Source organism: Lissotriton vulgaris, chromosome 3_1 (assembly GCF_964263255.1).
Source record: "Lissotriton vulgaris chromosome 3_1, aLisVul1.2, whole genome shotgun sequence".
NCBI lineage: Eukaryota > Metazoa > Chordata > Amphibia > Caudata > Salamandridae > Lissotriton > Lissotriton vulgaris.
The window spans coordinates 273603409-273891766 of NC_141689.1; the positions used below are offsets into that span (position 1 = coordinate 273603409).

At 44.4% G+C, this 288358-nt stretch overlaps 1 protein-coding gene and 1 long non-coding RNA gene across 2 annotated transcripts; both read right to left on the reverse strand.

Moving 5' to 3' along the window:
* Positions 1 to 4080: 4080 nt before the first annotated feature.
* On the reverse strand, positions 4081 to 228884 carry CCDC68 (coiled-coil domain containing 68). Its single transcript, XM_086960408.1, has 11 exons — positions 228499 to 228884; positions 179878 to 180017; positions 158808 to 158894; positions 132232 to 132378; positions 114146 to 114271; positions 109159 to 109287; positions 107166 to 107248; positions 99579 to 99684; positions 89647 to 89730; positions 47782 to 47858; positions 4081 to 7326 (listed from the first exon to the last, which is right to left on the reverse strand). Exons 2-11 carry the CDS (start codon positions 180001 to 180003, stop codon positions 7260 to 7262), a joined length of 1032 nt encoding a protein of 343 aa, XP_086816534.1. The 5' UTR covers positions 180004 to 180017; positions 228499 to 228884; the 3' UTR covers positions 4081 to 7259.
* On the reverse strand, positions 194496 to 194876 carry LOC147726316 (uncharacterized). Its single transcript, XR_015309430.1, has 3 exons — positions 194793 to 194876; positions 194658 to 194739; positions 194496 to 194560 (listed from the first exon to the last, which is right to left on the reverse strand). It is a non-coding gene; the product is annotated as an uncharacterized LOC147726316 (long non-coding RNA).
* Positions 228885 to 288358: the final 59474 nt, after the last annotated feature.

The following is a 288358-nucleotide window of genomic DNA, read 5'->3' on the forward strand; positions in this document are numbered from 1 at the left end:
GGATTTAGGCCCAGATCCTTGTACTGGGGTGAATGTAAGACATTGATCTACATTCTGTCCATCAAATTGTTTTTTGTAATTTTCAGACTAGACTACGGCAACGCACGCTACGCAGTAATCTCAGCCAAACTCCTATGACAACTACATCGCATTCAAAACGCCTCCACCCGTCTGATCTTCAACATCCCTCACATCACCCCCACCTGAGAGACCTACACTGGCTCCCAGTTGATAAAAGGATCACTTTCAGACTCCTCAACGCACACAAAGCACTACACAACACCGGACCAGCCTACCTTTACAGCAGACTCAGCTTCTACACCCCCACCCGCCAACTCCGCTCTGCCAGCCTCACCGCTGTTCCTCGCATCCAACGAGTGACCTCCGGGGGCAGATACTTCTCCTTCCTCGCTGCCAAGACCTGGAACACCCTGCCCACCCTCTTGCGGCAGACCCAAGACCTACTCACCCTCAGAAGACTCCTCAAGACCTGACTCTTCGAGAAGTAGCAGCACCCCCTCCCCCACCCACTCACAGCACCTTGAGACCCTCGCGGGTGAGTAGCGCACTCTACAAATAGACTGATTGATTGATATAGATTGAAGGAGAACTGCTGTGGACAGGCTGATAAGTTGTGGATTTAGAAAGAACAAACAAGGGAGGAGATTTCCATTTTTCAATTTGTAAAATAGAAATTTCCCACTCTAACATCTCTCTGAATCCAGCTTTTTTATGCTATCTGTTCTGAGACCAAAGTTGTTCAAGTTTGTTCTGTGCCAAGATTTTGATCAGGACAAAACCGCAATGTTAAAAAGATCTGAAGACGCTATGTAGTTAAGATCAAGAAAGAATCTTATCTGTAAGAGCTTCTGCTAGTTGACAATATCCTGTAGCCCACTCGATTGGTTGCCGGTCCTAAAGTCTAGGCAGTGATTTTATGAGGATGGAATGTGGTTCTTAACAGGTTCAAGATGACCTTGGCCTTTGTTACTACCAGTGTTTGCAGGGGATGAGCTATTTGGTTCAAAGTTCATTGGAGCTCATGGAGGTGCAGTGGAGGGTATGCCATTAATTGGTCTCATATCCGGGGCTCCAGACTTGTTGGAACGGGTAACGGCAAAATTGTTCAATCGCTGGCCAACCTTGGCATCATAGATGCACAATTTATTGACTAAGAGTGAAAACCTATCTTAACTAGATGTAATAAATATATTTTAGTAGTTGTGAGTCGTCTGGGTGTGGATTTTGTTTTTTCTGAGTTATGATGGGACAAGATTCAGAGTTAATAGTTTGAGGTGTGGCTGTTAAATGAGGCCGCCTTTGAGGGTTCGACTACCCTGCAGTCCTGGACTTGTGATGTTATACCCCAGGATGTTTTTAGGCCCCTGTAAAATATTCCTTGCTACATTTCGACTGTAAGTTAAAGTGTCAGGAGAGTCAGTGAGAAAGCTACCCGAGCTCTCATCCATGGTTAACTGGGTAGTTTGTTTGATATGCACTGTCACAGAAACTATACAGAATATTGCAAAGTGGTTTGTTGTCTTGCTTCTGAAAATGAGATCAGTTTTTTGCTCCATGTGAAGGGCGGCGGAACCCGGAGAGAAAGCCACATTTGCTTCAGCTAAGCTTTTGAGCGTTTTTATTTCTTCTTTGCTAATATGAGTTTCAAAAGTTGTGAGATCAGGTAATGATCCTAATGCGTTCCTGGAGTGTTCACCCATTTATAATGAATTGGGTGAGGAGGTATCTTTGGTGTCACTTGACTGGTACTTGGCATATCAAAAAGAAGTAAAAGTGTTGGAAATTTATGAGGATGAACAACCTACAGATTGAGGAGCTGGAGGTGCTGCTTTCCTTTTGCAAGGGAGGCACTATGCCTGCAGGAGGCTGGAATAAAGTTGGGGAGTTTGCTTTTCACTTCATTCATATTTTTAGTGGAAGTAGCTGCAGCAGATTGATTAGGTTATTGATTCTTGACAAGCTAGCTGTGATTTTCCTTAAATTCATTGAGTTGGTGATTGATGCTTACTAAAACTGTACTGCAGTTCAACATAATTAATTCGGAATAAACAGTTTTGTAATGTACTCTAAATCAATGGGGGAAGGAAGAGCAAAACATTGTATTGAGGTCCTGCCCCCCTAGCTCCTCCCGAGAAACAGTATATTTATTATCAAAATCAGGGTAGTTCCTCTTCTGTCAAGTGGACGCTGGAATATCTGAAAATCAGATCTTGGTGTCCTCACACACCTGTTAGGGTGTCATGCTTCATCATTGTGCGCTCCTCGTCTGGCCGGCGCTGCAATGTCTGATGAACCTGGGGGCTTTTTTATTGGAGATCTTTTTATCTAGAGATGAAGTAAAGATGAATGCAGGTGAGGGAGTTATGGGAGTTTAGTGAGTGAGTAGTGACTAAAATAGGCTATACAGTTTTTAATGTAGGCCCCTGTTATCCAATGAGAACAGATTGAGCCTCCGGTGTATCAGCCATTTTTGTGAGGGTTGAACTTACTCCACTCAATGCCATCAGCGCCGGGGTACACAGGAGGGGCGGGTTCCTCTTTGATGCTGGATGGGCTAAAGGGTGAATTGGTTATGGTGTTGCTCTTTCATGCTCATCAATCAATCAATCAAAGACATTTATAGAGCGCACTACCTACCCCGCAGGGTCTCGAGGCGCTTGGGGGGGGGGGGGGAAGGGGTGCCGCTCATCTGTCCTTGAAGAATTTAGAATATCACCCAGGTTGATCAGAATTATCCAATGAACTTGCAACTACGGCTGATTCTGTAGGCTACATCCGGTGTCTCATTCATCTCCTCTCTACCATAGATTGAACCACATTCGGAGCCAGAAAGGTTAAATGTAGGTTGCTGTGATGTTTTGTTAAGCTTTTCTGTAACAGTATGAAGTGAACGCATGCCAGGTGGTTGGTTCGGGGTATCCCCTGTGGCTGTCACTGCATTGATAAGGAGTAATCCATTGCCGTCACTGAGAGAACAAAATGTCAGGGATTGTTTTAAGCAAGAGTGAGCTCTTGTGTTAATAGAGGTTTAAGGCAGGGTTCAATGGTTTTTGTTTGAACAGACCGCAGTTTGATTTTAACAACTTTGACCATTCGGTAAAATTCTTGGGGCTTGCTCTCTTGCAAACTTTAGGTAGAGTCTGAGGAGTATTACGTAGAGGCAAGGAAGGGGGGGGGGAGGAGTGTGCTCATTAGGATGTGATGTTTCCAGTAGCAGATGCTGGATCGAAGGCAAGACTCCCTAGCCCTCTGATCAGAGGGTGTGTGAGGTTTGATAAAACTGCTATGTCCAGTACTGTGTCTAGTGCCTCCACAGGGCCTTCTGTAGAGAGTGGGACAGAGTTGGCAGTGGGGGAGATCATTCTATGACAGGCATTGGTGGTTTGCCATTGAGGTCTGGCTCTCTGCCCAGTGTTCTTGAGCAGCGTATGTGGGTGTGTTTACATCTGTGGATTTGCTGAATACTCTGTAAAGACTTTAAGACTTGGGCAGTGCCCTGCTTCAACAAGTTCTAAAATCAGTAGAAAGGCAGCCTCTGCATCTCAAGATATAGTATTGGTGGCAAAGTAGGGTTCTGTTGCAGTTTGTTACTGTTCGGGTTGCTGTGTTATGGCGTGGGTCCCTCACAGACCCCGGTCAAATCGACACTAAGACCCAAGCAGTGTACCAAGAGAGCAGGTAATGCAATGGGTCAACCCGCTGGAGTGGTTTAAAGCAGGGTAGGCAGAAACCACTGGGGACTAACCGGGATACAGCTGAGACACCAAGATCAGGCGGGCAGCCGAGATGCAGGAACACTCTGAACAATTTGTTGAAGCAAACTGTTTTTCTAGCAGAACTAGATCAATAGCTTGGTAAAAGAAATCTCGATGGACAACACTACTCCTATGCCCGGCCTACAGGAGTATACGGTAGAAAGGGTTCAACTGGGTTATAATTAAAAAAAATATATGCAAATTTAGACTTCAACTAAAGAAACTGTAATTTAAGCAACTTTAACGTTTACTGGAAAAATGAAAACGTTTGTAGGACAAAAATTGGACATTACTTTCATTTAATTTATTTAATGCACTTTTATTGAACAGAACATGTGTCTGCATAATTAGGACTTCTAGAAATGAAACATAAATCACAAATAGCAACAGTGAAGCCATAATTCTAAATATTGTAATGTATATACATGGTCAGAATAATTAAACAATGAAAAAATTGTGTAAATTTGTTAAACGGCTGCATAACTGCTCTTTAGCAACACAGTATTAACAATGCCAACTTACTATGAAATGGTCATACCATACATTAATTGAATAAATGTGAACACAGCTCTTCACAAATAATTTAATCACAAACTGGAAATATTAACATTTAATCGTGCTCCGTTCCCTGTGGTTCGTTTTACATACTTGTGCAAAGATCTGCGAATCACTGAATTTATGGCAAAACATGCTTCCTACTTTCTCTGCTAGGAAGTCAGTCAACTTCACGAAAAGAACCTTGTAATTTTGCATAGTTTTAATGAAAATGGGAGCTCCAGCTACAATGATGGATAATGATTCTAGTCAGAGAGCTTAAATTAGACAAAACTCCTCTTCTTTAAAGGACCACCTCACAACTTGCTCATACCATGAATCAATAACATGCTAAAGAATCACCCCTTCCATGTGTGTTTTTTAAATACCTATCAAGGTGACTTCATACTAGAAACCATTGACATTCTGGACCATACGCCCCATCAGCCTTCTATGATGGCTATGACCACGCCGCCAACCCAATGACCACTTAACCCACGAACCTTATGCAGGATTCAGGAAGTGCTCCATGCCTCATTGAGTATGGAGGTTGACAATTTGCCATTAGACTATTTTAGTGTCCATTCTAAATGTTGTTTTGTGCTCAATCTGTACAAGCACCAGCCCCACAATGTGACAGTGCACCATCTGTCATAATAGGTTTGTGACAAAGGCTGTTGCCTAATATTTTTACTGATAAATTCCCTTTTACTGACTATATGTGGAGATAAGACCTTACTAACAGAGGAAAATGACCTGGAAGACAGTGAGTCTTTTATATATTACAATTTGCTCTTCAAACAAGAGAGGTGAGTTCATTTGGCCAGATGCACAAACATGTGGAAGTTCAAGCAGGCATAAGCTATATATCCTCATATTTGGGGATTCCTTCCACCAGTTTTACTCCTAGGAAAACTGTTTCTTTTGGTTTCCCTGGCGTTTGCCCGTCACACCCAATCTGTTTTTTGAAATCTGTTGAGTCCCATTGGAATAAATATTAGCGTTACAACACTCCCCAACTTGCTTCACAAGACAAAGTGTGCTTCAAACGATGAACTTCCTTCTCCTAAAACACATGAAAAAACATTAGGATATTTGGGGCACTTCCGCAAACTTATTGCATCAGGTCTCCTTTGAATACAACAAAGTTCAGGCTTTTTGGTGTTCATCACATTTGCCCTAGACACGGCCATAGAAGTGCTCAATTGCCCAATCGCACGCACCCACCGTTTACCATGTAGAAAACCTGCCCATGCAGAAAGGGTTGCAAAGTGAAGGGTAATTCATGGTCTGGCAAGATAAATCCTCATAATAATTCTATAAATCAGTTAATTTTTCTCTCAAAAGCCTTTCCCATACCAAAATTCTAACTAATGCATGAAGAAACATTTGTAAATAAGCATTATAAGTCTTGATGACTACAAATGGAAGAACTAGGGCAGAAGGAAAAAAGGACACAAATGGCTTCTTTCTTCATCCATATCTCAACACAGCCACGTCTGCTGTAACCATAAGACGGAGTTGAGGTGTGAAGGAAGGCGAGCTAAACTTTAAGTTGTTTACAAGTGTTTAATATACTCCCAGGTCAAGAGGATTGTGCAGAGTATCCTAAAATAAAAACTTCCATCCTTTTGTCCACAAGTTGGAACCACTTGGTGGACAATAATGCAGCATGGTTGTTCCCATCATAAACTGATAGCTATAAATACATTGGTTGATCTAAAACAAGAATCACTAACCAGCTATTTACAGAAATAAAAAATGGATTAGTTTTGCAACTGGGCATTCAAGGGCAGCACATTTTTATTTCTAATAATGCATACAGGTAAAACCACACCATCTGGGCGAGCTAATGGCAACGCAGCGTCAATTAATGAAGATGCTTTGTAGCTCGGCCATTTTACATCCATGTGGTTCTGCAGAATGGTGTTATTTCACTCTAGCTAGTCCTTCTATTGTCTTTTGCTCATTTTACCACAACAAACGTAAATAACTGTGGAAGACTTGATGGTAATGAGATACCCCACTATTGAACAGCTATCTTAGATACTGCTTTAATTGCTCCTGGTGGCTGGTTGACTAGTTCCTTTGGCTAGGGAAAAGTTTTCTAAACTCTTCCAAGTGATCTTGGCAAATGAGTTTTACAGCTTAGCATGTGTGGGATTGCAGTCAGCTTGGTGCGTGATGCGGCATTAAAAAAAGAACAGTATGTGATTCCCAATTTGGATAGGTCTCTGAACATTTTATATTATCAAAATGCCTGCCTACTTTATTATGTCAACATTAGGCACTGCACTTGCATGTGGTTTATCGTTCAAGGGTACTTGATGGCTTACCACAGTAGTGTTTGTCAATCATCACGGTACGACAAAGCGCTTAACACCTACACGAAGGAGAATGTTAGCCACTGCCCCACAGTTCAAAGGCATGCACACAGTATCAATTTATAAAAAAATAGGGATATAAAACCTAAACTGGCTCATTTCACAATCTTCAAAACCTTAGACTGACAGTACTCGGTCACGTCAAATGAGTGTAATACTCACCATGTGACTGACTACCCTTGACTTTGATTTATTCAAAGATCATTCATTCTAGTTGGACTCATGTCATGTTGTGTATGTAAGCCTGTAGAATAAAAGCCCAGTCATCTCCACAGCAGCTCAACATATGCCACTTTTCAACCTTTGAGTATCACGGGTTCCAGAAGCTTCCAGAGCACTCCATGATGAGGTCCATCTGCACTGTAAAACCTTTGGCAAATTATGGTCCATTGCTTTACACAGCCACATCTTTCTTGCATAATAAAAATCAAGAAATAACAGAAAGGCGAACTATAAATTCAACGATTCTTATCAGTTTCGAACAACAAGTCCTGCTTGTTCACGCACACTTAGTCCTTTCTTTTTGGTTTCTCCTTTTGCGTCACTCCAGGGGTTGTACGTCAACCTAGCTTTTCTTCTTTCGTAGACTGAGCAACATCATATAGGGAGACATGATCTCAAAGGCCGACTCGCTGCAAAACAGAGGCACACACAACAATTATTCACTAGCATGGATTTCTAAATGTTTTACATAAGTAGATGAAACAGCATGTTCCGCAGTAGATGCATCCCCCGTAGAGGAGAATGCATCTCCAGCCTCTTAGTAAAGCTTGGTTTAGCATTCTTACAACAGATTTGCATAGCACCTGAACAGCCATGTGGTCACTAAACTGCAGGCCAGTAGGACACCTGAATACCGTTCATTTAGGACAATGGCATGTTGAAATGGAGTTTAATGGAGACGAATATGAATAGTGTCATTTTATACTGTACTTGATGCCATAATTCCATTGTTTCTGAGTAGTGCAAAACAATTATCGCCCAATTTATTTTACCCACCTTGCAAGAATGGAAGGGTATCACATTTGTCAGAGGTGAGTGTTCCTCTCCTGAACCATCCTCTGATAGGCTGCTGAAGTTTGCGTGACATCTATTCTTAAAGTGAAGCTGTAGTTATTAGCCATATAACCAGCCTATTCTTGCTGTAGCTCAAGGTTCTGTGTCTGGCCCATTACATTTTACTCTCAATACCTATTTAATTATCTTCTTGGAGCGAATTTGATTTTTCTGCATGGTCACCCCAGATTTTTAAATCTTTTTCTGGACTTCATTTTTGCTGGTCTTAGAACGGTCAGAGTGATACTGCTATTCAGTGCGACGGTGCACGTGTTTTGGTCCTAACATGACATTGGTAAAACTGGTTTCATCCACTTGGCCTATTTAACTTTCCTGTACAATCATTGTAGATGGCACAAAAAAGCACCCATGGTAAAGGAGCTAAAAGTCGTAAGTGGGCTGCATAGTATATATTTACACCACACACACATGCCGAAAACATACGGGCGCATTGGCTGCTGATTAAATGCAAGGAAAAGTGTCTTCACACTGTAAGAAAGCCCAATGTTCTACATTATGTCATGCCTAAACAACACCATGTAAGCCGACAAGGTACGGTGCCTAAGATATAAAAAAGTGGAAAACTATTTCAAAAGTATGTCTTCTGTTTATAGGAATGATTTGGCTTTTTTTTACTCTTATGCTGTATTATTGTATTGCTGTGAACATACAAAAAAAACAAAAACATCAAAAGTATGTCTTCACAGTGACTGAAGGTCTGAAAGCTATTTCACTGTGTTGGTCCAACTGCATTTGCAATACGACAGGTCTATATGTGATTAAAATATTTATTTTTCTATATTCACCTTGGAAAATGCTACTAAAGCCCTTCAAAGTTACTTCTAACTTAGTTTTCCAAATCGGATTTAATGGTGAAATAAAACTTTGCTAACATAAGTAGAAAGACATCTTTATGAAAGTGTAATTTAGGCAACAGGAGTTAGAAGTAGTTGAAAACTAGTAATGCTGCTCATTACACCTTGAGAGCTGGAATACAATTTCAGGAAAGACAGGTGGCCTTAACTCCAACCCACTCTGCAAGGATGAGCAGAACAAGGATAGACTTAGCACTGTCTCTTGACCAGCGGATCCCAGGAAGGGCTTCTCCTATTTATTCCCAGGACCTTCCAAGACTGTCAGTCATTCATAGTTGGGCAAGAGCATCATTTTGGATACCAAGGTAGCTGAGGCTCATTTAAAAAGGGGAGTGGCAATGGACCTCAGGGAAGAAGTGCCTCGAGGCAGAATAATTCTGCCACCATAAAATGTGAAAACATGAAGTGCTGCAAAAGAAGGTGGGGTGCCATGAGAAAATAGAGTTGGATGTTTGAATTCTCCAATCAATGGCAAGTGCACAGGAGAAAGCAGATACATCAACCCACACCTACATCCTTTGAACATCCCTGGAAAATTCCATATGAAGGAGTCAGCTTTGCGGGAAAAAAGAAGACTCATGAATCCTGTTAAAAAATTGTGACTCGCTCAAGGACTCCTGAGTCCTGCTGACACTGAGGGACAGAAACTGCTTTCCAAGAGTTGAGTGGTTGGTCTCATGTTTGCCTGATTCAGGCACACAGGAAGCAGAATTACTCATGGTTACAATGGGACCCTGTTGACCACAGAGAACAGGACCTTTAGGAAACCTGGCTGGAGAGAGACTTGGTATCTAGAAAACTTTCCCAACAGCTGAAGAAAAGTGCTGAGGCTCGCAGAGGGAGGTCACATCCAAACCAGGCAAGAAAGCCAGGTTTATCCTGCTTGGAGCTTTTTGTAGCACTGAAAATTATTTCAGTTAAACCTCACAGTAAAAGTATCTAGCCTGGTGGATCCATGCCCAGCCACTGCTTCTAGCCTTGCCCTATTGGAGAATTTTGAATTCCCAGAAATTGAGCCAGAAGGTAAAACCTTGGAATGGTACAAGGAGGCAGATCTACCCAAGTGGCAAAGCACTCTTGGCGGCCATGAAATAGTATCTGTCCCACTTGCAGCTTTTGGCACCAAACCGAATGTCTTCAGCAGGTCCTTGACAATGACATATCCTACTTTAAGCTCACTGGCCACAACCTTGGACCTTGCTCTGCTGGAAGATTTTGGCTTCCATTTCAAGGTTAGGTTAAAGGAAAAAATTTGACTGAGATGACTCGCTTATTGCAATTGATCTCCGTTCCATCATGGTGGGCCTGAAATCACACCTAATCCCTGCTCAACAAAAAACTGTTGCTTTCCATGGTCCTTTACTTTTTTCTAGGGGCTTTTTGCCTTAAAATCTAGGCAAAGCAAATCTGTTGTTCCCTTTTGCCGATTTTGATGAGCTCGGTGTCAAATTTGCTCATCATTTTTTCTAAAGTTTACTAAATTGATTTGAGAATTTTGTGTTGTGTTCTTTATTTTACGCTTGGTGGGACTGCTTGAACTTAACACTCATTTCTGAGAGAGATAGCATGCTGCTTGTGTCATAGTAGCAGAGATAATCTCAGAACTGTGCTTATCAAATTAATAACCCAGTTTCTTGCATTGGTATTCAGCAACTGGGATAGGATGTTGTCCAGCACTCAATATTCAGTTTTAAAGGATGAGAATTACAAATCTCATTTCAGATTTGGAAACAACATTTTGCTTTTTATTTTTACGTGTAAGGAAGGATTTTGGCTTGATGTAAAAGGGGGCTGAATCCAAGTCATATAGCCAAAACGTTGGAAAGCCCCCAGTACCAGTGAAGAGACCAGCAAGCACAGATCACCTTAGAGAAGAAGGAGGATGATGTTGAGAAAGCACCGGTGCAGGAGTAGATGGCCTTTGGCTAGGTTTATGCCAAAGAAATAGCATACGCATATATACAAGATGAGGATTTACCCCAGGGGCATCTTTGTTTGTTCTTGCAAGGCAGTGAAAAGTATGCTATCTTGCACACTGTCATCATGAGAGCTTAATACTTGCATTTTGCCTATAGGGACAGGTCGAATGATAGGCACTCTAAAGTAAAATTGATTACACTTGCCTTGGGAGGAGAAAAGGCTGCCTTGGTGGCAGAAGAAATAACTGTAAAGTCGGTCTAGCTGCTTTGGAGGAACAGGCAAGCACATGCTCTTGAGGAGAAAAAGGTAGCAACTGGCTTGGCACTGGAATATAGCAAGTTGGCCTCCAAGGAGCGGAAAGTCATGTTCGCCCATGAGAGGAGCCAGCTGTAGATGAACTTGAGGTCCAGAAAAGCACCAATGTCCATTGAGGATGGTAGCAGCGATACTGAAGTATCCAAGAGGGATCATGTAAGAAACTGGGCTGCTGGTTACTGGTTGGGGGCGGGGTCCACCCTACTCGAGCATCAATCCCAATTCTTGTCAGGATGGAGTCACAAGCAAAGCCCAAAATAACCTGGAGCTAACCCCTTAGTTTTTTCGCACAAAAGCAGTCAGGCTTTATTTAGAGGCAATGTGTAAAGTATTTATGTTTCACTTCAAACAGTAATAAAGTGAAAACACAAGAAAAATCCCACACCAAGTTAGAAAATAAAGTAAAATGTAATCAATTGACACCAAAACAACAAAAATCCAATTAGTAGAACCGAAGATGTGCAATTTTAAAGATTTAGATAATAGTGCTTGAAAGCTCAAAGCGCCAACTGTGATTATCTTGTCACGCAGACCGGGACAAAATCACAAGTTTAGGACGACCAAGTTGGAGTGCAGACCAGATACAGGGACAAAGTTCGGCCCGCTGAACAAAGTACCTAATGTCATTGGTGCACGGACTGCACAGCATTGCTTTGAAAACTTTCAAGTCGTTCAGCGTTGGTTCTGAGGAAGCGGTGCAGCGAGCCCTTGTGGGGCTCTGTGTCATTCTGTGTCAGTGCCGGTGAGCTGTGCGGTGAAGCTTGGCTGGACTTTGCATCAATCTATCAGTTCTGATTATTCTGGCAGCTGTGCGGAAAGGCTTTAGACCGCTCGCAATTAATTCCAATAAGTCTGGCAGCTATGCCACTGGGCTTTAAGGGGCTTCAAGCCACTTTGCATCAGTTCCGATGGGGACCACAGTTCGGCTGGCGGAGCACTTTCAGGACCACGTCCAAGGGTCCAAGACTGGGTCAGGCCATTTGGAGGATGGGGTGGCAGGACTCATCAGAGCCAAGGAGCTGGGTTCAAGGTGGTTGGAGCATTTTATGTTCCTGAAGCTCTGATCAGGAGGCTAGCTCACTAGTCACTTTGGTGGTCCTGGGTTCAAGATACAGGTCCAGTCCTTTTCACTCAGGCTGCAAAGTAGCAGTCCCTGCAGCAGAGCAACACAACAGTCCTTCTTCTGAGTGTTCCATAGGCCCAGAGGTGTACTGAAGAGTTGAGTGTCTACTATTTATACCTTGTACCCAGTGTAGTCGAGGGCTCTAGAAGCTTCTCCCACTTTATAGGTGTCTGGAATGTCCTTCCTCCCTGGCCCTAGCTTGTCTGGTGGCACAAAAGACAAGTGTAAAACCCTTTGTAAGTGTGCTGAGGCAGAGTCATTGTGATGGCAAGTGTAGCAGGTGTCAGCTCTGCCCCCCTTATCAAGTCAGAGATGTCCCATCCATCTTTGTTTCAGCATCTAGGAGCAACAGACAAAGACCAACTGCCAGCTACACTTAGTTATGAGACCCAGAATACAGCCTGCCGGCACCAAATGGTTGGGGTTGGGAAAAGAAAATGCAAACTTTCTAAAAGTGGCATTTTCCTAATTTTGACTTACAATCCAACTTTACCAATACAGAGGGTTTTAAATTACAATTCATCAGGAGACCAAACCTGACTTTACTATATCGATCCTTTTAGTGTTTCTGCGGCAGAATCTGGTCCTACTCTGAATATTGGAATATGTCGTTTTTGAAACATGAGGTCATGATCGGACCCTACAAAACTCCCACATTGCTACTCTAAAATAAGGTTTTTCTGCCTGAACTTTTCCTTTCGTTTGGGCAGCTTCCTCAGTAGGAACCCTACTAACAATGCTATATCGATCCTTTCAGTGCTTCATGTGTGCTACTTCCCAGTAGGAATTCTACCAACCACACTATATCGATCCTTTCAGTGCTTCTGCTGAATCTGGTCCTATACAGAGTAGGGGAATATACTGTTTTTGAATAACAAGGTCATAATCTGAATAACTGCATAATAACAAAGAAATGCTCTGTGATAAAAAGATGTTTTGATTGGGCTAAATCTTTAGTAGTTCTTACCCAACTCAACCAACACTTTGGCAACAACAACCTATTTGACTTCCGCCAATCAGGTTTCAGGGAGGGATGCAGCGCAGAAACGGCTATTCTGAATATAGCAGACAATATACATAATCCTCTGGATGGTGATAGGTCTAGGAGGATGAGCAGGCAGCATCTATCAGCAACCTTCGACACGGTCAACCACGGTCAACCACAAGTTTCTTCGGAATTTCCTGTACCAACGGATCGGAGCAGGTGGCATGGTTTTGCAGTGGTTTATATCATTCCTGGACAAATTCTTGCAACACATTAAACCAACGCCACTTCAGAATCTTCTGCCATCACCAGAGGAGTCCCCCAAGACTCAGTCCTCTCACCTACACTTTTCAATATATACATGGAACCCCTCACCTTCATACTTAAATAAGCAAACATCATACACCACCTTTATGAGACAACTCACTTTACCTGAAAGTACCCTCTCTGACTAACCTATGCCAGCTAAACACTACTTTCATAATGACCAAAACTGGTTCACTCTTAACCAACTCAAACCCAACCAAGAAAAGATGGACATTCTCCTTCTATCCAACCAAAGCCAGCCCCCAAATCCAAGAATGACTAAACAACCTAGATGGCCTAAACTGCAAACTGACTGATGCAGACTACAGCAAATCCCTGGGATCACCATGGAGTCGTCTACAAAAGAGCTCTCACAAAGGCAACAGCAAAGGGTGCCTTCTTCCACCTAAAACTTCAACAGTAATAATTCCTTTCTTCCACCAACCGACTTCAAAAACCCACTAACAAGCTCTAGTTCTGTCCAGACTGGACTATGAGATTGCCACCTTCCTAGACACCCTGAACTCTCACTTAGCCCCAGTGAGAGCCACCCTAAATGCAGAAGCAAGGATAGTAAGAGGAGCAAAGAGATGTGAACACATCTCCCCCCTTACTGAAAAGTCTAAAGAGGTTACCAATCGAAGCATTTGTATAGCGCGCTACTCACCCGAAGCATGTTGCTGTTTCAACACTGCCCGTCTCACCCACAAAGCACTCACACTGGCAATCCAGCCTACCTTACATTTAAACTCACAAAGGCAGGCCAAACAAAAAACCCTAAGAAGCTCCAACACATTTCTTCTCATCCCACCTAAAAAACAAACAAAAAGCCCTCTCTCGCTCCTTCTCTGGCAAAGTCCCCAAAATCTGGAACTCTCTCCCGGTACATATCAGATCTAACCCCCTCCTTCACGATCTTCAAGTGACAACTAAAAAGAGATCCTCCTCAACCAACACCTTAACCATCGGGGAAATAACACCTGACTTTCCCTGGAATTACAACCTTTCCCCACTCTTGTATCTCTCAAGGACTCTACACAAGCTCAATTTTCGACACTTTAATCTGAACTATATTTTGATTGACAATGCCTCTTAAAATGTTAAAAAGTTTGACTATTGATTTTTATTCCGTAACAATTGTTGTTAAGCATTCTGACAATCTCTGGTCTACCTAGCGCTGTACAAAACTATTAAAATGAATAAAAATGTATTAAATGTACTATGGTAACCCAATGTATTCCTATGGGAGAGGTAGGCCTCAGTAGTGAAAAATAAATTTAAGTTTTTCACTACCAGAACATGTAAATATTAAAAGAATATTTAAATACTTTTGAATTTTTAATGAAACATTTTTCAAGTACTTTTTAAGTTTAAAAACAGTGCATGCGCTGTTTAGGGCATACCCTAGGGGTGACAAATGTATTATAAAGAAAGGTTTATGCCTTACAAAAGGTTTATTTTGGCAGGCAAACTTGGCAATTTAAAACTGCATATACAGGATGCAATGGCAGTCCTGAGACATGTTTAAAAATGCTACCTAAGTGGGTGGTTCAAGAAGTGCAGCAGGTCCCAAGTAGCATTTGCCAGTCCTGGGTACATGTAGTACCACTGTATTAGCACTTACAAGTAAATTAAAATGTACCAATTAGGCATATGCTAATAGCACCATGTTTTAGGGAGATGGCATACACACTTTATCACTGGTTAGCAGGGAAAAAGTGTATATAGTTTTACACTACAACAAAAACGGGTTCTGAAAACAGGACAGTGAAAAAAAAAATGTTTGGGATAACCCTGCAAAGTGAAGTAACCATGCTACCAAGGGGCGAGGTGGAGTCCTAGGAGGCGGCCGGCGTACCGAGATGCAAAGTATCTGCTGTAGGGCAAAAAGTGGGACCATCACTATTTGGCCACAGTGTCTGAGCCAGACATCCAGGTAGGCCTCCATGTTGTTGCCCGCCAGTCTCTCCAAGAGGCCCACCACTCGTATATAGTTCCTGCAGGCCCTTTACTCCACATCCTCCACCATTTGGTCCAGCACCCTGGCCCTATCCATCATGTCGGTCATCTGAGTCTTCAAGACGCCTGTCATGGGGTAAATTCTGCCAGCAACTATTCATTTTTCGTTACTCAGTCCACAAACTTGAACTGGTCATTGCGAAGGATACCTATATCTGCCACCATTGTATCCATTTTGAGTTAAAGAGCTTCTCTGGTGTTTTTGATGGCCAGTAAACTAGAGTCTAGTTTGTTTGCTGGTATGGGGTGTGTTAGAAATTGGTCCTCTCTACAGAGTCACCCCAAACATTTTGCCTTCCTCTTCCTATTTTTCTGAACTTGTTTTTGATGGCCGTACTATTCTGAGCACTTTTCAATACTAATTATTGTTAAAGTATATGTGCTTCTTCCCTAAACATGCATGCAATTGGTGTACACCTGATTAACATATTTAATTTACTTGTAAGTCCTGGTAGTGACAACCTGCTGATTTTGTTTTTCACTACTTTGAGGCCTACTCCTCTGAAAGGTTAGCATTGGGAATTCCTTAATATAATTTTAATCTCTAATTCCGGATAGGAGAGTAGTAGCTCTTTCTTGTTTCATATGTTTAGAATGATTTTAATAAATTCTACTTACTAGTGGAGTTGGATTTAACATTACGGTTTAGAACTTGCACTTTTAGAAAGTGGATATTTCATGGCACCTACTGGTGTGTGTGCCAGACAGCCAGCCTCCAAAACCCATTTAGGTGGGCGACAACTAGACTGTGGGCTTTCCCTCTATACAGGTAGGCATGTCTGAGAACTAATCTGCATACATCTGCATTCTGATGGCCATGCCTGGGCAGGATGGAAGTGAGGGGCAACACTTCACTTGAATAGGTACAGTTCTGTCTCCACACAAAGGGCTGATTTATACCTTAATAGATAGCCTAGCAAACAGGACTTGGCTGAAAGGGGAACCTGTGCACTTCAGAGAGCTGATTTGATGTCAACCCCACATCAAAGACACTCCATCAAATCAGACACTACTGGATCTTGAACTGAACCTCTGTCAGAAGGACTGCTGTGCTGTTTAAAGGACACATCTTCGTAATGCAGACTTGGAAGGCCTGCTTTTCTCTAGTGTTGGTTGCCCTGCTACTCTCTGACTCTGCTGAAGGAGAGCTGGACTCTGCCTTCCCTACAAGTGATCTCCAAGGGCTTGCTGGCTTGATTACTGTTGCTTGAGACTCGGGGAAATCAAAGTCTCTACCCGGGCTCCTGTTGTCAGTAGTAGTCGGTCAGGCCTACCAGGTATAGGCCTCGCATTTTCAGGGGTCTGAACCGGCATCCCGAAGCCATCCCACGGTCATCAAAAGGCACATCCACTTTCCCCAAATAGGCACTTGGATAACGGGCACCAAAGCCAACCGCTGTGGCCAGGCTGCCTCTCCACAGCCTACACCTCCACTACTTTTAGCCCAGCAAATGTACGTCCAATAAGGCTCCTTTGAGAGGCGACAGTAATCCAAGCAGCAAGGCAAGCCCTCTGTTCGCGACCAAACAGGGCCTCAGGGTGAAGGCGCAATAAGCCTGTTTAAATTGTTGAGTTTGCAGTTATATGTCAAAGATTAAAGACGTGTAATACTAAACTCTGTGTGTGGTGTAGTCATTGGCGGGTACCCAGGCTGGGGAGACACTACAACTACCGAAGCACATCCTGAAAAGACTGTATCAATGTTATTTTTTTCATGAAAAACAGAGTTTCTAAATGGAAGGTCTCAAAGCTCTCTATTGTACTGGCACTGTCAGAGGTGTGGAGTTTTTAAGGCAAGCCTGTGAGAATTATGTTATGCACCTGGCATCTATGATAGCCATTAAAGCACAGCGAGTACATGAGTGATGTTATTCTCGTTATAAAATGTGCAGTGGGTATCGTGTGGAGCTGCAGCTTGAAGTGTTGCCTTTAAAGGGGTCTGGTTTATTTTTTAAATCCCATGAGTAGTTAGCTATGGTTATCAAGTGTGGACAGGACTAGTGCCTGACCTACAAACTGAATTCCTTGTTCCTGCATGCACAATTTTATTCCTCGCAGTAATTACAACTGAAATTGAAAATTTTTGGCCACGATGTTAATAGATGTGACTAAATTAAATATTGTATTTATAACAACGCCTAAAGATGTAGTGCAGTTAATGATGTCAGAAAAAATTAAAACCAGGACTGCATGGGTAAATTTGCAGGAGGCAGAGAGAGGAGCAGGAATGTGTTTAAGAGTTCACTTTGAGTGTTGATAAGTCAGCCGAGATATTGAGTCAACACATCTTAACCACTGAAAAGTCCTCCACGTTACAGTCAAGACTATGAGCAAAAGAGATATTATTTTTGGGTTGTCCCAAAAGGAGCAGTCCAGCCTAAGCTCCCAGGCCAATTCACATCTGTAAGGGAACCCAAGTTACCTTAGGGTCTCAAGCCAAATCTCACCATGGAGGCCAAAACATCCTCGCACTGGGGTTCATGCGGGCCCTTGTGGAGAAGAAACAACCCTGCAAACAGGGCTGGACTGCTCCTTTAACACAACTAAAACAATCATTTACATCCAGATTTAGTTCAGTGCAGATTAGAAGCAGAGACACCTATTTGCTAAAGTAATGTCACGTAATGTTACATTGAGGAATGTTTAGTAGTTCATAAATGCTGGATTTAGCACTTCGACCCATCATTTTTTGGCTCTCTTAGGAGGAAGAAGCAACAGCTTTTACCTATTACCTTGGTGTTAAAAAAAACATTTCAAAAATGGGTATTGTTTTGCATGCCCTTTATGAAGACGTTTTTCAAATAAATGTAACGTAGTATCTCGAGACCACTTGGCAGAATGGCTGCCGACAACACAAAATGCATAAGAACTGACATTATTGTTGTAGTCCTAAGCATTTTCTCAGAATTTAAACATTTGCATTAAAATACTGTCATAAAAAAACACAACATAGCTGAAGTGATGATGCCATTAATATGTATGTATGCCAAGTATTTAAAGAAGACTGAAAAACAGAAGCGAGCCTTATCACACTAAAATTGAACAGCGATTCTTATTGTCAGACGTTAATGCATAGCTAACAGTATATGGTACCCTGAGGGGTCTAGAAACTAAGATGAGGATGACAGTGTAGCACCGATAAAAGCCCCTTTATGTCAGTTACAGAGCAATCTCATTAAACTCCATTTGTGTACACAATTGTTGGTGGCCGGGGGATGGGGGGTTGAAGTAAAATAGCCCTATCTGCATAAAATAGTTATCTAGAACAAGAATTCGAATTATTAGCAACCTTTTAAAAACGTGTGTAGTTGTAAAATTGGAAGTACTGAGAATTCACACACTTGTATTTTTTGCTATAGTAGAACAAACTATTGAGGTGTGGTTACAGGCCAAGTACAACTGCTAGGAATTAGCAAAGGCCAGCACACCATCCCTTTCTGGTTTATAACCTTGCATACCCAGACAACATAATTATGGCGCGTGTATATGCTATAGGGGTTGTGGGACGGTGTACGTGAAGTGTGTGATGTTTTCTCAAGCAAGGATGATGCACACTGCCACTTCAGGAGACAGAATATTGCTACCGTCTTGGCTACCCCATTGTTTGGCGCCGGATGACGCAGTGATGTTCGATGGCATTCAGGACCTCAGTGAGGCTTTTTCATCAACTCCCTGGTCATCTACTGAGGATCAGCAGGTGGGAGTGATCTGGCAAGAGTTTGGGAAATTTGAAAACTTCCACTGACCATGCCCATTTGCTGATACTCCAGACTGGTGTTCACGGTGAAGTGTACGTAGAAAGGGCTGCAAAGGTAGGTGGGAAACATTCACAGTCCAGTCCTTCCTATAATCCATTCTGACCCCAAACATTTGTGCTGGCAGACAAACTCGGGTAGTTTATGGACTGAGACTGATCCGGTCCTATTGCTCTCATCCATACCTCCCTGCTGCCTCCACCTCCCAGACAACGTTCTGGGTAGGGGGTTATACATTTAAAAATAACTCCTCACATATTTTAGCTTAACTGTTTAAACCAAACCTCAGCTCAGTAAGAAATCCAAGCAAAAGGCAGAGGAGAGCAAATGGAAGGGAAGGGAAACACACATTTGTACAGACCAAGACTTACAGAGGTACCACTTATTGGTGCAGTGCAAATAATTTGGTTCAAAGGTTTCGCATATACACCTGAGGAAAACCACAATTTATGTCACATATGAAAAAGAAAGTGCTAGCACAGAAAAATATATTCTACCTGTTGCTTCGCACCAATAGACAACATGGCAGTCATGGAGCTTAGTGGGACCTAGCAGTGAAATGGCTTTTGGATGTACTACTAACTTTGGTTGAACTAACTGGGAACTGCTATGCAGAAAGTTTTGGGACCCCCTCTACACAAATTACTTTTCAAAGGCCATGGAGAAGAGGGGCAATGACAGCAAACAATACAAAAACACTCCCTCACGACCTATATGTTGTTATTTACCTGGCTTTTAACCTTTTCTAAGATTCACCACTTAATATCTTTTTCAGTGCGGTGTTTTACAAGAAAGTGTTGGACAAGTGGAGCAGTGATCTTGCTAGATCACTATGGAGATCATTCGGAAAAGAAGAGAAACCTTCTGGATTTTCACTCTGGATAGTGTAAAACGAGGATTAAACGAAAAGATCCACTGGAACATCCCAAAACCACGGTGAACTTTCGGTGGTGCAATCATATTAGTGCAATGCACATGCAGGACAGTAGTGGCCAAGTGGCTCTGCGATAATTGGTTTGTTGAGTGGAGTTTCGTCATTTAGACAACCAACTGTGTTGCCTCCTAGTTGTTTGTGAGTGGTATTCCCCAGAGCGTTAGTATTGTGGTATTGTGAAACTATGATGTTGGAAGTTGACGGCTGTCTGTTTCCGTGACTATGTTTTCTGATCTGTGAATTGAGAATTCTGCTTCTTAGGCCTACTCAGTTTTATTCGAATTAAGATGTATGTGAATTTTGGATAAATTGATTTATGCCTGGAATGAAGTATCGCAAATGTTTCTCTGATTATCAATTGAATATAGGTTATGGATACTATACTTAAACAAAGTCTGAATGTGGGTACTAATGAGTTTGTATTTCCCATATGTTTGATGTAGAGATTAGGTTTTGCAATGTGGCTATTGAGGCGGCTGCTGCTTGTCACGGTTGTATAAAACCGCATTAGGATTGGACATAATTCCAAACAAACTGAGTTTGTGGCCGTTCTATGATGAATGGTTTATAGTAATGAGACTCAGAATAGTAAATTACGTTTTTTGGATCGTCTAAAACGAGCATAGTAAATGAAGGTCTCCTTTGTGATCATTTAACACGATCATAGCAATGGTAATATTGACACTCTTAATTACAGTGTTGTTTCCTCTATTTTGAATATTGTACAAATGTCTGATTGCAGAGAATAGACATAGATTGAGTACACTATTTTAGATTATGTCTTTTAACCTTATCTAAGATGGCGCTACTGGATTTAGCACATAGTCTCCGTTGTTACTGTGACCTATGTTTGACACATGTACCTGTACTGAAGTCGAGAGCTGTTTTGTTTAACATAGGTGGCGTCCGCGGGAATAGAGGAGGCTGAGTCAGCCTTTGGCTTTTAGGAACTCACCAGGTGATGAGTGTTTGACAATTTCGCGCGCGTTTTATTCAAGTCAACATCGGGTATATATGTGGGTTTGTTGGACTATGTATTTTGCAATCTTCCGCAGGATAGACCAGATCACTGAGGCACGTTATTTGGGGACGGACACGCCGACCAAAGCAGGCGAGTGCTCGATCGGTGGTAATATAAACAAAACGGAGGGTATTTGCGGGTACCTGTGTAGAAGTGGGCATTTTTGGGCGACTGGAAATAGCAGTTAGGTAATATTACTCTGAGGGTCTGCCCTGGGGGTTGGCTATGTCATTGTCCTCAGCTTTGGCCCTTTAGACGGCTGAACCGCATTACCGGCTACAGGTAGGATAGAGACTGCGGGATGTCTGAGATCAATACCAGTAATGTCCAAATGGAAATGATTTACTCGACTTCGTACTAGAAACCGCAGTCAAGGGATGGTATTCTGGGGGTTTGCTCTGGTGGTTGGCTACGTGATTGTATTCGGCTTTGGCCACTATAACGGCAGAATTACATACCCGGTTGCCGGTATGACAGACTGTGGGATGTCTGAGGTTAATGTGAGTACTGTCTAAATGGAGCTGACTTACTCGATCTTCCATACAGGGTCATAACCTATGTATGTTGATGTCGATACTAATGCAAATATGTCGCAAGTTAGCAAATCATGTTCCTATTCTTGGTAGTCAAGTCAAAGACATTGTTTATTTAGACCATAGTCTTTAAACAAATAGCAAAACTTATTACACTTATTACTACTGCACAAATTGTACATTCTCGGAGCACCAAGGAGCTTAATACACTCTCAATAATGAAATAAATACCAATTATCCAATAAAAACAGGGCACACTTCTACAATTTATACCCGGCTTGATACAACTCTAAAACCCAATCAATTCATGTTTAGGGTAGGGAAAGCAATGTTTTCAAGCACTTCCCTTCCTCTAGATCCCAGTCACGTTTCCCGCTTAAAAAGAGAATTTCTGCTCCGTACAGGACTTGTGGCGGGATCATCGTGTTAAATGCTTTTAGTACCGGTGTATGAGACATGTCTCCATAGTCATGGTTACATTTTTTTAACCCGCAGATTGATCCAAATGCTTTTGCATTCTGTGCTTCTAGGTGAGTGCCCCACTTAAGAGACCTATCAAACCATGACTGTTTCCAATTGCAGGTCTCCTAAGAAGCAAGTAAAACTAGTTGCCTTTTTCCCAAAGCACAGGATTTTGGTTTTGTCCATATTTATAGTTAAAAATCTCCCTTCGCAATACTCTCTAAAAGCATCTAGCTTCCTCTGGAGGCCAATTTCAGGCTAATCCATGATCACCAGGTCGTCTGCGTACAGGAGACAGGACACTTTCTTACCGTCCATTCTCGGACTGGCACTTCTCTCAACTTCTAGAGTTGCCGGTAAGTCCGCCAAAAAGATTGCAAAGAGCAGGGGGCCAGTACACAGCCCTGACTGAGCCCATTCCCAATTGCTATTTTTGGCGTCAGTGAACATCCTGTGTCTCTGATTACCTGCGCCCAGTTCCCACTATGTAGTTCTTTTATGATGGCCAGCAAGTTCTCTGGGATGTTTTTCTTTATTAATGTCTGCCAGAGGCAGTTCCTGTCAACTTGAGTCAAATGAGGCTCTGAAATCTACAAAACAGCAGCAAAATTTACAGTTTTGTTCAACTGACTTACGAGCCACTGCCCAGAGGGAGAAGCAGTGATCGATCGTAGAGTGGCCTTCTTTAAAACCCCCTGTTCCACCGGTACAATTGAATACTGTTCCACCCAGTCCTTCAGTCTTTGCAGCACTATTTTTGAAAACATCTTTTCACCTATATCCAATAGGTTAATTAATCTATAGTTTTGTGGTGCATTCATATTGCCCTTTTTGTGCACGGGTCTTATTATTGCCCCTTTCCAATTATTAGGTATGTTGCCTGACTCAAGGATCACAAGAAACATGTGGGAAAAGAAACTCACCCACCAATGTAGCTCAGTTTTTATCATTATTGCAGGAAGATTATCTGGGCCTGCTGCTCTGGTTAACTTTAGGTTCACTATTGTATTTCGTACGTTATTTTCTGTGAAGTCTGCCTTTAATTCTTCCATTAGCCCTTGCCAGGGCTGAGGCCTTCCTTCGTCAGGTTCTCTACGAGGGCTATAAAGTTCCTTCAAATATTTCTCCCATGCTGCCTCCTCTACCACACAGTTCATTGCCCCCACCATGTGGTCGGAGCCAGGTCGTACTAGCTTCCAAAACTCACGTAAATTCTTAGTTTCAATGGCTTCCAGAAGATTTTCCCAGCATTTATCCTTATACACTCTTTTAGCCGAGGTAATTAGCCTTTTATATTCTCTTTTCAGTTTATTAAGATAGAGTTGTCTTATCCCATAATTTTTTACTTTAATACTTCTGGTTATTTTCCTTATCTCTCTTTTTTCTTTAGGCATACCACAGAAAAACATTTATGTTGTCTTACTATGGGAGTGTGCTTATTTGTTTTATCTTTTGGTAATTCAATTCTAAGGCAATGCAACACTTGGGCTATTTTTTCCTCATACCATTCTACTGTTCTCCCCCCTATTGTTCCCAAATCTACCTTCGGCTGTAACTTCTCTAATTTTTCTGTATATTCGGCCGTTAATCTAGTGGTCACTCTTCTAGGGTACTCAACTTGCTGTGGGATCACTTTATCTCGGGGGTACAGCATGCCCCCTTGCAGCACCAGCTGCAGGGGGTTATGATCGCTTTCTTCCCTTTGAAGTACCTCAAATCCTATTATGAGGGAAAAATTCCATGCAGACATAAACATATAATCTATTGGACACTTTTGATTGCCTTTTTTAAATGTTTTCTGTGCTGGACTATCGTTTTCAAGTCTTCAATTCAGACTGAATAGACCCAAGATTTCACTATGCCAAATATCAACCTTCTTTGGGTACAATTTGTGGTTAAAATCCCCCATAATAAAACTTGTATCCGACCCATACTTTTCCCATAATGAGTCAAGATCTTCTTTAAAATGTTCCATTTCTGTTCCATATTCCTTGGTGTCTCCCCATTGCATGTACACATTTATAACAATAACATTCTCATAAGTTTTGTTTGAGAACAGCAGGGAAGCCCCACATGCAAGTAGCCATTCACATTTTACATTTATTACTACCACATTCTTTGTAACTTTCGTAGACAGGAGGGTCATAATTCCTCCTGCTGGGCGCCCAAACCTTTTTTTATTAGCTGAACGATTAAGCTGGATGAACCCATCAAAAATTGGGGTTTCGTTGCATAGCCAAGTTTCTTGCAGACACAGGATTCCCACATTTTTGCTACCTTATTTATAGCTTCTTGTTTTGTCAACTCCCCAAGAGCATTTATATTCCATGATATAAACTTAAGGCTATGCGACACCCCATCATCCTATTCAACCTCACTTAGTCCACCCTCTTCTTCCATGCCTCCCTGAAGCCACTGAGATGGACCAGAGTTATTTCTGTGGCTCAAATTACCCCAGGGTTTGTCAAGGGCTGAATTATTTACTACTATATTCAGATTATCTACCCCCCCTTCATTCTCCTCCCATATCCTCACCTGTGTCTTGCCCTGCATGGCACCTTAGGAAGCCTCTACCTTGGTTGTTATTTACCTCTAGTTCCTTCTCAGGTACTAGCCTTATACCCTCCTGTAGTATCTCCCTCTCTGCTATCTCATTTGCCAGTCTTACTAGAGCTGAATAGACAGACACTCTTGAGAATTCCTTTCCTTGGATATTTTCTATAAATCCCACCTGTCTCAGATCTTTTGTTCCAATACCCCTCAGGCTTGGACACTTTGCGAATGAGTAAAGGAGTTGGGATCTATTTAATGGTACCAGCTTTCTTGTTTTTTTCCCTTTTTTTGCTAAATGAGCCGGTTCAAAATATAGCCACCTATTATCTCCTAGTTCTGTTTCTTTCTTTGGGGATTCTAAATCTGTTCTAAGGTTCTTCCATCCAGTTCCCCCTTGTTTACTGTTTACTTCCATTTTCGCTTGCCCCTGTCCTACTTTCTCATAATTTTGATGCTTCTGTTTTTGTATATTGTTGCCCATATTCATTGATTTTAAAGCTGGTTTTAATAGCTCCTTCGTGGGTCTCTTGGTAACACTTTCCCTTTTGTTAATAATTCGGCCCTTTCTCAAATTCACTACTCTCTCCTTTTTAAGAGGTGTCACCATGTGTGGTGTTGTTTTTAGATTAGATTCTTCCGCTCTTTCCTTTTTACTTTCCTTTTTGCCTACTTTTTCTTTTCTCTTTCTATACAACTCTTTTTAAGAGTCCGCTCAGCCTTAGTTGACTGCATCTCCAATTGCCTTCGCTTTTTTTATCAACATTGGGCATTTGGATACATATACACTGTGTGATGGTTCTATTATTCCTATACCCCCGTTTTTTTCCGTCACCTGTGGGTCTAGAACAGGACTCAACATGGAAGGCATTTGCCCCCTAATTCCTTGCAATTCCTCCTCTATCTTTTGCAAGTGGACCTTTTGTGATTTCAACACCCCATTATTTAACATTGTGACCTCTAGTATCCCCTGATGGGGTTTTTTGAAGCATCAAAAGTATGTCCCTCATTGAGGAAGAGGGAGTTGCAGAGATGTCAAAGTCATGTAAACTGTTCCTCTCACAATTATCTCTTCTCTCTGTTCTCGAGGTCTGCTGATGCGTTTGGATTATATTTGTGTGTGGCCAAAGCGCCTTTGGGACCAATACTTCTTCCCGGTCACATCTCAGGCCTTCGCTGTCAATTTTCGCTAGGCCAGATACTTCCTGGTCCTCCATTTCCTGCCCATGTAGTGAGAGTAACTTCGGTGACAAAGAGCCGCGGTCCTGTTTATTTCGTTTTGGCTAAATAGAGAATGGTTCCTCGATTGCGATACCTCTACTACTTCTTCACTAGATTCTAGCAAACCATTTTCATTCTGCTGCTCTTCTTCCCCTTCCATGGGCTTGGTAGAAGAAACTATTTTTTGTAGTGCTTCCCTACAAAGTCCTTTATTAATTTGGAGGGTGATGAGCTTCCTTTATTATTTTGCATAGCTCCTTTTGTAGTTTTAGAGCCTTTTTTATTTTTCCTCTTTTGGGCCACTTCTTATACCCCTTCTTTGGGACTCTCCAAGCTCTCCAGGCTTTTTTCTAGGGTTCTACTCTCCATAGAGGGTTCTCCTCCCACTGGGCTTTGCTCTACGGCCTCCTTGCGATTTTTCGGCTTCCTTTTTGGAGCCATTAGTCTTTTATTTGGGTTTTATAAGTTTTAGGTTAATCCACTTGCTCCCCACCTGCTCTCTGGTCAGCTCTTAATTTTAGTCAAAACTGAGTAAGGGGCCATAATTTACTTTCTTTTTTCCTTCTTTTTTTACTAAAAAAATATGGAGGCTCTACAGCCATCCACACACTTACCTCTGCTGTGCCCTTATCCTGCCTCGCCCGCTACGCCAGCCAGTGTGTGCTTCTTCCAAAATCCCTTTCTTTTTTTTTCCGGGATCTCCTCCTTTTCCAAGTGCCCGGGGCTCCCTGGCGGGCTGCCCCTCCTATTCCTGCTCCTTCTCCTGTTCCTACCCCCTGCGTTTTCTCTTTAAGCAGGGGGTTGCCAGCGGGAAACAGAGAGCAGCGTGTGCCAGGTACCACCGGGGGTTTACCGGCAGGCTCTCTGTTGCACTTCAGGGGTCCCAGGCGCCTGCCAAGCACCTGCCAGCAACCTCCTAGAAGGCGCACGCTCTGGGGTTAGACTACGGCGCAGTGTGAGCCCGAAATTCCGCAGTTGTCGGCCGTATTTTCGCGGCTGGTATCCGCGCTTCTCCCGAGGGCTCCTGGAGGCGGCGCTTCGATGGACGTCGTGGCGTGGTGCGCCGTTCTCGTCAGCGGGGGGTGGCAACAGCAAGTCAGCAAATCATGTTCCTTTTCTTGGTAGTGATACGACGAAGAGAAGGAAGGACAAGGTTTTGATCCGTGTTCTTTTGTGAAAAGAGGATGGCCACCCGAGAAGAAGAATACTGTGAATCTATCAAAAATATACAGCTAAGGCACTTTGGTCTCTCTTCTTGAGAAATTACGACAGGGACCTCCCCAGGAAGGGCACCATGGGCTAATATAAAATTTGAATTCCCCTATGTAGGTTTTGGTGCTTTGCAGCGGGTTTTTAGTGATTAACCATTTGGTTAAGGGAGCAGAAAGAAGACCTGGACCTCTGGTAGGAACATTTCTTTTATAGATGGAGGTTGGGATAAGGACTAATGGAGGAGGGTCTAGTCATTAAGAGTCAACAATAACTGATAGCCTCCCTCCGCTTACTTTGGTAAGATTTGGGCAAACTCTTGTACATGGTATCGCTGTGGGGGTTGTCCCACACAATATTGGGAAGTATCATACCCTAGTGGTATACCCATATACAGTAAGTACCCTTTTGTGAACCTTTGTAGGGTGAGACTAAATGGTTTAAGAATGTGTTGTATCCCCTCAGAAAGGATATCTTCAGGTGTCCATTGATGTACAGTGTACTTGAATAGGGTGATGGTAGTTGAAGAGGTTGTGTTGTTATTCACTATATGTTCCTGTCTTATTCGTGCCCTGAGACAGTATGGGCTGGATAATTACAGAAATATCACAATCACATAAGTCTATATTTCTCAATGGGATAAGGTGGCACTTTGGCATTAAAACACACTTTTTAATATGTTTAAAAATGTTGGGAAAATTGGTCCAATCAGTGCATTTTACATTGATAGGTCATGGGCTAGTAACCGATTGATTGTTTTACATATTTTTCCAGGAAATCCCAGGGAGTTGAGAGCCATTGGTGTGATACCTGGCAGGTCCTGATGACGGTGGCTCTCACGTTTTTTTATGCCACCAAAATTCATTGACCAAGTCAAGTTCAAAATCCTACTATTTAGCAGCAGCCCTGTATAGGGTCATAGAGACTGAAACCAACTGGACGTTTAAATTGGGATAGCTATACAAAGTTGCGAATGGGATGTGGAAGTAATGGATATGTATGAATGAGTGGTATGAGTGAGTTTGTTCTCTACCTTGGTGTGAATAGATTATAATTGTGGAAAATAATTTTGTATTAGAGATTGTTGCAATTAATAGAAATATGTACTTTTGATAAATGCTGAAAATGAACAAAGATAAAAGAATAATACTATAGTAAAATAAAAAAAAGTCAAAATAAACAAGTTAAATATGTTATTGAATTCTTGGTTTAATAGCCCATGTGCAAATGTATATTGAAATTGTAAGTAACAACATATAGGTCGTGAGGGAGTGTTTTTGTATTGTTTACTAACTGGGAACTGCAAGTAATGTGTATTAGTGATAGCTGGAAAAGATTTGTGGCTCGCATACACTGGTAATTCTGAGTGTTCTTGCTGACAACGTAGGGTTGGAAGCAACAAAAGGGGGATGCAGTGGGGAATAGGAACAAGCAAATGAGGAGGAGAGTCAATGTGCAGAAGGGAGGCAGCGATCAATTACAGCAGGCAAAGGAATGAGTGGTACAAGGGGAATTAGGTGAGGGGAGAGCCATCAAAACTTAAGTGGTGGCCAAGTTGGGGAGGGATGTAATGACTTAAGCAAAGCCCACAGTGCCAAGATGACCCGGATATAGCACCATGTACATTCTCTGGCCATATATGGCCAGGGGCTATATAATAAATGGGCCAAGACCGCACATGGATTTTGAGTCTGTAACCTATAGTGTGTCTGTGGCCCCAAGTATTTAGTGCATTCCCCGGGTCCGAGCATACCCGCAAGAGGGCCCGTTACATTTGCCTCGAAGCAGACAGTTACTCATAATTGTTGCAAAACACAATGTACACAGTATCTCTGTGCCCTTCTTGACTGCTCTTCTCAGCAGAGGAAAAACGCTTAACATTCTTATTTCGATGTTAACGAAGGCAGAGGAACATAACATGGAAAGATACCTTTGTCTTTCATCTTGCATTTGGAAAAAACGCAGCTGGCCTTTGGTACTTTTAAGAGACTCTACATTTATACAGCTTAAGCTGACGGGGAAATGTCTAGTTCCTGATTTGCCATCATTTGTCACTGATGGAGGTTTCTTATTCAATTATATTTTGTTTACAAATGTTTGACTCTTACTCAATTGAAATGACCAACCTACCTACGACATTTGTTTCAGATGTCCTTGTAACAAACCCTCTCTTCCTTCTCTGTGCCATATAGTGTGACTGTGAAGTATTTCACAGCAGCAATCTCACTTTTCACCAGTACTCGGGTAAAGGCTACATCGAGTCCCACACCAAACATCACTATGGATGCTTCATCCACAGAAAACCTATACAGTATGGATATAGCATTGTACTACTCTGGAGATTCAGGGTAATCGATGTATTAAACCACACAGACGCTAGTGTGGCAATTAGAAGAGAAATACTATATTTTTATTACAAATTCTCCCCAAAAAATTCTATAAAATATTAACAGTCAATTTTCCAAGGTATCACAAGAGGGACACGCACTTCCGTAAGGAGTGGCCGATTCTTCGGGTTCACAAAATTAGTCTCTAAATTCTTAGTCTACTTACAGCCCAGGAGACGGGGTCTCTTGTCAGACAAGAAGTGCACCACAACCAGTAATTATCCCATAATCAACATGATTCCACACCAGGTATGAATCTCTAAAAAGCTGCCCGTCTGCTTGACCAAGCTACAAGACAGATAGTTAGAGGACACGCTTAAAGAAAAGAACTGGCTTACCAGAGGGGAGTCCCCTTGACTAAATTGTGTGTGTAATCCCACCCACAACTAAATGCAAGTCTTTGACCAGTCTCCTCTTTGGTTTGCCGGGTAGATTTCTTACTATTGCTCACTAGGATTGTTTATGCTTTCCTAATAGAATTTAAGGCTACACCCAAAGGTTACACTAAAATACATTCATGTCTATGTTACCATCACTTCCTCCTGCTTGTGGCAGAATGACTCAGGAAAGACCTTTCTGCATGCACTGTCCACGTGTAACTGAGGAAGGCGTGAGGCTGCCACCGGCAAATAGAAAGCAATGTGCTATACTTCCAGGGGTTGGTGCTTGCAGGTTTTCAGCATGCTCATTATCTTAGATATGCCATTTTTGACAAACTCTAAGAAGATCCAGTCAGATAGAGAGGAAACGTTAAATGAGCCGAATAGATCTATTTGACACCATGCACTATGGAAAACAGCTATCCGCACCTGCTTAATCAAGGCAAATAATCGTACATAAACATCAATGCAATTAAATTAAACATTCCTCCATGACTTTAATGATTAATGTGCTGCTCCCTCGCCATAAATAACAGATGTTCTATAATACCTGCAAATTAAGATGCTGATCAGGTACCTTCCAGCCTGATTTTTCTCTTTCCTTCAGCAAACGTGGCTGATAATTCATTCTGAAAATCATTCCCCGGCAAATGGATTGGTAAAAAATTCAAAGCCTAGAAGTAATAACATTCAGAATATTACACAGCTTAAGGCAGACCTAGAGTTTCTGCAGAGGTCGGCCCAATCATTTTTCTGTATAAATTCACAATAGTAGCCAGGCTGCCAAGATTTGTTACGCCCTATAGGTAGAGAAGCTGTCATTTGCAGCATGTGTAACGCAGCCTCCAAATCTTCCTGTAGAAAGTGGTTTGCAGTGATAAAATGGGGCGGAGCAAAGGATAGCTTCCGCCAGGCCACAGTAGAACTGCTAAAGTGAGCCTGGAAGAGCATGGTGGCTTCCAGTCATTCTACCAACCTTTAAACCTCTTCTACATTTTTTAAAAACTTTGTAGAAGCAGACAAGCATAAAATATATTAGAACCTAGATAGAACAAGTCGTAAAAAGTAATCATAGGATTTTTGAAATTCCACATCATTTGTGAGTTTTGAAAAGTTTAAGGAATGCACGGCTTATAAAAACTGATTTTTCAGGGTTTGTTTCCTATAAGCACTCTTAAGGAAGATTACACCTTCTGCAGAAGCTACCCCTTTGTTCTAAGAGGGGGAGTAAAACAGATTCACATGGGATAAAATGGCTGCAACAAAGTGGTTAGCAACGGGATTATTAGGATTGTAGCCATTTGGCAAGCACAGGATCTGTTGCAATCAATCAATCATGTCACTTATAAAGCGCACTACTCACCGTGAGGGTCTCAATGCGCTGGGGGTGTGGGGGGGAGGGGGTTAGGGGGCGGTGCGGCTACTGCTCGAATAGCCAGGTCTTGAGTCGCCTCCTGAAGGTTAGTAGGTCCTAGATCTTCCGTAGGAGGATGGGGAGGGTGTTCCAGGTCTTGGCGGTGAGGTGGGAGAACGATCTGCCTCCGGAGGTCGTTTTAAAGATGCGGGGGACGGTGGCGAGAGCGAGGTCGGTGGAGCAGAGCTGGCGGTTCGGGGTGTAGAAGGTGAGTAGACTGTTGAGGTGTGCTAGTCCTGTGTCGTGGAGCGCCTTGTGTGAGTGGGTGAGAATCTTGAAGGTGATCCTCTTATTGACGGGGAGCCAGTGCAAGTCTCTCAGGTGGAGGGTGATGTGGCTGTGTCGAGGGATGCCGAGGATCAGGTGGGCGGAGGCGTTCTTTATACGTTCTATATGCGTTGTAGTAGTTTAAGCAGTTTGGACGGTGCTCCAGCGTGGAGGGCATTTCCGAAATCCAGCCTGCTGCTGACTAGGGCCCGGGTGACCGTTCTTCTTGTGTAGGTGGGGATCCACCTGTAGATCTTGCAGAGGGTGTTGAAGCAGGAAGAGACGGCGTTTACTTGCTTGGTCATGGAGAGCGTTGGGTCAAGGATGAACCCCAGGTTGCGAGTGAGGTCAGTGGGTGTCAGTGCACCTCCCAGGGCGGTCGGCCACCAGGAGTCGTCCCAGAGTGAGGGGGGGGGGAGCAGAGGATGAGGACCTCTCTCTTGTCTGAGTTCAGCTTCAGATGGTTGTTCTTCATCCATTCTGCGACAGCTTTCATCCCTTCGTTGCTAGACATTTTAAATGACATCATGTTATGGGCGTGAAAAGCAAATCAGCTCCTGGAAGCATAGAGGAATTTCCTACTCAATAGGGGCTGGGAGTGTGGCCTCTGAAGACTGGGCTTGGTGAATTTATAAATGTTTCAACTAACTCTAAGGAAAGTTCAGAATAGATCAGTTAAAAAACAGAACTACATTAAAGACACTGCATATTTCTACACTGCCGATGAAAAAAATCAGCAGCACCCACATAATGCCTGTTCATCTCTATAAGAACCAACCATAAGCGACAAACTAATTGCCAACTTCTCTATTTCCAGCAACACCTGCACCCAGGAGGAGTATTTTCATCCCTAAAAATAGTATTTAAGGAGATATCTAACCAAACAGATTCATCACTGCGGAACAGTCTTTGCCCTGTGACCTGAACCTACATCACAGCCTTTCACATCAAAATATCATCACAAAGGGTGGACAATTAGTATGTGGATCCGGGGCCAGCACAAATTCTATTTTGGACTCTGGCTGCACCTTGGCACACCAGTAACTTCTTCATTTTGCCCTTGCTTCATCAATTACTAAGAAAGCTGAATGTTTTATACATCACCGACCACCACCCCCCCCCCCAGGTAAGTTAACAAAGCTCAATGGAATCTTCAAAGTCAGTCAATGAGCCTGGTACCACCAAAAAGACTAATAGAGAATGCAGTGGATTCTTTTTAAACCAATATCACCATTATGCACATCTGGATGAGTTTGCAGTCTTTATTTCAGATTGGAAATCACATTTTGTCCCTCCATAATGAGTTTGGTCCTTGCTCCACCCAATTCTTTACATCAACTGGAAGCTCCATTTCCATTTTGCAGTGCCTGAAAAAATATTTTGGTTTAAGACCAAAATACTGGTAATATTTGAACAAGAATCTTCAGATGGAGATCTATGGTCCTAAATAGGCAAAGCCCATATCAAAAGTACATCAAGCTGGCACTGCACCTCTACCGATAGGATAGTTTGGTAAAGCATTTGAGTGTCACAGTCATGGCAGTCTTTGAACACAATTTTCAACAGCACATTTTTAAAACCAATAGTTTAGCTGTATTCCGCCAACAGAATCAGGGACACATGAGATCAGTGTCCTCATCCAGTGATTCAATGAAACCATACATGGCACACCACCCACACACCATAAAACGGATCACACATCTTTTTCAACTACCATTCTCCTTAAGTACCTTTTTGCTTGCCTAATTGCTCATGTATGGAAGCCAAAAGGCCTCAGGTGGCATTATCCTGCCCTTCCATTTCACTACAAAACAACTCTGACAGTCCAAATGCCACAGATTTAAGTTGGAAGTGTGATTTTGTTTATTATCGATTGTCTCATCAGAAAAAGTCTGACTTGTCTAGACACCATCCCAAGAAACCAGCAGCCAAATGTCTCATTACTGTACCTTGTACCACCAAACATCCCTACCATGTGTCCATAATCGACCTTAACAAATAGAAACCTATCATAACTGGAATACGGTGGTCACATTAAACAATCTCAGGTGCCATATAAATTTGATCTTACGATTACCAAAGTCTAGGGTTTTCAACTGCCCTTGTCTATCAAGATCACATATTTGTTCCCACAGATCAGATTTCTCACCTTGTTAAGTTAGAATTTTGACCTGTGCACCAAACAGGACTCATTCACCTGACTTTGTGACATTGATACGAACTACATTATATAACAGTGTTTTATCTGGCCAGTCAGCTCCTCTGCTTATAAAACCCACTGCTGATGTGAACGACCTCAACAAATTCTGCCCCATCACTGACCTACCTTTTCTTCCGAAAATCACAGAAAGAGGAGTAGCGAAACCACTCTCTCGTCATATCATGGACAATGATCTTCTTGACAATTTCCAGTCCGGCTTCATTCAAAGCTGCAGCACTGAAACAGCCCTGCTGCAAGTGATTGATGACGCACTTCGGATACTCGATTCTGGCGAGTCTTGTCTTCTTATTCTCCTTGACCTTTCTGCAGCCTTTGACACTGTCAATCACAACACTCTCCTTAACACTCTTCAACAGAGAATGGGTAAGGAGGGCACTGTGCTTAAATGGTTTGCTTCCTTCCTCTCTGATAGATCCCAAATGATCAAAATAGCGAATAGTCTTTCATCTCCTTTGGCAGTTGGTCAAGGTGTTCCTGAAGGCTATATACTTGTACTCACATTGTTCAATCTCTATTTAGAACCATTTGGAAATCTCCTAAGCAAATCCGGGATCCATTATCTCTAAGCGGACGACACTCAAATCTACCTCAAGGTAGCCTCCACTCATGATCTCTCCATCCTAAGCTGTACTCTCGACTCCATTCAAAACTGGATGTTAACTCATCAACTGATTCTGAATCCCTCTAAAACTGAATTCCTCCTCCTCTCCTCCTCACTTTCTCCTCCCTCGGTTCAATCATGGATGGATCAGATGAATCTAATCAACAATAAACCCATCATTGTCGACAGTGCAAAATTTCTTGGTGTCCTACTCGACACAAAACTCAATCTACTCTCCCACATAAATTCCATTGCAAACTCTGCTCAATACCAACTGCGCCTTCTTTGGGGGATTCGTCGATTCTTCCCGGAGCATGACCACATAACCATGGTCCAATCGCTGGTTCTCTCCAGATTGGACTACTGCAACTCTCTTCTTACTGGCCTCCCCAAATCCCACCTGTACCCCCTTAAATCTGTTCTCCATTCAGCAGCTCGTTTCATATATGGGGCCAAAAGAAGCGACCACATCACACCCATTTTATCCACCCTCCGTTGGCTTCCCATTGAGGCAAGATCTAGCTACAAGACTGCCTGTACACCCACAAAACCTTGCACTGCTTCTCTCCTCACTACCTGGCAAATAAACTGAAACTCTCTGGAGGCTCTAGACCATCACGTAATGTGGAAAATCTATTGCTTGAACCTCCCACTTTCAAGAAGGGAAGGTCGATGGCCCAATCCTTTTCAGGCAACGCAGTGAGAATCTAGAACTCACTTCCGCTTCAGCTCCGGACCACCACCTCTTCCAAGGCCTTAAAAATTGACCTCAAATCTCTCCTCCTTCAAAGACATGTCCAAATGTAATTCACACCCTCTCTATTATCTGAAGGAAGTCCTTCCATTATAGGAAATTCTGTTCTACATGACTATTGAAGTGCCTTCCCAATGTGTTCTTTTGGTTTGAGAGTCTGCCATTTATTGCAGTATTATACTGTTACTTGTATTGTGTACTCCTTTGTAACATGCACACTTCACTTTCCCTCTTGTAATGTATCATTTACTACCTCTTCTTTTTGGTTTGCTTTTGTTACATGCACAATTGCCACCATTGCCTCATGTAACACCTTTTGTTCTTGTGTTTTGAGTATCTGCCATTTAGTGCAGTATTATATCTCTATTTGTACCTTGTACGCTTTTGTAACATACACACGTCACTTTTTCCTCTTGTAACGTATCATTTGCAGACTCTTGTATTTTGTTTGCTCTTGATACATGCACAATTGTCACCATTGCCTTATGTAACGTAACGTTTGCTTTGGTAACATGCTGACTTGTAAGGTTTCCTCATGTTTCACTACTGTTCCTATTGTGAAGCGCTCCGACACCTTCGGGTAAAGTCCGCACTATATAAAAACGCATAAAATAAAATAAATAAATAAATAAAAATCTTGGTTTAGACCAAACTTCTGGGATTGCGGGAAACCTGTGTGATGGGCTGAGGCCTTTCTCTTGTGCAGGAATGGGGACTTTGCTAGGGTTGCCGATTTCCAGCAGCAGCCAATAAATGTAGTGACACATTTTCTCTAGTAAAATAGATATCAGCTTTGTCTACTGACAAGGAGAAGTAGAGATCCCTGATTAAAATGCCAATAACCTACTCATCCCTCTCCTGGAATATTGCAGGTCTGAATTAAAAAATGAACGAGCTGGAATGGCGGGCAAATATTCATTGCCAATACATGCCTTTTTATGGGATGTGGTTGTTAATGGAGATTACATTAGATGAGTTTACAGAATTTCATATTCATAATAAAAAAAAGCAGCGGTCGACCAATGGACAGGCTAGAATTTTTTGTTTCAACTAAACTGCAATGCAAATGCAATATAAAGCAACTACCTGTTCGAAAAGCATTGTTATATGCTCTACATATACAGTTGACTAGAGCCACACCATCGAGGGAGATTGTGGACATTTTGAGCATTTATATTCACACTAGGTTCCTGCTCTGGGAAAAAGGTGATCACTGAGACATTGGAAATATCATGGGGCAGCTTAAAAGGAAATAGACTCTCAAAAACACCACAAACTGTTGTCGTGAGGAGGCTTTAATCCCCACACCCTACCAAGAGGACCACTGAAGATGCAGTCTTTGAAGAGGATGAGAGTTTGAGGGGGGCTGAGAGTAAATCAGGAGAAAAGAAAAACCTACAGAAGTAAAAGATTTAGGACTCTTCTAAACTGTAGTCCATTCTTTTTAAATGGCTGTACTATTTCCGATTTCCACATTTAGTCTTGGAAATAACAAAATCTTGAAAGATTATATCCTAATCAACATGGAGGGTTGAAAAAGACATGCCCCTTGCCCCGGCGACCGGCCGGGGCAAGGGGCATGTCACTCTGCTCGCGTTACCACCTACACTTCTGCTCTACTGCGCCGCCTTCGGGGCCCATGGCCGCTATCTGCTTCCACCTGCTCCCACATTTCGTCTCTTGGCTTAGCTCCTCCTGCCCCCTTGATTATACCTTGGCCTCAACCTGTGCCCCCGACTCCCTCCAGCGGTAGCACTTCTCCAGCGGTCCCTAGGCCTCTCACGGCTATTTATCTAAACACTAGGTCTGCAGTTGCCCACGCCCATGAACTGTCGGTCTTGCTGGATCTCCATGCCCCCGACCTTCTTTTTCTAACAGAAACTTGGTTCCGTGACGACTCCCTCCCCACCTTATTGGCTACTCTACCAGCTCCATATTACGCTATCCGTGCCGACCGGCCTAATGGTAAAGCTGGAGGTGGGGTGGCGGTCATCGCTCGAACCGACCTCCCCTTTCAGCCCCTGTCCCTTCCTGATATTGCTACTACTGAGTTTTTAGCCATCCGTACCACCTCCACCACGCCCCCTCTTACCTGTATTCTCATCTATCGTCCTCCCCAATCTCCCTTATTATTCCTCCCGGATTTTCTGGATGTTCTGGCTACTATCACAGTTAATAACTCTTCCATTTTACTTTTGGGTGATTTTAATTTTTGGCCTTCTGACCAAGCCGAATGCCCATCTTCCAAGGAGTTCTCAGATACCCTTTCCTCTCTTAACTTTACTTCCCACATCCACTCTCCCACCCACGTCAAAGGTCATACTCTTGACCAGATTTGGTCTTCCAATTGCCCCGTTGAATCCCTTTCAATCTCACCCTGCACCTGGTCCGATCATCACCTGATTTCCTTTTCTCTTCCCATTCACCCTCCGATCAAGCCCCCGCTCCCCAAAAACACCTGGGTCCGAGCATGGGGCCGAGTAGACCTTGACAGTCTATCTTCCATACTCACTTCCTCCGCTCCCCTCCTCCAAGATCTATCTACCTGCTCTCAGGTTACGGCCATTGATCAATGGCTCTCTGCAGGCTGTGATACCATTGCTCCTCTGAAGCGGGTCTCAACCAAACGAGAGAAAGACGCCAACCAGTGGTTTAATCCAGATCTCAAAGCCACTAAACTGGCGGTGCGGCGTGCTGAGCGGGCCTGGAGGAAAAACTACTGCCCCTCCTTACGCCTAGAGTTTACAAACATCCTGACCCTATATAAGAAAAACATCCTTGAGGCAAAAACCATCTACTTTTCCTCCAAAACCCTCGCAGCCGAAAGCAAATCGAAGGAAATCTTTTCGATTGTTCACAATCTAGCGTTCTCGGACCGAACCTCTCTCAAACCCACCCCTTCTCTGGAACTTTGTCACTCCCTGAATAAATTCTTCATTCAAAAAATCGAAACTATTAAAACCAATATTCCCTTGCCTTCCCCTACCTTTGTGGACCCTCAGTGTCCTCCCCCCAAGGACCATCTCACCACCCTCCCACCTCTAACCAAGGAATCAATAAATGCCATAATCCCACTTGTTAAATCAGGGTCTCCGCTAGATCCCTGCCCGGCCCATATCCTCCGTCATATCTTCTCCAATTGCCCAGATCCCCCCCTCCACCTTCTCAACAGTTCCTTATCCCAGGGTGTGGTACCTAACTCACTTAAATCTGCTGTAATAGTCCCTATCCTGAAAAAGCCTGGTGCCGATCCCTCTATCCCAGTCAATTTCCGCCCCATCTCTCTCCTACCTTTCCTGGCGAAAGTACTCGAGCGTCACGTCACCTACGCCCTGAGTTCTTTCGTGGAGAAGAACGGGGCCCTTGCCCCCCGCCAGGCCGGGTTTCGCCCCGCACACTCCACGGAGTCTGTAGTGCTTTCGGTCCTTGATAACCTCAGGGAGGGAATGGACACCAACCAACCTCAGGCCCTGGTTCTCCTCGACCTCTCAGCCGCCTTTGACACGGTGGACCACTCCATCTTACTTTCCCGTGTCAGGGCGGCGGGGATCGGGGGTACCGCGTTGGTTTGGTTATCCTCCTTCCTGAGGGACCGCACCCAGGCTGTTCGCCTGGGTGACTTCACTGCAGACTTCCGTGACGTTCAGTGCGGGGTTCCCCAAGGTTCCTCTCTTTCCCCCCTCTTATTCAATCTCTACATCTCCCCTCTTATCTTTTCATTGCAACAAATGGAGGTCACCGTATTTAATTATGCGGATGACCTCCAGCTTGTGTTCAACCTCTCCTCTTCCCCCGATTCTATCTCCAACTTTCAAACTATCATGATGCATATCCGGGACTGGATGAACCACAACCATCTTAAGCTCAACCCAGATAAGACCGAGCTGGTGTTGACGGGTGGTTCATCCAGCCCCTGGTCCCCCATTTTCTGGCCCCCTTCCCTTGGTGCCCCACCTGTTCCCTCCACCTCGGTTAAAACCCTTGGCATCAAGCTCAACTCACAACTTACCCTTCACTCCCAGGTGAGTTCTGTGGTTTCTTCCTCCTTCCTGGCCCTTCGCACCATTCGCAAGGTGTCCCGTTTTTTTTCTTTTGATGCACTAAAACTTATCACTCTTGCCATGGTCGTATCCCGCCTGGATTATGGCAACGCCCTATATGCAGGTATTCCTGCATATAGTCTTCGGCGTTTGCAGCAGATCCAGAACCAGGCGGCACGCCTGGTGTTCAAACTCCCTAAATCCTCCCATACCACTCCTCTCTTGAAAGCTTTGCATTGGCTTCCCGTCTGGGCCCGTGTTCAGTTTAAGCTTGCATCTATCACCTTCCAAGCACGACTGGGCACGGCGCCAGCTTTCATCTCTTCAGAGATCATCCCCTATGTTCCATCTAGGGAACTAAGGTCATCTTCCCAATCCCTTCTCACTGTCCCACGGTTTCGAAGAAAGAAATGGGGAGGCTCGAAGTTTGCGACCCTTGCCCCGACTTTCTGGAACTCTCTGCCTGCAGAACTCAGAGCTTCAACCTCATATCTGTTATTCCGAAAACAACTCAAGGCATACCTTTTTGCCAAATCCTTTAATTAATTCCTCAGTTTCTCTTTTTTCGCCTACCCCGGGATTTCTCCTCTGACCTCTTTCAGTTACAAGCGCCAAGAAACCGCTGGTGTACGTGCGCTGTACAAATAATTTTAAATAGAAATAGAAATAGAAAATGGTTGACAGACTAGAAAGTGATCACAATCCACTGCTGGTCAGCCCAGACGGGCTAGTGATTATTTTAACTAAAAAATGTAACCACTGATTGTCGGAAAGTGGGTTTCTGTTGCAGTAACTCCACACTTTTTGCCTGGCTTTTGATGCAACTTTGACTGAAGAGTACTGGGTTCCTGCTAACTAGGTGACATGACAAGCATCTTGTCTAACCTACTAATCCTAGGGGATCTTAATTGCACTTCGATAATAGGGAGGACAACACCGCATCAGAGTTGCTCCTAGACCTTGCTACCCATCATCTCCATCTTAAGAACGACCAACCCACGCACAGTCATGGGCACTTACTTGACCCCATTTTTTGTAACATCGATACCCTGAAAACCAATGCCCCGATCCCTCTGCCCTGGTCAGACCACATGCTCATCCCCTTCAATTGGGAGATCCCGACCAACGCGCCTCCCATTCAACCTCCCGGTAGACCGGCTCGTCCCTGGGCAAAATTAGACCCCAAAAAATGGGAACAGATCCTGGACCTCTCCAAGCCCAGTCATGCCACCGACCCCATAACAGCGGGCGCGGAGTTCTCATCTTGGATCGAAAAGTCCCTCAATACCATCCTCCCTAAAAAACCAAATCGGACATCCCGCAAAAAAACCTCCTTCCCATGGTTCACCCAGGAAACCCGCCTTTTGAAGAAGCTATGCAAAAGGGCTTAAAGAACCTGGTGGAAAGACTTCGACCCTAATAGCAAGAAGGAATACAGGCTGGCCATCCTCAATTATAAAAAAAGCCTTAAAAAATGCCCAAACAACCTTTTTTCAAGAGAAAATTAATGCTGCATCTTGCTCGTCGAGGGAGACCTTCCGTATTGTAAAACTACTCTTGAAAACCCCAGAGCCCACGTGCCCGTCTATCCTCCCAGACACCCACTGTGATAAGCTGGCCACGTACTTCGATCAAAAAATCCAAAATATCCTGCAGCAACTCCCGCCTATCCCTTTGGACCCATCACCTACCTCCCTAATACAGGCCCAGAACCTTAACACGAGACTTGAGACGTTCGCTCCCATAAGTAAGGAAACTTTGGCCCCCATTCTCCAATCTATTAAAAGTGGCTCACCTTCTGACCCTGCCCCAGTTAAAATCCTAAAGCAGGAAACACCCACCATCCTCGCACCTATGGTACACTTGATCAATGCCTCTCTGGCACATGGAGTGGTGCCCCCCAGTTGGAAAAAGGCTAAGGTTAGAGCCTTACTAAAAAAACCTATTCTAGACCCCCTCAACTTAGCCAACTTCAGGCCTATATCGCTCCTCCCCTGCATCAGTAAAATGACAGAAAAATGTATAAATGCCCAGCTATCACACTACCTCGAATCGAATGAACTACTCAAACCATCATAGACGGGGTTTCGCCCCGGCCAGGGCACGGAAACAGCAATGGTGACGGTGGTCGAGGAGGCCAGGGAGTTCATGGATGCAGGAGGATCAGTGGCAGTGATCCTCCTGGATCTGAGCGCTGCCTTCGACACGGTCAACCACCAAATCCTGGTCCAGCGACTTAGTGATCTTGGGATTACAGATGTTGCCCTGACCTGGATGAAATCCTTTCTCCATGACCGTTCATTCCAGATGATTGAGGGTAGTTACACATCCAAAGAGACCCCTATACGTTGCGGAGTGCCACAGGGCTCCTCCTTGAGCCCCACGCTCTTCAACGTATATATGTCCCCGCTGGAAAAAATAGTCACCTCACACGGGATCAAACTCCTAACGTATGCTGACGACACCCAGCTGGTTGTCTCCCTCTCTCAGCAGGAAAACCCTACCACCAACCTTTACTCCTGTCTGAGAGACATAGTCAGCTGGATGGACAGTTCTCACTTGAAGCTCAATAGCGACAAGACGGAGATACTGGTAAGGGGGAATCAGGCTCATTTTCGTCCAGAATCTCTATGGCCCCCATGCATGGGCAAGCCCCCAACCCCTAAATCCGAGATCAAAAGCCTCGGACTATGGCTGGGCCAAAATCTTACCATGCACACCCAAGCTAGGAAAACGGCCGGGGTCTGCTATGGGCTTCTGCGATCCGCCTGGAAAATTCTACCATTGCTCCCTTTTCCATCAAGGAAACTCCTCATCCAAGGCCTCATCCTGTCACGTCTGGATTATGTAAACGCACTGTTTCCGAGTGCCCCACGGAAAGTTACTACTAAACTTCAGGTGGTGCAGAACGCGGCCGCACGGATCCTCACCAACACCAAGAGCCGGTGCTCGGCCAAGCCAGCCATTAAAGCGCTTCACTGGCTGCCCGTGGTGGAAAGAGTGCAATTTAAGGCGCTCTGTTTAACGCACAAAATCCTCAACGGGAAAGCGCCTCCCATCTTCAGAGACCTGGTGACTCCTTACACCACCTCCAGACCTCTTCGATCTTCTAAAGCCCATCTAACTCTGCCACCCAAGATCAAGAGAGCGCGATCAGGAGGTCGGCGTTTCTCCTACAACGCTTCCAAACTATGGAACTCCCTACCTCCTGACATTCGTGCACAGCCTAATCTTCTGGCCTTCCGAAAATCTCTGAAAACCTGGCTGTTCCTGTGAGCCTCCCCTTACGACTCCGCCTGTATTCATTCAGCGCTGGGACGCTCACGGGCAGCCATGCGCTTTAGAAATCCTGTAACATTTAACATTTAGGTTCCCAGTGTCAGTGTTCTTTCCCTAAAACTATACCACGATTGGCACCACTTCCATTCCCCCTGGAAGTCCATAGTAGGTGGTACCCCCGGGTACTTAGGGCATGGGTACTGAAGATGGTCGTCTGGGGCTGCAGCACTGGTTGTGCAACCCCAGGGACCCCTCACTAAAGCTAGGTTCACTGCCATTGCAGGCTGCCTGTCTTGTTGCAGAGAAAACTTAGGAGTCGACATGACATACATCCCTGTGTGCAAGGCCCATTGACACTGCAGGAGATATAGACAAGACACCCCTGTAGCAGGCCTTCGCCCTAAGGCAGGGTGAACTATATCTGCAATATCTTTGTCGATTCCTGGATATTGTAAATGACAAAGGAAGCCAAAGTACATGGGCTGGGCACTTGTCATTATGAGTTCAACACTTCCATGATGTTTTCTCTCAAGTATGGGATGTCTGGTACCACATATCTCCGCATACTAAACCTGCACTGATTCAAGTGTCAGATTGTTTACAAAGTTCACACAGACACCCCTTAGAGGGGTTCCCTGAAACCTACCTATCCTTAGTGTGGTCACTGACTGGCCTAAGCCAGCCTGCTACCACCAGACCTGTTCTGATCTCATGGGGAGAGTGCCTGAGGCTGAGAACAATTCCTTTCCTGAGCGGAGGTGTTCACACCTCCCCCTGGTCACTAAGAGCCATGGATGGCGGGAGGCTTCAAAGGCCTTGCTGACTTTTTAATGCGACTCCAGCCTCTCCTGTTAGAAGGAGCAGGCCCCCTTCCTGACCTCACCCCCTTTTGGGCAGGTGAACAGATGGGAAAACGTAGATAGAATAGGAGGTGTGCCCTCCTCTGCCAACTCCACCCCTCAGGTGCTGGAGGAGAAGTGAATTGCGCTTTACGGTGCCCACCATCTTGAAGATGGTGTTAATTATCCAATAAGGGCTAGGACTATGCCCTACTTCCTCAAGAGATGGGAATAATAGAGGGTGTAGAAACCCCAAGTAAGGAGCCCATTGTTCAATACCTGTCACTCCCTTTTAACAGCCCTAAATCTAGTATTTAGGGTGCATCTCCAGGCCCTTAACTTCGCTTCCCGAAGATCTAGCAAGAGCTGGACACTACAGATCACACAAGCAAAGACTAATGCAGACACCAACTGGCTTGACCCCAGCCCTATCCCCAATGTCTGCAGCTCTCAATGATCCTGCATCAAAAGACAACCCCGTCCTGCAGCCCAGTAACCTCCAAAGCCTTGGGAAGACTGACCGCCTTCAACAAAGATCAAGATTCACGAGAACAGCGGACCGGTTTACCAGGCAACCAATTTCAAAATAAAGACTCCGCGACCTGAATAACTGCAACGCTGTGTTCGCACCCTGCACCCGGCCGCCCATGTGCCACTGGTGTAGTGTTGGTGCGGCCTTTGGCCCCATCTAGTTCTTGCTTCAACCCCTTAAGGCTGGCCCTAAAGCCACCACTACTTACCTGTAAGCAGCCTCAGACAGATTGCCCTCAATCCCCGTTGATTTGTATTGGGCGCCCAACATCGAATTTGCACCGTGCACCAGCCGACCCTGTGTTTCTGATGGTGCACTTCTGGTGCTGAACTGAACCTTGCCCAATACTGAACTTAACTTCTGAAGACTGGTCTTGTAAGTCAATGTTATCCCTATGTATGCTGAATGTTTTTTTCATGGCAAACACAGTGAGATGATGGACGGAGTGCTGAAACTTTTCAGTCACTCACCCCCAGTCACAGATCTGGGTTGAATCCATCATTGTTCTTTAGCTCACTTCACCACCCCAGTTCAGACCCAGCCATATGCAAATCAGTGTTGACCCTGTGCCTCATGGGAATTGTCGAGATCAAACTGCCAAGCCAGGTCTTCCCTGGACCGGAAACAAGCATCTGGGACCCACATATCGGCATACCCTGCCAACTTAGGGCAAACAAAGCAAACATAAGGAGATGATAGATGGAGAGCTGAAACTATTTTCATCATCCCATAGGTTAACATTGCACAGTTTGAAAATTGCAGTGTGTCAATGTTTGAAACTGAAAATTGTTTTTATTGATAAACGTATTTACCTATGAGGAAGTTATATGGTTCTGCAACATAAATATCACCAAGTATATTGGTAATTATTTATTTATTGAGTGTGTCTCATTTATTGCCACTGTGTGTACAACAAACACTTAACACTACCATCTGATAAGCATAACTGCTTGCTCACACTACTACAAAAGAGAGAGCATTAGTATTATCTACCTTAGCCCCTGGGGATCCACTGGACTTTCTGCACACTATGCCTCATTTTGGTATAGTATATAGAGAGCTAGCTTCCGACACCGATATGGCCAAATACCCTCTAAAGATTATAACAAGCACAGCAGGGCAGTTAGATGGACATAGGAGAAACACTGCAATGAGACCAAGCCACTAGTGGAAAAGCAAGGTGACATCATGTAAATGTAAATTTGTAAAGTGCACTAAACCATAGGAATCCAAGTGCTGAGATAACATTATAGGAGCAATCAAGGGGGAGGAAAGTATAGTCCTTGAATTGTTTGAGGTAGTATTTGGAAAGATTGCAGCTAACACGGACAACCACAAAAATCACCCAGGGTGAAAAACCATGACTAAAAACTAATCAACATGGAATATTGGGAAAAAAGAACTCTCAATCGTCATGCAAAACATCGACAACTGGCTAATATGGAGGGCTATTTTTGAGAACTAAGGGCTAGCTACAAGAAAATAATAAGTAAGATAAAAACTTAACGCCCAGACCAGATTATGGTGCAAGCTTAACGACACTGCAAAGACGAAAAAGTGTTAAAGATTCTGGGATCAGGTAACTTGTGCTTATTGCACGTGAGATGCAGGTTAGATAATCACACTGCAAGAAATGACTAGGTATCCCACTTTAAAGAATTATATTCTGGAAAGTGTGATGTAGAGTAACCCGCCACTTTATACGGCAAATCACATACAGAAGCAAAGACAGATCCCACAACAACATTATTCTATTATTCCCTGAGGTAGGGAAATGCCATTAAATCTCAGAAGGCAATAAAAGTACTTGGCTCATACCACGTCACTACAGACTGCTTTAAAGCAGATTACAACTTGTGGGCACATATCTTAGCTAAGGTCTGCAATGCGGCATTAGCACCCGATCCCATCCCTTCTTCCTGATCATCAGCTATCATAGTGCCACTGCAAAATAAATTTAGCTGTAGAGATCCAGCCAACTATAGGCCTATATCCCTTTTGGATGAAGCTGAAAAGATGATTGGGCGGGTGTGATTCAATCGCCTGCAAATCTGTATTGATGCAAATTGCATAACTACAGATACCCAAGCTGGTTTTACAAAATGGCTGTGGAGTGTGGATTAAGTGCTTCAATTATATGCTATCTGAGCAAAATATGTTCCTATAAAGAGAATGCCTTATTATATAACTATTGTTGATCCAAAAGCAGCCTTTGTTTTGGATCACAATTTAACACTCTGGAATCGACCAGCACCTACCTGTGGCTGTAAAATGCATCCACAACAAAGTTATATCTTTGAAATTCCTGCAGTAGTGCACCAAGCTTGTTTACTAGCACATCTTCTATTCAACATATTTGTAAACAACATTGTGGCATACTTGGAGGAATCCAAATTGGTTGTCCCAAAATTGCTTAGTACAAAAGTATCTTTTTCCTTACGCAGATGCAGTCTTGTCATCCTTCATTGAGAATTCGAAGCATAAGTTCATTGATACATTTGTTAGCTACTATTGGTGAAAGGAGCTAGCCCTTACCACTCCTAAAACAAAAGTTATACTGATAAAATCTGCCCTTCCCCCCTCAGAAGGCATCCATGGGTGAAGGGCAGATTGAGAGAATGATCCACATGATTATCGAGGTATTCATTTTCAGCATAACCTTGACTGGTGTTCACACAGAGGAGGCTGGAGCCATACTCAGTCTTCAAATGCACTTTTTGCTTTGCAAACAATGTAGGGTGCTGAGATTTGGGTTGTACTTAAGTAAACGTGCTGCAACTAATAGAGAAGAACTTCTTGCTCTCTTTGGTAAAGGTAGACCCTGGTACTCTCTCGACCTCCTAGAATTTGGAGCTTGAAAACAATTAGAAATTAAATTGACTTACATCCTGTATTATCGTGGATATGATTAAATAGGAACGATCTTGTTAGTTCATATTTAAGGTCTCTGCTAGAATGAATCTCCTCCTAAAAAATTGAATGGCATTTAATGGGCAATGCATTTGAAGGACCTGCTCCTAGAATCCTTACAAAATCCTTAGAAAGCCTTACGGAGAGAGCCATCGACCTCGAAGCTGGGGAATTGGGTTTGAGTCTCGACAGGGACGCTCAACATCCTGTGACTCTGGGCAAATCATGTAATCTCCCCGTGCCCAACAAAAATGAATGTGTCCCTGTGTAACGTAACTGGTGCTCATGTAAAGCGCTCCGATACCTTCGGGTCAAGTTCGCGCTATATAAAACTCTGGGGGAAAAATGGAGGCTTAGTTATCAGGGGCAACCTCACCTTAATAGGTCTCAATACCACTAGAACAGCTAAGGATGTATATACAAGCTTAGTAGCATACCCAAACGCAAAGTTGGTGTCTTGAGTTGAGAACAACCTGGCTTTGGAAAATGTTTCTGGGTGTGAGACCTACCTTGGCCAGTGGCAATCCCCGGCAATATACACTTTATAGATAAAAATAATTTAGGGCCTGATTTAGATCTTGGCGGATAAGTAACTTCATCACAATGGTGATGGACATCCCGTCCACAGAAATATCAATCCCATAGGATATAAGGGGATTTATATTTCGGCATATGGGATATCCGTCACAGTTGTGATGGAGTACCCCATCTAAATCAGGCCCTTATGCTAGGGATCTGCCCTACTGAAGTCTAATGTGCAAAGTAGGACAAATATAGTGTTAAGTGGTGTGCTTTGCAACTGTAGTTTGGAAGGTAAAGATACTTTGCTTTTTCGAACCAAAACTCAAAGGCCAAGGAAAAATTAGCTTCTCCCGCTATTCAAGAAATACGACATAAGACCATACCTTTATGCCCTAGCATTATGTTACAGAATTAATAAGGTACATTTTAATTAATGGAAAACTAATCATTTTCTCAAATTTGTACTTTGTAATCAATGAGGTTTGCACCCTGAAGGTGTGAAAATGTTCTTGCTTTATTGTTTAAAGATTTTTCATGTTATGGATTTTTATTGTTATAATAATTTGTTTATGTTTTTGTATCATATACAACAATAAACACAAACACTAAACAATACACTGGCCTTCTTCGAATATATATCATGAAAAAGGATCTTACTTTGCAGAGACACCCTTCGAGATTTTCAATTTTTGATTGCTTGACCAATTTGCCACATTTTGCTTCAGATCTTTATTCTGTAAAAATAAACAAGAAAAACGTATTTATGATTTAAGAATATTACAATGATATGTCTGTTAAAATACCATTGTTCCAGTTTTACTCAGAAGGGTGTTTGAATGTCATAAATGTGAACTTGCAGATTTGGAATTAAGCGTTACAAGAATAATAGGACAGTAGTGCAGGCTCCAATAGTCAAACGAGCAATATATACATTTGTACATGTCCTCTTAGTCTCTCCAAGGGAAAAACATTTCCTAATCTAACAGTACCATTAAAAGTATATGTATCCCCTCTCCAATTCGAAAAAACACCCTAGATTTCAGGCTAGCCTTTGTTCAGCTACCGCTCAGGGAGGAACCAAATTGGGCACCCTTTTAACTGTTGCTAAATAAAACGAGGCAACAGGTGGCCCTTTTGGGTCTGCAAGTCAGTTCCAGGCTGATTACAGAGAAGTGACTGGCCTCTGAGCACAAACATCTTTGTTCATTCCCTACCTTACCTGAATCACCCACAGGTTAGCCCTTTAACTGTGATACCAATGAGTTGTTGAGGGCTGGCAGTGGGTGGGGTTTATATGCCAGGTGCTGAGGGAAATGGGAGGGAAAAGACTTTGGCAGGTATTAAACATAGGTTGTGGCCCGTAGTAAAATATGATTAATGAAAGCGTAATCGCTAGACCCTGATCGGACGAAGCCTGCTGCATAACCTTATTGCAGACAGCTCTGTGAAAAGCTCTGGCATGGGCGAGCCTGTCATTCTAAGGCCAGCTTTGCTTATTGTTGCTCTGGAAAGGACCAACTAAAATGGTCAAATACATTCTCAAGACTTCATTTGTGAATGTGGAAATACCACCAATCTAGTACCTGTGACTCAGGATTAGGGATTCACGGGTACAAAACGCTCATTTTGGGTACATAAGTTCAACTTGATTTGCAAAATACTTGTGGAATTTTGATCCTAATGAGTAAAGACAAGACTTTAAATTCATCCTGATATTTATGGGCAACAACTATGCACTGATATTGCCTCAACAATTCCTGAATAATTCAACACAGCATTGTACCGAAAAGCTGCATCCACGTACACCATCACACAACACCTTGTTTTATAAATGCAAGTTGAACTCAGGAAACTTGATATTCACTTTCCATTTTAGAATATGTGGCAGAATGGAGAAGCGAAATCTAGTAAATATAGATAACGCATAAAATAACTAGTATAAGTTTTCTGATGAACAGTAAAATTGTTAATATTCAAAGAAAAGTGTTCCTTTATATTTTAATTCACAGACATTGTTCAGCTTTCTTTTTGTGTTTTAATACTCTGTATAATATATAACATATAGATTTTCTTTTGGAGACTGTTAGCTTTTTGTTAAAATAGTTGGCATGAAAGAAACCCTGCCAATGAAGTTTTCCTGGCAGAAAATCCACATTCATCAATTAAGAAAATTCAAGGTCAAAAGAAGATTCTGGCAATTACTGCTCCAACTTTTGTGTCGAGGAAAATTGTTTCTCCTCAAATTTTGCAACTTTACTACTTTGGAAACATTGCACAGTTTACTTGGCAGAAATCAAAATCTGTATATCCTTAATCCCAACTGGTGCTTCACAAGTAGCATTAACTCTGCTAAACGCCTTTCTGTCACTCAACTTACGTCTAGAACCTTGAAATGCAGCCATAAATATTCACTCCAAAATTTCCCTTTACCTGGAAACTTCGATACTGGTAGTTCTACTCCACATATCAGGAAGCTCAAACTAGCTTATAAATCAAGCTTCCCTAGGCTTCTTTAAGATGAGATAGCCACAAGGTCTGGACTAGATAGCCACTCAAATAATAGTTCTTATGACAGTTACTAATCGGAAGTCTTGCTGGAGCTGCAAAGTCAATGAAATTCAACTGAGATACCTCGAAGGATGAGTTGCTTCTCTGTAAGCCTCAGATAATTTGGTAACCCTTTTTAGGTCGAGCCTTCGAGACCTCTTGTATGTATATACTTTAGTATATACTTCTTTGTAGGCTTCAGCCCAGTCCACTGCTTATAATTAGATCCTTTCAGTGTCCTTTTAAAACTCTTGCTTCTAAATGGTTATTTTGCTATTTGTCGCTCCTTTTTCTGGGTCGTTCACTCCTTCGGGAGCAGTGCCTCATTACTTGCACCCTTCCCCTTGCCCCATTTAGCAAATGGAAAAGGGACTACGTTTTCCTTCATCTAAGAACACTCCACAGGAGTGCTAAGATGTTTCCAGTTGATCCGACTGCCAGTACAGGGCTGTAAATAGTGTCCCCTTTATTTTATTAGTTGTGGGGTGCCCGCTGTCATGCTTCAATATTGCGTGCCTCTTTTTTGTTATTAGCATGGCCTGAAATTAAGATCGGGGCATCCTAAAGAAGATCATGATTAGCAAACTATTTGCCTGATTTTAACATGGCTGCTTGTCAGGAGGACTTATCCTGCAGGACCGGGCGTATGCAGGTCGATTGTTTCATGTTATACATCAGCCTTTAACTTCTCTATATGTTCTCCCGCGGAAGACATCGGGACAAAAAACAAACAGCTGCGCTTGTCATTTCTGGTAGTGTGTTGTGGTGCCAAGATGTCCGTTCCGGGGAGGGCTCAGGTGTGGGAGGGGGTTCGGCGTGTGTTGTGGAGGACAACATCCTGTCAAAGGGTAGCTTCACGCTGCTGCTGTATGTGTGTGGGAGGCTTTTCAGACTTTGGACATAGAGCAATCCTTGCCCTGCAATCTGGCCATCCCAGAGCGGAGTCCCCTTGAAGGCATTAATTTACATCTAGTCTAAATGGCCCCCTCAGGACTATCACAGTTTGTTCTCACTATGCAGCCCTTATCATCACATATTTAGTCACAAGTACCCTGGTTGAGCGTCGCAGTGATCTTGCAGCCCAGTAAGAGTCTGACAGCCAATCCTCTAAACGAATGTTCTTGGGTGCATAAACCATCCTACCCGCTGATGTGTGCCTGTGACTGAGTCAGTGCTAGCTAGCTCCTCTCATACAGCCTCCCAAACCCATTCCGGCATCATGATGTCGCTCTAGACTCCCAATTTAAGCTGTATCCCCAGTTATAACACTCAGGCCCTGATCACGTTGCCAGAACACAGAGCTGATCATCACTGCCGACCCATACAAAACACACAGCCATGTGAAATCCCCTATCCAAAGAGCTCATCCAGCCATAGTCCTCTTAAAAAACAATCACCTTTTTGCGCACATTTGTGTATCATTGAAACTCCAGCCTCCATTATTTAGTCATGAATCAGCATGAGATAGGACTACGAAGTTAACCACCCCACAAAACAGGGCCTCCTATACACAGCCACTGAGACCCAAAACCTGGCAAATACCACAAGACCCTTCCAGCAGCAGGCTTGCCTTGACCGTACTGTGAGAAAATTATGCTACTTTCTACAGGTTTCTGCTCAGTTGTCGATATCACAGCAGATGTAGGCCGAGCTGCACTCCTTTAACCCGTCGCGTGCTCATGACGGCTCCACGCTGTCATGAGTCACGGGAGGCGTGTGCTCATGATGGCGTGGACCCGTCATGCCGCTGCGCCCACGCGGGACTAATTCCCCGCCGGTGCAGGCGAATTAGTGAGTGGGCGGGGTCATAAGAGCTCAACACCGTCATGAGCACACGCCGCCCGTGAATCATGACGGCGTGTACCAGTCATATGTACGGGAGCGGCCCGCCCACCCCCTGCGCCACTCTGGAATTCGCAGCGCAGGGAAGGGATTAAATCAGAGGGTAACATCTAGGTATAATTTTGAAGTTCTGTTATTGCTTTTGACTAGCTCAACATATAGGTGCTTTACTTACATAGCTAACCTTGTACACATGGCCTCTTGATGAGAGAATAAGTTAATTTAATATTCAAACACCGGCACACTCGCTCCTAACAGCGAAAATAGGAGACACATGCAGCTTCTTGATCGTCTAAATGTATGCAGGTGTGCTACCCCAGATAAAACTTTTTTTGAAATGAATGAAGTAAGTAGCCTTAGAACCTGTTGAGGTGCTAACTTGGAGCACATGCACTTAATTGTTTTGAATTGAGTTAATTTGGTTGTTTTACTTCTACCCAATTACTCTAGGCCCCTACATGCCACATCTTGTTGGGTTTGGGTGCTACTAGATGCCTTTCCACATCACTGTTCTACTGAACTATATGTCATTTAGCAAAAATAAACTATTAGCTCCTTTTGGGGAATAGCTTTGTAAACAGACACACATATACACACGTGATAAGCTTTTTTTCCACCAAAGTTACTTTAAACAGTAACATGATATATCTGAATACTTGTGGATCGAATAAACAGACTGGATTTTAACCTCTATTTTGAAGCCTAATGTTGGTGTATATGTTAGCCACAGTATCTTAGTTGCGTAACACTTTATCTGGCCACTCCGTACAACTCTGTGTACTCTGTGCTCAAAGGATTGCATTGCTGTCCATTGAGGGGAGGCACAGGTCACAACTTCATAATTCTGGTGAAAACGTGTGTACTTGAGAAGCTTATTTTATATGAGGTCCAGTACAACTGACATCATTTTTAACAGAATCAAGCTGCTTGGAATAAACAGTGCTTGATGGCGATCGATGGCATTTTCTTAAATAGGCATACACTGGCCACTGCATATGTGTATTTGTTTTCTATTCATTACCTGGGTCTGATACACATAACATATTTCTCAGTGGTTAGAATAAACCATGAGCATCAGATAATCCAAGTGTACACCACATAACAGATAACTAATAGTCAACCACAAACTACCTGTGCTTTTAAGCACTGTGAGAAATGTAATACGCTTTTTCCAGTTATGTCCAGCAGTCTTTATTTGTAAATTAATTCATTATGCATAATTATATATATATATATCTTACTTTTTTGCCGCATTTTCTAGAAATTATTTTTCCCAGACTAAATTCAGTTCATGGTGGCGCTTTAATGGTCACTTCGCTGGCCCCTCTCTTTGAAGTCACATAGGTTCACACACAGCGCTATGTAAGCACATTCGAGGTCCGCTTCCTTGATTTCGGTTCTCATGGCTCATCCCGCTGCCGTCACAGCAGCCGGGCACACTTGGAAGATGAACAGCTCTCCAAACCTCCCTCCGCCCTTACACCCTTAGAGGCGAAGGGGAGCGTTACTGCAGCTGGCTCGGTGTGCCTCTTTTAGAAGGAAAGGAGGTACAGGTGCCAGAAGTAATTGTGAGGTGAAATTTCAAACATTTGGATCGCCGAACATCACCCTTTTGGTGCACTGTGAAACTCACCCAATAGCATGAAGTATGCAGTTTACATTTTACCTCCAGAATTGCAGAGGACGGTTGGGAACAGCTTGCATCTGGATCGAAGCGTTTCTCCAAAACGTGGCAAGATAACAGCTCCAGGCCTGTACAATTATGATTCATTCCCCAGGCCCCAAGCACATTCTTCAAGTACAAGAGGCTTGCTTTCATTTTCCATTCCAGAGCACCTTTGTCCAGTACTGATCTACATCGCTGCCAAGGTTTCAGATTACAATGTGTGACATGTTCATAATTTCAGTGCAATTATGAGTGACATTTTAATGACCATGAGTGACACTTTCTCGTGCACTAACTCAAGCAATGAAAACCAGGGAAACATATCAATATCATACATTACATCCATTTGAGCATCTGGGCTTGAGTTCTGTTTTTTTTTTTCAAGTATCCTACATAGTTTACGTTTGCTGAGCTATGTTCAAATGCTAGTCTTTACATTACCCTGTTTGATACATGTATAATTTTTTGGTGTGCCATTAAGCTTGCCTTGATGGCATTTAGGCCAAGTTCATTGGTATTTTATACATATGCCATGCCTAATTTTCAAGCAAATAAAAAACAGAAGGAGCTCATACTTTTTCTAAAGAGGCTGTCACTCATGCTGCCAAATGTAGGGGTTAATGAATACCAAGGTTTATACATTTTGATTTCACGACCAAGCCACTCAAACACATATAGAGATACCTTGGCCGTAACTCACCAAGGAGTATCTCGCCAGCAATTTTTAACATTGTTCTGATTACTTTGTAATAAAGATTGATTTTAAGACTACCAGGACAATTTTTAACACCTTTTTTGCACAGACAGTCACAACCTGCTCCACTGTAACCCAGGTGTCGAAGCACATCCTGGTGACGCTAGGTCACCAGGGTGGACCCCGATGATGAAGCAAGTCACCACCAGGTGGTGAGTGAGGGGTTTCCTATCAAAAAGGTTGACTTTTTTCCTTTTTTTGCCAAACAACTCACCCTCCGAAAGTTTTTTCCTTCAAAAACCTGACGTTGGGGATACTCCTTCTTTTTGTTTGCATAAATATTCCTATCAGGGGAATAGGAAGTATCTCTTGTTACTTTCTAGTGACAATATCCCTTGCTCTCTCTTTTGATTTCTAATTTTTTGGTGTGCCATTAAGCTTGCCTTGATGGCATTTAGGCCAAGTTCATTGGTATTTTATACATATGCCATGCCTAATTTTCAAGCAAATAAAAAACAGAAGGAGCTCATACTTTTTCTAAAGAGGCTGTCACTCATGCTGCCAAATGTAGGGGTTAATGAATACCAAGGTTTATACATTTTGATTTCACGTCATGCTTCTTTTTTCAATCAACCTACACTTCCTGTGTTCTTATCTCACTCTTGTAGGTTATTTTTCATTCCTGCTATCTTCATCTGTCACTGTTCCATTATCTTCCTCTGCTTTCGTCTTGCTCCCTTTCTGTAATTCTCTCTAGTAGTAGCTCTGGACCAAAATATGGTGGAAGAAAAAGAACTCTCAGACCCCAAAAAGTAATTCCCTCCACTACCAAGCACCTGCATAAATTATGCACTGTATACGGGACAAAGATGAGTCCGAAGAGGAGGAAGGCCTCCTCCGCCTTCCCACCTTCACACACCCACACACACCTCTTTTATTCTGCACGGAAGCCCCCTCTCTCATTTCCACTAACTCAAACACTTTCAGCCGTGATGCGCTCGTGTGCTCACCTTACAATTCTCATACCCGATGTTACCCCTCCTTCAGGCAAGGAAACCCTTTCCAATACTCCTCGGGCCCCGACAAAGCCCTCCGGCTCCCCCTCACCCACCGTGCTGTCCCTCTCTCGTACACCACTCACACCTGAGCCCAGTAAAGAGACCTGCCCTGTGTATAAACTAAGAATCTTTATTTTGTGTAGAGTGCTGCCAGTGTTTTTCTCCCCTTGCTGCGATCTCTGTTATTGCAGTGAGCTATAGATGAGCTGCGCAGAGAAGAGCTGCGCAGAGATGAGCGGCCTTAGCCCGAGTGAAGGAGGGCTTCTGGCTGGCCGAGCCTGAATTACAACTAACGGCGGCAGACACCAGCACGCACCCCCGGGGCCACGAGCCATGCCCAGGGCAGACCTTCATGGCCGGCACTGGCTGTAGCTGATCACGCGCTGCCTCCAGGGCCCAGGAGTCTCCTTGTGCAAGGCACTATAGTGAAACCAAAGTGATGGGCAACGACGTGATGTCAGGACAGTCATCTTTCCTCTCTGCAACCAAATCATCAAAAAACCTCGGGGCTATATCCCTCATACATAACCTAAAACATCCTGACTTCCTTGAACCCAAGTGCGCTACATGCCGCCGCTGCCGGCCCGGGCTGAGCCTCCTGAGCAGAGCTGTGAGAATGAAAGCTGCAGCTGAGCCCTGAAGACGGCGCGGCCGCCACTCCCGTTTTCACCGGCTGCTACAAAATATAAATGAGTTTGCAATGCTTCAGTTGTGCGCAGCAGGCGCAGGTCAGATAGCTCACAGTTTGTCTACTGCATGCTGCCAGCAGCGCCCCATCCTCATGCTGCTTCACCTAATGGAGCACAGCTTCTACTACCATGGTAGCACTTCACAGTTAGACACCTGCTGAGACACTACGATTATGCGTGACAATGCATTTCAGTGCGGATTACCACACAGAAATGCGCTAGTGTCACGCCTGATGCGTGACACTTGGCAGTCCTGGCTATACTACGTTTTCCTCCTTGAATTGCACTGATCACTCAGAGTAAGCTGCTTCAGCTCCCATCCCATCTGAATTCATAATTCTCTATCAACGATCTGCTTCCTCATGTTCAAGCCAGTCCTTTCACTAGACTGACTACCACATTATTCACCACGTATCTCATTAAACACGTGGGAACTTCGGATTGTTGCCTACAGGCTCTGTACCCCTAACTTCGAAGTTGTGTTTATTTTCCTGTAGGTTTCCCCCACATACGCGTTTCGGACTATACAAGTCCCTGATCACGGTCTACACCGTGATCAGGGACTTGTATAGTCTGAAACGCGTAGGTGGGAGAAACCTACAGGAAAATAAACACAAATAACCAGCATTGAAGTGGTGTGCGGCGTCTTCTTTGATGAAAAAAACTTGGTGTAACAGGTTATAGCGAGGTTGTCCCGATCCTCGCCGCCAGCGCCAGCTAAAGGACGCTCCCCCCGCTTGGGAAGTTTGCTCGTGAATATATATATATATATATATATATATATATATACACACACACACACACACACACACACACACACACACATTTGATATTGTTTTAACAATACAAAGGATTCTGAGCAACCTTTCTCACTAACTACAAATTGGATTGGTGTCTATCCTACTTTCAAATAAAGCGCTTCAGAATCTGCACAAGCCATATCACGCTTTTTAAAAAAGACAGTATATATAGGCTGGGTTTCTACCTAATAAAGGCTATTACTACAATACGCCCTTATTAGTCACAGAGTTCGAAGTAAGGACACTTCACATAGATCAGTATTACACCCATTGAATGTTATAGAAGTCTTCCCACTCTTACTATGCAGATGGTTGTTCAGTTCTATAGTGAGGATTCATTTCCTTACTGGTCCTAAGCCATGACTAACACAGCACTGGAGTCACGGAGAATCAATGCAGTGATAGAAACCTATTCAAACATTGAGGCTTTTCTCCAAGCTCTTATCTGCATGCAGGCCGGAGTCCTGCAGCATCTAGAACACATCCATTTCTTACAGCAGCCACCGTAGCCAGATGTTTTTTGTCTAAAAGGATGATTTGCTTCGGTGGATTAAGTTAATGTTCGAACAGATCAACCTGGAACAGAATGCTGCCACTGCAAAACACTGTCAGAAAAGAGAGAGGCTGGGTGCCCTTCTCCCACACCCTGTGTCCAGATCAGTGTACAGGGGTGGCCTTAGGCATGTGCAAGCTGTGCACCTGCACAGGGCCACCACGCCAATTTATCTCCTTAATATAATAATCCTCTGAGGATGGATACATATTTGCGTGGTGGCCCCTGGCAGGGATTTGGCGGCCTCCGGCTCTGTTCCACTTCCAAACACCCTGACCCCCCCCCCCCCCACTTCTTCACTGGCTTCCGCGCTCCGCCCTACCCGGACCCCCTCTTCCAGGGCACCCTACCTACGCTCCCTGCCCAGGGCCGCCATGAGCCTAGAGACACTCCTGCAAAAACTCTGGATTGGCTGGAGGGTGTCTCTTGGCCCCATATACAAGTCAGTGGATGTTATGTGGTGCCTGCGACCGTCAAGGAAACCAGAGCAAGAGTGCATTTTAGAGGAGCTGGAGTCCATGTAGCTGAACCACACTGCAGGGAGATGCACTAGTTACTGATCAATTCAAATCATATACCTAGAGCCCCTTGATTATTCAGCAGAAAATACCTTAGGGTGTATGTTTCGAATAACATTTTTTAGGGTACTGTAACCAAATAATTCTAATATCATAATGTTTTTAATATCAAAGAGAATTGGTTCATCAAGGAGGAATTAACCCACAACCCTTGTTTCTTGTTTTCCTCCAGGGTGCAGATTTCTAGAACATTATAAATATGGGGCGGTGTGGAGTGAAAATTCATACCTTGCACACCTTCATTCAGGGAGGGGTCCTGCTCAGACTAGTCCTTGGAGTTTTGCCGGTGTCCTGTTGTCACACTGGAAAACACTTGCTTTCTTTCTCCGGTGTTTTAATCTTCAGAGATGATTAATTCCAGATCTTGATAATGTAGTTTATGTGGAGATATGGCCCCATTTTCATTTGCCAACTTTGCTATCATATCGTATCTTTAGCAGGCAAATGACTGAAGTCACAAGGAGAATCAACGTACTAGATTTGTGGCGATTTTCACATCTTCACAATATAGAAATGTGAACTCTAGAACACTCAACATCAATTCATGCCTCTGTAAACCAATAACATCCCGTCATTGTTCGCACAAGCCCTGAGACAGCAAGTTTCAGGCAAGAAGTCCACAAGTAAGATTTGTTACGGCCATGCACAGCGCCTGGAGGAGGAGCGAGCTAGGGCCCAGTAACAAGTGAGGAGGAGCTGCAGAGACTGATTTTGGGTGCTGGCAATTGGCGCATGAGTACGACCGTGAGAGAGGAGATAGGAGAGGCAGGAGCCGTACAGGAACCGTGTTTAAACAGCCTACAGAACTGATGCCCACACTGCTTCCCTGCCACGGCTCTGGGCTGAGGGCTTCTCTGCTCTTGACTCTTGTGGCGACAGAGCCTGCTCCTCCAGTAGCTTTTCCTTCCCGGAGATCGGTGCGCGTGTGTCCTGGGGGTGTGAGTTGAGAGGAGCAGGGGCCATAGGGTAGAGGAGCTGGGCTCTGTTTTAACTGTCCCTCTACCTTTGGCCAGTCCTACTAAGCATTTACTGTACGAATCGACCACCCATAGTAAGCGCACAACGTGACATTCCCTCCTCCCCAAATTCTGTCACCTTAGCCCCACTACGCCAAAGAACTCTCAGAATCAAGGTAGGTTGTCCACGGCATAGCCTTTTATTCACATCAAGCCAAAGAATTAACCACAGACCATTACCAAATAAAGTATCCTTCTTGGATATATAAGAATTATTCATAGCATCACACTTTAGCAGCATCAACATGTTAACGGCAGTAAGGAAATTAAGTACCACATTACATTTTAACTTAAACTCGGCCGTACAATAGAATAACATGGCCATTTATTTGAACTTTACACTTTAACTTTTTTACTGGGCCGTACATTTTAACTTGGCTGTCTGTGCCACCAATGTCCAATTCTGCTGTGCACATTGTGCCGGCAGGCCCCAACGCGCTACAGCCAACAGTTGCACTACTTGAGATCCAGGGCACCGCATAACGCACAGGCCCACCGGGGTACCTGCCCAAGATTGTTCTCAGTCCATGCGTCGTGGGTTAGGGCAGTAGAGTCCAGGACTACCGGTAGGTCAGTCCCTCCTCCCCGCCGACCCACTGCAAACGTGGAATCTACCCCCTCCTGGGGTCCATGGAACGGCTGTACCTCCATTGTTGTGCATCCGTCTTTGCTGTTAACTGTCATTGCTCCGCAACGCCTTACTCTTCTGCCAGGTGGGTGGGTGGTCGACGACGCTTCTTCCATCCAGGCTGTACACCAAGGGGACAAAGAACGAAACCCCTCGTGGCACAGCCGTAAATAGCCTGATAGGTTTCATTTCCTGCTAGTTTCATTTCTACATCAACCCCGCCAGCCAACCCCCTTCCTTTTCCAGGGGCCCCGGAGGAGGCTCAGCCCTGTGGCGCTACTAAGGACGCCCCTCCAATAGGCGCAGGGGCGCCTGTCAGGACTACCACCTGGGAACTTGGAATTGTCCCAATCTCTCCTCCTAACCCTTCTCATATCCCCAAGCACAAATCGCAGGTGCTAGGGAAGGTGCTGATAAGGGCGCCTCTGCTGAAATGACCAAGAAAAGCGCTTGCCTGCCAAGGCCAAAGCAGAAGTTAGAACTTACCGCAGGAGACATGCCTTCAAGCAAGGACGATTCTAGGAGGACACCCGCTCAGTCAAACATCGGCAAGATGTATGACCTGCGCTGCTGGGCACAGACCCGCAACCCCTTCCTTTTGGATAGAAGCCCGATGTCATAGGCCAGGATACCCAGGACCTCAAAGTCTCTTGGTTTGAAGCCTTGGCAGCCACAACTAACAACGAGGGACAACCTAAGACTGCCACTGGTGGAGATGAAACCGTTCCAGCCCCCACAATCACAGGTTCTGAGCCCCTTCACCTATCCAACACTTGTAAATTGTCCAGCCGCCCTACAGAGTTATCCCTGGCTTGTCACAAGCTGGGACCTCTCAAGTCTTAAACAGTGAACTCAGTCTAAGCCAGGAAGCACATTTTCAAGACAGTAACCCTGTCGCCACCGTCAGGGATTTACTGGACAACATTGCCAGCCCGATCAAAATCTCAAAAATCATTGCGGACAACTCAAGCTCATTCAGCCCAGACACACAGGCAGCACTGCTACAAGATGCAAACATTTCCCATGACAAAAGCAAAGAGGGCTCTTGCATCATCATTGACTCTTCTTCTGAGCCAGAGCTAAGGTATTCCCTCCACAGAACACCTTCGCTATTGCCTCTTGAATTATGTGCACAGGACAATCTGCTAAGGTAAGTCAGTACTTCCCACTCCATAGCCATAAATGCTTTAACATGGGGATCGGAGAAATTGGAAACACAAATGGAAACCCTCCAAGTCATGGCAATAACAATGGCTGACATGGCCAAGAAGGTAGAAAGGATGGCGGCAACCAACAGTTTTCCAACTCCCCCCTTCGAATGTCGTGCCAGAAATAGTCGACAAACTGGCATCCCTCCCACCGGTACTCACCTCACTGGTGGAGGAGTTAAAGTTTAATATCAAATCTTGCTCAGACCCTGAGAGCCGGTGGACTGGCGCAAAGAATTTTACAGCAGCCAGCGGGGACATAGCTCTCAAATCTTCTTAACGCCTCCAGCCGACAGTAAGGAAAGTAACTTTGCTGCTACAACCACACACAACAATAGGGGGTGGTAATCATTCAGCGGTTCCCGTCCCCAACAATTTAGGGGCAATATGCTTGCAGGAAACCATACAGAGAGCACCAAGGACGCGTAGAGAGAGGAAACGACTTAAAAAAACAACAAAAGCACTCAAAGTGATTACTAGCCACAATCCCCCAGCGCAATCCAACAATTTTGGGATCCAAAAAAGACCGATTGAGGCGGTCTACTGAAGCAGAAGATAATCAACCTCTCTTCTCCATATTTTGCAAGAACGCTCACACCCAGGATTTACAAAATGTGGCCCTCCCGCAGTACAAACAACCACTGCGCAGCCAAACTTGCAGGCCACCATGGGGGCCTCCTCCACACAGAAGATCATCCTGCATGAGGTTATTGCAACACAGGCTGAGATGACAAAACATGAGGCATTCATCACTCAATTTCCATCCATGGGCCACAAAAGCCCAAGATAATGAACAGAGTACGCAGCCCAGTGATCCAAGTATGGCCATCAAAAATCAGCATGCCGTGGGACCTAATCCAATGCTCACTCAACTCTGCCCCAGCATGGACACAAGCGCATCAATAATCAAAGCCAAGGAAGACCGCGTGGCCCATGCTAATTGGAATAGCGCTGCAACTTGGGCTTCAATCTTCAATAGAGCCTATAACGGCCCTGGGTGAGGCATAAATCAACTAAGAAGCCCTACAAACAACAATGCAAGCTTGACATCACAGCCACATTGGGCTAACGTCGCACCTAGGACAACAGAAGCCACAAGACTAGCCCAAGGGATGGAAGATGGCTGTTCAGGCTACCTGCAAGACCCACAAAGCACGCTTAAACAGGTTGACAGAACTTCATCCACACGAAGGCCTCCTTACAACGACTTCAGTTTCAAGCCACACACCCCAGTTTCAGGGGGAGGTCACTCAGCAAAGATGACTATGACTCCGCTATACACTTCAAAAGGGAACATCGACATACTTAACATATCAAACATCCTGAAACTTCTCTAACATACTCCGTACCTGTTTCATATCACCACCAGGAGGGTCATCGTCAGGGTGCAATTTGTCTTTTTCCTCTCGCAACCAGGGAAGGACCAACCCATTATAACCTGGGGCAACTCAAGTATAGCAGCAAGTGTGAATAATTAAAAAGAACAATTCGCAGAATGGGGAATTGACATCGGAATGCTCGAAAATGAAAATGACCCATATATCTTGCATGCCCCCTCAAAGAACATGCAGATGGCTTTTGTACAGAGAGGGACCTGCCAAGGGAATGTTCCGTTGATCAAGCAAACATGAATATTCAGTGCAGAGTCAATGGCCTGTACGGGGGCAGACCGGTCACCTCCACTGCCAAACCTGATATCCCCCCACCTGTGCTCCACCATCCCTAGGGCTCCGCTTATTGGGATTGGGTTGCTTCCAACTTGGCCGATGATACTCTGGCCCCCACCTAGCAAGAAGCCCGGTCAACACAGTAGTACAGCAGTAAATACCCAAACCCTAAACATCATGACTTGGAATGTCACAGGAATACTCAAGATTTTGCAAAGCTCATCAGCGATCTCATTCCTCAAAGGGGCAGATCTTATCTGCGTCCAAGAAACTTGAGCAACTGCACCCACCCCCCTTACAGGGTATGCAGAATATTTCAAACCAGCAATCAGATTCAATTTATTTGGGAGACCCGCTGGGGGTATGTCCATATACATTCAGCTCCCCATGAAGCTGCGCTTTACAGAGATAAAGAACTCCTCTGATATTATCTTAGCTGGCATTTTGAATGGCCTCAAGTCTGCGGACGGCCCATTACCTATACTTTTAAATCAATGTATAATACAATGCCCATGGTCACAGACTCAAAGATAAGCTTACTCGGTATTCAAACTGATTGAAACTCTTATAATACAACATGCATCCATGGAAATCATCGTCCTTGGGGATTTTAACATGCACAATATAGGGGAATGGGAGTCCAATGTTAGCTCCTTGGGAGCACAGGGAGATTCAATGCCCTGTTTCGGACATACAACCTGAAAACAGCACATTTTTCATCCACAGTGTCTGAGCCAGGAGTAACCCATGAACCTACTTATAACAACCGCACAATCATAGACTACATCTTACTGAGTGAGCATCTACGAAAATATATGCTAAGCTACTCCCACGGAGTGAAAGCGACCATGCTGCCTTGTTACTGTACTTAAAGACCACAACGGAACTCCTTCATATTCTCTTCCCACTCTGAGAATCTAATGGTGAAGAACAACATAGGTTTCTTAGGAGAATCAAATGGGGGCTGTTAGACCTGGCATCCTTGGCGTGGTTTCCCCCTATCTTTTTGCCACTACCGCATGTATTTTTGATGCTGTGCTGGATTTTGTTTTTGCTGGTTTAGATGCTTTGGGCACTTTGCCACTGCTGATCAGTGTCAAAGTGCAAGTGCTCCCTGTATACATTGTTACTGTAATTGGTTATCCAAGATTGGCATATTTGTATCACCAAGAAGTCCCTAGAAAAGTGCACTGGTTGAGCCAGGGCTGGTGATCCAAATGCTACTTGTGGGCCTGCAGCACTGATTGTGCCACCCACATGAGTAGCCATAAAATGGTGTCTCAGGCCTGCCACCGCAGTGCCTGTGTGCAGTCTGTGAACTGACATGTCCTCCTGGTCAGTCTCCCCACTGACCAGCCCTAACCCTTCCCTTTCTGTACACATTGGTCACCCCTATGGAAGGCCCAAGGTACCCCCTTGGGCAAGGTGCAGTGTATGTGACAGGTACAGCATGTACTAGTGCAGGTGACATGCTCTGGTAGTGAATTACAGCCATTTTCGTTGTTTTCACTATTGTAAGGCTATCTTGCCCATAGGCTATCATGCGGAATGCTGGCTACAGTGGCTACCAGCATATCTTCCAATAGGAGCAAAATAGGACATAAAAGTCTGGTATCCCTGAACTCAAAAGTTAATAACACATCTTTTAGGAAAGGTGGTTTTCAAATCCTGTGTTTGTGAACAGTCTTGTCTGACCTTTCTGTGTGCCTTGGCCTGTTTGTGAATTGACTGTCTGGTTTGTGAGTGACAGGGGCTGGGTGGCTCCCAAAGGCTTAGTGGGCCATCCCTGGGCTGAATAGCTCCATCTGCATCCATCCGTTGATTTTGCCAAAAACCACCACATCTGTCTTGTCAATATTGAGCTTTAGATAGCTGGCTTTCATCCAGTTAGCGACTTTGGTCATGCAGCAGTTGAACTTGTTTCTTGCATTGTGGGTCTTGTTCAAGAGGGAGAGTCCATCTACTCTTTCTTCTGGGCTTTGGCAAAACAAAACAAACACTGCTAATATCAATAGGTCTGGTTTTCTTGTAATGAGCACTTCTACAGTGACTGGAGAATTTGTGGTATGTGATTCTGTAGAGTTGAGAGTAAAGGGAGAATGAGCCAAATACTAAATTGTAAACGTAAATTGATACTTGTATAGCGCACTACTCACCCGCAAGGGTCTCAAGGCGCTTGTACGAATATCGCTGTTCAACCCATCCTGGCTTTCCCTGTGAGGCGTCCACTCCTGGGCACCCCCAAGGTGGAGGCCAGGCATCCTTAGAGTTGAGGAGGCCGTTGTGGAGATTAAGCAAGCTATTACCCAGAGTTGCAGAGTGGGACTCCATGATTGGAATAGGCACTGAGGCGAGAATGATCAGGTCCGTGGAATTTTTAAGCCCAAGACCCGCCGAGGTGGGGAATCGAACCCTGGTCCCGGGCTAGACCTCTGCATCAGGGTCTGCCCCTCTAATCATTGAGCCACACTTCTCCACACTTCTTCAAATACTGTACAAATGGATATATGAGCGAGTGCATTGCTGGAGAAAAGAGTGACTGAGTGCATGGGTAGATAAACAGGCAAATTAATGGACATTTGGCTGCATAAAAGTATGTGTATTGATGAATAGGAGTTGAGGAGTGGGTTGATGGAAAATGGGACTGACTAAAAATGTTCACACAGCTTTGGGCTATGGCGTGCTATCAACATAGCAAGACATAGAGAGGTCTGTTCTCCAACCCATCAAACATTGTTTATATTCATTATCCACCACTTTATTTGAATGCTACGCTGTTGCTGCTTATGCAATGGGGGGGGGGGGGCAACAAGCCTCAGTTATCTTTGCGGCAGGGGGCCGCAGGACGCAGCCGGCTGTTTCACACCAGGAGGCGCTTGTGAAAAACCCAGCAGGACTCTTGCAGTGCAGGAGACTCTGTTGCTGCTTGTGGAAGGGGCGGACCACAAGTCCCAATTCTCTTCATGGCAGGGAGCTGCAGGACGCAGGACACTTCCGGCTGTTTACGCGCCAGGAGGCACTTGTCAAAAAACCAACAGGGCTCCCGCAGTGCGGGAGCCGCAGGTGCTGCTTATGCAAGGGGCGGACCACGAGCCCCAGTTCTCTTCATGGCAGAGAGCGCAGGACACTACTGGCTGTTTTCACGCCAGAAGGCGCTAGTCAAAACCCCACCACGGGCTCCCGCACCGTGAGTCGTGCCCGGGCCAGGGGCGTAGGAGACACTAAAATTCTGGGGGGGGGGACAGGGACAACCTTGTGGATTTTCCATTGACCCTATACAAATCACCGCCCGTTAAACAAATAGTCGCATAGTTTTGAAGTGAAATATTGAGAAAAGCAGGCATGTAGTCACAGTTTGCATGTAAGCTTTATTGTTATTTACATTCACATAGTAATCAGACCTAATGTTTAAAAAATCATGTATATGAATCTTGCCTCTTCATGCACCAAGCGAAAAAGGTCGCTGACTTCGGGTGAGGGCGTCATGTTTTTAAGTGCTTTACCGTTTGAAAAGTACCTGCTGCTGCATTCCTGGTCTCCAGCAATTTTCAGGCAACAATAAAAATGTGAAGATAACTTCGGTGATTAATGATCTTTATTGAGAGAGATCAGAGGTCTGACTACTGGAAGTTTTGTCACATGGTAACGTAACCACGTGTTAATATGCCAGCTGCAAAGAACATGCACCATGCAGATCAAAAAAGGCATATAATGTAAATAGGTCAGTGAGTTACTGCTTTTGTCTGAGAGATTCTTTTGCTATTTGCAGTTTATAAGTTAAAATCCTAACATTGAACAGTGAGCTATTAACCGTCATCAAAGAGCTGCATGAAAACTGCAAGGTATAGATTAGAACGTTATGATTTTTACCCAGTCTTTCATTATCCTAATGTTGGAAATGGGTTCATTAGGATGGAAATCAATTCTGATTATTAACGAGAACCCCCAACCATGGTGTTATGTTTTAAATTCTGGGTTTGTGCTTCTCTAGTGTTGCAAAGCGATCTGTGCCCTGGTCAATCCCCAACTTTTTGCTGACTGGTACTGGTGGTACCTGACTCTGGCTGACCCTGGCCTCTGACTAACCAGGCCCAGGGCCAGTGCTATGTTGAAAGAGACACTTAGACATACAGTAAAAACACCTACATACACTAGGATGCACTACGGGTTAGAGTACCCCTATGATTGACATGACCTCTCCTACAAAGGCCCTAGTACATAATAGGGCATGGGGATTGAAACTACCTTTGAGTCCCTAGTATATATTAGGGCATAGTGGTTTAGAGGCCACAATCCCTTCCTGCACTTGCATGTGTGCACTGCTGTAGCCTGAGGTCAGTTTAACAGCAGATCTGTGTTGGAGGACTGCTTTTAAAATGGAAATTGTGCCCAATCTTGACGTTTGGGTTTGGGGCACTTACAAATTGATAAACTACAATGTTGGGGCATATTAGGTATCCCTAGGGGTTCCCCTAGGTGTCCCAGGGGTTAGAGGTAAGGTATCTACAAGGAGGACCCTTATAAAATGAGTGTTATATGCCCTGGGATAAGTGAAATTGCACATTTCACTGCCTTCATTGTAGTATAGTGCTGCCCAAAATCGGCTTTTGTGCTAGGAGCACTGTGAAGTGAGGATCTGCAATATTTTGATATAATCAGAAGCCCTAAAGTCTTTCCTATGTATTCTAGGGGTGGGGGTCCTGTAGGTATAAGGAGGATCCTCATATAGGCCCTGGTATTGGATCAATTGGCCAGGTAATTTTTCTATTGCAGATCCCCAGCCCATAGGTTACCGTTGCAAGAGGTTATTAATTAATAACTGGAGAAAGGAAAGCCATACAACTATGATTAAAAGACTCGGAAGAATGTTAATGGTAAATGTAACAATGTGGTATTGTTTAATTTATTCTAAAATGTAGACAAGAAGTTATAAGACTTTGTCGGCAAGCCACAATTCAGCCCTCTAGTGCCCTGCCTTGATTGGTCAGAGGTAAGTGGGTTGGACTGGCTGTTTTAAGAGGTGATAAATGACCCCTGGAGTTGGGAGGCCTTTCTGGGAGTAGAGGTTGCTGGTCATGGGAATGCCAGAGCCGGGGGGAGGGGGAGAGGTAGTAAACAATGCTCTTCAAGGGATAGAGGAGACAAGCTGGGGAAATCACTTTCATTTACATCTCTCTCCCCACAGTCGGATGAGGGGATTAAGGAGGAATTCCCAGGTATAAGGGGAGTGGACCTAGGTAGATGAAGCCATCCTGTAGGCTGGTTTAGTTATTAGTTCTGCTCCCTCTGCTGGAAAATCAGCCATGATGAATTTTGGAGAAATTGAGCTCTCTTTGGGAAAATAATGTCACACTTTAGAGGATGTGGTCATACCCTGGAGCATTCCCCTGCAACCTCGTTGGACAGCAGTGTCCTCCTTCTTGACCCAGAGAACTTTGAATAAGTATGCGAAAGGGACAAAGCCTCTCAGATGATGCTGCTTCAAACTTGGGAGAAGAAGGGTCCCTGCTGAGGAGTTTGATTTGCACTAACCAGGCCCTGGACTGAAGATTGTGCTATTGCACAATCTGGAATTACAGTCGTATGGACTATCTTGCTTCAAAAAGACTAAAGAGTGGACTCCTTGCAAGCTGAAGGTTAACAGAGCACACCTGGACCACCAAGAACCCCGAGCCTGGAGAACTACCAGTGAATTTGAAAGGGGTTTGTCCAAGTGGATTGTGGTAACTGAAGTCCATTTCAAGGACCATCTTGGAGATTCTGGACCCTTTGAGTAAGTTTTGGACACTTTCAGACCCTTTGGAAAACTTCAGGAAGAAGTTCAAGAGGTTTGGAGAAGTTTGGAGCAACTTTGGTAAAAAGCTCCATAAGTGGACCGACTCACTCTGGCCAGCCAAGCAGACAACCATCAACCATGAGTTGGCCTGCCGCCCAGGTTCCTCTGGCTGAAAAGCTCCAGGTGGGCGTAGGCGGAAACCCAAGCTGGTGAACCCTCACCGAATCCGGCCTAGTGAAAAGCATTGAGGGGCCATGCAAGAAAAAGCTTTGCAAACATTTCTAATTCCAAACTTAGAAAAGGTGACCGGGGCCAACCATGAGAGCCAAGCCACCCACCATCAACTGTGTGCCAGCCTGCATCCCTAGCTCGTACGGCTGGAAAGCTTCGGAGGTTGGACTTCCATAAGTTTGACCGGGACTTCGTTGCAAGGCAAGCCGGCGAACCCCCAGCGAATCAGGGCTGGCTGAGAGCTTCGACGGACCCCGTGAAGAAAAGCTCCAGAAAAGTTTCTAAGTCAGAAGGTGAAAACTTTGACCGAGACCTACCGCAAGGAGTAGCCCCTGCAGGGCTTCATCGTGGTCGGCCTGAAACTTTGACTTTGAGCAGGTCCAGCATGACCAGATGTACCAAAAGGGGATATACGTTTCTATGTGCTACATCATGCTAAATTTTATTAAAAGTCATATTCCCGGTTCCCTACATTGGATTTTTTTCATTTTAAAGAAAAAAATATTTTGTATTTTTATAAATTGGTGTTGGATTTTTATTGTGTGTTGTGTCTTAATTACTTACTGAATTGGTGTTTTTAAATGCTTTACATACCTGCTCACAGCCAAGTTACCAAGGGTTGAGCATGAGAATACTTTTCGAAGACTGGTACGGAGCTATATATTGAGGTAGTGTCCTTATTGACGGGGACAGATATACATTTGCGAAGTGATTAGTGTGTACTCCATAGAAAATTATACATCTAAATAATCCATTTCATCTTCTTCTACAGCCTTGAGAAAGCCCCGGCGCAACTCGCCAAGAGGGGGCGAAACACGTGTCGGCTGTCCATGTTCCACAAAAAATAATAAAGATGTCCTATTGCAACCAGAACTAGTTCTGTCCTCTGTATGACAACTTGAAAGAACGGATATTATTCCTGATAAGAACTCTTGTAATTTTCTATGGAGTACACACTCATCACTTCTCAAACCTGTATTTCTACATGAAGCCCAAGAGGTCCAGAGCTTCGAGTGTGTCTCCATTCACCTATAAAAATAGCTTATCTAAGCGTTGTTCAAGCCTTAGAATCCCTGGACCTTTGCTACCTTGCCCACAATCTACAGATATACATTTGCCCCTATCTCAGCTGCTCTAGGAGTCCGGACGCACACAAATGGTTTACACCTGAACTAAAAAAAATGAAACTAGAAGTGAGGCAAAAGGAAAGAACCTGGCGCTCCCAGTACTGCCCACTGGCCAAGGCCACATACTGCTCAGCCAGGAAGACTTACCAAAAAACTCTACAAAACCATAAAACAACCTACTATTCATCTAAAATCCTAAACTCCACCAACAAGTCAAAAGAAATTTTCAGGATAGTGAACGACCTCTGCAATGACGATAGAACTTCCCCCCCGGTAGTTCCCTCACAAGCGTTATGCAACTCCCTGAATGACTTTTTCCGAGACAAGATCTTAATGATTAAGCAGAACATTTCCACACTTCCAGCTTGCGCCCCAGTGGATGACATCTTTCTTAACCCCTTAACTTTACACTCTTTTCCCCTTATTGATTTGAAAACTTTCCTGGCATTACTGTCCAGAGTCAAATCAGGATCCCCTATGGATGTCTGCCCCCCCCAAATCATGAAAGAAATTGGTCGAGCTATGCCCAACAGCATGATACCCCTGCTCAACGATTCTCTCACTTCAGGAACAGTACCTAGCAGCTTCAAACAGGCCGTATTGATTCCCCTCACCAAGAAGCCTGGTATCGACCCGCTGGACCTCACGAATTACCGGCCCATATCCTTGCTGCCTTTCCTATCAAAAATGCTGGAGGCACATGTCACCAACTGCCTCTCCAATTTCGTGGAGGAAACGGGATATCTCCAACCCAACCAAGCAGGTTTCCGGCCTGGTCACTCCACTGAAGCTGTAATTCTGGCCGTCCAGAACACCTTGAGGTCCAACGCTGACAACAATCTACATCAAGCCCTAGTACTCCTTGACTTGTCCGCTGCATTCGACACGGTTGACTATTCCATTCTGGTCAACCGTGTCGAACAGGCGGGTCTCAGAGACTCTGCCCTAGCCTGGTTGAAATCGTTCATCTCTGAACGTACCCAGTCTGTCCGTTTAGGCTCCTTCTCTGCCGCCAAAGTCAAGTCCTTCTGTGGGGTGCCCCAGGGCTCTTCACTATCACCCTTGTTATTCAACCTGTACATGCGGCCCCTTCTTTTTGCCCTGAGAAAGCACAAAGTCACTGCATACAACTATGCAGATGACTTACAGCTCGTCTTTGTCCTCAACTCCCCTAATGCGGTGGAGGACTTTCAAGCCACTATGACTCTTATCCAGAGCTGGATGTCCTCAAATCACCTCAAACTAAACCCAGGGAAAACTGAGTTGATCCTGCCCGGCAAGAGCGAAATCAGCTGGAGCCCTAACTTCTGGCCGTCTGATATGGGCCTCCCCCCCAAAAAATCTCTCACTGTAAAAAGTCTGGGGATTACCATCAACGAGGACCTTTCGTTAAAATCTCAAATTGGAACCGTGGTCTCTTCTGGATTTTTCCAACTTAGGAAAATCAGGAAAATCGCCCATTTCCTCACTCCCTCCGCCTTAATCCAGGTTGTCATGGCCCTGGTCCTCTCCCACATTGACTTCTCAAACAGCCTATACCTAGGCCTACCCGTAGGCCAACTCAAAAGACTGCAGTACTTGCAGAATCAGGCCGCCAGGCTGATTTGCAAAGTTCCCAAATGGGAATCAATTAAACCAGGCCTAGAGAGCCTGCACTGGCTACCCGTGGCTCAAAGAGCCGAATTCAAAGCCGGGTGCATTATCTTCAAGGCTCTGCAAGGCAAGGGACCTCTATTCATCAGACAGCTGATTGGTAGACATGTTCCCTCACGGAACCTAAGATCTGCCTACAAAGACCTTCTTGAAGTCCCTCGCTTTAAGAAAAAACGACAAGGCGGCAGCAGTTTCCATTTCCTAGCAGCCACCTTATGGAATTCTCTGCCATTAGCCCTCAGACAGAGTAAAGATCTCCTCGCCTTCAGAAAGGCATTCAAGACCCACCTTTTCACAAAAGCTTACTTAAAATAACACTTCCGGCAGTTTCACCCCTTGTTATGTTTTTTATCTTTCCAGCGCCAAGAAGCCCTCGGGCGTACGTGCGCTTTATAAATTTTTAATAACATAACATAACATACTATTAACCCCCTTTCCAACATTCAGACCTAGCACTCTTAAACAATACGGTCTACAAGTATGGATGACATGTGACTCCTACACCCTATAGTTTTATTTAACAGTTCCTATACACAGATTTACACACCTATGATTAACTACCTCTGTGTAGTGTGAATGATGTATAGTGTTGACACCCTGCACTGGTATGAGTGGCGCTATATAACTAATTAAATGTATCTGAGAATTCATCTCCTGCCTCCTTAATCGACCAACATACCCTCCCTCCACATTATCTCACTCTTCCAGGTACTTTCTCATTTTTGCTTTCTCCTTTCTCTGTTTTCCATATTTCCCTTCCTCGTTCTGCCAACAACTCTTGATGCCTTTCTCTTGTTCGGTTTTAGTCTGATGGTTTAAATAATGTACCGGTCTCTAACAAAGAATACAGCTATGCCTCACCTGCAGACACCAACTTAAATTAAGCATCATTAGCTTGCAGCCCACAAAGGTAATGCCAGAGTGGCTATTCTGGCCCTTTCTGCATTGTATATCCTTCCTGAAGAGCAGATACACACTTGTCTCTCCTTTCTGCAAGACACAAGGATCCCAGCCTTCTCCCTTCCCTATTGAAGGGAGAAGTGTGCGTGGCGATTGGTCTCTCCGACTGCCAGCAACCGCCCGATATTGTAATATGGAGGGCAGTAATGCAGTCATCAATGACGGTGGGACTGTCAACAACGCAGTGATGTGGCAGTCCCACCACCATTATAATCACCCCCTAAGTTTAATGTGCATGCACATCCAACATTACCAACCCCTGGTAAGTTGCACTACTAGAGCTGAAAAAGTCCAATGTAGGTACCAATGGACGAGGTGGACTGGCCTCAAGGGTCTTGTGACCTCAGTGACAGAGTCACTGTCGCTCTAGTGTGTGCTTCTTCGTATGCCTGCTCACAAGACTGGAGGTGAACTGCATGGATTGTGGTGGACAGGCCTTCAAGGTTAACCCACACTTGCCACCATTAGGGTCCACCTGCTGGTGCTCAGACACCAGGGCTTCTAAGGTCTATTGGGCCTTCTAAGGTGTAGCATCGGAATGAGCTCTGTCAGGATGGACTGGTCATGAAGGTTGAAAAGGTGCTCCAGTTCCAAATTTGGCAGCTCTGGCCAGAGTGCCACATCCTCTGAACACCATACTGCCCAACTGGGAGAAACTGGCACTGCCTTCAGCTACAACCCAATTGTGCTGAGATTCAATTCAAATGATGCATTGGACAAGATTAAAATGCTGCCTGAAAAAAAGTAACACCACCCTGTAAAAAGCAAACACTGAATGCAAGGATGAGCAAAGCATGTGAAATGTAAGCAGCATGCAGCATGTAACAACGTGGTTACCTTAATGGTTTTAAACTCATTATTCAGAAATTAGTAAGTGATTTTGCCTGAAAAGTTCAGGATATGACTACAGGACCAGGAAGGGACCCGTTTCAATGCCCATTGCTTATATGGCCGGGATGCCCGTCACCCCCTCCCAAACACAATCCCCAAGGATGGGAAGTCGGACGCAGGCTTGAACTTTTGGAAGGCGGGAGGGAGTCACCTTCCCGGCCGTATTTATTAAAATATGAAACAAAATTTAAAACATTAAATAAAAGTTTCATAATCATGTACAATTTTACATTTATTACATTTCGATGAAGACATGTTCTTTGGCTAATCTTAACAGATCTCTAATACAAAGGTTTCCTAGCCGAGTCTAACATCCTGCAAATGCATACATTCTAAATTAAAATTGTACATCCTAGCATTAAGGGCCAACGGCAAGGTCTTAACCGGTGTCAGATTCCTACTACCAAAACTCTCGCCCTCACGGTGTGAGTGGCGCATGCGCAGAGGACTCTACCCTCATCGCAAACTGTAATTTCCCTTGTCGTGGTGGGGGCCCCCTTTCCACTCTACGCCATCTTAAAGGTCGTCCGAGTTCCCGTGTGAGGTATCTGTAGGAAGGACAGCGTGGACTCCCCCCCCCCCCCCCCACACTCTCTATCCGCCGTCGCGGATATCCGGGCCCCCGGGAAATTAGTAGGAGGGGCATATAGCCGCCTCCTCCCCTTTGAGGGGCCTATGGCCATCTCCCCTTAGGCGACCCATCCTTAGTGGGTGCTGCCTCCCCGTGGGAGGGGCCAATGGCCACCTCCCCCCGGGCGCTCCCATCGATTCTGGGTGGCACCCCCCCTCTAGGGACCTTGAAATTACTGCTCACCGATCATGACCTTACCGCCCGACCAAAAATAAATACGACAGTTGTTCACCTACTAAGGAAGGAAAAAATTCAGCACGCCTAATTGTATCAAGACTGTTTACTCCTAAAAGAAAGAAAAAACAGTATCCTACAGACAGCAGTCACATCCTCAACCTAAACATTCCTTTACTTTTCTACAAAGGGAAAAAGGGCCTAACTCAGCAAAACTTTATTACAAAACAAACATTGCCATAAGGGGCTGGTGGGTGGGTCAAAATTGCTGCTTGTTCCGTCGAGGGCTCACGAGCAACGAGTGGGTGCAGCCTTCAGAGCACAGGAACAAGAGGACGCTTCTTCGGATTCCCGCTCTATTTATTCTTCTGCGGGAGGGCGTGTACCCTCCTTCGGTACGCCTACTGGGCGTGGTCATCGGTGTAGGTGTCTAGGACAACCCCTCCTGGGCGGGAAAAGGCGCGCCCCGGCTACGCCGCTTCGGGCATACCAGCCGAGACACGCCCCCCGCCCAAAATGGTTTCCCGGGAGGATCGGGGCACCCAACCATACGTTCGGGGGGACCGAGTGGTCGCCCCTTTCCATATGGCCGGGATGCCCGTCACCCCCTCCCAACACAATCCCCAAGGATGGGAAGTCGGACGCAGGCTTGAACTTTTGGAAGGCGGGAGGGAGTCACCCTCCCGGCCGTATTTATTAAAATATAAAACAAAATTTAAAACATTAAATAAAAGTTTCATAATCACGTACAATTTTACATTTATTACATTTCGATGAAGACATGTTCTTTGGCTAACCTTAACAGATCTCTAATACAAAGGTTTCCTAGCCGAGTCTAACATCCTGCAAATGCATACATTCTAAATTAAAATTGTACATCCTAGCATTAAGGGCCAATGGCAAGGTCTTAACCGGTGTCAGATCCCTACTACCAAAACTCTCGCCCTCACGGTGTGAGTGGCGCATGCGCAGAGGACTCTACCCTCATCGGCAACTGTAATTTCCCTTGTCGTGGTGGGGGCCCCCTTTCCACTCGACGCCATCTTAAAGGTCGTCCGAGTTCCCGTGTGAGGTATCTGTAGGAAGGACAGCGTGGACTCCCCCCCCCCTCCCCATCCCCACACTCTCTATCCGCCGTCGCGGATATCCCTCCCCCGGGAAATTAGTAGGAGGGGCATATAGCCGCCTCCACCCCTGGGAGGGGCCTATGGCCGTCTCCCCTTAGGCGACCCATCCTTAGTGGGTGCCGCCTCCCTGTGGGAGGGGCCAATGGCCGCCTCCCCCCGGGCGCTCCCATCGATTTTGGGTGGCGCCCCCCCTCTAGGGACCTTGAAATTACTGCTCACCGATCATGACCTTACCGCCACAGGCCGGATAGTTGACCGACTATCCGGCCCCCCCAACTCCTCCTAAAGGTCATGCTTCCTCAAACCCCTTAGCCATGCTATGAAGTCTCCTATGAGTAAATCATTCCCCTCCCGGGACAGGGGAACCCCATCATTCAGATACATGTGATCACCCCGAATACACCCATGAGGAATGCTATGCAACTGCGCCGAGCGAAACAATCTACCAATTTTATTGTTTACCCTCTTCACCGAATGGTTCAGTGCTGACACCGAAAGGCCCCCACGCCATACCTTCCTGGGAATCATGTGGGACCAGGCAATCGTGCACCCCGGGATTCTTTTCGCCAACCAGCTAACAGCAGACAAGACTTGTTCAAATAACACACGTCTACCCAGTGTCACCAAGTCATTGCCCCCCAGGTGTACTATGACTACAGATGGCGGTGACCTTTGCCGCCCTAAGAGACCCTCAACAAATGACTCGAATTGGTTAAAACAGAGCCCACCCTTCACATGGAAGGCCACTCTGTACCTGTATTCCCCAGCTGCGTGAGTCGCGTCACCTGCTTTGAATACGTCCCCGGCGCGCCTCACGTATGAGTGGCCCACGACCCATACCACTCTCTCTCTAGACGGTGGTCCATGACCGCTGGTCTCCTGGTACTGGGTCGACTGCAAATTCCGCCCCGCGTGACAGGCTTGCGAAACTGTAATTAAAACAAAAGACAAGAAGCGTGAGTACATGTCAATTGAACTTTACAACATGTGCAATCGCACATACCTTTTGAAGCAATTCGAGGACCATCGCCCCAACTGTTTCACTTCGCCCGCACTCTGACCCCTGGCAGTAGCCTCAGTAGCAGCCCCTATCCTAAAGGAGTGGGTCCCAAAATCGCACGGGTCCATGCCCGCCGCAGCGATTGTCAGTGCTAGCACCCTCTGGAACTGAAACCTCGTCAGTGGGGTGCCATCCTTGTGCCTCAGCAAACTCCCCCCCCCATGTAGCCGCCCTTAGTGCCAAGTATTCCTCTATACACATTATCGGGCACGTGGGGGACCCTCGCGTGCGCTGCACAACAACACTATTTCCCATAGCCCCTTGGTCGGTCTTGGACCTGGCTATCGTGACCACCATCGAATCACCCCTAATTTGGACGTGATCCCTGCACAAGCCTCCCTCAACGTCTTTCTTATTCCTTGCGACCAGTTCGCTCACCCGCACAGCCCCATGGAATGCTAATGCGAAAGCTGCCCGGAACAGAACTGCTTCGAATTGGGAGGAGCATGTCTCGTCTAGTTTCGCTATGAGTAGGGACAACCTATCTAAGCCAATCGGGCGCCTTTCATCTTGCTTGCGACCCTCGAGGCGCTGCCAGCCGCGAAAGGCTTTTTTCACCAAAAAGGAACTCGTTGGGTCTTTTATGCCATGCACCTGCGCCATGAATGAAATGGCCGCCCTATGCCTATTGGCCGTTGCCGCTGATCGGCCTTCCCTGTGCAGTGCTACCAGGAACCCCAGGAAGGATTCCTCCTGACCCCAGCTCTGATTCCCTGTCGGACCCAAAAATGTGCAATAGGAACGAAACACTCCTTCGTATGCCTTCCTTGTCCTGGGGGCTAAGCTTGCTGCCACGAGGTCTTGTAATCCGGGGCACAGATTAGCCAAAGTGCTTCGGGGAATGGTGCCGCCACTAGGTCCGCTGTAGGTAGATAACCTCTGAACGCCTGCATATGTGAACGAGAGAGTGCATCAGCCGCATGTTTCAGTACACCCGGCACATGTTTCGCCCTGAACTGTACATTCAGTCTCATGCAAAGCAGCACAACTTCTTTCAACAATATCAAGATCCATTTGCAGCGTGCTGCCTGTTGGTTAATGCATTCAACAACAGTCATATTATCAGACCAAAACACCACTGAGCGGTCTCTGAAATCGTCTGGCCATGCCATCAGAGCAACCAAAATGGGGAATAGCTCCAAGAACCCAATGTTACTTGTGAGACCGCTGGAGTGCCACCACGCCGGCCATGTTTGCGCCGACCATCGATTACCAAAAATGGTGCCAAATCCCACGCTCCCCGCCGAGTCAGTCCACAGACCTAGCTCATCTGAAGACGCTGGCGGCTTGTTCCACACTACTCGACCGTTGAAGTCCGCCAGAAATGCCAACCAAATGCGCATATCCTGGCGAACCTCTGCAGACAGTCTCGTACGGTGGTGTCCTTCTTTGAGACCAACCATAGCTTGTGCAATAGGGCGTGAGAAGGGGCGGGCCATTGGTATCACTCTCAAGGCAAAGTTAAGCTGACCCACTGTTTGCTGCAACTGGTGCAGGGTCACTTTCTCTTTACCAAGACATAGCTTCAAGGAAGCCCTAAACTTGGCCACCTTTCCCATCGGCAAACGGAAACATCCCTCCACAGAATCAAGCTCAATTCCCAGAAACTCTAGTGAAGTAGATGGTCCAACCGTCTTACCTGGTGCCAATGGGACTCCAAACTCCCTCATGAGGATGCAGAAGTCGTGCAGCGCCTGCGCACATTTCGTATCGCCGGCTACTCCTAAAAACAGGAAGTCATCGAGATAATGCATAACATGCCTATGCCCTGTGGCCTCGGTGAATGCCCACTCTAAAAAACAACGGAACATTTCAAAATAGGCACAAGAAATGGAGCAACCCATAGGCATGCATTTATCCATGTAATAACTTCCTTGAAATGCAAAACCTAGCAAGTGCTGATCCTGTGGGTGTACCGGGAGCAACCGGAACGCCGACTCGATATCGGATTTCGCCATCAGCGCCCTGGGGCCCAGGCGATTCAGCATGGCCACGGCCTCATTGAACGATGCGTACCGCACCGAACAGACTTCTGGGTCAATGGCCTCGTTCATTGAGGAACCCCTTGGAGCAGACAGGTTGTGAATAAGCCTAAACTCCCCTGGGTCTTTCTTCGGGACAACCCCTAACGGGGAACAGATGAAATCCGCCACCGGTGGGCGATGAAAAGGCCCGGCCACTCGTCCTAAGCTGACTTCTTTTGCAATTTTTCTCTCTACCACACTTGGATTATGTTGCGCCGATAACTGGTTTTTACAAAAGGAGTCCCCTCGAAAATCCCCCGCCGGGATGTGGAAGCCGTGCAAGAATCCCTTCCTCAACACCCCAGCGGAGACATGATCAGGGTATTTGTTTAACCAAGGAGTCATAGCCATGAGATCAACGGGTGTAGGAAATTGGTCACAACGTTCTACCTTACTCCTGCTTGGACCCTCCCTTTCCCCCTGCCCCGTTATTTTTTGATCTACATGAACTCTCCGGGTGTGAGGAATTCCCACAGCCCGCACACACATGCTTGAATCTACATGTTCCTTGCGGTCTGTTACAGTTGCCTCGATTGAAGCCCCAACAGACCCCCCGCTTGCCGCCATTCCCGCCGGTTTTCGGCTGGTGATCGCCACCGGCGCCTGCTCGAAAGGGCACCGCAGGCTTTTGGCGGAAGACCCCTGACCCACTCCCGCCCGGCAAGGATGTACATGCCGCCCCCGGCAGGAGCTGCTTATGCCATGAGACCGAGTCGAGGCAGTCCCATGTCAGAGAGGCATCATATTCTTTCGCTTTTCGGAATTTCATGTCATAACCTTTCCATTCCTCTCCCTCATACATTGCATAAAAATCCATAATACGAGTTTGATAGCAAGACAGTTCAGTTAACACCTCGGGTTTACGTTCCCCCATAACTGCAGTAAATATTGCAAAGGTCTTCGCCCAATTCGTTATCGTTTCATCCACCCTGAATTCCGCCATCTTGGCGCGCCACACGCTCGGGTGCCACAAATCTTTCTGGGTTTTAGCATATTCCATCTCGCGATGGTCAGTTAATAATGAAAACATATTGACATTTGTCGCCCCATATTAACTCTTTTGTGGCCATAGGGATGTGCTGTGCCACCCTCTCCCGCCTTGAGGGTAATGAGCCCTCCCCCGCCATCGGCAAAGCGAGCTTACCCGGTTCGGTCGTTGTTCCCGCCGTTTTCTCGAGACCAACTGCAGGTCCTACCGGTGTCACCTGTGGGGAAACAAGAGGAAGATTCGCCTTTGCGGCATCTCGCGACTGCCGCAATTGCTGGATTAGTAGCTTGGCCTCTTCGGCCGTGTCTCCGGGCGCCTTGGCACCCCCAGCCTTTTTATTGAGCCATGCGGCCAACTGGGTGGCCAATTCAGGAGGCATATCTTCATCGTTAGCGGGGGTAATCACTACCGGGATCGGCTGACCCGCGTCTGGGATTGGTACTGGGTTGTCTGCCGGTGTGACAGGGGTGGCCGGGGGTAACTCTGGGACCGGAACCTCCCCTGAAACCGCCCTCTTCTTGACCCGCTTCCCTCTACCCTCGGGGACGATTCCCGACAAGGCCGGGCCTATTACCTTCTTAGGGTTACCAGGATTGTTCAGTGCAGCCAGTTGTTTTTTGACGTCCGCCAAACCTCGACCGATCGATGGGACTTGTCCGAGTTTCCGCTCCATGCAAGCCATTCGGTTCACCAACAGGCGTAGCACCTTATCCGTCTCGGAACCCTTTCCCGCTTTCTTGCCAGCCATGGTTTCGATTATCGGCTCCTAGACGATCAACGAGGTCCTGGACTCTTCGCCTTCGAGTAACTGAAAGAGAAACACAAGAATTAAAAGTTCTCAAAATTGCTGCTTGTTCCGTCGAGGGCTCACGAGCAACGAGTGGGTGCAGCCTTCAGAGCACAGGAACAAGAGGACGCTTCTTCCGATTCCCGCTTGACTTATTCTTCTGCGGGAGGGCGTGTACCCTCCTCCGGTACGCCTACTGGGCGTGGTCATCGGTGTAGGTGTCTAGGACAACCCCTCCTGGGTGGGAAAAGGCGCGCCCCGGCTACGCCGCTTGGGGCATACCAGCCGAGACACGCCCCCCGCCCAAAGTGGTTTCCCGGGAGGATCGGGGCACCCAACCATACGTTCGGGGGGACCGAGTGGTCGCCCCTTTCCATATCCTTTCAAGTAAGAGTTTTGGTTTGAAAAAGACCAAATCCTTCAACACAGAGCTGCGGTACACATTTTATAGGCTAAAATAATTATAACAGTTGAAAACGCTCATATTAAACGTTTTCCAGTCCACCCCTCAACCAGGTATTGCAGTCCCTTTATGAATGGTGCTCTTCCCCCACTCTGGGAAAACAATGTTGTTCAAAGGAAGAAGATAAAAAGAAAGTAGCGCTTCACTAGAAAACTCTGTAAAGCAGCGTTAAGGTGCATGGGTGTAAATAACAATTTGGCCTGTCTGCTGACCACTCTGTATTGCTTTATTTGGTTATTTAATTATTTTTCTTATTTTGATACTTTTTTCTCTCTGCCCAAGGTTGTACTTTGGAATAGAACCCTGTCAGAAAAGGAGGACATTTCCAGCCAAAGTGTTCTGTTCATTTTTGGACCCATTTCACGGGGAAACAAATAAAGAAAAAGAGAGGCAAGAGAGTGTATGTAACAGCTGTCTTTTGAAATCAGCACTTAAGGATAAGCGAGTAAGATACAGAAAGAGAGGGAGGAATAAAGAGAGAGAGAGGGAGGAGGGAAGCTACCAGAGGCAGAGCAGGAGAAGCAGACACTGTCCTTGCCTTCTCTGGGCATGACAGAAAAGAGACAGAGTTGTTTTCTTTCTCTGCCCTTCCCAGACTGGCCAAGCCTTGCATAGCTGCCAAGGTTTCAGATTGATATGTGTGACATTTTCATAATTTCAGTGTAATTATGAGTGAAATTTCAACAACTATGAGTGACACATTCTCATGAGCAAAATCAAGACGAGGGAAACATATAAATATCTGCAATTACACCCATTTGGGCAACGAGAAACTCTAATAAGATCTTAAAACTGTAGAAAGGTACCAGGAGAGGAAGGGCCCTAGTATGGTGCCCTTGTAACCTGTACTGTTGAAAACAAATGTTTACCATGATATTAATCAAGTCTTTCAGAGGCAGTTCTTTATTAAAGTTCTGTGCACATATGCAGACACAGGCAGTTAAATACAAGATATAATACATACTGGATACAACAGATTGTGATTTGCATTATAAAATATACACTATACTTTTAAAGTCCATATGTTTGGGGGAGAGGGTTGGGGACTGATGGTAGCCACACATGCCTAAAAATCTCCCCAGACGCCTAACATGTCCCCAGATGCTTCTCTGCAACTTTGAGAAATTACTAAACAGCTCACTGGCCTTTGTTTCCATAAGCGGCACGAAATCACACTTTCTTCCGTGATTTTAGAGAGAAACTCAAAGGTAAAGTCGACATTTTTAAATATATTTTTTCAATTTCCTTTTTCTTTACCCAGAGGAAAAGTCTCTGTCTCCTTCAATGTACAGATAGGGTGTCCGCAGCAAGAAAGCTCAGAGGGTTGAGCACTTGCTGGAGTAATGTGTTTATGCCATGAACTGGCCTTCTGGGCTACTTCCCACAGTTTTACCTGCTAACGTAGACAGGTGTTGGTGGCTGCACTTCAGTAGCGTGGCTTCAGCAGCAGAGTTATACTCTGGGGGTACGTGGCTTGTGCGTCATCAGTCACACAACAGGAAAATCAAAACAAACACAGGCATTTAAAATCGAAACTGAGTTAAGGCACACAAAAAGCAATGCTTGTTTATTCTACTAGAGCATCTTACTGATCCGCAGCTTATCAAAGAACGGGGTAAAAGGTAGCTGAGTTATAACCCAAAAATCAATAATTACTGCACACACGGGTCACACGCCGGGGGACTGTTTTATAGCTACGAGTGGGAGGGACGTAGGTTACATTTTCTGAAAATATAAATACACCAGCGGGGGTGGGGTTGAGGAGGCATGTCTCTTTTTGTGACCCTTTTACTCCACACATGGACCACCTGGTGGCGCAGGTTTGGTAAATACTGTTGTGCAGATTTACAAGCCCCTTGCGACACTTTTACGTCACGTTTAACATGGGAAAAGTGACGCAAAAAAAGTGGAGCATGGGGCTTGTAAATCTGCCCCTGTGTGTTTATGATCCCACACGGGTCACCCACAGGAGGAGCAGGGGTCTTGTCTGGTTTCTGACCTGGTTATCGCACAAGTGGGTTAGAGTGAGTCCGTAAGTGCCTTGTGTTCTGCATGTTTTACAATTACTGACTAGTATGCAAAATAATTAAATTTTTTACGTCTCACATAATTTAGTCAACTCTGCCACATCATTTGAGCCTCCATTACCTTAGGGTCCCTGGCACTAGATGCAGCATTTGCAAGGTAACCTTGATTTTCTGTTTCGAATGAGTCGATCAGAGGCACACTGCTTGCAATATTAATGTACTGAGCAAAAGCATCTGTGCTCTACCTTTTATCTTTAAAAGTGCGAACACCCACATTTGTTTGTCATGATTGCTTGTGGGGCGTCGCGCTATCTCCCCTCATTGGATAACTGGGAGAGGAGCCCAGTAGTGCGGATGGCTGGAGGAACCACCAGCTAATCAACGAAACTCGATTAAAACTCAAATTAGGGCTCAGCAAAGTGAAGCCTATTTTTAAACACGACGGTCACTTTTAAATGAGTGTTTTATGAGGCGCATTTGTAAACATCCACCGATTATGGGAATAAAACACATGAGGAGGGATATGATACAGGTTGACAATGCGTGTGACTGAAGATCTTCAGTAGTAACAGCCTTACTGCAGAATAACAAAGGGCAGAGGGCGGGTGGCCTCTTTGACTGCAGGGAGGTGAGGTCACGGGTCAAGTACAGGGCCATTAGGTAGCGCTTTCGCGCGCTAATGGCCCTGCGAACAACAGAAGGGAGAGGGGAAATTCTTTTGTCCCCTCGCCACCCCACCCTTGTCCCCCGTGTTCCCCCCACTCAAAAATCTGGGGGGGATATGTTCCCCGCGACCCCAACACTTCCTACGCCCATGGCCCGGGCTAAGACCGGGCCTAGAGTGGGTCTGTCTGCACCTGTCCGTGGCCGACCGAGGCTGGGCCGCGCCCCTTGGTTTTGCCGTAAGGACTAAGAAACTGTGTGCTGCTTTATTTTGTTATAATCCTGAATTCTGGCAGTGTCCTCTATTCTCCAGCGCTGGCAGTCTTGCTTCTTTTTGTGATCTGTGCTAGTGTTTTACGCCAGCAATAGACATATGGGAGTACATTCAAGCCATGAATGTATACATAATGTCACAACTAACCACTATTATGTCCAAACATTCTACCATCAGGTTAATGTCAGGACTGAGCTTGGTGTTTTTGTTGTGGGGTGCAGGGGTGGGTAGGGTGGCTTCTCAGTAGTCCAACTGTGAAACCTTTTCTTGAACCGGAATAAAGATCTGAATAGAGTATACTAAAAGGAAGATAGACTTAGGATAGACGATTGAGTGGTATACTGTCAGTCATTATATAATTGAGGTGCTGGACCTCAGAAAACACATGAATGAGGTTGACAGGGTAATGTATGGAGTTACACTACGTACATTGGGAGGGCACCTCCTAAATCAGGAAAATACAGTGGACTTAGGCTATCCGAAAAGAGCAGAGTACTGCGTTGAACCCGGGAGGAGGGTAGGAAGCAGTGCTAGGCCAAGAGATGCAGAGATGGGGAAAAAAGTAATTTGTACCTTGAGAAAGGTGTGGGGCACAGAATTTCATATGGAAGGAAAAGGGTTACGAGTCTGACAATAATATGGTAGCCCTTGCCCCCAACTCCCCTCTGCAGCTGGAGGATAGAGAAGTGCATATCTTCTGCCCCACTATTTCATCCTTGGACAGCTGCATGCCTCTTGATGCAAATGGTGCACGCCTTTAACTGCTATGGTTTCTTGGGACTCTTCCTCATATCTTGCGGTATTTGAAGTGGTTACATGCCACATCCAGGCATGTAAAACCTCTGCAACCTCCCGATCTTAATCCCACGGAAACCTGTGCATGCTCATCTCTCCCTCCGCTCTCAGAAATGGACACGCCCTCGTCCTAGTCGTCCACCATTACCTTCCCAGGCCACAGGGTAAACTGCCCTATAATACAACCTGGCAGTGCCAGGAGGGCTGGTCTGACAGGTTAGATGCGGGCAGGGTTTGTGGGTCTGTTTTATGGTCTGGTGTGTCAGGTTTTACTGGTGATTTCCCTGGTATTACTACAAACTTTGACTACAACAAGCACACATACATGCAGTCTGCAATACCGTGCAAAACACTATACAGAGTGTCTGTATAAGTTCCGAAATGCACGAATGAAGGTCTGCTGTCCAATGCTGGTTTCCGTCTTCACTGCTGTTCACAATGAACACAAAGCATCCCAGCCCTGGTGATATTAATGAGGTGGACACCCTGACTTTTTTGGATTTTCCCACAATGATTCTTAGTCCTTGGACTTCAAAGACTGATCTAAGCCTGCAACAGGTAGACATGGCTCTACCGGATCTCCTCCTCGCGATAGGCGAAAATGTTATTTTTGTCTCTCATTCCAGCCATCTAGCCTTTTGGAAACTACTAAATTCGTGTCTCTTCCCTTAAGTGTCGCTATGTTGTTTTATTGCAGCTACTGCCTTAGCGTTGGGATGCCCCTGCTGGAGCTACGCACTTAACAAATGCTGTTTTCATTTCATTTCATTCCATACATGGGGGCTCGGTCTCTTTCCTGAGGGGCGCATGGTCACAACCCAACCACCCGAAGCACCTCCAGTTGTCCCCTGCTATCTGGCAACCTCGAGCCAAATTCGACAATCTCGATCTACGCAAGCATTGGCCCTTTGTTTTCTTTAGCACATTCGGGACCTTCGACAAAACCCCTCATATGGACTGGACTTTCCGTTTATCCTTTCCCCTTCTCTCCTATGTTCTGTCCACTCCCCTCCCTAATGATCTTCATTGTACCTTGCGTGTCTTTTCTTATCGCTAATGTACCCAACACATAAGGCAAGCTGTCTCTCTATCTGTATTCTTAGGGTAACTTAGGGCCAGATGTATCAAGGCTTTTGCGACTCGCAAAGGCCGAAATTCGCAGATTTTCGGCCTTTGCGACTCGCAAACAGCCTTTTAGCATTTTTTGGTATGTATTAAAATATCGCAATTTAAGGAATCGCTAAAAATTGTGATTCCTTATTTTGCCATAGCATTTAAGGAATCACAATTTTTGCGATTCCTTAAATGATATGTATGTAACATTTTGGATTTGCGAATTTGTGTTGAGAAATCGCAAATTACCACCAAGTTGTAGTTGGTGGTAATTTGCTATTTCTTTTAAAAATGCCCTATTTGGCATTTGTGAGGGTGGCATGTGACACACATACATGCCCATAGGGCATGTATGTGTGCCACATGCACACACATGTAAATTTCAGGGGTGCAGCAGGGTGTCTTTGAGACACCCCTGCACCCTTGAAATAATTCTCAAATTGAGATTAGCAAATTGCGAATTCGCAATTTGAGAATTATTGCACTATCATTCCTATGGGCCTCCTGGCCCATAGGATTGCATTGGAAATTATTCTTTATTTGCGAATTCGCAAAATGCGAATTCGCAAATAAAGAATATTAAGGAATCGCTAAAAAATAGCGATTTTGTACATACATTCCATTTTGCAAATTGTAAATAGCGATTCGCAAAAAATCGCTATTTAGAATTCGCAAATCGGAATCTTGATAAATCTGCCCATCACTTCCTTAAGGATAAATATTCACTGATGTAATAGATATATTTTCGTTGCATTTAGATTTATATTGTAATACCCTAGGACGGTTTGCTCACTCGCATGATTGTAGTGAGCCACCCGGCCCCTTCCTAAATTTTGTAGCAAATTCACCCTCCTGGGCCGGGCGCTGACCAGGAGGTATAAATAAAGTGTGACGTCAGTGCTCGTGGATGACGGCACGGAGAGAGCCCCTGTATGGATGTCCCCTTATTTACTGTGCCTCTAATAATAGGCCAAAGTAGTTATTGCCCCCTCGACTCCCCCCCCCCCCCCTCATCCCTTTACAATGATGATAGTTACATGTTCTCTTTACATTACTTATGTATTGTGGTATTTTTCCTTCTATGCCTGGCAAAAACAATGTAACATCTGAATGTCTCTATATTTCTTTTAAATGCCAATAAACTATTTTGAACAAAATATATATATATATTTATTTATTTATTTATTTTAGCGATTTCTAAAGAGCCTGGTGACCCAAGGGCATCCCCGCGCTATGTAACTTGAAATCCTATTGAGAGGGAAGGCGGCCGAAGGGTGTTATTTGGGAAACAGATGGGTCTTTAGATTTTTGCGGAAAGCAAGGTAGTTGGATTCCAGTCTGAGGGCGCGAGGGAGTGCATTCCAGCCCTTAGCCGCCTGAACGGAGAATTGTCGACCTCCTGTGCGGGCTTTTTTGAATCTGGGGATGCAGACTAGATTCTCATTTTGAGATCGTAGTGATCTGGTTGCTGTATAAGGTGTGATCATTTTACTGAGGATCGCTGGACCAGATCCGTTGTAAAGCTTGTGTGTTGTACACATTGCTTTAAAGTGCACCCTTTGGCGCACGGGGAGCCAATGCAGGGTTTTGAGGGCTGGCTTGGCGGATATTCTGGAGGGGGTGTTGGTAATCAGGCGTGCTGCCGCGTTCTGAGTCCGCTGGAGTTTCGTGATGGTAGCCTCGGGGGCTCCCAGATAGACCAGATTGCTGTAGTCCAGACGGGACAACACTAGACCCTGGATAAGGAGCTTTCTGGACATAGGTGGGAGTAAGGGCAGGATTTTACGGGTCGTGCGCATGAGTCCAAAACATGTGCCCGAGGTTTTGGTTGCCTGGGTTTTCATCGTAAGCTGTGGCTCAAGCCACACCCAGAGTGTCTTGATTTCAGATTTAGGGGGGGGAATTTCTCCGAACACATCGGGCCATAGTGTAGGAGGGATAGTTGTCCATTGCTTGCCGAGTAGCATTACTTCTGTCTTAGTCCCATTCAATTTCAGTGATGAGTCATTCATCCAGTTGTGGATGTCTATGAGGCAGTTAGTTAGATTTTCAGGGTGGTCAATCAGCTGGGACAAGGAGACGACTAGTTGGGTGTCGTCAGCGTAACTCACCATTTTGATGTTAAATGGTTTTACCACATCCTCGAGGGGGGCCATATAGACTTTAAAAAGCGTCGAGCTTAGGGAGGAGCCCTGGGGGACGCCGCTGGTGAGTGGGAGGGTGGATGAATGATGGCTGTCGTCCCACACTTGAAAAGTGCGTCCTGTAAGAAAGGATTCGATCCATTTGATAGCTGTCCCGGTAAGTCCTGCATTTGCCAGTCTATGCAGAAGGACACGGTGGTTAACCGTGTCAAAGGCTGCACTTAGATCCAGGAGGATCACTGCCACTGATCCTCCTGAATCTAGTAAGCCCCTTGCCTCTTCAATAACTGCGAGGAGTGCGGTGTCTGTTCCATGGCCTGGGCGAAATCCGGTTTGGGATTGTCGGAGCAGTTTATTCGTTTCAAGGAACTGGGACAGTTGGATGTTTACCAGTTTCTCGGTGACTTTGCTAAGGCCCGGGAGTAGGGATATTGGTCTATAGTTGGACAGGTCCGATGGATCTAGCTGGGGGTTTTTTAAGAGTGCTTTGACCACAGCACTCTTCCAACTGTCGGGGACGGTTCCGTGGGTAAATGAGCAGTTGATAAGGTCCGTAATGGTAGGCACAATTACTGAGGCTACGGTCTTGAGGAACCTTATAGGGGCTGGGTCCAAAGGGGATCCACTTTTCATTTTTACTAGGGTTCGCTCAACCTCTACGGGGGTGACAGGTCGGAAGGTCTGAAGCGATGGACGACAGATGCTTTCAGTCTGTTCGAGGGAGGTACTACTTTCCGTGAGGCTAGGGGAGCTGGGGGGTGGGAGGGAGGCCAGGATGCGGGTGATTTTCTCGTTGAAGAAGTTAGCTAGCTCGTTACTTCTGTCAACTTTGGGGGTGTTGGAGGGAGAGGTGGTGGGGACCTTGGTCAGCTCTTTGACGATTGAAAAGGATTCTCGGGCTGAATTGGATGCTTCTTGTATTCGTGTGTTATAGTAAGAAGCTTTGGCTGATTTAATGGCCTCTTTGTAAAGTTTGACCGTGGCCTGGTAGGCTTCTTTGCTGGCATGTTGCCAAGTCTTTCTCCAGAGTCGTTCGGCCTTTTTGCAGTTTTTGCGAAGTGTCCTTAGTTCTGCGGAGTACCATGGTGCTGAGCCATGTTTGCCGTTTTTATTTTCCCTATTTCTGAGTGGGAGTACTAGGTCTAGGGAGACGGTGATCCAGTCCCTGAATCTTCTGTCTGCCGTATTTGGGTCTTCAGCGTGAGCAGGGATGTTTTTTTCAAGGGTCTGAGCCCAATCGTCCGTGGAGAGTCTGGGCCAGGTCCTATCCTTACTAAAGGTAGGGGGTGTACGGTTTTTCGTGAAGGTTCCAGGTAATTGGAAAGGGACCAAGAAGTGGTCTGTCCAAGGAAGGGGAAGGGCCTCCTTTGCTAGCATTGAGAGCGAGCTGGTAAATACGGGGTCTAATAGGTGGCCCTTGATGTGGGTGGCTCCGGAGTTTAATAGACGGATATCGAAGGCCGCTAGATCTTGAATCAGATCATTGGCTACCGAGTCGGCCGGGTCTTCTAGGTGGATGTTCAGATCCCCAACTATCATATAGTTTGATAAGGAGTGGGCCTGAGTTGTGACTAGGTCCAGAAGAGAGCAGGTGAAGGGGCCCGGGATGCCGGGGGGGCGGTAAATGAGGAGTCCTGTTAGAGAAGTGGTTGGGTTGAGTGTGACGGTAAAATGCAGACTTTCAGCGTCGGTAATCTGTGCGTCGTGGGTTTTGCAGTGGAGGTGTTCTCGATGGATGATAGCTACACCGCCTCCTCTGCCTAGAGGACGGGGTAGGGATTGAATACAGTAGCCCTGTGGTGTTGCTAGTGCCATGTCTGATTGTGAATGGGGACCGAGCCATGTTTCCGTGAGGAAGAATATATCGATTCCATGATCTTCTATGATGTCGGCAATCTGAGTCGCATGTTTTGGAAGTGAACGACAATTTAGAGAGGCAAGGTTGAGGGTGGCGGGTTTGCTGGGTTTAGTGGGTAGCGTGAGCTGGACTGGTTTGCATAAGGAGCAACGAATGAAGGGTCCCTTGAGATTATGGATGTAATCACAGGAGGGTGGGGGGGGTCTGAGGCTCAATAGATCTCTACGGGAGTACCTTATAGTTGGGTGAAGAGATTCGGGCAGGGGTTCTGGCCCTAGGCCCAGTCGTGCGCGGACGGGCGCAGACGGGCTTGCCTTAGGCGCTCCCGCTGCGCTCGTCCGCTGCGCTGGGGAGGTCGGCACATTTGTGCTGGTTGTAGAGGGCGTGGCCTCGCAGGGGGCGTGGCTACACCTTTGCCCCGCTGGCGGTGAGGGCGTTGCTCGTGTCTGAGGGTCTGGCTGGCGCTAGGAGTCAGCGCTTTAGCACAGGTGAGCCTGGATAAGTTTTGTGAAGTTAAAATCAACTAAAGTGATAGTTTTTTAAATATATATATAGTAATAATAATAAGGTGGGCAGTTTGCGCCTCGCCTGATTACAACTGTATTTAGAATCCCTCGCAGCGAAGAGCACGTGCCCCAGGTGTTGGGCACCCCTCAGCCATAGCTTTAATGTGCTTTACAATTCAAAATCACACCAATGTAAACTTACTAAAGGGTACAGCGGATTGTTAAAACGTTGAACATTCAAATCTTCAAAAAAGGTCACCGACACCGGACACAAAGAGCGGAGTCAAGCGCGCGGCCTCCTTACCTGCGCTTCAAGCGTCTGAATCTTCTCCTGTAAATGATCAATGGTTTCATCTTGTTTTTGAAGCTCGTTATTCAAGTCTTCAATCTGTGAACAAAAATACTCAGCTGTAGGTTTTTTTCCTCCAGTTTTTGTAATAGCACGAGCCTAGCCCAAGGGCATTAGAGTGTTTTATAGCAGAACCAAATCACCTTACACATTTATTTTCCATATTAGGCACTGGTAGATTATTTGTTCAGAATCACTGTCAAAATGTTACACCGTTCAAGCCTGGAATTTTTGCAGGTGTTGAAAAAAATATATATCTATTGAGCTATTCACATGTGAGAACACTGCCACCCTGTGGACACTACCTAAAACATCGCCGAATGTAATTGCTACTAATGCCAAAGACTACTACGCCGGTCAAGTTACATACACACTGACACCCGCTCCCGTAAAATGTAATTAAAATTAGACTGGTGTCCCAACTGGTGTTCAGCTGTAGTGAGGAGATATGGAGTTATTAGAGCAGGTTTGCCACAATATTCATATACAAATACCAGCTGTTAAAGGATTGTGATTCTGGCGGGGCTCAGATATGTATGGTATTTGAAAGCGAGTTTGTGTTAATTCGTCTCTGCAACTATTTGGCAAGGCAATTCTCTCAGAGTTGCGTTAACAAATATTTAGAAATAGTCCATACAGCACTGCCACTTATTGTATTCAAAGGTAGTAAGAGGTTGAATGACTTCACCGTAATCACAGCACAATATTATTTCTGATTTCGGGCCTGGCTCCACACTCAAGTAGAGGCTTACACCAAAGCCAACCAACATGCAGCTGCCAGTCCGGCCACCGCAGCCCTCGCCCTTCCAAAGATTAGCACCAGCCAATCAACACTGTGCCCACCTCCGCCTCGCCCCTACTGGAATGACGGTCGCTGCTGGAATCTCGAAGCTTCAGTTAGGTGACAAGGGTCTCCTCCCAGCAGTTATCAGCCGGGCAGTAGCTCAAATCCGCCCACGTTTGACCTCAGTCCAGATACACAGAGCCACTGTTCTCTGGTCGTGTACCAGGCTGTTTCAGGCCAGCCCTGGGTCAAGATCTTCTCTCACGAGGCTCACCATGGCATTGGTGACTGTGTAGACAGGTTCCTGCAGCCACTGTGGATTCAGAGTCTCACATTGATGGCAGGGTTCAGTGCAGGAACACTCCCCCAATAAGTTAAATCACAAAAGACCGTCAAAATGGCCCTTCGTGAAGCAGATATGTTAAGGAGCAATGCTAGAGCACTGCCATCTTCAAGCTTGGCAGACTCTGCCACCCTCTCTTACAGTTGTCAACCCCACTATAAATAAAAATCTCACACAACGTGCTGAAGGCCTCTCTCCATCTAGCAGATAAATGACTAAACTTTGTCTTGGACCTCAGTCATTATTAAGAAGGGCTTCTTTTTCGGAGAACTGCTTGCTATGTGCTTCAGAAGAGCATGGGTCTTGTATTTAAAAAAAAAAAAAATAGTTCTGTATAGTATGACTGGACCAGCAAGATATCAAGGGTTTAAGGAAAAGGAACCCCTCGTCTTTCCATCATCATAGGTGATATCCATTCAACTCTTTCAATACTAGAAAGCCCATGCCTTGCTTGGAGATAAGCAGGTGAGTTTCTATAGAGGCAGAGATTTAGCTCCTTTGAATGTGAACAGCTTCATATTTCTAATGATGACTCGGGTGCCTTACTGGCGTTATGAGATCTTTCCGCTGCTTTTGATACAGTGAATCACAGCATTCAGTAACCTCGACTGATCAAGGTGGCAAGACTCCCCACCTCACCTAGCAGCAGGCTCAAGCCATTTCCGGCCGATAGCATATCACAACTTACTCTGGCCCCAACTATATAAACTCCAGCGTTACAGACCAGTCTAGTGATATCAGGTTCACATTGACTAAAGATCATAGCTAAAAGCATAAGAATAATTTGGATCCAATGCTTAAGAAAATGTGTTAAAGTTGTGAAGAAATGGAAACTCTGACTGCAGATAGTGGGCTAATCTAGTAAAGATGGCAATTCTTTATAAAGTCTTGTACTTGAACAATACATTACCATTGTAGGTCTCTGCTGACGTCTTAGTTTGACTCGACACAGCAGTCTCCTCCATTATATGTAGGCGATGGGAGCCATGCAGTGCAATGCAACATAGGGGCAGGACTCAGTGAAGTTTCTTGTTATATATCACTTGGCTGCCGGGGTCAGATTTGGTGAAAATATTAGGGGGGAGGGGGGTGCACCAATTAATTCCTCTATGTATGCAGTATTTTTCAATACCGTCAAGCCATTTAATTCATTGCGATTTATTAACTGCAGATTACATCCCAGATGCTACCATTGTAAGGCTACAGAGTTGTTTGCCTGAGTATGATGGAATATTACAAAGTCCCGGAAAGTACCCAGAGAGCAAAGAATAGGTGTGCAGTCTCTTGCTTCCAGCCATTTTCAAAGTTAGCTCCCACAATGGTTGGAAATATGCCAATCTGTAGTTTGTACATCAACGATTTGAATAATCAAGACTGAAAAGATTTTCAGCAATGCAAGAGAAACAAAGCATAACAAGGAATGAGTAGATTTTTATATACTGGAGATTGTGCACTTCTTAAATTCAAACCTCAGTCCTGCATGAAGTTCATCCATGCAACTGTTTATACAACTGTTGCGTCATAGATTAGTACTAGACATCTCTATTCTATATGGAATTTGAGAAACGCAATGTCTGCCAAGAAAGAAACGTGGGTCACCAAATGGTCCGAAAGACTGTAAGAAGGTGGGTTATTAGTTGCGAACTACGTCTGTCCTTCTCATGGAACAAGTCCGCACCCTTCCATCTACTTAGAAAGTTGTAGTACTTGAGTACTTGACTTCCTCAGAGGCGCGAGGCAGAGCAGTCAAAGCCCTACTCGGGGGAGATTGTGAGAGCCAGTGCACAAGTGTGCAGGCACACAAAAAAACACCCAATCAGTCATTGTCCAGCCAGTGCTTTTACTTACAAAAGCACTTAATTACACACAACTCAATACTACACATTTATTACGAATATTTACATGATGACAGGCTGAAATACCTATTGGGACACCCTCCTAACAATTCACACACCTGGCCAGCCATGGACCGTAAAATCACACCCACCCCAAAAAAAATATATATATACTAGACACTATACAATGGAGTGTAGTTCTCAATAGGGCAGGCCTACTGGCTGTGTCGGAGTGTCATCATATTAATTAAAGCAAAATGTCAATAAGGGTGGTAACATTTATCGTGACATTCATTAAGACACATACCTAAGTGAGGCTTCGTTTGGTGCCACAGCATCCCCCCCCCAACCCCTCTCAGGAGATACATCCATGGGTACAGGATAGCAGCTGGTACAGTCCTCTGTGTTCTTCAGACCCAAGGAATATGAAAGTGATGGGGATCCAGGGGATGACTGGATAGGATAGCACGATATCGCTTATTGAAAAAAATTCTGGTCACAGCAGTTCTTGCATCGGTGCCCGGGGGCAAAGTAAAGAACCGGGGGGATGCCATATACACCTCCCTGGCCACCGAGGACATTGGAAAGCTTTGGGAGTGGGAAAGCACATGCACCCAGCGGTACTCACGAAGGGTACTACTCTTCTCCTGCTGTTTTCTCTAGACACATTTGGCCATTTTGGATGGTTCTGGCTTCTTTTCATTCATGGTGACCGGCTCCTCTGTCCAGCACCTGGTCTGGTCAGCTTGTGGTCACCTCCAGCAACACCCCACAGCCTTCAATGTGGAATACGCTCCTTGCTCAAACTCTTCTGTTGCCATGTCCTCCTTTGGCCTCTTAAAGGGTGCGTGTGTGTTAGCAAAAGTCGGGGCCTACCCTCTGATGAGAGTTAACCAACTACAGGCCCAGATCTCAGCAGTTCCAGGGGAACACTTTCTTTCCAAGGTCCCTCAGCAGGTCCATCCCTCAAAGGGTGTAAAGCAGGCCAGTGCCTCTTGCCCTGGAGTGGTGAATCCATACCTTCCCTCTTTTTTTTCTCCTTAGGGTGAGTCTTCCGAGGCCTGGGCAAAGTAAAAAGTAAATATAATATGTGGATTCCTTCTCAAAGCACAAGCAGAGACCAAAAGAGTTAGAGTGGTTGCCAACATATAGCACCATCACTCCCTGGACACGGGCAACAGATGGGTGACCCCGTCGAGGAACTCAGAGGAGATGCCCAAGGGGTCAGAGGAACCTCAGGACTGAATGGTAGACACAACCATGCCTATTGTCATCCCAGTAACAGCAGACATTTTTGTTTAAAGTTTGTCCGAGCCTGGGTAAAGCCTATGGGGGGGCGGGGGGTGGGATGTATCTGGCAACCTGGCGGGTCAGACTCGGTGAATCCTGCCAGGGTCGGCAGAAGTAACATTGCCAAAAGAACATTCCCCCTCAGTATCCTAGTACAAATTTCTCTGGTGGTGCAAATGACGTTTCAGGTTGATGTGTTGGGGAGACTGACAACTCAGGCATTGGGAGGCAGGTACTTCTAGATCTGTGGCACAAGTGGGTTGAGTGGACGGGGGGAGTTCTAGAGGCATGCCGAGTCACACTTTACTTACAGATCCCCTGCACATAGATCATTTCATATGGCGATGCATCACCACGTACCACCCACCCTGGTCTCATACTCAAGGTGTTATCCTGGAATGTGAACAGCCTAAAATGGGGAGTTATGTTTAAATACCTGTGACGACAAAATCCTCTCCACTGTCCTCCACTAGATAGCCTGTACTATGACATCTGTGACATCATAGAATGCCTGGGTGACTCTCTGGCTCACAGTGCCTCTCTCTACCTGACTGTGGCAGTTGGTCAACTCAGGCTGAGCTGCTAACAACTGACTCCTGGTGGGGTTGTTACATCTGTACTTCTTATCTTGTCCTATCCATCTAAGCTAGAAGGGATCTACAATAAAGGATTTACCTACTTACACAGTTGGACTGTGCATCATCATTTACCACATAATCCAACTACAGGAAATCCATTTGGCAGGCAACACCTGCAGGGTGTTGACCCAAAGCAGATATACCCTGCTGGCTCACGCAGGGGTCTCAACGAGCTCCCATGGAGTGGGCATTCCAGTGCATAAGTCTCCTGACCCAAATATTGGTGGACTCAACATGGATGAACCAAACATGGATGAACCAAACATGTGAACTCAACATGGATGAACCAAACATGTGAACCAAACATAGATGGACTCACTTGGGAGCCAGGCAGTGGTGTGTGGCTGATGGAATGGGGGAAACCTGTTACTAGCATCCGGGTACAGTCCCTCAAGGGTTGCAAACTAAGGAGATAAACAAAACGGTAAGATGGGTAGTGGAGATGCTAGAAGCTCTTCTCCTGATTGGTGGGGATCTTATTTTAAACCTAAGTGCAGACTTCGATAGGAAAACATTGTCAGGGACTGGACAACCTTTGGGTTCCCATTTTGCCTCCTTCCTTGAGTCCAGGGGGACGGCAGATGTGTGGTAGCAGGGACACCCTGGGACTAGACGATACACTTATACTTCCAACCAACTGAAGTCAATATCCAGACTGAACCACTTCCTGTCGCCATTCCACCACCTGCAGAGATTTAGTCACACTGATATCTTGCACCGAGGCATCTCAGACCACTCGCCCTTACTGACCCACTTGAAGACTGTCACTGGGGGAGCAGCAGGCGAGTGGAGGCTGGACCCCTGGGAGCTGTGAGAGAGGGTCACAATGAAACTGTTTGAGGAATCCACAGACCAATACTTCAAGGAAAAGAGCGGTTCAGTGGCATCTACGATCGAATTGTGGGAGGCTCATAAGGCCATAATACAAAAGCAAATGATCGGACATCTGGCGGGGAAACATATGGAAAGGGCCCAGGGAATTGGTATATAGGTTGCTAAAAAGAGGTGGAACATACTAATGCCCCCATTCAGAGATTGGACACCAAGATAGAAGGAATGAGGTAGGACCTGCGTAACATGGTTTACCAGGAGACAACACAGTTTCAGGTGAAACAAGGTAGACTATGAGGTGGGGAACAAGGCAGGTAAATTATTAGCGTCGCTGTCCAAAAGAGAGCAAGGACAAAGGTGGATATATGCCATAGACCTGGAGGTTTGAGGGGGACACAGACCCTGGCTACAATGGCCCAGTCCTTGGCCACACAACTGGTTGACCTGTACTGGACGCGGGAAGGGATGCAGCTGTCCGACCTGCAGAACTTCAACAATGACGTCCAGACGCCCAAACTCCAGAATGAAGCGAGTTGCTCCCTGGAAATGGATCTAATAGAAATGGAAATTTGACACCCTGGTACAGATAAATAGCAGCAAATCCCCAGGCCCTAAAGGCCTGCCACCTGTATTTTTCAAATGTAGCAAATCTAACATCGATCCAGGCAATGTTAAATAAAGCCAAGACGGAGGGTGTTCTGTCCCACGATTTGTGACGGGTAACTATAGTCATGATCTTAAAGAAGGGGAAGCAGAGGGAGGCGTGTGCCTCATATAGGCCAATCTCCCTCCTAAATATTGAAACCAAAGTATTGGGGAAGGTGTTGCCAAACGCTAAATGCAGCTGGTAGACACACTGATGGCACCTGACCAATCTGTCCCATATAGTCGCAAGGTATTAACTTGCGTGGACTGCCCTGCTGTCTGGCTCGGTGTGATCAAATGAATGAGCCAGCTATTCTGCTACTGTTTGATGCCAAAAGGCACTCAACTCGGTCGAGTTGCCCTATTTAACGTAACTACTCCAGAAAATGGGGCTAAGGCGCTCCTTCCTGGCCTGGATGAAGTGGTTATACACAGACCCCATTGCAAGAGTTAAAGCAAATAAGACTTTCTCCAAAGAATTCCAACTTGACAGAGGCACCCGGCAGCGATGCCCATTGCCCCCTCTCCTCTTTGCTTTGGTGATTGAGTCCATAGCCTACTGGCTAAAGTAGGATACCCTGATGAAGGGCATTCGATGAACGTGGAGTGGGGGGACTTGTCTCCCTCTGTCAATATCCTGCTATACTTGTCTGACCCTAAGCGCTCTATTCCTAGGGTGTTGGAGGTGTTGAAGGTATTTAGCTCCTATTTGGGGATCCACATTAACTGGCACAAATCTATTGCATGGTCTCCAACTGTGAGTGCAGTGGTGGGGACCTGGAATTACCCCCTGAAGTAGGAACCGATAGTTTTCCAATACCTGGGATTCTTCATAACTCGAGACCAGAAGTTGTTAGAGGGAAAATCTGAATAAAATCCTGGATTCCTAGAGAGCTGATGCAGATTGCTGGAGTATACTCCCACCTGTGATGGGCAAAGCAGCCCTTTATAAAATGATGTATGTGCCAAAGTGCCTGTATGTGCCTCAAAATACCCCATTTGAGGTCTCAAGCGCCTTCTTTCGGGCCGTGGCGGATGGATCACGGGGTCTGCTGTGGGATAGGGGACAGGGCCTCACTAGACAGGCCCTGGACGTTGGAATTGCTCTCCCAGATTTGAGGCTGTATACTGGGCATCAACTACAGGATATAAATTCCTGGGCACTTGTCTCCCAGGAGGATCAGTCAGTATTAGCTGATAAAAGAGATATGGACCTGGAAGGATATGTATGCCAACTCTAAAGCGATTGGGGGATGTCGCCCTTGCCGACCCCTACCGCTGTGGTGGTTGGGATATGGCACAAAGCATTCTGGGCACTGGGCTGGAAATGTAAGTTGGCCATTGACACCCCACTGTGGAATTAATCTTTCCTGAAGGGGCTGTGGGCTGAAGAGGGCCATAGGAAAAGGGACCACTTGGGGATATCAAAAGTAGGGGACATCTGGTAAGGTACGGATGCGATACCCTTCTCTTAACAGAAGGGAGTCAGCTTCACAGGTACCAGCAATTACATTTTTTTCTGCAAGATCATAGGGAGATGCTACGGGAGGCGCCGGAGGAAGCCCCTTTGGGATACAGAGTCTTGGGGGCCCCATGACAAGTCACGCAGAGCCCCATTTGTACTCCTCCCTCTTGCATAACTGCCTTCCTCCCCTGCAGGAACTCAGGGATAAAAGGGAGTGCAAGCTGGGCAGGTTGGAGGACTATGACTGGGGGGTGCGATGTGTCGCTATTTCCAAGGAGGTAGCCAAAAGAGCAGGCATCCACCTCATTCAGCTAAATATTCTGCATAGAGTATATTATACGAGGACCAGATTTTTCTGCACGGGACAAATTGACATGGATCTCTGAATAAGAAGCACCTTGATCACACATTATGGGGTGTCACTAAAATACAGGTGTTCTGGGATAAAATAGGCCACAGGATTTCGGCATTCTTGGAGTTCACACTAGAACTCACCCCAAAACTGATCACCCTAGGCATATGGGGGGACAGACAATGGACCGCTATACACTTCTGTTCTGCAACATTGCCCTTAGGGTGGCGACATCAGACTTGGTTAGAAATTGGGGGCAGGACAGAATGCCATCGGTACTTGCATGGCAGTTGAATGTAAACTAGTGGATGGGGGCTTAGAAACTACTGTACCAGGCGAGGGGATGCCCAAGAAAATTCAAAAAAAATATTCGGACCCTGGAGAGCCAGCAAAGATGCTGGGTCACCACTATAGAGTCAAAAGGGCAAAAGGAGTGGGGGGGGGGAGGCTCCAGAGGAAGGGATGGAAATGGAGAACTCACAACAAACAGAGGTAGGGCAGGCTTTACCCGCAAGATGGGGGGTTGTTTGCACTCCACTGCAAATGTCAACTGCTATTGAACAACATTGATACTGTATGATGAATAAAACGCCTCACATGTTTGTTTACTTGTTACATACCTCACATGGGAATCTTAATAAAAAAACAATTTAAAAATAAAATAGCATTGATCACCCCAGTCTCATCCACATCCTAGACTTTCAACAATGGTTTGTTGTCAACATCCTTGACTTTTTAATGGAATGCCTTATATTTGGGAGCCAATGTGAGGTGCCTTCAACGATTGCAGCGTATTCAAAACGCTGCAGCACGCCTAGTGTTGACATTGCCGAAAAGATCCTCCTCCATGAAGGCCTTGAAGACGCTACACTGGTTGCCAATCAAGGAGCGTATCCAGTTCAAAGCCCTTTGTATTGGTCACCAGATCGCCCATGGGACTGGCCGCAGGTTCCTGTGGAACCTGCTCACATTGTACAAACTCACACAGCTTTTGCGGTCTGAGGGTGATGGATTAATGTGTATCCCAAAGACCAGTACGGCCAGGATGGGTGGCAGATCCTTCCGCCTTTTGGCGGCTCGGAGTTGGAATGCTCTTCCTCTTAGACTCCGGACGTCCTCCGAAAAAGTTTTCCGCAGAGAACTTAAAACACATCTGTTCCCTAAAGATTAACTGCATTAGTTTGTGAGCTGTATTGGGGGGTTTCCTAGGCCACTGAATAGCGCGGGGACACACTGGCTAGTGTAACCAGGCGCTGTATAAACTCAGTAGTAATAATAATAATAATAATAATTGCCTTCTAGCTAGGTTAGAGCTTTTCTAATATCACATACATATATACATACATGCATACATGCATGCATGCATGCAGCAGCTATGGAGGCAGAACAGAAAGATTTCACACATGACCCTTTTGGAAAGGATTTCAACATGATACATTCAAACAAATTAAAGAGGAGCCTAAAAAAAGAACACAACGTGAAATTAGAGCCCCATTTACATGACAAATGACAATTACAATTTAAAGGACCTAAACACAAAACTACAATAAAGAAATCTTTTTAAAAATGTTTAAAAAAAAATTATTTTCAAGAACTACATCATGCCAAAATTACAATAATTAAAAGCAAATAGCTCCTTATTTCCATGATGCTAAACATACGCCAAAAGTAGAATAGTTTGTTTAACTCCGCTGTATTTCTTACCTCCTGGATCACAGTGCGCAGAAGTTGATGTTGGGCCATCATGACTTTCTGTAAATGATAGATTTGCTCCTGTAGAGTACAGTGCTCTAATCGAAGGGCATCCCAGCTAAGAAAGAAAATTAAACACGAGCTTAGAATAGCTATAATGGTACGTATTCTGTAACCATAGGTTCATAGCCTGTAGTACTCTAGATTCACATGCTTACATACTCGCGCCACCTAGTGTTGGGCCCAGACACATGCAATTTGTTTATCTTCAGTCTCTTGTTTTTAGACCTGTTGTGATTCCTCACTTTGTCCACAATCCACCAACACAGTGGCTCTACCTCAAATTGCTTTCCGCTCAGCCGGCAAGTTTTGTAAGTGGAATGCAAAGGTGAAGACAGTACGTGGTGTGCATAGAAAAGGTAGATAAATGACATGGAAATATCAGTATTAATCACTTGCCTCCGGGGATGATGTGGGCACATGAGAATCTACAGCACTGCAGGCTAGGAACAAATGTTTATAGATTAAGTTACATTCTTGTTTGCTCCACAAAGACTATAAAGTAGTCCCTCGCTAAAGCCGTGGCTAGGGAGCAGATATTTTGAAAAGTGTTCTTAAGACCACCTCGCCAACTAAAGCCTGATGATGTGCAAAAACATCAACAAAGTAGAGGTTGGTGAAGGTGTGTGGCACTGACGAAGTAGCAACCTTACAGATATCCGCTAGAGGGAGGTTACCCAAGTTACACCAGTGGGATTTAGTGGGTACTAGAAGCCTGTGCTTAGCCTTGGCAAGTTTGGATGCACTTAACTATTCACCTGAAAATGCCAGCTTTAGGGATGGCACAACCCATGCAGAGTTGGCTTTGGCTACAAAAAGCCAAGTAGAATTTCTAAAGGGCTTAGTTCTGTCTTTCAATGTAATACAAAAGTATTCTATTGGCATACAGAGTGTGAAAGGACCTTTCTTCTACAGACTCTGGTTGTTGGAAGAAGACGAGACACCTCAATGGCCTAGTTCATGTGGAAAATCAAAACAACCTAGGGCAGAAATATGGGGTTGATGCAGCTGTGTAGAACTCAGCAAATGCTCTTGGACTGTAAGAGCCTGAAGCTCAATAATTCATCAAGGAAGGTTACTACGATCTAATAAGCCACATTCTAAGGCAAGAACTGTAGTTGACATGAGTCTAAGAGTGTAAAGGGAGGACACATCAGTCATGTGAGAACGACATTGAGGTTCCTGCCAGGTGTTAGATGTGACTTTAGAGATATTACCTTCTTTATACACTACATGAAGGCCTTAATTACTGGTATTTTAAACAGGGAAGAATGTCTGTTCTGAGAGTACATTGCAACTGCTGTGAAGCGCAAGTGTACAGAAGTACACGACATCCTGATAGAAAGACTGAGGAACATCGGAGTCGGAGGGGTCGCGCTTGACTGGTTCCGCTCCTACCTGACAGACAGGTGGCAGGCAGTAGCTATCCCTCCCTACCAATCAGAGTTCATCAAAGTCCCGCACGGGGTCCCACAGGGGTCTGCTATCAGTCCCATACTCTTTAATATCTATATGCAACCCCTGATGCGGATCATTAAAAGCCATGGCATCAGCGTGACAAACTACGCAGATGATACCCAGCTGATAATCTCGCTTGACAGAACCCGAGCAAGCTCAATGGAAACCTTCCACACTTGTATGCTGGAAATGTCTCTTTGGCTCAGTCAGAACTCACTAAAATTTAACAGTGAGAAAACTGAAATATTGCACTGCACGGTAGGAAAAATCCCCAAAAGTCTACCACCAGACTTTTGGCCTCAGTCGATAGGGGACTCCCCCACCCCAGTGAGCTCAGTTAAAAATCTCGGAGTCACTATCAACAACATGCTAAGCCTAGAGACAAACGTCAACAAGCAGGTCAGCTGCTGTTTCGCCCTACTGAGAGGACTCCGGAGGCTGCTACCTCTCCTGCCCCCACAGACCAGAGCCGATATAGTCAGGAGCACTATCCTCAGCCGCCTGGATTACTGCAATGCCCTCCTGCTGGAATCCCCTGCCTATCTCATTTCTAGACTCCAAAGTGTCCAGGCAGCTGCAGCCAAACTGGCACTTTCCCGTGAGCGAAGATCCTCTACCACTCTTGCCCTGGCTGACCTACATTGGCTGCCCATACACCAAAGGATCTGCTTTAAATCCCTATGTATCGTCTTCAGGGCAGTTCACGGACTAGGTCCCCGACCACTCCAGAACAAATTCAAGTGGTACGAGCCCACCCGGTCTCTCCGATCCTCATCCTTAAACTTCATTAGCATTCCTAGGATCAAGAAAGCAACCTGCGGGGGACGAGCTTTCAGCATAGCTGCAGCCCATCTTTGGAACAACCTCCCCATCGACATCAGAAAAACCAACGACCTTCTGACCTTTCGGAAAAAGGTAAAAACCTGGCTTTTTCCCAAAAAATCCTCCCAAAACCCATCACTATAAATAATTTCACTCTGCTCCTCATCCTGTCCATGCTCCTGTCCCCACAAAGCTTCTAGCTATACAACTTAGCGCCAGGATGCCCGCAGGGTTACAGAGCGCTCTATAAATGCTATAAATAAATAAATAAATAAGTATAGGCAAGGCCTGCCTAGTATACGTCTAGGAGGTGAGGAAAAAAATCTCCTTCACAGGAATTTTTAAGGGATAAAACTGTTTGAGATGCAGAAATGATTGTACCTTTTTCCACTTTGCGGCATAACAGGTGCACGTAGTAGATTTTCACACTTCCCACAGGAAACCCACGGACTCCTCTGGAGGATTGAGGCATCAAACTCTAGGAAGTCAGGTGCTAAATTGAGAGATTCAGCTATTTTGAATCTGGGTGTCTAAGGAGCAGACAGTGATGCTGAACTCTGGTGTATGCAGGAGCTTATCTTGAGGTTTGACCGACATCATTAGGAGAATCAAATATCAGGGCAGTTTTGTCCAGGTTGGTGCCACGAGGATTACTGTCAGGGACACCTGCCTCATATTCCTCACCACTAACGAGATGACAGAGGGACGTGGACCATTGTGCATTGTTCATGGACCACGGGTGGTACCTGGAGGTGAAGAATTGACAATTTGCATTTTTAAGAGGGGAGAGCAGGTCTTTTGGTGGAGTCTCCCACAGCTGCAGGGGCCTGTGCAGGACTTATGGGTCGATTTGCCACTCGTGGACTTGTTCATGCATCCTGCTCAGCAGGTGTGCAAAGTCCAACTCTCAGGAAATGCTCTGCCAGCAGGTAAATGTTGTTGTGAATTGCCCAGTACCAAATAGGGTAGGCTAGAATAGAGAGTTGGGAGGAGTGAGTGCTGCCCTGCTTCTGAATGTATAACATGGCTGTCAAGTGGTCTGCCTTTAATAGTATGGTTTTCCTCTGTAGAAATTAAATGAATTTCAGGGCTAGTCTTTATGTGGTATCCTTGGTGCTGAGAAGTCCAGACATCTTGGACAGTCAATTTCTCATAGTGGTAGTGATTGTACAAGGAAAGGAAGCTGACCTAGTTGGCAATGCGCCAATGTGTGGCTGTTCCAAGTGCTACCTACTTTCTGACAGTGTTGATCATCTCTGATGAGTTGTCAAGAGGTGGACCCTCTTCTGTGCCCTGTGCACAGGCCCCTTTATGGGCATTATGCACCATTAAGGAATCGGGAATTATTCTCGAGAGTACCTCAGTAGACTGCGGAGAAGATGATGGCTCAAGGCCGTGATGCGTCGAGGTGTCCCGGGCATTGTCCATCAGTTCCAAAGTCCCATCACGCAAACAGAAGCTCCCTCAATGCAGAAGCTGTTTCAAACATAGGGCTGGAAGAGGGAGTTTCTGAACCAAGAAATGGACTAAAACAGATAAGAAACCCAGGGCATACAAATATGTCAACTCCAGAGTATCGTTCCTGAATTTCTGACCCTTATTGCTGAGTAACACATTTTGAGGTGAAGCTTTTATTTTATTTATTTTATGTTCTTGTATAGCGCAAGAATCGACCCCTTACGAGGTATCTCCGCGCTTTGCTCGCAGGATGGAATAGCTGCTATAGAACAGAGAATGACGATGTAGACTGATGTTTAAACATTTTTATTCTTCCTGGAATAAGATGGTTTTTAGTTTTTTCCTGAAAGAGAAGTGATTATGGGTTTGTCTGAGGTCAGTTGGAAGATTGTTCCAGAGCTTGGGCCCTACCAGAGAGAAGGCTCTGCCCCCTTGTCTGGATTTTTTGACAAGAGGGGTTTTGAGTAGCAGTTGATTGCTTGACCGTAAGGCCCTGTCAGGTTTATAGAAAGGTAGCTTTTGGGACAGATAGTCAGGGCCTTTCCCGAACAAGCACTTGTGGACAATGCAGCAGATCTTGAACTTGGTGCGTTGTCGTATGGGCAGCCAATGCAGTTCACGCAGCAGGGGTTTGGAAGGGGTTCTGGGGGGGGGGCGTTCAGCACCAGTCTTGCTGCTGTGTTTTGGACTACTTGGAGGCGATTAATAGCACTCTCATTGGCTTGAATAAGAAGTCCGTTGCAGTAGTCAATTTTGCTTATCACCATAGTCTGCACTAGGGTCTTTCTATAGTTGTCAGAAAGATAGGGGAAGACTCTTCTTAACAGACCGATGGTGTGAAAGCATGCCCCAGCGACTGCATTCACATGTTCCTTCAAGGTAAGGTCCCGATCCAGCTTCACCCCCAGATTTTTTACTGTTAGTTTCGGGGTGGGTACTGGTCCCAAATCAAGGGGCCACCAGTCAGGGGACCACAGTAAGGACGCTTTTCCAAAGAGCATTAGCTCCGTTTTTCCAACGTTGCACTGGAGGCGGTTGGCAGCCATCCAGTTGGAGATGGCCCTCATTCCTTCCGCAAAGTTGTCCCTAACGTTGGAGTTGAAGGAATGGAAAGGGTAAAGAAGCTGTGTGTCGTCAGCGTAGGACACTGGGGTGAATCCATATTTTCTCACAATCTCAGCAAGAGGGGCCACGTACACATTAAACAATGTGGGGCTTAGGCATGAGCCCTGTGGCACCCCCTTCGTGAGCATCCTGGAAGAGGAGCGGTATGGTCCCAAGCTGACAGATTGTGAGCGCCCGGACAGAAAACTCTCCAGCCAGGAGAGGGCTTGACCTCCTATGCCCACTCCCTGTAAACGGCTCATGAGGATTTTATGGGACACAGTATCAAATGCTGCCGACAGGTCTAACAGCACCAGAATCATTGAGCCTCCTCTGTCCTGTGACATCTTGATGTTATCGGTCACGGTGAGGAGAGCAGATTCGGTGCTGTAGTTGGGCCTGAACTCAGATTGAGAGTGGTCCAGGCCCCCTGTCGCCTCAATGAACCTGGACAAGTGGATGTTAACATGCTTTTCGGCCAGTTTACTCAGGAGGGGCAACAAAGAGATGGGACGGAGGTTAGAGAGCTCTGTCCATGGGGAGGTGGCATTTTTCCGAATAGGATTCACCACTGCCTCTTTCCATTGCTGAGGGAGTTTACCTTCTGTATAGGAAAGGTTCAAAACTCTTTGGATAGAGGGGCAGAGGTCAGTGCAAAGCATGTTCATCACTCTGGGAGGGAGAAGGTCAAGGGGGGACCCTGTTTTTGTAGTATTTAGTAAGGATTTTATCTCGTCCTTAGAAATTTCAGGAATCTTAGTGAAAGTTTCAGCATTGGTTTGTGAACAGAGAGCGTCAAGTGTCTCTGTATTGTTGGGGTGTTTGGCCAGTATTTTTTTGTAGATGGTATCAATTTTTTCCTCGAAGTATAGAGATATTTTGTTGCACAGGTCCTGCGAAAAAGTATCAGGACTTTCGCAGGCTGAGGGATTCGTGAAGCTTCTTAAGATTTTATAGAGTTCTCTGGTAGAATTGTCTGCTTCGTCTATTTGGGACTGCAAGCTAGTTTTCCTTGCTTTTTTTATGTTGTTGTAGTAGGAGGAGGCAGCTTGTTGATAGAGCTCTTTACTTTCGCTGGAGTGGTTCTTCCTCCATTTCAACATGGACAAAGGGTAGAGTCACAAAGGATCCAAGGATTCGACCTTCTTCGAAGTAAACAAAATATTGCATATGTTCTAGCCAAACACTAGACAACACAAGGCAGGAATATGCAAAAACGTTTTGTTTTTGATCCAATATTCCCTCCCACTTTAGAACAAACTAAATCCTCTGCTTTACGCAGACACTAATTATTTTGGACCAGCCCCACTGGGCTTCAAAGAGGCCTCAAACCCCTGCATTCTTATGTGGGCTTTGAAACTCAATAAGGAGAAAAAAGCAAGGTCTTGGTTCTCAGTACCTATTAAAAGGGGAAAGAACTTTCATTGGTATTTGGAAGGAGGAGGGCAGTGACTGGTGCCCCATTACAAATATTTAGGTGGTGTATTAGTGCAAATAAGAAATTCTCATTACATATTGAATACGTGTCCGCTAAAAGTCTTTTACAGGCTACTACTTTATCATCAGATTTTAAAGCAATGTGGAAAAACTGCTGAATTGTTTGATAAGTTTTCAGTACCAAGATTCTATCAATTGTTTGATAAAAGTTTTCAGTACCAAGATTCTATCAACTATTTGTACAATGTTGAACTACCTTAAACATCCTGAATGTGGTTGAGGTAAAAATTGGAATATCCTACAGAATGTAAGGAAAAATCTTTCCATCTAAGAAATTCATTTACAATTAGTAATATCTTAGAGGAGGACTGCAAAATTGAAAAGAAAGTTTAAAATATTCAAAAATTAATCCCATTTTTATGCATAACCTGATTTTTTCTTTTAAACAGAATATATTATTACACTGACCAATTATTTCGCTTTGTTATTAAACATGGTCACATTTGATGCCCTATTCATGGGAGATAAAAGATTAGTTATTATATGAACAATGATTATCAGGAGATTGTTTGAACACAAAACCAGAGGTGATGCAGTCTGTCTTGTTACTTCTTAAAAAGCATATGCTACATAGATTTAGTTTAAAACTCATTATATGGTCTTCCTTTGAAACGTAATTTGTCAAAATGGTTTGGAAACAGTTAAGATCATCTTTAGCCCTCTGTAAGCATGTGATCCAGGATCTTAACCATGTCTTGATTGGGGGGGGGGGGGGGTCAAGCCTTAGTACATGCAATCCACTATTTAGGAAATAGATTTATTACAAACCATGTTATCACATGCAGGTTTATTATTGTTCTATAAAATTCTATTAAATGTGACTGATGTATGTAGAATTGATGCATATTAAAAAAGATTTCTAGTTTCGTAAAGGTCTTTACATGATTGATGACTTATCTCTAACAAGGTAATCTTTTTGTTTGAACTAATTTGTCATTTATATTGACCTCAAATAAATTTCAGCTTACTACTTTGCAATATTTTCCACTCACAAGCATACTTGTTGACATGTAACCCCCAGTACATATGCAAATGTTTATTTCTACAATCTATTTAAAGTAATTATTTCATATTCTTAAAGAACTTAAGACAAGTACATATACTCAAAATGCAGTTCATAAATATATATTTATATTATTCATTCATCTACCCACATTCAGTTCATAAGTGGAAACGTATTTCTTCTATTGGTCACCATACCCATTTATATTTTCTGAGGTAGACATCTTTGTTCGAAGCTGGTTTTCAACAGATAATTTTCTTTCTTCCAATATTTTCTTCTCCTAGTGAAAGAGAAAAGCAATGTCATGGAACAGAGTAACCGATAAATAAATTAGTAAATAATGATATTTCTCAAGGACTATTTAAAATAATGTTATACACGTACTTGAAATCTGTGCTAAGTTTAAAAGGGGGAGCTCTTAAAAGAACCAGTGGGTTAGTGAGTATCTTTCACTGCCACGATGATGGTCTTTTAATTGAATACTTTTCAATTTTGCCAGGTTTTTAAATCTAGAATGAATAGCTTCTTTGTTAGTAAGTTCATTAAATCATTAGGATTATTATCCAACTTGGAGTTTTGCCTATTTTTGCTTCTGTGGACAAGAAATTGCTAACCATTATGCCCTCGCTTAGGCACAGTCTTTATTTAGTAACTGCCCTAGAGTTCTCAACTTGCTCGCTTGAAAGACACCTAATGCGGTTTACTCTAAGACCAAGAGAGAGCAGGAAAATTATATGAGTGGTTTGTAAAATTGCAGTCCCGGGGCAAATACTGATTTGTGCAGGGGTCATACATCTAAATTTTGCTAACTTCATCACCGCTGGTAGTTACTGAATGCAACGAAGATCGCCCCCGAGTTAAATTATGGCATGTCAAGTTTGCCAGAATTTAACATCACAAAACACCCAGAACATGAAGAGTGTAGTGATGTAAGCACCTAACTCTACATGTTATTTCCTGCTATCTGAGAAAAAAGTTTAACAGGAGATATTTATTGCAAGCGATAAATATCGATCCCCGGGGTATTGTTATTATTCCTGAGGGCAAGAGATTCTGGCGTATTATTTGTTATCCCAAGCACAGCCTTTTTTCATTAATTCCCCTAGAATGTCTCAACTAGCTTTCATAAAAGACAACTAATGTTGTTTACTCTTGGAACATGAGAGATGAAGGCATTTACAGGAGTGGCCTATAAACGGAGGTTCCTGATCAAACACCTAATTTCACAGCCAAATAACCTTTGGATATTTATTGGGCGCAATAAAAATCGCACTAAACACAAGGAAACTCATAATGAAGGCCTCAGTGCTGGTTTGTAGTCGGGACATTAAAAGTGAACTGGTATATTGTTGCCTGGGACACTGTACCAGTGATAGCATTGACTGAAGGTTGCTACAGGAATTGGTGTATTTCAACCAGATACTAATCAAAAAAAGTATCCAGCCCTAACAAGAGTAAATAAGAGAGGTAAAGGCACAATTCTCTATCAGGAAGTGACCTTAGTAAACTGCTACTACTACTATTGGGAGCAGTATGTCTTTGTTATAATAACCCTCACACACTCTAGTAGTGTCATGCTTCATCATAGGGTTCACCCTGGTTCCTAAAAGCCTGGGTGGGCTCAACCGTGTTTCAGGGAGCACTTAAGAGAAAAGGCGGGGGGGGGGGGGGGTTAAAGATCAAAAAACCACCAACAACTCCCAGTATCCCTTTAATCTGGAGCAGTGGTAGCTATTAAAAATAGACAACAGGGTGGCCCAAGGATATGATGGTCCTATTGCACATTTCAACCTAAAGCCCAGTTCAAGTATTTCATAGAGGGGCTGTACTACCCCTAATAGTATTCAGCTTGTCTCAATTAGCTATTGGTAGCTCTTTATAAGCTTTCGGTCTAATATTATGACCAGCACAATCAGTCACAATCCAGGTAAGTTCTTCATATTACTGCATTACACCAACCATCAGCAGTCACATTCACCCACTGTTGGGACTTCTGATTTCAAAAAATTATTTTATCATGATCTATCTGGATTTCAAACATTTCCATACAATAGACAGTGTGTATGGATATCGGATTTGAAAGATCTCTGTGCATATGATGGAATTCTATTTTGGTTACAATTATTCTTAAACTATTACAATGGCTTGGAAACTACATAAACGAACAGAGATTTGAAGGTACAAACCTACCTCTTCCATTCGTTTGATCAGGTTCTCCATGTCTGTGATTCTAATGTGCTTTTCTTGAACGCGATCAGCAACATCGTTTAGGCTGTCAATGCTTTCCTTAAACCTCTGCTCCTGTTCCTTTGCAGAAGACTTTGTAGAAAATAGTTATACAATTATTAATTCACAAGCATTCCTATGAAAAGAAATTCGGTCTATATGGAGAATTACTAAAACATATTTTCCGTATAGGAGGACTTTAAAACTCATTCTTATTTAATATTTGAAGATTATTCACAAAAAAGAAAATGTGAATATCATGTTAACTTCTTTTGAATACCTTAACCAACTGAATGAAGCCAATGAAGTTATCAAACAGATTTTCAAGGCATGCATGTAGACTTCAAAAAACAAGACCAGTTCCCTTATTTTAGGTTTCTTCCTTTTTAGGTCAGATTCAGAGTAAGTACACAAGAGCTGAAAAATACAGTACTGGGACTTTTCAACAGCATTTCCTAGGGAGACAAGTTCATGGCTGAGTGCAGTAAGTGAATTTTGGAAAAGGTGATGGACAGAGTTTCTGAATGATGCAGAATACTCCTACCCAGTCAAGAGATCAGGGCTTGATCCATCACCGTTTTTTAGCTCACTGCACCATCCCAGCTTCAGAACCTGGCCATATGCAAATTAGTCTGTTCCTGTCCCAGTGCATGATGGGAACAGGGCAAACCAAACTACCAAGCCAATTCTTATACTGGTAAGGAGACAAGCTACCGGGGACCGGTTTCTGGCATTTCAGCCTCGTCGGCCCGGCTTGCTTGAATCCTGATGGTGCAATGAGCTAGGGACTCACGTCTGAGTATACCCTCCCACACATAGTGTGGATAAAATCAATTTTCCCATCATGCACTGGGACAGGAACAGACTAATTTGCATATAGCCAGGTTCTGAAGCTGGGATGGTGCAGTGAGCTAAAAAACAGTGATGGATCAAGCCCTGATCTCTTGACTGGGTAGGAGTATTCTGCATCATTCAGAAACTCTGTCCATCACCTTTTCCAAAATTGAGTGCAGTAAGTGGTCAGACACTATAGGGTGTAAATTAGATGGGAGGGCTGCTGTTCAGAGTCTCTCTGAAATTAAGTTTGGCAACAATGTAGATCTATACAAGCAAAAATTTAATTAAAAAAAAGAAATACAAACATTGCTAATGAGCAGACAACTATCGTCTTAGCTTCTACATTCCGTCCAGATTGAAGACCAGGAAATATGCTGGTTGACTTCAATTCCTACACCATATTTATTTATAACGATTGTAGCGAATTACAACTAATAAAGGGGTCAGACATGGTGCATCAATTGCAGTTACCTATTTTTCAATCGAGGAGCATCACCTTGGCAGCTTTGAAAAAAAAATACACCTCAAACATTTATCACGATAAAAAATGTAAAATATTAAAGACCACCTACAAGAAAAAAGTATACTAGTCAAACGGAATATCTTTTCCGGGCACAATTCTCTACCATACGTGTAGATTCCTGGAAACGTAGGTGTATGTTTTAGTAGTAAATATGGAAAGAATCTGGGGGGTGGCTGGAAAATGAGGACTACTTACTACTAAATGAGAGGGGATTAGGAAGTGTTAACAAAGATTGTGGTTGCACCTGGAAAAACACGTACCACTTTTAACAAGAACACAGAAAATTGCAAGAAGAACCACACAGCTAATGAAGCTGAATGTAGCTTTGCTGTGGTTATATACATTGGTTTGGAAATTCAAATGCAAATGCAATGAGATGGTTGCTTACCCCATTCTAGGTCATGTGGTTTTGCGCTTTGCCAACAGCACTAACCACAAACATGATCACAAATTATGTTAGATAATGTCCTCTTTTTTATAGGTTATAATTAGAGGCACACTTTTGTTTTAGAGGATTCCAGTTTTTTTTACTGAAAAGAGAATACAATGCAATCACCCAAAAGTTTAGAATCCTGTAATTAAAACCAATTTAAACCAAAAATTATTCAGGGCCTTTGCTGGCACTAAATGCAGCCCTTCTATAGTTCCTGGGCAGTTTTTCCGATGCCCAGCAACAGCTTCAATAATTTTGCCTCTGGCCTCATGAGGATTCAATGATGGCTGTCTCTCTCTGATCCAATTCCTCAAAGACCTAGGGCCTCATTTTGAGTTTGGCAGAGTGGGACAACTTCAAAATGCAGTTATTTGGTCTTAACATATGATAGTGCCATTGACATCAATGTCCTCTTAATGCAGCAGATAAGACATCCACCACACTTTGCTCATCTATTCAACGATAACCAAGAGCCTTAGTCTGCAGACATACATAGATCTGTGTTTTGGTTTTCAGACATAAGGATGTTTTTAGTAAGCTGTAAGAATTATTTAAGAAAATCTCCCCAGGCCCCAAAATATTTTCTCTCATCACATTATATGTTCAATATCTCTACTTTTGATGCCTGGCCCACACAGACTACCCCATCTCTTTCTGTAGATTGTACCCTGAGCTCCTGCTGACACCAGCTGCTTTTCCCTTCCCTAAAAGTGCAGTTGGTTAAATATAACATTTGTGAGACTACACATGGTGCACAACTTAGTTTGGTTTTCACAATTCAACCTATGGGTGAGAGTAGGTAGCTTGCACACACCAAAATGATGGTAAGTTTTTATATGCATCTGGACAGGATGTCTGAAAATCTTGTCCGAGGCAGATTATTTTAAGTATGCAGAAGCTTGGATCTGCCCTTCCCAATTATCTAATACTCTGCAAGTGTTCACAGTAAAGACATATTGATGCGTTAGCCAGCGAGCTTTGAATTGATTCCCAAAAGCGCCAAACATTTTCTGGTTACATAATTTAGGGTGCATAAGAATGATTAAATCAATCAACTTTATTGTTTCAGTTTAAGGTGTAAGCCATACACTATATAACACAAACACACAACACTCATCACATGTCTGGAACCAAATCTCCTATGCAGCAAATATGTGGAGCTACATTAAAACACTTGCACTTTTGTATAGCTTTGATTCGCAAAATTGTTTAAGGGTGGTCCTGTGTTTAGTGCTGATGAAACTTTGTATGGTACACCTCAGATTTGTGGAATTTATCAAAGTCTGAGATGAGTTTTTAGCTGAGTAATACTTGCACGAGTTACACGTTGAACCACACTAAACCATCCATAAATTCAACTGCTTTTTCCACAAATTCATTACAAATAAGAACAACTTTTTTGTATGGGTTGCTGAGGATTTCTATGCTGCCCAGGGCAGTGGTGCCCTAAGATCATATCCCCCTTCTTAAGCATCTTTATTTATTTGGGGTACTTCCTGTACATTGTGAGGCCGCTGTAAGTAATTTAGGCTACAGTTTCATTTTGAGGCAGCATTATGTATTTCAGACTGTGACTGCAAATTGCTAAGTTACTTTAGGCAGTTGTGGCCAACCTTGAAAGCTCTCTGGGCATGGGAGGTATATTCTTTGCACTATGAGGCCTCACTATTAGAGACAATACTGGAGCCTTGGGAGGTTATACCATTGCATGTGCTGGTTGGTCTTTGCTATATTGAGTTATTCCTGAGCAACTGGGTGTGCCCACTTTTGGGCCTTTACTTCCGAGGATGTTCTTGAGCATATTTGGACTGTTCTTGTGAGTTGACGGCTCGTGTCCTTGCATAACACGGCTGCATGACAAGAATACCGTGGCAGCACCCTAGCTTCCTCCTGTTTTACCTTTGAGCTTTTTTTTTATAATGAAAAGTACATTTCCCTAGTACCACCATGATGTTTGTTCATCTCTTTTCTTAGAATATTATGATGTTATGCACATCACTATTAGGGATTCTGGTTGGTACACTATGAAACAGGGAAACCTGATGACTGGGCAACAATAGAACAAATAATCGGGCATAGTGGGACAACTCGAGCATGGGAGGAGACATTAATACAATTATATTCCTTATAGCAAGAGAAGGGCTCATCAGTGGTTATATAATGTCGTCACTATAGCAATATCGGCATAATTCACAAAGCTACAATAGTCATCCAACTCCCCCATATTTTGGTTAATTTGTGAGGACACTCCCTACTTTTATAAGTTACCCCTTTGTTCACCATAAATGAATCCATACCTCTCTTCCACTCAGCGAGCTTGGCCACTTCTTTAACTCCCCATTGCATTGTCAAGTATTGTTTGGCCACAATGAGTTACACATTATACATTTCATTTGTGACACGTCTAAATAATTAGGTATCCCCAAAAGGATATATTTGGGTCTTCTGATATCTGTACTTCCAAAATTGCTCCGAGTTCGGACAGCACTTGGTGCAAGAATATTTGAACGGCAGGGCAAGACCATAATGTATGGATGAAGTCTCCCAATTCCCCCCTCAGTGCAAGCAGTGCAGAGAGACTCTTCTGCCCATGTTATGCAAGTGGGAGCTGTCGTAATAGATCATAGCAGGATCTTAAATTGGAAAAGGTGCAACCGTTCACCAATAGCCACTTACCTCAGAAACATCAAGCCGCCCAGTCAAGATCTTCAAACATACCAACGTCGTTCTCCCAGGCCGCCCTCAATTTTAAGAGGGTAATCAGGCATTAATTGTATTATTAATTGTAATGCAAGTGTAGGATACTGCTTTGTCTCATAGCTCATCTAGTAAGAGCCGTCCTTCTAAGGACACGAATTCCGAAGAGATCTTGGGGGTGTTTGTTCATCTTTTAGCTACCTTTCATTGCACAAATATTTTGATTTTATTTAGCCATATGCCATCCAACTGACGCATGCTGGAAGTAAAAAAATTGAAACTCAAATTAACTAATACACACCGTATAGTACCGGACTACCTGCTGCTTAAATTTCTTTGGGGATATGCAGAGATGTGCAAGCATAAGGAACACTAATTACAATGAATCACAAGCGTTCACACAATCAGTATTCACATATGAACAAAAATGAGTATTGGGTATGATCTATTGTGTTTAGTACCTGGATAATAATATTCTGTTCATCGTGCTTTTTCCTCAGCTCCTCTGCTCTTCGGTGGTAATTCTCATAGAGTTTACGTGATGCATTCCGCAGAGCCTGTGCTCCCGCTTCACGGGTAGCTTCCAACTGGAGAAATCATTGAGATAATGTCAAATTATAAAAAATTCCACATAATCAATGTACCAATTTAAGGACTACAGAGAAAATCAATGCTGCCTTTTCTTATTATTTAACACTACAGGACATTTTCCAACATCTGTTTCTAAAACTATTGAATTCACAACAAATCTACCTGCACACTGAATACTTCCATTGCATTGCAACAAGAGAAGGAATGAAATGAAATGAAATGAAAATGGTATTTATAAAGCGCATGGCTACCCGGAGGCATCCCAGCGCTGTGATGGTAATGAGAGTTGGAGTGAGTCTTTTTACGGAAAGAGCCAGGTCTTTAGATGTTTTTGGAATTTGAGGTGGTTGAGTTCTTTACGGAGGTCCAGTGGGAGGGCGTTCCAGAGTATGGCGGCATTGAATGAAAAGAGCCTTCCTCCACTTCTGGCCTTCTTAATCTTGGGTATTACTGCAAAATGGAGCTCATCTGAGCGTAGTCTTCTGTTGGCCTGGTCAGGGCTGATCACATTTTTGAAAATAGGTGGCCCACTCCCTCCCAGAGACTTATGGGCAATGAACAGGCCCTTGAAATGAATTATTTCTTGCACCGGGAGCCAGTGGAGAGTGCGAACAGCAAGCTTTGCAGAGCAATGGTTGTGGGTCCTCATAAGAAGCATTGCAGCAGAATTCTGCACAATCTACGGTTCATGACAGCTGAACTTGGGGCGCCCAAGTAGAGGGCATTGCCATAATCTATCCAAGACAAAATTAGAGCTTGGACCAGCAGTTTTTTTGGCTTGACTGGGTAGGAGAGGAAGCACTTTTCGTATCACTCTTAAAAGCCCATGACAAGATGCTGCCGTCTTCCTGGCTTGGGTTTTGAATGAGAGGTCTTGGTCTAACCAGATAGCTAGACTTTTGATCTGTGTTTTTGGGGATGGTGCCGGCCCCATACAGGCTGGCCACATGGTGTTTGATTTGAAGCTTAGATGGTTGCAGAGAAGCAACAATTCGGTTTTATCACCATTAAATTTTAGAAGGGATAAGCTCATCCATTTGGCCACTTCTTCAAAGCAGGAAAGGAGATCAGTGGGCGTCTGGTCGATCTGGTTCAGTGCGACAACCAGCTGTTTGTCGACAGCATATGTTACTATATGAAACCCAAAGGGGGAGGTAATATCTGCCAATGGAGACATGTAGACATTAAAAAGAGTAAGGCTCAGAGATGAGCTCTGGGGGACTCAACACAGAAGGGGGTTGGGTTTTGAACAGGTGTCGCCTTCAAAAACCTGGACAAGTCTATCTTCTAAAAAAGATTGAAGCCATAGTCCGAAGGTGTCGGTTACACCAACGCTCCTGAGACGGTGAATCAAGATTTTGTGGTTCACCGTGTCAAAGGCTGCGCTCAGGTCGAAGAGGATTATGGCAGCAGATTCTCCTGCATCCACAAACTTTCTCAATTCTTCCACAACCGCCAATAAGGTGGTCTCTGTACCCAGACAGGGACGAAGCCAGTTTGTGAGGGGTGGAGCAGGTTCTGGGACTCGAGAAATGCGGAGTGTGCGCGATTGACATGTTTCTCAGCGATTTTGCTAATTCTTGGGAGCAGCGAGATTGGACGGTAATTGCCCAGATCCACAGGATCCACATGCCTTTTTTTTAGTAATGCTTTTATCAATGCATTTTTCCACTCGGATGGGACTATACCTGATGCGAGGGAGGCGTTAATCAGGCCAGTAATAGTGGGGGCAATTGTGGGTACTACCAACTTTAAAATATTGGGTGGTTCAGGGTCCAATGGCGAAACTGATTTGACTGAGGAAAGAATAGCTAAAAAAAAGTCTCATGGGTCAAAGAGGCATAGGTTTCCAAATGATGTTCATTTTGGCACTGACCCAGATCCATAGGATCGGTTATCATATCACTGTCTCTTTGGGGGGAGTCGCTTGAGAAGGTTTTGTACTTTAGTAGAGAAGTATTCCACAAGTTCATTGCAGCAGCATCCTGAAGGATCAGGTGCTGTCTGAGGATTGAGAAATGTTAGTAGCTTTTTAGCTATGAGGAAGGTGGTTTCTCTCGAGGAGTTCACCGTGGATTTGATCTTTTCCTCATAATTGGTAGCCTGGGCTCTTTTTATTCCTGCCTTATATATTCCAATGGCTGTCCTGTATTTTTGTTTCTTACGAGGTGAAAAATCTTTCCTCCATATCCTTTCTAGTTTGTTTTGCATTGTTGTTTTAGGCTACATAGTGTGGGGTAGAACTATGCAGCCTTGTTATGTTCCTGCTTTCTTATGGATAGCTTTCTTAGGGAGCACCATATTAAGTGATCCCTCGATCCAGTTCCTAACGCTTTTGTTTGCTACCACAGGATTAGGATCCAAGCTCGGTTTGGTTTTTATAAGTTCCTGTGTCCCCAACTCCAAGGAGAGTTCAGGCCAGGGGCGAATATGCATGCGTGCAGATTGGGTGTGTGAGACAGTAGAAAGAGGATGTCAGAGAAAAGGGATTAAAAAGTGGTCTGACCATGAAATGGGGAGGGGGCTTCCCCTTTTAGTTCCTCCAGGTTCGAGAAAATAGGGTCAAGGAGGTGACCGTTAATATGGGTGGATTCAGAGACTTTGAGCCCTAAGGTCCTGAGCTAGCTCGTTCCACTTTGATGCTGTAGGATCATCAAAGTGCAAATTAAAATCTCCAAGGAGAGTGAAGTGCCACAATGGTGTCACAAAACAAAATGAATCCTTAATAAGAAGCTTAGACTAAAAGGCCTTTATTTCTTGGTTTCAGGATTGTGCAGTGCCAACCGGCAGGGGACAGAGTAGATGCTTCAACGTGGGGGCACTTATGATGAATGTGTGACTACGAAGGCCAACAAGCCTCCTTCTGACCAAATCTTTGGTATCACCTAAAGTCTAGGTTACATGACGTCTTGCGCATGAGAGTATCCTAGGTAGGATTCACTTGGGCACACTTAAGTTGTGCCCTCAAACCCCCTTAGGTTACAGGATCATAGGGGACACCAGACTTTTACAACAGTAGGGATCTGACAGCCCTGATGAATGCCGCAGACCTCCTTGGCTCTTTGGGTGGGTAGAAACCTGTTGGTTTACTGAAAGATGGACTGGAGACATTATTTTTTCTAGGATCCATCAACACACTTGGTTTTAGCATACCTCAGATCCTCACAAATAAAGGCGATAACCAAGGAACCTGAAGGTATTTTTTATTAACTGGGCGCCGCTTTTGTCCTGCAAGTTTTATGTTATAACTGCCCCAGAAAGTCTTCGCAGAGGTTGAGTCTGTATGATGAAGCATGAAACAATATTGTGTTTGAGGCATCCTCTTCCACCAAGGATGGCCTCCTAGGCTACACATGAATTACAGCGATTAGATTTCTTTATTCAACCACGGTTTCCCTACCCTTTACATTTAGATTCATGCATTCAACATCTACATAAATGTTGCACATTTTTAATATTTTATAAATCATTTTAACATTCAATGCACAGATGTAACTGCTAAAATTAAAATTCTTCAAATACTCTAACATACCTAAATAGGATATAATTTTGACATTCAACTACAGAGATTCATAGATGTTTGTGTTTTTAAGATGCGATAGAAAGGAGATAATATGGAGATCTAACACCAAAAATTGTTTATTCCACACATTCAACATGGGAGCTGCCTTGGGATGGTAGTTCCATGCCGGCAGAAAATGTAAAAGGATACTATGATGACCGCACAACATCTGCAAGGTGTGCTGTATGAGAAGGAGAGTCGTAATTAGGGGACTATTAAAAAATTGCACTTGGTTGTATGTTTTGCAGTATTACAATAGTACTAGAATATGGTGTTATTCACAACCCTACAAGTGGAGACCTCCACCTCGCCTACTTTTTCCAGGCAGAGTGCTCCACCATGTTTGTGAGGAGATCTCCGTACACATTGTTATATGTTTTAGTAGTAAGTGTGGAAGAAATCTGGTGGGGTAGCTGGAAATTGGAGAATACTTACTACTAAATAAGAGGGAATCAGAGATGGGTCAGGAGGGGCTTAGGGAGTGGGAACGAGGGGTTTGGAGGGACATGAAAGGAGGTGACTTGGAGAGGTGATTCCGGGACTGCTGGGCCACTCTGGAAGTAGGTCTCAGGAGTCTAGACGTCCCTCGATTTGTGCCTGTTTCTGGTGTCATGGAAGTCAGGAGTGGACTCTTTTTCTTGCTGTTTTCAGAATCCCGGATATTGGTATGGTGTGGATCTGGTAGGTCTTAGTGCCTCCAAACTTGGTGGAAAGGCAGATCTGACCCCCCTAGCTGGTGTCCTGATTTTGATGTAGATACTACTTCGAGATCACGAGGGAGCAGCAGGTTGACAAATCAAACTTCTGGGGATAGGTGCCTGCAGTGTGCAGGGGAGTGACACCTTTGAAGCTTCCCGCTCTGGAAGACCATTATAGGTCAGAGAAGATGTGAAGCATGCTTTGTTTCTGGCCTCCGAGAGCACAGGATATCACCTCACAAGGTCAGAAAGATGTCCGGTGGTGGCAGGCTGGCAATAACTAGTCAGAGCCCACACCAGTGCTAGACAGGTTTCCCGGGCCCCTCTTAAGGATCTTCTGTGTGCATTTATAAATAAATCGAACACTGGCATCAGTGAGGATTTATTAAGACAAGATGTTTGGTACCAAGAATCCTAGTGTTGAAAAAGGTACAGGCAGAAGACCTTTTCCGAAGTTGCCCGGCGTTAGCCGCCTCTATACCCACTCAAGTTTACCAAACAAAGAGGCAGGCGCTGGAGACTGGAAGGCAGGAAACAGAGGTTTTATTCCGACGGAGCAGAACACATCAAATCAGACAACAGGGTATCTTCTCAAGGTGCTCTCTCCGCATCTCTGAGGCCTGGCCTCTTATACACAGGTTTACGAACTTTATTGCATGTAACACATTCTTGCAAGGCTTTGATGTATGAAAGGACATCCTCGGAATCTCCCCTTCAGGCCCGTTCCCACACACATTTACAGTTGAAGTCCCCACCCTGGTCACAACAGGTGATGATTTATCGCGCAGCTGGACATTCCGCCGATTCACGGAATGTGTGGGGTTGATCGGATCTCATAGGGTGGGGGCTTTGATCAATTCGAGGGTCCTTTAATTGGGGGAAGCTTCCTACTGTACGGGGGGGGGGGCAATAAACAGTATCCGCAGGGCCAGGTGGTGGCCTGGGAACGAGGAAGACAAACGGGCACACAGGAAAAGGGGGTTTGTATCAAAGGACCTGGGACCATGAAAGGGATGAAGGGAGGTGTAGCGCTGGGAACAGGATGGGATTCCGAGGCAGAGCTGTGCCGAAGAGGGGTTTATGACCCAAGGCATGTGAGAGCGGGGGTTGTCAGCGTGCGGGGGGATGCCTGCGAGGTTAGGAGAGAGAGAGAGAGAGAGAGACGCGCTGGCTATCAGCGAGGGGCAGGGAGGCCATGGTGCTCAAAATGGCTGCCGCTTACGCGCACGAATGGGCTCAAAAAGGGCAAGATGGCGCCGATAATGTTGACGTTTGCAGCCTAACTTTTAACACTAGGGTACTGTGAGGCCATCACGGAACAAAGAAGCTCGTAGTGACAAGAATCCAGACTGTGTATTCTTTATGGCTTCCCTGTGCAGTTACAATATCTCAGAATAGACTGGATATTGCAGGGCCATGTCTGCTCATGCATATATGTCCACACATGGGTTAAAGTGCACCCTGCCTTAGGGTTATAAGGCCTCCAGTTGGAGTGACTTATCTATAGCTCACACAGTGTCTGTGGACATCGCATACAGGACTGTGTGCCACATGCTGTCCTGCTAAAAAATGTATATAAGTTTGTTATTAATACCCTTCCCATTCCAGTTTGGAAAAGCTGCCAATATTCCATCACCCTCTCTCCAATTTACACTCTCTCAGGGCTACTAATCTACAGGCCCCCGGGTCCCTATGGGGAATATTTAGATTATCTGATAGACATCCTTGCCCGTCTTCTGGAGAAGAAAGCACATATTACTATTTTAGGAGATCTAAACTTTCACCTTGAGGACCAGAATCTCCAGAATGTTAAGAGGTTGCCGCATGATCTTGAAGGGTTACAATTAACCCAGCTGATATCAACCGCCACACATATTAAGGGTCACATACTTGATACATTTATTTCAAACCACCTCAAAATTGCAACATCCTCCCCAGTACCTATGCTGTGGTCAGGCCATTTTTTCATCCCTTTCGCACTTAGCGAGTTGGAAAGAAAAGTCTTCCATCCTCTGACTACCCAGATGAGGAATAGACCGAAGCTTAAGCTAGAAGCATGGGGGGAATGCTTAGTCTCTTTGGCTCCCAAGATACAGGGAAAGGTTGAATAAGCATACTCCTGCTGGGAAAGCTGGGTAACCCGACCATTGGATAGGATGGCCCCTAAAACTACTCCCAAACCATAATCCCTACCTAAAAAGGCCCCATGATTAACGCCAAACTTGTATCCTTACAAAAAAAACTGTTAAAAATTGGAAAGAGAATGGAGGAAGAGCTAAGATGCCCAACTCAGAGCTACATGTAAGGCAGCCATTAGGCTTTACCATAATAATCTTAAAGATGCCAAGGCAAACTTCTTTGAGCTAAAGATTAACCAAGCACAGAATTAATTTAAGGAACTTTTTAAAGTTCTTAAATCTCTAACCTCCCTAACATATGACTACCACTCTTTCCTGGCTTTGGAAGAGAAATGTAACTCCTACACCTACTTCACCAAAAAAAGTCATGGATATTTACAGCTCCATTCAGACGGGAATGGAACAACCATATGCCAGGAAAAGGATAAGAGTCAGAGTTCACCCCTGCAAGCCCTCACTTGCTTCCCATCTACCAACATACATGTTGTGAGATCTTTGATGGAGAAGACCGAATCAGGCTCACTTTTAGATCTAGCCCTTCCACATCTGCTTGGTAAGGTTACTGAGACCTTGCTCCAGTTATTGGTTGAAATCATTAATCTCTCGCTAGAGGCAGGCAAGGTCCTAAAAGCTTGGAAACATGCTATAATTAGACCCCTATTTAAAAAAAGATAATCTAGATCCAGCTCAACTAGGGAACTATGGTCCTATATCACTCTTACCATTAGTTTGTAAATTAACAGAGAAACATGTGACCGAAGCATTAACAGAGTTCCTGGAAACTTATTGCATTCACCTCACTCAGATGGGCTTCCATGCTCAGCAAAGCATGGAATCAGCGCTGTAGGCAGCGTCAGGAGAGATAAAAATTACCCCGGTCCAAAGTAGTTCAGCCTCTATATTACTCCTTGACCTTAGTGCGGTATTTGATACCATGGACCACTTTATCCTACGGAAGAGGTTGTTGGAATGTGGAAATTGTGTCATTGCGAGGTGCTGTCAGAGGCCGAGTCCCACTAACGAGAAATTCGCAGCAGTCTTTCCGACGTACATCAGGCGAGGCGTGGTGAGCGAGGGGGCGGTGTTGGAGCTGGACGGTGATCGCGTAGGTGAGGCAGGTTGGCTCCTTCCTCAGGCACTGTCGGCGTCTCATGACCGGGACCCGGGTGGTAAGTCAGCAAGAAGCGTGCGGGTAGAGTGAGTGTGTGGGGTGGTGTGTGGCCGTCTCTGCCGCTCCCGCTGCTGCCGTTGTCAGTTGTTGGTTGTGGGCGGGGTGCTTGGCGCTTGGCTGGTTTGGTCGATCGTATCTTCCAGCATAATTTAGCCCTCCCCCCGCCCTCCTGAACCGCATGCCGCCGCACGGGGTTGCACGTCCCTGTACTGCCTGGGCTACCCCTTGAGTCAGCCATGTCAGTTTTTAGCCCTCAGTGGCCTCATAGGAAGTCCCATCTTGCTTCGCCTCGCTCCGGTCGACGTCCGCTCCGGCACTGCTCCCCCAGCCAGCTCAGCCTGCCGGCCGTGTGGCGCACTCGGCTGCTTTTTCCAGCTTTAGGGCTGCTCCCCCCGCTGCCCATCCCCTGAGCTTGACAAGCAACGGCCGGTACCGCTGCCTGCTCGGACCGTCAACTGATTGACTGCCTGATTGGGGAGCTAACTTACCACCTCACTCCACTATCTGTGCTCCCGACCCCATTTGGGGTAGCACAAGAGGTGAGGTCCTGACTCCCAGTTCAGTCTAGTTAGCCCAGTCCAGGTTCGAGCGGCGCGGCGGGAGGGAGTGCTTGTGGACAAACGGAGGGGCTCGGGAAATAGTCAAAGAGCGGGGGGTACCTTGATCCAGCTAGCCACGATCCAGCCAACGATGAGGCACGTGCCCAAAATAGTGTTAAAAATTGTTAAAATTGCACCTCATTCAGCCAACTACTTACCGGCAGTCCCTTGACAACAGGACATTTTACAGTCCTTCGACAGTGCAGCAAGCTAACAACTCAACACCAGTTAGCTAGTCAGCGACGTCAGAACTGGTAGAACTCCCAGATCCCAGATACATCAGAGCCTGCTGAGCCATCAGAGATCCAAAGCACTACAACCTTTTTCAGACTTTCAATTTTCTTCGGCAGTGCCACCCCAGCCGCTTTAGTCACCACTCTCACTTCAGCACAGAATTGGTTTCTATCAATTAACCAAGCTATGAGATCTGGGAAAATAAGAAAGACCACAGCGGCACCAAAACGGCGGAAATCAAAACAGCCGGCATTAAAAGAGCCCCATTCGGGTAACCACAAGCCCTCCCGGGCCCGTCAGGAAACAGCGACAGTGGTAAAATCTTCGCCAGATGGTTACTGTAACCCCAGTCTTAAAGGCAAGAGTACGGATATGCCAAATGCCTTAAAACCCCCGAACCTGTTGGACTACTTTAAAAAAATTTCAACTACGACCAACGTTCTCGAAAAACCCCAGCCCCAGGAGTTAATCAACCTCGTAGCCTCGGACCAGCAGGCCGAGATAAGTACGTGCCCCCTACAGCTGCTTTCTCCTCTACAGTGGCCAATGAGAACTAAAGAGTCAGCTCAACCTCCGGGACTTTACATCTTTGGAGCAGCACTTAACGACCTAACCCCGGCCTGGCAGGGGGGACCAGGCTCTAAACAAAACTTACCTAGTCACCACTTAGAGCCGCAAACTGGTCAGCAATGTTCACCTACAGCAGAGGACTATGCCCGCTGCAACCCTCTCCGGGGAGCCTTCAACATCACCCAAGTTCCTCCACAGATCATATTCAGAAACCGGAAACAATAACAACTCCCCCCCACCCCCCAAACAAGATTTTGATGTGTTAAAGGAAACCACAATGGTTCCACATAGTCAATTAACTCTTGCACAAATACATGTGCAAAACTCGTATGCGCACAACAACATTCTTCAACTGTTCCACTCATCCCAAACCATAAGTACACCTAAGAAGCACTTGGATGCATCAAGTCCCCAGCACATAGCTTTCTCACCACCGGCACCCATAACGATATCCCCACAAAAATCGCCCCAAAAAATCTGATTCAAATGATCAGCTTTTAACTGATCTGTCATTTTTCTTTAAAAATAATCAAAATCCAATTAATCATACGCTAAACCCAAAGCTCAATCAAGAAGAGCTTACAGCAACTGGGGTTTGGCCGCAACTCCTTCAAACCCTTCAACAAACAGTCAAAGCACTCAACTACCATTCGGACAAACTGGATGTGCAGGTCGATCTTCTGAACACCCTAGCATTGTTCACGGCAGGGATCGATAATAAACTTGATAAAATGAACAACTTAATACTAGGAGCGCAAGCCTCAGCAAAGCTTATACAGACAGTCTGTTGCTGCTCCCCAATTATTGACTCACTCTCATCGCTCCCAGATTTCCAAACCAGTGTAATAAAAGAAGTCAAGCTGTTGAAGGGAGGCAACTCACACACAACTCCCTGTCCGCAATCACAAAGAATACAAGACACTACCCAAGATCTAGCTAACCCATGGACTACTGCAAACAAAGGCACTAAGTCAAGCTGTCCAAACCTGCTGAGTGAACAGTTAAAAACCGGCAAATCTTACGCAACACTGAGGGGGCTTGTCCTGACCAAAGTGACGACCGAAAATGCCGGGGCCCCAAGTGGGTGCACTACCTGTCCGGACCATCAAGTGACAGGGTCAACGGCCAGTTTAATGACCTCGCACACTTCCAAAGCAGAAGGACCACCAGCACCTCTTCCACCCTGTAGCAAGAGAGCGTAAACGTTTGCGTAAACAGAGAAACAAAATAAGAGCAAAAACAACAGCTGCCCACCCGAAATTCTTTCCCTTCTTTGAAACGGCGGCTAACAAAAAATCTCTATGTGAGACAGCTACACCATCACCCCCAGTAAATCCGAGTGTTAATGTAAAAGTGTTTCCACTAGCACCCACCATTCAACTATCTGTGGGGAGTTCTCACGACCCAATCGAACTAGCTGCGCGAACTGCAACAGACAAGCTCAGCACAGTCACAGAACAGCGAAGGATGATAACTGATTAACTAATCTTACCCGAGTCCACAGTGACCCAAGAAAAATCTAAATCAGTCTCAGTCTCGACTCTGCCTCGGGTTGACCCCACAATAACAGGAATGAACCTCACAAAAACAATTCATAACCAAAAAACAATTTTACCTAAAAATAATCAGCCTTTGTGGAAGGCCCCGCATTGTCCATCACAAACGGAGCAATATTTAGACGCAGGCCGGTTTTTTAATAAACTCAATAAGACGGCCCCAAGTGAAAAAAATAAGGAGAACAACAACGACCCATCTCATTTCCATATTTTACTGGCACCGAAATATAAATCATAGGGTCGGCAAGACATCCTTAACAGGTCGAACATAATAAAATTAGCGGATGGCATTCCGGGGCTCGCAGGCCTGGTATCGGATGACAACGAAGCTATTGAATTCCTCCCACCAAGAGGCGCCCAACCATCTGAGGTTACCTTGCTGTCTCTTAAGTCGGCCAGTTGGGTAGGAGCATTTTTGGATCATAAGGACATCCTGGGGGATTGGGGCATTCGAGAGTATCCATATTCCACTCCAGGCTACCCCACCACCCTATTAAATCAGCCAATCACTCCTCGGAAAGCTGGAACTACCAGACTGGATGAACTGCCCAGACCATATTCGATTTTAAAAAATGCATCAGGACCAGAAGAACAATATAAAATTCCTCCAATATTGGTCTCCCATGTCGACACAAGTCAAGGTTGGGAGTGGCTTCCAGCCATCCTGTCAACCAAAAGTATAGAATGACCGTCCGAAGTAGAGTGCAGGGGCCCCAAGCTCAAAACCCTGGCAAAGTCATTCCCCCTAGTAGCCTCACCAGCAACTGTGTTTAACTTCCAAGCAGATTCCACCTTCTCAATGTGTTCCTGGAACATAAGTGGCCTCCATCAGAATATTACGAATTCTGAAACATTTTCCTTTCTATGTGAGCATGCAGTATTAGTTATACAGGAAACTTGAGCCTTACAAGGACGCCCCGTTATTGGCTACACTGAAGTATGGAAACCAGCACTCAGGGATAGCCGCTACGGTCACACCAAAGGGGGCCTGTCAATATACATATCAAACAACCTAAAAGGCCAAATCTCACGACTATCCATTGACGAAGAATGGCTACTCGGGGTCAAAATCAACTCATGGCGGAATCAGCGCTCACTTTTCCTTCTAAACGTGTACATTAATCCCAGCACGCGTACAAAAAAAGATCTGGCTCGTCTAATGGAAATTATGAGCGACATAGCCGCGGAACACCCCAACTCAGATTGTATAGTCACAGGTGATTTTAACACCAACTTATTCCAAGGAAAACTAGCAGACACCGATGGGGCCCTTTTTATTTTCGATCAATGAGGCCGTTACACAAATAAAATCGCCCAATCAACCCTATTGCGGACTGGGCGAACTCTGTGTGATGCGATTTTATAGTGCAGGATATCTGGTAATCAACGGAAGATCGGTGGGAGACACCCCCCAAACTGGCCTTGGGCAAATGGCAGCAAGTGTTCTTATTTGGACTATACCATCTGTAATTCATCCTTGCTTCATTGTCTGGCAAGCTTCCGTATCCATCCACGAATTGAAAGTGATCATAGACCTCAGGTCATATCCTTCAATATAAAACCAGTAAATCACAAACCTGCTACTTCAACCTGCCGAGGAATATACACAGAGAACCTGAAGCGCCTCAAGTGGAGTGAAGACATCAGCCAGAATATTCTGCAAGAAAGCATGGACATCATAAGAGGCGGAACCTATCAAGAAGTCTCGCGGATTGCGACATGGTCGATGCTCTGCTCTCACCTGATCAACCTTTTTCCAGTGAAACAACAGGCCCAAAGGCCAATCCAGTACCGCAAGTTCACAATGTCAATACAGACAAAAATCACTTAAGAAAGCCAGAAACAACGCTTTGCGGTTACTCGCAAAATCTCCAGGGAATAGCGAATGCCTAAACCTTTATCAAGCTGCTCAGAAGTCTTTCAGGCTGGCGATGACCAAAGATAAACAGTCGTATGACACTCAATTCTGGTGCAAATTGGTGTGGGAGTGTAAGAGTAAAAACTAAAGAAAAAATGTTGGGCCCTAATTAACCACACTAACCCAAGCACATCGAGCTTCGGAACAGCAAACATCCAAGAATCGGACTGGGCAACATTCCTCACCGACCACTTCAGATCCTCAGAACACCCAGGACCAACAGGATACAACCCCCTAAGAGAGACTAATTGCTTATACTCCGTCAATGAGGACTTTGAGGTGACACAAGAAAGGGTTGCTACAGCAGTGACAAAAGCAAGATCAGACGGAGCACCGGGTCCAAATGGCCTGCCACAGAGCCTGTTTAAATCTGACTCAGCCTTATGGTCAGGAACATTAACAAATCTTTTTAATTTTGCTTTGAATACTGCAACAATCCCCGACTCATGGCGGGGAGCCATAATCCACCCAATTTACAAATCTGGATCCCGCTCCTCGCCGAACAAGTACAGACTCATTGCCCTATTGGACATCGAGACCAAGCATTACGCACGCCTCCTCTTGGAGGCCTGAGGTTATGGGCAAAGGAACGCAACCTGATCCCGTTGAACGAGACAGGGTTTGTTGCCAACTCAGGGACCATGAACAATCTATTAGCTGTATCAACCATTGCTTGTTTGAAGTGTGGAGTCAACATTTCAAAACATTCCTCTTTCCCTATTCTCCTTAACACTTCTGTTCCAGTGCAGCACTTTAAAGGAGCATTATGATGGCACACATGCTATGCAACCTTCAAAAATGTCTGAACGTCCCCTTTTTCTCTCACCTCCTCCTTCCCGATTTGATCTCTGTGTTTTGGAGAGGTCCTTGCATATACCCTCAGTGCTATCAGAACAAACATGACACAGTAGTATCTGTTTTCCACCTAACTTATTTCCTGTTTGCTTTTTAAGTCTTTCCATTTCCCTCCTTACCATCATGTTCTTATAGTGCTATGAAGCAGCCTCAAGTAGTCTTAAGAGCTACACAAGCAACTACCGGTACTGTGCTACATCACGCAGTGATGAAGTCATATGTATTATTGGCATTACATCAAATTTCTAGTTTTTACTCTGTGTCCAGTTATCATATTAGAGCTTTGCTTTTGTTAATCACCCAAAAGGCACATCACGAGTCCCGTGATTTCTGTATGTATAGGATACAGGTGCTACAGAAGGAAATTATTAATTTTGTCATTGGGTTAGTTGTGCAGTGACATTAGAGGAAGTGCTCTATTAAGACTATTAAATATAGCTATGTTTTCCTGAACATATACTATTTCTTCTCATTTTCAAACAACTCTAATTTGAGTAGGTAATGCACTGAATTCTTAAATAGAGAGTGGTCACATGGTGATGAATAACTAGGAACCAGCTTAATGTGGCTGGGTTCTACAGATTAAAGAAATTTGTTTTAAGAAGCGTTATAAAATTAATGAGGGAAGATTCTAATGACAGTAATCATTACAGTAAATTCAACATTTTTGCAGCAGCTACTGAAAAGGCACAATCTCCAAAGGATACAGGCTTTTGCTCTTGGCACGAAAAGTAGGTTTTGTGAATGGGATTGCTAGTCATGAGCAGGCCTATGCCACTAACATTCAGGGGCTTTAATTCAGGAAAGTCGAACAGACTCTGCATTTCTGTACATACAAGAAGAAAGAAAAGTGGGGACATTGCATGGTAGATGCACCTCTTCTAGGTACTTGTTACTGCAGCCCAGCCAACCACAATGGTGCTCCTGACAGCATTAGATTTTTGTCATATATATTGGTGAAGTAAATACACACTGTAGCTCACATTTGGCATTTAATCTCCAATCTCGATTTTTTGTGCTATTTAATATAGCCACACTTAATTCTAAAGAAATAAATTGAGTGAAACTAATTTCACGAAAACCATTTCAGTACCACAGCACACTAGCAGTGCCAATGACTTGAAGTCAAAGTGCAGGGAGTCCTAATTCTACCAAAAATAGAGTTCAGAAAAAGGTGAAACGTTTGGGGTGACCATGGACAAAAGGCACATTTACAACAAGCACTTAATACACAGATACTATACATGCTTTAGCCCTGGCATTGTGTATTATTGTAAGATTTTGTTAGTGTCTTGGTAGTGTATTGCAAATCCTTACTGGGAGAAGTATAATTTATTTGGCGCAAAATATATTGTAACTTAAGATGCCGGCATAGAGGTTCTTGACACTTAATTTAGAATATTTTGTCATCTATTTTGCTTAAGTCTAGTTTGTTTAAATTCTCATTCATCCTAAAGTCAATGCAACGTAGCTCAACTGCCTCACCAACACTACACGGTTTAATCTGAAAAGAACCCTTCAGCACATCTCAATATCTTGGTGATGTTCGACTACATCCCTGCAACACAGAAGGAGTCAAATCAAATAAATTAATTTAGCACATTAACTCTGTCATACTAGGCACTGACCAGAGGAAAAAAGCTATGGAAAATTTTACATTTAAAACAGCAACTTCTGGAGCTGCTCGTCTGTCCCAGGTCAGGAGGAAGATCATTTCACTAATCAGCCTAAGAGCAACTGAACACCTAGGTTTTATCATTTAATCTTAAAGGTTGATAGCCACATATTAGCTTGAGATTGTACGATCTTGTCAGTCACTCCCATCCTTCAAAGCATATAGTATCATAATGACCAGCTAGAATACTTCTACAAGGCCACCAGAGACTGAGTTATCTCCTGAGGCTTGAGCCAGGAGACTGTTACAGCGCGAATCTGCACTATTTGCTATTTTGCACAAATCATTGAAATTAGGATTGCCCTGATTTTAGGGGTATTTTAACTTGTATTTTAACTTGTTTTAGCTCTATTGGCTCACTAAAAAGTGCCGTTTTTATTTTGGGGAACTTTGATTTATGTTAGCTTAAAACGCACCTGGGTCTTGAGGGATTTCTGTTGCACTTCTTCAGTTGCGGTGTGCACTCACGCTTGATTACACACCCCCTGGGCACAGAAACCACTTCCATGCTTCCATTGGGAATCTGTTGGAAGTAGGTCCATGCTCTGACTCCTTCACGATCCTGGGTGATTTCAACTACCATCTAGAAGCACTCCTGGATCCAGATACATTAGTTCTTATTGACATGATGAAGAGTGGGGATCTCACTCAAAAGGGTGCAGGATCTAGGCATATGGCAGGATCTAGGCATATAGCAGGCCACACTTTGGATTGGATGGTATATTTTCTAACCACCCTCAGCTGACATGTACGGGTGGGTTACCCCCTACATGGACCGATCATTCAGATGTACTTTTTAAACTGCCCTGTCCTGGGCATGGCGCCAGCAAGGGGGGCACTAAGAGACAAATTGAGAGCAGGTCATGGAATAGAATTGAGGGCAAAGAACAAGAGGCGGCACTTGTAGCAACTGCGGGTCCGCTTCCCACAGGAATAGACGATGCAACACATTTCTACACAAACTGAGTGGGATAAGCATGTAATAAACTAGCCCCTATAAAACTCTGATTCCCAAAAAGATCTCACCCAACAGCTAACTGGTATACGGAGGAGCTGAGAAATCAGAAACTCATATTTAAACCCCTCGAGCGGAATTGGAGAATAAAATATGAGGAGTCCGTAGACGAATACTCACAGCCCCTCGTTGTTGGTATAAAGGGGGTCACAACAGGCCCTAAATAGAACAGATTTCCTAAAGTCCCAAAGAGACTCCTGCGATCTGGTTGCAGTAAGGCTTTCTGGTCACATTGCGGATCCGTACTGTGACATGATCCGCTGAGGACACACTGGCTTGTGCCCGTCCATCTGCGCTTCTATTAAGACCCTATCGGTCTCGTGATTACAGAGCTTTGCTTGTTCAGGGCCTGTGTTGGGCAGCTACCACCGCAGCAAAAACAGGCTCGCCCCTGGCTGTAGAATCTTCTTCGGAGAGGCAGTGAGCGACGACATCGTGCCCAGAGTGTGTGGAGGGGGTCGGAGTACTTGCAGTGTATTCGTCTCAGGATCTAAAGTTAAATAAATAATGTAATTCTTTTGACGGCTTGTGTTTGCCTCAGATGGATAAACAAAAGATTGCGCGTTTCTGTATCCCAAAACAAAGTATAATTATCAAGCCTCCTTCTATTAGGGCAAAGAATACACGTTCCAAAATAAACAAGGCAGGATTAGGTTTCGTTTGAAAGCTACGTGACTCTGCGGTACAGATGTGTGAACAATACAAGCTAGAACAAGTATTTGCAATGCACTAGGCCTCGCATTTACGCGAGTTTGAGCTATTGACATTGCAAATGACAATGCCTTTTATTTTTGTTTTCATTTTTAAAAACACAACTAAAAGGCATTGTCATTTACAATGCCAATAGCTAAAAGTTGTGTAAATGCGAGACCTATTGCATTGCAAGTGCTTGTTAAACTTGGTAACACTGTCTGAACATTGGTTACACCTCATAAGTACCAGCTTAATACACAAATAAAGCAACAACCATCAGACAGGTGATCAGTCGAGCTTTGAAAAGGGCCCTCTGCTGCATAGCAACACGTGCCGTTGCATTAACGTTTGAACCGTTTAAGCTGGAAGTAACTTTCTTTTGTGAAAATCTGCAGATTATTGGCAGCTGATGGATGTGGCAAATGCAGCAACTCTAGAATTATGCGAAAATCGCTGCAGCCTCACAGTCGCATAATTAGAGTGGCCCTGCGTACGAGAAAGAATATTACTACGATGAAATCTCAAACAGTTATGTTTATGCCCACTTCTGTGAAGGAGCTCAACCCTGGACTTGCTATTGGCCAAACCTGGCTGCATTGAAAGTCAAAATTCAATTTAACCAGCACGTGGAGTCACATCTCCACAAGCATGCGTTACACAGAAGAGCATCAGAAACAACACAGCTGGCGGCTCTGCAAACGTGTGCCCACCGGTTTCATGGTCAGAGTTAGGACTCATTGCTTTTGGTTACCATGGCAACAGGCTGCTATAAAAAAAACTTAACTATTCTCACGTGCTGGTGAAATATTGCTCAAAAGTGCTGGGAGGTGTTTGGAATCGGGTCACTAGTGGCGTTACGCACATGATGGGGCCCCTAAGGAATGCGACGAGGGGCCCCAGAGTCTCCTATATAAGATATTCATTGCCCGTGGGCTAAATTGCGGCGCCTTGAAGGCTTTGAGCCCCCTCAACGGCAGAGGCCCGAGTCACGCCCCTGGCATGCATTACTCATATCAGCTACAATGCACTGCTAGCTTCATGTTTTACCCCCAGAGCATATGGAGTGAGAAATGAAATGTGGTTCACTCACTAAAAAAACTTCAATATTACGTATTAAGTACCCAGATGCCTTTCTCTAAAACTGCTTTCAGATTAATGAGACAGACGAGGAAAAATGTAAACCAAACCCTAATCTCAAAAGACAAATGAGGCAGAAGGAACGCACCCACTTATCAGTTTTCATGAATTAAAAGTTCAGTACAGTGTAAATACCTTTATCTGAAGATCCTCGTTCTCTCTATTAATTTCCAGGAGCTGCAGCTCTTTGTCCTTCAGCTTTTCAATAATCCGGTAGTATCTGGAGCTGAAGCCGTTGTCAGTATCTGACTCGTAGCCATTCTGAAATGTTTGAGTAGGACTCTGAAAAACACAAAGAATAAAAAGAAAAAACACACATTTGTGTAAAAAGATGCCACATGGAAAATCTGTAAGGCATTTCATGCAATCATAAATCTTTCGATTTTCTGACATAGTAGATTTTATAATATGGAGATTTATGAATAACTCACCCGGGTAAGGAAAAAGGCCACGTGGCACAAATAAAAAGAGCAATATAAACCTTAGCAGTCCAAGAAACAAATGTTGAGAGGACATTACATGCACCAGGGCTCTCTCAGTCGGATTGCTGTTGATTTAATGAACATGGAAAAGCTAGCGCCGAGAGAACAGTCAACAATGCACAAAAATAGTACTTCCATTGACAGGACCACAATACAGTGGCATCATGGACAGTAGCGTTGAAATGTTGTTCGCCTGTCGCTCCTGTGCATGAGGCGCAACAGTTGAGGAAACCTATCTTTGCCCTCTAAGTTTCCTGGAACCTCCGACTTACATGTCCTCCGGTCTTTCCAAAAGAGGGCAGAGTCTAAAAACCCTCTTCCTACCTGACTGACAGTCAGGTGGGCTAAGATACCCATTCAGTGCTAAATTTGAGCCGGCGTTTTCTGGTGCTCAGCACCAGCACCTAATTGCCAGCATTGGGGCTTATGACAGTCTACCACATGGAGGCGCTGTCTGGCTAATTTAGGTATTAGTACAACAACAGCTGTGTGTGATGGTTAGTAGCTGTGTTTGCACTGTCATTTCTAACTGGCAGGGGCAATGTGTGGTGCAAACTGCAGTGACCTACCGACGAGGTTGTATGTCAAATCAAATCAAATCAAAAAAATCTTTATTTAGATATAAACATATATCTTTAAAAGGAGTTACAAAGTTCACAATGTACAGCGACTGTTAAAAACAAGAAGAAAACATGTAACAGTTAAAAGGCAGCAGTGTAAAAGAAGAGGTTATCCGCTCTTGGGCCTCCTTAATCCAGAACAGTTTAAAAGAAAATAAATACACGGGGCAAAAATGATGAAAAAAAGTAGATTAAGACGGGTTGTGCAAGATACTTTTCCCATCGACTCTTTTATAAAATACCTGTTGCCCATGATGCCATACATGTTCAGGACCCCCAACAGTCCTAATTCAATGATAGGATTTCGTTTTGTCCCCCCTCAAAGTTAAAAGCTATTATTGAGAACATCAAGATTAAAAAATATAGGGGGGAGAGCATTAGCAGGACCCAGTTTGGTTAAGGTTGCGGTATGCCAGCTGAATGAATTTTGTGAGTTTTATGTTTAAAATGGTGTTTGAGGTTGTATGTCGTTACAACGAATTCCGATGCAACGCATGCCCTTACCACGCATGTGTTACAACGGAATTTGTTTTCTACGTATAACCTTTACCACTAATATTCCTTTACCACGCATAGATTAACAACGTTTTTCATTGTTAATTAATGCATGGTGAGGACATATTCTTGTTAAAAGTTATACCTCTCCCCTTACACACCCACAGCCTCTACTCCTTATAATTACCCCTGCCCTTAACCCTTAAATTTTTTTAAATTACATTTCCCCTTACCTTTTTAACTGTCTCCTCTCCATCTTCGTTGGTTACGTCGGTCGTATGTCGTAAAGAGGAAGCGGAAGTTTAATTCTGTTAACTCTCCAACGACGCTGATTGCATGATCTTCGGCACTGCAGGTTACTTTTTTTTTTGGTGGGGGGTGGGGGGGGAAGAGACCCCCCCCCCAACGCCCCTTTTTAATCCCACGTTTTTTTACTTTTTGGGGGGAGACCCCCCCAAACCCCTTTTTTTAAAATTTACCACACATATCTTTACTACGTATTTTGTAGTAAAAGGTATGCGTGGTAAAGCCTCTCGTTGTTACCACGCATGCGTTGTAATGCATGCGTGGTAAAGGTTTTCGTGGAAACGGCCGCGTTGTAGTGCCCGTTTCCGCCCGACCAGAGCCCCGGCACTTATTGGTTTGCAAATTAAGCATAGTACCCATCACACTTGGCACCTCCACAGGTAAAAGAGCTCTATCGGGAAAGGATAGAGATTAAGAGAGACAGACTCAAACCTGTTGTAAGGAAGATTCCAATCAAACCAGCACTGTACTTTCGACTGCAGTTTCTAGTAAAATGCCACAAAAGACCCTACAGCTATCAGTCGGTCTCTCACAATTCTTTCATATCATGATTAAGGCACCTCGCCTGTGGAGTTACCAAGTGTTGTACACTCCCCTCTGCTTATCTGATCCTATAGCCCCCCTTTTATTAGTATGTGAATTACATCCATATCTTCATAAAAATTGCCACATGGGTGTCATAGATGCACAGAGCCAACCATGATTTGGCTGCTATATTAAATTAAAAGGCTTGAACGTACTTCGGACAAGACTAAGATGGGCTGTTGTGACACATAGCGTGGAGACCTCCAAAATGGCACTGATGGGTCTGATAACAAAACAATGGAACTCCTTTGCTAAAGGTTTGACCTTTTTCTTTTCATCTACATCAAATACCAACAGAGAATATGCATTCGAGATACTTTACATACCTTTTCGAGCCTTACATTGTACTCATCTCATTTTTGGCAAGGACAGTCTTACTGCCTTCTGTTGGATTTTTATGCTACCAATATTTATCCACGCAAGTCTCTTCACTTTGATTCCCAAATTGTTCAGTTTGGTTACCTTTAGTTTGTCAGTTTAATGTTAATAAGTCTTTTAGTGAATGTTTGGATGGAAAAGTCTCCTTCATGTTAACATGTTAATGGACGTGAACGCCTGCCCTGAGGGCCACAACTGCACAGATATTTGGGTCCTTTGTACAGATTTTAAGTCGGGGACGAACATGGATCGTGTGTGTGTACGCCATGACCTTAGACTGCCTCACAGATTGTAATTTTGTTAGACAGGGATGGATGCACAAAGTGCCACCTGCATAGTGGTAAAGGGATACTGCCCTGACCAAGAGTAATGTAGCATGAGAATGGTGGTGGCAGCACACCGTATTTAGGTCGAGCCTCGACAGCGCAATGCAAGACCTGTTGCAACCTCTTCTACGGTCTCTGGCACACCCACCAATTGGCATTGGTGGTTTCATGTGGTATTTAGAAAGGCTGGCTGTTTATCAGTGCATTTCTTTAAATGTCTCTCCTTTGTGTGCTTAGTGCTCTTTCCAACGATTTCACTGAAAGAACATTTTGGTTGGTCATCACACTGTACAGCGTGTGATGGCTCCTCCTCCCTTATGGGCATTATAGATTTGTTTTCTGGCAAGGTTAGTGAAATAACTTTCTGTTGGCCATCACACTCCAGTACAGGCTAGGGAAAAAAGTGGAGCATGCTAAACACATTTGAGCTTCTAAGAATAATGCACACCAGTATCCAAAACGGACGTGCCTCCATAGACTGGGGAAGTACATGGAAATGGAAAAAGCACTACACTAAACGCGTGTCACAACACACGAGCTGCGAGCATCTGAACGGGAGGGTCCAAACACTCGTTAATAATGTGTTTTGGTTCAATTATGGTGTTTTAAGGCAACAGGTAGTTTGCTGCTTTTTGCAGTGTGCTTTTGGGCTCGCCCATCAGAATGTGCTCCTTGCATTCCTCAGAGCAGCGGTTTCAGGTTTTTTCATATCTGGGGCAGCATATAAGGAATCGTTGTCCTCTAAGCCTGGGACCTACAAGATGTTGTCCCATTAAACCCAGAGTGCAGCACAATGTGTGACAAGTAACCACCACCAGCCAGTGCACGTGCCACATCAGAGTCGGCGACCAGGAGTGCTGTCATGAGCACTGAAGGCTCAGTAACCTGCTAGGGTAGGAAGGAGTTAGGCACACGTACCTAGGGGAGTGTTCCCCGCGACCTTGAAACCTGCACCAGGGACTAGACCACCAGCAGCCGTAGGCTGCCCCACTTCCACAGGCCCACAGTAAGATGCATCCACCAAACTTTGACTAGTTGACACATCTGTCTGTAGTGAGTTTTGGTGGGGGGTTATCTCCCCGTGGGATTCCTGGCATAGTTTCAAGCGGCTTACTGTGATGCTTCACTCAGTCCTGTCTTGATTCCCCAAAATGTTGTCTCTTGCACCTTCATCTGCCTGGCCTGATAGGGTCCTCTAAAGTCTCCTCATGCCATGCCCTCTTAATCTTCCCTCTTCCTTTTCTGCTCCCTCCCTTCATGCATGAACCCTTAAACTGCTCCCGTACAGTGCTATCATTCAGTCAATTCTTAGACTGAGTGTTCTTTGAGTAAGACTCTTTCGAGTACGACACTTTCTTTGGTCTGGACAGTGTGTATTTAGAGGTGACACTGGTAATGGGTTATGGTATAATTTGGTGTCCAACTTCTCAGAAAATTCTATAGTAAACTGTTGAATAGTCAATTAAAACTTCGTCAGTCACACCCTTCCGGTCACAGGGTTATAGGTGGTTTTTTTGGTTATGTAAAAATAGGCACCTGCCAGTACAAACCACAGAGATGCAGATTATAATAATTCATTATATACAGACTATATGCTGCAATTCATTATGTGAAATCCAAGGAATTAAAAATGATTTAGAAAAAATACTTTGCATTTTTGTCATACATGCCTAAAAGATTATAGTTACTTGACCCTTCCCTCTTCAATCTCTCCACTATTCTTTTTCAATCGAAATAAGACTAAAAATTCCACCGCTCAAATTAATTTCATATTTCACTATACTAATCCCCCACTAATACTGTTTGGTTTTCGGAGTACCATGCTACCCGCCAAAAAGCGCTTCACTACCTCCTCAGGGCTAGTAAGCACTATATAAATGCTATTAAAATAATGGACTCATCCTTGACTGACTCCGGCGGAGAGGTGGGTCAAAAGCCAATGATGAATAACATTGCAAGGGAATATACCATGACACAGAGGGATCTGGGCCAGGGCTAGTGCATTTATATCAGCAAAGTACAGGGGAGGAGAAAGAGTCAAGAGAAATGATAAAACATGGTAAAAAAAAGAAAGGAGAGATGTGCCATAGCATGTCAACACAGGTATTCACAGATGCTGTTTTTTTTTAAAAACATATTTTATTGTTGAAACACACATAGTATGCAAAGCTCCGTAATCCGGAGTCCACTGCCATCATCAATTAATCTACATCATTTCCTACAACGTGTATTAGGAACAGGTAACTCCCCCATTCAGAGCAACAGTAGATTTAAACACCCCCACCCTCCCCACAACTGACCCCCCCCTTTGCGTAGCTGCTTGCTCCTCCAACCATAATACAATAATAGATCCCTCCCCATGTGTATCACACACCAACAGTGTCTTTTCACAGTCCAGTCTGTCCAAGAGTTGGGAGGGCGGTCTCCTTGCGTGGCGGGTCCAGATCCAGCCGCCTGTAGTCTGCCCACCTCTTCCAAATTTTGAAGTGTTTTCTGGGGCACTCCCTGGCCACAACCACGGGCTGCTCCAACCCCATTGCAGTCCATTCCATTTCTCCAGGTGGCCAGTGACGGAGCCCGAGGCGCCTTCCACTCCCTAGCTATATCGCGCTTTGCCAGTGTGAGGCCCAGTAGCAATAAGTGGCGCTTTTAGCGGTTGCCCCCCACCCTCTGCCATGACATGCAATAGAGCTAACTTTGAGTCCTCCTGCAAATCCCAGGCCAGAACCTCCGCCAGGCAACGATGTACCTCATCCCAGAACCCTCGCAGCGCTGTGCATTCCCAGACCGTGTGCAGCAGGATGTCTACCTCCGCCCCACAGCGAAGACACTCGGGAGATGCTATCATGCCCGCCCTCCACAAGCGCTGCCTGGTATAATACGTGCGATGTATGTAGCGGAACTGAATCAAGCGCAGGCACGTGGATATGGCTGCCCACCCTTGGACTTTCCAGGACCTCCACCCAGTCCTTCTCATCCAACTCTCCAACATCCTGTTCCCGTGTAGTCCTAAGGCCACGTAGATCCGACGAGCAGTGGCGCACCAGTGTTTGGTATATGCGCGACAGTTTCTTATCCGGCAGTTCCCCCATGAAAATCTTGGCTTCCAGAGGGCTAAACTAAGGGAGCTGCTCCAAGCCTACCAGATGGGGCGCCAAGGCGTGGCGAAACTGGAGTTAGCGGAAGAACTGCGTACGAGGCATCCCAAATTCTTCCTGCAGGTTTGTGAATGATTTAAGGGCGCACCCCGACATAACATCTCCGAGGGTAGAGATACCTATGGCATCCCACCCCTGAAAGCCCTTCAACGCATTCAACTGGGGCAGTCTACCGTTCCGCCAGAGAGGGGTTTCCTGGGTAAGTACATTCCACCACCCCATCCTATGCAGAGCCTGCCTCCAAACGCGAAAAATCACTTGCATGGCTGCGGGAAGAGACCTCCGGAGCGGCGCCAAATACAGCAGTGAATGTAGAGAAGCAGATCCCATCAGCATCCTCCCTACCACATATGCCGGGTCGCCCCTGTCCCCAGACCACCAGTCGTTCAACACCAGGAGATGCGCCGCCTGGTAGTATGAGAGTACGTCGGACGTAGCCAATCCCCCAGTGTATGTGGACAGGAAGCACGTCCTCCAGGCCACACGCACCGCTCCTCCCTCCCACAGAAAAGTGCTGAATTTAACTGTCTGAACCACGTCTGTGATATAGGGTTTAAGCCTAGTGGCCAGGGCCTTCGCAAGGATCTTCGCCTCAGTGTTCAGTAGGGAGATAGGGCGATAGGAGGCATGATTTTCGGGGGGGTCGCCCGGGCTTCAAGAAGACTACGACCTCAGCATGCCGCCAGTCTGGTGGGAGCGTGTCACTCTCGCAATCTTCTTCCAGTACCGGCCGAAAGTGCGGGCCTAGCTGGACAAAGAACCAGCGGAAAAATTTGCTCTGAAATCCATTGCGACCTGGCGCCTTACCCGGATTCAATTCGCCCAAGGCCCCACCCAGCTCCTCATCTGTCAGGGGCTGGTCTAGGAGTTCCCGTACCTCATCTGAGACGGCTGTCGGGGGAAGATAGTCTATAAAGCGCTGGACCGTTTTGGCCTCCAGACACTCCCTGGGCATGTACAGCCCCTGGTAGTATCCGGCAAAGCTCTCCGCTATCGCTACGGGTTCAAGTAGGGTCTCCCCCTCCGGGGGTCTTGATTCGGGGCAGCGGCTGAGCATACATGATGCCCTGACATAGGCAGTGCAGCATCTTGCACGATTTGTCCCCCCATTGATAAATCCGACTGTTGGTGGCCAGCCAGGCCTGCCTCGCCTCATCCATCAGGACCGTGGCATATTGCTGTTGCGCCAGTACCAGTTGCCGTCTGGCGGGCCCGCAATCCTCCTCCCGACCCCTACATTCCAACGCCACAAGCACAGCCTCGTGCCTCACTAATTCCTGACGCTTCTCTCTCCGGGGATATGTCCACGCCGCGTATTGTCGGCTTCATAGCTTCCCAAAGGACAGTCGGAGCCCAGGTTCGTAGCCAAGTAGCGATCTATCTCAACCATCATGTGCGCCCTATAGTCGTTCTTCGTCAAGTGCCAGGCCGACATGCGCCACCGAAACGGCTGCCTGGCCGGGCCCACGCTGATCGTGATGGCCACCGGTGAATGGTCTTTAAGTACCCGCGGCAGAATCTCCGCCGACAGCACCTTGTGGGACAGTGCTCTGGGGATAAAAATATAATCTAGTCTGGAGAAGGAATTGTGTGATGCACAGAGGTATGTGTAGTCCCTACGTGCCCCATGTTTATACCTCCATGCGTCTGTCCAGTCAAGACCTACCGTCAATGCATGCAGCTTAGTGGTGGGCCCCTCCCCCTCCTGCGCCGGAGCCACCACCCCACTCCGCCATCTATCACAGCTCCTATCTAGGACATCGTTCAAGTCTCCCCCCGCAATGGATAAGGCATCCGGCATGGTACCCCAGAGGGACAATAGCCGCTTCACCAATGACCACTGTAGTAGCGGCGGAGCGTACACGCTGCCAAGAATCACGCTACCCCTCCGATTTCGCCCTGTAGAAAGAGGTACCTGCCCTGTGCATCCGTCCATAGGCGTTTGTGTATGTACGGTACTCTCCGATGGATAAGGACTGCCACTCCACTTGAGTCCCTCGAGAAGCCCGCGAGGTATGCATGCATGAACCCTGAGCGCTGGAGGCATAGGGCCTTCGTGCCCAGCAGATGGGTCTCCTGCAGGAACAGAATGTCTGCTCCCATTCTCTTGACACACTGAAAGACTGCCCCCGCTTAACTTTGTCTAGCATTACACGCACATTCCAACTCAAGATTCGCAGCGAACCAGGGCCTACCCGCCCTCCCCCCCAGACAGCAGACATTTGATCAGTTTATCACATGTGGGACAGCTGTCCCCAAGGCACATCCGGTGCAGCACATGGCTAATAACGAGCAGCAAGGCATACGCACACACCCCCTCCCAACCCCAGCCCCCAACTCCCAACCCCCCCATCCTCCCCCCACCCTGTACCTCCCGAACATGGAAGCACCTGTCGCGGTCGGATCGCGGCCTGGTCCCCAACGGGAGACTCAGCCCCACGTCCTCCAATGGATCCCCTTACAGCAGCCCATAGGAACTAGGCCGTCACTCCCACCCACCCATTCAGATAGGGAAGGGCTCCCAACCCTAAGCAACAGTGCACCTGAACATCTACCTCCCCAGTAAGCATTGAATCACGTTCATAGTCCCGGATCATCCAGCTCCATCAGTCTGCTGTTCCTGTGGAGGTCTGTATCTGCGGGCGACCGAGCCCGATCGCGAGCCCCTACTTGAGCGCTGTCTTCCACGGCGCCGACTCCTGCTTCTGAGGCCCCCCCGGACAGTTCCATTGGAGGAGGAGTCCGACTCGCCATCTCTAGCCATGTTGACCCTAATTTTCACAGTTTCATCTGTCCAGTGGAAAACCTCCTCCTGAGTATCAAAGAATAGTGTTCGGGACTTGTAAATCACCCGCAACCGCGCAGGGTAAAGCAATGCATACTGGAGTTTAAGGCCACGAAGGTGAGCCTTGGCCGCAAGAAACGACTGGCGCTGCTGCGGTACCAATCTCGTATAGTCCAGAAAGATGAAGATATTCGCGTTGTCGTGCAGTAGTTCGCCCTTGAGCCTTGCCTGCCGCAGGATGGTGTCCCTATCCGAGTAGTTCAGAAATCTGGCTATGATCAGCCGTGGGTGCGCTCCCACAGGGGGTTTCTTCACGAGCGCCCTTTCCACCACGAAGCAGCGGGATAGCGTGTCCACCGGGATCCAGTTCTCCAACCATTGCGCCAGGAAGTCTTCGACCTTGTCTCCCTCGCAACCCTCCGGAAAACCAACGAAGCAGAGGTTATTCCGCCGAGCGCGCCCTTCAGCATCCTCGACCCTCATGGCCAGGCCCTTCTGTATATGTTCCATGGACGCTACTTTCTTCTTTAGGATGGAGACGTCATCTTCAACCCCAGTGATACGGGTCTCTGCGCTAGTGATTCGCTCCACTGCATTCCGCAAGTCCTGGCGGAGAAGGGTAACATCGGCACCGACCGCGCCAATTTTAGCATCCAGCATATCCCTAGATTGCGTGATGGCTGCCAGCTGCGCCGCATTGTCAGGTGCCGGCGCCTGGGATCCCCCAGGTCCCGCAGCCCCAGTATACTTGTCCATCGGCCCCTGCTTGCCCTGGCCACCTCTGGCCCCACCCCGCGTCATCTCTCTGTGCCCTCAGCGGTAGTAGCTCCCTAAGTAGGTGCGTTCACAGTCCTGGGCAGGCCGTGTAGGTCAGATGCACGCAGTCCTCCGCCCAACACAGAATGGCGGCCCCGGCGCGGCATCCAACACCCCAAGTCTCTCGTTAGTCCGACAGGGTCCGAGCACCACAGAGCCTCAAGCTAATGCGTTCTGCAGGCGAAGCCAGCCAACAATGTCCAGGAAGCTCAAACGTACACCCCGCACTCCCAAGCAAGTGTGATACTCCTGGGCGTCTCGCACAGTGGATCCCCGAGCACCGGGGCGCACCTCAAGGGCCAGGCGCAGCAGTCTGTGGTATGACTTATGGCTGTCCACGACGAGGCACCATCCCAGGTGCCACACTCAAACCACCGGCCCCCCTCCTCCTCCACTCATGGGTCCCAGCGCGCCGGACCACAGTTCAGGGCTCGCGCACACCAAGAGCCACCAATGACTGCCTTAGGACCACCCCGGGGGCCTCGTCACCTGTGGTCCCCGTCTGAGCCAAGCGCCGCCAGTCCTCCCCACCGGGGCCCGATCTGACCCCCGAGGCAATAATTCCCTGGGCTAGCTCCACTCACCGCCACCACCACGACTCCGCAGGACTACGCTGTGCCTCCCTTCTGATATCGGGCAGGCCGGGTCCGTCTGCTCCACGCCGGGGCACTCTGCCGTGCGGGGCCCAGACCAGCGTCGGGCAGCTCTCATCAAGTAGGGCAAGCCGAGCGCTACCCCAGCTCCCACCAGGGCCTTTCACCAGCCCGCTGCTATCTACCGTCCACGGGCTCTCAGGGCAGACAGGATGGCACAAAATGGCGGCTGCTTCAAGGGATGTCACCTCCAGTGTCTACCCAGGCAGCTCCAGACCAAGCTCCACTCCAATGGCTACCGGCGTACCTTCCACAGGGCACAGGGGGGTTTCTTTTTCTCCCTGGTCAGCACCTCCAGGCCCTCTGCCAGGCTCCGGCACTCCGCGGCGCCCACCGCTGCCGTCAAAAGCTGCGTCCGATCTGGGCAACGCCAAAATCGAGGCCCCGGCTTTGCAGGCCTCGTCGGAGCTGCTGGGGCCCGCGATGTTGCGGGATCGTTTCCGCCGTCCACGGCACACCCACCCGGCTGATCTTGCTACCGAGTGTAGCACACTGGTCCCGCACCAGAATCCTCCTGCAGAAAGCCCAGAAAATGCTCAGGGCAAGGATATTCGTTTAGGACATGGAAAGGCTGGTCCGGAGCTCGCGCTCTACGCGACTGCCATGATCGCCGGCCAAGCCACGCCCCCCAACAGATGCGGTTTATATTCTTTGCAGTTATAATTACATGCATAGATGTAGTTAATCACATGAAAGCCATCCCTATAGGTTTTCCCAATGCTGGAAGAAAAATGCAGGGAGTGCTCCAATGTGAAAATGCTATTTTGCCCAGAGTCCTTGCACTAGTTTGTGCATGCTTCCCTTGTATATCAATATACAAGTAAGTTTGTCTTAATTAGGAGTTATGTTTGGAACACAGTTTGGCATGAGAAGTAGAGGCAAAGGAGAACACAGAAAAACCTTTTTACATTTTAAAATGTTTCCGTTCCCAGTGATAATTCCTCATTCTTAGTCCTCTAGGTAGTGCAGCTAGCTGCTTCTCTTTTCCAGTCAGTAATTCTTCATTCTAAGTTCTATAGACAGTGCTGCTACTCGTTTCTGTAGTCTCATCAGGAATTCCTCATTGTAAGTCCTCTAGATATTGCTGCAACTGTTTCTCTCTTCCCAGTGATAATTTCCCATTCATTCTTAGTCCTCTAGACTCCTCTAGTAAAAAAATGATATAATTTACAACGCCAAGAGGTCCAACTTTCACAAATGCGAGAACAAATAAAAAGAAAATAAAGAAATGATCTTGTCTTTTATTACAAATTTATACTGCAAACCACTATACAACAGCACTCTGTCCTAACACTACTCTTTACAGTGGAGAAGTGTGGCTCACTGGTTAGAGGAGGCAGACCTGGAAGCAGAGGTCAGCCCGGGACCAGGGTTCAATTCCCGGCTCGGCGGGGTCTTGAGTCCTAAAATGTCCATGGACTCGACAATTCTCGCTCTGGTGCCTACTCGATTCACGGGTTCACACTCTGCGACTCTGGGCAATAGCTTGCTTAATCTCCACAATGGCCCCTCGCGGCGGGATGCCTGGCTTTCACCTTGCGGATACCCTGCCGGGGGTTATCTCACAGGGGAATACCAAGACGAGTTCCCTAAGCAAGTGCTTAGAAACCGCTTGGTGATTTGCGCTATATAAAATCCTGTACATTTACATTTACTACTACACACCAAACTCCACCACATGGCGAGACCTATTGGTATTGCCAATGCTTGTTGTAATAGTGCTCAACATGTGCATGCTGGAATGTGTGTGGTTCAGTACATTAGAGGTCTGCAGGTTCCATATTGGAAACGTAGGGCGTTGGAAAGATAGATGAAGTCAGAGGAACCATGCCCGACAGGTGTGTGGATTGCCAACGTTTGTGAGACCTGGGTGGCAACACACATGAGGAAGGCATAACCAGGCTCTCGTATGCTTTCAAAAGACTCCGATTTTGGAAAGGTCACTGATCATTGTGTCCTTGGCACATAGTCAGAGAGTTGATGGGAATTTTATTTTTTTAAGGTTTTATATAGCGCTGGCTGGACCGCTATGTATCAGATCGCTTTACATGAGCATCAGATCATAGTTACAGGTTACATGGTTACACAGTCTCTGAGACTCCAAGGCCTATATACTGAATCCTTCCCCAAAAAGGGGAGAGGGAGTGCTTTGGCAAAGGGTGCCATACCATACCTCAGATGTGAGTGGCTCCCTTGGCGCAGTGGACTCTCTCAGCGGGTACGTTGAGACTCCAGAGAATAAATATTGGATCTTTCCCCAACAAGGGGAGAAGGAGTACTTAGTGAAAGGGCACAAAGGACAGGGGGCTAGGCAGACTAGTAGGCAAGGTGAGAGAGTCAGGGGAGAGGGGATAGGAGCTAGGGAAGTAGACAAAGGGAGAAAGGGTACTAAATGGGAACACATTTAAATGAATGAGAGGAGGGCTGGGGCCTTTGTAACCTTTTTGTCAGGCATACATCAGTAGTCTCTCCTGTGGGCTATGTTGCGGGGCTATCAAGGTTGGAGTAGCTTCTCCTGTGTGAGAATGCTTCTTTGCCAAAGGGCAGTACAGAGATGCGGGCACTTCAAAAGAGGCAACACCCAGAAGACGCATTTCAGACTGAGACACTAAATCACATCTCTGTCTGGAAACCGATTATAAAGAGAGGAGTTTGATTCTCCCAAATTGTCATGCCAGAGAAACCATGGCTGTAGATCAGCTCAGAGAAGCTGGGCTTTGACCTCTGCTTGTTGTGACCAGGAATGGGGACCACGGTCTGCTAGACTCCCTGCGAAAAGAGGAGGCATTAACTAGGAGAATCAAGGCCACTCGCCCTGGAGCGCCCAGCATCTTCCTGGCAGGACCAGAGGACCCCGCGAGGAGGAAACGAGTGCTTGGAGGAGGCAAGGCCCCGTGGGGATCCCGCCAGCTGACCTCGTAGGTGAAGTGTGAGATTCTGCCCATCTGCCTGTGTGCCATTTAATTGTTCCAGAGCATGGCATGTGAACTGCTTCCATGTATTTCGGATGCTGAGGTAGTTCCCTGTATCTGCTGCAGTGATGACTGCTCCAGCCCAGAGAATCCTTTTCTCTCGGTGTCATGAATTACATCACTTGCCAACGCCAGGCTCAGGGGGATTACACTGACGAGCAGGGCTGCAGGCTCAGACTTCCAGCGGGCACTATCCATGGCAACCACTTTCTTTTATGTAAAGCAGAGGGTGATACTGACGCGGCCCTGCGTTGGTGCTGTACAAGAGGATCCTCTCGCATCACCTGTTTCATGTTATGTGTTGTATGTTGCGAGTTTCATCTATATTGCGTGTTTCAGCAGGTTTCCTGATAGGTGCAACTTTGTGCCTCTGTTATGTTTGCAATGACCATGCCGAAGCTAGAAAAGGTGGGCTGTCACCAACAATAATGTGGGAAGCAGGGCAAAAGCGGTGACTTGTCAAAGGGCATCACATTCGGACTAGAAGCAGCATGTTTTTCCCCTTCCCCAAGGGCCCTCCACAACTACGCTTTACGTTCATTCATATTTTGTATTGGCCGACTTTATCTAAAACATACCACACAGCCATGTTCCCCTGCCCGATTCCACGGTTGCCTGGAGTCACTGCCCAGTGCCTGCGCATCATGCCACAAAGGCAGATTCCTTAATGTAAGTTGTAGCACTGGGGAAGCATCCAACTTAGTTTATTCAGATAAACCTTGTTCAGATATCGACCTGGAGCACGCTTTTTAATTGTGTTATACACCATTTTGTGCCGGTGTCTAGGTCATGCCCTGTTGCAGCTCAGTTGTACTTCGTTCATGATGGCGTGGGTACTGTAACACTTGTTGGTTGCTTTAGTTTGGAACCTGACCTCAGACAGTGTCCTCCCAGGGCTGGCTGGTAAAATCCTTCTGAGTTCAGCTCTGCTTGGATGCATGGGCTTTTTTGAGACATCACTAATGCCATATCAAGATCTATCTATCTATCTATCTATATACACACAGACACACGCCTTAGTCCCCCTCAAAAGGCTCTTAAGACTGTAAAACTCAAATTCCTAGGCCAATACCCTCTCGCTGAAGATCATCTGTCAGGCTAGGCACAAACATGCTCTTGTCTGCTCAATGCTACATCCTGGCACTCAGCTATAATCATTGTAGTTTCCTTGCATCCTTTATCAAACGTGCTTACTCATTCATACTCATTCACTGTGGCTCACATATGCTCATGCAGAATCAAGCTTAATTATACTAATAAACACACATACTTAGCTGTACACGCATACATGAACACCCACTTACAGTCATTGCCACATTCACCTTTTTACTTTTCCATAAACGCTCCTATGAATTCCTCCCCCTGTAAGGGTGTATATATTGCCTCTAGTTCAAAAGCACAGTTCTTCTTTAGAACACATAACACACACCCACATACTTACTCCCAAACCAATATACTAATCTATCTACATGCAGATTACAAAGCACACTTTCACCATAAAGTAGTCGCTAACGTGCATACACATAAATAATTAGACTTTTTAAAAAGAAACCTGGCTGCATATTTCTTTTTTTTTATTTGAAAGTATTTTATTGATTTTTAATTAACAGATAAATTAGCATTTCTGTCGTGGGGTTAGCTAAACTTAGTATGTAATGTACTGGAATAGGCTAGTGGACATGATCCTTGCTTCAAGGGGACCTTCTAGATTGTCTAAAAAGTGGATTAAATCTCTCCATTAATGAGGAAAACATCCGGCGACTGGGGAGGCATCAATCACTAAAACCTGTCTCAGGGCTTCCTTTCCTTGTTAATATTATTATAGTTGCATTACCATACACATCAAAACATATTGCTGTTAATTCTTCTATATGACTACAGTCCCGCTTTAGACCAGACTGCGCCACTAAAACAACCTTGCTATGGGCGGTGGATGACCCTTTACACATATTTGATGCCAACAACTCTAGTCTCCTTGTTGCACGTCTTGTATCGGTCACCTTCGATACTGTAACCAAACTACTTGTATGGACATTGTGAGAGAGCCTATAGTTAGTGGGCACCGTCCTTAATTTGTTAATTTCCTATCTAACAAATCGATCCCAAGTGAACTCTAGCAACTGTATCTCAAGCTCAACCTCGTTGTCACAGTTAATTCTTCAGAGTTCAGTATTGGTTCCAACTCTTTTCAACCTTTACTTAAAACCGCTTGGATCTTTGCTCGAACACTCAGGAATATTCTACGATCATTGTACCAATGGCACAGAGCTTTACCTCAAGCTCTCTTGACATGCTGACATTTAGTTCCGTGGTCTTACATTGAAGAAAGTATAAGGCTTGATAAGTGCCCTCTTCCCCCCATCCCCCCCCTTCACTCCCCCCCCCAACCATCAGAAACTCGATTCTTCTAAAACCGAGTTCCTGGGTGCCAAAGTCTGGCGCCTGGGAAGAGGACTATGCCTCCTTTCAGTCCCATGCCAACCGCGCTCACAAATATCATCATACTCTTCTAATAAATGGAAAACCCAACATAAGCAGGAAGCTAATAAGTAGATGTTAGATCTGGGGGTCTCTAGTTGGCAATGGTATTCACCTTTGTCCAAATAGGGACCCTTACTTCTAAGTCAGGATAAGGGGACAGGCTTATCTCAGAGGCAGTGTGTTAAGCATTTGTAAATATACACAGTAATACAGTGATAACACTACAGATGAACACAACACAGGTTTGATAAAAGTAAGTATTCTTTATATAGACAAACACAAGACCACAAACGACAAAAATCCCCACTACTACACTTAAGATTACTTAAAAGATGAATAAAGTCTCTTAATTCAAGTTGTTGGTAAATGCGACTAAGTTCTCAACAAAGTACCTGGATGCGTAACGCAAAGTAAACAAAAGGCTTGCAACAGGGGAGATGTGTCGGCTCCGTGATCCCCGGGGGAACGGTTGCGTCCTTCCTCAATGCTTGCGCAGAGTAGGGGACTCGTCGTGAGCCTTACCGGTGCAGAGGTGATGCATAGATTCTCGGCCTGCGGGCCCGTTGTGGTGCGCAAGATGGAGCCTTGGTGCGATGAGACGATCCGGTTGCGATGAGAGAAGATGGCGCCCTTGATGCAGCGATGCGATGACGCCCTGGCAGCATTGCAACAACTCTGTACTTTGGAGCCACGACAGGCCCTGCGTCATGCTTCTCCGGTGATGCAACAGCAGACAGCTTCAATGAACACACGCTCCTAGGGAAATGCGACAAAGGCTCGCTTCTCCGGCGTTGCAATGATTTCAGCTGCGGCGGCGACACGCTTCTTCTCGATGCGTCGCGCTTCCAGCTCCCAGCAGCACGCAAGTGACTGGAGTCAGAATTCCCAACAAGGAAATTCAGGAGGGAGCTGGAGGTGAAGTCTTTTGTCCCTGAGACTTCAGCAGGAGGCATGCACAGTTCAAGCCCTTGGAGTATATTCTGTGGATGAAAGTCCTTACAAAGTTCCTTCTCCTTTCCCTTAGCAATGAAGCAACCACTGCAGGCCAACCCAGCAAACAGCACACTGACAGAGGGGGAGTACAACTCCTGCAGCTTCCTTGATTCTTCTCCTTGGCAGAAAGGTTTCTTGTTCCAGAAGTGATCTAATTTCTTGGGATCAGGGTCCCAATACTTACACCCCCAAATCCTTTGTTCTCTGAAGGCAGAGAGGCCTCTGCTTAGTCAAAACCAGTTCCTGAGCACTTTGTTTACATGACTCTCCTTCCTTTCACTGTGCAGGGCAGAGACATCAGCCGCCCCACTGGAGGTGGAGCCAGCACAGGGGAGGGAAGATACAGCTCTGGAGCACTCTGTTGACATGATTCCTTCTCTCCTTTCACAGTGCAGGGCACAGACATCAGACAAACCACAGGGGATGGAGCCAGCATTGTAGAGGTAAGGCCCAACCCTATTCAGGTCCCAGGTGCAACTCCTCCCTCCCATCTAGATGCAGATCTCTCTATTCACCACCGGGCTGCCCCAGCCTGTCTCCTGGAATACCCCAGCCCTGTCACTAACAAACCCTGACAAGGATTACACAACACAGAGGCAGGCTCAAATGGTTAGGCAAGCAAATACCTGCTTTCTAAAAGTGCCATTTGCAAACACATTATATTAAAATAAACTTTAATAAAAGATGTATTTTATTATTCTGAGTTCAGGCATACTAAATTTGAATTTCTACCGTGTTCCCCGAGTCAGGATTATAAGCATGTAATAATCTAGCTGCTCATTCTGGCCTATGGAGAACAGTTAGCCTTCAATAGTGAAAAACAAAAATGGCTGTAATTCACTATTAGAACATGCTACACACATCAAAGCATGTCCTACTGAATACCTACAATGCACCCTGCCCTTGGGCCTACCATAGGGGTGTCTAACATGAAGCAAAGGGAAGGTTTAGGGACTGGCAAGTGGGTGCACTTGGTCAAGTCGACATGGTAGTGCTAGACTGCACACAGGCCTTGCAATGGCAGGCCTGAGACACACTTTACAAGCTGCTTCTGTGGGTGGCACAACCAGTGCTGCAAGCCCACTAGCAGCATTTGATTTACAAGCCCTGGGCACACATGGTGCACTGTACTAGGGGCTGACAGATAAATCAAATAACCCAATCATGGAGTAACCAATTAGTACGTCAATTTAACATAGGGAGCACTTGCACTGTGGCACTGATTAACAGTGGTCTTCAAAAGTATCGTATAGCCGGGTAGAGAGGCAGTGTCGATCGCTAGAGCTCGCGAAGAACAAGGTCACTCAAAAAAAGAAGAATTACGGCTTCCACACTAAGGGTCTAAAGTGAAGAAAAACCCTTAAAACGAGAAAAGAATCAGTTTCAAGAACTACCTGGGAATGGATACATAATCTTAAGGCCTAGACCCGAGAAAATAATGAGAAGGGACCTAGACCAGAATCGAAAGTAAAAAGACTTGAACCTGACACAAGAGACATAACTCTCTCCGCGTTAAAGGAATTAAGAAATATATTTAACAGTACTACTACCTATGAGGAGGAACAGTTGAGGAACAGTTGACCCTAATCTCCCGAATCTTAAAATATATCAAGATCCACTATAAGAAAAAGGAAGAAGTTTGGTTTTTAATTCAAAGTCTCTCCTGAAGAAGGTGTTACAACAGCTTCTATACACCAAAACGCGTCGACAAAGGACTTTCTTCTGTTTTTATACAAAACTTTTTATATTTGTTGTCATAATGTTATGACATTTTTAAAACAAAATTGTGTACTGATTACCTGCAATTTGATTTAAATATAAGCATAGGGATGACCATTTGTATTAGACAGTCAATTTGTGTACGATTGTTTGAAAATGTTATGAAATAAATGAATTCACATGTTTTTAAAATAACAACAAAATAAACTTTGAGAGACAAAAAATACCCTAGTCATGTGCAGATATAATACTCTGTGTCATACTGGAATACGAAAAGTTAAATTAGTATCTAGGCCTGAAGGTCAGAACTCAAAAGTCAAATAACAAAGAAAGGAACCCCCCCTTTTTTCACTGATTAGCAGTGGCACAGTGCCCAAAGCATAAATCCAGAAAAAACATATCAAAACAGAGGAGGCAATCCGTCAAAATGGAAGGGAGACCCACGCCAATGATGCCAGGTCTAACAGTAGTATAGGTGCATGCAGCCCCTGTGGCCAATGGGGAGCACTATGCAGAGCCACACAGTGGATCTGGGGCATGAGTGAGGCGCGTGGCCCAGAGTCAGGAAGATGGTTGGGCAGTGACCGGCGTTGCCCATAGAGCAGATCTCTGCAGCCAGGAGATGACACAGGTAGCAGGGACGACCGACTTCAGACAGCCACATCAGGAGGCCCCTTCAGATGCCGACGGAGATCTGCAGGGAGCTTAGCCATAGACAGAGGGTTGGCAATGTTCTCCTCCAATGGCACAGAACAACATGAAGCTAAATTAATAATTGTGCCCAGCACAGGCTAGCTTCACTCATGTATGTGGAAGACGCTTAAATCTAGAGTGACACTGGCCATTATGTGGGATTTGTGTCGCGTACCAGATAAAGGTGACCTGCATTGACACTGTCGAAGGAGATCTTGCATTGGGCCGTCCCTATATTGAAGCTTAGACCCATTCCTGGCCACAGCACCCCCAAGCCAGTGGAACCTCCACTGCAAGCGGGAGGATCATAACAGGTTGCTACTCCTTAGGCTAAGCAGAGGACAGAAGCCAGCTGGGGAACAGTTGTCTCTCCCCACCTTTAATAACATAGTGGGACTATTGACTCATATAAGTGACTCCCAATGACTCAAATGGGGCAACAGACATTAATCAGGTCTGAACTTAATAATCAACACTAAACAAGTAGTGGCCCAAAGGATTGACTTGGATCACAGTCCTACAAGGCGCGCCCTATGACAAAGCCTTACACCCTACAGGGTGTGTGAGCGCACTTTGATCTGATCACTCGAATCCCCCTCCCGGGATCCCTCTGACTGGACCAATTGATCCACATGTCAGGGTCCTCTCCTCTTTTGTAATTGAGAAACCGCACCCCTTGGTGTAATTTATGGATTTTGGAGGAGCATGGTGCTGGACTATTAAAAAAAGGTTTTTAAAAAGAAGAAGAAAGAAATCACTCCTCGTCCCTCCCTTGAATATCTGACCAGCCTCTTACCCACTTCATTACAAACATTACACACTTAACATTGAAAACCTAATCCCCCTTAGAGTTACAACTGGCTCACAGGGTTGGGTACAGGCATACAACAGGTAAACAAGGGCCAAGTCAGATAATCAGATGCTTGTTAAGACACTAGCATACATCCTAGATTATCGCAGAAGCGAAGGACATTGGTTAATGAAAATAAGTGAATCTATGTCTTTCAAGATTTCTCGCAGGAAACTGTCCACAGACACCAAAGAGTTTTAATGTTAAGACCCCAACATAAGCAGTCAGGCATCTGTTATGGAGTACTGCAACAAAGCTAATCACCCACACAAATAGGACTATCGAATATGACAAACCAAGCCAACGGCAAGCATTTACAGACTTGTTGCTCAATACGGATATGAACATTATCTATGCGCAAGAAAACCTAAATATGCCCATTACTCAGCAGAACCCAGCATTCGGAGAACCACCAGGGGAAAGCTGATAGAAGTAAGTAGGCAATTGTCCCATGGCCCTAAATCAAAAGACCCGACCAAGTCTCTACCGGCTAAAGACAAATTAAGATCACCGCTCAAAACCACAGTAGACCCTATACATGTTGTCATACTTTGGTAGTCACAATTCTTTGTGAATCACATGACAAGTGATACCATTCTATATGGCCTACCCTAAGAAGTATCAAAACAGATTCCCTGCTCTTTCACTATAATGGACTTCACTGCGAGAGGGGCCATACATATATTGGCCCTGGTCCAATATTCGCAGTCAGTACAATGAAAATAATACCAGAATTTGTCTCGAGTTGACACCACTCTGAACACTGCTTCGACACTCATGTGGCACCAGCTGTCTTAGCTGCAACTAACGGCCCGCAAACACCTCACACATGCCATAAGTGATCTACTTTATGTATTTTATAAAATTCTTCTCCCAACGCCAAGCATAACAAACACTTATATATCATAAACCAGATTGAGGGTGGCGACGACCTGGATGACCGACAACCCATCCAGCCAAAGAACTTGATCCCTTCCCTAGTAGCAGAGGGATCACTAGCTAAATTACTAGACTATTTCCTTCCATCAGTTTTTATTTCTTGACATTGTTCACTCTGAAATTAGACTGCCTCAATCACAACTCATATTGAACCTTATATTGATCACTGAAGGCCAAATTCACAAAGGCAAACTCTGGGTAGGTTTACTACTTTTCGCTATTCACAAACTAAGTGAAAATATTAACTCTGCACTTCCTATATTTAAATCTGCAGAGTTTGTCCGCACCTGGAGACTCTGCAATCAGGGATGAAAACTACGCACACAAGTATAGGTAGTGTGGAGTCCTAAAATTCCATGCAGTTTGTGAATACCTAAAAGTTGTAAACTTACACAAAAGTGTAAGCTTACATTTGTGAATCAGGCCCTGAGTGTTAGCTATCTATAGTGGCCTGCTTAAGTGCTACTCACTCTTTATCACTGCTAGACAAATAGCTGTTTACCCATTGAAAAACTTGCATCACTTGCCCCTGGTATACAGGGGCATGCATCCTCATGCACACATTCAAGGAACTACACAACTTAGGTTCTGCCTACCTGAACAGTCACATCTCCTTCCACTAACCACCCAGACACCTCCGTTCTGTAGGACTTCTACTTCCAAACATCCACACATTCACATTGCCAGATCAGGAAGTCTCTTACATGGTTCCAAAAGCTTGGAACGGCCTTCCACTCCACAGCCTCCTTTCTTCTTGAACTCCGCAAGAAGCTGAAGTCCTGGCTTTTTAAATACCTACCTACCATAGTCGGGGCTAGTCACACACACCTGCTTAGCACCAAGATACCCTATAACATAATGACATGACATGACAATTGTATTATAACTTACTAGTATTTCTCTGTACTCTTGGCATGAAATCTTACCTATGTCATGTCGCTGGAGTATTATGGCTGTCACAGATGCGGGGATTCTAAAGTCGACAGTTATTCTGGGAGACAAGCTGACTGCGACAGATGTTTATGTCATTCACTTCAACTAATAAACTCTTTGACTGCAACCGGAGTCTCCGGCATAGTTTTAATTAGGCATACAACTGGTGATGAGTGGCTTCTGTTCTTAGGTTTACAGTCACCAGGTGATATGAATAACCCACATGTTTTGTTTCCATGCTCATCATCATGGAACAGTTCCTATCTCTTGTGTGACTTTCTGGAAGATTGTTGCTGCCTTAAAGTGGTCTGATTGGTGAGTCCCTGTTGCAGCGCTGTGTGGCTGTTAATTTGCTCCTTCTGATGACAAGATTTCAGCGCCCGACGTGTTTATGTAACAAGCCCCATCTGCGACCAAATTGTGCCAAACTTGTTGTGGCCATCTTTAAGGTTTTGGGTGGAGGTGGTTTAGCTGAATATGCCCAGCTTTTTGTAGAAAGCACGTAATCATGTGTGCTTAGCGGTTATCTTGGAAGTTTGGGATTACTTCACATAATCCAAAATTCACAGAATCCTCTCTGGTTGCTCTTGGAATACCTTCTCAATATGTTCAATATGTGGTGATAGCTACACCAATTTGTGTTACTATTAGGATGCTACCACACTACTCAATTGAAGTGAGATCACCCATGTACTTAACAATCAGGCTTGTTTCACCATATGTGCAGAAGTGACAGGCACATCATACTGTATAATCCTTTATGTGATCTAGTTCACCACATTGGTGCCTGCCTACGGTGACTGGCACACCATTTGTTGGAATATTTGTTATCAGTTTAATTAAATCACTTGGAGAGTGATGCGCATCACTCAGAAATACACTATCTTTAAGGGTTGTCGCTACATCGTGGATGGTTGTAACATGACATCTGCGAATATCTCACAATCTCCATAATTACACTCTGAGAAAGGAGGATCACTTGTTGGGGAGGAAACAGTGGAAAAAAACTATTAGACACATACCTCCTTGCCATTGGTGGGGAAAAGAGGTCTGCTATTAAAAAAAAACAGGCAGCACTTCATAATTTAGGTGTTGAAGGGAGAAACATTTATGAATGTCTTGCTGAGTTAACAGTGGGTAGAGGAGTTGGGGGACCTGGCGAATTGTATGAAATGTCAGTGCTAATGCTTGAACATCATTTTGGGGCACAAATTAACATTATGCAAAAAAGACATACATTTTTACGCGAGTGCAAGGAAAAAAATGAAAATTCGAAAGTATGTTGCATCCTAAAAACATTGGCATGCACGTGTCAATTTGAAACTGTATCGGATTCCTCAATTAGGGATCAATTCATATGATGCACCAATTGTCCCAGGGTACAAGAAAATCTTCGTTAAAAAAGAATCCTAACCTAAAGGAAGCTATTGTTATTATTGAAGGTATGGAAAAAAGCACTACATGGGTGAAAGATGCGATTGCCAAAGTATAGAGGCTCATTGTACAAATGTTTCTGTGAGTCAAGAAAGGATTAATGTTGTGGAAGGTGTTTGTGTTCTAAGAATTAATCAGAATAGCAGTGCCATGCCTAAAAGTATTAGCAACAATAAATTCTGTGGCAAATGTTATAGATGTGGTAGTGGTACATCTTTCAAATAGTGTGGGGTGTGATGCAAGATTAGCCGAATGTAAGAAACGTGGAATAAAGTGTCTCTATGCTAGAGTGGGCAAAAGCATAAAGATGCAAGGTGTGTTTTAAGCAGACACTGTGAAAGAAGTGATTCTGAGTGTCAAGGGTGATGGTAGTGTTGATAGTTATTCTCTGGTGATGCCTGCAAGTGAAATTCTGATTAGCTTGAAACCTGTAAGTGTGTTCGCGATTCAGTATCTCTTTATACTATAATGGGAGTAGAGAGCTGGGAGAGGATGTTTGATTCTGAAAATATTGAATTGTTACGGTTGGATAGTAATCTAGTGGACTACGGTCATGTCAAAATTGATGTACAAGAAAGTTTTGCGGAACATATCAAAGTATTTTGTGTTCCAAAATAAAACTCTAGGGTCAGGGGTAGACAGGTGTGAGCACAACAATATTTTATGGTGTGTGTTGAATATGATGAGAAGTTTTGGTCTAACACTTAAAAAGGAGACGTGCAAATTTAGGGTGGCATCTGTTTCTTATGTGGGACACTCAATCTCTTCTTAAAGGATAAGCCCCAAGTTAGAATTGGCCAAAAATATTCGAAATTAAGCACCGATCCAGAGACATTAGAGAACAAATGACAGCCCTATCCTAGAGATAAGTTTTTTGTAGAATAAACGTCGATATGACGAAATTACCCAATTTAGGCTGTCAGCTCTCATATGGTCAAACCCAGGATGGACAAATATTGAGACTTGTCAAAGCACTGCTGTTAAATACAGTGTTATAGGCCACGACTAGGACACAATGTGTGGATGAAGTGCAGCTTCACGATGTAACCAAGAGATTAGCTTCTGAAACAGAACTGAAGCTCAAGCCACAGAGTAGATCTCTCAAGTAGGATAATGCTCAAATCTGAGTAAGAATGTATGTACAGTGATATACATTGCAGCAAGTGATTCAGTCATTTGGTCATCAAGGGTTGTAATATAGCTCTTGATTCAAATGTATTGATCGCCTCTCGGAAAGGGAAGAGAAGGCAAAATGTTGACATATTCTGGTAATCACTGTTCTGGTTTGATATTTGAAAATATTAACCAATGTACAAGAGAAACTGAGTTGTTAAAACTCAATTAAAACAAATTAAAAACAGAAGTAGTTCCTCATTATTTCAACCTCTCATGCCAATTAACTAAATCCTGTATACATTCTGGTAATATCCTTGACTACAAACCCACTTTTATTGATAGTGCTGAATCTAGGATTTTCAGTCTAGTCAAAAGAATCATCCTTAAATCACAAAAGCAACCCAATGGCTAAGAGTGCTTGGTTCCAGTTGATACTTTTATGGAGATTTGTTGCTCACTGCAGAGGAAGACCAAAAGACTCTGGTTTGGTCTCTGGTGATGTCCAGAAATGGCTTCAGGAATTCCCTCCGGACTAGCCTACCCAAACTCACCTTGCATCTCTCAAAGCAGTGCTGCATGCAGTAGAACATGTTGCCACTAGAAGCATCAAATGTGACCATGTAACACAGAACTAACTTACGCTTCAAAAGCTCCGCATTAAAGTTGGATTAATATTTAACACAGAGTGACAGCATTCCCTGATACTTAACTGACAAACTTATCCTGTCAGATAGTCTACACGGTCTTTGAAGCATGAGAACATTTCTTCTAGTACCGCCTACATTCAGGAAGGATGCACAATGGCTGAATCTTTCTGAGACAATGCTACCAAAGTCTGGAATTCCCTCGCATATGCCTTATTCACCATCCAATCCTTGGCTATAGTCAAGAAAGATCTCAAGCTCTTACTTTTCCAAAGATATTGGCACTCAGGACTTCTATATGTTCGAACTTAATACATGCCCCTGGGTTTTGTATATTTTATACATTTAAAATTGCTTCAACTCACCAATATTTATTTTGCCTATTATTATATTTTACCTCCTCTCTGTTGCTTTCTCCTGTCTGTTTAGGCCCCTGCATCACAGTGCCATTAGTACTACAATCTAGTCAATCTTATTGTACCTTGTATTATATGTTTCTCCTCCTCATGTTGTTACTATGTTAAAGCATATTTTAACTAAGCAGTAAATTATCATGTTCTGTTCATGTACTAATATTTCTTAAATTTTTTATAAAGCTCATTGATGCCCTAGGCCATGACTGTGCTATATAAAACTGCATAGATAAGAAGACAGATTCTTTTGTCTGTGGACTGAATTTAAGAGTAAAATACCACCTATCGCATTGAGGGGAGCCAGTTGCTGAAGGGGTTGCAGTGGGTTGGCCCACTACCTCACACAGGAGACAGCAGTTGGCAGATGTAAAATGTGAATGATAATTGAACAGATCAATGTATGAAGATGGCTAACTGAAATGCCCTGGATGTATGGTTATCTATGGTTTTGGGATTTATAGGGCAAATGTCTTGGTCGATGTCGTTCATACAAGAAGCCATTTTTCCCAGTGGAATAATTCATCCTGACCAATAGTACATGGTTTACCTCAAAGTCTGGGGAGGGTTTTGGCATGCACTACATCGTCTTTTGAACCAAGTATGGATCAGTGGTTCAAGGATTGAATAAAACAGTGTATTCTTTAAGGTATATGAACTCATGGTCAGAACCTAATAAGAGTAAACTTATCAAACCTCCTATTCCTCCAAGGATCACTTTCATTTTCAGCAGTTTGCCTCACTGCGCCGGCAACATATTTTTTACATTCTGGGCACGCTTTTCTTTGCTTACCTGTGTGAAGCTTATTAAATCTCAGGCTGCAGTTTACTATGTTTTTTTCTTTGCCTTAGCTTTTGGAACACAAATTAGACAAAACTCCAATGTATGATTCAAATAAAAGGAATTGCTGAGCATCAATTACCTTAGAATCAAGTTTGTGATTTGTGGCTACACTTCCAATATCGTCCTTAAATATCTGATTTCGTATCTTCTCAAGTGTTGTTCGTATCTAGAAGAAAAGAGATCGAGAAATTACTAACAGAAGCACCCACTGTTAACCTTAACCAATAATCATGCAATACATAACTCTGCTGTGCCATATTTTCAGTTCTGGTAATGTGTCAGTCTATGAATGGCATGGAAACCATGTTTCTTTTACAAAATTTATTTTTTCGGCTTCCAATTGGGTTTTAGATCTGGCATTAGAAATACCACTGCATTCTGCCGTAGCCCATTTCAGCATATCCTTAGTTTTTCTGCACAAAAGGTCATACTAGTTGGACGAGAGCAGGTCCTCTGTTACAACACTATGAAAGGAGTTCACGGACCTCATAGTCACCACTGTATGCTTCGTTAAGAGGCGGTTTTCTTTAAAATTTTAAAGTTACACCTAGGCTACAGGGATCTCATAGTAGGAGGAGTGGTAACAGATGTGGAATTCTCCATTAAGTTGATAACTGACTTCTCCAGCTCTACTGATCAATTGTTAGTCTGCCCATCAGTTAAAATTCTTTATTTGGGATAAAACAGTAAAAGATACAACAAAACCAGTCAATACATTTTTTTAAATGAGACATCAGAAAGCTTATATACAGACATTAACAAAACAATAGAATTCTAACATTAACTTCTTACATTATATTCCTCATTTGAATAGATACTGTAAAAATCTAGCCACTAGAGAATATAATAATCCCATGGACGTTTTTGCAGATAGAGGATAACAGGTCTATAATGTCTAAATTGTAATGGGTCGCTATAATGGTATTAACCAGCTTTACATAGGCAACATATAAAAATGGCAAAAGAACATTACATGTACAATTGACTGTTTGGAGTGGTTGTCACGTGGATATAATTGCAGATCATCATTTCATAGGCCCTTCTTTGAAAAGGTAAGTAGGCGATGAACGTTTAGCCTAAAACATGTTAAGAGAAATCTGTGTGCAGCATTATCAATAATTGATTAGTATGGTTCAATATCATTTGTGGTGGAAATCACAGTATAAACCTATTCAGTGGGTTTAATAAACGCATATAAAAACCTTTCTTCCATCAATTTTTCAAAAAAAGATCAATTTGATCATATTGTCAGTAGAGGAGTTCATAAATTCTGGATTAGAAAAAAACTGCCTTCCTACCCATTCCAACCAGCTTTTTTTAGGTTTTACACATGGAATCCTTGACAAATACTCCAGGGCCAAGCAACCTGAAATGACTAAACGGTTAAAATGTGTCTCCAGCTAACACAATATGAAAAATCACAAAGCCTATGGGTGAAAGCATAATTTGATCATCTAGATATGAAATTGACAACCGTAGATGAGAAATAAAAGTGGATAGGAGAGTTCTGGTATTGAAAGGGGGTTTCAGGGATAGGAGGAGTTTATGGATGGTGAGGGTTTTTTAGGGTTCACAAATAAGTGGAATATAGGGGTAATGAGGGTTTTAATAGGGATCTGGGATGGGTGTTAGAATATTGAGAGGTTTGTAGGGTTCAGGGATGTGCAGAGTTTAGGGGTGCTCAGGCATTTTGGGGGTTAGGGGTGGCTGGAATTTCTGGCCAGAACGTGCTTTAGGATTGAGGAATGGGTGGAGTATAGGGTTGTGAGGTGTTTAAGGGTTCAGAGATGGGTGGAGTTTGGATGTAGAAAGGTTTTTTATTTAGGGATCAGGGATTTAGAGGTGATGAGGGGTTTTTAGGGGTCTGTGGTTGATGGAGTTTAGGTATGGTGAGGTGTCTTTAGGGTTCAGGGATGGGTGGTGTTTAGGGGGTGAGGTTTTTAAAGAGTTCTGGATGGGTGGAGTTGAGGACTTTGGCCTGCTAATTTCAGCGATGGTGGACTTGGCCCTTCTGGCAGGTTCCCCCCTAAACTTTTTGCTTGGATATAGGACTTGGTGTTGGTTGTTTTTGGATTCTGTGCACTTTAACACTGTGTCCCAGCGTAAAGTGCGTGCGCTCTCTGAGTGCATGTTGTGAGATTGGCCTGCCCTCCCATAGGAATGCATGGGGAATGTATGTGTCCATGGTAGTTCCTGATGTGTGGGGAGTGCAGGGGCGAGTTTGATATGTGTGAACTCGTGAGATTAAATGCTGCGCGATTATGTGTGCGGTGTTAATGTACAATACATAGAAACCTAGGGGTCTAAAAAAATCTATGCGATATTCTCAAATATACTAACTTTCAGGCCTGACTAGTGCCGGACAGTGTGCCCTAGAAAGTCTAGTTTATAGCGGAGAACCCATGCATTAGACCACTCGAGACAGTAGGTGAAACCCAGGAGCCAGAGATGGATTCCCATCTTATAGTATTATCATGTGGTCATCCAAAGGTTGGGATGGGGTGTCTCCAGGTGATTAAGACTACCTTCAACCCACCTTATAGGACTGGGATCAACCCACGAATCGTTTGTGGACCATGCATGAGATCACTTAGTGGGAAAAAGGTGCAGTGCAAAAAGAAATAATTGTGGTGAAAAGAAGATAAAAAAGGATAGAGAACAAACAGCAAGATAATTTAATGGCTGTAAGCCTCTTCCTGTTTAAAACCAGGAACAGCGCAAAAGAGCAGTTTTACCAGATAGCTGCTTGTGGGCCGACATGTTTCTGCCAACAGGGAAAATTCCCTAGGCTTCTTCAGGGCCTCTGTTCTATTAATACTTAATTGCTACTGCTTGTAAGTGCTACCAAATAAACCATCTAGAACGTGAACAAAATAAATCATGAAAGGATATACATATCTATTCCTCCATGCCAAGTGGTATATTTTCTCACCTACAACAAAGAAACGAATAGAAATAAATGCACAGGTCAACGCTATATAATTGAATATTCTACACACAAATAGGTAAAAACTCTTTTTTCACTCACCCAGAATGGCAGGGGATAAAACCTCACCTCTCCTGAACCAATCTCAGGATATGGGAGGCCACGCTCTATGAGGATAAGAAAAATGGTATTGTACAAGCAGGGGAATGGGTAATCCTACTCTCCTCACTCATCTAGCACCATTAACATCCTAGCCCCAGAGCCTCTCATTTGAACTCTCCTTACTCTGTCACCCATTACACCAGATTTGCAAACCTGTCACTCACTTTGTCACTATAATTATTATAAAGAGGTAAAGGAAAAACTCTCTAATGTTGACCAGTTAAAGACTATAGATCTACCCACCTCTCCGTCGTTGCCTCGAACAGGAATCTGAGGTTGGGGGAGGCAACGAGGGGGTGGAAATTCCTCTTTTTTCTAGAAGACTGAGCTGTTTCTGCAGCCTATCCAAATGCATAAGGCTGTGGGGTCGAAAAACAGCGACCAATCCACGTGCTTGCAATTGCACGTATAATCATGCTAAAAAGGCACAACCAGGATAATATGTCAAGTTACTAGGCGAATATCACTCACCCACCCGTTGTCTCAGTACTGCCAGACTGTGAATTCAAATCTAATCCTTCGGCTCGAACGCGGACATCTCTATTTCCGCGAGGAGTGGCCAAAGGACTACATAATGACGTCATCGTCCCGCCCTCTGTAGTTTCGATGTCTAGGGAAGTTAATACTTAGACGGGCAGCTAATTGGGTGCCTACTATTGCTCTGTCCATGGAGAGTAGGGCTCGGAGGTTGCCGAAGCCTATCTTAAACGATGGTAACGAAGAAAGGAATTTCCGCACCTTATTGAAATTAGGCGCCTCCGAACTACAAAAACACGTCATGCAGTGACGTATTGTAGTTCCAGATATTCGTTTGTAATGCTGATCAGAGTAAACCCTAAACAATAGGCGATTACCGCTCGTTGTTAATATCAGATTAGTAGACTATGGCAACAGGCTGTCCAGCCAATGTTACTGTGTCTATGATCGGGGTGAGTAGTATGTTATTAATACAGTCCTGCAAAATGACGTCATCTACTCACATAATGTAGTTTTTTACTAACCGGGGACCCTTCAAGCCCTGTGTTCTCATGAAAGAAACCCAGTGCGCTCTGGCCGTGCGCTCGATGTCGTATGGCACCAAAGAGTGAAACACACCACTAGGCTGCACATTACATAGTGGGCTACGTAATAGAGTTATTTGTTGATGTATGGTATTGCTCCGTGTATTGGTGCAAAAGGCTCGTAGGACCAGTGTTATTATCATGGAGCAACCTATAAAATTCTGTTTTGTTTCGTAAATATTCTGCGATTCAAAGAAGAAATCACCCCTCTCTACTCTGTGTGTTATTTACAGATTATTGTGCTACAGACAGATTTTTTACATGCTTAGCACCTAAATTCACTTAGGACAAGGGTTCCCAATCCTTGGTGTCTAGTGAGTGGAGGATGCTTATGGAAAATATTACCCTCCCCCATGTAGGGCTATGGCACGGTCCATGTTTTGATGTATATAAGGACCCCTAGGTAGGGAATTGACACAGTAATACATATCTAATAAGTAGACCCACCTAAGAGGAATGTTGTTCTTATCCTTTGTGAGGCTACAGCAAGGTCCAGGGAATTTCATCATTTAGACCATTGCTATCTGTGGATAATCTGTAAATCCATTTTTGTTCTTTAGTGAACAAAAACCTAGTCACATCCCCGATGTGTGATGGTATAAATGGTTTTTCAAGTACTGTCCACACGAAGTCGTTTTCAGTATGGTTATGTTCTATAAAATGTTTAGTCAATTTGGAAACATTTTTCTTACATCTGAATGTGCTCTTGTGTTCGAGCATTCGTGTTCTTACTTTCCGAGTTGTCATGCCTATATATCTATCATGGCATTTGCACGTCAGCATGTAGATGACATGAGAGCTGTTGCAGGTTGTGAAGGTATTAAGAACCCAAGGGCGATCTGTCCCTATGTCTATCTGGCTCGTCCTCGATGTGAGGGGACAAACAGAGCAATTCCCACATGGATGATGTCCCTTCACTGCATCTAGATCCCATAATGTACCTATTTCTCTTTTAGGTGTTTCCCTGGGTCTAGTGTGGATCAAACGGTCCCTGAGACTGCTAGATCTCTTGAAAGCAAACAGTGGGAGATTGATCTTATCATTCCCACTGTTCAAAACTTTCCAACGGTGTCTCACAATCTTCTGAAGCTGGTTGGACCTGGTATTGAATGTGGTCACCAGTGTCAGTCGGTCAAGGGGTGGTTTCTCAACTGGAGCCTCTAAGAGGGACTCTCGATGATTATTAGACGCCCTTTTGCAGGAGCGTTTGACCAATTTGTTGGGATAAAGTCTGGCTATTAATTGATCCGAAAGGTTCTTGGCATGTTTCGCAAAAGTCTCTGGAAGAGAACAGTGCGGCGGACCCGGAGAAATTGCCCATACGGGAGATTGTCTCTTAGGGCTTTAGGGTGTTGACTGTCATACAGTAATAATGAATTCCTCGCCATGGTCTTCCTATAGAGCTCAGTTTCAAGACCAGTCGGTGTTGCGAAGATCGATAGATCTAGAAAGGAAATTCTTTCTTTACTGCTTTCTAGTGTGAACCTGAGAAACTGATTCTGGGTGTTGAGCCACTGGTGAAACTGTCCGATAGACGCCTCGTCGCCTCGCCACACGACGAGGATATCGTCTATGTAGCGCTTCCACCACTTAATGTGTATGCGGAAAGGATTGGTGGGAGTCAATATGTGTTCCTGTTCGAATACATGAACATACAAATTCGCCAGACTGGGAGCAAAAATGCTTCCCATGCTGGTGCCTGAGATTTGTAAGTAGATGGTGTTTTCAAATTTGAAAAAATTCTCTTTCATTGCCATCCTTGCTAAGGCCATAATGAAAGGAATTGGTGTTATGGAATCCAGATCGGACCGCTCTAGGATGGACGTAATGGTCTCTAATGTCTCATCCTGGGGGATTGAGGTATAGAGCGACTCTATATCAAAAGATACCAAAAGGTCTGTATCTACATCAAAGCTTATATCAGGAATGACCCTGAGAACATCCTTTGTGTCTTTGAGGTACGTTGGCATGGTCTGGACCAGAGGCCTGAGAAAGAAGTCTACAAAAGCAGAGAGTGGCTCCAAAAGGGAGCCCTGACCAGATATAATAGGTCTGCCCGGAGGGGGCCTTTGGGCCTTATGGACCTTTGGCAAGGTATAGAAATATGGTGTAATAGGGTTTTTTGCTTGAAGGAACAGTGATTCATTCGAGGTGATCCATCCTTCGCTTAAAGCCTCCTCTATCAAGTTTTTGATTTCCAGCGTCAATCTTACCGTAGGATCAATGTTGAGAGGGGCATATGAATTAGTATCACCTAACTGGCGAAGACATTCATCCCTGTATGCCATACTATCCTGCACTACAATGGAGCCCCCTTTATCAGCAGGTTTTATAGTTATTAGGGGGTCCTGTGTGAGGGATCTTAAAGCCTGTTGTTCAAGATTAGAAAAGTTATGGAAGGCATTCGTGGGTGTCTGCCAGAGTCTTTCCACATCATCTTTCACCGCCCTTTCAAAGGTTGCCACTCTCTCTCGTCACTTGTCTTGTCCTTGAAGAAGTAATGAGGGGCTCCTCGGTAGACAGCGTACGAAATGAACCTAGCTTGGTAATTAATTTGAGTACTAAGACCCTTTCAACCCTGGAGGAGTTAGTTCTCAACAAAGGCCTAGGGTTTGTCATTACAGACACAGGTGACCCCTTTAAACTGCAGATGGAACTAGCTCAGTTTTTTCGGAAACTACGTCTACATTACTTCTTCAAGGACAAGACAAGTGACGAGAGAGACCCGACTGAAGAGAACACGGGTTTGAGAATCAAATCTTCATTCTCACCCCCAGCCCATCTAGTGCCTCCACAAGTGGCAACCTTTGAAAGGGCGGTGAAAGATGATGTGGAAAGACTCTGGCAGACACCCACGAATGCCTTCCATAACTTTTCTAATCTTGAACAACAGGCTTTAAGATCCCTCACACAGGACCCCCTAATAACTATAAAACCTGCTGATAAAGGGGGCTCCATTGTAGTGCAGGATACTACGGCATACAGGGATGAATGTCTTCGCCAGTTAGGTGATACTAATTCATATGCCCCTCTCAACATTGATCCTACGGTAAGATTGACGCTGGAAATCAAAAACTTGATAGAGGAGGCTTTAAGCGAAGGATGGATCACCTCGAATGAATCACTGTTCCTTCATGCAAAAAACCCTATTACACCATATTTCTATACCTTGCCAAAGGTCCATAAGGCCCAAAGGCCCCCTCCGGGCAGACCTATTATATCTGGTCAGGGCTCCCTTTTGGAGCCACTCTCTGCTTTTGTAGACTTCTTTCTCAGGCCTCTGGTCCAGACCATGCCAACGTACCTCAAAGACACAAAGGATGTTCTCAGGGTCATTCCTGATATAAGCTTTGATGTAGATACAGACCTTTTGGTATCTTTTGATATAGAGTCGCTCTATACCTCAATCCCCCAGGATGAGACATTAGAGACCATTACGTCCATCCTAGAGCGGTCAGATCTGGATTCCATAACACCAATTCCTTTCATTATGGCCTTAGCAAGGATGGCAATGAAAGAGAATTTTTTCAAATTTGAAAACACCATCTACTTACAAATCTCAGGCACCAGCATGGGAAGCATTTTTGCTCCCAGTCTGGCGAATTTGTATGTTCATGTATTCGAACAGGAACACATATTGACTCCCACCAATCCTTTCCGCATACACATTAAGTGGTGGAAGCGCTACATAGACGATATCCTCGTCGTGTGGCGAGGCGACGAGGCGTCTATCGGACAGTTTCACCAGTGGCTCAACACCCAGAATCAGTTTCTCAGGTTCACACTAGAAAGCAGTAAAGAAAGAATTTCCTTTCTAGATCTATCGATCTTCGCAACACCGACTGGTCTTGAAACTGAGCTCTATAGGAAGACCATGGCGAGGAATTCATTATTACTGTATGACAGTCAACACCCTAAAGCCCTAAGAGACAATCTCCCGTATGGGCAATTTCTCCGGGTCCGCCGCAATTGTTCTCAACCAGAGACTTTTGCGAAACATGCCAAGAACCTTTCGGATCAATTAATAGCCAGACATTATCCCAACAAATTGGTCAAACGCTCCTGCAAAAGGGCGTCTAATAATCATCGAGAGTCCCTCTTAGAGGCTCCAGTTGAGAAACCACCCCTTGACCGACTGACACTGGTGACCACATTCAATACCAGGTCCAACCAGCTTCAGAAGATTGTGAGACACCGTTGGAAAGTTTTGAACAGTGGGAATGATAAGATCAATCTCCCACTGTTTGCTTTCAAGAGATCTAGCAGTCTCAGGGACCGTTTGATCCACACTAGACCCAGGGAAACACCTAAAAGAGAGATAGGTACATTATGGGATCTAGATGCAGTGAAGGGACATCATCCATGTGGGAATTGCTCTGTTTGTCCCCTCACATCGAGGACGAGCCAGATAGACATAGGGACAGATCGCCCTTGGGTTCTTAATACCTTCACAACCTGCAACAGCTCTCATGTCATCTACATGCTGACGTGCAAATGCCATGATAGATATATAGGCATGACAACTCGGAAAGTAAGAACACGAATGCTCGAACACAAGAGCACATTCAGATGTAAGAAAAATGTTTCCAAATTGACTAAACATTTTATAGAACATAACCATACTGAAAACGACTTCGTGTGGACAGTACTTGAAAAACCATTTATACCATCACACATCGGGGATGTGACTAGGTTTTTGTTCACTAAAGAACAAAAATGGATTTACAGATTATCCACAGATAGCAATGGTCTAAATGATGAAATTCCCTGGACCTTGCTGTAGCCTCACAAAGGATAAGAACAACATTCCTCTTAGGTGGGTCTACTTATTAGATATGTATTACTGTGTCAATTCCCTACCTAGGGGTCCTTATATACATCAAAACATGGACCGTGCCATAGCCCTACATGGGGGAGGGTAATATTTTCCGTAAGCATCCTCCACTCACTAGACACCAAGGATTGGGAACCCTTGTCCTAAGTGAATTTAGGTGCTAAGCATGTAAAAAATCTGTCTGTAGCACAATAATCTGTAAATAACACACAGAGTAGAGAGGGGTGATTTCTTCTTTGAATCGCAGAATATTTACGAAACAAAACAGAATTTTATAGGTTGCTCCATGATAATAACACTGGTCCTACGAGCCTTTTGCACCAATACACGGAGCAATACCATACATCAACAAATAACTATTACGTAGCCCACTATGTAATGTGCAGCCTAGTGGTGTGTTTCACTCTTTGGTGCCATACGACATCGAGCGCACGGCCAGAGCGCACTGGGTTTCTTTCATGAGAACACAGGGCTTGAAGGGTCCCCGGTTAGTAAAAAACTACATTATGTGAGTAGATGACGTCATTTTGCAGGACTGTATTAATAACATACTACTCACCCCGATCATAGACACAGTAACATTGACTGGACAGCCTGTTGCCATAGTCTACTAATCTGATATTAACAACGAGCGGTAATCGTCTATTGTTTAGGGTTTACTCTGATCAGCATTACAAACGAATATCTGGAACTACAATACGTCACTGCATGACGTGTTTTTGTAGTTCGGAGGCGCCTAATTTCAATAAGGTGCGGAAATTCCTTTCTTCGTTACCATCGTTTAAGATGGGCTTCGGCAACCTCCGAGCCCTACTCTCCATGGACAGAGCAATAGTAGGCACCCAATTAGCTGCCCGACTAAGTATTAACTTCCCTAGACATCGGAACTACAGAGGGCGGGACGATGACGTCATTATGTAGTCCTTTGGCCACTCCTCGCGGAAATAGAGATGTCCGCGTTCGAGCCGAAGGATTAGATTTGAATTCACAGTCTGGCAGTACTGAGACAACGGGTGGGTGAGTGATATTCGCCTAGTAACTTGACATATTATCCTGGTTGTGCCTTTTTAGCATGATTATACGTGCAATTGCAAGCACGTGGATTGGTCGCTGTTTTTCGACCCCACAGCCTTATGCATTTGGATAGGCTGCAGAAACAGCTCAGTCTTCTAGAAAAAAGAGGAATTTCCACCCCCTCGTTGCCTCCCCCAACCTCAGATTCCTGTTCGAGGCAACGACGGAGAGGTGGGTAGATCTATAGTCTTTAACTGGTCAACATTAGAGAGTTTTTCCTTTACCTCTTTATAATAATTATAGTGACAAAGTGAGTGACAGGTTTGCAAATCTGGTGTAATGGGTGACAGAGTAAGGAGAGTTCAAATGAGAGGCTCTGGGGCTAGGATGTTAATGGTGCTAGATGAGTGAGGAGAGTAGGATTACCCATTCCCCTGCTTGTACAATACCATTTTTCTTATCCTCATAGAGCGTGGCCTCCCATATCCTGAGATTGGTCCAGGAGAGGTGAGGTTTTATCCCCTGCCATTCTGGGTGAGTGAAAAAAGAGTTTTTACCTATTTGTGTGTAGAATATTCAATTATATAGCGTTGACCTGTGCATTTATTTCTATTCGTTTCTTTGTTGTAGGTGAGAAAATATACCACTTGGCATGGAGGAATAGATATGTATATCCTTTCATGATTTATTTTGTTCACGTTCTAGATGGTTTATTTGGTAGCACTTACAAGCAGTAGCAATTAAGTATTAATAGAACAGAGGCCCTGAAGAAGCCTAGGGAATTTTCCCTGTTGGCAGAAACATGTCGGCCCACAAGCAGCTATCTGGTAAAACTGCTCTTTTGCGCTGTTCCTGGTTTTAAACAGGAAGAGGCTTACAGCCATTAAATTATCTTGCTGTTTGTTCTCTATCCTTTTTTATCTTCTTTTCACCACAATTATTTCTTTTTGCACTGCACCTTTTTCCCACTAAGTGATCTCATGCATGGTCCACAAACGATTCGTGGGTTGATCCCAGTCCTATAAGGTGGGTTGAAGGTAGTCTTAATCACCTGGAGACACCCCATCCCAACCTTTGGATGACCACATGATAATACTATAAGATCACTTACAAGACATTGATGGGAATCCATCTCTGGCTCCTGGGTTTCACCTACTGTCTCGAGTGGTCTAATGCATGGGTTCTCCGCTATAAACTAGACTTTCTAGGGCACACTGTCCAGCACTAGTCAGGCCTGAAAGTTAGTATATTTGAGAATATCGCATAGATTTTTTTAGACCCCTAGGTTTCTATGTATTGTACATCTTGTGTTTTTGGGGACAATAACCTTGGCAGGTCTTTAAATTCCCTTGGACCCTCCTCTCACCTTCTGGTTAGATATTGCGGTGTTAATGTGCCTGGTGTGGAAGTGCCACTTCTAGAAGTTGGCATGTCTGTGCAATAAAGGCGAAATGACTGTCTGGCTTGTGATTGGCTGGACCTGGCTGGTGGGCCTGGCTCCAGGAGTCAGGATGGGTCTGCCCCGGTGGTGAGTGGAGAGATCTGCATATTGATGGCAGGGAGGAGTGCACCTGGGACCTGAATAGGGCTGGGCTTTCCCTACACAATGCTGGCTCCGCCCCCTGTGGTGCGTATGATGTCCCTAGCCTGTCCAGTGAATGGGGAGAGGGGCTGAGCAAAACAGTGCTCCAAAACCAGCTGCATCTGGTTTTCCCTCCACCTTGCAGACACAGACAAAGGATTAATGTGTATAAAAAGGGGCTGTGACCCCTTCGCGCTGCTAGGGGAGAGAGAGGAATTCCCCCTTTCTCTTTATTTTCGGCACGGATGCCCACCCCGTTTATTGGCCACACTTTTTAAGTCATTGGCAGGTGCCCACCCTTCATGGTGTGCCAAGCGGGCGACTACCCGCGCCTTTATACCTTGTTTTGTACCCTGGACGGGTGCCCACCCCGCCAGCGATCGTGGGCATAGAAGAAGCTGGGAGCTGACCCCGTGTGGCAGCCTGCCGCCACCAAGAGAAACGCTGAGGGCCGCCCGCGGTGACCCGGAAGTGCAGGCAAGCCAAAGAAACAGGAAGCGACGGGAGCCCACCCCGCGCTCCTGTCCCCGGAATAAGATTGCCTGCCGCCTAGCCACTTGGAGCCTCTGAGGCTCCCCAAAAGAAGCTGCAGCCACCGGTGTCGAGGGGGGCCGAGGCGCATTGTAGGCGACAGCCCCAACTGCCTAATAGCCCCGCCTGCAGCCTCCGCGCACTACCGCGGTGCGGGTAGAGGAAGAAGCTGGCGTTTCTCACGGGGCTCCCGAGAGTGAGGGAGAGCCCCGTGGTGAGCAGCGAAGGAGGCTGATGGAGAGCGGAGTCCCCAAAGCAGCCCGGTGAGTACAAAGGGCTAGGGGGCTCCGTGAGTGCAGAAAGAAGGCGAGATCTTCCCCTTGCTGGGCGCGCACTGATTTTGAGAGCCTGAGGGCATAGTTGTATTTCAAGTCCCCCGAGTGGGACTCCAACGACGGGGGCATTTTATTAATCAGAGCCCACGAGGCTCCAAGGGGGGCATTGTTGATCCCGAGCCCACGAGGCTCCATTGTTTTCCGAGTCCCCAGAGCGGGACTCCCACGTGATTTGAGGCAGTTTATTGATTAGAGCCCACGAGTCTCCAACGGGCACAGTTGTTTCTTTAAGAGCCCAGAGGAGAGCCAGGAGGCACGCTGGTGCCAGGCTTAGGTCCACAGCTGCCCAGCACTTAGTGGGCAGCTGCTATGTTTAGGCCTTGCGCATTCTTCCTTGGCTGCCTGTGCAGCCAGCCCAGACGTTGCTGGACACAGGGCGTTTCAGCCCCTGAGAGGCCAAGTTGTCCTGGGGACAGTTCATGTGTTGTGCCCTTGCGTGGGATACATGTTTTTGTCTTGTGTGATTGTGGCGCAAATGCGATTACCTGCCTAATGTGAATTCTGCATAATATGCAAATGCCTTATTGCCTATACCTCTGAATGTATGTGATGCTTAGGAGGTTGTTTTTCCTAATATAGGTTCTACTAGTGAGTTCATGGTGCCCTGCGTGATACATGTCTAAGGTGGTTAGGGTTGCATAGTGTGTACTTACCTTTTACCAGTGATTACTGGTTGTGTGCTCTATTTGCTGCTACATTTATTATATGTGCTATGTGCTATGTGCTATGTGCTAGCGTTATTCCTACAAAGTGCTAATTCTACGAAGTGCTAGTTCTAAAAGTGCTTATTCCTGACAGTGGTCCATGTGGCCCGATCCAGTGTACATAATCCCCTGTAAATTCTGCCTGTGCCAGTGGCACAGTGTAAATTGTGTTTATTATCTAATGTGTTTGGTATAATACAAAGGCTATTTTCATATATAACCTTATGTGGAGTTTCCTTTGTGGTGGGCCTTGGGTGTTGTTGCTGGGTGCGTGCGCAAACGCTTTACACCTCACTCCGGGATAAGCCTGACTGCTCGTGCCAAGCTACCAAAGGGGTGAGCAGGGGTTATCTTTGCGGGTGACTTCCTTGCCCTGACTAGAGTGGTGGTTTCTGCCTGGCTTTGGCGCAAGCCTTAGCCAACCAGAAATCCCCATTTCTAGCAAGCGATATAACCTAATACTAGTTTAAACACAACCTTTCCCTCTGAAAATTCCTTTTCCCAAAATCTAGGAAATTCTCTGCACCTTCACCTCCTTCTGCTGCTCTTTTTCTTTTGAATCTGATTAAATAAAGGAGTATCCTTTTCTTACATATACACAGGTCAGGTCTTTGATGAGCGCTGCAAGTCTCTTCTGATAAGTACTGCCACAAACAGATATTTTTAATTTCCACTGCTCACCTTGTGTAAGACTCTTTAGCATCATCTGCTACTCTATAAACAGTCATTTCTATTTGGTAGCGCCATGATCTACTCTTACAAAGGTGCACCAACATGCGAAGGTTCATGTTTTGTGCTCTCATAAGAGAAGCCACCACTGTGACAAGGAGAGCTGGTAGATCTCCAATTATGACCACAATTAACAACTATGCCTCCTTACCAAATCCAGAAAATTGGACCGCATTCATTTAGTCTTTCTGATCTTCTGAATGTACGCATTTGCAAAACACTGCAGGGGGTTAGCAAGAGGGCATGGAGTAATCCACCTTGTGATCAAAAGCTGTGCTGAGGCCATAGCCTATAGAAGTAATGGCCATATGGTGGGACTCCCGTTCACTCCTAGGTCTGCACCTGTTTTTTTGTAAGACACTAGGTTGAGAACTTCTAAGCATGAGTTTCTCTTACATTTCTTTTGGCCCACATTCTACTTACTTTGTATCTGCAGCACACCTATTCCGTTTTTTTTAGTTTATGCATTTTCTTCCTGTTTACATGTGTAGAATATCCTTGTTTTTTATATACCTCCCTAGACTCATAATTTCACATTAAATCGTTTTGGGATTATTTTTTTATTTTTACAGTTGCATAGTACATGGGATGGCATAAACAGTCATTCTATCAGCTATCACACAGTGATCCACTAATGTTTGTGGATAATGGTTGAACAGATTTATTAATATCAACCAGCGTTTCCAGTACCTAGCATCATTGATCACTGCACCAGTCCCATTTCAACTATCATCTTATGTGTATGTAAGTGTTGTAAGTGAATGTATACTAGTGAGAGACGTCATTAGACCCTCTCCGCACTACCTATGGCAGAGATCCATCTGCCTATTGTAATCTTGAATAAAGGACTTTGATCAGAATTTCCCAAAAACTTTAATTGAGTTAACGTTTTTCTTTTGTTTTTCCAAAATTAATGCTTTTGCATATGTCAATAAAAAAACTTTTTCATGCTGTTTTTCTCAAAAACATTCAATTCGCTGATTTGATAAACACACATGAGTTACTAAATAAAGAAAAAGGTTATCCTGTCCCAATGCATTTCGGGATTATATCCCTTTGTCAGGGGTGCTGAAAAACATAATCAAATGCATATACTTAAAATATGATCAACAGCACACGAAATTGTTGAACAATTAGTTCGCAGGTTGTCTATCATGCTTTCCCAAAACTAATAAAGCATTAACATTTAACACTATGTTAAATAAGATTTTTCCATTGTGTAAACTCATACATAAAATTTTAACTGTGATTTACATCATGTTACATCATTACCCAGAGTACATTAAATTCCTGCATTGTTGCATTTTCTTAAAAAATAAACTGATTTTTTACTTAATGAAATTGCTCAAGGATACTAGTGAGTAGAACCCTGATAAGAAGATAAGGGTTATATGAAATACGGTTATGAATGAAATTCGCGCCAGTGTAAAACTCACCATAAATATTGTGCTGCCTTGTGATCTTTGATAAGCATGCAAATTCTAAGGTCGGCAAGAGACTCAATTGAGACCTTAAAAGTAAAAAGTGACACTCAGATTCTAAATTGTTAATTTGTTTTATCAGTAAGCAGTCAATAGACAGTACTACGTTTCATACCGTATCTTGGGTACCCGCTTTATTTTGGGTGCGTATCATGGAAGTGGTCGAAACGTCCTCTATTAGAAGTATTGCTCTATAAACGAAAAAAGAATAGAATGTTCTGGCAGTCTAAACATAACTGAGATGGTCTCCCTGATAAGTAAAGTAAACAAATACCTTTGCGTTCACTGTTGAGAAACATAGGATTCAGGGGTAATACTCTTCGTTGACCAAGTAGATTTTCGGTCCACTGATTTTGTGAACTGAAAAAAGTACACACGGATATGTTAGGAGATGGTAATATAGAGGTCTAAGCCCAACTATAGTGGTCTCGCTAAGGAGTAAACAATTACCTTAACATTCACTAAGGTGAAAACGCGGGATTCAAAAGCGACGCTCTTCATAGATTGTGTAGGTTGAGGATCCGGTGGAGATGGGGCTATAAAAGTGCACATATGATTGTTAATATTCCACTGTGTAATACCAACGAAAGAAGCTTGGTTGTTAGAGTCTCAATTCAAGTTTACCATTTTTGCATGAATTATAATTTCATGCTTTCATGATATCTTCCAGCAAAGAATCCGAAAATGCAACTGCTCTAGGGATATTGGTATCTGTGAGAAAGACGGAAAGAGTCCGTTCTGATTAAATGTCCTAAGAGAATTGCAATACTAACCTGCTTGCGGAAATAAATGAATACCTGTGTTGCGAAGGCCAACCTGGTAAACGGGAGTTCCGGGGTGCTTTGTGCGAAGTTAACCACTGATGTGATTATTTGCAAAATCCCAATGCCCAAGATGAAAATGAGGGTAATATATTCAGTGAGAAGTTACGGTGGGCTAAAACAAGTAAATTAATAGAATAACGTGAATACCTGAACAGCGAAAATATGCATCTGTTCAATCGGCGTGTAGGTCGGGAAGACGCGAGCGAGTTACTCCAAAGTCTTGCCTGAGTTGATGGGTGTGAAGGTTAAGGATGGACTGAGGAAATGGCTGAATGATCAACGGCACGATAATGAAAGGGGAAGAGTTACTACATAAAACGGATTTATGGAGAAATTTTTTTTTCTCGAAGAACAAAAATGGGTTAACTGCCTATATTATGCTGTTAAATAAACCGGTGTTAGAGTTTGTTAGATGTTATAAAGATGGAACGCGCGAACAGTGTTTGGATACACTAGTTAGTTAGTCATAAACGAAGAAGAAATACTATCTAAATGCTTATACTGAACTGGTTTATGGTGGAAGGAACTTTAAAGAGAGAATGGGAACCTGGGTATAAGTTCCGAGTAGGATGATGATTATAAAGAAGTGTTATCTGATCTAAGTGGAATTGTGGTCGTTTCCTGGGTAGCAATATAATTGTGTGAAACATTATTATACATGGTTGTAATCATCTCAATATTAATACAATATCTGTTAATTAAGACTTCACGGTGACTTAGATTGGAAAAATTATAAAACGTCCCACATTTGATGTCGTTAATATATACAAATGAATGCCAAATAGTGTCTTGAGAGTAGACAATTCAATAATGTTTTTGGGATTTGTGGATTAAGTGGGCTTCCTCTAAACAGAACGAGTCTGTGTTGAAATCTTGATAATCTAAGTATTACAGAAAGCAAGACATGTCTATTTTGTCATTAAGACCTTTAGGTGCTTGAGTTTGTAAAAAGTCTATCCACCAAATTTCTTTGTGATAGCCAGGTTTCATTGTTTCGATCTGGTTTAAGTTGAATCTGTTCCAGGACTTGAAATCTTAGTTGCGGAATCGTGTTCTTCATTTCCGTCCAATGAGATACTAGACTCGATGTTAAGCTCTTATTCCGTATTCTGCTCTTGTGTTCTGTGATTCTGACTTTTATTTTCCGCTCAGTTTTCCCTATATATAGTTTTCCACAAGGACATTTTATGCAATAGATAACATACGAGTTGCAATTTGTTTGCTGTCTGAGAGTGATTTTTTTACCAGTTTGGGGATGCTGTATAAATGGTCCTTCCATTACATTGTTACAGTGGTTACAATTGTAACATTTTCTCATGCCTTTGGTGGAGCTTATAGGTACTGTATCCTTCTTGGTGCGAGTCACTATTTAATGCAGATTGAAATGTCTAGTGTGAGCAAACAAAGGTTTGTTGGCAAAAATGCCATGAAAGTCTTCTTCTTTTTGCAACAATTCCCACCTTGAATTGATGATTTTTTTAATTGAATTAGCTTGTGTAGAGTATTTGGTTACAAAAACTTGACGATCCATTCTTGATTTAGTTTTGGTTAGTAACAGTTGTTCTCTTTGGATTTCTGTAATTTTGTTTTCTGCTTTTTGTATCACATCATTAGGATATCCTTTTGCTTCAAATCTTTTTCTTTGATTGATGATTTCCGTTTCTAAAGCTTGTGTAGTTGATGCGATTCTTTTACAACGTATAAGTTGTGAGTATGGTAAATTTCGCAGAAGATTCCTGGGGTGAAAACTGTTGTAAGCCAAGGTGTTATTTCTGTCTGTAGGTTTATGATAGACCGAAGTTTCTATTTTATTGTTTTGCAATTGAACTAGTACATCTAGATACGGTGTTTGTTTGTTGATTGTGAAAGTAAATTGTATTCTTGGGTTTCTTTGATTGAGTTCTAGGATTTTTTCAATCAATAGAGTTTCTGGTCCTTTCCATAATAGGACGATATCATCTATGAACAATTTATAAAAAACGGTGTGTGTTTTCCAAATGACTTCAGTTAGGATAAAGTCGTTCTCAAATTTAGCCATGAAGGTATTGGCATAGGACGGGGCTCCTGAAAATCCCATTGAGGTACCGCTGATTTGCAAATAGTACTCATTGCTCCATTTAAAGTAAGAATGTTGTAGGCAAAATTGAAGTAGTTCGAGAATAAATACTTTATTTGCTTTCAAGTTTGGTAATTGTAACAGTGCCCATTCACAAGCTTCCAAACCTTCAGCTAAGGGGATAGAAGTGTACAAAGATGTTACGTCGATGGTGCATAGCAGAATATCGTTGTCGTCTATTGTTATTTCATCCAAGGATTGTAGGAAATGACCTGTGTCTTTTATATATGATTTCCATCCTTGTACAAAAATCTGAAGGAATTCATCAATATATACTCCCAAGGGTTCAAACAGTGACCCACAGCCACTGACTATGGGTCTCATTGGTGGATCAGTAGCATTTTTATGAATCTTGGGGAGCATGTAGAGTTCAGGACAACGAGGGTGTTTAACAGTCAAATATTTCTTGGTGTTCTCATTGATCCATTCCATTTCCAGTGCTCTGTTTAAGATTCCTTCCAATGTTCTGGAGATTTCTTGAATCGGGTTCTGTGAGAGTTTTAAATAGGTTGTTTCGTCTTGAATGTGAGTTTCTACTTAGGTGTTATAAAAAGAAGTGTCCATGATGATTAAGGCTCCTCCTTTGTCTGCTCTCTTTAATGTGATTGAGGAATCCTCAGCCAACTTTCTGAGAATATCAATTTCATGCTTGTTCAAGTTCAATCTGTGATGGTGATGCCAATTAATTTGTTGTAGGTCCTGTTTGACTAAAGTTTCGAAAATATCCAGAACTTTGTGTGAGATTGGTGCCATATATGTGCTTAGTTCTTTGAATTCTTTATATTCAGTGTCAATTTTTGGTTGGGTAAATTCTGGCATGGTTGGTACTATGTTCTCAAAAAAAAAGTCTTAGTCTGAGTACCCTCATGAATTTAAAGAAAGCTATTTCTGTTTCTAGTTTGGTACTTTGATAAGTTGGTACAAATCCTGTGCCTTTTTCTAGAACATTGAGTTGTTGTTTGTTCAGTTTTTTCGACTATATATTAATTGCTAGACTGTTTTTGCTTCTCAAGTTCTGGCTGATTGTGTCCTTTTCCATGGCGGGTCTTACGTTTTCTGATGATTCCGGGGGCTTTCCTGTTGACGGACCCTTGTCTAAAAAACTCTGCTGTTTGGATGTTGTGCTTGTTGAAGCGAGTTCAGCTTGAGACACGTTTCCTGAAGCTGTTGTGACTAACGGTTGGCGAGTTGTGGACAAATCCTTATCAGAAACTACACTCTCCTGTGAAGATGATACAAATTTTGGTGCTGGTTTTCTTCTAGCATACACTTCTGCCCAAGTGTAAACTTCGTTGAGTTTATAATCTATCGTATCTCTCTTAAACTTGCGTAGTTTCATTTCTTGTGTGTCTTTCATATTTGTCTAGTTTTTCATTCAGATCTTTTAAGGTGGCTGATAGCTCATCCTGTTCCATTTGTTTTGTGATTTCTTGCTTTAGAACGTCAATTTCTTCTTCTAATTCCTTGATAGTTTTTGCTAATTCTTCTACCAAAAGTAATATTAAATCCAAGTGTTGTAAGTGCCACCTATGTTTCTGGGGCAAAGGGGGTGATAGAGCACAGTTGCTTTGTCATTTGTAGTGGTGCATTATAATCAGGAGTAGTTCGCATCCGGATATAATAATTTATTTCATTAACATTGTGTCATTAGATCGTGTACTGTATTAATGTGAAAAGTTCAGTGCATTTCAGTGTAAATTATGAAGAAAATCAACATTGTATTTATATGTGATTAGAGGAAAACGTTAATTTGCAGAGCTTATTTAATGCATTGATTTAAATGTGCACTGTAAGGATGTTCATTTATGTATGAGCCTTATGAAATAAAAGTGTTGTTTTTTATGTTGGCCGAATTCTGTAGGCCTAACATGTATTTCTCCCCAATCGCTCTCATGTTCGGTTTCTAGTAAAATTCCGGTGTATTCAGAACTTGCTCTTTCTCACGTTTCTGTTGCAGGTGGAGAAATCCATCCTTGTTAGTTTTAATAATGTCTGTTTTAGGAGTTAGGCTTAGGGAGAAGAACATACATTGAACAGTGGTGCTGATAATGTGGGATGGTGTTCTTTCTCACCGGAGAGAGCCTGGGAATCAAGGTAATCAAGGCAAGGCCTGGGAGCATTGTTGCTGCATGAAAAGGTTACCTACAAGTAAGGGGCTTGCATGGATGGGGTGATGTTGCGTAGCATTGAGGGACTTCTCTTACAAGTTCATCTATTGGACTTAGGGTCGGGTCAGGGGACTTCTGTTTTTGCCATGAGAAAGAGAGCATCTTAGAACGAGCTCTGTAACTTTATGATTGAACGTGAATGTCCTTCCGAGGAAGCCTTCGCGAGCGGACACCTTTTCAGACCTTGCCTTGGGGAAAAGCCAAGTAGGGATGGCACGTAGTCATAGTGCAGAGACAGACTAATGCTTTTTACATACGAACCTCCAATGAAGGGGACTTTCAATATCAGAGCAGTAATTTTTTGTGTCCCGATTCTGGTGTTGTTTATTCTGCATATGGTGCACCATCTTCATTTCACAGTTAGATTTGGCTTTACACAAGTTCCATTGTATTTTTACACCCTCGTCTTGAGGCGTTTGTATGTCCAACTGTTCTTGGCTTTGTAATAAACGTACTAAACTTTGGATTTGGAGTACGATTCTTCGGAGTCATGGTTCATTGGAACGGTAATGTGCAATTGGCTAATGATTTTCCTCCCCTCCACACTTTCAAACAGAGAGACATCCGCCAGTGATTCCAGAGTAAATCTAAAGTGGAATCTAATGATCTGGTAAAGGCCTAATCATGTACGGCAATTACAAACACATTAAAATAAAGAAGTTCTCATTGTCTTTTATTTTACCTTTTTGACGTACTCAGTTTCTTCTTTGATTTGTGCTGGGGTGGATCCATATAAAAGGATCGAATTTTCCTCTGCATCGAGTTCTCTTTTCATAAGTCCATTTTCAGCCAATGGCATAGTTGCCATTGCAAATTGGCCACCTGCACCACAAAATAAACACAGTTTTACTTGTGTTTGCCAAAACATGTCAACACCAACAAGCGCTGTGAAACCACAAGTATTAGCTGCGGCTTTATTTCATTGGCTTGAGAATTTTTGGGAAAGTACATCTGCATTTAATACATAAAGGGGCATTATTATAAAACAATTAGAATTTCCACATATCCATTCTTCCTATTTTATGTTTGAGATGCCTCCATTTACTTAGAGTTTTTATTTGGTCTTGATGGACACAAAATTAATACAGATTGTGCAAATTCTTAATATTCATTAAAATATTTCAAATGTGTTATTGTAATAATAAGTACATAAAAGGAATAAAAGTAACATTCATCAAATCCAAAGCCGCAGTTTCTTCACCGAAAGCATGGTCATGGAAGAAATAAGATAATGTGCTGAATTCTTTTCTACATATGAATCTCAACTTAAATTAGAAGAGAACGCATTTCTTCAGTGCCACAAAATGTCCTAAAATTTACACTACTGAGAAAGATGCTGATTTAAAGTGCCAAATTCAGTGCTTAATTTGTAAAAATAGAAGTGCCAGGGCCGTCTTCAGGAGGCCACTGCAGCTTGCACCACCCATTACTGCTGTCAGCGCTGCCAATAAATGGAACGACACAATTACTAACCAGCAGACAACTACAAGTGTGACAATTCTGACTGATCCATACCCCCAAAGCCATAAGAATGGCTTTGGTGGCAGGGATTAGTCATTTTTAAAGTGCATTGAATGAATAAACAACTGTCGTTATGCTCATCTCTAAATGAGACAAAGAGCACCACCATGCAGCAGATTGTAATAAATGCCGGTGTTGTCAATTACATGTCGGTGCCGAGCACCGGAAACCTCCGGCTCAAATTAAGCACTAGTCCCAATCATAGTATATTTTCCATCAGTGTTTGTAGTGGATCCCGCTCTGAGTATGGGTCTAAAAAGATATTTTGACACGTCTATCGCTTCCCCCATCCCCCCCTCAACAGCAGGGCCATCAAGCCAGGCAGTGATGGAAACATAATTGGTTCAGGAAAGCAGTAAGCGCTGAATGGGATAGCGGAAACAAGCTAGATCATACCTCCTAGGAAGGCGCTCCTCTTTCCTGCAAACCACAAACACCATGAGTTGTGGAGAAGGGCACATAGACTCCTATGCTGCAGCATTTGCAAGATCATCTGGGGCATACATAGTCCCTATGCATCTCACTGACGGATATTGCATGCCCATCAACCAGACCAAGTGCAGAACACCGATATGGCATACTTCAATGCCTTACCAATACTAAAGACAAAGGCTCATTTGTGGTCAACAGGTGCAATTTATATCCGGGTCTACGTCTCCCCTCTGTCCTCCAGGACATTCTTCTTGAACGATCCCCGACTTTATAGAATTTAGAAAGTGCTGACAGTAGGTTTTGTTCATAGTTAAAGAAACGACAACATCTGCCACCAGGAAGCAGAACCGAAGAAAACATAGGTATGCTTGTTCAAACAAACCATGAACCTCAGCATGAATAAATGCAATTTGGCAATGAATATAGATAATTCTTTGAACAAAGAGTAGTTGAATTACATGAGATCAGTTATTGCCGTACTGTGCAAAAAGAGTAGAAAATCAGTATATATTCAGTGCATAAGCTATTAAAATAACATCCCAGCTACATCTCTTCGGTGCTTTATTTTCTTACAGTGCTACCCGATTTGACAGTTTAGTGCTATAAGATAGTCTGTCTGTGTAATTTACAGGATAACGGTACAAACATTTAAGGTCCTGGAAAATGGCTGAGTTGCAAGATTCCTTTTATAGATAAATGCATTTGCCAGATTAGGAGCTAGTAAAACTGACGCCGTTTGGTGCAAACCTTTGATCCCTGTGGCCCACATGCATCAAGCATTTTTGTATTCGCAAACGGTGCGATTCCTTAAAATCGGCCGTTTGCGAATGCAAAAGTGCTTTTTTGGGATGCATGAAGCAATCTTAGAATTCGTAACATGTTTGCGAGTTCTAAAATTGCGGGTGCATTTAAGAAGTCGCAGATGTGCGATTTCTTAAAAGCAATGCATCATTAAATTTAAAACTGTAAATTCGCAATTAGGGTGCCAAATTTACCGAGTGGTTGAACCACTCGGTAAATTTGGAAAAAGTGTTTAAAATGCTTAACATGTTTTTTTTTCAACATTCATGTTTCACACACACATGTCCTTAGGACATGTGTGTGTGAAACATGATGCGAAAAATACATTTCAGGGGTGCATGGGGGTCCTTTGGACCCCCCCCTGCACCCATGAAATTTTCAAAGTGCCACTCGCAATTTTCATTGACTCCTATGGGCCTTTTGGCCCATAGGAATCAATGGGAATTGCTAAAATTAACTTAAGAATTCGGTATTCATTTGGGATTCGGTAAAAATTGCGATTTTTACCGAATCACAAATGAATACCGAAAATAATGATGCATAGCATTTTGCACTTCTTAATTTGCGATTCCTTATTTTTCGCAAATTAGGAAGTGCAAAATGTCACAATGATGCATGTGGGCCTATGATCCGGAGGGCTGTACTCAAAACTCTACTGCTGTGGTGAGAACCTTTCAAGGACCCACAGAGGGGGGGCACCGCCTCGCAATCATTCATCACCCGCATTTCCAGCACATCCCACTCTCCTATTATCATTCTGTAGTGGAACACGTAGGCAAGAAAGACAGGTTTGCTTAGTTTGTGGCTGCCTGGCAGGCAGAAGCTGGCTGACAAGCATCTGGCCCGTCCTCATGTCTTGGTACCTTCCAAGTGCGACCTCTATCAACAAAGACCGGCTACATTAAGCAACAGCGTGTGCTGTGACCTTCTACTATTCAAGGTCAGGAAGTGTCAACATAACTGCCAACAGCGGGGCCCATAAATAACCCTGGTGTTTCCTATTTTCCATGAAGGACGCAGCGTAGTGGCTCTGCTGGAGCTAGAAGGCCGCAGTATACTATTACTTTTTTTTCATCGTCACCATGAAATAAATTAAGCCCAATCAGTTTATTTACATAAGCATTTATAAAGACCATCAACAAGGTTGTCCCTTCCACTTGTCAGTCTTGGCTTTTTCGTGATGGTTGGGGCGGGAGGGTAACCGTTGTAGCGGTTTAAAGCTTAAATTGCAACTCTGCTTCTGCCTGCTCCCCCTGTACCGTGGACCGGAAGAGCTAGGTTTGCACCGCTCACCCCCATTCGAACTCCTGATCTCTACCTGCCCCCAAGAGGCGGAGCCATTTAGACGGATGGCCTTCCATTGGTCATTCTTGCTGCCCTTGCATTTGTCTTGCAACGAGTAGATCGCCGATGTAACCGACTGGTATTTTCAAGTTTAGCATCCCGTGCTCTTTCACAACTTACACATTCAACTTTGCAAGATGCTCCCCTACATGTCTGGGACCAAATGATCATTGTGGAGCCAAGTTTATTCCTTGCGTCCATCATCAGCTGTCTTCGGCCGAGGGGTTTCAAGTTATTGCTCCCCAGATGGACTGATGCATGTTCCGGGAGAAGACTGTTTATTTGGCATGGGGTTGAATTGAATTGAATTGAAAAATAATTTATATTGCGCAGAATAACCCGCAGGTATCAAGGCGCCTAGCAGAAGGTCAGGGAATGACCAGGAAAAAACATTAAGACCCTAGACATATGCTTGCTTGAAGAAAAGGGTTTTTAAGGCAGTGCGAAAGTTCTGTAGGGACGGGAGAGATCTCAGATCCAAAGGAAGTTCGTTCCACCACTTAGGAGCAAGGGTGGAGAAGGCTCTGCCGCCCCACTTAGCTCTTCGAACACGGGGGCTGCCAAAAGCAGTTTCCCAGAGGAACGCAAGTTTCTTCGGGGGAAATAGTGGGAGATGATGGATCCTATTCCAGTGTCGCTCTTTTTGGCGATGGCTCTGTAGGTCATACACAGGACCTTAAACCGGATACGATGTTCTACCGGCAGCCAGTGCAGTGTTTTCCTGGCTGCAGTGGCTGAAGAGCGTCTGGGAGTGTCCAGGACAAATCTGGCTATGGCGTTTTGGACTACCTGTAAGCGCTGCAGCTGTCCTTTATTAAGTCCAGCATACAGCGCGTTACAATAGTCCAAACGCGAGCCGATAAGAGCAACAGCTATTTGTTTTCTTGCCTGGAGGGAAAGATATTTCCTGACCCTACGTAGAGTGTGAATCAGGCCCCAACAGGTGGAAACGGTTCTGCTCACCTGGCTGCCTAGGTCAAGGGCAGGATCTATTAACACCCCGAGATTTTTAGCAGAGGATGTGGGGGAAGGGCAGGTACCAAGGGAGTCAGGCCACCAATTGGCTGACCAGATGTTTTCTTTCCCCCCAAACACCATCACCTCCGTTTTCTCCCCATTCAGTTTCAGAGAGTTCTGGATCATCCACTTACCAACCGCCTCCATGCAAGATCTAAACTTGGAGGCGATTAGTTCATCTGAATGGGGAAGAGAAACGAGGATTTGAGTGTCGTCTGCGTACGAGACTACCTCCATCCCAAATGATCTTATTAATTTGGCTAGTGGGGTAACATAGATATTAAAGAGGGTCGGGCTAAGTGCTGACCCTTGAGGGACCCCACATAGCACAGGACGGGATGGAGATAGAAACTCCCCAAGCTTGACTCTTTGTTCCCTCCCCATGAGGAAGGAGGTCAAGAGATCCAGAGCTGCGTTCTTCACCCCCACCTCCCTCAGCCGCGATGTAAGTACTGAGGGGGAGAGGGTGTCGAAAGCCGCAGTTAGATCTAGCAGGACCAGGAGAGATGTCTGGCCCTCATCTACTGATGTGCGGATCTTGTCAAGCACGATGGTGAGGGCTGACTCGGTACTAAATTCTTTCCTGAATCCATGCTGGGAGGAGTCTAAGCATCCTGAGCTTTCGACAAAGGCAGCAAGATGCTTGTTAAGATGTGTCTCAAGCATCTTAGCAGGAGCAGGGAGCAGGGAAATAGGCCGGAAGTTTTTTAGGACCCCCGGATCCAAAGAGGCCTTTTTCAGCAGGGGTTTCACTACCGCCTTCTTCCACTCTGCAGGGAAAATACCATCTCTAATAGCTAGATTCATTATCTCCAGCAAAGGTGGTAAGAGGGTCTCCCTACACTGTTTGATGACCTTCAGTGGGCAGGTATCCAAAGGTGAGCCAGACTTAGTCTTGGCTAACAATAACTCGAGATCTTGCAAGGCCAGCGAGGGAAAGGTGTCCAGAGTGCAAGGAGGGGAGATTTCAGTGATGGTCGAACTCATCTCTACCCTGGGTATGGATGCACTGAGAACAGCTCTTTGTTCCTCAAGGGCTAGGTGAATATCCTGGATTTTAGAGTGAAAGAAGGAGGCGATCTTATCACAGAGGTCCTGCGAAGGGATGACAGGGTCAGGGACTTGCAGTCTGACCAGAGAGTCAACGGTTTTAAAGAGTTCCTTCGGGGAAGAAAGCGAGGAGGTCGCGGTCACAAAGTATTTTTGTTTAGCCTGCAGGATTTCAGCCTTGTATTTTTTAACCAGAAGTCGATGAGCTTCCTTATTTTTGAAGTCCCAACTAGCGTGCCATAGCCTCTCCTTTCTCCTCACTTCTTGCCTAAGAAGCCTAAGGGAGTCGGAGAACCAGGGGGCAGAAGGTCTCTTTCTAGCGCGGCGTCGGGATTGTTCTGGGGCTAATTGATTCAGGGCCTCGGTAGTGACCTGTTCAAAGTGAGCGACTGCAGTCTGTACGCTATGTAGGCCAGTGATAGCAAGGTTTGCAGCCAAGGGCACGAAGGAATTGCTATTAATATTCCTGAGGTTTCTAGTAGTCTCTATTGTATGGTTCCCTAGTTTACGGGAGTTCACCCTGTGGTGTTTCAAAAGAAAAGGGACCGCCAGATGGTCAGACCAGGAAAGATGAATCGGATCCTTGGTAGTCAAGCGGGGATCATTGGAAAAGATGCCATCCAGAGTGTGTCCTGCACGGTGAGTAGCTCCCGTGACACGTTGCGTAAGCCCGCAGGATTCTAGGGCCTCTGTGAGACAGGAAGACGGGGTGCCCCCGAAAGTGGTCCAGAGTCTGGGCGAAGTGGAACTCATACAGGGGAGATATATGTATTACACCGGTTGCCCCTATTGAAGACGAACAACTGTCTCCATAAATCTGCTACAGAAAATCTGTGATATTTCATCTAGATTTTGGAACCTTAAGTACTGCCATGTTCAACCATATGTGCTATTTTTGGTACTGCAAATGCAGATTGTTTGTTTTTTCTCTTTTGTTCTTAAATGAATAAAAATAAATGTAAAAAACAATGATTCGGTCTAATGTAGGTGTATTATACAAGAGTCCTACTGTCTCAGTCTACTGATTTCCTTGCCTGACATGCTGTATCCTGCTGCTGTGGAAGATTCAGAGTCTCAATGAGTAGGTGCTGAAGCATGCTGCCTACAGCCTATCGCGGCTATGGCCGTCTGCATGACTTGCCTGAATATTGCCAAACCCCTGGTGGTCTAATGATCATGAATGCTCTCAAAAATAAAATTGGGCAATAAGATGGGCATTCTATGCAGTCAAGGCTGTTCTCCCTGCCTAAACCTAGCTGAACAGTTTTGGAATTTCTCAATCTCAGCACTCAGTGACTCTCTTGCAATGACAAGCCTGGACTGAGATGTGTCACCTGCCACTGACTGCCAGTGGCTGCGATAAATGCAAACATTCCATCCATCAGCTTCTGTTTGTTTCAGTTGACTTGGAGGGAGCCACCAGTTCACTTACTTTGCAAGCCACAAAGACTGCTGCAGCAAATGCCACAATGGCATAACTGTTGCTGTGACCTTTATTAATGCTCTCAATTAAAATAAATTTAAAAAAAATGTTTTTTTTTAAAAAAAAAAAATCAGCAAGTAGCTTTCTTTCTTTCTGCTATGCGTGTGGCCAGCCTCACTCTTTCATATATGGCCTCAGGTAATGACTTTTTTGATGTCCAAGATCACCTTCCTACTGTTGGAATGAGTAAATATGATGTCAATCAATACCATGATATGTTCAGGTCCAACAACGGCAATACCGATAAATGCAATTTCAACATATGCCATAACCTGTCCTCCATAACAATGTAAATACCCACAAATGCAATGTCAATGTATGCCCTAATCTATGCCCACCCAACAGTGTTGAAACCGGCAGTGACCATGTCAATGTATGCCATAACCCATGCATGAAAGACAATGTTGTTACCAGTAGAAACAAATGTTGATGTGCACTTAGCTAGGCAAGCATGACTGCACCATTATCAGTAAAGATAATGTATGCTAGGACAACTGTAAGCAGAATGTTGAGAATGTCGATAAAAATGATACCAGTGACTGCCATGCTATTTCCCTGAGTTCCAAAAAACGTGTACCATTGCAGTCGGATTTACCCAAGGGGACCTCCCCATCAACCCCCAGTCAGAGATATGTGGTCAGGCAGGCCCTGCGACTGGCAGCTAAGCCTATTGAGTAACAGGTCACATGTGGGGTCTCTCTAAACCCAAAAGACAAATGTGCACCCAGGGAAAACCCTGATCGATCCAACAAATGGATAGTTGCACCAAAAACAGGCCCGAGGAAATTGTCCCTAATATAACAGTTTTGGCCAAAGGCTTGTGTTGCCCAAAAATACCACAAAGCTAGATACCACATGTAGATAGGAACACCAATCCAATCAGGACACAACATACACACCACACGAGTGATCAAGCGGTCCTCATGCCAGACAACTGGACACATACACACTGGGCCACACCAGCTCTCCTAAGCTTGTTAATTTTGGACCGAGATGCCTTTCAGGAATTCAGAAATTACTTTCTTGTACCTCACAAGATGTATATGTAAGCCAAAACTTTGTACACCAAGAGAATTTTATCAGACGCATTCTGTTGAGACTCTCCTGGGCGCTGCCTTTAATTAAATCCACTTGTTCCAGTTTTGCCAAGCAGAGCTTGTTTTTTCATTTCTTTAAGATAAATTCATATCTGAGCAACATTTGTGCAAGCCAGCCAGGAGAGTTTGGTTTATTGAACCTGACTGGTACCGAAGCAAGAGGTCCCCTGCCAGAACTGATTCATCTGCGCAAACAAGATCGGTGAGCAAACACCATAATTGATTAGAGGTTCTGCTGAATCTGAAGGGTGGAGGTCAATCCAAAGGCTGTCATCACAAGGGTAAGAGTCATCTGATCCTTAGCCCCGGCATGTGGGGTATGGCAAACTAGGACAAGTGCGTAGATCCCCTAGTCAAGACGGTAGAGCAAGGTGAAGGTAGTATAGATTTGTTTTTAGCTTGAACAGTTGGGATTGACACAACAGTACACCCCCGACCTTGGTGTGTTCTTTAGAGTCACCACCTCAAACTGATTTTATAGTCAAATTGATTTTCTTAGAGACTACTGGGGCTTCTGGCGGGGGGGGATTTAAAAGAACTGTAAAGGTGTATTTTTGCATATAGACCTTTAGGCATCAGGCAGTCTGTATACACTATCTTGGGTGTGACATAGGGTGTAATTTGGAACATTAGTGAAAAGTCGAACTTCGGTGAAATAAGGCATAGCTTGCGTCTGGCCACAGAGGGACAATAGTTGTCAGGTTATACCATTTTCTGTGTAAAGCAAGGCTTCCTTTGTCCACCAAGCCAATAATGGCAGACTCTCAGGCTCTCTTAGTTCTGCATAGTACACGGGGCGACCCCTCTCCTCAGGCAGCCCGCACTCCGTCACGGTCAGCCTGCACTTATCTCGGACCGGTGCAACCAGACAACCATAGCTGGCGCTTTATGCTTTTAGCAACTGTTAGGACTTAAATCTTTTGAAATTCCATTTCTCCGGTTCTAGCGATTGGATTTTTGCCATTTTGGTGTCAAATTATTTATTCAATTTTACTCTACGTTTCTAAATTGTTGTGGTGCGTTGCTTCTGCTTTCACATGATTACTGTTTGAAGTGCTGCATAAACACTTTACGAATTGCCACAAATTTAATCAGGACTGCTTTTGTGCCAAACTACCCGAGGATTAAGCACAGGTTAAGTTAGGGTTAACTTGTGACAATCTTAATAAAAATGGTAATTGCTATTTGGAAAGGGTTTTACACCCCCTCAACCAATAACACAACTGAATGTGTGCATAATATGTTCATAATTTTCCTTTACGTGGGTCAAATACTGAATCAGGGCACAGAGTGTGCACCGCTAATTACTGCTCCCCACGCTATTTCTTGGACGAACAACTTTCACCAATATTTTTCACCATAATTGTAATAAGTCCTTTACAGTGCTCCTATGTGGAGAAATACTGTAGTTCATTCAGATTTGAGTCAGGCCATAATGATTATGCTTCTTGCAAGTTCTGCTGGTCCTAAGCTCTATGTTCAGTTCAGTAAATGTTTAGTAATGTCAACATCTTCATGAGGTTAGTTATATTTTTGACTACCACTGGTGTACAAACTTGTACAATTCTGTGTTGAGATTTTGAACTCTACAGATTGGATTGCCACACACATCCAGGGCTGTTCTGTAGTTCAGAGAAGGGTAAATGCTGGAGCAATAAAATTCTACTCTTGCATCAAATTTCTACAAATAAAATATTGAGACAGATTTTCTCTAGATGGCTCGGAAAAGCTGTGTCACCCTGCTTGGTTAATATATGCTGACCCTTCTTGTTGAAGGAGCTTCACATTTCAACAGGTTTATTCTACAACAGAGCATGTCTAAGTTGATATAGGGTACACACACATTGGAACCTTAGACTTCGTGAATTATCCCTTTTGGCCACTATCCCTTCACACCTAACTAGGAGATAACTGGCAGTAAACATCTACTTAAATGGAATAACCTCTTTTACCCACACCCATTAGGGAAGAATGCCTACCATCTCTCCCAAGCCAAGTCCCACCCAGTACTGGAGTTCTCTTCCTATTCTCATAAGACAAGTGGGCATCGTGCTTTGTGGTATTCACTGCCTCAAATGAATAGTGTTAATCAAGAAACAAAAGTGCCAGGGCTCGGTTTCAGATCACAACAGCTTATTTATTCAGCTGATGTGTACCTTCCTTTCATAATTTCGTGAAGGTGTACATTTGTCTTTTTTTTTTTTTTTTAAATCTTTATTGACAGATTTTTAGATAATTTTCCACCCTCTGGAGCCCAGAGGGGGCAAGGAACAAATGAAAGTATATATGAACAAAAAGACAATGATACATAATTAAAAAGAATGCCATGTCATATGACTTGTTATGACCTAAACAGAAAAATCCTTCTTCATATCTAAATATTTACACCGACCAGTCTAAACGGAATGGAGTCACTCTCCTTATACTTACATATTGAAATCAATTAAACACAATATACACAATATATACATTATACATTATATACAGATAATATACATTATATATACAATTCACACTTCTTCCTTCCATTTCGTTATTGGCTCCCATATTTCCAATCCTAATTTCCTTGCATTTTTCCCTCTCCTTGAGTAAATCGCTCTTTCTAAATTATATATACTCAACAACCTAGCTAACCATTGCTGGAATGATGGTGCCATTTGATCTAACCATGCTGAAGCAATACATAGTCTATAAACTGCCATGGCCACAAAAATAAAGTAGTTTCCTACCTCACTTTCGTTGCTTCCGTCTACCCCTAGCAGAATAGTCGAAGATGTTAAATTAGTAGATAGTTTTAATGCCCTTTGTAAAAACATTTCTATCTCCTTCAGTATAGTCGCCAAGCATGGGCATGTTGCGAATATATGGATAGCATCTGCGTCTATACTCGTGCACCTAGGGCAGTTTATTCCGGTTGTCGCCCCCCATTGTGCTAGTTTCGCCGGGGTGTAGTATAGCCAATACAAGGTCTTATAGTGCTGGGCCTGTAAAGACGCAGAGCATAAAATATTCTTCCCTAATTCTAATGATATATTGAAGCATTCCTGTTCTATACCCAGCTTCGCCGACCAAGTTTCCCCCCACTTAACCATATCATCTGTTCTTTGATCATTTAGTTCAGCATAGAACCTTTTAATTGTGCAATCTACTCCAGTATGTATTATCTCTAATATGTTGTTTTTCTCAAATCCTCTTAGTCCCCCCGTTTTATTCTGTAGGAAGCTTCTTACTTGTAAATATTTGAAGAAGTGTCTTGTTGGCAAATTAAATTCTGTCTGTAAAGTTGAAAATTGTTTCACCCCTTGTGACACCATAAGGTCCCCCAATTTTGTTATCCCTTTTCGATGCCACTCTGTATATACTGAATCGGAGAATATATCTCCCGGAAAAAACATGTTCTCATATATCCTCGTATATCTGTTAAACTTCCCCAGTCCAAATTTCTTCATAAAAGCCTTCCATAAATTATATGCACCCAAAATAGTCTTAAAACGTGTTCGTTTAAAGTAAGCCGTGTCAAAATTTTTCAAAAAAATATTTTTAGTTTCTTCTCCCATCAGTATGCCATATATCGCTAGTGATCCCGAATGGTCTTCTCCTTCCACTTCTGCGCCACCTATTAATCCTACCATATATTGCAGGGCTGCAGCCCAGTAATAGAGCTTAAAGTCCGGTAATGCCCATCCTCCTCTTTCCCGTGGAAGTGCCATGAATCTTGCTGCTCTCCTAGTTTTGCCTTTACACCAGATAAATTTGTTAGTCATACGTTCAATCCTTTTAAACCACAAATTATCGAACCATAGGGGAATTGTCCGAAAAAGGTATAAAAATTTCGGCATTATTAACATTTTTACAATATTCACTCTTCCAACCAGTGTAAGATGGAGATTATTCAATCTGTCTAGTTCTCCCCCTACTTTTCGTACAATTGGATCAATATATAATTCTACTATCTTTTCTAAGTCTGAGGTTATCGTTATACCCAGATAGGTTCCCGTCTGCACCACCCGTAAATCCTGACATATAGCGTTATTATTTTTTATAATTTGTGTTTTTCCAGTATTCAAAGAATACCCAGACACCTTCCCAAATTCTATTGCCTCCTGTTCCACATATCTTCTAGCCTCTGTGGGTGATGATGTTATAACCGCCACGTCATCAGCATAAGCCAAGATCTTACAGTCCCCCCTGAGTGTGGAAATTGGGGGAATATCCATATTTGACTCCAATCTCCGAATTAACGGATCTAGATATACTGCAAACAGTAGCGGGGAGCATGGACAGCCCTGCCTGGTGCCCCTATTAATTTTTACTTTTTCCGTTGAACCCGCATTGATTCTGATTGTGGCAACTGGATCTCTATACAATGTCTTTATCGCTGTCAAAAAGCCATTCCCAAATCCCATTTTTCCCAGAACACTCCACAAATATACCCATGATACACGGTCAAAAGCTTTTTCAGCGTCCAACAGTAGTACCGCAAATGGATCCCCACTAGCCTCAGTTTTGTCCATAAGAGTGATTAGCTTTCTTACGTGGTGCGTAGTCCCCCGACCCGGTATAAAACCATGTTGGGTGGTGGTAACCAGAGGTGTTATTACGCTGGCGAATCTTATTGCCAGTGCCTTAGAGTATACCTTTGTATCTGTGTTCATGAGAGTGATTGGTCTATATGACCCGGGATCTATTGGTACTTTTCCTTTCTTAAGGATAACAACAATTTCAGCCCCAGACCAGGTGTTTGGTGTTGAGTATCCCTTCTGTGCCTGTTTCATAATATAAAGCATATCTCCTCCTAGCTCCTCCCAGAACACCTTGTAGAACTCTAACGGGATCTTATCAGGACCGGCCGCTTTTCCAGAAGGTAGACTCTTCAAGGCTGCTTTTATTTCCTCCATATCTAATGGTTTATCGATCCTCTGTTTCTCTATTTCATCCAGCTGACTCCCTTCATAATGGTTCAGATATTCCATTATATCTTCAGGATCTTTTATATCGGTTTCCAGATATAGTTTTGTATAAAAGCTCCTGAAGACTTACCTAATTTGTTGTACATTAGTTACAATCCCCCCTGAGCTGTCTTTTATTGCTTTTATCTCTCCAAATGAAGCCTTCTGTCTCGTTCTGGCTGCTAACATTTTGCCAACTCTTTCACTCATCTCGTAACAATTCTCTCTATTAACCGTATATTGTTTAGCTGCCCTCTCTGCTATATATTCTTCTGCTTCCATTCGTAGTTTTGCAAGTTTACTATATGCCGGGTCCATTACAGCTCCATTACTAGTTCGGTCTGCCCTATTGTTTAATTCCTCCTCCGCTAACAGTAATTCCCTCCTTACCCCATCACTTCTTTCTTTCTCCTGTTTCCTTTTCCTAGCCCCAAAACTAATAGTCTCTCCCCTCACACCAGCCTTAAAACAGTCCCACACTATCCCCACAGGTGCTGTATGCCTATTTATATTCAAAAATTCAGTTATCCATCCCTTCATGTGTTGAATATATGCATCGTCCACTAACAATGCCTTTTCAAATGTCCACTCCGATACCTTCCTTGCAGCTGTCATTCCCTTTACAGTGGCAATAAGGGGATTGTGATCCGATAAGATCCTTGGTAATCTCTCAATATCTGCCCCATCGATGCCTTGACTGCTAATTAAAAAGTAGTCTAGTCTTACACTTATTCTGTGGGGTGCTGAATAGTATGTGAAACCATCTTGGCCAGGCTTAAGAGTATCCCATACGTCAAATAGTCCATTATTTCTTGCTAAATTATAAACTGCTTTGAAAACCCTTTTCTTCCTTCCCTTATATTTGACTGGAGGTTCCAGCCCCAAACCCAATCCCCCTGCACCATTGATGTTAAAATCACCTCCTATCAATATAAATGGAGCCCAGGTCGCCAACTCAATATCAATCTCTTCGAAAATTTCTGGATCATCTCCTGTGGATTCATAGATAGAACCAAGGGTAACCCATGTTTCCCCAACCAAGCATTCTACTAAAGCCCATCTACCCCAGACATCCTCCCAGGTGTACATTTGTCATTGTTTCAAATTTTCAAAACATATTTACATTTTATGCGAGCTACAGAGGATTAAACATTCCTTTTACTGTGGAAACAATACAAACAAAATTTCATAAATTACAATGCTATCTGTATGTTCTGACAAAAACAAATAAATGGACATTCATATATGGTTGCACTTTCACTGTTTCAATATAAAACAAACATTGAATCATATACACCAGGAATTATTCAGGTACTGATCCTATGGGCAAGTAGTCATTGTTACATGGACCAGACACATTGGGCAATATGACTTTAATTGCATCGCCCTATACTTTTGTGCTAACCCCTAACATTTGGGTTGCCTCTTTTAAACAGCCGAATAGCCGACGCGTTTCCAAACCCTTCTTTTAGTCAACAGGGTTCTTCTTCAGGGCTGAGCTGTATACCTGTGGTGTAAAATTGGGGGACATTTAGTATCTCCTTTTCTCTAAACTGTTTAATTTACATCTTATGTAGGTAAAACCTTGGGGGGATTTTTACCTTTTTTTGGTGTTGTTGGCTGTTGTTTTCAAAAGCGGGGCATCAAATTAACCTGGATTTTCACCATTGCCTAAATAAAATTAAAGGATGGTGGTTTTATGAGTATGTAAAGTTCTGGCACTTGTTTGCACATTTTGTGTCCAAGTTTGCGGTGCACTATCACTTACTTGTTTTGTGTGCTTCTAATCAATCATTGACTTGAGGTGACCGTTTGTAGGAGTCTATTGGGTGTTCCGCGATGATTTCATTCTGTTTGAATGAAAATTAAGGTCAGTCCGCGGATGAAAAGATGCCCGAATTACTTTTGTGTGGCGCGGTGTGGAACCCAGGCGCTGCTACACTTTTGTTCGTTTGGACGGTTGTGTCTCAAGACCGGTTCAAAGTTCTGTGAAATGAACACAAGGGTAGCTACCATTACTTAACGGTCATGCCTATGTTTAAACTACGCTTCGGTCTGTTCGTTACAGACTTCTTACTTCTGTCTCTATGTCTCTAACGCAGTGCTCGGGGCTCCGTGTGTCGCGTGACATGTCACTCCTTACACTGCTATTCAAGTCAGGCTTCAACACCCAGTGGAACTCAATTTCCTGTTTAAATATGCTGCTAGGCATTATGGGACTTGTAGTGTTCCAAATGTATTTGCTTGGTTGTGTGTTCAGTTTTTTGCTAAATGACAAAGTGTTTAGCGCATTAACTGACATTTTATTAGTTTATGCTTCTTGGCAAGTGGTGGGTTAACAGGGGGCTCAATAATTTGATCTTTGTAGTTCTGACATTTCGTTCAACCCATCCATCACACAGTTGAATTTAAGAATCAAATAAGCTTCTTTTTTCAGTAACATGGCATCAATGTTTCCTCCTCTAGGAGGAACTTTCATAGCTTGTAGTATTGTCCATTTGAATTCTGTCTCATTGTGTTGATATTCCACAAAGTGCTGTACCATGGGTGCAGACAGCACTTTGTGTCTGATTCTTGATCTATGTTGAGCTATTCGTTGGTTAGCTTTCTGGGTGGTTTTCCCAATGTACAGCTTGGGACAAGGGCACATGATTGCGTATATTACGTTATTTGTTTTGCAATTTGAGAATCCTTTATGTGTCCATTTTATTGTGTTGAATTGGAATTCCTCCCCTTCTATTGTGTTGGGGCAGGAAGCACACGAACCACATTTGTGAAGGCCTGTTATGGGTGGTAATTTCCACAGCGTGCGTAAGTCCGTTTTGGCTTGGCTGACTCCCAGGTCAGCTCTTACAATGTGCTGTGCAATGCTTCTGTTTTTCTTTAGAGCGAACAACGGCTTCTCCATTGGAACTTCAGAGTTCATGATCAAATGCCAATTTTTTAAAATAATGGACTTCAGCTTGTTGGTGTATGGCCCGAATGTGGTAACACATACCGGCCTTTCAAGGGGTTTAGTGTCTTTTTTTATTCTCAATAGTTTTTCTCGTGGGGTGTGCCATGCCCGTGTGGTTGAGTGTTTCAATAATTTAGGAGGGTAACCTCTTTGTTGAAGTTGATCACTAAGTATTTGAGAGTGGGTTAAAAAGTCTTCCTTTCTGGAACAGTTGCGTCGGATTCTCAACATTTGTCCATACGGCAAATTAGATTTTAAACTTTTGGGGTGGTAGCTTGCGTAATGCAAGATTGTGTTCTTGTCCGTGTTTTTACGATGTAAGGTGGTTGTCAATTTGTTTTCATGGGGAAAAACCACCACGTCAAGAAAAGTGAGAGATGTTCTGCTGTATGTCATTGTGAATTTTATGTCTGGATGTCTGGTGTTAAGCCACTGATGGAATCGGGCGAGCATTTCTTCAGACCCTTTCCATTGACACCAGATATCATCAATGAAGCGATACCATTTTGTTATGTTTTGTTGAAATGGATTGTTGTGGTAAATGAAGCGCTCCTCATACAGGGCCATGAAGAGAACCGCCATTTCTGGGGCATAAGGACACCCCATGGCGGTCCTCTTCACCTGCACGTAGGACGCGTCCAAGAACCGGAAATAATTTCGTTTGAGTGCTATTCTCGCTAAATCAATGATAAAGTCTGTGGGGACTCTTTGTGGCCGGGGTCGTGTGTCAAGGTAGTACTCCATTGCTTCTAGTCCCTCCTCCTGAGGGATTTGGGTGTATAGAGAGGTGACATCGAAGGATACCATCAACTCTTGAATTCCATCAAATGGAACCCCTTCGACTTTAGTGATAAAATCCCTAGTATCTTTGAGATATGATGTTACTTCAGGCAAAAAAGGTTTTAGGAACACATCCACATACTTAGCCAACGGTTCCAATAATGAATCACACCCGGAGACGATAGGCCTTCCGGGTGGTTCAGTTAAGCTCTTATGTATTTTCGGTAGAAAATAGATAACCGGAATACGTGGACTCTTTTTGTCTAGATATTGGAACTCCTTCGTTCCTAATATCCCCTTCTCACGGCCCTCTACAAGTTTTGTCTGAATCTCAACTTTTATTTGTGGAGTCGGATCCTCTTTGACTTCTCTGTACCATTCAGTATTCTTGATTTGACTATTAGCTTCAGCAATGTATTTTTCTCTGGCCCAGACCACCAGTGCGCCCCCCTTGTCAGCGGGTTTTAACACTATGGAATCATCATTGCGCAAGTTGTTCAATGCCTTTTCTTGTTCTCTACTGATGTTCCTCTTGAGAAACATTTTTTGTTTGCTCAATTGTGTGATGGAGGATAGAACGATCTGTTCAAAGGCTATTATTTCCTTTGGGATTGTATACGTTGGGGGAACAAATGTGGATTTATTGGATAGGTTAGAGGGTTCTGCGACTCTGGTGTCTTCTCTATTATGGAAAAATGCCTTTAATCTCAGTTTACGACAGAACTCTAGTGCTTCTATTTTTAAATTCGTCAGATCGGTGTTAGTTGTTGGCACGAATTTGAGTCCTAATTCCAAAACAGATGTCTCGTGTGCTGTTAATTCTTTGTTTGATATATTCACTATGGAGCTGAGGTTTATGTCTTGTACTGGGTTCTTCGTGTTCTCATTTCCCATGGTTGGGGCTGTGGTTTGAATCTGACTCTTCCTCTGCCTTCGCCCTTCTCTAAAAAAGGATTTCGTTTGGAAGATCCCTCCCTAGGGTCTGAGTCATTAACAGATTCTGATGATGAGCTCTCTGAAAAAGTTACAAATCTGTTTTTAGGCCTCCCTTGATATTGTGATAACGCTCGTCGGGATTCTGTTTGGGTACAATAGTCCTCCTTTAGGTATGGGTAAACTGACTCGATTTTAAAGGCCTTAACGTCTTTGTCAAATTTATTAGACCTGAAATTAATGGTATTATCTCTGAATGTGGCAATTTCCTTGTCAATTTTTTCGAGTAAAGCTTTTGCTTCGTCTACAGTGTGGTTGTCCTCTATGGCTTTGATCAACGCCTTTATTTCTTCCTGTTCTTTTTGGCAAATTCTCTTAGCTGTTTCAACGGTGTGGACCATAAGGTCTCTGCTACACTTTGTCGCTATATAGCTAAAGCCCTTTTTTTGTATAGAGGGTCCTCTGTGAACACCACCGGTATGTTTTTTACTTGAAGGCCCCAAGGGATAGTACCTGCCTTGAGGTGTTCAAACAAAAAATGCCTGTGCAATTCTGTGCGAGTGTGTTTCTTATGCAGTCTTAATAATTTATCACTTTCATGTTGTTGTGCATTTGTGCTGAGTTTTATCGAGGAGAACGGAGAGGGTCCCGAAATCAAATTTTTAATGTGTGCCTCAGAAAAGGAAAGAGTTTCCTCCTCTGACATGTTCCAACAGGTTATGTTCTATAACCCGTTGTACCAATTACTGGAAACTTATTTTGGCTTTTGTGCCTAGTAACCCACGCAGGCTTTGCCTGCTCTTTCTACGTCTATCACTGGAGGGGTTTTGTCCTACGGGTCCTGGCTGGACAACATACGTTAATCAAGAAACAAAAGTGCCAGGGCTTGGTTTCAGATCACAACAGCTTATTTATTCAGCTGATGTGTACCTTCCTTTCATTATTTCGTGAAGGTGTACATTTGTCATGGTTTCAAATTTTCAAAACATATTTACATTTTATGCGAGCTACAGAGGATTAAACATTCCTTTTACTGTGGAAACAATACAAACAAAATTTCATAAATTACAATGCTTTCTGTATGTTCTGACAAAAACAAATAAATGGACATTCATATATGGTTGCACTTTCACGGTTTCAATATAAAACAAACATTGAATCATATACACCAGGAATTATTCAGGTACTGATCCTATGGGCAAGTAGTCATTGTTACATGGACCAGACACATTGGGCAATATGACTTTAATTGCATCGCCCTATACTTTTGTGCTAACCCCTAACATTTGGGTTGCCTCTTTTAAACAGCTGAATAGCCGACGCGTTTCCAAACCCTTCTTTTAGTCAACAGGGTTCTTCTTCAGGGCTGAGCTGTATACCTGTGGTGTAAAATTGGGTGACATTTAGTATCTCCTTTTCTCTAAACTGTTTAATTTACATCTTATGTAGGTAAAACCTTGGGGGGATTTTTACCTTTTTTCGGTGTTGTTGGCTGTTGTTTTCAAAAGCGGGGCATCAAATTAACCTGGATTTTCACCATTGCCTAAATAAAATTAAAGGATGGTGGTTTTATGAGTATGTAAAGTTCTGGCACTTGTTTGCACATTTTGTGTCCAAGTTTGCGGTGCGCTATCACTTACTTGTTTTGTGTGCTTCTAATCAATCATTGACTTGAGGTGACCGTTTGTAGGAGTCTATTGGGTGTTAAATGTGATCTTTCACGCTAGTAGCTTCCACCCCACAAGTCTCAGAGAGCATCCCATATGCGGAATGCCTCTGTATGAAGTGAAATGGCAGCACAGAAGAAGGGTCAAAACAAGGATAATAAATAATCTTTGGATGACATCTTTCAAAGACTAGAGCGCAGAGGGTATAGCGTTGAAACTTTAGCTACTGCACTTGTAAAAATGACTTTACTGTCTACGTTCTCCAATGTACATGTGTCAAACAATACGTGGGTAGTACCATTCACCCAGTCCATGTCCGCATACTGCAGCACCTCAGGGCCATCGTCAATGATGACCCTACTAACCCAGTCGCCAGACACAAACTCATGTCACGGAGGAAATGCTCAAGATCTCTCCTTCTTTGTGATCGACACAGTCCCCAAAAACCTTAGGGGAGGGAACAGGCGGTTGACACTTAGGAGACTAGAATCGAGGTACATCATCTTACTCAATTCTAAAATCCCAAATGAGATGAATGCAGATGAGGCACTAAATGCACATCTGTAACTTTTTGACCACTTGTCCCACTCCAGACCCCACTCCTAAGGGTTAAGTCCATTTTTCACGTCACAGTTTTCTTTTACACATGTTCACTTCTTAGTTGCGATAATCTCCCACAGTGCGTGATTGAGGGCTCCGTTTGAAATATACAAGCAATAAGATTTGCTATGAGATAGAACCACCAACTAGCCCACTTGGGCAGTACCTCACTTCCTTTCTTCTCATTTCTGTTTGTTAAATTTTATCTTGGTAAAAGGACATTTTAGTTGCAAACGTGGTACATATGAGGTGATATGTACTGAATGACAAATGCAACATCTCCATATATTTGCATTACTTCTGATATAAGTGACAGACTTGTACCCCATATAAGCACAGACTTGGGTATTCCCTATATGTATACAATTCTATGTTTATTACTTGTATATTTGTGTAGTTGGTTAATGTGGTACCTTGGAGGACAGAATAGAGTAAGAAACAAGTTGAGTCTTTTCTCATGCTTTGTTCTAACCGAACCAGAGCACGCTACAATTTAACTGACTACTTTTTCGCAGTGTTTTTAAATTGTTCTAATTTAGTATTGGAAATCAGTTTTTGTTTAAATTATTGTTGTGCTGATATAGTTTCTGTCTATTACAATAATAATAATGTATTGATTAAATGCACATTCCTGTCTGTTGTGGTATGTAGAAACTTCTATGTCCATTAACAAGAATGGTTGCTGTGACAACTAACTAAGAGTGCTCACCATATATTGTGAAAATTCAACGGTGCCCGACGTAGTGCTCAAGACAGTTTGCGTTGAAACAAGTCTAGGTCGTCTTTTGGAATAAAACTTTCTGTGTCGTATCCCCACGGAGTCAGCGTCTGTCATTTTCCAGTTGCCAGGATTGGGGAGATTATATATATATATATTCTATACTACTATTATAAAGAGAGAACTTGCACCTTTTGGCCAGGTAAACTCGGGAACCACAGCACCAATCTACACACCCGATACATCTATTAAAATGTCAGGGTGTGTAGATGGACATAGGCTATGTAAATAAAAAAATAAAAAGTAAATTAAAAAAAATTAAGTTTCTAAACAAAGTAGAAGTAGTCCCCTGAAAGTAGCGCCGGCCGGGACCTAGCGCTGGCCACGACGGGACGTGCATGATGACGACAAGGAGGAGGGCGGTGCAGTAATGCCTCGATTTCAGTCTCTCAGGGCCGTGTCTCTCTTCTATGTCTACGGCTCTGAGAGTCCGAGTGCGGTGGAGCGGAGGGTCCGCGCTTGAGCGCACTGCCCGGAGAGTTGCTGGAACGCATCCTCTGCTCCCCAGGACTTACTGCCGCTGACATCTGCCGCGTGGCTCGGAGCTGCCGAAGGTTGCGGGATCTTTGCGGGCCCGAGGAAAGGTGTGGAGGCAGCAGTTTCAGAGGAGGTACTGGGGGTTAGGACTAGAAGAACAATTCGGGGGCCGCGAGTGAGTCTGGGCGGGAGGGGGGCACGAGTGAGTCTGGGCGGGAGGGGGCGCGAGTGAGTCGGGCGGGAGGGAGTCGGTGCGGGAGCGGGTGTACTGCCCCCAACCCCTTTCTGCCCCAGGCAACGCTGGGGCGGGCTGCTAGTATAATTATATATATATATATATATATATATATATATATATATATATATAAGTATTACGAACACAGTAAAATGCTTATCAGCATGATTGACTTATGCCTTAAGAACAACTATTTTCTTTTTAATAATGAAATTTACCATCAGCTGCGTGGTGTTGCCATGGGAGCGTGCTTCTCCCCCAGCTACGCGTGTTTACACGTGGGCTGGTGGGAGAGGCACGTCCTGGGTAGGATCCGTAGTTATTTGGATGAGGAAGAAAGTGGCATTATTAAAATGTGGCGTTTCATTGATGATGTCTTTATAATCTGGCAGGGGGATAGAACATCAGCCGAAGAGTTTGTTAATAATATCAATAACAACTCTCTAAACCTAGAATTCTGCGCCGACATCAGCGATGTAAAAGTAAACTTTTTGGATGTAGAGGTTTATATTAAGAATAATGAGATCATGACCAGAATGTACAGAAAGACTACGGCCGGAAATTCAATTTTACATGCGCAGAGCAACCATCCACATCATCTTATCAAAAGCATCCCCTATGGGGAGTTTTTAAGAATCAGACGCATATGCAACAATGAAATTGATCTCATGAATTGCCTAAATGGGGCTTACCAAAGATTTTTGCGTAGAGGTTACAATATCCATAACCTCACTAACTCTCTAAAAAGGGCTTTATCTACTGAATTAATGGCCACGATAGAAGAGCCAGCTCAGGTTATTCCTGAAGAGGAAGTTTCAGTATCAGAGAAAACTTCTATTCGCCTAATCACTACTTTTAATAACCAACATAAAAAGATGAGGCAAATCATTAAATCTAACTGGCCCATCTTAAAAACAGATATCGTGGTGGGCCCATTATTAGAAGATATGCCCAATATTACTTTTCGAAGAGCTCCCTCTATGAGGGATGCTCTGGTTAAAACCAGCCCTGAAACTATTGTCAAATCTAACTGGTATTCTAACAAAACAGGCTTTCGAAAATGTAGTTCATGCAGGGCCTGTAAATTCGGTGTGAACACCAGCGAGTTTGTTGAGGGTCTCACTAATGCTGTAATTCCTATCAAGAACGTATACACTTGTAAAACAGACCATGCAGTTTACGTTTTAAAATGTACGTGCAACTTACAATATGTTGGCAGTACGAAACTGCAGGTTTTTAATCGTATCCTACAGCATCTCCGTGCCATTGTAAACTCTGACCCTAATTATCCAGTGGCACGTCATTTCAAGCTGGTACACAAGAATAATCTTAATGACTTGCAATACTTTGTTATTGACTCAGTTCCTCCGAACAAAAGGGGTGGTGACAGAGAGAAAAGATTAAGGCAACTAGAAAGCCAATACATTCTGAGACTTAACAGTAAGATCCCTAATGGCTTGAACATGGGAGAAGACTTGAATAACTTTTTGTAAATATTTTATTCTGCCATATGCATGATTTCTTATAATGGATTTTTAACTATTTATGGTTTTAATCTATTTATTTACGTTGTGGATGGTTTAATAAGATTTGCTCTGGTCATTTAATTAATTACTGAAAAATCTGACATGTATTTATTATCCGGCTGTGTTATTATGAATTGTATTGTCCCACAACTACTGCTGCTATATACTATGAGTCCTTAGTTTGTATTTCCCCTTAAACAAATGCGTTCTTGCACTGCCGATTCTGCACTTTATTGTCACTTTGCACTTTATTAACACAATTTATCTGCCCCAGGTTTTTACCTGGTCAAATTAGTTTGTTCCTTATTGGGATTTAGCACCCTGCACTTTTCTTCGTTACACTTTTTGAATCTAGTAGTGGTTTTTCAGACTGTTATACTGAAGTAATAACGGACCCTATGGGTTTTGATTTCCATCCAGTTACTAAATGCACTTTATATTGGTAGCAATCCACTTGGGCACTTGCCCTCTATACGTTGAACAGATTTTAAATGTTTATATCATGTATATTGTTTTGCTACATTAATGCATTTTTTTGGATGATGTATTGTATACTGTGAAAGATATTTCTTCCATATCTATTTATTTGTGGGAGGAGTTCCGTTTTTTTATCAGTATAAAACCACTTATGTCTCTGGGTTTTGTCATGTGATCAAGTCCGGGTTTCCCGGACGAAACGCGTCATGCTGCCATCCCCATTGATGGAATAAAAGCACTTTATTTTCTTTGAAAATCCTTGGTTTTGTGGTCTGTACCTGGCTGTGTCCGTTTGGTTTCCTCGGCGCTTCAGGATTGTGGATTCTAATATATATATATATATATATATATATATATATCTGCGCAAACTCCAAAAACAGCCACTACTGGTTCTAGCAAAGATCAGAACCCTCCAGGCAATGAGGAGACGGACCACGAACTGGATACACAGATGAATTTATTATCCAAGGGTTGAAGGTATATATACACACTGAAAAAAACATAGGTTTCACACATGTTATAGTTCGCTGGAGATTACTCTCATACAAAACCATTGAAATTCCCCCATTATAGTTCGTTCAGCTAACTATAACTTGCGCGCCCGCAATACCCTGCTGACGACATCACATACTACATCACTCATGACATGGCCAGTGACATCACTGATGACAACATCCTTGTGAAAGAGTGGCAGACCTCCTCTCACCCTAGTATAACCTTTGATACACACATTCAAAAATAGAACGTCAAATTTTCTAAAGAATGAAGATACCAATACCAGTTAGAACAACCTATTTAGTAATTCCTAAATCCACATACACATCCATTCATTCACCAATAGTTCTATATAGTCACTCATGCATGTACTCACTCATCATATGTACTCATACACCTATACATCCTGTTACAAACCTACACTTATACATAGGTATTCACACATACTCACACATGGAAATAAACTATCAAACATCCATTTACCTGCATATACAGCTCTACTCGCACTACTACACTTATTTCTACAGAAACGTACACAAACTTACTATCTTAAACAATCAGTTATAGAAATACATACTTATTTATACAGAAACTCTTCCAATCTGTCACTGTCATATATCTTTACTTATATACCTCCATACTAAACATATACTCGTTTACAACATATGTACTTACTCATAAAGACACAATTGAGGCAGTCATTCCCTCACTAACACACCCATACACACAATCATCCACCCATACAGTCCTCCACACATGCTGTCTTCAAAACACATACAAACAGTGAGTCAGTCATTCATGCATCTGTGCGGTAAGTAATATCCCCACCAAACCATACAGACACTCATTCTGATACTCAAAAAACCAACTAATAACCCATATAGACACTCATGTAGCTACTCACTAACCCATGCAGCCACTTATACACAAAGTGAGACACTGATACAGATATTTACATATTTAAACGTTACTCGCTAATACATGTATTCACTACTTTACAAAAAAAACATTTAGACACTAATGTACCCATTTATTTTTCAATCCACCTTTAGATATACATATATAAAAAATATTTTCAGAAAGATGCACATTCACTGGATGATGTCATCAGTTATGTCATTTAAAATATCATCAGTGATGTCATAAGTGATGTCACTGACCATGTCATGAGTGATGTAGTATGTGATATCAGCAGTGCATTGCGGGCGCGCGAGTTATAGTTAGCTGAACTAACTATAACGGGGGAATTTCAATGGTTTTGTATGAGTGAAATCTCCAGCTAACTATAACCTGTGTGAAACCTATGGTTTTTCAGTGAATTTGCAAGGTTTTTTAAATGCTAATTCCTAACTATAACGTGGCTGAAACCTATGGTTTTTTCAGTGAATTTCAAAGGTTTAGTAAATGATCATTTTTAAATGTATAATTTATTACACTTTTCTTTTTATACTAATTTCCTACATTTTTATTAAAAATATTTATATTTATTTTATTTTTTAAATTATATTTCATATTCGTAATGTAAAATAATAAAACTAAATCCCAAATTTTTTATATAAAAAAATGTTTCTCCATTTTTTACAGTTAAAATCTGTATAATCCCCTTTTCACATTTTTTTGGTAATCGCACTGTACGCGTACAGTGATCGCACCACACTTTGTGCGGCAAATGGTCCTCATTACGGATATGCTTTGACCTTGCCCATCGCATCAATGCTTCTGCGTGATGTCATACGGCGCCCCGTAAGCGTACGGCGCAAAAGTTTCTAATTGTTAAAAAAACATATATTTATGTATTTAATGTACATATTAAGGGAAGACAGTATCTAGGACAATCATGAAAATAGTTTTTTTTACTTCTAATAAGCAATTATTACTTTTAAAAGCAATTATGCAAATCGCAGAAGTACGTCGTACGTGCTCCATCTTAAGAGCACTGTAAGCGTACGCAAAGTTATGTGACCATAAAAGGAGAGTTTTGATTGGCTCATAATAACTCCTATTCCAACTGTTGAAAGAGCCCTCTCATTTTGATCATCCTACTTTGACTTTCCAAGGAAAAACATCTATTCTGTGGAGCTGTAGTCTTTTATCACCAAACTCTACAATGGCTGCTCTTTTTAGGACTTCATCAGTACATTCTTCTAAGGAAGATTTTGTTACTGAGTCACCTCAAAAAAAGAGAAAAAAAGCTTTCATTTGGAGGTTTTCTTAATTTCCAGAGGGACAGAAAAAGGTGAATGTACAGAAAGTAACATGCAAGATCTGCGAGGTTAAACTTTCCAGGGCTGAACCCACTAAAAAGTACTCTTTCGGGACAACCTCAATAGTTCGCCATGTCAAAAATTTGCATCCAAATAATTATGGAAGGTTGGCAACACAAAGGTTCCAGGAGAACCCTCAACCTGCAGTTCCTTCTACCTCAACTGCACCACCACCTTCTCCGAGCAGTCCTATTATTGTGCCTCGGTTTGCAGATCTTACAATTCATTGTAAATTTTGCAGAGAATTCCTTTGTTAGGGTGAGCAGTCTATTCACCGCATTATGAAGAGAAAAGAAGAGCACCATTGCCCAAAACAATAATATATTTTTTCTTTTTTCTTCCTGTTCCACAGTTTTTTTGTTTCCATTTTCATTTTTTTAGTTTAAAAAAAAAAAACTAAAAACTTGCTGAAAAAAAATAGAAACTAAAAAGAAAAAAAACCACTTCTTTTCAGAACTACCTCCACTGGCTTAAAAAATGAACTATATTTCTAGATTAGTGTGTAAAACTGTCAGAATGGATGTGCAGTGCATAAATGAACGAATGAATTAGTAGTGTAAGGCGTATGGTGAAAGTGCAAAACTATAAGAGTGCTACAGCATAAATGTATAAAGTGTTCACCTATACTATACTGTAGTACCTCCGAAGCACTTCAATGTAACACATCCATATAAATATGTTAGAAGTCTATACTTCAATTTGCACTGCTAGTGAAACTGCCTGGGTGATTTTGTATGTGTTAGGAGCGAATTTACAACCCCCTTGTACCTATTTTACACATTTTTTCCGTCACTTTTGTGATGCAACGGTGTTGTAAAAGATGTACCATAGTACCTGATATTTACAGTGTAATGCATATGGAAGGTGCATCACATTCTAAAGCCCTATGCCAGAAGGAGACTTTCCTGCACAGAGAGGGGGGGGGAGGGGGAAGTGGAGGTGTTCTAGCATAGGAACACCTCCTAAAAGTGACTGAGTGAAATCTATAATATTTCTTTCAGTCACTTTTAGCCCTATCCTACATCAAAACCCTGCGCCTGCTTGAAACAGGTGTAAGGATTGACACAGCTTTGTGAGCATAGAACACCAAGAGCATTGCTGGAGCTGCGTTGCACTTGGAACGCAAGTCAAGCAATGCACCACCTTCATAACACAAATACATCACATATCTGTGCCATTTTTGCTCCATAATACACTACATTGTAAATACGGTGCATCCATTGTGCTGATATCACAGTGCACAATAACTGCCATATCTCTGGGAATGTGCCACTTATTGTACATCTGCTGATTACTGTTTGAATGTAGTGAATGGATTACTACACACTGATCAATGAGTTACTACAAATCTATACCAGGAATGACAGAGTGTTTGGTGGAAGTGTAAGGATAGAGACTGGGGAATTCAAAATATAAAAGGTAAATTTGCAGGTGCATAAAACAGTACACGCATAGTAAATAGGAGTTTGAAGCAGTCCATATACTAAGGCCTACTTTGCTCCATTATTACTTGGGTACTGACTGCATGATTACAGTTCTGCAAAGAGAGTGCGTGACTGAATTTATGAAAGCTTCAGTTTTACCACAGTACATATATAAGGAAATACTGCTGAATGGCTCACTACAATATTGAAACAGAGTGAGAGTGATTGCAAAAAGTCTAATGATAAAGACGGGAAAATTGAATGTTTTAAAAACAAATGTACAGCCACATAGAAGAGTGCATGCATACTCTATACAGGTTTAAAGCAGTACATGGCCTAAGGCCTACTGTGCATCATGATTACTTGAGGATTGACTGGATAATTACAGTTCTGCAAGGAGAGTGTCTGTCTGAATTTAGAAGAGCTTCTATTTTAGCACAGTGCATACATAAAGGCATTCTGGTGAATAATTCACTACAATACTGAATCAGCAATCACAAAGAGTTTGCTGGAAGTGTAAGGATAATAAAAGCTATAAAAGACAAGTTTCCCATGCATAGAAGACTGCATGCATAGTTTATAGTAGTTTGAAGCAGTCCATGCCCTAAGGCCCACTTTGCACCATGACTACTTGGGTACTGGCTGAATTATTACAATTCTGCAAGGAGAGTGTCTGGCAAAATGTGCAGCAGCTTCACTTTTAGAACAGTGTATACATAAACACATACTACTGAACGGCTCACTACAATACTAAAATAGCAGTACCAAAATGTTTGGAGGAAGTGTAAATATACAGACTAGGCAATTGAAAGTTTAAAAGCCAAGTCTACAGGTGCATAGAAAAGGGCATTTATTATTTAATACCCTTCCCAAAGCCCCAAGCGCCAGCACAACTTTTCGAGGGTAGGATTACGATTTACAAATGCTAGCACTTTTTAAATTAAGAACCATAAAAATAACAAATATTAAACCTTTTTTTTCTTCTAATGATAACAATATTTTTGTATACGTCTTCTATTTAGATGCTTTTAATCATGAAAATGCAAAGAACACATTTTACCGAGTAACACTTTTTAAACTCTTCAACGTATGTCGATGATAATACCTTATATGTGTTACTATCAAAATCAAAACCTTTACAGCTTCACAGTTTGAAACTTTTCCGAACACATGCAGACGAAAAACAGTTAAAACGTGAGCACGCGTAAACTGCAAAACAAGCCATCTACATAGGCAGGGCCACATCTTCCTTCCATGGACTACTAAACAACAAAAAACAATATAACCACACTTACTGTGCAATTCGTTTTGTTTTCCCGAGTTATTGCCAATCTCTGTTGCAGGTTCCATTCTCTAGCATCGAATTCTCTTTTTGCGTCAAACATATTCCGGAGTTGTAAGATGTTTCAAGATGGCATAGGTATAGTACTTAGTTATAAATTGTGACTATTTGTCAATATTTAAACATCTATTTCTAGAAAAAAATGTTATTGCATGTTTTTCGCTTTTTTTCTCTGTAACGTCAGCAGCTTGTTCTTAGAAAACGATATATTATAACAAATCATACTTCTTTTCTGGCTCATTTTACCTTATATATAGTGACTTTTTATATTATAATATTGATACTGTACTTAGCTCGAGAGGTGTTGCTAACCCTTCGATGCAAACCCTAAACATTTACAATCAACGTGACAATGATACACTTGTTCTTATGTTTTCCCCTACAGATCACATACTGTTAATATATATATAATAACATTAACAGTCTTAGAGATCCTAGCGGAATTCACAATCCGTCGTCACAAACAGTAACAATAAGTAAGCAACGTTACTGGCTTGCGGCTTTCAGTCTATTTTCCCCTTGTGATCATATGCTGTGAGCATATATACATATTATTATTCTCCCCGTCATAATCTCAGAGGAGTTTTTGACCGGTCGCCTCGAAGATCTACTTTTTTCACCTCCCGGAGAAAAGTTCAGTAAATAATTACCGCTTGAAACTATTTCCTTATGGATGTCCTGTTAAATACATAACTTTATTTTCCTTTTCTTTTTACTGCAAGAATTGTATCAATTGTTATATTATAATAATTTGTTCTATTAATACAGAAGAGGAATGGGAGATTTTTCAGCGCCATCTGTAATATAATTATCAAATATTTATAAAAACTTGATCAGATATTTTTATATATATTAAAATATAGCCATCATGCTACGTTGTTACTTTAAATATTTAATAAACCCTACATTCCTGAATGTTATTTTCTAATTTCTATTCTTATTTGCGATTCCTATTCACCTTCTCCCTAAAGAATATATAGGACCTGTACTTTATAATATAAGAGTAACATTCTATATATTCTTTGCTGCGTATGTGATTTATTAGCGGAACAGTCTGCAACTTGTAAACACTACAAAAGCACGTTTCTGAATTGTACAGAATACAAATTTTAAAAATAATAATGCATGCATTTCTATGTAATATGAAACAATTTATATTTTACTGTTTTACTTTGTTCTCTTGATCTGAGATATTGTAGTGCAGGAGCGTTTGTTGTGGCACTTCTATTCTACTTTATCTAAAAGTAACTGATGCCTCTTACATCAACAAGAATGTGGGGCAACAGTTTTACAAACTGTAGCACAAAAATGAACTATATAGCCACGCTTAACTGATATTTTATGAAATTCCATTTTTAATTGTCACCCCTTTCATATATACTGCGACAGTTTCTGAAGAAAGTTTATTTGTATTTGCTTAATAAAAACTGTTTCAAACCAAAACTGATTTTTTTGCTGCGCAACCACACATCCCCATCATGAAAGTAGACACCACATTATAAGTAAATAGTACTACTAAGAAGTAGGTCACCTACAAACTTGATAAAAGAAAACAGCGCAAGACACTTATTTTTCCGCTGTGATTTATACACCACACGGCAATTATATAAATAGCCCTTGAAACATATATAAAAAATAGTTTACCTCATAATTCCTCTCCACCACCTTATGGGCACTGTACACAGTTAATAGTTTTCCTAACCTGCCCTCTACTACTTTCTTTCCCCATACTCCTTTGTAAAATGCATCACAATATCACCGACAACAGTGAACCGTTCCCACCCAATAAGGAGCAAACTTGTGTTCGGAACACTTTAGCCAATAAAATGTCCATCTTGTTCCAAAGACGAGAAAGGAATGACTGCTAAGCCTTCTACTTTTAATACTTTACAGCCAATGAACATTAAACTTCGTAAAGTCCCTCATGGAGCACGTTACCCTAATACTCCCTGAACAGGAAGGAATCCTTAATAAAACTTTTCCCCGAACTTCTACGACTAACGGGTCCTATGAAAAAAAAAAAAAAAAAAAAAAAAAAATCTCCAGCACAGTAAGTGTTTCAATTAGCAACATATTTTGATGAACTTCTTACCTCTGTACTCACGCAACTGATCCATGAACTGTTACTATGGTAACAGGCAGAAAAAAAGTGGCTGTACAAAAAAACGTTATATTTACCTTGGATCCTCTACAAGACAGAAACAAAAACCAAAATACCACATTTGCAACCCTGTTGCAGTGTTTTCTTTAATAGAAAGAGGCCCCGGGGTTGAGGGGGTGGGAAATCGAGTGGAGAAGAAAGTGGTCCCCGGAACTTCGGGGGGCCACGAGCCCCCCGGCAGACCTGTAGCGATCCCCGCGCAGGGGAGACCCTCTAGGCCCCCCATTATGAAAAACAAATTGCCCCAGAGATTTGACCCCCCCGGAGGCTAATTAACAATAAAGCGGGCTTCGCGTTTTTTTCTTTTTCCCCCAAAACGCGTACCATGCGTTAAAAAATATATATATATATCCCGCGTGACATCATATACGGCGCCCTGTACACGTACTCCACGTAAGATTCTAATTGTTCAAAAACATATATTTATGTATTTAATGTACATATTAAGAGAAGACATTATCTGGGATTATCATAAAAATTGTTTTTTTAAACTTTAAAAAAGCGAATATTACGTTTAAAATCAATTACGGAAATATCGCACGTACGTCATAAGAGTAAAGATAGTTTGAAGACTTATACATTTTATAACACAATATAGCACTGCACACTAAAGAAGAAAAGTCAAAACAATTATTGACACCTCTCCCAACATTTAAAAACCCCTGGGGGAGGTGGTAAATTAATCGAGACTGAATACGTTAGTACAGCCTACTGTGCTTATGGTACCAGGAAAACACAACAACAGTACAAAGCCCAGATTTCCATTGTAGTGATTTCTTAGTTGCAGGTCTAGTTGTCAGATCGGCACACACACTCTCATGGCTGGTATACACCCACACCACACCTATCCAGCACATCCGTCACTACACATGTGACCCTATGTATAAAAAAGACGGGGCACACGTTTTCTACGCCATTTTAGAGTTGTTCCCAAAGTACCGAACAAGGGACCACTACTACATGCGTGGCCTCTTTGGTCACTGAGCTAGTGGTGCCAAAAGCACTGAGCGGGTGAACAACCTGCAATGATAATGATGGGAGCAAGAGTATGTCGTTAGCCATATACATTTACCACCCATGATAAAAGCATAAGCATAACCACATGGCTGCTAGGCGTTTCCCCCCCCCTGTGCTGGAAAATGCCATTTTAGTGGCACCATGACGAGCTCTGCTCGTCATCAGCACATGACACCCGTGGGTGATGACGAGCTGAGCTCGTCATCAGCATCGAAAGGGATAATAATGGCTTTCTGGTGACGGACACGCGTTGTAATGGCTGTTGGCTTACGTGCTTCAAATTACTTTTTACATATACGTGTGACCAAGTCTGATAACATCGGAGGCCAAAGACAAACACAGGACATCTCATCGATCACAGACAAGATAGGCGGAGGGTAAAATGAAAGTAACAGATATTAAAAAAAACGGAGGAAAACTACTAAAATAGCAGACGGAGTATGTAATCAACGTTTGGCGCCTCCACAATATGATTATTTTTATTTATTTTTAATTTTATTAAACCTTTGTTATGCAGCATGTAAATACAATTACGGGCCTACAACCAACCTGGCCGGCCTCGAAATCTGTTTGTAGCAATTACGGCCATCAAGAATTACCTCAGTATTCCACCTCACATCATATTGCATACAATGCAAAAAGCACTTCTGCTGGACGCACCCACCGAGGTAAAGGATCAGTGAAGGTTCATTTTAAATTATATAATGAGAAGGATCATATGGCATACAATCAAGCTAAGGGCATAGGGTGGGCAATGCACACATCAGGATGTCAGCAGAGCTAGTAACCGTTGTCGACTTGTCGGTGCTACAGTACACATATCGGAATGAAGGAATAAGCAATCACAGTTCGCACCAGTCATCGCCCACCCCATGATCGCAAGACCACCTTAAGAAAATACCAATATACCAAAACACAGATACGACAAGAGGCGTAATACTTAACCTCCATAATGACCCAAGAGAAAGGGAAGGAATAAGAGGACGAAGAAGGATAAGTGAGTGAAGGAAAAAAAGGACCCATAGAAACTAAAAAAGGGGACAAGAAAACAAAAAAAGGGAAGGACCCCTCCCCCTATCCCCCACCCAGCACCCCTGCAGAGGCTATGGCTTACCCCCCCCCTAGCAGCGTGCCTGTCGCCCCATAAAGAATACCCGAAATATAGTTACAGGAAAGGGAGAAGAAACCCTTTAGGCTGAAGTATCCCAAAGTGTTACTCAAGAGAGAGAAAGAGAGAGGAAGGAACAAAAAGGCTGTAGAAATGAAAACACCCCCGGACAAGAACCCCCCCCAACCCCCTACCCTGCACCCCTGCAGATGGCTACAGCCTAAACCCTAGCAGCGTGCCTGTCGCCCCAAAAATAAAGAAACCCATCCCAAAGGTAGGAAAATCCCCCCCCGCCCAGCCCGAAGGCCAGCAAGGAAAGAATGCGGAGAAGGGCCATTCTGTGTGTCCCCCGGTCCCCCCTCGTCCCCCACGTACGCCATGATTGTACAAAAAGCAGAGCCAATTCGTGGAAGATATACACAAAGTAGTGTACAGACAAATAGTAGGAGTCCTGGTCACCAGCGTGAGCCCCGTAACAAACACAGTTCTGCCAGCCAGCCATCAGATATCAGTCCCGGTTCAGCAAACAGTTTTCAACCCTGTCCCCGTCTATCCGGCCCCTCCTTGTGCGTAAGCTGCGCAAGCAGTATTTGATAACATACATTAAAGCCCGGTCTTACGGCAAAACGAAGTCGCTCCAACCCCCATTTAGTTTCAAACAATCGAGAACCAACCGTCACTGTCCTGCTAGGCTCGAGCCATATCGTTGGTGTCACTTCACAGCTCCTGCGGCCAGAGTGTGGGCTACAAAGTATCGAGGAAAGAAGCACTGCTACGGTTCGTGGCAATCGCAACGGCCGGGGTTTCTGAGGAGCTGTCCGGTGGTAGTCGTTCGTCCGGGGAGCAGGACACGGCCAAGTAGAGTCGTCCGCACCGCACCTCGGGTCAGTCGGTATCTCGGGAGAAGACGGGACACTCCTCGCTGGGGAAGGTGCAACGCCAGCATCATGCCACCGCAGGCAGCGCAATTCTCTTTGTCCCAAGGAGGAGGAAATGGCGTCCACCCTCTTCTCCAAAGCCCAGGCGCCGCCAATGAGAGCCACGCGAAGGGAACCCAGTGCCGCCATGAGATCGTTCAAGTCGGGCTCCTTTCCAGATGCGTGCAGGGCAACACCACAATCCACAACACTCTCCCTCCCAGGCGGGGGTACCGGATGAAGGGCACCTTCCCCCGACATAGCTGACCTGGCGCTGTTCAGCCCCGTGATGATCCGGTATGGGTCAATGAAATAATAACGTGGAACGGCCCGATATGGCCCGGAACAGTCAGTGCCAGGGACAGTGGGCTACACAACTGGCGGTGCAGGTCGGCGCCCCTGCTGTAGATAACAGGGTCCCGTATCTCAATGCAGGCTGTCCACAAGTCCCGGTAGGGAATCGAAACAATGGCCGCACTTGACAACAAAGAAGGGCAGGGCGATCACAGCTGTCCCAAAAGCCGCGGCGCCGCGCGGCTCACAAGGTCATCCCTCGATGCGGGCTGGACGAATGCCCTATGAGGCGACCGTGCGGAGTCTCAATGAAGGCCGATTACTCCTGCCACCCGCTCACGGCCGAGATGGTCCCGCTGGTGGCCGGCCTCGCTGCGCACTCGGGACCCCGGGCTCAGTCCTCCAAAGGCCGGAGAGGCCGAGGGGAGAGTTCTGCATTTCTACCGCAGGTCCGGATCACCGAAGCATATCGCCGGTGTCCCCTGCACTTCATCTCCACGAATCTGCGGCGTCCGCTCAGGATGGGTATCAGGATGTCTGCATGCTGGGAGAGGGCACCCGGAGCTGGGAGCCTAAGCAGCCGCTGCTATCGCCATCTTGGCTCCTCCCGCAATATGATTATCAATATATTACAAAAGTATAGCAGCGATTGACACACACGACCCGGGAAATGAAAGCGGCAAATTTAATACCTGAAATGAGGACAGCTTTGCTTGGCGAACCTAAAGAAAAAGAAAGAAACATGGTCTTGGAAACAAGGCTGCTCATGCATAGAGAGTACAACTGGTGCACAAAAAAAACGGAAAGTTTCACATACTATCATAGAAATATAGCTCTTTTCTTCACCAGTAAAGTTAGTTCTCAAAAAGAACTGTGGGTCATATTATCAAGCCTGGGCAATAAAATTATCGCAGCTTTATCGGCAGGAAACTGCCGATAAAGTGGCAATAATATGCTTGATAATATGCTCTACGGAATTTCAATCGAAGCTCATGTTAGATGTCCTTGATAATTTTATCGGCCAGGCTTGATAATATGGCCCTGTTTTTTTAGCCCCCATGACTCCACGATCCTCCCCGCGTCCTTCGAGAGCCGGCATTGCTTTCCTACTTGAAAGAGAGACCAGATTAACTTGCTCTCTTTCAAATAGGAAAGCGGTTTGCTGTGGTAAAGTGGGAACAGCCACGCTCCCGCAGCAAACAGCAGTGTCCAGGGGTAGGCACCCAAAGATACTGCAGCAGCCGGCCCTGGGAAGCGGTGGTCCCCATGGCCATCAAGGGCTCCAGGAGGGGGGGCGCGTGACCCACTCCTAACATTAAAAATTCCCCTGGGTTGCAGGTCCCCGGGACTGAAAGGTCATTTTACATATTACTGCCCCAGGAAGGTAGTGGTCCCCGACGCATCTACAGGGGGAGGGGGAGCTGAAAACATACTTTTTTTTTTTTAAACCCTGAGGGGGTGGCGGTCCCCGGGGCTGCGGGGGGCCTTACAAGCACCCCTTTATAGATAAAAATTACCCCCGAGATTTGGCCCCCGGGAGGCTAATTAAGAATAAAACGTATTTTTAGTTTTTTTACCTATACGCGTACCCCGCGATTTCTTTTTTTTTTTATTGGAAGCCTAAAGATCCATGTGGGGCCCCCTAAGCAGGCCTAAAAGGTCAGGATCTTTCTACACTGCCTCCTTTCCTTTTTTTTCAACTTTGTTGTACTGTTTTCTTGTGACTCGGTTCTACTGATTCAGAAAAGGGGGTGGTGATGAACAGAGTGTCTGAATTGAGCAGACCACTCTTACCCAGTCCAAAGATCAGGGCTTGATCCATCACCGTTATTTATCTCACTGCCCCATCCCAGCTCAGAACCTGGCTATATGCAAATCAGTCTGTCCCTGGCCCAGTGCATCATGGGAACAGGGCAGACTAAACTACCAAGCCAATTCTTCACCAGAAAGGAAACAAGCTACCGGGGACCGGTTTCTGGCATTTCAGCCGTCTTCGGCCCGGCTTGCTTGAATCCTGATGGAGCAGTGAGAAAGGGACTCATGTCTGAGTATACCCTGCCACACCTATAGTGGCCAAAATCGATTCAGAAAAGGGGGTGGTGATTCTCAGATGTGAGACCCTTGCTCATTGCACCATCAGGATTCAAGCAAACCGGGCCGAAGACGGCTGTAATGCCAGAAACCGGTCCCCGGGAGCTTGTTTCCTTCCCAGTGTAAGAATTGGCTTTTGTAGTTTGGTTTGCCCTGTTCCCATCATGCACTGGGACAGGAACAGACTAATTTGCATACAGCCAGGTTCTGAAACTGGGATGGTGCAGTGAGCTAAAAAACGGTGTTGGATCTAGCCCTGATCTCTTGACTGGGTGAGAGCTTTCTGCTTAATTCAGAGACTCTGTCCCTCACCACCCCTTGTTGTAAATATTTTTGTCCACCCTAAGCGTGGAAGGGTATTCTCAGATGTGAGACCCTTGCTCATTGCACCATCAGGATTCAAGCAAACCGGGCCGAAGACGGCTGTAATGCCAGAAACCGGTCCCCGGGAGCTTGTTTCCTTCCCAGTGTAAGAATTGGCTTTTGTAGTTTGGTTTGCCCTGTTCCCATCATGCACTGGGACAGGAACAGACTAATTTGCATACAGCCAGGTTCTGAAACTGGGATGGTGCAGTGAGCTAAAAAACGGTGTTGGATCTAGCCCTAATCTCTTGACTGGGTGAGAGCTTTCTGCTTAATTCAGAGACTCTGTCCCTCACCACCCCTTGTTGTAAATATTTTTGTCCACCCTAAGCGTGGAAGGGTATTCTCAGATGTGAGACCCTTGCTCATTGCACCATCAGGATTCAAGCAAACCGGGCCGAAGACGGCTGTAATGCCAGAAACCGGTCCCCGGGAGCTTGTTTCCTTCCCAGTGTAAGAATTGGCTTTTGTAGTTTGGTTTGCCCTGTTCCCATCATGCACTGGGACAGGAACAGACTAATTTGCATACAGCCAGGTTCTGAAACTGGGATGGTGCAGTGAGCTAAAAAACGGTGTTGGATCTAGCCCTAATCTCTTGACTGGGTGAGAGCTTTCTGCTTAATTCAGAGACTCTGTCCCTCACCACCCCTTGTTGTAAATATTTTTGTCCACCCTAAGCGTGGAAGGGTATTCTCAGATGTGAGACCCTTGCTCATTGCACCATCAGGATTCAAGCAAACCGGGCCGAAGACGGCTGTAATGCCAGAAACCGGTCCCCGGGAGCTTGTTTCCTTCCCAGTGTAAGAATTGGCTTTTGTAGTTTGGTTTGCCCTGTTCCCATCATGCACTGGGACAGGAACAGACTAATTTGCATACAGCCAGGTTCTGAAACTGGGATGGTGCAGTGAGCTAAAAAACGGTGTTGGATCTAGCCCTGATCTCTTGACTGGGTGAGAGCTTTCTGCTTAATTCAGAGACTCTGTCCCTCACCACCCCTTGTTGTAAATATTTTTGTCCACCCTAAGCGTGGAAGGGTATTCTCAGATGTGAGACCCTTGCTCATTGCACCATCAGGATTCAAGCAAACCGGGCCGAAGACGGCTGTAATGCCAGAAACCGGTCCCCGGGAGCTTGTTTCCTTCCCAGTGTAAGAATTGGCTTTTGTAGTTTGGTTTGCCCTGTTCCCATCATGCACTGGGACAGGAACAGACTAATTTGCATACAGCCAGGTTCTGAAACTGGGATGGTGCAGTGAGCTAAAAAACGGTGTTGGATCTAGCCCTGATCTCTTGACTGGGTGAGAGCTTTCTGCTTAATTCAGAGACTCTGTCCCTCACCACCCCTTGTTGTAAATATTTTTGTCCACCCTAAGCGTGGAAGGGTATTCTCAGATGTGAGACCCTTGCTCATTGCACCATCAGGATTCAAGCAAACCGGGCCGAAGACGGCTGTAATGCCAGAAACCGGTCCCCGGGAGCTTGTTTCCTTCCCAGTGTAAGAATTGGCTTTTGTAGTTTGGTTTGCCCTGTTCCCATCATGCACTGGGACAGGAACAGACTAATTTGCATACAGCCAGGTTCTGAAACTGGGATGGTGCAGTGAGCTAAAAAACGGTGTTGGATCTAGCCCTGATCTCTTGACTGGGTGAGAGCTTTCTGCTTAATTCAGAGACTCTGTCCCTCACCACCCCTTGTTGTAAATATTTCGGTTCTACTGAGGCACAAGATGGCTGCGAACACTTCCTGGTTTGCAGTGTTGACAGACAGTTGACATCCAATCAGCAAGCAGCTCGTGCTCGTAATTGTACGGATTTCGGTACACGTGCTGTACTTAGTCTCTAGATATCGCTCTAATTTTCTCAGGAAATACTGAACGGATTCACACCATTTAACAAGAAGCACAATCTGCGAACCGAACTCTACCTCTCTGACAAATTTGGTGTAATTCCGTTCAACCGTTCGGACTGTAGCCCTGGCTAAAAGGCCCCTATGGAAGATTGCATGGGGAAAACACGTTTTGGGACCCCCTTTTTTCTCGGCCCCCCACTTCACGAATCACCCCCAAACTTTCAGGGAAGGAGCGGAGCCGAGCAGGCCATTTTCTTGGAGAAATTTGTGAAGATTCGTCCACCACCACCAAAAGTTATTCCAAATAAAATGTTGTGGATTTCCTATGGAAACTAGGTCCTAACTATAACTACCCACTGGCGACCGCCAGTAGGAGAATATATATATTTATTTATATATATATCCGAAGATAACCCCGACCACTTCCAGAAGGCATCCGGCGAGGAAGGAGACTCAGGCCTCTGCTGCAAAGTTTCAAGCAAGAAATACTTTATTGATCACCTCTCACGACGACGCGTTTCGGGCTATGCAGCCCTTGATAACATTCAGCTCAAACTGCGCCATTTTTTTCTTTATATACACATATAGTGAAAGTGCACACCTGGGTTGTATTAAAGAAACAGTCACTGGGTCAAAAGACAGTGTGAAAAAGACTTACAAAGCAAGGTGTGCAAAGTACTTCTTCTATACCTTACACAGATACATGCTCATATGCTATTCATTTAATTTTAAAATGTCTGTGTATGTCGCACACAACATTAATTTAACGAATATAGCAATTTCAACAACTGCAGTTATTGAGATAGAAATATAAACTGTGCATGAATGCTCAAAAAAAAATTCTCTCTGGGTAAATCCATGTTATATCAACATCTTAGTCTCTTATTTCACACATGCACTGCCCATGTGCATTATAATCCTACATAAATATATATATATATATATATATATACCCATACATACATATATACATACATATGTAATATATATTTTTTTCAGTCATTCAGTGAAAAGAAACAAAGGTTACAGGGACGTTATAGTTAGGGTCAGATTTCACTTGTACAAAACTAGTGAGATTCAGCAGTTATAGTTAGCTGAGCTAACAATAACTCACGCCCCCGCAATGCACTGCTTATGACCTCACATATTGCATCATCAATCATGACACTGTCTGTGACATCGGTCATGACATCACTGATCACCTCAGGAGGCCAGGAGACCTCATTCCCCCACCAGCAGTGTCCTTGGAGGTGCATTTGCAGAGTGGTGGAGAAAGGGGGTTAGGCCTCTGACCAACTCTCAGCAATCACACAGTGTGGGGCTTAGTGGAGGGAACAGGAGGTCTTGTTGGCCCCTAAAGACTGTCAGCAGCCCAAGGCACTTCATTCTGCCACCAGCAGCGTGACAGGGGGCGAAAGGTGGATAAAGGAGGCAGGCTTCCAAAGAGTTGCTGGCTTGTTTTTTTCTACCTTTGAAGAAGGAGGTGGGACTGTGTGCCCCCCCTTCTCTAGACCATTTTAGGCCCCGGGACCACTTTCCACTGGAGCCTGACTCTTTAAAAAAAAATATATAAAAAAAGAAAAACAGAGAGTGAGAAAGAAAAAAAAAAAAGGAAAAGGGACTGAGCAGCACTCCTCCTGGCCCACTTCGCTCCAGGGTCACTATCCCCCCAGGGCATGACACTTTATTATTTTTATATTGTTTTTATTGTAAAAAAGGAAGCGGGCCGTGCGGCCCCCCTCCTGGGCCATATCCATCCCTGTTGACCATATTCCCCGGGGCATGCCCATTTAAAATGGATTTCTCCAGCGCACGGACTCATCAAGGGGACCACCTCATTGCCTCTGGCTGACATGCAGCTCCCTGTGTGTAAAAACCAAAGTGCTTTGCTTTCAGCAAGTGAGAGAAAAATGCTCTCTCTTTCTGAAACCGGAGCACTGGTTTGCTATGGCATGGCTGGGGCATTAGGCCTCCCCATATAAACATGTTAAAGCCCCGGGGAGGTGAGGGTTCCCCAGGTGGGTCAGTGAGGGCCCCCCACATTAAAATGTTGATGCCCGGGAAGGTGGTGGTCCCCGGGGCCAGGGAGGGATGGGGGGGGGGGGGGGAGGGGGCGTGAAGCCTCCCCATATTAAAATGTTAAAGCCCCAAGGAAGTGGTGGTACCCAGGGCCGGAGGGGCCCATGAGGCCCTCCTCCACATTAAATTGTTAAACCCCGTGGAGATGGTGGTCCCTGGGGATGGTGGGGGGGGGGGGGGTCAATGAGGCCCCCACATATTAAAATGTTAAAGCCCGGAGGAGACGGTGGTCCCCAAGGCCAGGTCAGTGAGGCCCCCCCACATTAAAATGTCAAAGGCCCAGGGAGGTGGTGGTCCCCGGAGCCAGGGGTGCCTGAGGCCCCCCCATATTACAATGTTAAAGCCCCGGGGAGGTGGCGGTCCCCGGGGCGCGGTAGTGGCTTATAGGCACCCCCACATTATCTCAAACTGCCCCTGGGACCTGGCCCACCCACGAGACTTTATTTAAAGATGCGCGGGAGACCGTCCTTCGAGGGGTTTTTATTTTATATTTTTTCGGCAAGAGTCACAAATTCAGCACCGATTACCACAGACTTTTTTTTTTAATGCTTTTTGGCTAGAGGGTGTCAGGGTGTTTCTACCCTGCCCCCTTTTCTTTTCAACTTTTGTCTTGTGACTTAGTTCGAGTGACTATGACACGCCACCCCACTATACAACATGCCACTCCATTTTATGCCCCCACTCTATGCCACTGTACTCCACAACAACACAGCAATCCACTCCACAACACACCATTCCACTCTATGACACACCACTCCATGATATATCACAACACTCTACTACAGGCCACTCTACCGAATCCATGTGAATTCTCTATACGTCACTCCACGGTAAGACACTCTACAGCATTCTACTCTACACCCCTCTGCTCTCTGCCACTCCACAACACTGTAGTCCCCTCTATGACCCTCTACGCAACTCCTTCCAGGCCATTCCATGCCACTTGACTCCACTCTATAACACACTACTCCACTCTACTTTACTACCCTATTCCACTCTGCGCCACTGGACTCTACTTAGCACCACTCTACGCCACTCTAATCAATACCAGTCTGCTCTATGCCAGGCCAAGCCACTGTAATCTACTCAAAACCACCCCACTCACTGCCACCATACTGCACACCTCTCTGCTCTACGCTACTCCAAGGAACGCCACTTCACTCTACACCAGCCTACTCTGTACTATTGCACTGTATGCCACTCTACTCTTCGCCACTGCACTCTGCGCGACTGCTCTGTATGCGACTGCACACCAATCTACTGCATTATACGGTACCCCAGTACACTATATGCCAAGCTACAACACTGCACTCTACTTTGCACCTCTACTCTACTGCACTGTACGATGCACCACTCTAATCTACGCCACTGCACTCTACGGTCAGCCACTCGACTCTACTTCACACCACTTTAAGCAACTCTACACCACTGTGCGCCAAGTCACCCTAGAAATTAACAAGAAAGTACTGTGGTAGTATTAAAATGTAAAAAAAGTATATGAAAGAGATAATTCCAAAATACCAATATATGATTCAAAAGAATTAAGGATAAAAAAAATGAGAAAAATATAAGCCTGGCAGAAGTTATAGTTAGGAAAACATCATTATTTATTTTTATAACAAAAACACAAACTACACATTTCAGTAGTGTTTGAGCATCTATGCTAAAAAAAAGTTGTATATTTCACATTGCAGATGAGATCCACAGAGATGACAGATCTCATTCTGAAGTCTAATTGGCTGCCACCACCTCAACTATGAAGTGGGGGCAGCCATCTTTTGGTTTGGGACTCAAATGAGGTCCCCAATGCCTCCAAAATCTCAGGGAGGGAGCCAATACATACAAAGAGGAGGGATGGGGTCCCCGGGGACTAATGAGTCTCTGGGAGAGGGGCAAGGCGACCCCTCTCCTTTTTTAATTGAATTTGACCCTGGGGGATTGGGTCCCTGGCCTTAACGAGTCTCCAAAATGGTGGACACATTGCCCCCTCTCCTTTTTATTGGAATTTGCCCCTCAAGAAGGGGTTCCCGTGGCTTATTAAGGATTGGGGAGGGGGTGCATGCCCCTCACCTTACCATAGGTGTTTTGGGGATGGGAATCCCTGGGGCCCAAAGGCAAACACACTATGACAGACAGGCTAAAGGATGTGCGTGGTATGCGGTTGACTACCTTCGGGTGGGCTGATCACAGGGCAAGGATGCAGGCCAGTCCCTGTGGCCAACCTCTCACCATGCACGGCTAAAGGCTGAGCACAGTGTGGGGTTGGCTGCCTGCAGTAGCTCTACCCAATGCATGCCACTCCACTGTACGACACTCCACTGTAAGACACTCAACAGCATCCTACTCTACACCCTTTTACAGACTGGGGTTGGCTGCCTGCAGCAAACCAAAGGCCTGCGCGGCTGGGGGTTGGCTTCACGTATGGTAATAAAATATTACTTTATGTTTAAAAAAAATGATACTAAAAATTTGCTGAAAAGTAAACGCAAGGTTGTAGTTAGGTGAAATGTTCAGTAACAAGGTAGTGTTTTAAACTCTAAAGAACACAGAAATGCACCAATTATACTTATTTCAAGTAAGTATAACTCTTGCCCTAGGATAAATATAACTGGTGCTCTCGCCATGCACTGCTAATTATCCTACTTATTACATCACTCATGACATCACGGATTGTGTCACTTCAAGATTTGCAATGAACTTATTAAAGAGAAAATTGTGCATGGCAAGGGTGTGAGTTATAGTTACCTTAGGGCATGAATTAGAGTTACTTGAGAAAACCAACTGTAACTGGTGAATTTCTATAGATTTTATAGTTCAAAACAAGTTGTTACTGAACATTTTTCTCAATTATAACGTTACTTTAACCTTTGTTTTCTACAGTGAATATAAATATATTCCTTATTGAAACAAGTGTGTTACGCTGTACCTATTTGAACCTCCTAGGAGCTAGGCCTTACTTCTCTTCCAACCTAAAGTACGCAACATCGTAGTTAGGAGGCACCCATGCAGTCTCACTGAAACTCAATTACTTCAGGGATCTGGTACAAAGCGGATGCCCGTGTACACTTCAATGTCCATTACTAGTGGCAGTCCTAATGCACAATACAGTAAAATCACAACTAACCAAACTGTGCAAAGTAAGGGAAGAGGTTAACCAGTACATGGCTGACTTCTGGAGCTTTTAACTGGACAATGCATGTGTCTTTATCAAGTGCCGCATCACTAAAAAAATCACCAAAAACAAACACTTTATGACATCAACCTGGGCTCCAATAAATATTGTTTCATCATCACCGGATGGCCCCTTTCCAACAGAATTGTGAAGTTTATGTATTTTGCGGTTTTTGTAGAGCGCGACACTCATCCCAAGGGATATCACGGCGCTTATACCAAATAGGAACTACTGATGGCAGAAGCTGAGGTACTAAGGATTGGGAAAAGGTGGGTTTTCAACTTTTTCCAAAACTGGAGATAATTTGTGGTGTGTCTCAAGTCAATAGGGAGCTCATTCCACCTTTTTGTTGCCAAGTAGGAAAAGGAACGACCACCTGTTCTAGCTTTGTAGATGCGTTTGGTCCTAGCCAAAGCTGATAGACATGAGCGTAGGTTCCTAGTAGGGACATAAAATTCGATCTTCCCTTGAAGAATTGTGAGGCCAGTCTTACGTAGAGCCCTATGGGCATGGCTAAGCAATTTGAAGGCAGCCCTCTGACGCATCGGGAGCCAATGAAGTCTCTTTAAGCATTCCGATGCCGAGTCTCGTTTGCCTTTGGCCGCCAGATTTTGCAAAACCTGTAAGCGAGAGAACAGATGTTCATTCATCCCTACAAACAGCGCATTGCCGTAGTCCAGGCGACTAACCAGTAGGGCCTGTGTGACTGAGCGTCTGCAATCCAGGGGTATCCAAGGAAATATCCTGGCGAGAAGTTTTAAGATGGCAAAGCCCTTGCCACATAGGGATCGAACATGATCCTTCATGGACAAGACATCATCCATGATGATTCCCAAGTTCCTGGCATGTTGTTTTGGAATGGGGGCCAAACCCAATGAGGGTGGCCACCATGTGGCATCCCACACCCGTTTGGCACCACCAAACAGGAGAATCTCAGATTTAACTGCATTCAATTTTAGGCAGTGCGCATGCATCCACTGGGCCATTTCGGAGAGGCAGTCATGTAACTTAGTTTTGGTTACATCAGCCCCTCAACCATGGCCACCATCAGCTGCGTATCATCCACGTAGGAGCAGATGCCAATGCCCCACTTCCTTCCAATGTCGGCGAGGGATGACATATAGACATTGAAAAGAGTGGGGCTCAGTGAGGCGCCCTGGGGGACCCCGCAGCCGATGGAATTGGGCCTTGAATGGAACTGACCCATATATACTGCCTAAGTACGGTTGCTCAGGAAAGAATGCAACCAATTCAATGTCGTGGATTGGACTCCTTTACTCCGAAGTGTGTTCAGCAGGCAGTTGTGGGATACCGTGTCAAATGCTGCTGACAGGTCAAGCAGTATCAGCGCCACTGCTCCACCTTGATCGGTGGAGGATCTGATACTGTCCGACACTGCCAGCAATTTTGCCTTGGTGCTGTTATTGGCTCTAAAGCCCGTCTCGGAAGGGTCCAGGAGGAAATTACTTTCTAGGTACCTAGTCAGCTGTACATTGACTAATTTCTCCAAAACTTTGGAGAGGTAAGGAAGCTGAAAGATGGGTCTATAGTTCTCTGGATTGAGAATGTCAGATCCAGCTTTCTTCAAAAGGGGGGTCACAGAGGCGTGTTTCCAGGCATCAGGGAAGATGGCAGTATTTAATGATTTATTAAAAAGTTGTGTGATCAGGGGGCAGAGTGTGGACGCAATTCTTGAAAACAAAACACAAAATGAGGACAGGGGTCTGAGGGGGAGCCCCATTTAACTGTGTTCAAGGGTACTAGGATCTCATCCACAGAAAGTTGTTCAAAGCCGGTTAAGCGGGGTACATTTCCTAAGTCTGGTAAAGCTGTAGATACTTCCGATAGAATCATAGTCTTGGATGGATTCTCTGTGTTGCTATAAGTATTTTGGGGAGTGAAAGTAGAGTAAATTTTCTTGATTTTTTCAGCAAAGAAGGTGCTAATACGATCATAAGCCTCAACTGAAGGGGTGAGTGTTTGTGAAGTACTAGATGGTTTGCTGAGCTCCTTCACTTTTTTAAACAGTTCTTTCGCTTTACTATTTTCTTGAATGCGCTGAGTGAAATAATCCTTCTTTGTATTTTTGATGGCAAGAATATACCGCTTCCGTTTGTGGACATAGTTTAGTCTCGCTTCACTGTCCTTGGACTGTCTCCAAAGATGTTCAGATTTTTGACATTCTTTTTAAGATTTTTTAAATGAGGGGTATACCATTTCTCTGTTATAGATTTTTTCCTGGATTCCCGCATCAGGGGCTAGTTTATTTAATGTTTGCAATATTCCAGCATCTAGGAAGGTAACATCCTTACAGACAGAGGAGTCCTCTGGTAGTTTAACATTAACCTCTTGAACATGTTTCTCAAAATTGGATTCATTGATTGGCCTCCAAGCTCGTTTGGAAATCTGAGGGACTACCTTAGATTTCAGAGGTTTACCGGGAAGGTCAAGTGAGAAGAATATCAGGGAGTGGTCCGACCAGGATAGGGGCTGGACCTCTATTATGTTAGTAGATTCGATGTTAGTAAATAGTAGGTCCAGTGTATGGCCAGCTATATGAGTGGGGCCCACTACCCACTGCTTAAGATTAAGGATCTCCATGTCATTTTCCAGCTGGGAGGTTCCCAGAGCATCCATTTTCTCTCAATGAATGTTAAAATCGCCAACAATTAGATAGTTTTTATGTTTTAGACAAAGTGGCAGAAGTTGATTCAGTAATTTGGCGCCAAGACTGGCTTGTTGTCCATGGGGATTGTATATAACTGCACCAGCTAAGATGGTAAGACCCTCATAGAGTACTTTAAAAGGTATGGTCTGATGTTCGATGTGGGCAGTTATTGGTTCCACAAAGCATGTTAAGTGATCCCTGAATATCACAGCAACCCCACCTCCTCTTTTACCAGATCTATCTTGTGTAATGATTTTATAATTAGAGGGGAGGGCGTTTGCTAGATCCGGAGCATTGGTATCGGAGAGCCAGGTTTCAGTAATGAAAACCAGGTCTGTGGTCTTAGATATGAGTAAATCCCAAATGTCCAGGGCATGTTTGGGTAAGGATCTAGCATTAAGATATAGACAGTTCAGAGTCAGATGATTTTTAGTATGGATTGTGTGATGGTTTAATGGAAATTGACCCATACTGGACCAGCGACTAGCGAGGCAGACGATTGGTCCATAGGATAATGCTGGCCCCGTTTGGGTGCATAGATTTTTTTTATTATCCTTTTTTTCATCATAAAAGGCTAACAGCTCACTGCGAGAGTAGCGGATGGGCATGGACGAGTTTCGAATAAAACCAGCAGGGGGTATAGCCCCTAGTCCCGGCTGGTCGCGGACGGGCGCAGACGGGCTTACCATTGGTGGGCGTGGCCTCACTGCCCTAGCAATTGGCGGCAAAAGATTGGTTAGACCCGCGGCAGCGTTAAGATCGGCTGCGCGGTATGATTGGTGACTCGAGATCAGCGGGGAGTGACACACAGGTAAAATAGCAGTTTTTAGCAATTCAATAGTTTTAAAAAGCGAGCGATACTCCCGGCTTTCCGCCTCAGGAGCGGTCTGTTTGGCAATTTACGTGTTAAATTAACTCTTCCCTCACTAATATTATAGTTCCTTACAAAAGTGCGATGGAGAGGATTCTGGCAAAAGATCACACAAGAGCTCGAACATCGAAGCTTAGGTTTGTTCAAGTTGCAATTTCAAAATTTTATGAAACCGTGTTAAAAAGTGAATTATATTTTTATTGTAAAAACAGTTCTATTGGAAAGATGGTAAACCCGTAACGATGTCCTACACATGTCTTGCTTGTTTTTTTTGCTGTGTTACTTTTCCAAGCCAAATATATTGTCAATGTTTTTGTTTCCATTTCGGAGAAAGACTAAAATTAAGTTCATATATTTTCAAGGATGCAAGCAAAGCAGTGTAACTTCGGCTACATTTTATCAATTCCCCCCTTCTACGGCGAATAAACATCTCGTTTTAACCATCTCTTCTGGAAACGAAGTACTTATTTCTAAAGCTTTGCCTGTGATCTGTAAACTCTGACATGGGAGTTTCGGAGCCGAGCTCTGACAGTTTAAGAGGAAGTTAAACAATCCCCTGTATTGTTTTCGTTGAGCCAAAGGTATGTAAAATGAGAATTATATGAAATACTTGGTAACCGGTCGAGCAGTCGTGGGGCGGCGCCGGGTGGCACAGGAGCGACAGTTAGCCACTGTATTGTATTTTTGTGGGGAGGGGTCGGGTACACGTAACCGTACCTCGCCTGACGCCAATCTTTTTTTTTTATTTAAAAAAAATGCAACCCCTAACATACATTCAAAGTGGTGTCTAATTCTTTCTTCAATTCCTTACGTTTAATTCTTTCAAGCATTATTTCCCAAACCATACAAACATGAAAAAAATATGTTGCCATATTTGGTAGCAGGACCTCACAGTGCGTTATACAGGATAATTAGATCTGCGGTGGGGTGCCCTAAATATCAGCTACTGCGTACAGAGGGCGGGGGAATTGCCTCGAACCCAGGTGCCCACGCCGCTCCCTGGCAGTTCTCTCTGCCAGGCGAGTGTCCATTTAAACGCCCAGCCGCCCTGGCACTGCAACACTTACCATGAGCTGCTCGTCACCTCGCCTCCCCGCGCGGCTGCCCCACACGACCGATGCTCATCTCGGGCAAAAGCAGCTCTAATTAGCTGAGAAACAATCCCAGGCAGAGAGAGATGGAAGCCAGTGCCCTGCAGGTGAGCCGGCGAGGGCAGGTCCCAACAGTCCTTCTCCTGCCGAGGACGCGTCTAGTCCTGGCTGCCTGCCTGCCCGCCTCCCCGGCGAGTGAAGCGGTCGTGCACAGTCCGTGAACGGCTTCCCAGAATATCCCTGGCCACAGCTTCCACCTGGAAAGCCTGCCTCCCAGACGGTGTTATTTCTGGCCGGCTCAGGAGTCCTACCTTGGGGCATAGCCGACCGGTGACCCTGAGGGGCGGAGCCTGGCACAGGATGGAACGTTTCCGGGAGGAGTGGGCGGGGCCTCCCTCGGGCAGGTGCTGCTCGTGGCTGCCTCAGTCATCAAAATGTGATGTCCTCAGTTTGCATGTGCTTCTTCCTTATGTGCAGCCGGGCAGACATTGTCATCTCTGCTCTGTTCACAGTAGCCTGTTGATATGAAGTTCGACAATTACAAATTGGTAAGGATTTCAAAATTCACTGCATTGAGCTAAGGTGAGGGTCACCAGATTTTTAGAAGTAAAAACCGGGGCAGGCCAGAAATAGAAGTAGGAATGATGGCCATATATCTGTCCTGTTCTGGTTTTTATACTCACAAGCACACACTCATGCTACAGAGCAGAACTGTCTGAAACAATTCTGTAATTGTCTCTTTTTTCTTCCAGACAGTGCAGCAGGAGGTAAGACATTTACAAGGCTACGTTTACATAACGTTAGCTATGGCAGTTAAGACTTTAGAAGCACAGAGAATATCTTTCAATTCTGCTTTGCAACAGAAGTTGGAAATTCTCCCAAAAACCGGTACATGTATTTAAAATTAGAAAAAATGTGGGCAGGGACATTTTAAGATTTTGGGGGCCCCGGACCAAATGCATTTTGACCCCCACCCCACCACCCCAAGTTCAAGTTTATTTTATTTGATTTAGTTCTCCACTGAGAGCCACACATATTCAGTACATAATATAACATTTTAAACCGTTTTGTTAAAAAGAGAGGTTTTCATTCTAATACAAAGTTAAAAAGGCTTTTAAAAATTTGAAACAATTGGAGCAGACAAACTCGTTTGGGGAGCCTTGCTTATTATGATCAATTCCTGTACAGAGTTAATTCTAAATTTTGTATAAATTGGTTGTAAAAACCTTTTTCTTGCCTTTACTACTGTCACATTTGAATGTTCCAAATCCTGCTCCCCTCCATTACACACATTACAGATAATACTTGATTTTTCTTTTGAATGCTACCTATATGTAACTGTTTTTATTGGAAATGTTCCAAGTCATAGCAGCACAATCGATCTCCTGACCCCATGCTGTAAATTAAAATTATGTACTGTTGTGTTTTCTTAAAGACTATAGATTCCGCGATTTTTTTTTATAAAAAGTCAATTTAGTGCAGTGCTGAGAGTCAAGATCAAAACTGAGTCTTGGAGTAAAATGTTTTAAAAAGAGCTTCAGCTGAGCAGGTGTCCATGACTGTAACAAATTAATATTAACATTAGATAGCTTAAAAGCAGTTAAAACATTCTTTGAGAATACATGATTCGAAGATTCTTTTTCAAATGTTTCTATTTTAAGTAGAGGTCGAAGTGTTCCTTCTTCCGCATGGAGGAAGTTGTATGCCCACCTGATGATATTGGCAATTCCTCTGGCATAGGTGCTGGTTAACGAGAACTCGAGGCGGAGAGCTTGTACCAGTACAGCCTGAGACAGCTTTGTTAGCTTCCGTAAGATCTTCCCTTCTTTTAGTTCTAGAAAGTTCCCTTGGCTTATTGGGATATATCCGAGAGCGTATTACAGCACTGGTGGAATCTTGGCGGTGTATACCTGAAGCAGAGAAGAAAAGTGTATTTTTGCAGTTGCAGCATATAACCGTGAAAGTGCCCCCACATGAACGTCAAATTTATGAGTCAAATTCTGTGTATGGAGCCTATTTTGTAGAGACTTGGTGGAGATAGGTATATTCATTTGCCACTTCCAACATTTTTCCCCCTAGAGACAAGTTGAATTTGGTACTCTGTTTCCTTCCTGATTGGAAGCAACTTTGAGTTATGGTCCAATTTCAGCTTTTTCATGTTGTCTTTGGCTATGTCGCTATCACTGCGCAGGCACACTAGTCCAAATTCTAAATTAGTTTCCATCCAATATTCAGGGATAGTGATGTGTGTTTTTAACATTTTAATACAGCAACAGGTCACTAATGTTGCAAATAATCTTTGTGACGCCCTCCCATTTCTCAAATGTGAGGTCCTGTTTGGGGCTTGAAAGAATTTGTTTTATTGATGTGGCATGGTGTTGAAAAACTTAAAGACAAAATGTCTTTGCATAATGTCTGTAAAAGACTCCCACACATCACCCCTATGTAAAAGAAACTAAAATAAAGTGGTGTTTAAAACTATCTATGTTTGAGAATCATTAAAGGTCATCAGAGCAGGACTTTGTGGAGAACAGAGCTGGATCTATCAGGGAGACCCCTGAAAGGCTGGGGTCCTGGGCCAGAGCCCACTTTGCCCATGCCTTAAAATGTCTCTGGATTCGGGATGCCTGGACTGTCCTCTAAAAATCGAGACTCTCCGGGGAAATCCTGATGTTTGGTCGACATAGTCCCAAAATTCTGAGGGTGGGGGTGAGGATTCCAGTCAGCCTTTGGGAGAGCTGAGCCCAGAGGATGGGCTGGGGCGCAACAATCTCCCCTACATTCCCGCACTCCAAAATCTGGGTGGACAACACCTCCCGACTCCTACAGTTGCTGCACCCGTGTATTGAACTCCAGTTTACAAGGTCCGTATTTATTTAATTGTAGCATTTATAGTGCTATGTGGGGCAATGAAGCTCTTACTTTTATGGGCTGCACACTACACCTTCTGGGGTGAAAGATAGCAAGTGTGCTGTCTTCGTTTATAACAGGGGTCTCCAACCTTTTCTGTATTGAAAGAGGTCACTGAAAATCATCTTGAGCTACTAAAGGCCAAGCCGTTCACGCATTGCTACCAGAAACCCCTTCCCCCAAGCTTCATTGACTTTAAGCCTGATGTCCATGGAGCCTGATACTAGGGTTTGAACAAAATACTTTGACTAAGGGTACTATTCCAGGGAGACTCTGTGGTATGATGAGTGTCCATTGGCTCTGAACCCAGGTGTTCACCTTTTAGGCAAGGTAAAGAGCAAATAGAGCACGTTGAGACATATCCTTTGTGAATTCCAGGCACTAGTCTAAGCCACAGTTGTCCTGACATGCCTGTCGTGATCAAATGTTTTTATAACCTCAGATAGATAAGAAGAATTATACGTACGCTTCCCTCATCCAACATCTAAAGAACATAATTTTCGATTTTCATCGTGTCTGTTTCCATGACAAACTTTGGTTGGAACAAGCCTGATTGGTAGTCAACAACCAGATGTTCCTTAACAATGCATGTGCTCAATTGATTTTCAATGTACTACTCTATAATTTTTGTTGACCATGTTATATTGTCATGTGGCCACTAGTTCGATATTAGGCCAATGTTTTTGGGAAAATTGTGAGATCTGGCCAGTTTTTGATGGGTTTAAAATAGTTCTTTAGGATAGGGATACATTTATTAATGTACATGAGGTGGATTCAAACATGTGGAAGCTGTCTTGTAGATCTTGTTCGAAAGAGCTTTAGCTGAGTGACTTAACTCGTAATCAATACTAGAAGAAAATACAGGGAGGGAAATTGGGTCACCCCCTTTCAGGTTTTGGCTTGCTTGGGTCAGCCTCCTCCAGTCATTGATTTAAGAAAGTGGCATTTATATTTGCTCTGAGGAGTATTTCAGTTTTACTGTAAAGCTATATGCTTATAGGTGTATTAGTCAGTTTATAGAGTACTCCCCATTGCAATGTATGGATTTTTCATATCCATGCACTGCAATAGGATTGCATTGTGTAAGGAAATGCCTCTTTTTGCATGTTCACCCCCACATTTCTGGACTGAAGCTGCTGGTCTTTCGGCTCAGAGAGTGCACTGAGGCTTGCAAACCACACCTCATCACCAGTAATATAACCATACAAAGTGTATGTCGAATTGGCTACCCCAATTGACAAATACTGACTTACTTAGAAGAACCTAGTAAATGGTTCCCAAGGTGCCAAAGACTTGTAAGACAGAGTGTCCACCCAAGGCTGCAGCACTGATTGTGCCTTCGTCTGTGTGACAAAGCCACCAACTCCCTTAACAATATATGTAAGTCTCCCCTAAGGAAGGCCTAGAGAGCCCTAGGGCAGGGAGTCCATATATTATTAAGTGGGACATGCATGGTTATATATGTCCCTGCAGAAAAACCCCTCAAATTGTCATTTTGCTGTGAAAACGTTAGTAGAACCATTGGCTAATACAGGGTTACAAGCTGGCACTCCAGCCTGGCCACCCTCTGAATGGAACTACCTAACTGGGTACTGTATGGTATCAAATTCATCTTGGCATTAAACCTGATGTGGTGCCCAGGTCAAATGAAAGGTCACTAATAAAGTAGGGCAACTTTTAGAAAGTTGCCACTTTGTGCCCCAGTGGTACAGTAGCCTCACATGGACAGCTTTCTTTCCGCCTGGAAAGTAGTGTGAATAGCTCCCAAGCTTTGAATCAAACTCAGCCTGCCACAGGTTGAGGTGTTATCCCAAAAGGTGAGCTTCAAAGGGTAAGCTGCCTTTGATGGGCAAACGGCGGTAACACTCCAGAGGGGCCCCTTTTGTTCCTATAGACTAGCTGGAGGCGGCCAGAGAGGGAAACCTGTCACGAAACAAGTTTTCCTGTGGGCGTGTAGCACCCAGGTACCCACACCTCTAGGGTAGACTACTGAACTCCTAACATCCAAGGAAGGATCCCGATATCTTGAGAGTGACCAGAATGGTACACTCTGGGATTTCCAGATGCCACACATCTCTGGAAAGATGGCACCAGGAGGAGGGGACCAGGTAGCCGATTGGATAGTGACCACATGATCCACTCGGAGCACTTTAACACGATAAAAAAGGCACCCCTGGCACCCTGGGTTCTTAGTTTGAAAAGAGGACCAAAGAAGGACTACCCTGCTGCCCTTGGAGCTGCGCAAAAAGAGGCGCACCTTCTGCTGTCTGCACGTGATGAACTTTCGGATAACAGAGTTTAGACTGGGCCTGTGGCTCCTAGCTCAGGAAAAAGTTGATCCCAGCCCCACATCGAAGAAGTGACTTAAAGGATCAGACTGCTGATTCCTCTGGAACCAGCACTGGGAACAAAAGAGCTGACAAAGTCCAAAAGTTGCACTCAAGTCAGCCGGACCCACAAGTGCCATCAGATTGATTGCCCAAGAGGGACACTAGCCCCACAAAAGGATTTAGCTTTTATCGCTTTACACGGAGACCGGTGGCCCAGCCGCAGGTGGCCTACTACGTTCACATAGAGGACTTCATGGGACCCCAACCTCTGTGGCTAAAGAAACCGCACATCATCTGTGGACCGAGTGACCACCACAAAGACACCCATTGTGACCGCACAGCAACAAGAGCTTCATTGACTTTCTTTTCATCCTGTATCCCCAGCATCAATACCTCTCCATTAAAGTCTATGGCAGCTGTGCTGTAAAGTTTGGAACTTGACTGATAAATGCTCTAGTGGCCAGGTATCAATCAGGTGTTTGTTGAAGCGCGACTACTCACCCGTAAGGGTCTCAAGGTGCTGGGGGTGGGGGGTGCAGGTTCCGGACCATCAAGGAGGGGGTCCGTTGAAGAGCCAGGTCTTGTGGTCTCTCACGAAGATGGGAAGCAATGTTGTCTGTGTGAGGTGGAGGCGTCACAGGCCTTGGCAGATACAAAGAAGAAGGAGCGGCCTCCCGATCTGTTTTTTTCTGGTGTGTGGGATCACAGCGTAGGAGAGCTGGACTGATCGTAGGGTCCTTTGGGGTGCGTGGATATTGAGTCGGCTGTTCAGGTATGCTGGTCCGGTGTCACAGAGGGATTTGTGTGCATGGGTGAGCATCTTGAAGGTAACGCTAGCCTCGATGGGGAGCCAGTGGAGTGTGCGCAGGTGCTGGGAGATGTGGCAGTGTTTTGGCAGGTTCAGGACCATCTTTGCGGGTGAGGTTTTTGTTTATTCCGGCGTAGAGTGCGTTGCCGTAGTCGAGTCTGCTGGTGACAGGGCCTGAGTGACGGTCTTTCTGTGCTCAAGGGGCATCATTTGAAGGTCTTACGTAGGAGGCGGAGGATGTGGAAAAAGGAGGACGCGACTGAGTTGATCTGGCGGTCCATTTTGAGCTCGGAGTCCAGGATGATTCCCAAGTTGCGTGCATGGTCCATGGGGGTGGGCAGGTTTCCGAGGGCGGGGGGCAACCAGGTATCGTTCCAGGCATCGGGGTTTGGGCCCATGATGAGTACTTCCGTCTTGTTAGTGTTAAGTTGTAGTTACTAGGAGGAGAGGGTCCCAGTGTGAACACAAAATAATTTAAACATTTTAATGAGTGAATCGAAAAACAATTATTATATCCACAGAGTTTTATTTCACTGAGGGATCAAATGTAATGAATACATATTGCGAACAATCAACTGTATTGATGGCCATACAGTGCCCCGGGAGGGAGAGGGGAAGTGATAGTGATAGGGATAAGGGAGTGGTAGGGTTAAGTGACAGTAAAATCAGACATTTGAAAAAACACCATATAGCTATAATTTAGATAGCAGCGTTGCCATAAGAAATGGCAACCATAATTTGAACGAGGCATACATCACAAGGTACATTGTATCTACATAATATTGGCGTGAGGTTGCCACACAAAGAACAACAGTCGACGTTTCGACCCTCTTAACAGTGCAGGAAATATGATCCTTGCTGCAGGGTCTTCATCAGGACCAGGGGTAAGGGGCAGGTGGACCTGAATTAGTACAAACGTTGCCTACCAGTCAGGCAATAAATTTTGATTGAAGAGCCACAAGGTTGGAAGTTCTCCAGAGAATCACTGTTAAATAGAGGACTCATGAGTGGAGGGGGGAACACACCATGGAGCTTGAGGTCCTCCAAATAATTAATGGGTTTAAACAAGGCGACGTCAATGAGGAGACAGCACCTGGGGATCAATGTCACATATACTATTCCTTCTGGATAGATGGACAATCAAGAGACAGCTCAGCGTAATTAATATAACACGAAGGTTGGAAGTCCTCCAAATAATCAATATTTTTAATGAAATGGCGTTAGTGAGGAGACAGCACCAGTCGTTACGTAAGGCACTCACACGGTGCTAAACAAATTGTCGGCATCTCGGGGAATGAATCCACAGTCCGTTGAATCAATTGTGAACGAGGAGCTCCGTGCGTGGGCAAACAGTGTCTGCTCAACCAGTGTTAAGTTGTAGGCAGCTGTTTTTCATCCATTTGGCGACGGCTTCCATGCCTTCTCGCAAGTTGTGTTTGGCGGTGTTGGGTTCGTTGGATAGAGAGAGATGAGTTGGGTGTCGTCTGCGTATGACACAATATGGAGTCCGTAGGTTTTGATGATGGTGGCGAGCGGAGCCATGTAGATGTTGAAGAGCGTTGGGCTGAGGGAGGACCCCCGAGGGACTCCGCAGGTGGTTGGTGTAGGGTCTGAGAGGAAAGGGGGTGTCTGACACGCTGCATTCTTCCAGAGAGGAAGGCTCTGATCCAGTCGGGGGCCTTGTCCTGGATCCCTGCGTCGTGAAGTCTGCCTAATAGGGTACGGTGGGAGACTGTGTTGAATGCCTCAGAGAGGTCAAGGAGGATGAGGGCTGCTGTTTCTCCTTTGTCCAGTAGGGTACGGATGTAGTCTCGTTTGGCGAGAAGGGTGGTTTCCGTATTGTGGTTTTTCCTGAAGCCGGATTGGGAGGAGTCAAGGGTGTTGCGCTCTTCGATGAATTTGGCGAGTTGGCTGTTGATGGCTTTCTCCATAACTTTCACAGGGAACAGGAGCAGAGAGATGGGTCTATAGTTTTTGAGGTCGGTGGGATCCGCCGAGAGTTTCTTCAGGAGGGGGTTGACCTCAGCGTGTGTCCAGTCATCGGGGAATGAGGCTGTTGCCAGGGAGTAGTGGATGGTGTGGCGGAGCATGGGTGCGATGGTGTCGGTAGCTCTGTTGAAGATGTGGTGGGGGCTAGGGTCCGTGCGGGCCCCAGAGTGGATTAACTTTATCGTTTTCAGTGTGTCTTCGGGGGTGAGGGCTGTCCAGCTGTCCATCATTGGTTTCCAGGTGTTGGGGTGGTTGGTGGGAGTTCCGTGTGTTGGTTGTCTTCGTTGAAGTTGTCATAGATGCTCTTGATTTTGTGGTGAAAGAAGGTGCTGAGTTTGTCGCAGAGGTCTTGCGAGGAAGGGATGTCCATCGACTGGCTGGTGGGGGGTGGGCGAACTCCTTGATGATGTTTCTTTGCTGTTGTGTGCGTGTGTGGAGATTTTGTCTTCAATCGCTTTTTTCCTCGATTTTCTGATGAGTTGGTGGTGGGGGTTGGTAGCTGCTCTGAAGTTGTTGTGAGTTTCTGTGGATTTGGTGTTCCTCCAGGCCTTTTCGAGGCGGTGGCAGGTGCGTCTGGACTCTCGAAGTTCGAGGGGGAACCATCTGGCTTTCTTGGCATGGGTGTTGTTGTTTTTCATGAGGGGGAAAATGGTATTGGCACTGTCGGAGATCCATCTGTGCAGGGGTCGGGCTGCTGTGTTGAGGGGATCGTTTTCCGCGATGTTTGGCATGCAGTTGCTGAGTGATGAGGTAAGATGGTCGTCAGTTATTCTGGTCCAGTTTCTTCGTAGGAGCAGGTGCTGATGTCTGTGGATGATGGGTTTTCTGAAGGTGAAGTGGATGCATCAGTGGTACATCCATGGGAGTTCGGTGGTGTGGCTGAAAGTGATGGAGTGTCCTGTTGTGAAGAGGGGGTCGAGGGTGTGTCCTGCTGAGTGCGTGGGTTCGGTCATGATTTGGCGGAGCCCGATGTTGTGGAGGTTGTCTAGGAAGGATGTGGTGTTGGAGTCCAGTTGGTTGTCGATGTGGAAGTTGAGGTCTCGCAGCAGGGTGTAATTGGTGGATGTGATGGCATTCAGGGAGATGATGTCCATGATGGAGTTGGCGAAGGGTCCGTGGGGTCCAGGGTGTCGGTAGATGAGGGTTCCTGGTAGGGTGGTGGTGGGGTTGGTCTGTATCTTGAAGTGTAGATGTTCCATCATGTCTGTGTGCTCGTCGGGGAGTGTGCTCAGGCGGAGGGTGGATTTGTGGACGATGGCGATTCCTCCTCCCGGGCGGGTGTGGCGGTCCTTCTTGGAGATCTTGTACCCTTGAGGAATGGCAATATCTGTCCAGATCTACCACATTGTCCCCCCCCCCAAGCCTTCATCCTGTCGTATTTATTCACCCATGCTGGTCCAGAGTATTTAAATACATTTTTATAAAGTTTACAAACTGTTTGTTGAACAATGCTTGTTTGTGGTTGCATTAAAAAGTTATAACTCCATAAAAAATGTGAATCTCTGAAACCTTATGGTGTATTTTTCTCATCAAGGTCTCTAAAAAGTCAAAAAATATGATCTATTTCTATAAATTGGTGTCCTGTTTCCTTCCTATTTTGTGCCTTTCTTATTTTGTATTTTGTTGTGTGATACTGCTAAATGCTTTATACTAGGTTGGTTTGTCTAAGCCTTGCTCCTTTTTGTTTATTTATTTATTTAAACATTTTTTTACAAAGTTTTATATAGGACGAACTTGACCCAAATCGGGTATCAGAGTGCTTTACATAGCACCAGGTACATTACATGAGGACACAATCATTTTTGTTAGGCACAGGGAACTTAAGTGATTTGCCCAGATCACAGGATGTCCAGCATCATTGCCCAGTCATTGCATCATTGCCCAGTTCCCCAAATTCGAGGTTGACCGCCCTAGCCCTTAGGTCAACTCCTCTCCCCTCCTCTCTCCTTAAAGCCACAGCTATCCAGGGTTGAGCATAAGGTTTACAAATGAGCCTCACCGGGTCCAATAAAGGTTTGTATCATATAATGCACCCAGATCCTCACTCATTGTTTTTTTTATATTTGCCCTTTGCTCACCCACTACCCAGCATCTGACACAGCATCTCTTATGTTCTTCACATCTGTTTGTACTTCTGCCATACTCTGAGGAAGGGGTAGGAGACCACTAAACCTGAGATGAGCATAACCCACACACATATATCTTGGCCCTGCTCCCTGCTGAGCTCAACCTCGTGCAGTCAGCTATGAGGAATTATGCCTGTCCTGCTTGGCCAGCATGCTTGTTATGGGAATGTTATTCGTGGGTGATTGATTGGTGGGCCGTAGGTGAATGATGAGATGACAGGAAATGTCTGTACATATGTTATAGAACATGCAGTTTGTCATTTGTCTTTCAGGTTGCGGTGCATTTCTCAGTTGGGTGCCTTGTTTACGTCCGGCTCCTATATTCTGTCTTTTGCCTATACTGGTTTTTTTTCAATTGACATTGGCAGTTTCTGCATGAGGGCTCATGGTATTTGGGCAGCCATCACAATTGCTCGTTGATTTTCTTGACTTCTGGTTGCATGTCTGATTGCTGCCTTCAGTTTCTCATCCAATATCTGGTTTCTGTTCTGCCTTACTTTCAATTGCAGTGCCCCACCTCCTTCGTGAAGATTACTGTTAGGCCACATTGAGCCCTTTCTGCATCACCTCATTACTGGAAAGGCTCACTGGGTTTATCTCTTGGCTTGTCATGGACAGGATCCAGTGGCACCGATTGGATTCATCTTGCACCTCTGGGACCACCATACCAAGCATGGATGAACTGGATTCTCGGAGGAGCAATATTTTGAGGAGCAACTAATTTCTTCTATTGGTAACATATTTTTCACTGCAGGTAGAACCTGGCATGGACAGTGTTGGCAAATAGCATGCCAACAAAATCTTTTCAAGGTTTTTTATCTCATGAAAACTTGAAGGCAGATAACACAAGGCACGTAATATTTACATAGATAAACAGCACACGTGTAATTAGCAGATTGGCAAATACTGACAACTTGGGTTGCTGTTTTAGGTGCAAACTGGAGTTTGCACCCGAATGGAATTAGCCCATAGATTTAGTTATAAACTTAGGGGCATATTAGCAAGGGCAATGTCACCGCTTTAGCTGCACTTTTTGCCGCTAAAGCGGCGATATTTTCATCACCCTATCAGAAAGCTGTCGCTAACACAGCTATCGCCTATCAGCAACGCTGGCTAAGCGATAAAACAAGAAGCGATTATCGCTAGAATCTAATACCTGCTAAAAGCATGACTTACCTGTTTCTTCAATGGGAGGTGGATTGTCAGGTTAAGTCGCCATTGGCATTAATATGTGAATATCGCTGGATTTCAAGCAAAATTCAGGCATTTCGCCGCTATAGCTGGATATATTAGCACAATGGAGATAAACGTTGCTAACAGCATGTTTTCTCTGCTAACATATCCAGTGATAGGCAGCGATAACAATAAATGCGCTAAGTGCGTTTTGCGATAAATATCGCAATTTCTTGCTAATATGCCCCTCAGTCTTTTTAGTTTGGTGAACAGAACACGAGGTAGTGTTTGTGCCATTCATCTTCTTAGTTTGTAATCATACTTCTGTGGATAACTCAATCTGTTTGTAGACTTTGGGTAAGGTATATAGGACAGGTAACCTTTGGCTTTTCCCATTGAGGTAATTGAATTAATTAAGGCTCAAGAATCCTTCCTCTTTGACTTGTGTTGTTAGTCTCAATACAGTATCTTTTATTTCTAGAAGGGGATTATGTGTAAGGTTCACCTAGTGATCTTACTTATTTCAATTATCGAAGCATTGTAATTGTCTGTACACTTTATAACAACTCCCCCACTTTTGTTGGCAGTTTTAATTGTATAGGGTGTGTCAAATGGGGTGAATGGTCTTGGCCTCCAAATACGGGAGAGATCACCGAGTACAAAATTTTCATATTAGACTGTCTTAGGTGTTATCCCCATGTTAGATGAAAAAAGGTTAATGTGGTTGAAGATTTATGGCTGAGTATAGAGGGACAATATCTTGATTAGAAAATAGACCTTCAATCTTATTCTTCTTAAAAAATTAAATCAATCAGTCTGATAGTGTGAAAAAAATCTGTCCATTCTGTCACTACAAATGAGAGGCTTCTGGTAAAAATCTAAACCTATGCTGATGATAAAATGTCTTTCAATAGGTTGACTATGGATATTTTCTGATTGGTATGAGGAGAGATGGACGGAGATGGTTCTAAGGTCCTTCTTATCCTCATCTGTAATATTTCTGTCCTGTCTCTCTCTCCCCGGGGTTCTGGTTCTGATACCCACTCCTGTCCCCTTAGGCTTCTAGCTAAACAAGTTTGGTTTGAAGCACCAGTACCTGAGCTTGAATTTTCCCTTGAATCTGAGTTATCAGATCCCGCAAACGATTTTGGGAGTGTTACTACTTTTGGTCCCTGTATCAAGTTTGTAATCCTCTGTAGTTCTGTGTCGTATTCCTCCGATATGTAAGGGTATATCTTCTCCTTACTAAAGTTCTTTAAGTGTTTAGACACCTTGTCACCCTTCCTTTTAAGTTGTATGACATTGAACTCTGCAATAGTTTTATTCATATTTTCTAACGCATGTTTGGTAGCTGTTAATATGTTAGCCCATTGCAGTATTTTTTGCAATTCTCATGCAGTAGTTTTTGTAATTCTGCAATCTCTACCCTCTCCTTCTTGCAGGTGTTCCAGAGCTGTTTCTATGCCAAGTACAATCCAGTGTCTTGAACAAGTTGTGCCAATATGGCTGAAACCTTCCCTGAACTTGTCTTCTCTAAGGATGCCTGGAATATTGTGTACTTGCAAGCAAACTGCTTGTATTATACTGGCTTTAAGATATTCTGTAAGCATGCGAGCGTGCAATTCTGTCTGCAAATGGTTTCCACATTTTTCAAGTTTCTTTAGTGTGTCCTGTTTCAGATCGGTTGTAATAGGTTTTATAATACCTGGCAGTGAAAAGCCACTTATGACTTTAGCTATACATTCATCAGTGCATGTAGGCCCTCCCTATTTGTCATGTTATGTAGAGAATGTCCTAATTGGAAAAATATAGTTTTTATATAAAAAGGGTGCGGCTCAATGGGTAGGGTTTGTTCCAAAAAACAGACAAGTTGTAGCGGTTACCACACTCTATTTGTTATAACAAACAAGAGCAAGCTGTATGCCAGTGTGAACCAGGTTCCCACTGGCATAAGGGTTGCTTCTGTTTACTATAACAGTACATTTCTTGCAAAGCAGTTTTTCCTGCATCTATTAACCCCTTGTATGCTGATGACGAACCCCAGCCGTCATGCACTACGGTGCTCGTGTGCTGATGACGGCTGGGGTTCGTCATGGCCCGCCCCTGTTCGTTTGTTTACCGCACACGGGCGGAAACGGGCCAGCAGCGAAGGGGTTAATATGTACCTGGACAATCTGATTGTGGAGATGTCGGTTGAGCAGAGGGCAAAGATGCATTCGGTGGCTGATAAAAAGATTGGGAGGGTTGCATGGAAAGTGCCAAGTCCTGACATTTAACAGGAAATAAATGTAAGTGGAAGTGAAAGAGATTTATTGCAGATCTCTTCCACTTTCTCTTTGATTTGTTTTCTTTTTCGCTATCTCCCCTTCTGGTTCCTCTTCTACTCTGTCAGTCTCAACTCTCTCCTATCTTTCTGTCTCCATTTCCACCTTTCCATCTTAATCTCTGGCTCATCTCGGTCTTCGACCAGACTTTTTTTCGCTTCTTTCCTCTTCCATCGCTGTTTTATTCCCTTTTTCTTCCTGTCGTTTCTTTCCCTTTACTCATTCTATCTTACTAGCCCCTTTCTTCCCGTGTGACTCTCTTTCTTTCTCACCCTCCCACTTTAATTTTTTGTTTACACTTTTCCTGCTTTCACTATCATTTCCCTCCTCATTTTTCCCTTGCTCTTTCCCTCTAACACTTTTCTTTTTTATCCTCTTTCCCTTTTCATCTCTTCCCTCTTAGTACTCTTGCCTCTTTCTCTCAGAAAACATATCTATCCTCCTCTATTCTGTGGCTTTTGTTCACTCTCCTCCTTCTTCCCCGTCACATTTCTTTCTCCCCTTTGCCTGTTCTCAGCCTTTTTTGAGTTTGAGCTATTGGCATTGTAAATGGCAATGCCTTTTATTTATGTTTTAATTATCAAAATAGATAAATAAAAGGCATTATTTTCATAAATGCAAGACCTATTGCATTGCAAATGCTTGTGTTTAATTCCCTCGTGACAATGCTTCTTTGCGCTCTAAAGTGCAGCACTGTCATTACCCCTAGAATATGCACCATGCCGTCACTTACAAAGACTTTCACAGTGTCTGCTGCTGGCATTGTCATCCTTAAATGATTTCCTTATTTCTTAAGGATGTATCCCAATGGCTCAACGTGAGGGTAGTTGACATCTGCCATGATTGGCATTTCTTCTGGAGTACCACATTGTTCATCCCATTCACCAACACTGTTTAATATTTGCCTCATCCGATTCTCTGACATAATTTACAGATGCTCGTAAAATGTTGATACTGCACCAGTCATGCCCCACTTTAGATCAGGTTGCAAGGGCCAATAAGACTTTTAAGCACCCCAGTCCTGTTTATTCAGGGTAATAAAGATAGATGTAAGATATCTCCTTGAAACATAATGGGGCAAATACAAGTATTCTTTATTTGGGCCAAAAAAGAGCACCTTTGCTAGCGTCCATCCTCCATCTGACTCTTTAATTTAGAATTTCTGACACCTGAAAATAAATTGCCTTGTTTTTTTATTTATTGTTGTGCCCGCTCAGCACAAGCCGCTGCCACAATCTGAGCTGTTCTTCTTCTCCGAAAAATGTAGTACCGCTTTCTTTCTCGCATAGATCTTTGATGCGGGTGCAGCTGTAAATGCGCCTTTTGGTTACGCAAATGTTCTGTAAGCTGCCCTCCTAAAAATTCTGTAGCATAGACTGTATGTGTTCCAGAGCTACTACCAGGAAGCTTTGTGGCCCCAGATATACAGATAATGTGCTAATGGTTTGAGACCTTAGCATTGGCTCTCTGTGAAGCGTAGGGCCAATTTTAAGGCAGTCTGTTTAAACCGTAGGTGATATTAATACCTGGTACCATTATCAAGGGCCTCCAGAAATGGGTGGTACAGGTGTGGCACCAATTGGTGGTTGAGGGCCTTTCATCCTTTTAAAAAGAGTTATCAGCATAGTGGGCACAGATACTATTCACACTGGGTCACAAGAGATCAAGTTAGGGCCAATGTTTTCTGTGCCCCTTTGCATACTGGCACACCTTTCTCTTATTCTGCCAGAGGTTATGGCGGCCTTTTGCCGCACATAGCGTTGACTCAAATTGGATTATCTTTCCTTCTCAGATGCTGACGGTGGAGGGGTTGGGTACCCATCTCAACCAGCGTTGCACCATCTGCTAGAGTCACCCAAAACTGAGCCGTCAAAATACACTGAAGCTCCCCTCACTGCTCTTCCGTGACAGCCTGTCTGAGGTGAGTTCATTGCCTCTGTGCAGGCTTTGTGCTCCCCGAGCAGCCTGAGAGAGTTAAATGTAAATGTAAATGTAAATTGATACTTGTATAGCGCACTACTCACCCGCAAGGGTCTCAAGGCGCTTGTACGAATACCGCTGTGGAACCCATCCTGGCTTTCCCTGTGAGGCGTCCACTCTTGGGCACCCCCATGGTGGAGGCCAGGCACCCTTAGCGTTGTGGGGGCCATTGTGGAGATTAAGCAAGCTATTGCCCAGAGTTGCAGAGTGGGACTCCATGATTGGAATAGGCACCGAGGCGAGAATTATCAGGTCCGTGGAATTTTTGAGCCCAAGATCCGCCGAGGCGGGGAATTGCATCAGGGTCTGCCGCTCTAACCATTGAGCCACACTTCTCCACGAGAACTCTACCCTACAGCCATATCTACTTGACGATCCATATGTTTCCAAATCGAATCTATTTGATTGCTTGGAGCATCTAGCTGGGTCTGATGGCTTAGTGGGCTAATGCATTCACTGCAAGGGCATGTGTTTGACCTCATGGTCACAGGTTCAATTCCCGGTGGCTCCACTCACCCTTTCATCATTTCTGAGGTGGATACAATGATGACCATTGAGTTGAGTACCAAAATAAACATCTGTTATAATAATAAAATAATACCAATAATCAACACATTTGTAAAGCGCAATGGTTACACTAAGACAAGTGTGACCCTGCGCTGCGGCAACGTTGCTCAAAATTCTGCTACCCTCCTCTGACACCCTACTTGTCTCGAGGAAAGAGGTACGTTTTTAGGTTTTTCTTAAAACAGCTCTCCTGGACCTCCATCCAGAGGCCCACCGGGAGAGCATTGCATTGTTTAGCAGCCAGTAGGCGCAAAGACCGCCCGCCCATCCAAGCTCTCTTGACCACAGGTACGCACACCAGGCCCACCCCGCCAGATCTCAGCTATCGGGTAGGAACATAGGGGGTCAGTAAATCAGACAAGTACAAGGGAGCAGTCCCCTGCAGGATCCGGTGGCACACACAGAGTGCCTTAAATATGACTCTTTCCTTTATCGGGAGCCGGTGTAGTGCAGCCCATGCTGCCCTCGCAGACGACCTTCTTGGGCGCATAAGGATTAATTGGGCTGCCGCATTCTGTACTCCCTAAAGTCTGAGCATACATTTGGTCGTCGCGCCCAGATAGAGAATGTTACAGTAATCCAGGCGCAACATCACCAAAGCATGAATAATAGTCTTCCTGGCCGCTGTAGGCAGTAGGTCCAATGTTTTCCGCAGGACCTTCAAGACCCCAAAGCAGGCGCCTGCCACTCGCCTGGTTTGATAGTCAAAGGACAGGTTGGAATCTAGCCACACTCCCAGATTCTTTGCCTGTGCACAAGGCGTCGGCGGCGTCCCCAAATTCTGGGGCCACCACGCCGAGGACCACACGGTCGGTGCCCTTCCCATCACAAGCACCTCCATCTTGTTGCCATTCAACTTCAGGCAGTTCTTTGCCATCCATACAGCCAGTTCTTGCAGACATGCAGTGAAGTTGGCGGCAGCCGTCTCTGGTGCCTGGGTCAGGGAAACCACCAGCTGAGAATCATCAGTATAGGATACGACCCTGATCCGAAACCCATCAGCAATCTCCGCTCAGGGGCCACATAGAGATTGAACAGGGTCGGGCTCAGGGTCGATACCTGCGGTACTCCCAAACTCAGCTTGATGACTCTAGAATAATGATCACCCTGTCTCACCTGGAAACAACGCCCAGACAACAAAGATTTTAACCAACTCAGGGCACTCCCTGACACCCCTCCATTCCTCAGACATTGCACCAACATATGGTGGGCCACCGTATCAAAGGCGGCACTTAGATCCAACAAGATCAAAGCCGCCATTTGACCTGCATCCACATACTGTCTGATGGATTCGGTGGCAAAAAGCAAGGCTGATTCTGTGGAGTACCGGGCTCGTGAAGTAGTGTGGCTCACTGGTTAGAGGCGGCAGACCCGAGAGCAGAGGACGGCCCGGGACCAGGGTTCGATTCCCGGCGCGGCAGGTTTCTGGACCAGGGTCAGCGGACTCGATAATTCTCTCCCCTCGGTGCCCACTCTGATCAGCGATCACACTCGGCAACTCTGGGCATTAGCTTGCCTCATCTTCACTAACGGCCCCACCAGACCGCCGGGGATGCCTGGTCTCACCCTGGAGATACCCATTAAGGGACCATCTCTCAGGGAAGCCAGGAAGGGTTTTGCAGCGGTCGAAGCGCCTTGGGACCCTACGGGTAAGTAGTGCGCTATATAAATGCCTATACATTTACATTTACATTTACATGACTGAGTGGGGTGCAGTAGATCAAAGTTGTTCATTCACCACTTTATCGGCCACCTTGACGAAATATGGCAGAAGTGGAATGGGGCGCAGATTGTCTAGTTGGTCAAGACCAATATGCGTTTTCTTAGGAAGCGGAAGGACCACAGCTTCCTTTCAGCAGCTAGGTACTATACAGGTCCTAAAAGATGTCTCCACCAGATGTCTTATATAAGGCACCAGGCATTCCAGGCTCCCTCTCAACCTTTTTGGTGGCACTGGGTCTCTGGGAGAACCAGACCTAATGCTGCTACAGATTTTAATTAGCTGTTCCGGACCGGGCCTCCAAAAAAACATCAGCCCCTCCCCCTCCTCATCAAGTTCCATCTCCTCCGTCCCTCCCTCTCTTGCTCTAGCCGAGTCATGGAAGGTGGAGTAGATTTTCTCCACCTTATCGGAGAAGAACACAGCTATCCGGTTACAGAGCTCCTCTGAGCCCACCGCCGGTACAGCTAAAGTAGTTAAGGAGGCTATCTCCTTGTAGATCTGAAATTCTAGAAATACTGGCTGAATCAATTCTCTCTAGATAGTGAGCTGCTTTGGCCCTTCTAATGAGCCTATGGTCATTTCTTAATGCCTCTTTGTGCTGCTCTCTCCCCTGTTCTGAGAAGTCTGGCCTCCAAAGTCTTTCCAGTCATTTACACCCCTCTTTCGCGTTTCGCAAGGCATCTGGGTACCACGGAGCCGATTTGTGAGCTCTGCCCGATTTCCTCTGTGCCCACGGGGCAGTACCGTCCAGAGCCTCCATGAGCCGTCTCTTCAACTTCCTGCATGCCTCTTCGGCATCTCTACCACCCGGCGGGCCCCCTTGGACCAGGGCATTGCTGAATTTTTCCTGCGAAAATCCTCCCCACCTCCGGCGGACTATGGTCCTATTGCCAGTCTCTCGTCCCTTAATTACAGGTCGTATTATCACAAAGGGGACCGGGAAATGGTCTGTCCACGTAACTGGAGAAGGGGAGTGGACTACAATATCTTCCCAGCTCGCAAACAATGAATCCAGCAAATGTCCCTTTATATGTGTAGGAAGTTGGATCTAAGCCTAAGTTGCAAGGTGGCCATTTCATGGCAGAGTTCTGTGGCCGCAGTATAGGCACAATCCTCAAAATGCATATTGAGGACCCCAAGCACCATGAATTTCTCATATCGCAGTGCCGGTTGCAAAAGATAGTATAGCAAGCTTGCTGAGAAGTCCTTGGAGTGGCCCGGTGGTCTATAAATCAGGACCCCTTTACACTATAGCTCAGGTCTACCTTAATCGTGATTATCCCCGCCTCACAATTCATAATGTTAATATCTTCTAAAGTACATTGAATGGGGTGTTTATAGATAATGGCTATTCCGCCCCCCCCCCCCTTGCTGGACCTTCTATCTATTCGATCAATCGCATATCCCTTAGAAACCGCCTCTAAAATGTCTGGGGCCGACTCCTCGTCCAGCCAAGTCTCCGTTAGAAACATTATATCAAACTGGCCGTCTGTTAGCTGGTCATAGACCTCCAGTCTATGTTTCCTAAGGGACCGGCAGTTCAATAAACCGCAGTTAAGCTTTGTAGTAGATTCCTGTGCCTCCCTCTCCTCTCTAAGCGTAAACGGGCAGGGTCTACAACCCTCCATCCGGCTGTCGCATTCTACACTATGTTTACAGCAGTCCTTGATCTGGGGGCATAGATCATATAATTCCTATAGGCTAAACTGCTGTTCTACTCTGCCACAGCCAGGGGTTCAGGCTCCGGTGCCCGTGCGGCCGCGCACGGGCGCAGACGGGCTTGTCTTTGGCGCGCGTTATTCAGTGCCAAAATGCCCCTTGGGGGTGAACGTGCGCTTTCCAAATACGCATTTTATGTTAATGTGGTAAATAAGTTTTACCTAATCAATTTTTCCATATAATTATCAATACAAGACAGCTCATTAAAATGAGAGGCAGAGCCCGTGGTATCTGAGTCATACGGGCTTTAATATTATGCTTCGAAGCAAAGGATATCGGGTTCCACCACCACGCAGGTTCAGGAAGGGACATTCAACGTTTTATTAACATTACACATTATATATAGTGAATCGTTACACATGAATCCAATACAGTAGGCGTAACAGGTGAAAAGAGAGAGATAAGAACACATGTGCGTAAGAGGAGGAGTGAAAAGAGGCGTACACATGGGCGTGCACTGTACATGTCAGAGAAACGTCACAAGATACGTCACATGTGGGTGGAAGCAAAGTGAGAAGTTGCAGAATCAGCAGAAACCCTTCGCCTATATGCGCGCGCAACTAGTATGACGTGAAACTGGGGGCTTTGACTTTAGCACTAGTGGAGGAGACTGGTGTCTGGAGTGTCAGGGCAACCTGTACCTATAGCATATCTGATATCTGTTGTTTGGAGGATGTAGTGTCTGAAACAAAGGTCTCTCGGGCGGGGGCCTTTCAATACCGAATGCTAGTGCATGCAGACGTGTCTTGGTGCAATGAGCGGAGCCATGGGCCTACCATGGTAACGGGTTCAGTAAATCACTTGCAAGGAGGACGGGAAGGCCGGGCCCTTTGCTCTGCAGCCGGGGATATGTTTACCCATTTCACTAGACTGGAATGTGTTTTCGAGGAGGCTGAGCAGATACCTGTAGGCAAAACATGAATTTGGCAGGCAGTCCAGGCCGAGCCGGGCACCGCCGCGCTGGCAGGAAGTAAGGCAGGGGTCAGGGATGCGTGCAGCTTTCGGAGACAGGAGAGATGAGGCAGAGAGGCCTCGTTAAGGGCTTAGTTTGACTGAGTCAGAAAACATGGAGAAAACGTGTGCGAATTTCAAAAGTGCACCACATAAAGACGGTGGCACCGTATGTTTAGGAACATATCTAACGGGATTTCTTGGTATGGTTGGATAGCTAACATGTTAAGGATGGACGCAAATGTATTTGCGTCTCTCTAGCATGAACAGAACGAAAGTTACACGACATACAAGGAACATGGGTGCATGGATAGGGTGCGAGTTGGGGGACACTTTGGCTACCTGAAAATTTCTATTACCTCATTCCCTCCTTGGACCCTACTACACCCTTCAGGATATATCTATATTCATGAGACCATCTATCTGTTCATAGAGCATCATTTGTTCATCTTTCTTTATTCGAGAACGGGAACGTGTACTTGGACGGGGAATACAGACTGTGGCGCACAAGCCGCAAATCGCTGGCCCACATTGCAGACAGAGACAACAACTGAATACTATGGCCAATATTATTCCTAGGAACTATAGCAATTTCCATCCCCAGGCGGAGACCACACTCCAGAACCAACCGGACCAAGTCCAGGAGCCTGGATTCTGATGCATCTGATGAGCTATTTCATGAAGCCGAGTTATGGCCTTATACACAGATGGCGCGTTATTTGGAATAAAAACACAACAACTGGATCCGATGACTCTACAAGCCCCGCCCCTATCGGCCAAGATGACGTCAAGGACAAGGCGATTTTGAAGAACAACAAGTCTCATAGCAGACTGTTCCTCTGTTAAGTTACCTAGGGCAGAAGTAGTTTCGTTCACTACTGCTTCAAGGATTCTGGTTAATTTGCGTATAAGTTTACTATTCGAGACAGTGCCTAAATAAGGAAAGAATCCTTTATTGAAGTCTGTGTATTGTTCCCATGTAGTTTCAGTCTGATCGACTATTGGGAGATCTCTTTTCTGTCTAACGTGAGTGAGGCGAGAATTTCTATGATAATCAGATGGGGCTAGAAAAACAGGTGGCAGTAGGAATGCAATAAAACAAGTACCATCCCAGTCTGGAGGTAAATGTAAATAGGCAGTCTGACCACAAATGAAATAGGAATGTCGGGAAGCTTTGAAAGTAGACTTGCCTTTATTACTGAATTCGACAACAGTATTACAATCACTGTGTCCTAAATGTACTGAGCCATTCTTTCTGACGCATAATTCACCTTTCACTGGTAAAACTGTAATAGACGGCAAGTCCGAATTAGTCTCGGACTGGACGTTCAGGATCATGAGGTTGAGGGAAAAGTTACCTAGTGCATACACTTCATTTTCTAAATCGGTCCCAGTCCTTTGTGGGAGACCATCTGCATCTGGGAAACATGCTTTATTCATGACTGTATTCAGGTTTCCCCATATCCAATTGCCTTGGGAAACTTTGGACTTACTATCTAGGGAGGACATTAAAGTAAACCATGCACCACACAAACCATTATGGGTGAACGGGTAAGGAAAGAGGGGCAGAGCTCCCTTGTACTTCTGATAGGGAGGGAGTCGGCCACATATCCAGCAATTAGTGGCATTGCTGGTTTGGTGTGAATGATGTAACATACGGATGAATGTATTGTTGCGCATTGCTAAACGATAGGACAATTCGTGGGGAGGCAGGTCTCTGAAAGTGTGCTCCACAGTGTCATTAGAGGAAACATGTACATTTGAATCAAGAGGAAAAAAGATGTGTAACATTAAACTTATACAGATTATCGTAAGACTCAGAAGAAACATTGAGATCAAGGCAATGATGCAACCGCTGTGCAAAACTTTACAGTGTTTTTACCATTTTTCGTTTCGCCTATCTCTCTGACTACTGGGGTCTATTCTATACATGTCAGAAACCTGTCTAACCGCTTCACCCAGGGGGGGACTTAAACAATTAAACTGTCTGACTTACTAGACCTCAATTTTAGCTTGTACTCTTGCTGAGGAGTTAATTCTAGCAGGGGGAGTTTAGACTCAGTCTCTGGAGAGGGAAAGGGGCAGTCCTTAATGGGCAGGTCTGGGCACAGTCCGTGAATCTTTTTAATATGGCTCGAGTGCAGCCATCCCTTCCTCCCCTCCACTTTAACGGCAGTCCTTGTAGATAACAAAACCAACTTCGGCTGCTTCCATCTGGGTTCCAGCGGACTCTTCCGGTCGAAGTTCCTTACAAGAATCAGGTCTCCTGGACGGACTTCATGTGGCTTTACTTGGGTGTTGTCCGGAAAGGCAGCCGCGACCTGTGAACGACAAGATTGTAGTGCAGACATCAAGGAGGCCAGGTAATCTGTCAGCATACGACTGTCAACATCAGTGATCCTACGGGGCATAGGCGTCCCCCACATATTCGGAGGCCTCCCAAAGACCACCTCGTACGGGGATAGCCCTGTCCTGGAATGAGCTACCATTCGCATGTAAAAGAGTGCAACTGGCAAGGCAACTATCCAATCTACACCTTTCTCGGCACAAATTTTGGCAAGACGGGTTTTCAGGGTCTGATTGTGTCTCTCTACGAGACCTGCGGCTTCAGGATGTCTGACACAGTGGAACTTCCACTGGTAACCTAACAAAAGTGAAACCTGTTTCATAAACTCGGACGAGAATGGCTGTCCATTATCAGAGTACACGACACGGGGCAAGCCGTATCGTGGGAAAAATTCACGAACCAGCTGCTTGGCAGTGGTCGGGGCAGTGTAATCTGGGACTGGATATGCTTCTGTCCATCGGGAAAGAGCACATACGATTACGAGGACATACTTGAAACCTCGACATCGGTCCATCGGGATATAATCCATCTGGAGGACTTCAAAAGGATGGTCAGGAGGATGAAATCCACCCTGTTCCACGGGGACACCTTTTCCTGGATTGAACTGACAACATATCATGCAAGTACGCACTTTCTGTTTTGCTGCTGCTCGTAAGTGTTTGTTATACCAGAGGTTCTGTAAGCTGTCTAACATGGCTTTCTCTCCTAAGTGTGCTGGACTATGTGCTGTGTTAATAATGATTTGAACCATGGAGTCGGGGAGGAACCATGTGGCCCTTCCCTTCGTCATCCATCCCTGATCTGTTTGGATCCCTCCTTGTTCAGTCCATTTCTTGATTTCGTCTGGTGTAGCATGTGTTTGTATGTCGAGTACATCTAGAATGGGATGCTTAACTGTCAGGCAATGTGTCAGTGTAGTCTTGGTCATGTCAGTCGGGATTACTGTCTGAGCTGTGAATTTGGCTGTACGATCTGCCAGGTCGTTACCCTGGGAAATTCTGTCAGTGACTTTGGTATGTGCTTTGCATTTCATAATGGCTATGGCTGTAGGCAAGTGTATTGCTTCTAACAGGGCTTGAATGAGGGGACCATGCTGAATCTTGGTACCGTGAGAAGTTAGAAAACCTCTCTCTTCCCAAAGGACTCCGAAGTCGTGAACGACTCCAAATACATATTGTGAATCAGTGTATATGTTTACTTTCTTGTTCTTGGCTAGTATACATGCTTGAGTCAAGGCTATAAGTTCCGCAGCTTGAGCAGATAGTGTGTCAATACGATGCGTATCTAAAACTTCAGTTTCAGTGGTCACTGCATAGGCGGCCACTAATTCTCCTGTGTTTGTTCTCATACATGAACCATCCACGTAAAGTGTCAGGTCAGGATCGGGTAATGCAATGTCTGTCAAGTCTTGTCGGGGCTTAGTTACCGTATTAATGACTTCTACACAGTCATGTGGTGTTGGATCTGCTGTATTCGAGGGTAACAATGTGGCAGGGTTAAGTATGTTGCAGCGTCTGATTTCTATGTGTGGCTGGAACAGTGTCAGTTCATAACCTGTCAGTCGTGCTATGGTCAAGTGCTGAGTCTGGGTTCGGTTCAGAAGTACTTCCACGGAATGTGGAACCTGTACTGTCAAGGGATGTCCTAGCACTATTGAATCGCTTTGTCTGATAGCTAGAGCTGTTGCTGCAACTGATTTTAAGCACGCAGGCAAAGCCTGGGCTACTGGATCCAATGTACTAGAAAAATAAGCACATGGCTTATGGTGTCCTGCTTGATCTTGTGTGAGAACGGACAACGCTGTGCCATCGCGTTCTGTGACAAAAAGTGTAAAAGGTTTGCTGTAACATGGTGTCGCTAGAACTGGTGCTTGACATAAAGCTTTCTTCAAGTCATTAAAAGCTTGTGTATGTTCCTGAGTCCAAGGGAGGACAGTCGAAGTCGCTGCCTCCTGTGTTGTCAACTGAATAAGTGGCTTGGCTAGAAATGCATATTGGGGAATCCATTGTCTGCAGTATGAAGTGAGGCCAATAAAAGCCCGTACTTCCTTTTGAGTCTTGGGTTGTGGCAGATGTGCTATTAACTGGATACGATCTGGTGTCAACTGTCTCCCCTCCTTGGACAGCAAGTGCCCAAGGTATACCACTTGCTGGGCACAGAATTGGAGCTTCGAAGGGGACACCTTGTGCCCCTTGTCGGCAAGGAAAAACAAGACTGTCAGTGACGCGCTCTCGCAGTCACGTTCGGTCCGTGCTGTGATCAGTAGATCATCAACGTATTGGAGCAGAGCAGTGTCAGTAGGCATGTGAATACTGTCTAATTGTCGTTTCAGGGCTTGACTGTAAATACTGGGACTTTCTGTGAACCCTTGAGGTGCACGTGCAAATTTAAAACTTCGGCCATTTAATGAGAATCCGAACAAATATTGGCTTTCCAGATGAATGGGAACACTAAAGAAAGCGTTCTTAAGATCAATTACAGTAAAGAACGCTGCTTCGGAATCAATGGCAGTCAGTAGTGGCGAAATATCTGGGACCACTGGGTACTGTGGTACTATGCATTTGTTGAGTTCTCGGAGATCGATCACCAGCCTATAGACTGGAGGTGCATTTGGGTCAGTTCGTTTAAGAATCGGAATGATTGGAGAATTACATACATTGGAGTCAGTTTCTACGACTACTCCCTGGGCAATGAGTTCGTCAATTATTCTCAATAAGGCTGTTACAGCCTCGGGGGCAATTTGTATTGTCGGATACGGGGTAGTACAACACCTTGTTTGAGGGTGACACGATAGGGAGTAATGTGCATACAACCTACATCAGTTGGACCTTGCGCCCACAAATGCGGTGGAACATTTTGCAATCTGACATCAAAATCTCTCAAAACATAGTGACCCTTAAAGTCACGTAGGAACAATCTCACTCCTTCCGGAGAACAACATATAACAGCTCCTAGAGCTTTCAGCGTTTTAATACCAAGCAGGTTTTCAGGACATGATTTGGTAAGCAATAAATCTGTGGTACGGGACAATGGACCAACTGCAAGGGGAACTGGCTGTGAGACCTCGTTGACAATAGGTTTTCCTGAAAATCCAAGGGAAACATTCTGTGAGCCTGAGAGGGGTGCCCCTGGAACCTCGTCATGACTAATGGTAGTTCTGCTCGCCCCTGTGTCAACCAACATTTTTCTGTCTTTCCCTAATACCTGACTATGTACATAGGGACCATCTTGATCTACAGGAACCTCGATAAGGGGCAAGCCAACCTCCCTCTCTAGGCTGTTTCATGTGTACTGCTGATAATTGGGGTAATCTGACTGTGCATACTGGTACATTTGTGACGTGACATGTTGAGTTGCAGCAATAGGTTGGGGTTGGGGTACAGCTACTGTCTGTTGCTGTACGTGCTGTGAAGGTTGCGGATTCTGTGAAATATTCTGTTGAACGTGTTCAGGTCTAGGTGGACGTGGTCTTTCTTTAGTTTTGCCTGTAGCAATATTGTGTCTGAGAACGGCACAATCACTTATAAAGTGACCTGGCTGCTTGCAATAATTGCAATTACCTTTAACTGGACCTGTAGAATGACTAGTCTGTGTGTTCTGCGTGTTACCACCCTTCTGACCATTTGCTGGTACAGACTGGGCAACTAGTACTTTCATTTTCGTGTCTTTCATGCGCCTCTGTTCATGATCGTGTTCTTCTCTAATTCTGTTCCGGTGGTACTGTAACATCTGTAACATTTGGGAAGGCGTGTTAGCTTGCCATGTACTTTCGACTTTCAATACTCTGTTTTTGACCTGGGGCAAGGAATTCTCGACTAATTTGGTCAAAAAAAGATGTGGGAAAGACTCGCTACTTGTTATCAGGCCACTATTGATAATGAAACATTTCTCGAATCTCGAATAAAAATCACTAGTGTCTTCGTCTTGTTTTTGTTTGCAGGCTGAGATCGCATCCCAGTCCTCCTTTTTAACTGTCAATAATCTAGGCAAAACCTGTACTAATAATCCTGGTAGTGCTTTAGCTTTATCCCCAAGACCGAGACCTGGGGTACGTCTATTTTCCTCGTCTTCTAATTCAGCCCAAATAATCTTTTTATCTCCCACCTCCCATTCTTTTTCTTTCAGTTTTTCATATATCCCTGCTGGCAACAATACTTTTAGCATTTTAAGAATATCGGGATAGGTATAATCTCCCATAAGTAACATGTCTTTTAATTCACGGTGGAAGCCTGCAGGATCTTTATCGTGACAAGGTACAATTTTCTTCATTTCCAATAATTCCATTTTAGTCAAAGGAGTGTATACAAACACGCATTCAAGTGAATCATCTGGCTTCCGAATTGGATGTACTTCTCGTAAGGGGTTCTGTCTATCTAAGTGATATGGCTGTCTTACTGGGGGTGGAACGGAAACAAGACGTGGAGTCAGGAAAGTTCTATATTTGTGACATTGTTCTAAAATGATATCAATTAGATCAGTACCTAGGCCTCTCCATCTTCTCAGGAGTAAATCTTGCAGTAAATTATACAATGGACCTGGATCGGATTGCTGATTTTCATATGAAGTGATGAGATGTTGGGTCATGTATATACCAGCTAGTCGCTGTTCTTCTGGAGTAAGACTTAAAAATGTTTGCACTACTAAATCATCATTATATATACTGTCATCCCCAGCCCATTGGACTGCTGACCGGGCTAGTTCCTGATCACGTAGGGTATTCAGTTCATGATAACCTATTCTTTCTTTCAGTATTTTATCAGTACCTTGAAAAACATGTTCAAGAGAACATTGCTCTGGTATCGGGGAAAGGAATCGTTTTTTGTTTTCTGCACGAACGGATCTGTCATAAGTTCTATCAGAAGGATACTGTTTAGGGAGTTTCACTCTACCTACGTACGCTATTGTCCCCGGAGTCTGATTCTCTGCCGGTGTTTCTATTTCTTCCTCCTCTGAGGATTCATTCTTGTCTGACCCGGCTTCCTTTTCAGCTTTCTGTCTAATACGTATTGCTACTATTTCCTTACGAATCTTTCTGGACATGGCATCTATACACGTTTGTTTATCATGTTTACAGTCTGCAATATTTTGACCCCATTTTGTCAGTACATTCATTTCTTCCTTTACAACACCTGGCTGATCTTGTTCCCTTATCAAACAATTAATCAAGAATCGTAATATAAAACCCTGTGTCTCAACTTTCTGATATGCCATGGCTTCACGAATACATTCTGGTCTTTCACCTGTCCTAATAAAATGATATATTTTGTCTAGATGTTCTGGCATTTCTGGTAATAACATCAGATAATCTGTAACACATCGTAGACGTAACGAAGCTAACATCATGTCTTTTGTCTTGCCTGGTACTGGATCATATCTACAATCAGTAAGATACTGTTTAAGTTTTTCCTGAGGCATCGCTTTCGGAGTACGCTGTGATGCTAAGTCTCTCATTGTCACTCGATGTAATTGTTGCGGGGTGTGATATGGGCCTCCTGCGGCACCTCCTGAAGCAGAACCATGGGCATGACTTGACGTCATGGTGTGTGGGAGCGGTACATGTGTCGGGGACTGACTCTGGGTCGCATCTGTCGAAAAAGGATTTTGAGGGCCAATAGTAGGGGAAGTGACAGTAGGTGCGGGAAGGGAATCTTGGCGTGGAGGGGTCGTGACTAGAGCTGCCGGATATTGCTGCGGTCCATTATTAGCTGGTTGTACGGGTACATTGGTATACTCTGGAGCTACATCATCTAAATAGGAAGAAAGGAAAATGTCTGCTGCAGTCTTTTTGTGACGGAGTTGGGTCGGGACCAATGGTGGTGGCAAGCTACGGGGTACTTCCGGGGTCGCCTTGGACAGGCCCTCGGTTAAAACTGGATACATGCCTGTAAGGAGTGCGTTTCTTTGGCGGTCTAATTGTTCTGATCTGACCTGTTCTCCTTCTTCTATTAACTCTTTTTCTCTGGCTTTTTCGGATTCTTCTCTACTTCTGTCGGCTTTTCTGAGTTCTTTTTCTGTTCGCCTATGCGATTCTTTACGCCACAATTCTATGGCATCCTTCTGAGATTGTCTGGATTTCTTTTTCCATAATGCTTCTTCTACTCTCATGATGCCCTCGGCATCCCATGTCCCTGAGGCAGGCCATCTAAACTTCTCTTCCAGATTCTTGGTGTACTCCACCCATAAGTCTAAATACAGCACAGCATCTAAGCCGTGTTTGTGGTACATAAAATATCCTGGAGTGTCCCTAGGGGGGACAGGAACTGCTTCTTCTAGTATCCCTTTTCTAGAACCTATCTGACGTAATTTAGAAAACAATGGCATGGCCGAATTACTTTAAACGTAGACACAGTAAAACACAATAATGAATAGCAAGGCAGTCACTCATACCACAACACTAAAACATATTGCAAACATGTTACCTGATACATAGAAGACACATAAGAGCCAAACGGAAAACGTGAGTTGCAACACTAGATACTTGATCACAGAATTACTAGACTAGATGTACCGCTAAAACAGTACAGACCGGTCCCATAAAGAGACACGTCGGACCATATCCACCTAAGTGAACACGTACTGACCAGGCCTGTGTACCTAGACCTGTCTTTACCGAGCACAAATTAATGAACCCGTCTAGATGCGTTCCCAACAACGGTACTCACCGGGAAGCAAGAAACTGAAGGCCTCGGAATGGAAACTGGACTGGACTGGACTGGACTGCGTCAGGTGACGATTCTCCTACGCAAGCGCTTCGGAACAGGTGGGCCTCCGGACACCTCGGACCTTGCTCTCTCCACTAGGGCTCTGGTCGGGATCCTCCGCATTCCTCACCGCCTCGTCTGGACGCCGGACCGCAGTCTCCGTCTCCCTCGTGGACCCGAGGGAAGAGAGCGGGAAACCCCGCAACGTGCACGGTTTCCGTCGGGGTTGTGGAAGGGGGCAAAGGCCGCGTGACTTCACCGGCGTGTGGGGAAGGGGGGGTCCCTGTTCGGGCGCCAAATTATGTGGTAAATAAGTTTTACCTAATCAATTTTTCCATATAATTATCAATACAAGACAGCTCATTAAAATGAGAGGCAGAGTCCGTGGTATCTGAGTCATACGGGCTTTAATATTATGCTTCGAAGCAAAGGATATCGGGTTCCATCACCACGCAGGTTCAGGAAAGGACATTCAACATTTTATTAACATTACACATTATATATAGTGAATCGTTACACATGAATCCAATACAGTAGGCGTAACAGGTGAAAAGAGAGAGATAAGAACACATGTGCGTAAGAGGAGGCGTGAAAAGAGGCGTACACATGGGCGTGCACTGTACATGTCAGAGAAACGTCACAAGATACGTCACATGTGGGTGGAAGCAAAGTGAGAAGTTGCAGAATCAGCAGAAACCCTTTGCCTATATGCGCGCGCAACTAGTATGACGTGAAACTGGGGGCTTTGACTTTAGCACTAGTGGAGGAGACTGGTGTCTGGAGTGTCAGGGCAACCTGTACCTATAGCATATCTGATATCTGTTGTTTGGAGGATGTAGTGTCTGAAACAAAGGTCTCTCGGGCGGGGGCCTTTCAATACCGAATGCTAGTGCATGCATACGTGTCTTGGTGCAATGAGCGGAGCCATGGGCCTACCATGGTAACGGGTTCAGTAAATCACTTGCAAGGAGGACAGGAAGGCCGGGCCCTTTGCTCTGCAGCCGGGGATATGTTTACCCATTTCACTAGACTGGAATGCGTTTTCGAGGAGGCTGAGCAGATACCTGTAGGCAAAACATGAATTTGGCAGGCAGTCCAGGCCGAGACGGGCACCGCCGCGCTGGCAGGAAGTAAGGCAGGGGTCAGGGATGCGTGCAGCTTTCGGAGACAGGAGAGATGAGGCAGAGAGGCCTTGTTAAGGGCTTAGTTTGACTGAGTCAGAAAACATGGAGAAAAGGTGTGCGAATTTCAAAAGTGCACCACATAAAGACGGTGGCACCGTATGTTTAGGAACATATCTAACGGGATTTCTTGGTATGGTTGGATAGCTAACATGTTAAGGATGGACGCAAATGTATTTGCGTCTCTCTAGCATGAACAGAACGAAAGTTAAACGACATACAAGGAACATGGGTGCATGGATAGGGTGCGAGTTGGGGGACACTTTGGCTACCAAAAAAATTTCTATTACCTCATGTGCCGTGCACATATTGCATCCTGCTGAGACAACATGGGATCCCTCTCTCCTTGCATGGCTGCTCCTGTCTGGAAAGCAAGTCAGAGAGCATGGGAGTCTGCCCAAGACTGAGATCCCACATGGGCAGCATGATCTATAAAAGACAGAGGCACAGATTCTTGTAGTGCAACATGGCAGAGAGTGTGTTACTTCGGATTTAGAACCTAGCGGTGCTGTCCGGATGTACTACCCAGAATTGCAGCCTGCATATGCGAACAAAAGGTCCAGCTGGGATGCAGAACCCAATGGTGCAGTCTGAGGAGGAGAATTGGGAATTGCCTACATATCTTTTCTCGTAAATAGTTGAGTACCGGTGCTTTCAGTCGAGTATGGTGAGGTGTCTGTCAGATTTCACCAGCCATTTTTACATACACACAAACAAAAACACACACACACTCTCCTTTTCTCTGTTTTGAAAGTGTTCAAAAATGTTTGTAAGTTTACAAAATACTGTGTTTTCCCTCACTCAGTAGTCCTACCAATTTGCATTCCTCTCCCCTTATACTTACCCTTAAGCCCTTCTCTTGCACCCTCGTATAATGTATTTTAACCTTATATGTCAGCATGACAGTTGGAAACTTTGATGCTCACACCTCCACAAACTTACTGACCAAGCTACACACCTGACTGCATGCAGTAGGATCCACTGCCAGCCTGTAGGGCAGTGATATATTGTATTGTAGCATTTATATAGCACTTACTACCCGTATATGGGGCACTGACAGGCTTGCCTACATCAGTAGCATGCTACCCCTTGTAATGTATTTGGTTGGAAGTCTGTTGTCTTTGTTCAGATCCTGTGTGGGAAGAGTTTCCATGTTGTGTATGAGAACCACGAAGTGTGTTTTTAGTGATATAGGATGCAGCACTTAGCAGTGTGATGGACGAAGATGTGTGAGATACTTACTGGTGTTTAGTGAGCTCGCAGCTTTTAGCAGCTCTTCAGGTCCCTTTTTGGTATTTCTTATGTTCAAGGTCCACTTAGCTGGTTACTGTACTGGGTTGTCCATTCTGAGATGTTTTGTTTAAAGTGTATGGTCATGAACAGGCATGGGTTAAAGGGAGAAGTCTAAAGAGAACTGCTGGGATGAACTTTGTTAATTTCAACTCAAATCTGACTGTCATGAGATGCCAAGAAGTGTCCATAGTAGGTTGCTAGTCAGGATCTGCAGTGTTAAACTTAATCAGATTCCTCCCTTGGCCAATGGCATGTGGCAGATTTCTTCAGTTATTCTGCACCTGTTCAGTTGCTATTGGGTGGTTTATTGCTGTGGGCTGGTACACTACTGGATGATGCATATGACCCTTATCAGTTTTGTCTTATGTGAGTGTAAGGGTGTAAAGAAGTAAAATGAAATTATTAATCAGCCTATATGAACTACAATCACATGTCAGACTGCTGAGTGTAATGGTATTAGTGTGGGTTATATATTGTATTTTAATTACATTATATAGCACTTACCACCCTGATGAGGCACTGCTTTGGTTTTACGCTGGACAGCATGCTATTCCAACTCCCATTTCTGGTATTTTTTTAATAGTAATTGTTGGTTATTGGGATTAGTCTTGTGCTGTACAGGAACCATTCTGTGACTTTACTCCACTTTCTATATGGTAGACTACATTAGTAGGAAGTAGGTCTGAGTGATCTTTAGTGGGAGAAGGGGGATATGTGAATTTCACGAATTGGTTGGCAGAATTAATAGATGAGCTACAGAAGATTAGGTATTGTTAGGGTGCAGGATATGACTTGTAGTAAAGGAGAGATTTTGATTCTTGAAAAGAGGTGTGGGCAATTTGTAGAGATACAATAGTAAGTATTAAGGCAAACATGCATATGATTTAGAGTAGGCTTTACTCAGAGAGTAGAGACATGCAGAGGATGAAAGGGAAGGAGAGAGTCATTTGAAAGAAATGGAGAGTCAGAAGTTGGAAGATTAAAGTCGAACAGTTTTAATGTAGAGTTTTTAGGAATATTGTAGAGGCTTTTTGAAACAGTATGTAAACCTGTAGAACGAAACAGCATTATTTGCATGTGTTGCAATATCATTGCAGGTCAAGAGAACACTGCTGTGCACGCATACCACCATTGCCTGTGGGTAAATAGTATTAAAATCAATATGTTTTTATCTTCCCCAAAAATTTGATGGTAGGAAAACACAAATTAACAATGTTGTATTTCAAAGGTTTGTGCTAGAGGTGCGCCTCCCCTTTTCCTTAAATGATCAGGGTGGGATGAGGGAGAATAGAGTCTGTCTAGTGGATTTGTGTACAGTAATGCTTCTCCAGGCAGATAGCACTGGGGTTGTGTCCAGTGCTTACTTTGAGCCGGTGGCTATTAGTCAGTGCCACCAGTGCTTATTTTTGGGGAACAGCACTTATTTTTCGAGCATACTATATTGACCGCAAGCAATAGAGGGTAAAACACAAAGCAGTAAGTTAAAGGAAGAGAAAGACAGGAAAGTTGTCCCCAAGGAAGAAAGCAGGAACATGCAAGAGTGAGAGAAAGGAATAAGGAGTGTCTAGTAGTGGACTTAAAAAAAATGTGTGTGGTAGATGTAGGACCAGCCTTGGTATTCAATACACCAACAGTTATTTGCAAGCGTTGTGGGCTTCTGAGCAGAGGTTTAGGCACCTGCACTGATTCTTTCAAAAATTAAGCACTGGCTGTGTCTAATCTGGAACACCCACCACATAAACCCACTGAAGTTTGAGATTCTGCACCTGCCTGTTATTTGGCCTTCCTGTAGCAGTAATCAGACACATAAAAAGAAAGGCCTTGCCTAAAAACTTCCTCACTTGAACAATAGAAACTGTAGTCCCACTCTTCACATACCTATTTCCAAACTAGCTTTAATCTCCAGGGTGATGAAATCGCACTTTTAAGGTTAAATATTATGATTGGTTCCCCTATTGAATAAATGCTGATTGCCTTTGCATCTATTGCATTTCAAATCCAACATCACAGATGTGTTTACATTGGAATTGTTTTGGATTTTGTATACCCCTTTAGGCATTTTAGGGGATTAGATGCTTTGCTAAGGGTTCCATACTGCACTGCCATGCGGACTCCCCATTTCTGGGAGCTGTGATCGGGTTTGCCAATAACAGGTGCCTGAAATAGGTTGCCTCCCACACTTGTTCTGAAGAAGACCAGCATACAGAGGTTTAAAATTACCCTCTACGCAATAAATCGGGTTGAAACGTCAACACATACCCCCAATTCTGGGCCTGTACCATATTCTACAACTACCCCGTCCAACAAACAGATGATAATCCAGTTGATATTCACCTTTTCCAACAACCCTGCTCAGGACCAACTAAAGTGTTGTGCCGATGTTCTGGCTATTTCCCTTTGGATGGCAAGCTTAATTCTGCCAAGATGGAGGTGATCTGGGTTGGCTGTGATACCCACAAATGGGACTACCAATGGTGGCCAAAGACCATGGGCACCCCTCCCCTACCGAAAAACGCAGTCAAAGATTAAGGGGTCTTGATTGATACCGCCCTCTCTTTTGAGCCTCATGCTAAAAAAATGGCTGGTACTTGTTTTGGCCTTTTCAGCGGCCTAAAACCCATTCTGGGGTTCTTTGATGCTGCTACCCGCCAACAGTTCAATCAGTTGTTCAATCGCGCCTAGAGAACTGCAATGGTCTTCCGCTCGGCGTAAATAAAACAGTTACTGCAAGACTCCACTGGGTACAGAATGCAGCAGCACGCACTTTGTTTGCCCTACCAAGGCAGTACCACACCTCCAATCTCCTTCACCACCTCCATTGGCTGCCAATTAAACAGAGAGTCCAGTTTAAAACCCTCAGCACCACACATAAGATTGTACATGGCCAGGGCCTCCAAATCCTGCGGGGACCATGCACTCCATATGTTCCATCACGAGCATTGTGCTCCGCTGACCACCATCTGCTGTATGTCCCACGGGTCCGCCGGTGTAAAGCTGGGGGTCGTTTTTTCAAAGCTCAGGCCCCTGCGCTATGGTATTCAATCCCATTGGCTGCCCGCAGCACCCACGAGCATTTGGGCATTCAGGAAACTGATTAAAACTTGGCTTTTCTCCTCCATCTAGCCTCATCTCTTCTCGTCACCTGTCCGCTAGCGCTGGGACGCCCTGTTGCTGGGTCAGCCATGCACTCTATAAATGACCCTAACATAACATAATTCTCTGCAACTACTAAAAACTGGTCAGAAATGATGACAAAGGGATGTTTTGTGGACAGGCCATAATACACTGGTGTATGCTCTACTAATAACCAGTATGGACTGTAAAATTGTTGCAATTACTTCTGTTTAACTATCTTCACTTTGAAGCCTCTTCTTTTCCCATCTGCAGCACACACGAGCACCACTCCTTTGCACCCCGTCCTTGAGCAACCTTTTGATTTGTATATACTCGGTACCTTTTTGGTTTACTTAAGAATAAAAAAATACAAAGTTCCCTACAGAAAAACAGTGGGTGTTTTTTCCTTTTTCTAGGTGCATATTTGAAAATTTTGTTTTGACATGTATTACTTATCATGTGCTGATTCTTTCAAGCAATAAATTGTAATTGAATTCTGAATGTCTCTGACTTAATGCGCGCTAAGTGTGTCTAGGACCATTTGTTATTTACAGTATAGGAAGACAAAATAAGCAGGCCCACCACCTAATGAGAGCCTTATTGAATTACAAGGGGAGCCATGTGTCTCCATTCCTTTCCACCCACATGCCATACGATTAGTGGTAGGACATCAGCCCCTGCCCCATACAAACCTATAAAGATAAAGAAACCTTGTGTAAGATCTCAGCTGCCCTGCTTGAATGAATTGTGTGACAGTATTTCAGTCATGTTGTCCCACAGTACCTTGGTTTATTCACTTCTCTGCCAAAATTGAGAGCATTTAGAACAAGGATCAATGGAGGAGTGCTGGTGAATGGCCAAACACTTCCTTTTCCTGAAAAGTCAGCCACCCTAATCATAACCCAGCACAGGCTTTTTGAGGGCAGCACTGGGATTTGTGCTCAGCCTCAGAGGACGGGCACTGCACAAGTGGTACACAAACAATCCATAAAAAAATCAAACCATGTGCTACCCTGGCGGGTTTAGCAAAGTGCTTCAGACCAGTGCACAGGTTCCAAGTCTGCTAGGGCTTTAAGTGGTTATTAAAATGCCTGCCACTAAGAGTCCTTTGTAAGCGCCAATCAGATGCCATAACGGTCCGTTCATCTTTTGTGGGAGCCTCTCTGCTTCAGCCATCTTGGGAACCCAACCTCAAGATCAACAAGTACTGTGCTGAAGTCAGCGCTTGGAACTTTCCTTTGGAATTTGAATTAGACCTCAGAAAGTGGGAAGCACCAGGTTGCAAACCCAGAACACTGCCAGGCTAAACTACAGTCTACTATAATGTTGAAGGAGAGAAAACACAATATTTTGTAAAATACCAAACATGTTTTAAAACTTTCAAAACAGAGAGAGGTAGAGAGTGCGTGTGAGTTTTTTTCTGTGTGTATGGAAATAATCCTGATAAAACCTGACAGATAACTCTACATACCCGACTGAAAGCACATGCACCCACCTATTTACCCAAAACTACATTTATCAAAGGGGCTGTAACGCCCAAACCACCCCCTTGAAACCACGGCCCTTGGAGCCCTGTCTTCACAGCCCTCTGAAGGGGTTGACATAAAAGAATCAAAACCTGCCCGAGAGTGGTATAATCGGGTTATAGTGCATTGGAGTGATTTTACTTGAGAAATCATTGTGAAAACAGCGGTGGTAGATGGTTTGGCGTAGGAGGAAGGCGCTGTATCACATCACATACCACAGACAATGATCCTCAGTCCGAGGGTACTGGGGCACCTTTCATCTGTCCAGTGAAAAGTTCCACCCTGACAAGCAAATGTGTTTGAGGCAGCATTTTTTACAAAAACGGTCTGTTTAGCACCAGGCCCATAGGAGTGATATTCTAATAAATCTTTACTTGGTATACCTTACCGCAGAGGCATTGGTCCTCTGATGGATCATTCTTCATCGTAGTAAAGGAAGGAATCTAGGTTAACCCATTGTCAGTCTAACCAATGAGGACCATTAATTGGTAGCCAACTCCCAAGCACAGTTTTAAAGAAAGAACATTAATCACAGTTAAATACCTGAAACAGTTCTTTAAAATTAATGAATTATTGCGTTAGAGATTCAGAATTGATACAAGTAATACCTTTAGCAATTCTGTCATGCATACTAATGCATGCAGGAAAATTAAAAACATTTAGTAAATCAAATCAAAGAATGCAAAGTATGGTTTCCAGGTAACAGGATGGTCCAATTAGAAGTCTCTCAAAGGGACACAGGATTTGAGTTAAACTCAACTAGGGAAAGTCCATAAGTATAGACAATTGGAAATAGAGCCTTTATGAACTATGCAGGTCGAGATTCTCTCACCAGACAGCTCCAAATAGTCCAACAGGTAAGTTCATTAGCATGAGGAAATAGGAAAATAAGATATTTCGGCAGGCACAATAGAGTCAAGGGAATGATGAAACAATGGCAACGGCCACAGTTCTCAAGAGCATTGCCACAGAGTCTTCCAGCAGCCAAAACCAAGGAAGAAGCAGAGGAGCCCAGCACTGGAAGCCAGCCCTCCTCATAAATCCAATAGTCTTTATAGTGCATATTTGTGATCATAACGTTGCTGTCAGTCCTCTGTGGAGTCCTCTGTGGAGTGACCCCATGTGATCAATCTTCCCTTTAGCAGGTAAAAATGTATACTCCAGGAACTTTTCCCATACGATTTATGAGGAAAGACAATACATTGCAACTTCAAGTTTGTCGCCAAAAAGCTTTAACATTGTTGCTTTGTCCATGGACACAGTCAGAAGGTTATGTTTTCATGGAATCCACACAAAAGAGAATTAAGGAAAAGTGTCCAATTTGTCCTTTAGGAATGTGACATGATCAGAACAAATAAGCAACATTTGGAAACATGTCAATGTTCATAGTTCAGGCCATGAAAAGACACAGCCTAAAGAGAAAAGTTTATTCAAGCATCTTTAAACTCAGATTTCATTTTGTGTAAAACTCCTAATTTATGTTAAAAGGCATTATAAAATCACTCAAATATATAGTATATAAGCATTATTTAAGGTTTGTTAGTGATTAATTTGCATATATGAGCAAATGAGATTATGGCCTACTACATTTTAAAAATAGCAACGTGTAAAATAATTTAGTAAAGCATTTGATTCCATAAATCTAAAATCTACATACAGTTAGGGATCTATATTAAGAATTTCTAAGCTTTAACATGTACCATAGACTTTTTGTACAGATATATGTTCTGAAGTCATTCTGCAAGAAATGCTAGGTTTTCATGCTTCACCTTCACAATATCTTCTTAAGAGAAATAAGTAATTAGTTATAAAATTCATCTCAAAATCACTATGTTTCTTGACTCTACTATCGTCTAACTAATCAAGCACACTTTTACGGTGCTGGATAGTTCAACTTAGACCATTTTCAGTATTGTTTATTAACATACGTGTTAGGTGCACATTTAAATTTCGTTGAAGCTCAGGGAGGGTAACACGATTTGCCTAGGACCACACTACATGGAATTGTGATGACGGGATTATGGGCTAGATGTATCAAAGGGATTTACCTATTTTGTGTCTATGGGAAAATGTGTTCATACATATGGCCCTTGGATCCCAGGTCTCCAGGTAAGCCACTCCAATATCTACTAGTGTCGAGACATCACGACTTACTCAAGCTATTTGATGGCAGTCGGTTGACTGCTAAAGGTTCTACCTAGTCGTACTTGTACTTTTACACTCCACCTTAACTTGCTTTGGTCGGCCCTCCTCTCTTCCCACACCCTCCAACCTGCAGATAGACAATAGCTCGAGGCAGGGTGTCATTAAAGCTTTGGAATATGGGTTAAATGGTCAACATCAATAGAAAACGGGGAGACCTGTTTGGCAAGCGGAGGCAAATTCCAAACACGGGTTGTGAAGGCTCATAGGGTGCCGGTGACATCCATCTTAGCGTACGAAGAGAGACAGTCAAGGGCTTTCATTACCACGCGCTTTCAGTTGCATTATAATTAAGAGGTGGTAAGATTAGTCAGACTAACTTGTTCTGTCTTTATAGACCTTGGAAGACAGAAAGATGGCAATGCACTTAAGCCTGTTGGTGATGCAGGGGTTTGCTGTATGCGCATGAACCCCATCCGGCTAACAGCCTCACACAGATCCATCCAAGCGCTACACCCGGGTCTCGCCATCCACCCCATCTGCAAAAACAATTATTTGCTATGCAATAGGACTCGCATTTACGCAAGTTTGAGCTATTGGCATTGTAAATGACAATGCCTTTTATGTATGCTTTTTTTTTTTAAGTTCAAGTTTATTGAAACCAAAAACACTGCATAAAATACAAAATGTAATACAGATAATCAGAGAGAGGCATAAGAAATACACAAATGAAATTCAAGAAGGGGTAATAAAACGGAATCAATAAACACATATACCTAAATCATGAGAAGAAAAAGCAGGGGAGGGAAGAGAAAAGAAAAACAAAAATAAGAGGGGAATGGAGTATGACAAAACCTAAAAACTTAAACATTGTATGCAAATACTAAGTGTAAGTAAAGAAAAAATTTGATAAAACAGCAAGCAATAACTAAGCATGAAAAACATTGTAAATTGAAGTAAAAAGATAGATAAGCAAAATCATGGTGGTTTATGAACATCATCGGACGGGTTTTGGTGGTGAACAATAACAGTTTGAGGACAGGGAGAGGACTTGGAAAGGTAAGTAGTGAGAGGAATCCATAATATGTCTCGTTTAACAGCTAATGAAACGGGGGTAACATAGTTGGTATCGAGTCTATGGTGAAAACAAATAGCATTCCACCAGGCTGAATAATTAACCTTAGTGGAGTCTTTCCAATTGGAGGTGATGAGATGAAATGCAACGGCCAAAAACAAGTCAAGCAACTTATAGTGAGAAGGGGAAAGTGGCAAGTCAGGGGATAAGGAACCTAAAAGGACATTAGGAAGGGAGAAAGAGAATGAAAAGTCAAACATTTTGTGTAAGCGAGACCAGACCAGTTGCCAAAAGGAAGCAATGGAGGGACAATGAAACATCATGTGAAGTAAATCTGCATGTGGACAGGAACAGGACCAATATTTAGGTGAAAGATCTTGGGAAAAGGTGGCTAACTTCTGTGGAGTGAAAAGTAAACGATTGTATAAAAAGTAAAGAGTCTGGGTGGTATTAGCAGCTCTGGACGTTTTGTGTATTTCTAACCACAGCTTATCCCACAGATAGACCAGGATATTGACAAATCCCGTTCCCAGGCCAATTCAGTCTTTGATTTGAGTCGGTGAGGTGAAGTCATAAAACATTTGTAAAAGTGAGAAGCAGGCGGAGAGGAATCTAAAAGTGGACGAATAGAAGAGTAAGAAGAGGGAATCTCAGAAGAAGAAGGAAGGGATTGAAGATATTGAAGAAGAGCAGGAAGTAACAGATCATATTGTTTTCTAAAGGAAACAGGAAGAAGGAATTGAGATCGAAGGTCTGTAAAAGAAAGAGGAATGTTATGAGAAAGAAGTTGGGAGATCCAAGATAAATCCTTGGATTGCCAGGATTTCAAATAAAAGGAACGATTCTTAATGCGAAGTAACTTATTATACCAGATAGACTGGGACGACAAAGAAGTGAGAGAGGAATAAGAAGAGGGCAAAAGAGGGGTTAGGAGACAACAGGAATGAGCAATGACAGGAGATTTCAAAAAAGAAACGTTGGCAGAAAAAGCAAGAATCTTTAAAAAAGTAAATGGGGAGATGAGAGATTTCTCAAGAGTGAACCAGACAGGAGAGTAAGTGGGACTATCTGTAGATAACCAGCGAGAGGCTTGTTTAAGGATGAAAGAGTGGTGGTATGTCTTAAAGTTAGGAAATTTAAGACATCCAGATTGTTTATCTTTTTTGAGGGAAGACAAGGCGATCCGAGGGGGCTTATTTTTCCAAAGAAATTTTACCAAAAGTGAATCTAGCCATTTAAAATAGTAACAGGGTATGCAAACTGGAATCATGGATAGGAAGTATAAGATGACAGGGGCCAACATCATTTTAATGGAGTCTAAACGACCCCACCATGAAAGAAAAAGGGGATGCCATCTAGTAATAGAATCATTCAGTTTCTTTGTAATATAATCAAAATTAGCCTTCAAAGTGTCTGATATGGAAGGGGAAAACCATAACCCTAAATATTTTACTTTAGATGACTGCCAAGAAAAACCAGTATGATCAAAACAATGGCGTTGACACAAAACATTAAGAGGTAAAACTTCACATTTGTCACGATTGAGACGATATCCCGAAACCTGTGAAAAGGCGTCAACTTGGAGCAAGAAGGCAGGAAGAGTGGACTCAGGGTTAGAGCAATAGAAAAGAATATTGTCTGCATAAACCGACAATTTAACTTGATGGGGACCAGGATTAAAACCAGTGATTTGGGCATCTAGCCGGAGTTTGGTAAGGAAAGGTTCTAAAGCCACAATAAACAATAAAGGAGATAAGGGACAACCTTGCCGAACACCTCTGGAGAGGGAGATATAATCAGAAATTTTCCCATTAGCAAAAATAGAAGCTCTAGGGCCAGAATACAAAAGGGAGATGAGGGAAATCAATTTAGGTGAAAAGCCAATCCAAGTGAGGGCATGAAACATAAAGTTCCAACTGATCCTGTCGAAGGCCTTTTCAGCATCTAATGTGATGGCCGCAAGTGGTTATGTGAGGGAAGAAGCTTTACTAAGGACATTAAAGAAAACTCTAGAATTCTCAGAGGACAAACGTCCCTTCACATAACCTGATTGTTCAGGACCTATAAGCACGGGTAAAACGGGATCAATACGCAGGGCGAGTAATTTAGCAAAAATCTTATAATCCGTATTAACAAGTGAAATGGGGCGGTAGTTTTTACAAAAAGAAGGATCTTTATTATCTTTGGGGATGAGGCAGATCATAGCATCTTGAAAAGTACCTTGGGAAGAACCATTTACAATAAAAGAATTAAATAAAACAAGCATGTGTGGAAGAAGAAATTTCGAAAAATGATCATAGAATTCAATAGAGAAGCCATCAGGGCCAGGAGCCTTACCACGTTTTAAAACTGAGACTGCGTGGGTTATTTCTTGAAGGGAGATATCCGCTTCAAGTGAGGCAAAATCAACATGGGAGGAAGGAGGAGGAGGGATGGAATGAAAGTAAGAGGTTAAATCAGAGGGAAGCGGAAAGGACTCAGGGGTGTAAAGATCTTTGTAAAAAGAGACAAATTGTTGCAAAATGTCATCATCCTTAAAATGAGATGTACCAGAAGAATCAATTATGGAGGAAATTCGAGTCCTATCACGGCGTGTTTTCAAATAATTAGCTAAAAGTTTACCTATTTTATTTTGGCCGCCATAATAGCGAGCGCTACTTTTTAAGAGATAAGAAGCTGCAGCGTCCGTAGATAATTTATTGAAGGCGACCTTAGCAGTAATAAGTTCTTTTAAAGAGGTGTCTGAGAAGGAGTGAAAGTAGGCGTGTTCTAACTGTTTAATTTGAGTCAAAAGTTGGGAGGATTGTTTCTCAAACATATTTTTCTTCTGAGAGACGTAATTAATGATAAAACCTCTAGCGGTTGCTTTGAAAGAGTCCCAAATCATGGTTGGAGAAGAGTCCGGGGTGGAATTGAGAACAAAAAAATCAGCAATAAAAGAACTGAATTGACCAGAGAATTTAGGGTCTGCAAGAAGGGAATTGTTAAAACGCCATCTGCCAGAAGGGGAGAAAAAGGGACTACATCAAAGTCAACAAAAACTGGGGCATGATCAGAGATAAGGATAGAGCCTATTTCTGAAGAAATCGTGCACTGGGTTAAGGATTTACTGAGAAAAAGATAATCAATGCGGGATTGAGTCTTATGGGGAGGTGAAAAGTAACTAAATTCCTGGAGATCAGGATGGCAAAGTCTACATATGTCAACTAAGGACTTACGACGGGTGGCTGAGGTAAATTGATTGTGCATTTTAGAGTGAACAAATTTAACAGGGGATTTTCTATCAAGAATGGGATCATGGATTTGATTACAATCACCACCAAAAATGATATAATCATCATCAAGGGAAACCAATTTATCAGAAATAAGCGGCCAAAAAGCGTTATCAACGGTAACTGGAGCATAAACATTAAAGATAACCAAAGGTACATTGTCAATTAGTAATTTAATAAGTACCCAACGACCATCAGAATCTGATTCTTGATGAATAACAGAAACTGTGAATTTTTTATGAACTAAGATAACCACCCCATTCTTTTTCCCTAGAGCTGGGGAAAAGAAAACATTACCAACCCCGACTCTCGTTAACTTAGAAGCTTCAACATCAGAGAGATGGGTCTCTTGTAACATAGCAATATCCGTTTTTAGGTTAGACAGGTGAGATAACACTCGCTGTCTTTTAATAGGATTATTTAATCCTTTAACATTCCACGAGGTAAGTCTGAATGTAACAAGATAAAATAGTACAGCAATACATAAAGCATACAATATAATAAAACGACCAGAACATCAAACAACATATCAGGTAAAAAACATTGAAATGATAAAGCAAAGAGGTAGAGGAAGAAGTAAAGCAAAGAATGAGAGAAAGTAAGGAGAAGAAGAATGCAGGAATAACAAGAAATGAAATAAGAAGAAAGGGAGGACCATTGAAGAAAACAAGATAGAACATAAAGAGGATAGACAAGGAAAGAAGTAAAAACTTACAGAAACTGTAGATCAAACGGAGGGAGGGAGGGTGGGAGGCCATACGAGGGAATGACGCTTTTCCGAACTCACGGAGGAGAGGTGAGGAGGGAAACAGCACCAAACGAGCCAGTAATGAACAATAGGAGAGGTAGGAGAAGTGGGTAGATGGCCTGTGAAAAGAAGAAATATGTTAATAATATAGAGAAAAGAATAATAGCTAGAAAAAATAGAACTAAGAAAGCATGGAAAAAGGAAGATCTCAGGGAGAGGAAATGCAGAAATAGAAACTAGAAGAGGAAGATAGAATCAAGAAGATGAATTGCAAACAACAATAAAAGACAAGGAGGAAGTGATATGCACATCCCAGAACAAAGCGAAAAAGCCATAAACAGATGACAAAAATGTAGCAAAAGCTAAAACATATTATGGAGCAGCAGATGAAGATGCAGTATCCATGGAATCAGCATTGAAGGAATAAAGAAAGCTCTTGAGTTTTAGTGGATCTTCATAGGAAATAGTCTTATTATTGACAATAACTCTAAAGAGACATGGGTGATAGAGACCATATCTAGCACCAATGGAGCGGAACTGGGGTCTCAATGCCAAAAATTCCTTACGACGATCTGCAGTTGATTTAGCATAGTCTTGAACAAAAAACAAAGTATTTCCAGACCAAGTAATTTTCTTCAATGCCCTAGCGGCTGCTAGGACTCTAAATAGATCAGGGTATTCGAGAAAGTAGAGAATCACTCCCCTGGGTCTACTCATGGAAGGAGCAGATGTATGGTGTGGCAAAGAACCCAGTCGATGCGCTCTCTGGATGTTTAGCGGAGGACCTTCCGGAAGATTCAAAACTTTAGGAAAGAAGGACTTGAAGAAAGAAATTGGATCCGATCCTTCTGAATTTTCCACCAGGCCATAAATACGAAGGTTGTTACGACGGTTTCTATTTTCCAAATTTTCAATTTGTTTGTGTAGGCTGGAGACTTGAGAGCAGAGGGAGTCCATTTTGGAGGCAGAGGCATTCAAAGAGTCAACATTTTGTTCCAACGTTGTAACACAGAGTGGCAGTAGTTTCCTCAACAAAGGGGCGTAAAGCCCTGATTTCCTCAAGGAGCAAATCCATGGTGACTGAAGAGGTTGATGTAGGAGGAGAAGGTGGGTCCTTCTTTAGTCTCTTGGAGGAAGCTTTGCCACCTAGAGGAGATGGATTATTTGCTGATGTAGAGGTCTTCTTAGGAGAGGCAGATTGAGAAGAGGAGGTATTTGATTCTTCCATGGATAAGCACTGATACCGTGAGCTTGTGTGAATCAGGAATTTACGAGCAGTGGCCTTAACATGAGAAGCCTCCTTGAGCAGTTTACCCATAAGTAAAGCCCAGTAAGTGGGAGGAATAAAAACAGTGCCTCGTCTGAAGTATCCGCAGAAAAGAAAGATACCAGAGTATCAATAAAATTAGGGTCTTGACAATGAATAGACCCTCTGCAGGTCAATAGAAATAAATTGTTAGCGCCAAAAGACAGAAAGCAAAAGCAGTAACTCCAAATCTTGCCAGGAAACTGCGCAGGTATAGGTCAACTGAAAGGGTCACATTCAGATAAGATAGGCGCAGAGGACGTGTAGACAAAGGCATAGAGAACATCAAGGTGCAGAGAAAAAATCTATTGTGGCGTAAAGTGAGGGGTCCTGAAACATGAGGAAACACATATTCCTGAGAGAGATTATGAAAGCAACGGAGATAACTTCATCTTCAACCAGTAGAATAGTTTCTCTCAAATATGGTAACCAAAGATGCCTGAAAACCTCTTGCAGAAAATATACAGGAAGGGAGTAGTATATTCATGTAAGTATGAAAGAAAAAATGTTGGACTCTGAGGAGATTGAAAAGCAGCACTTCAAAATGGCGGCCATGGGCGAAGAACACTGTAAAACACCATCAGGAGTCGAGTAGCTTGCATCCAAGAGAGCTTCAAAGAGGCAAATAACAATGCAGCAAGTATGCAGGAAAGAAGCCAGCTGAGCTGAGAGGAGAGCAGCTACGTCGATATAAAGAGAGGTGTGAGAGGCGCCGGTCCGAGTTTCACAAAATGGCGGCCGCTAGCAACTCAGAGCCGCGTCAGCATGAAAGTCTCGAAAACGGCCAAATACCTGTAGCCGCGAAAGCTAGGAAAGTGTTCCTCAGAGGTTCCGATGCATAATCCTCTGGTGTGGGCTCAAAGCGCAAGGCAAAGAGGCATTTCCAGTCCGTTCCCGCTCCCGCTGTCTCCGGAGAGCTACGGACGCGCAGCCATTCACGTCGGGTGCAAGCCACGCCCCCTCGTTTTGGTTTTTAAAACATAAATAAAAGGCAGTCATTTACACTGCCAATAGCTTAAACTTGTGTAAATGTGAGACCTACTGCATTGCAAATGCGTGTTTTATATTGCAGCTATAGGAGACAGGAGGCCCTATGTCCGTTCTGGTTAGGGAACTAATGTATTTGTGTAAGAAAGAACTCTGTCAGACCAGCAAGGCTAGACAGCTTCCATTGGTGCAGTGGCACCAGGGCCCACTGCACCATGAATGTTGTATTTTATAATTTTACCACAGCCATGAGCACATTTCTTTCCATGAACTGGGTCCCAGGACACACTTGCTACGATTCTGACAATAGGTCAGATACTGAGATGTGATAATGGAATTCAATGTAATTTTTTTGTTCTTATGATTTCTTCTACCACATTCTGCAGGAGGATTGTGGCCGAGTCGCAAAGGTAAAGAGCAAAATTTCAACCTGATTCTTTCCCAAATGGGACAAGGTACTGTTCCACTCTGAATTCTGGCTGCATTTTTCAGCCTTAAGTATGTTCAGTTTCTGGACTGCGCTATGGTGTCCTTGCACCTTCATACATCTCAGGCAGCAGCCTCACTTTTAGAATTTATGAGTCACAGGATTCTAGTCACTTTAATCAGGATACACCCCTAATTACATATGCAATGCAGAACTCTTGGTCAATCAATCAATCAATCAAGCATTTTATATAGCGCGCTACTCACCCGAGGGTCTCAAGGCGCTTGGGGAGAGGGGTCCACTACTGCTCGAACAGCCAGGTCTTGAGCTGCTTCCTGAAGGCAAGGTGGTCTTGGGTCAGGCGGAGGTGGGTCGGGAGGGAGTTCCAAGTCTTGGCGGCCAGGTAGGAGAAGGACCTTCCTCCTGTGTTGGCTCTTCGGATGCGGGGGACGGCGGCGAGGGCATGTCTGGTCGATCGAAGCTGACGTGTGGGAGTGTAAAATTTGTGGCGGCTGTTGAGGTATCTTGGGCCTTGGTTGTGTAGGGCTTTGTGTGCGTGGGTGAGGAGACGGAAGGTGATTCTCTTATTGACCGGGAGCCAGTGCAGGTCTCTCAGGTGTCCGGAGATGTGGCTGTGTCGGGGGGTGTCGAGGATGAGTCTTGCTAAGGTGTTCTGGATCCGCTGGAGTCTCTTCTGGAGTTTGGCAGTGGTCCCGGCGTAGAGGGAGTTGCCGTAGTCCAGTCGGCTGGTGACGAGGGCCTGGGTAACAGTCTTCCTGGTCTCGGTGGGGATCCACCGGAAGGTCTTACGTAGCATGCGCAGGATGTTGAAGCACGACGAGGAGACGGCGTTGACTTGTCTGGTCATGGAGAGGGAGGAGTCCAGGATGAAGCCCAGGTTGCGTGCGTGGTCTGTCGGTTTGAGTGCGCTGCCCAGGGCAGGGGGCCACCAGGAGTCGTCCCAGGCGGAGGGCGAGGAGCCCAGGATGAGGACCTCCGTCTTGTCCGAGTTCAGCTTCAGGCGGTTGTTCATCATCCACTCGGCTACGTCTGTCATCCCTTCGTGTAGGTTGGCTCTGGCGGTGGCGGGGTCGTTGGTGAGGGAGAGGATCAGCTGGGTGTCGTCGGCATAAGAGATGATTTTGAGGTTGTGTTGGCGTGTGATGGCCGCAAGGGGGCTCATGTAGACATTGAAGAGGGTGGGGCTGAGCGAGGAGCCTTGAGGAACGCCGCAGATGACTTCGGTAGCTTCTGATCTGAACGGGGGGAGGCGGACTCTCTGTGTCCTTCCGGGGAGGAAGGAGATGATCCATTCTAGTGCCTTCTCTTGGATTCCGACGTTGCAGAGGCGCTGCACTAGGGTGCGGTGGCAGACCGTGTTGAATGCCGCGGAGAGGTCCAAGAGAATGAGGGCCGCTGTTTCCCAGTTGTCGAGCAGGGCTCGGATGTCATCAGTGGCGGCGATGAGGGCTGTCTCGGTGCTGTGGTTGGCCCGGAAGCCAGACTGCGAGCGGTCAAGGGATCCATTCATCTCGAGAAAGGCGGCCAGCTGCTTGTTGACGGTCTTCTCGATGACTTTGGCCGGAAACGGGAGGAGCGAGATGGGGCGTTAGTTTTTGAGTTCGGTGGGGTCCGCTGATGGTTTCTTCAGTAGAGCGCTGAGTTCGGCGTGCTTTCAAATCTCCGGGAAGGTGGCGGTGTCGAAGGAGGTGTTGATGATGTCCCGCAGGTGGGGTGTGATGACAGCGTCGGCCTTGTTGAAGACGTGGTGCGGGCAGGGGTCGGTTGGAGATCCGGAGTGGATGGAGTTCATCGTGCGAGGGGTTTCTTCGGTGTTGATCGGGGTCCAGGCGCGGAGGGTGGTGGCGGGGGGTGCAGTTGCGGTCGTGGGGTGCGTTGGCTGTGTGATGAAGCTTTTGTGTATGTCTGCGATCTTGTTGTGGAAGTAGGAGGCGAGGGAGTTGCAGAGATCTTGTGATGGGGTGATGTCGTTGTTTCCGGCGTTGGGGTTGGAGAGCTCTTTGACGATGTTGAAGAGTTCCTTGCTGTTGTGTGTGTTGTTGTCCAGTCGTTCCTTGAATGCGTTTTTCTTGGTGGTGTTTTCGAGTGGCGAGCTTGAGGGTGGTCATGTTGTCTGGTGTTGGGTCTCTGCGCCAGGCTCTCTCGAGGGCTCGGCAGTTCTTCTTGGAGCTCTTGAGTTCGTCGGTGAACCATGGTGCTTACTGCCGGGTCTGCTAGGCGGGATCCTCAGGGGGGCGAGGTCGTCCGCGCAGTTGCTGATCCACTTCGTGAGGTTGTTGGCGGCCTGGCTGGGGTTCGCTGAGCTGGCGGGGGGGTCCTGGCTCAGGGATGCGGCGAGCTGGTCGGCTGTGATCTTGTTCCAGCTTCTGCGTGCAACCTGTTGCTGGTGGTGGTGGATCGTGTTCTTTTTGAAGCTGAAGTGGACGCAGCTACCCATGTCGCATTTAGAGACACCCCTCCTCGCCCACTAATTTTTAAATCCCACTAAAAGCCCTGGGAGCAACCACTTAATGAACTGAGCATCGGGCCAATCATTATTGAATGAGGCATCGGTACGACCCATTAATGAACCGAGCATCGCTGTGTCCCATTATTGAACCGAACATTGGTGTGTCCAGTTAATGAACCGAGTATCGGTGTGTCCCTTTAACGAACATAGTATCGGTGTCATGTGTCCCAATAACGAACCTAGCATCAGTGTCCAGTACCCTATTATCCTACCTAGCATCGGTATGCCCGATTTCCCACCCACCAATACGGTGGGTGGATAATCCGGCATCCTGATGCTAGGTGGGATAATATCACAAAATATACACTTCAGCAGACTTCTTGACTGCACCACTTCTCAGCCCTTTCCTCTTTAGCCTTAAGCCTCAGACGGCTGTCTTAGCCACGTCCGATACTTCAGTCAAAATCAGCACCCATAACGGTTTTTCCCGCACATTTTGCCGCCCAATAGTCAAATAACGTGATGGCACCCGATTTCATGTTTCCCCTTTTACTCCTCTGACTAAATCAGCTCTTTGACTGCTTACCTCTTTCCCATCTTTTCCTTCCTGGCCTGCTCAGCCTCTTCCTATCACTTGACTCTTCTTCAATAATATCATGTGACGGCCGGGTCACACTCTACCGAACTGGCCGCCTGACGAGTTTGCACAATTGCCAGGAAAAGAAGCCTGAACAATGCTCAGCCCGCATGATGAAGATGAAAAAGCTGCTGGGAGAAAATGTTTGTATAACAAGCATTTGCAATACAATAGGACTCGTATTTACGCAAGACCTATTGCATTGCAAACAGGAGTGCAGATGGGGATCAGGGGGGGGGGCGAGAAGGCATGAACAACGGGGGGAGAAGGCACAGGAAGAAAAGAGTGCTCATGCAACATTCGAAGTAAAAGGGCCAGTAGCCATGGAAGGATACAAATGACAACATGGCCTTTATAAGGAGGGACTAACAGCCTATAAACCAATCGGAAGGCAGCATTTTGAAAGAACAAAGAAACAAGCCAATGAAAAAGTGGGCAGGGGAATGGGCGTGGCTTCTCCCCCGTACTCTGCTACCACAGATCAACCCCAGAGCAGCGCTTGTGCGCTGGCTCAGGGACCGACCTAATAAAATAATACCGATATTACACTTCGTTGAGGGGGTCCTGGTGGCTAGGCTACAAACTATTGAGTTTCGAGTGCCCAGAAGTAACCCTCGAAAAGTAGATGAGCAAAAACGAAAGGGTTGAACTATGACTCATACTTGTAAGATGTTACATGCCAGGGAAAACAACTGTTAACAATTTGTTGAGACTGCAACATTATAAATGGTGTACGTGTGTGTTATAGAAGGCATTGTGTTTCCTTGACAAGTGTATGTATATCCTCCCCTCTCATATTACCAAAAAATGTGTTCCACTGCACACACATCACTTCTACATGGCGCAAGATCCATGGCGCACATCATTATCCGTTACATATCCATGACATCATCTAAGGGTTTACTGAACGCCACAAGCGGACAAAGAAGTCTTCCTGGTACTGCTGGCTGAAAACGTAGGCCACTGTAGTTGAATAAACCTGGTTTGGTAGAGGGGAAGGGAAGGGAATGCAAAGACTTTCTTTTGGTATAGCCTGCTAACCATAGGACGTAACCCCTATGGCATTATAGTTGTCAGGATCCAAACTCACTTAGCAGTAATCAGTTAATGACGAAGTTCTGATCTAGAGTGGCAGAGAGCTATGAATCAGCCACAAATCATTCATTCTGCCTTGGCGCTCTCCCCTGTCACCTGGAAAATGCCTTTGGTGGTTAAATTAGGTCTTAAAAAGACTTGCAGAAACCTTTTAATGATGTCCATGCCTAATTGTAGGTATTTGATAGGTACATCCCTACATTCCAAGTCCCAGACAGATGATAAGAATTTTGAAGGGAATACTTTTATTGTCAAAGGCGCATCTCTAAGATAAGGTTATATATCTGCAGCCGGACGATACTAGAAACCAGGATGCGATTTGAGAAGGGACTGAGAATATAGACATCATTTTGACAGTACTCTGAACACTTGGTTTTCCATCACTCACATTCAGAATTTTAACATGAAGGTACATTTGTGTGCTCAGAATCAAAAACTTCATTAACCAAGTTTCTAGGTGGCAAAGGCAGAAATGTAACCCCTATGACACATCTCCACTGGTACATTTGGACTAGCTCAACCTCAAAGAGATTCCGGTCACTGCTCCAACCTAGTCCTTGGCCTTAAGGAATAAAATCTAAAGCGATATACAAAATGCAGGTTTCATAAAGCATACCATTCAACTAAAATTCTCAAAGTTTGATTTAACATTAATTGTGACTTTTGCTCCAGAGTGCTTCTTATGGGCACACTTAGCTGCATGTCATTGCATTTCTAGGCTGCGCCCAATGGCAACGCAATCATTTTTGCCAGCAGTTGTTAATAGAAATATTTAACTTGCTGCTGACAGGCAGTCATAGTGTGCTTTCCAGAAAGTAGGATGAGCCTTCACTGGGGCGTCTTAACAGCATTATAGGCCCCCGGGCAACTACCCAGTGTGCCCATGCATTAAGATGGCACTGAGTGTACATGTGGCCTCACAGGCACTGCCTGTACCAGCATAACTGGAGCACTGAATGCCACGCAGCCCGTGGCACTAAAGGTGGTACTTGTTACTCTAGCACAGGGCTGCTGTTTACTTTACTGAGCACTAAAGTCCGAAAAAATGTTAACCAAAAAGACAACATTTATATACAAACTAACTGAATTAAAGTAGAACACATACACAAGGTGTCCTTTGACACTTATTTTTAGTAACACCTTCTTGTTTAAAGACATCATGCAACAAACCTAAAAATATGGTAAATTTCCTTCTACACACCAAAAAGTGTATTTATTTTCATCTTAATTTATCGGATTATATCACTGCATTGAGAGACATTTATTAAAAGTGATTGTTTTCAAACATGAACTTAGAAACATGCATGTCTCCTTACACCATGAAGACAATGAATTTTTTAACCATGATGCTAGTCCAATGTCATGAGCACCCACCGTGTGGCCTAGGTTGGACCTGCATTAACGTTTATCAATAGAGTGTTGTACAGCACACATACATAACTCATGTATGTCATGCTGTTCTCATATGTGAGAATGAGGAAAAAGGAGACAAAGTGAAATAAAACAATTGTCTAGTGTTACACAATTTTTCCAAGCAGGGATTGATCCCAGGTGTTCTGATTTCACATTCTGCAACTCAGTCACTAGATGGTCTATCTTTCCCTCTCTCATTTTACATGAAAAGTTAATGCTTTGTCTGTAATTCTTTTTATTCTTGATACATGAGGTTAGGGCCTAAGTGGAAAAGAGAGGTCACATGAAGGTACAGCTCATTTTGGGCTTGAAGATTTAAGAGAAGCTTGAAGATAGCCAGAGCCAGGCACCTGGCTCGAGCTTAGCTCAAGCCTATATTAGTTCACCCACCTCTATTACATAATTGCAAATAAAGGGACAAAGGAAAAAAATGATTTGACCATCATATAACAATCTGGTGAAGCAGGAACACTACCACAATAGTGCCGGACTCTTTATTTCAAGGTCCATAACTTTCTCAGTACACTATGTTTTGTGGAGTACTTGAGACTTTGGGGGTGCTATCCCCCTGGGTAAAATCAACCGATTGTTGGGGTTTTATCGTGTTATGCTGCATAAACGACCCTGTAACAAAAACGACCCCTAGGGTCCCAAAATCTGCCCCCACCCGTGCAGCGCACGGGGGATTGCCCGGTGCCCGCTATGGCCAGTCCGGGCCTGGCTTCGCTCACTATACGCCCAACTTACTGCCACCCCCGCCCGAACCCCATCGTGCTGACACCTGTTCAGCCCTTGGTCACACCACAAACTATACTTTTTGGCCCCAGGGAGAATGCTTGTGAGCAAACATGCTAGCACTTGTGCTAATTAGTGCCAGTGATAAATACCAGCACAACGAGCATTGCAGAGGCCAGACTATTGGGTTCTGTGGAGCCTGCGCGTGCTGTATGAAAAAACTGACCTTGTTTAGCCTGCAGGGATACTGCTTCTCATAGAGAGAGAGAGACAGAGAGTGAGTTGGAGGAGGCGCGGGAAACACAGTTGATATGAGAGTGAGACAGACGGTGATATTAAATGCCCACCCTCTGACTCTGTCAACCCGTAGAACACAACCCACACACGCACCTGACACACGAGACCGACAGAAAGAAACAAGAAAAGCAGGTGTCATTTTCCGACCACTCAACGGAAAACATGACACTCTCGCCCGAGCTGGGTGCAGTTCATATTTTGTTTGCGTGTCACTGTGGATGAATATCAGATGATGATGGAGATTTGGAAGCGGGTGTCATGGAATGGCGTGCGCTGATTGGCTCCTCTTGCCAGGGGTTCCATTCCTTGCTCATTGTCTGTACTGTGTGTTTATCCACGTGAGGGGAGGCCGGGGCTGAAGAGAGACTGGCCGTAGTGGCCGTGTATTCAAGAGCACTTAATAATCACCCATTTAGGCCCTCGATACAATCCGGACACTATTTCGGTACGTTTAAAAATCGCTGCCGGTATAAATGGCTTTAAGGCGGGTTGGTATTTACCGGGTGTTGTATTGAAGCAGCGTTCCGTGTTTCACACTTCAGACTGGCATTTGCAGGTATGTAAATTTGAAAGGAAATATATATGTATTTATTTTTGGGGAGGGGGTCAGGTGCAAGACAAAGTGGCAATCCCCTATTCTAACAGTTGTCAATTAATCATATGTAGTTTTAGACAAAAAAAGTTTACCAAAATCCCCAGCCCAGTGTTAGAGTAACAAGTACCACTTTTAGTGCCACGGGTGGCGTGGCATTTAGTGGTCCAGGAATGCTGGTACAGGCAGTGCCTGTGAAGCCACATGTAGGCTCAGTGCCGGGGCTCTACGGGCATAGGGGCCCCATGCAGACCAGAAGCTAACACTAATCTTCCAATATACATATTTATTTCTGTGAGTGGCTGTGTGTGCAGGGCCCAGTGCCCTGCTCTGCCCGGGGGCCAATAATGCTGTAAAGCCGGCCCAGTGTAGGCTCAGCCTACTCTCTGGAAGGCACGCTATGACTGCCTGTCAGCAGCAAGTTAAATATTTCTATTAACAACTGCAGCAAAAATGATTGCGTTGCCATTGGGCGCAGCCTAGAAAGGCAAAGACAGGAACCAAGTGTGCCCATGAGATGCACCCTGGAGCAAAAGTCACAATTAGTGTTAAATCAAACTTTGAGCATTTTAGTTTGAACGGTATGCTTAAAGAAACCTGAATGTTTTATATCGCTTCAGATTGTATTCTTTAAGGCAAAGGACTAGAGTGGAGCAGTGACTGGAATCTCTTTGAGGTTAAACTAGTCCGAATATACTAGTGGTGATGTGGTATAGGGGTTACATTTCTGCCTTTGCAACCCAGAGAAGTGTGGTTTACTTCCAGCTTTTGCACTTGGTTAAAGATGCAGTTGCTCCTTAGCACACAAATGTGCCTTCATGTTAAAATACTGGATTTGTGTGATGGAAAACCAACTTTACAGAGTACTGTTCGAATGACGTATGTATTCTCACTCCCCTTTCCAATCTTATCCTGGCTTCTAGTCTCATCCGGCTGCAGATATAAAACCTCATCCTAGAGATGCGCCTTTTATAATAAAAGCATCCCCCATAAAATGCTCAGCATCTGTCTGGGACTAGGAATGTAGGGATGTACCAATCAAATACCTACAATTAGGCGTGGACATCAGTAGAAGGTTTCTGCAAGTCTTTTGAAGACCTAATTTAACCACCAAAGTCATTTTCCAGGCACAGGGAAGAGCGCCAAGTCAGAATGAATGATTTGTGGCCGATTCATAGCTCTCTGTCACTCTAGGTCAGAACTTCGTCATTTTAACTGATTACTAATGAGTGAGTACCTCTAAGTGAGTTTGGATCCTGACAACTATAATGCCGTAGGGGTTACGTCCTATGGTAAGCAGGCTATACTAAAATAAAGTCTTTGCATTCCCTTCCCCTCTACCGAATCAGGTGTATTCTACTGCAGGGGCCTACATTTTCAGCCAGCTGCACCAGGAAGCCTTCTTTGACCAGCTTGTGGCGTTCAGCAAACCCTAAGATGATGTCACCGATACGTCATGGATGGTGATGTGCGCCATGGATCTTGTGCCATTTAGGAGTGATGTGCGTGCAGTGGAACACTTTGTGGTAACATGAGAGGGGGGACTTTAGGGAATTTTGAACAAAAGTGTTCCAAATTACAAAAAAACACCTTTCTCTAGAAATTGCCTTGTGACACTTCCAAGGTCCTTTTGCAGGTATTTATTTGTATCTTATTCCTCTTAGCACAAACTTTCTCCCCACTCCTTAACTTCTTTGAATTAAAAGGACCCCCCTGTACTGGACTTTGGTTCATACCAATCAGGCTCTTGCCATCAAGAAAATCTTACAGAGAGCTAAAGAAGCAGGCCCGGTTCTAGAGGGTAGGCCGGGTGGGCCAGACCCACCCAAACATGAGCCTTAGCCCTCGCAGTGAATCTGCTACCGATGTACAACAACAATAAAAACTGTTCATGTAACTGGTGATTTACGATGCTGCTGAAGAGCAACCATTTGTCTTTTGGCACTTTATGCAGATAAACTGAATTTTATGGGAATAGCTCAGTGGGTTACTACCTCGGTCACAGATATCCTTGTGTTACTTGCAGTTCAGAAGTTTCTATCCTTACATAGGACAGTGACCTATGAACTGTCATCAAAGAGCCGAATACAAACTTCGCTTTTTTGTGTTGTGGTATAGTTAGAACTTCTCCATTCTTTCAACATTCTAATGTTACTAAAAAGAGTTAGTTTGGGCAGATATACCTTTTTATCAGTAAAGCCAACCCCCAACCACTGGAGTACTCTTTAAATCCAGAGTTTGTGCTTCCCCAGACCAATCCCTTGTAAAATATACTGCCCACCAGTGTGGATGACGTGATTTCTACACCTTGTAATCCTCATTGGCTTATGTGACATTCCCCTTACACTGGTTTATTGTCTCGGTTATGTAAAGTACTGTGACACCCTACACTCATATGAGTAGCGCTATACAACCAATAGAATGGATATGAGAGAGGGGCAAGGGTGAGATGAGGGACACTAGTGGAGGGTGGCAGTGAGTGAGTCTGAGGCGGAGGTCACAGGTTGGGGGGAACTACGGAGAGATGAGCACTGGTGGAGGGTGGCAGTGCGGAAACCTGAGGAGGAGGTCATGGGGTGGGGTGCTATGGAGAAATGAGGGGCACTAGTGAGGGTGGCAGTGAGGGAAGCCAAGGAGGTGGTCATGGGGTGGGGGAACTACAGAGAGATGAGGCGCACTGGTGGAGGGTGGCAGTGAGGAAATCCGAGGAGGGGAGCCAAGAAGTGTCACTTGCTTGATACTCCCACCTTAGAAACCTCCTCTTCCCATCAAAGGGACATTACATGGAAGAAAGGCACTTTTTGAGAGTGATAACATTTAGAAAGAGACTTTGAAAATAGAGCGTTTTACTGTACCTTGTAAGACTAAGAAGATATAAAGGAGGGCCCTCAATCAGGCCTGGCTAGATATATAAGTGATAAATCGGGCCAGCATTGGCCCACCCAAATGTACCTTTGGCCCACCCAAATAAATATTCCTGGAGCCGGGCCTATAAAGAAGTGAGAAACATACCGAGAGGAAGGGGAAAGGGTATCAGAGAGAGCCAGAGAGGAAGATACCGTAATGCAGTTAAACATGGAAGTTAAATATGGCGTGAAAGTCCATGCTTGTCACCGTTTCAGAAGCTACTGGCTGAATTTGCAAACATCCATTCTGAGAGACGTATTATGCTCTCATGGACTAGCACTAGCAACTGTGCAGTGCATGTCAGGATAATTAATTCAATGTAAAAGTAAATAGATAACGTGAGCCCCTCCATAAAGCAGGAGCAGATGGATATGTGGTTGATGAGTTTTGTTCTGTTCATATTCTGTATTTAATTTCCAATCGTCCCTCTACCACTCAAACAGTGATTTAAAATCTGCTGTTCGTTTCATTTCGTGGAAAACAATCCTAGCCACGACTTGTTTATGTCATTTCTTGAACACTTTTTCAAAGGTAATATTATTTTTTTATTGCGCTTCATTAAGTGTGACTTTGAACCGAATGCAAAGATCATACTTGGCCCGAGGCCCAGACCTTATTCATGCGCCTGGAGCATGCATCAAATATTCTCGCGCGTGCCTTGGCGTGCACTCATGCTTATATTTATGATGGGACCGTGTGCTTCATGTGATTGCTGGAGATGGCCTGCATACATGTTACCTTTCGGTAGAACCATTTCAATTTAATCGAGACGTGTATTCTCTTCTTTCAAACTAGTGGACAGTAAGAAAACGTGTTCTTTGTGTATATTATTTTTTTGGGGCGTGTCTATCCTTCGTGCAGCGGGTGCAGTGGCACCACGACCCAGGGCTGTGAGGATTCGCTGCACCCCACTTATGGTTGGCTTTCACTACAGAAACACGGTGCTGGAGGCCTATTTTCTTTCCTGGCACCTTGGCACGTTGCACCCTTCTACACCACTGACACAGTTTCTTGTTTCACCTTTGGCATTGTCTGTTTAGTTTGTTGTGCCACTCCCCGCAGTGTGGCAAGGGCGGAGAGGAAAGTTGTCCCTAGTTTCTCTGTTAGATGTGTAAACAAAGGAAAGGCAGTGTTCACCTTCCCACGGGCTCTCATGGGTATAAAAAGGGACATTGACAACCTCAAGACAGCCGGACGCTTCATAAAACTACACGTGAGCACACAGGCTTTTCAGGCGAAGGGCTAGTGTTGTGGCCTGCACAGGAAGGAATTACACAACTGTGGGAAGGGTTTTAGTGATACAAAATGCGCCTTTGTTGATGAGCGAAAATTGTACCCTCTCACGATTTGCCAAGTACTTCCCACAATTCAGTTGTAAAAATGGGCTAATAACCTGCCCAAAATAGGTGTAAATGCCATTTGCGTGCAGTATTTCGAATTATTTAAATGATTACGTCAAGTACTCCACACAAATATTATTTGTGCTAGGTTGTTTTTCTGTGCTTAGTGCTTTACCCTGTAAATCAAGATCAGAAGTGTAGTTTCAAGGCCTGTCGCTATGTTATCAGCATCTCTCCCAATGTGTTACTACATCTGCCACCACAGCATTTCTTTGACACTTTAGTCAAAATGGCTAAACTTTTATGAATTTGTTAAATGGTAAATAAAAAACATATAATCCCTGCCGGATTTAATCTGACAAATACACATACAGGTGGGACCTGCTTTTCTCCCTTTGTCAATATTTTGTTATCTTCCTCCTCATTTATCTACTTTTCTAGTAGTACACAACAATCTTAAAGGCAGCCACTTTGTATTTCATGTGAGAGGAGGAGCAAAAATAACCATGATGCTTGAGATGAAAGAGGCATGTTTTATAGTAGATAAGGGCGACATAGCTGGAGTGGTCCTTCTGGGCGTCCGTGCTGCCTATGACATGGCGATGTATAAAGCATAGGACTGATCTCCATTAGAGTAGGCCACAGCGCCATTTTCCATATTTCTGTGAAATCATCAACATGTCTGCCTTTGGCGCAGGTGCCGCCTATCCTAATCTTTCCAAGAACTGATGAAGTGTCAAGTAATTTAGATATATAGATCAACAAAACATCTGATGCAACATCAGTCTGGAGGGAGCAGGTGCCTTGTTATCTCAATTTCAAGGCCAAACAAAGAACAATAGTCAAAAAGTGTAGTCTGAATTGTCGTACTTTTACCATATATATGTTTAAAGGAATGCATCCTAATCTAGCATCTTAATGCCTATTTGTGATATCAAACATTTATACATTGATATTGCAAATTCCATCTTAGATAAAATGCAATATATAAGGACTGCCCCTTGACACTTGTCAGGAGAGCATCTTCACCCCAGATTATCGTGAGCAAGATCCTGCCAGACATGCTGCTGCCGTGTGGGGCTTTCTGTTGAAAGATGATACTGAGCCCAGCAGGAATTGATGTTGATGCTGAAAGCCTGTTTGCTTTTCAAAGGGAACATAGACTCACTGACTCCTTATAATTATAGCATTCTGCTATAAACAAGGTATGCAGTGTACTTATTATCCCTCAGAAAATCTAGGTGCAAGTTATTCTACTTCCCAAGCTCTCCTAGCATAGTGCATAGATGTAGGTTTTAGATTGTTACAGCATTGGATAACATGTTAACCATGCTAGAAATGTTCATTTTATTTTCACAATGTGCATTTGTAATGTTTTTTTTTTCCACAACAGATTTTTTTGTTGAGAGGCAAAATCATCCCAGGAGTGTCCAGGGCAATACATCGTATACATAATATGGCGATAGTAAAGATGTCAACTTTTTACAATAGGTTTGTCGAGAAAATTAGAATATATAGGACTGAATCAAATGCAGGTAAACATTATAAACAAAGAACAGCAGTGTTGCAATGTCCATGTGAACAATATTAGATATTGACTCCAATCATGATAAATTAGTATAAATACAATT

What these genes read in the sequence shown, in the direction of transcription:
- CCDC68 (XM_086960408.1), bottom strand. Translation starts at nt 180,003, where the DNA reads ATGGCAACTATGCCATTGGCTGAAAATGGACTTATGAAAAGAGAACTC. An exon ending in AACAGAATATTATTATCCAG is followed by an intron (nt 109,288 to 114,145) that starts GTACTAAACACA and finishes TTTTCTACAAAG; the next exon opens with TCTTCTGCAAAGGAACAGGA. An exon ending in ACCTCAGAAAATATAAATGG is followed by an intron (nt 99,685 to 107,165) that starts GTATGGTGACCA and finishes TTTCTTTCTTAG; the next exon opens with CTGGGATGCCCTTCGATTAG.